The following is a 288,358-nucleotide window of genomic DNA, read 5'->3' on the forward strand; positions in this document are numbered from 1 at the left end:
CATCCCTACAAGAAATGCATAACTGAACCTTTACTGCAACGTTGCACAGAAACGGGAAGGCCCAAATTCCTGCGTCTATGCATCATCAAGCTGACTTTAACTACACGCTGCTCAGTGTTAAATGTTTTTGCAACTTTTATAAATGCCACATGTGCCATTTTCTAGCGGGTGTCACAGCCCCGGGTTGAAAGGAGAGGCCATTTCTCTGGTGAAAGTAGCTATTGGGGTGGGGGCTGATAGCAAAACTGCTCGACCACCTGCAAGGCTGGCAACAGACGTTACTCCCCCAGGTCAAGGCAAGTATGATGTGGAGGATCGCCAGAGATTTTAGCGGGTCTGTCTCAAACCAGAGTTAAGCTGAAATTTCACAGGAGACATTTTTCTGGGATGATTTCTGAGATGTTCTTTTTTCTCACCCCACAGAAAAAGAAAGCCAATGTGCCGAATTTTCTCTGTATATTCTCCACTATTATTTTTTTTGACATCTAACCCCCTCCCCCCTGCTCCAACCCACTGCCCCAGAATGAGGCCAATTCTACACCAGCCCCCAAATCCGGGCTGGTCATGGCCGAGTCCCTGTGCGTCCAGGTTAGGGTGACCATATTTGGGAAACCAAAAAAGAGGACACCTAGTGTGTGTGTGGGGAAGCAGCTTTCTGAGTCCTGCAGAAAGTACGTTATTCCCCCGCCACCTTAAAGAACCTGTTTGGAGTGGAGGAGGGGAAAAGTTTTCATTCTGCACCACCACCATCCACTCCAATGGGGGCCTTTTCTATAACGTCCACGAATGACCCACTTTCCCCTTTAAGACCTCAATTGGAGCTCGGGGTGGGGGAATGATGTGCCTCAAGAAAGCATGTCACTCCCTCCTGCCATGCTAATAGCAGCCTTAAAGAGGAAAGTGTGTCATTCCAGGACATTATTGAAAATTATAGAAAATCCCCCCTGACACCATGGAAAGAACAAAAACCAGGACAAATCCGGGGAAATCCTGACAGTTGGTCACCCTAGTCCAGGTGATGCACAGGGACTCCCAGGGGCAAGGGGGATGAGCACGGGTTTTCCCAGGGATAAATAATCCCTGGGAAAACCTGATTCTTCCTGTGATCTCAGGATCGTCCCGAGACCATGGGAGATGTGGGCACCTGTCCCAGCTTCTTCCCTCCTCCAGCAAGTAGTGGAGGTCGAAAGAGGGAAGGAGCCAGGCCAGGGGCAGCCCAGGGACACTGGGGGTGGGGTAGGGAGCAGGGTCGGGGCTTTTTTTAAAAAAACGTACCTTTCATCGGAGCGCAAGTGCGCTGCAGCTCCTGTGCCTTTAAAAAGAATGGCGGCTGCGATGGGCATAGCGTCCCTGTCCACTTTCGGGATGTGGACACAGGGTGATGATCCCAGAAGCAGGTAAGTCCGGGATCACCCCCTGTTCCTCCCTCTACATCTGTAGGTGTAGAAAGGGCCTGAGACTAGTTCTGGGGCATTGTAGAGGAGGAAAAATGGTGACTAAAATGTCAAGACAGTTGCTGTTTCTGCTGCCACTTGTAGTGTTTGGTAAATGCAAAGAAAGAAACTTAAGAAAAAAAGAAAGAAATTCTCAGTTGCCGCTGCTAATGCTGAGACCTGCCCCCAATGAACTGATGGCAAATTTCTTCTCTCCCCAGAGAAATTCAGGTGAAATGATCCCCACAATTTCTCTGCCTACAAATAGGGTGGAGTGTAGCCCTATTCGTGGGTTCTTCAGAACACGTGAGAGCTCAAAGCGGGGATGAGAACAGCAGGGCCAGGGCCAGGTTTTGGAGGGCCCTTTGACAGGGTGCCCTTAATGAGCCTCTCTTTTTGTCACCAGCTCCTAATGCTCCTCTTGTTTTTCCTCATCATTGCTCCCCCTTGCTTCCTTGACAGGAAGAGAGCCAGCAAGCAAGGAGGCAGGAGCATCTGCTGCCCTTCCTTCTCACCACCGCCTTTGTCTGGGCCAGAGACTGAGGCAGGTGAGCAAGCAGGTTGCCATGGTGAAGAGGAGGAGCAACTCCAGGGAGCTCTTGTCATTGGGCCCCTGTTGGGGTGGGTGGGTCTTAAGCAGGTGCCCAACCATGCCTACCTTTGATGGCAACTCTGAGAACAGGGCTGCACACGCTGGGCCTGCCCCGATGTCCCCCTGTCCACCAGTCCTGGCTCTTCATTTCCTGACCCCACCATTCCATGTGATGAGGTCCATGTGATGAGGTTCTACTCATGTTCAACTGAGTTTGAGTGGAATGCTGTGTGGGATCAGGGACTCTGGTTTATCAACTGCATACAAGTAAAACTGCTCCCCTTCTAATAAGTAATGCTATGGAGGGGGTGTGGTAAGGCTTACCCTAGTTATACAAAGCCACCAAGGCTTTGCGCTCTCTCTCTCTCTCTCTCTCCTTCCCTCCTGCCCCTCCCATTGATAAAAGTTGTGTGACTGCCCACAGAAGTACATGGCTGCAGAATGCACCGAGGATTTATTTATTTATTTATTTATTTATTTATTTATTTATTACATTTATATACCGCCCCACAGCCGAAACTCTCTGGGCGGTTCACAAACGTTAAAACAGTAAACATTAAAAAGTATACAAAATTTAGAAACATAAAAACAACAGTACAAAAACAACAGAATCCATTTATAAAACAACAGTTCTGGGGTCCATTAAAACACAAACTTCACGTTGTTAAATACTGTTAAATGCTGTTTTCCCCTTCCCGAGGGTCAAAATTTGGGGAGGGGTGCACACAGATGATTCATAATGGTGTTCTACCACTTCATTAACTTTACAAATGGTACAAAGAACCCACCATTCCAACTACTCATGGGAAACTTTGGGGAGATGCATTCGGCCACAGCTTAGCTGGACTCACTATGGCCATAGCTAGACCTAAGGTTTATCCCAGGATCATCCCGGGTTCGTCCCTGCCTGAGCGCTGAATGCCCTGTGTGTCACTTAGATGAACAGGTTTGACCCCAGGACAATCCTGGGATAAACCTTAGGTCTAGCTGTGGCCTTACACTATGGAATTGACTCTTCACACTCAGGTGGAATCTCTCTCAATCCTCAGTAATATATGCTTAATGAATTTATTTGGTGTGATTGTTATGTTTTACAATTCATGTTAATTGTACTATAAACTTGTACAAGGACACTTTTTTTTAAAAAAAAGGGGAGAATAAAATGCCTCAGTCCCCTGAGGTAAGCCTTATCCCCTTAACAAAAGATTTTTACAACTTTGACCAGCCCCTAGTCTCTTTTTGGGTGGATGCCAAAAAATGGCTATAATGACAGGTTCAATTGAGCTGTGGATATCCTTGCATGCGACTGAGTGCATACTTAAAGCTTGCTGCTGCTTGCTGAGATCTGTGCACTAGAGGACAAAAATCACAACACTGGGGACTTGAGAAAAATCCTACACATCCCATGTAGGTTCAGTGAGGGTTCTCTGGGAAGGGGCATCCTGCCCACCCAGATCTTCTAGGGCGGAGGACAAAGACTCCACTTGCCTCAGGATCTTAGGCCTCAGAAAGACGAGGGGGGTAGGAGGGAGGCAATCTTGAGATTCTATGATCGCGAGATCGTCGCCCTGGTTCACATGCGGCACGCGACATTGCGCCCGCCATTTTGATTTTTTTGTTAAAGAGTATGGAGTGCACGAGCGCTCGTGCGCATATAGTAAGGGGTGGGTTTTGTTTTGTTTTTTTAAAAAAACTAATTTCCCCCACTCCCCACCCCACCCTCAATGGTCACAGAGCTCCTGAGGAGCTCTGTGCCCCATGCCTGGCTCCTGGCTCCTGGCTGTTACTCATGAGGAGCCGGGACAAACTGCGACACCAGGCCACATGTTCCGTGGTCTCGGGATCATCCCAAGACCATGGAAAATGTGGGCTACAACTGTAGGGCGATATCCCGGGCCAAGGGAGGGGTCATCCCTCCCTGCTCCCAGGATGGCCTGTGTGTCATTTGGACGCACAGGGACGATCCTGGGGTGAACACCGGGATATCGCCCCATCTAGCTATGGCCTTATTCCTCCCTGGGCCCCCCACACCCCACAAGTCTGAGAAGCATTGTGCTAGATCAGCGGTTCTCAACCTGTGGGTCGGGACCCCTTTTGGGGTCAAATGACCCTTTCACAGGGGTCGCCTAAGACCATCGGAAAACACATATTTCCGATGGTCTTAGGAAACTGTATTGACTGAACTATGTCATGTATCATCTTTTGTATTATTAAAGCTATTGTTATGTATTATTTTCATTAGCAAACCATCCCATGACAATGGATCGTGTAGAGAAGAACGAAAATAATTTTATGGTTGGGGGTCACCACAACATGGGGAACTGTATTAAAGGGTCACGGCATTAGGAAGGTTGAGAACCACTGTGCTAGATGGTGAGGGGTGGAGGGGGAGTTCCTTTCTGCCCAAATCATGAGCAAAACCCCACCCGGTGCTGGGTTCCTACAAGAGCTGTTGGTACGCACTTGAAAGGTTTATGTACTGGATACAAATCCATATATGCTAATTTATATCTCCATATGCAAATTTAGAAATCATAACTAGGATTTACTTAAATTACACAGGAGGTGAAGTCTGCCAATTAATTTCTCATCCAAATGATTCCGATCAAGTACATTCTGGGGGACCATATGGTCTCAGGGCTCTGTAGAATAAATTGGGGGAGCCTAGGAAACAGATTTGGGCCTTGAGCCTCATAGGCCTCGGTCCCTGCCCGGCTCCTTTCTTTTCTGTTCACAGCATTTCGGGGGGGGGGGAACCGCTAGCAAGGCTTGCTTCACAGACAGAGCAACATTACTTCCTAAAATCAAATTCTGCAAGACAGCAAAAATTTGCCCCGGGCCTTGAAATCTGAGCTATCCCTCATCCACCCTACTCTACAAGCAATTCGGATAGTCCAAGGCATAGGTGTTCTCCCAGACATACATAGATTCAAAGCATTTTAATACTTAAAAATAAAAACAGGTCAAGAGGGCTGGCAGCCCAATTCTTGCGCTTTCGGATGCCGTTCAGTGAGGTGGCAAAAGCTGGCCCAGAATCCCTCTGGGCAGGGGAAACAGCAAGAGAATATGTTATTTCGGGGGGAAAGTAAAAGAAAAAAAAAAGAGGCAGGGAGGAAAAGAGAGAAAGGAGAGGAGAAACCTCTGCTCTCCCTCCCTTTCTTTTTCAGAGCATAATATGCTGCGTTGGCAGGTCCAGAAATAGAAAGCAAATGTGAGGTTGGCGAGACGACAATAAATGAGGATCAAATTCAGTCATTCCATAGTCTGAGTCACAAAATGGGAAAAGGGCGAAGGCGCTGCTCACAAAGGACTCTGAAAAGTCCTGCCCCACCACAGTGCACCAAGGACCAGTACAAGAAAGCGTGAGGCCTTCGTCGGAATGATGACATCAACTTTTTACATGCCCTGTTGCTCTCCCATTTGAATAGTGGGGACAGAGTTCCTATTTCCTACTCTAGTAGTGTCCCAGAAGGTTTGATTTCTAAGAATGAGAAACACTAGGACTCTGGACCAAGATGTGGGAGATTAGAATTATAGAATTGGAAGGGTATCTCAGAGGCCATCTAGACTACCCCCTGCTGGTGCAGGAAATTCCCAGCAACAACAGCCCTGAAAGGTAGCCATCCAGCTTCTGCTTCAAAATGTCTAATGAAGGAGAGTCTACCCCCTTGCAGAACATCCTGCTCCACTGTCAAAGAAATCCTAACATCAGGGTGTGGAAGCTCTTTCAGCCTGGGGGCTGAATCCAATTTTAGGAGAAGCTCCTTGGGAATGATGTTCCAGCTGTGGGCAGGGATGGGGACAAAAGACCAGAAATTCCGGCCTATTTGATCTTAAAGCTTTTACTGCCAGGAATAAAGCCTTAGGAGAGGCATTTCAACCTCTGGACATGGTCAAGTGTGTTAGTATCTTTCTGAAACGGCCATGTTCAGAACTGCCCATAGTGCTCCAGGTGATTTCTGACCAAAGCAGCATAGACTGGAACCATTAATCATTATGGCCTGGAGCTTCCACATCTGTTGATGCAACCTAGGCCTAATCTACACCAGCCGTTTATTCCAGAATAATATTGCGGTCATCCCTACTGCACCATGTGACATTCACCTACTACCACGGTGATCAAGGTACGGCCCCTCAGTCATTCAGGAATATTGCTGACTGGTTTTGCCATGGTTTTTCCAGCTATGATCCTGGAGTCCGCAGCTGGTGTGGCCCCCCTTCCCAAAGCTGTTGCTATTCGGCGTGAGCTCCTGGCTCAGCAAACAGCCAACCTGCTGTCCAGTGGTTTCGGACATGTGTGGGAGTGGGCAGCCGCCATTTTCAGCACAGGTTTTGTTTGGCTGTCAGCGTGTTTTGGCACCGACCGTGTGTGGTTTGTTTGTTTTTTAACATGAACATATCGATGTACAGGAGTGCATCTTCAACACAGTACCTATCCCCCACTATGTTTCTGTGTATTTGCGCTGGTGCGCATCTTGGAGGAGGAGTTATTAAAAATATATAATTCCGTGCCCCAGTTCTGCCCACTTCTCCTGATACACCTTTGGAAGCGTCATCACTGGGCACGCGTTCTCCCGCAACAGCTCTCCTTTACTTGTGGGAAACGTCCCTTGTGTGTGTCCTGTGCAAGTGGGAAACCTCACAATTATCCCTACTCCATTGTGAAATAGCAGTAGGCGTAGGCCTCAGTTGCATTAGACATGGGGCCCATCTACACCAAGCAGAATATTCCACTATGAAAGTGGTATATAAAAGGCAGGAGCCACACTAGTGCTTTACAGCAGCATTGAAGTGCACTGACAATTGTTGGGGCCCATTTACACATACCATATACCACTTTCATACCACTATATCCTGCCTGGTGTGGCTCTTGCCTTTTATATAACATTTTTCATAATGCAATATTCTGCTTGGTGTAGATGAGGCCAGAGAGAGATTGAAATTTAAAGCAGTGGATAGAGGAGGTGGAAGAATCCCCAGCATTTGCCCAGTTATGTAAAAGAGAGAAGTGTGTGTGTGTGTGTGTGTGTGTGTAGAGTGTATGTCCAGGTGGAAATAGAGGAAGTTGCTTCTGACCATATGCAAAGTAAAGCCTTAGCCAGATGAGCCCTCAAACATGTGTGATAAAGTTCAGGGCTTTGAAGCCACAGAGCCCTCTTTGGCTAGCAGCTCCTTCAGTTTTGTATGTTGACCAGCTTTAGAAAACATATACTACTTTCTTTAGAATTTCTCCAGACAACTGGCTGAAACCAAGGGTCGAATTGCATATCCTGGGTAATTCCACAATCCTTGTTAGAAGTCACAGCTGCTGAGGCTGCAATTTTGCGTGGGAGATTGGCGCAGGGGAAGGGGGCTTCTTAACTCTTTCCCCTCAGGCTGTTTTCTGACTGATAAGAATTACCCTACCAAATGACTTTTAGCACTGCTGAGGGAAAGACATATGTATATCCCTATGTTTTCCCTGTTGGTGCTGAAATTTGGGGAAGGAGTTTTCTGTGGGAAAAGGGCCTGAAGGGGGAAAGGGTTAAGAAGTCCCTCTCCTCCTGTGCTGGTCTCACTTTTCAAATTTCCCTTCAAAGCGCAACAGGCCAGCTTGTAAACATGTAGTTCTCCTCTAAATTGCAAACAGATTTTAAATTTGGCTGCATTCTAAACATTTGAATCTGATTTTCAACTTCAGTTTGAAAGAATGCTTTAAAAAAGAAACCTTTAAGTTGACAAATGTTAAAGGACTATATTTAGGGTGAAATCCTACACATGTTTAGACAGAAAAATGCCATACAACACCCAGCAGACTGGCTGGGTAATGCTGGGAGTTGTAGGACTTTTTCTGTCTAAACATGTATAGGATTGTGCCCTATGTCAGCCTTCCCCCAACTGGTGCCCTCTAGATGTGTTGGACTACAACCCACAACATCCCCAGCCAAGATAGCCAATTTCCAACAATGGGATTGGTAATCCAACACATCTGGAGGGCTTCAGGTGGGGGAATGCTGTATTAAGTGTTATGTTGTTAAATTTAATTGTCCATACTCCATGTTCGTAACAAACATGCATCTGATGATACAAAATATGAATATGTCCAGGTTAATACACACACACACACACACACACACACACACATTTAGGATAATATATTTTTTGCAACCAGCTTTAACTTTATTTTACAAGGTTGAGGGGGATGAATCTTTCAGTGTTGGTTTCTCTAAGGCCATGGCTAGACCAGACCTATATCCCGGGATTGTCCCGGGATCGTCCCTGTGCATCCAAATGACACACAGGGATCCCAGGAGCAGGCAGGGATGACCCCTCCATTTGCCTGGGATAATCCTTAGGTCTAGCTAAGGCCTCAGTTTCTCATTTTTCCATGTTTAACTTTGATTCATCTCAAACTTTGAAATTCCTCCCCCGACCCCTCTTAAGTTTGGTTCATCACAAACCAAATTCCTATGCACTTTTGTACGCATTTCTCTCAATACATGCATTTTAAATTCAATTTTGCCCAATGAACACATTTTTGCAAGCACTTTTACTAACATAATGAGCTTTTGAACAAATTTTCCACTAATATTTGTGTAATTTCCCTGTATTGTATTTTGTACAGGTTTGTTGATTGGAGAACTCCACTCCAAAATTTGGAAAAGTGGGAAATTTGAAGGATAACCGACTTTCAGTTCACTTATTGGTCAAGGAATGCAAGATTAAGGGAATTAACCTTAAAATGCAAACTGTATGAATTTCTACCCCAGCCTTATTACAGAGGATATCCCAAAACCTGTATTCCTCAAATTTAGTTTTATTTATTTCTTAAAAATTTGCTGAAAGACATATGACTCTTTTGGTAAAAGAGGGGAATGCACTAAACTGCTGAGGGATAGATAAAAAAAACACCTTAAGGTGGAAATTATTCAATCTGCTTCAACTTTGTTGTATTTTTTTTTTAAAAAATCCAAAAAGCAAATAAATATTAAATGAACCTTACAGGTTTGATCTCTTTGCTGTCACCACCATGTAGCCATAGTGGCACAGAGGAAGACAGTTGTGGGCTCTCCCATACTAGAGGCCTTCAAGAGGCAGCTGGACAACCATCTGTCAGGTATGCTTTGAGGTGGGTTCCTGCATTGAGCAGGGGGGTTGGACACGATGGCCTTATAGGCCCCTTCCCACTCTACTATTCTATGATTCTATGGGAAGCCAGGAAAGACTACTTCCCACTCTCCTCTTCCCCTTTTATTTTTGTTTCATGCCTCTTTTGATTGTAAGCCTATGGGCTTGGACTGCCTTGGTGTGTATTGATTATATGTAAACAGATCCAGGAGATGTTTTGGATGAGGAGTAGATTTTTTTTTTAAAAAAAGACAAAATAAACAAATAAATATACCCAGTGAGATCACTAGGACTTAAATTAGTTATGTGCTCATTCCCCCTAATAGATGCATTTCATATTTATTATTTATTACATTATTTATTTATTTATTTATTTATTTATTTATTACATTTATATCCCTCCATTTTTCCATCTTAAGGAACCCAAGGTGGCTACATACTTCCTCCTCTCCATTTTGTTCTCAGAACAACAACCCTGTGAGGCTGAGAGTCTGTGACTGGCCCCAAACCACGAAGGGCTCATCTACACCAAGCAGGATATTCCACTATGAAAGTGGTATGAAAGTGGTATATAAAAAGCAGGAGCCACACTACTGCTTTTGAGGCCATAGCTAGACCTAAGGTTAATCCCTGGATCATCCAGGGGTCAAACCTGTTCATCTAGGTGACACACAGGGGATCCAGTGCTCAGGCAGGGGCGAACCCTGGATGATCCCAGGATAAACCTTAGGTCTAGCTGTGGCCATAGTGGTACTGAAGTGCACTGACAACTGTCGGGGCCCATTGACATGACACATACTTATACCACTTTCATAGTGTTATATCCTGCTTGGTGTAGATGTGTCATGGGCCCCAACAGTTGTCAGTGCACTTCAGTACTGCTATAAAGCAATAGTGCGGCTCCTGCCTTTTATATACCGCTTTCATAATGGAATATCTTGCTTGCTGTAGTTGAGCCCCCAGTAAGCTTCTATGGCCAAGCGGGGACTAGAACCCGGATCTCCTGATTCCCAGTCCATCTCACTAACCACTAGACTACAACTAGGGTTCTCCAGTGTGTAAGTTTTCCTAATATACAGAACTTAGTTTCACTTTGCATATGGATTTGAAAATGCAAAATTAGGTGATTTTGCAAGAAAAGTCGAACCGGAGGGCCTTTCTCCCACGTCTCTAGCCTCGGGCCGGGGTAATAGCAGCTGGGATTGGGGAGTCATAGGAGGAAAGGGTTAAATGCTGTCCTCCCACCTAATACATCTCCACTGCAAACTGTGCCCCCCCAGCCCTGATGCGCATCAGAGGAGCAATGGATAGATTGAAAAGGCTCCATGTAAAAAAAAAACATAACTACAAATTAGACAAGTGACAACTTATAAATGAAACATTTAAACAGTTTGAGGTTAAATGCGGAACAACACCCATATCAGATAATGAATGACCTTTTTAAAATCCTTTGCTAACATCAAACACTAGAACTAAACGTTTGCCCATTCACCTGAAAACACAACAATGGGCAAATGTTTAGTTCTAGTGTTCGATGTTAGCGAAGGATTTTAAAAAGGTCATTCATTATCCGATATGGGTGTTGTTCAGTGTTTACTCTCAAACTGTTTAAATGTTTCATTTTTAAGTTGTCGCTTGTCTAATTTGTAGTTATACTCGTTTTACGTGTAGCTTCTGATAAAGGATATTTTCCGAAACACGTGGAGGAGATTGAAGAACTCATTAAAGAATAAAGAAAAAGATCACTTCATAGCACCAGAGCTTGGCTCTGTTTCCCCCCCCCCCCTCGGTTTGGTGGTGCTGTTTTCTCTCTCTTTTGTACCTGGATTTAAAAGGCACACAGGTTTGAGGCAGGCTGAATGGTTTTACCATCCATAATCCTGTTGGAGGATAGCACTTCGTCATTTTGCGAAGGGAGACGGTGTTGCGGGGAGGCGAGCAGAAATCACAGCTTTGGAGCAAATCATTTTGGGATGTCGAGCCTGGTTGTTTTCTTTTGTTCCAACCCACTTCTCCAACTTCCCATTACAAGGCCCCAAACCTGTCGTTAGCGGGGCAGCTCCATCCAGGGCTGTTTAGTCTTGCGGCGAGAAGGTAGATTGACTAATTACAGAGAGCATCCGAAGCCCAGAGTCCGCTTCAAAGGCCCCTCTGAGGTTCGGGAAGGAGTTCACTTCCCTGTGGGCGGCCTGCCAGGTAAACAGCCCGCAAAGACCGTTTTGGCAGAGGCACCCACCTGCCTTGCCCTGCTATTTAAGCTTTGCAGAATGGAGTTTTAATTCTAGCATCCAGAAGGACGGCGTGTAATTAGGATCCCCAAAAAGGCTCTTCAGGCTAACTTGTAATCTCCGAGACGGATGGTTGGCTCGGAACATTGCAATGAAGCTTTGACAGAGGAGGGACAAAAAAAGAGAAGGGATGGAGACTCGGGGCTGCCAATTTAAACACACCCCTCCTTGCTCGTGGGAGCCCTGGGCGCCAGGCGACAAAACAGGAGTAGGAAGGGGCAATGGGGATACAGGGTTGCCAGACCAGGGCATCTTTTACCCTTCAAAGGCATCAATGTAGGTAGTGAGGCACGGGGTAGGAGGCAGCTCAAAGGAGAGACAGATGAATCTCTCAATTTTGGATTCACTCAGGCCTCGTCTACACCAAGCAGGATATTGCACTTCAAAAGCGGTATGAAAGTGGTATATAAAAGGCATGACCCACACTACTGCTTTATAGCAGTATTGTAGCGCACTGACAACTGTTGGGGCCCATTGACCCACACCATATACCGCTTTCATAGTCTTATATCCTGCTTGGTGTGGCTCCTGCCTTTTATATACCATTTTCATAGTGCAATATCCTGCATGGTGTAGATGAGGCCTCAGTTTCCCTAACCTTAAGCTCAGTTTGTCTCAAACATTGAGATTTATTTATTTTTTGCTAGTTTGCATGAAAATCCATACCCATGTTTACGTGCGTTTTCCCCAAATATATGCATTTTTCTATGCAATTTTGCTTAATATCCACATACTTTTGCAAGCAATTTTCCCTAATATAATTCTTTTTTAAAAAAAAGTCACTCCAGGAATATGTGTATTTTTGTTTGTCCTTTTCCATGATAGATGCATTTTTGTGTGCTTTGTTTGATTGGAGAACAGCATTGCAAAGTTCACAGAAGTGTGAATTTCGAAGGATCGTTGTTGTTTTTTGGTTTAAGTATTGGTTCGGAAGTGTGAAATTGAAACATGAACCAAGTTAATTCCTCTCCCATCCTTAGTTAAGAGATGGTCACTCCTGATTGAAGGCTGACCTAAGGGCAGGGCTGGCTCCAGGCATTCTGCTCCCTCCGATTTCACATATAACAGCTGACTGGGTTGACAGATTACTCTGTGTTTAGTATTAATGGTGGGGCAGCATTCTCCACTGCACCTGAAGGCACCAGGGGCCTTGCTAGACCCTTCTTAGAATCCGTGTGGGAGGAGGGGCCAGCCCACGCTAGAAGAAGCGCAGGCTATTGCTTCTTTCCACACGTCAGATGCGACGGAGAAAGGAAAGCCCCATCGCATCCTCCATTTTTTAAAATAACTTAAAGGGACAGGGTGCGCAGGAGTGCATCAGCAACAGAAGGTAGGCTTTTTAAAACAACAACAAAGGGTTCCCCGCTTCCCCGTGCCCTCGATTTCCCCTCCTGCCCGCAATTCCTCCCCCCACGCAATCTCCGGTTCCCCACCATCCCCCCTGCTCCAGTTCCCCACCATCTCCCCACTCTGCCCTGATGGCTGCAACGCTCCTGTGGAGCACTGCACACTGTCCGCTGCTTTTCCCGGGTACTCATGAGTAAATGTGGTAGCCGGGGAAAGTGGCAGAACGGGCTAGACGTTCCACGGTCCCAGGCTCAGGCCAGGACTGCAGAAAAACTGGGCCAAAAGCGGTGCCGGTTAGCCCGGTTTCAGGGCGGTTTGAGCCCTGCCTGAGGCCGGAATCCCCTGTGTGTCATCTGGACGCACAGGGACGAGGCCGGGCCTTGCATCGGGCTAACGCCCAGTCTAGCAAGGCCCCAGGTTAACTTAGGAGGAACAGAGCAGGCCACATGACAACACCTTGCTGCCACCTCTCAGCCTCTGCTGCCTGAGGTGACTGCTTCACTCTGCCTAATGGTAGGGCCGGCCCTGCTGAAGGGAAAGGAAGATGCACATCCATACCAGAGAGAAACACAAAGTAGCAGCACTTTCTATCAGAACTGTACATTGGGTTTAGAAGCATAGAATTTCACAGTTGGAAGATAACTGAGAGGTCATCCACAGATCTACAATGCACTATGCAACTGGAGCATCCCTGATGGGACGATACCTAGGCTCAAAAGGTTACAGCTTCTAATGAGGGATGCATGAGAAATTTGTTTCAGTTCATTTTTGATCAGAATTCACCCAGTTCCAAACACAGACCTGAATACGATCTGCGGGCTAAAGGCTGTATGTTTCCAACCTTGCGATGCGATGAACTAAAAACAAACCAAAGTAAAAATGCATACATTTGAAAAATACACATTAAAAATATATATTTCTGAAAAATATGCCCAATTGAAAGACTTTAAACAATGGGAGAAAACTATGTACGTTCCAAAAATGTGCAGAATTGATGCATGCAGTTGAAAAAAATGCACACAATTTTTTGTGCTAAAAGGGGGGATTTGGAGAACTTTGAGGAGTGAGTTTTGGTGATGATCACATCCCTAGTTTTCACACACCTTTGTCCCTTGCATGCTAAATTTTTATGTGATGGAATGTTCTGTTCATTTCTTTTTGTACATAGGAGCATTCCATGACCTGCAGTCGAGACACAGTTTACTATACCACTAGGGTCATACTAGATGTGATTTGGAAGATCCATGCTTAAGATGCGTAGGGCTCATCTACACTAACCAGAATATTCCACTATGAAAGCAGTATGAAAGAGGTATATAAAAGGCAGGAGCCAACCATACTGCTTTATAGCAGTATTGAAGTGCACTAACAACTAGGGCTGTGCACGCCCCTCCCGATCCGCTTCGGATCCTGATCCATGACTTCCGGATCAGGTCTGCTCCGCTCCACACCGATCCGCAAGTGGTCCGCTTCGCTTCGCTGCGGAGCTCCTGATCTGAATCGGAGCTCCGCAGCAGTGGCGGTGGCGGTGCCAGGTAAGACCCCCCTCCCTCCTCCCCCCTTACCTGCATCCGTCTGCGGTCTGATGGTTGCTTCAACTGAGCCCAAGGACTCAAACAGGAAGACCAGGCTGCAGCTGTGGCCTGGTCTGCCGGTTTGAGTCCTCAGGCTCAGTTGAAGCCACTGCCGGACCGTGGACAGACGCAGGTAAGACCCTTCCCCTCTGCCCCCTTACCTGGCTCCACCGCCATTGCCTCATAGGCGGTGGAGGTGGCGGCAGGGCCAGGTAAACCCCCCTCGCACACACCACTTACCTGACCCATCGCGGCCCGTCGCCAGCTTCACTAGAGCCCGTGGCTCAACCTGGAACTGTAGGCCCCAGGACCTACACTTCCAGGTTGAGCCGCGGGCTCTAGTGAAGCCGGCGACGGGCCGTGACGGACCAGGTAAGACCCCCCTCTCCCTTACCTGGCTCTGCCGCTGTTGTCGCATGGGCAGCGCCGGCGCCAGGTAAGGCCCCCTTACCTTTTTTTCAGAGCTCCGGATCGAGGCGAAGGATCCACCTTCATCTCAATCCGCTCCGCAATGCTCCGCTGCCCCGAGGTTCGCCTCCGCCTTAAGAGGAGGTGAAGCACCCCAATCTGCTTCTGCTTCTCCGATCCGAAGAGAAACAGAGCACAGCTCTACTACCAACTGTTGGGGCCCATTGATACATACCATATACCGCTTTCATACCACTTTCATAGTGTTATATCCTGCTTGGTGTAGATGTGACAAGGGCCCCAACAGTTGTCCGTGCACTTCAGTACCGCTATAAAGCAGTAGTGTGGGTCCTGCAGTGCACTTCAATGCAGCTATAAAGCAGTAGTGTGGCTCCTTCCTCTTATATACTGCTTTCATACTGCTTTCATAGTGGAATATCCTGCTTGGTGTAGATGAGCCCCTAATTTCCTATTTTTATTTTTTTAAAAACCAGAAACTGGAGATTTGATTGCAAATTTGATTGTAAAATGACTTGCAGGAGAAAGGGTTAGGTATCCTCTTCCTAACTCTGCTACTGAAATCTAATTCACAATACCATCCCCAAGGTTGCATTTCAGTTTTTTTTAAAAAAAATAGTGTCAGGAATTTCTTCCCTTTTGACAGTTCATGGCTCCGAAAGCAATGCTGCTTCATCTTTGGGATCTAATGACTCAGGATTCCTACATGAAGACCTTCTTAAGCAATTGTATACAGCTGCAAAGTTATGTATAGTTGATAACTGGAAGTCTCCAAAGCAACCAACTAAAGAGCAGATCAATAAAACCGGGAGACTATGACTATGGGCTTTGCTAGACCTGCTGGCTTATCCCGGCAGGGAGGCGGGGTGGCAGCGCGCTGACGTTAGCGCGCGCCGCCGCAGCTTCCGGACGCCGGACGCGCAGGGACGTCGGATCCCTGCAGCGTCCGCCATTTTTTTGTTTGTTTGTTTGTTTAAAGGGGCTGCGTGCGGACCTAAGACTCTGGAGAAGGTAAAGGTTTTTTTAAAACGGGGGGGGGGAAGGATGGCAAGGGGGGATGGCAAGGGGGGAGGGCGGGTGAGAGAGTGCCGCGCGCCGCCGCCCGAGCAAGCAGGCGAGCGGCGCTTGCCCGGGCAAGGCCTGGCATGGGGCGGCATTGCCCGGGCAAGCGCCGCTGCTCGCCTGCTTGCTCGGGCGGCGGCGCGCGGCGCTCTCTCACCCGCCCTCCCCCCTTGCCCTCCCCCCTTGCCATCCTTCTCCCTGCCCCTCTTCCCCCCCCCGGGCCGATGGGCACAGCGCTCATGTGCCAGGCACTGTGCCAGGTCCGCAGCTTTTCGCGGCTAGCGAGTAGCCGCAAAAAGCCGCGGACCTTCCTAGACGTTTCGCAGCTCCGGCCTGAGGCCGGGGCTTGGGAAAAGGCGCGCCATAAGCGACTTTGCTTATGGCGCGTTGGAGGAGGCCTCAGTGCGGCCTGGGCCCGGATTCCCCTGTGCGTCATGTGGACACACAGCAGGGAAACCGGGTCTCAAGGCGCGCTAAGGCCTCGTCTAGCAAGGCCCTATGTGTAAACTTACTCAGCAAATGCAGTGAGCAAGGAGTCCTGCTGTGAAGAATGATATTATGACACCATGGTTTCTATTCATTTCCTATGTTAAGGCACTTCAAACCATTGTTAAAGTTCCAACAAAGTACACACAGACACACACACACACACACACACACACACACACACACAATTAATATGCACAAATACACAAAATGGCATACACCAGTATACACTCCTTTTAAATGTTGTAAAATTTGTATTTTTTTTACTTTCATTAGGTATTGAGCTCCTACATTTTATTGTAGATGTTCCATTAAAAGAAAACCCTTATAGGCCATGGCTAAACAAGGCCTATATCCTGGGATTGTCCTGGGATCATCCCTGTGCATCCAAATGACACACAGGAGATCCCGGGAGCAGGCAGGGACGACCCCTCCGTTTGCCTGGGATAATCCTTAGGTCTAGCTAAGGCCGTAGACTAAGATTTACACTTAGTAAATTCCTTTGTTTCTTTGGTGCTTTTGATTTATTATTACCTCCTCCTCCTCCTCCTCCTCCTCCTCCTCCTCCTCCCTCTCCTTCTTCTTCTTCTTCCCTTTATTTTGTTAACTCTGTTTCAAAATAAAATAAAATGTCATGATAAAACAAAAACAAAACTCCAACCACCATGGGGGTGTGTGGCGTTACACCCCACAAGACAGTTCCCAAAGGTATGTCTGCGGTTTGTAAGTCTGTGGTTTTTAGAATGTTGGCCTGAGTGGGCGGAGTTAGAATGTCTTTGGAGGTGGGAGGAGTGATATATAAGGGAAGGACTAAGGGGATTGAGAGAACTTTTCGTGGGGGGGGACTTATTAGGGACTCTTAGAGTCTTTAGTGCTCTCTGTGTTTAGGGTACTTAAGTTCTGGGAAACTTGAGGGTCAGTGTAGTGAGTGGTGTCTTTAGAGTGTGGTGTGCACGTAGTGGAAATATATTAATCAATACTGATAATAAAGAAAGTTCAAGAGTGATTGTGTGAGAAAAAGGAAAGCGCGTATGTGAATGAGTGACCGGATTGTATGAAAGATTTCAAAAAGGTTTTAAAATGTTGTTAGTTGAAACAAAGCTTGTGAACTTTTTAAAATAAATTTTGATTGTTTGTTTTAAAACTTCCACAAAAAGCCCACGTGTCTATTTGGCATTTATCATCTTAAGTTTACACATTTAACACCCACTCTGACAATCATTCACCTCAGCAGATATAACTCACAGCGCATTATTATATATATTAAAATCCTTCTCCATTTTAAACCCCTTTCTCCATGTAGTTTGGAGGAAGGTGGTTTTTATCCCTTGCCTCAGGCGTATCAAACGGTGGTGCTTGACTTGAGCAGGGAGTAGCCTCGGCCGGGTCTGGTGTTCAGAGCCTGTGTTGTGGCAGGGGGGTGGGGACTCATGGATCTTCCATTTCATAGTTTTGTCCTGAGAAGCAGCCCTCTGTAGTTGTTTGGTGGTATTTCTTAGCTTTTCTCCCTAATCAAACTATATTAGAGGGCTAGAAGATTCAGGGCAGCTGCCAGGTGGCCCATACACCCCCAGAGTGGTCAACCACTGCTAATATGATGCCTCGGCCATGGCTTTATCTGAAAGCAGCAGCTGGATCTGTGAAGTCATCCAGCATGTTAAAATTTCCCACGATGCCTTCAAGCACCTGATGGAGTAACACTGCAACAGTACTGAGCTACAGTGGGAAACTTAATATGGTAGATGACTTCCCAGACCCAGCTGCCCATCAGGTTGGTCCATGGCTGGTGGGTGGAGACAAGTTACCATCTTCTCAGGAGTGGGGGTGAGTGAGATTCAAACCTGAGGTGGCTCTGAGAGTGACCTCCAAGATCACTTCCAGAAACCAGAAATCCTTTCCACACCCCACACATAGACATCAGAATCAAACTCAGCTTGCTGTTCAGAGACCTGTTTCACTTTCTGTCTTACCCTGGGATGAGCAACTGGTGCCCTGCAGGCCGTATCTGACCCTCACCACCTAGGTTTGAACCTCCACTGCCCTCCACACAATCCCCCCCCATTTTTTAAAAAAATTTTTTTTGAAGAAAAGATTTGTGTCTGTAACACCACAGAGCACCCCCAGCCAAATTTAACTTGTTTTTCAGCTAAATGTGACCCTTTTAGGACCCTGTAGCTGCCACAGAGCCCTAAAAGAGTCAAATTTAGCTTGTAAATGAGCTACGTTTCCTCTATTGGGGGGGGGGGGAGGTCTGTAGTGCTATGGATGCCATTTCCCCCTTCAAATAAAACAACATTTGTTGAATTTATTTTTTTGAGGTCCCCCGCTGGCAGACTATGGCCCACTTGGGAAGTGATGGTATTCCAGGGGCTGAAAACAGCCCTCAGATCTCCCAAAGTTTAAACTCTGGTCTTCCCCAATCAGTGAGGTGGCTGATTTAGAGAGCAAAAGGCACAGAGATGAGGGAGGCTGAACCCTCCCAATCAATTATCTCTACATAGCCATCTCCACCTCAAAGGTTTTTCCACAACCATGCTTGTTCCTGGGACTGCACAGCAGAGAGGTAAATCATTGCACAGGGGCAGAGCTAAGCATCTCACTACTCATACGATTAATCCAGGAAATATGAGATAACTTACTTCATGCTCTGTATGTAATTGGGGCTATGTGTTTTCTAGACACAGGAATATATGCCTCAGAAAGTTTATAATGTTCTTGAGGAGGGGGGGGATGTTGCCTAGCAGCCAAATGGAGCCAAAGACATTTCCGTTCAGCATGGGATTCTTGTATATAAAAAGGTTAGCATGGTTAGTAGTAGTAGTGGTGGTTTCATTCTATTAGAAGATTGACCTGATTTGAACAGCTGTTTAATACTTCTGGCAATTTACCCAGGGGACTTTCTGTTTATGACCCAGTAAAGTTTGCCAAGCCCTTCACTTTTTGGATTCAGTCTGCTTCTACTTCTGCTAACACATAGACAAGCACTCTTTGGGCTCATCTACACCAAGCATGATATTCCACTATGAAAGCGGTATGAAAGCAGTATATAAAAGGCAGGAGCCACACTACTGCTTTATAGTGGTATTGAAGTGCACTGACAACAGCTGGGGCCCATGGCACATGCCATAGACCACTTTCATACCACTTTCATAGTGTTATATCCTGCTTGGTGTAGATGTGTCATGGGCCCCAACAGTTGTCAGTGCACTTCAATGCTGCTATAAAGCAGTAGTGTGGCTCCTGCCTTTTATATACCATTTTCATACCATTTTCATAGTGGAATATCCTGCTTGTTGTAGATGAGCCTCCCATCTCACAATAACCCCCAGTTCTAGAGAAGGGTATAAGTCAGAAGGAAATAAGTTTGCATAAACATAGTGTCATGAAAATCAGTGGCAATCAATCTCTCTCTTCCCCACACACATATGCCAGCAGCTACTCACTTGTGTTGCACCCCTCCCAGTGATGTGTGTACCTGTGTGTATGTGTGACAGAGAGAGAGAGAGAGAAAGAGAAAGGGAAAGAGAAAGAGAAAGAGATCTGATTTGTACTGGGAAGCAAGCAAGGGTCTGCACAAAGAAGCTAGAATGGCCATTTTGAGAATAACTGTGGAAGGGGTGGGTGGAATGATTAATTTTCAGACTGATGACCTGGTAATTAAGCCATCTTTCCTGGTTTGATTATTCATTTATCAATTATTTATTTATATCCCACCTTATTTTATTTATTTATTTATTGAAAACATTTATATCCCGCCCTATATCATTTAGATCTCAGAGTGGCATACAGATAAAAACACAGCATAAAACAATATACACAGTTAAAACCAAATTAAACCATGATCCAAGTTAAAACAACATATAATTTAAAAGCAATAAAAGCAGAACCCAATATGTCAAAACAACCCTCCTCCTCTCCATTTTTATCCTCACAACAACAACCCTGTGAGGTAGGTTGAGCTGAAAGTCTGTGACTAGCCCAAAGTGACCCAGGCCATAGCTAGATCTAAGGTTTATCCCTGGATCGTCCAGGGGTCAAACCTGTTCATCTAGGTGACACACAGGGTGCTCAGGCACAGGCGAACCTTGGATGATCCCAGGATAAACCTTAGGTCTAGCTGTGGCCCCAGTGAGCTTCCATGGCCGAGCAGGGACTAGAACCCAGATCTTCCAACTCCCAGTTCAACACTCTAGCCAGCACACCACACTGGATCTCAATTATGACTCTCTCTTCTCTCACACACAATCTGGGAGAATTTCCATCCATCACTAATCCAGACTCAGTCATTAGCATCCTTTCAACTGACATCACTGGGGAATCCATATTGCAAAGGGTTATAAAAACATGAGCCCATCTTCTTGGGGCAGGGAGGGGGGAAAGCAATGGTTTTATGAGTAAAAAGAGTCCTAAACTTGCTGATGGAACAAACAGTTACCATTCCTTTGATAAGACATTAAAACAATTGTATCTGGCAAAATTCCAGCTCCATGGTTCTTCTTTACTTTGTTGTTGAGCTACTTCTTCCCATCTCTCCTCCATAAAGAAATTGGAGTGTTTATTTATATTTGTCTTCACATAGGCAATATTCGCCTCCTCTCTCTCTCTCCCTTCCTCCCTCCCCCTTCACTAGCTGCCTTCGTTGCTGTATTTGGCATCTCACCAATCACAGCAAACAGCCATGGCCTGAGAGTTTAAAGAGAGCAATTCTCCACTACAAGCAACCACAGCAAAGGAGCAAAAAGAGTCACTGTGGAACTTGGAGAGGATTTTTACATGCCCAGGGTGTGTCTGCGGTTTTGAAATTAAGAGCAGCCCTAGTCCGATTCCAGCCACTTCACTTGGGCAGGAAGAAAAACTGTTCATGAGATCATGACACGCATTCAGGCCCCCCACACACATCCCCCACACACACGGGGGGTACCCACAACTCTGTCAATGCACTAAAAAAATGTGGGGACAGAGCCATGGGGTCGCATGAGCTAACCCTGCCCACTGCTGTAACCATGCGTGCCTCTCCCCTCCACTGGTGAATGTCTGGTGGATGCTCAGGAGAATGACTTGTCTATGTGCATAGATGTTTGTATGGAAAGCTCCTACAGTCGAGGAAGGATCCTGACTGAGAAGATGCTGTGGCTGGCCCATGAGTGTGAGAATGCTTTGAAAGAGCACCCAAAGACAAAGAAAGGGGCTTCTGATCAGAACTTGCTGATTGCGGAAATGTTTATCCAGATTAGATGACACGGAATGTGAGAACACGGTTACTTTTTAGGAATGTTGGAGGAATCTATTTATTATTATTATTATTATTATTATTTATTTATTTATTTATTTATTTATTTATTTATATAGCACCATTAATGTACATGGTGCTGTACAGAGTAAAACAATAAATAGCAGGACCCTGCCGCATAGGCTTACATTCTAATAAAATCATAATAAAGCAATAAGGAGGGTAAGAGAATGCACCAAACAGGCAGTATAAAAGTCAGAGCAAAATCAAGTTTTAAAAGCTTTAGGAAAAAGAAAAGTTTTTAGCTGAGCTTTAAAAGCTGCGATTGAACTTGTAGTTCTCAAATGCTCTAGAAGAGCGTTCCAGGCGTAAGGAGCAGCCGAAGAAAATGGACGAAGCCGAGCAAGGGAAGTGGAGACCCTTGGGCAGGTGAGAAACATGACATCAGAGGAGCGAAGAGCACAAGCGAGGCAATAGTGTGAGATGAGAGAGGAGAGATAGGGAGAAGCTAGACAGTGAAAAGCTTTGTAGGTCAACAGGAGAAGTTTATATTGGATTCTGAAGTGAATTGGAAGCCAATGAAGAGATTTCAGCAGTGGAGTAACATGGTCAGAGCGGCGAGCCAAGAAGATGATCTTAGCAGCAGAGTGGTGAACAGAAACCAACGGACTGATGTGAGAAGAAGGAAGGCCAGTGAGAAGAAGGTTGCAGTAGTCCAACCGAGAAATAACCAATGCATGAACAAGAGTCTTGGCGGAAGAGACAGACAAAAATGAACGAATCCTGGCAATATTATACAGGAAAAAACGACAGGATTTAGCTACTGCCTATTTGTGGGGGTGGAGCTTGACAAGTGAGCATTCATTGGCTCAGCCTCCTGGACTCCATTGCGTCTTCTGCCAACTGGCCCGACATGACTGGCAGCGAGTTGGGCCAGCTAGCGGGTATTCGGTGGTTTTAAATTTGCGCAGATTACGACCGCAATTTGTGCAAATTTGTGCAAATTGCACAAAGTACGGCCGCACTTTGAGCAATTTACACACTCCCCCCCCCTCATAATTTGTACAAATTATGCAAAAAAAATTATGTAATTTGAGCAATTTGCGGCTGGAATTTGCACAAATCTCTCTTTGTGAAAATTAAGGCCAAGACAAAAAAGAAGAAGAAGAAGAAGAAGAAGAAGAAGAAGAAGAAGAAGAAGAAGAAGAAGAAGAAGAAGAAGAAGAAGAAGAAGAAGAAGAAGAAGAAGAAGAAGAAGAAGAAGAAGAAGAAGAAGAAGAAGAAGAAGAAGAAGAAGAAGAAGAAGAAGAAGAAGAAGAAGAAGAAGAAGAAGTAAAAAATCCCTGGAATTCAGAGAAAACCTGCAGCTCACCTTGCAAATGCAAGCCAATGGTGAGGGGGAATTGTAGGCCAAAATATCTGGAGGGCCACATGTCACCCACGCCTGTATGAGGAGACCTGCTAGTGCAGCCACCAATTGTAAACGCTTTCCCAGATCTCAGCCCCATCCCAGTCTTAATTGTTACTGTCACTGTCTTTGGTGGTGTTGGTGATGATGATGAAGATGATGATTTTGTTTTTTTACCTATATCAAAAATGATATAGGTGAAAAAACATATAATCGTAGGTTTGTCCTGTTATTATCTTTCTTTCTTTCTTTCTTTCTTTCTTTCTTTCTTTCTTTCTTTCTTTGAGCTACCTTGAAGAGCACCATGTGGTAGAAAAATGGCCTTAGTTCGTTTTAAATAGGGATGTGCACGGACCTCCCGATCCGCTTCTCTTCCAGATTCGCAACTTCTGGATCGGGTCTGCTCCACTCCACTCCGATCCACCTATAGTCCGCTCCGCTTCGCTGCGAAGCTCCAGATCCGGATCGGAGCTCCACTTTCCCCCCCATAGACTTGCATTGAAACCAAAAAAGCCTACAACTTTTTTTCTGTTAATGTTAAAATCCTCAAACTTGGCACCATGATAGGTTATCCATGTATACACATGCTTGCCAAGCTTCAAGGAAATCCAAGCATCCTCTGATTTTCGGGGAATTTTTGAAAATCGGACACCCCATGTTCAGACATGGGATTTACTCCGACATTTTGACAGATAAAAACTTTGAAGCAGGCACCCTCACAAATGCCATCTAGATCCACATTCATGGCAAGTTTCAAGCAAATCCCATCATCCCCTGATTTTTGGCAGGGGTTTAACCATTAAAGCATCTCCCCTAACCCCAATTCACACCCCTTTCGATATCTCCGTCAATTTTCACGTTAGAAATGTCAAATTAGGCACCATGACACCTGATGCATGTATACACATGCATGCCAAGCCTCAAGCAAATCCAAGCCTCCCCTGATTTGGGGGGGGATTTTTGAAAATCGGACACCCCAGTATCTCAGGGATTTTTAAAGCTGCAGACAGCTCAATGGGCTTTATTCATGGCCATTTCAAAGGTGGGCAGAGAGGCAGGCAGAGATATGCCACAGATCTATGGAGAAGTCAGTCCCAGCAGATACCCCACCACAACAGCACTCAGGCGGAGGCGGGAAGGCAGGCATGCAGCAGACATTTCTGGGGGCACAAGGAAGTCAGCCAAGGACTGTTTCAAAGCCAGTAATGCAAACCATCCCTGTGAGGCGGGAGCAACACAGAGAGATGCCTTTTCTTTTGCATCCCATAACTAGGAGGCTAGGAGGATAAGAGTAAAGCTTTGTGATCCTTGCTTCAGAGTTGATTGACTGCATTGTGATCACAGCCATTATTAAACAACAACAAAGTAATAACGTTAGTATTAGCAGTACTAATCAATATTAATAGCAATAACAACAACAACAACAACAACAACAACAACAACAACAACAACAATAAGGACTTGAACCACAATGAAAGCTTGCCTGACTTCACTAAAGAGGAAAAGCCAGGAGAGCTTGGGCTATGGGGTGTATAAATATAAAATGAAATAAATAAATAAATAAACAAAGGAGGGTGGAATTAAAAGTAGCAGTGTTGCTGAATAAACAACAAGAAGAATTTTTTTAAAAAGGCTATGTCTGTCTTTTACCAGTAAGAGGAAAGTGGACGTGCGCAGGGGGAGGGGGAATTATTCCAATTTGACTGGCCCTAAGTAAGTACCAGTCTTTAAGAAGCTACCTGACACTTCAACTTGTGACAGGCATAGCTTCTACACTGTTTAATCTTTGGAGGCTTCAGATGACCTTCCAAGGACAGGACAGGAGTGTGTGCACTGGGCACATCCACATGCCCTAGGGGACCTCATCCCCTTGCACCATATCTATTCAGTTGTTCACCAAGGTTAGGGTGGGTAGCAGTGCTGTGTTCCCTACCTGTTATTTATTTGCTTAGTATATGATTTCAGGTTGTGTTTGTGCATTTGGTGGGGCTACTGTTTTAAAAAACACTGGGAAAAGTCCGTTCAGAGACTAAGAAAGAAAAGTTTCCCAGTATCCCAAGTTACTAAGTATCCCGTTTTGCTTATCCTCCCCTCCAAATTTGGGATTGGGGGATGCTTCATCAGGTGATCATGACTGGGAGTTGAATCTGCCTCTCAGCACTTCAAAAAGGTACCTCTCCCACTTTTTTTATCCTGTTTTTTAAAAAAATATAGCAAGCAAACCGCAGCACGCAAAGTGCTGAAAACAGGCTCAAAATGACCACCACCCATGACTCTCTAAGCACTGCGAGTTTCAAATAGTTAGCTTGAAAAATAAAAAAGTTATCCACTAATCTTTTCCGCAATGTAATCCTATGAGCCAAAAAATTCAAAATGGCGGGCGGAGCGCTCCGTGAAAAGAGAATCGCTCCGCTTATGGTCGCTTCTCTTCGCCATGCTTCTCCAGCCCCCCGATCCGCTTCTCCTCCGCCTGTAGGGGAGGCGGATCACCCCAGTTCGCTGTTGCTTCTTCGATTCTAAGCGAAGCGGATCATACCCCTAGTTTTAAACAAATAAAAGATGACGAACTCCCAGCTCTTCCAATAACATGACTCTCAACACCTTACGCAACCACCGTTTAACAACTTTCCAGAATGGACTGCTTCGTTTGCTTTTTTATGGACAGTGAGATGCCCCTCCTTTCAAGTTGCTCCTTTCTTCATCGTCCCTCGGTGGGAAGATGGCTGCCATTTGTTTTTGAAGTATGGTGAATTCCTCCCACCTGAATTCCTCCCACTCGCAGTGGCTCAAATCCATCATTCCTTCTCCTGCTGCATTCTTTCACTGGCCTATATCTTTGTCCCCTCTGATTCTGTGAGATGGTTTAACCCACAGAGCTGTGCTTGGAAGCCAGCCTTTTAAAGACTCCTGCGCAGGAAGGAGCAGGAACCACAAGGGGCAAAGTGGAGGCACTTTAGGGGGTGTTTGTTCTGGCAAGAGAGAGGCCTGGCATCATCGCCACATCTGGAGTGGCCAAATGCATGGAAGAGCTCATCGGGGAAAGAGACACAGCGCTAAGTGCATATGGATGCTCCTCTGGCATTGCAGGAAAGGGAGGAACTCAGCCTGGAGCCAAGACTTTAAAGAGGCAATCCCATTAAAGCAGCTTTCACCATTCCCCAGCTGCATTATTTTGCTTTAGGGGGACTCTGGGAACATCTACACTCGGCACCTTCTGTTATGGGGGCATCACTGTGCTGCTAAATTTTATGTATGTAATTGTTACTCACAGGGCACATAGTAGGAAATAATGTATTCGTTTTATTTATTTATTTACAATATCTATATACAGCTCCCTATTGAAAATTTCGGAGTGGTGTACAAGATAAAATAAAATAAAAACAGAATAAAACACTTTAAAATAGATTTTAAAAGAAGCAAAATGTATAGGGAACCATGGCTGGTCATTAAGGAAAGGCTTCCTGGAATAATGACGTTTTCAGGAGGTGCCGAAAGGAATACAAAGTTGGTGCCTGCCTGACCACCAGAGGCAGGGGGCCACCACACTGAAGGCTCTTCCCCTGGTGGACTCCAATCGGAGGATGGGTCTATGTGGAACCACCAGGAGCATGCCCTCAAAGGACCTCAGTGACCGGGAAGGTTGATGGGGGAGAAGACGCTCTCTCAGGTATCCTGCTCCCAAGTTGTTTAGGGCTTTGTACACAAGTACAAAAATAACACATGGTGTGATATATATATATATATATTGCAACTGCATGCCATACCCAGAAGCATGTGGTGTCAACTGCGCAGAAAATGGGTGGAGCAACCTTGGTCACCTGTGAGGGTTCTCATCCCTAAAGTCATGCAATGCAGTGCCACAGCTATCTGCATAGGACTGTACTTTCACACATCTTTTTTAAACGCTGCATTGCATATGCGCCGGTGTGGAGCAGTGGAGATGTGGAGCAGCAGAGCTACAAAGCAGCAAATACATGTGAAAAGAATTGACAGGAGAGAAAGGAAAATGTTCACTACTGATGTCACTGCAACACAAAATGGAGGACAAAGCCCTTCCTCCCTGCAGAATACCCACAGGGTCACTCTGCCTGGACCCAAGGGTGCCAGGGAAACATTAGGCCAGACTCAGAGCAGGAGCAGAGAACCTGTAGCCATCCAGATGTCATTGGACTCCAACTCCCATCAGCCCCAGCTATTACAACCAATGGTGAGGGATGATGGGAGTTGGAGGCTAACAACATTTGAAAGGCCACTGGTTGTGCCAAGACTCCAAGCAAGGAATTCGTTGTGCCTGAGTTATTCAGGCCAATCTGAAGCATAGGTTTACCCAATTTTGCGTTCTTCTGATTTTTCCTTACTATCATGAGCAATTTGGAGAAAGGGCAGCTGAACTATTTTTCCCTAAAGAAATTATTGGGCTCTTGCTCTTAGCTGTTGAGTGAGTATTCTGTTTCTTCTTCTATTATTATTATTATTAATTATTATTATTATTATTATTATTATTATTATTATTATTATTCCAAATATATTCCCTACCCATGACCTTTGCTGATGTCACCTCTCCCGGTTCTTTCAAATCCTTCCTCAAAGCCCACCTTTTCCACGTAAGGAAATCAAAAGAACACAAAATTGGGTAAAGGCCTGTTAATGGGTAAACCTATGCTTCAGTCTTATGCACGTATTCAGATTGGCCTGAATAACTCAGGCACAAGGAATTCCTTGCTTGGCGTCTTGACACAACCATTGCCCTTCCAAATGTTGTTAGCCTCCAACTCCCATCATCCTCCACCATTGGTTGTCAGAGCACTTCAATACAGCTCTAAAGTGGCTCCTGCCTTTTATGTACCACTTTCATACTGCTTTCATAACGGAATATCCTGCTTGGTGTAGATGAGCCCATAGTGTTATATCCTGCCTTATATCTGGCCCCACTTTCAATGCCTCAAAGATTTCGCTTTTGGGACGGTGGCCACAAACTTTGTCCCCCATCCAGAACGTCCACGGTGGAGTGTGCAATGCTGCGGCTGCACCTGGGATCAACCGCTTCCTGGTGGTGCATCAGCTGCCACACGGGCGATCCTTAGGGGTGACCCTATTCAGCCATCTGTGGGGTTGTAGGATGGGTGGACGAAATATCCTCCCCTCCTCCCCGGCCCCCATTCGTCTGCCAGCTTTCCTGCTGCGCATATAGCTGAGCCATGTGCAAAAACGTGGATCACATTCTCTGGATTGGAGGAGCATCTTATTTTTCCAAGGCTTTAAAATACCTCTGACTTCCATCTCTCCCTTTCCTGGCATTCCATTTTCTCTGCACCTCCCCCTCCCTCCTTTTCTTTTCCACGTTCTCCCTCTAACTCCCCCCGCTCACCCCCCCGCCCGGGTCTCTCGAATTTCCTCTCGCCTTAAGCTCCATCTTCTGGTCCCGTTGCAGCATGAGCCGTGTGTGACTCAGCCAGGAGAGGGGCACCATCCTTGAGTCTGAAGCCACATGCATACATACATACTTCTGACATCACCGTAGCATCTCTCTCTTTCTCCCCCCCACCCCATCCCACAGATTGGTGCCAAAGCAAACAGAGAGCAGAAGGGCTACGCCATCTGGAAGCCTGCAAGATCAGAGCATAAGAGAAAGGCACCCCCCCATCCCCGGCTGCTGGCCACCCCCTCCTCCCCCATTGGCCCTGCAATAGGCCATTCCAGTCGTTGCCCAGAGGGTTAATTGCACCACCGTCAACCAGAGATCCTCCCCCCCGCCCTGCCCCGCCCCGCTCCGACGCACCCCGCTCCACTTTCGGCATACCAAGCATACGTTTTATTTTTCAAAGCCGCAGAAACCCGGCCAGCTCAGAGCTGGGATGTGGCAGGTTTCAGCAAAACCGCAGGGCTGCCTGACGGTGATGGAAGGTGGTTCCTTGCAGCCAGCTGAACCTACCAAGGAGGCTTGGGAGGGGGAGAGAGTCCTGTGCTCAGGACTACAGTACTTGATCCCCATGCTGGTTCTACAGAAAGTGGCCCATGTGCATAAAGCAGAGAAGGCCACATTTCCCCACTCCTGGCTTCAGTTCCCAAGCGGACACAGAGGTCTTTCTTTTTACCCACCCACCCCCATCAAATCTCAGCAAGTCACAAGCAGGAGAAAGGAAAGGTGGGAAGGTGATGGAAGCATCCAAAGGCAAGGGGGCTTCCATGTATCTGCTCATGGAAGGTCCCCCCTGCTGGATTTTTGGGGATTCTCCCCCCCCCCATACCATAGCTCACCCTGTTGAATAGGGTCTCCTGACTTTCTGGGTTAGGGTGACCATATGGAAAGACAGGGCTCCTGCATCTTTTAACAGTTATGTTGGAAAAGGAATTTCAGCAGGTGAAATTTACCTGGTGAAATTCCCTCTTCATCACCACAGTTAAAGCTACAGGAGCCCTACCTAGTGTGACCAGATACAAAAGAGGGCAGGGCTCCTGCAGCTTTAACTGTTCTGATGAAGAGGGAATTTCACCAGGTGCTGCATGCATACAAATGACACCTGCTGAATTTCCCTTTTTTATGCAACTGTTAAAGAGACAGGAACCCTGTCCTCCTTTCCATAGGGTCAGCCTGGGTAGCATTTTCAGAGGGCTGCTGTGGGAAGGCGGGGGCAGGGAAGTCCACTTCTACCAGCACAGTTGATCCAGGGTCAGTCCTGGCTCCGTGGGAAAGACACCCTTAATGCCCCTCTCCCTAACTGCCTTCTCGCCACCATTGTCGCCAGCTCCTCCTCCTCTTCTTTATCATTGCTGTCACTTGCTTGCTTGCCAGGCGGAGAGCCAGTGAGCCAGTGGGCAGGGGTAACTACTGTTCCTCCTTCTCTTCACCACCATTGACTGGGATGGAGCAAGAGGCAGGTGAACAAGCCAATTGCCATGGTGAAGAGCATCAGTGGGCCCCTTTTGGAAGTGTGGGCCCTCAACAAGTGCCCGGCCACGCTTACCCTTGACACCAATCCCTTGAGGTTTAAAGCAGCTGTTGCATCTAATGAGGTTGTACATTTTAAAAAGGGACAGCTGTATCTTGCACTTCCTTTCCATAGCTCAGGGTGGCATATGTGAAGTTCAGATCTTAGGGTTCCTGCTATATGTCAGTTCCTCCAACACTTTGTCCCACTTTGTCTAATGGGACCAACAGTGCGATCGGATGCTTGCTTACTCAGACAGACGTCCCACTGTACTCAGTGGCATTAACTCCCATGTATGTGTGCACCAAACTGCAGCTCTTCTATTTATTTATTTATTTATTTATTTATTTATTTGAAATATTTATATCCCACCCTATATCACTAAGATCTCAGGGCGGCGTACAGATAAAAACATACAATATAAAACAATAAATATACACAGTCACAATGTTAGCATATTACCCAAGGAAATTCTGACGGTGAACATGGTAGCACAGTTAAAACACCCACCCAGAAACAAAAACAAAAGCTGTTTTTAAAAGGAAGAGAGTGAGAGAGAGCGAAAGAGATTGAATTGGAGATTAATTATGGCCATACACCAGGATAAATACAATTAAAAACATGCAAAACATTAAACCAGCAGTCTTATTCTCAAAACATTTTGCAGAAACCTCAATCTGATAAGCATCCTGTTCCTTACATCTGACAATAATGTCAATCTCTCATCTCATCATCAAAGGGGTAGTATAATGGCCAAGGTGGCTGGGAGATAACGCTCATTGGGTGCAAGTCAAGAGGGCACCAGGTTGGGGAAGGCAGATATAATAAGACACGTGCAGCTGATCCAACCTTTCCAATCCCATCTTGAGCCTCTCCAGGCCCACCACATGCAGCAAAAGGAATGTCCTGAAATCTTCTTTGCAGCAGCAGAGTGGGTAAATCATTAAACTTAGCTAATGGTAGAGCATGCCCTATATTTAGGAAGATTTAACACTTCTACGTATCTTGCTACTTTAATCCTATAATTGGGATTCAGACCCACAAATAACAGGAAACGTTTTATTTGCTAGAGATCACATATATTGGAGGTCAGAGAGAGCAATACTATAGCTCCCTGGACTTCATAGTCAGGAAGCTGGGCTCTCTGCCCCCTCCCCCTCATATCCAGTGCAGAGAGAATTGCATCTGGGACCCCTCTGCATTCAAAGGGAGTGCAGAGATAAGGGGGGGTGGGACGGGGAGGAGACCAGGACAGCTGCCTTACTTTGAATCCTATGGCCGCCCCAGCCACCTTCCTTCCCCTGCTGAAGCGCTACTGATAAGACGGGTGAAATTGCCTGTCTAGCAGAAATGCAGGGCGGCCAGAGAATTTGATACTCAATAGCCTGTGGGTTCGGAGGATGATGAGTATCCAGTGGACAGTGCATTGGATATCCCTTGGATAGTGCATCGGAGAGAAGAGAGGGATATCATTGTCTCATTTTATTAAACCACTCCAGGACGCTTTTTGGCTGAGGGTGGGATAAAAATACTGTCAATAAAGAATAATGCATAATACATGATAAATAATTGTTGCAGCGGAAGCAAAAGCAAGAGGCATTTTTCATGACTAAAAAAGAAAAGGGGTAAAGGAGGAGTTCCCCCAGTTCCATGACACATACCCTGAAACAACACCAGTCATCCCACCCCTACACTGAAAATCATAAACATGGCCTTCCCAATTTGCCCCCATGAATTGGAGTGCAGAACTGGAAGCGGTAATTTTGGGTTTGCCATAGAGGTATACTACCTTTGAACTTAGAGGTTCCACTTAGCTAGTAGCCATTAAAACAAAAAGGTATCCTTCATGAATCTGTCTATAAGAACATAGGATGGGTTCCAGGAGGGGTCAGCAGGGAACTAAGCTCTGGGGCCTGGAGCGGGGGGATGTTCTTGACCCCTTTCTCAGCTTGGACACTGAATTTGGTTTGGACAGAACCAGCCATGCAGACAGGTTATTTTAGATCTGCGGTGTTCAACCTCTTTGAGTCCAAGGGCCAAATTCAATTCATAAATAATCCCTGGGAAAACCCGATTCTTCCTGTGGTCTCGGGATCGTCCCAAGACCATGGGACATGTGGGGGCCCATCCTGGCTTCTTCCCACCTCACCTCAAGTAGCGGGGTCAGTAGAGGGAAGGAGCCGGGCCCGGAGGAATCAGGGGTGGTTGGGAGAAGGGTCAGCCCCCCTTTTTTTCTTACCTTTTTTTTCGGTGGAGCACAAGTGCACTCCAGCACTTCTTCTTTAAGAAAAAAAATGGTGTCTGTGACAGGCGCAACGCCTGGGATGTTGTGCAGCCGTTTAGATGCAGGGTGATGATCCTGGAATGGGGTAAGTCCGGGATAGTCTCCCCTGCGTCCCTCTATACCTTATGGTTTAGAAAGGGCCACACACTCCAGCCATTTTGATGGGCCTTTTTGTAGTTCTGAATAATGGCCACACATGGTAACCAAGTGAATTCTTGAGGCCTTTGCAATAGAAGACAGAGCCAGCAAATCCCACACAGGAGGCTGGAAGTAATTAATACAGAAACAACAGAGAAGCTCTCACAAATGAGAACCATGTAAGAAAGAAGGCTGAATCTTGTCTGGTTTTTATCCCCCTTTTTTTCTCTGGGCTCCAGGTGACTACAATAAATGCAGAAGTTCCTCACATATCATACCCCATAGTGACAATGATAATATTTTTTTTTTAAAGCATCAGTAATTAAAGGCACAATGCTATGCACACTTAGACAGAAAAAAGCCCTCTAAAGTTGTCTGGGTTTTGTGCAGTTTTTTTCCCATTTCTAAAAGGTTAAAATGTCTCTCCTGAGGCTTAGTTACTGGCAGTAAGAGTGTCAAGCAATACAATGCTGGTCTTTTTTGTATTTTTGTCCCCTCCCCTTTGCATTTGACCCCACACACCACTGAAAAGCGGCCCCTGAGAGCTTCTCTGGAATTGAATTTGACCCTTGGGCTGAAAGCTTCAACACTCCTGGCTTAGGGAATGTGCAACCCTCTCCAGAACATGTTGAACATCACTCACACCTGGGAAGAAGAACCCCACCCACCAATAGTACCTCTGTCTTGCATGGATGGAGTCTCAGTTTATTTGCGCTCATCTAGTTCATTGCTATGAGTGAACATCAGTATCTACAATAATTCAATACACACAATATCACCCTTTTGTATTATTATTAGTAGTAGTAGTCTTGCATTTATATCCCACCTTTTTTCCTCCAGGGAACCCAAGGTGACGATCATAATCCTCCTCCTCTCCATTTTATCCTCACAACAACAACCCTGTGAGGTAGGTTGGGCTGAGATTCTGTGACTGGCCCAAAGTTACCCAGTGGGTTTCCATGGCCGAGTGGGGACTAGAACCTGGATCTCCCGACTCCCAGTCCAACACTTTAGCCACTACGCCACACTGGCTCATTTGATGGAAAAGAGTAGGGATGGATGAGAAATTCATTTCAGTTAGTGTTTGTTTGTTTTTAACTAGAATGTATGTAACCAGTTTGCGCCTCCCAGAACCGAATACAGAACCGAATACAATCTGAGTTCTGACGTTCAGACATTTCTGAGCTTGAGATGCAGTTTACACAACAAAACGTGTTTCAAAAATGTTCACATTTGAAAATGCCCATGAAAAACAACAACATACATTTGATGCATACATATCAGGAAATGTGCCAGAAAATATGTGTGCATTTTCATGTGGGAAAATATCACCACTTGCAATCCAGTACAGCCAGGAGGCTTGGGGTGGAAATCAGAGGAACCTCACAAGCTCAAGGTTTGCTGATTTGCCTCTCCCTAAAAAAGAGAGTCAGAGGTGTGTTTTATCCGCAGATTGGTGACAACTACACACTCTACAGCCCCAGATGGGTTTACTCAGTCATTTCACAAAGAAATTAAACAGGATGGGGAATAAGATAGAGCCCGGTGGGACTCTAAATGGCCTAAATGCCAAGATGGGAGCTTCAGCAGACACGATTCCAGTATGCATTAGTTTCCCATGTGTTCATCCATAAGCACATTCAGTTCTGTTTCTGCATCATTCTGCATTTTTGACATTAAAAATCTGCACAAAATTTGCCTTTAAATGTGCATTTTTGTATACATTTTCTCCTCAAACATGCCTTTTGTATGCATTTTCTCCTCAAACATGCATTTTGTATACATTTTCTCCTCAAATGTGCCTTTTGTATACATTTTCTCCTCAAATGTGCCTTTTGTATACATTTTCTCCTCAAACATGCATTTTGTATACATTTTCTCCTCAAACGTGCCTTTTGTATGCATTTTCTCCTCAAACGTGCCTTTTGTATACATTTTCTCCTCAAACGTGCCTTTTGTATGCATCTTCTCCTTAAACATGCATTTTGTATGCATTTTTATCCTAACATATGTATTTTTGTACATATTTTGTGAAGTTTTTTCTTGAGCTAAAAACTTAATTACAGAATTCAACGTATAGCTTGATTCTGGATCAACAGAATCCAAAGTATAGCTGGGTTTGAATCCACGTATTAGTCAAGGAAGTGGGAATCAGGTCAGTTTGCTTAAAAATGCAGAACAAACAAAATCCTCATGCCCATTCCCTGGAAATAGCCCACCACCCACCATTCCAGCATTTGTGGCCTCCTACTTCCTGTGATGGTTGTTGAAGCTGTTGAGGAACCATCATATGAAGAGGGAAGGGCATATAGGGTCAAGCTAAAGATGTTTTGCTGCTTGAGGTAAAGAGCAAGATGGCAGCCCTTCCCTTTTCAGGTACAAAAGCCAACTGGGCTGGCAATTGAATCTTTACTGGCAGTGTGACAGCATCCTTGACTGCCCCTGATGAAAACAGGCTAGCGTAGGAGGGTTGGATGTGTGGCACATAGCTCTCTCTTCCAGCACTTTGCTGCTGCCTCCCAGCATTTACCATCTGAAGTGACCCCCCCTCGCTTTGCCTAATGGTAGGGTCGCCCTGGGTGTGCAGAATACATGGAGAAGTTCACTGAAGAGAATAGCATAGAAGATGAGAGCAGTTGTATTCCAAAGAAGGCAGAGAAGGAACTGGAAAAAAAGCACAATTGTGAGCAAATTGAAGGGAATAACTTCTTTCACATGCCAATCTCACTAAGCTTTGCCTATTGACAATTGTTATCCCAAATCTTCTGCCAACGGATTCCAAAAAGATCCCCTAGGGCAGAAGTGGGGAACCTGGGGCGTCTGAATGTTGGTGGACTACAACACCCATCATTCACGGCCCTCTACCATACTGGCTGGGGCTGATGGGAATAAGAGTCCAACAACATCAGGAGGACCTCAGGCTCCCCCACCCCTGCCCTAAAATGACTAGAAAAGCAAGGAAACAGAATGCCTTTTTGCCTGCCTGTCAGAGCCGTTCAAGCTTTCCCCTTTAATGTTTCAAGGGATGAACAACAAAGACTTGCAGAATGAGTCACCAAAACATCTGGAAAAGCTGCAACAGAGAGCCAGGCCAAGTCAGCAACACCCCAAGCGGTGCCTCTTGCTTTACGGTCCGACCAAACCCTGCGGTCCCGGTCCCTGATGCTCTTCCCTGCATCTTTCCAGTTACACCCGAGGCATTCTTGATTGGTTGAGATTCTTCTAGCGCCCAATCACTCTTCTCTCCTCACTGCTTGCTGACCAAACTCGGCCTCCTTTTTGCCATTGGACCAAAAGCGCATCCCTCCCCAGAACTGTTTCCCTCACCAATAGCAAACGAGTGGCCAATCAGAAGGCCTTGAGTCCATAAAAGGGAGAACAAAAGAAACTCAAAAAAAAAAAAAAGATTTTTGGCAGAGGGTGTGATGGAACAAGGCTCAAAGCTGTTCTTGAATGCTCTTGCCTAGACCAGGATCATACTGGATTTTGACATCTCTTTTGTATTGTGAAAGTGTGATTTAGCTCACTTGTATGGAAAACACTTCCCCAAATGTGCTTCATTGAGACCAGGGCTTACTCTCAGCCTGAGCTTCGATTTAAAACTTCTTTCATGTGCCAGTGCCCAGATCTCGATTGCAAAGGTATGTGCAGAGTGACTACCAGGTCATCACTACCAACAGTGGTGGCCAGATGCAAAAGCAATAGGGCTTCTACACTCTCAGTAGTTGTGCAGAAGAAGGGATTTCAGCAGGTGTAGCTAGGGATTTCGGAAAAATCCACAATAGAATCAAATGAGTTGGGATTTCTATCAATTCAATCAGCAGATTCCGCAGCAGACTGGCTTTTCCCAGGTCCATATCTCTCTCTCTCTCTCTCTCTCTCTCTCTCTCTCCCCACTTTCCAGAATGTTATGCAAATGATGTCATAGAAAAATAACAACAACAAATAACAACCATATGCTAAAGCATGGAAATGCACATTTTGGGGGGGATTTGTACATTTTGGTGGGGAAGATTTGTGCTATTGTGAATTTGTGCAAATTTGGGAAATGGGAAGAAGTCTCATTCCACCAACCATGGAATGAAGGGCACCTGACAATCCTTGAAAAGCAGATAGAATGGATTTTACAAAAATTTTACATCAGCAGGTCAGAGCACTAGCAGATGCGTCTCTCTGGCTTTTGGGAGGGGCAGGGAAGCCAATGAGTGAGCAACAGCTTCACCGCCTCTCCCGGAAGTCTTGAGAGATGGGGGACTTCCGGGAGAGGAGAGGAAGCCACCGAGAGTGCAGTGACTCCCCTGCCTCTCCTGGAAGTCTTGCGAGAAGGGGGAATTCTGGGAGTGATGCGTCTGCCTAGTGCTGTGTCCTGCAGTCTCCTGAGCCAGCTTAGGAGGCAGCAGGTTGGAGCTCGAGGCAGACACGTCGCTCATGTCTCGTGAGACTTCTGGGGTGAGGTGTCTGACATCTTGTGAGATGTCAGACACCTTTTCCCAGAAGTCTTGCGAGATGCAAGATTTCCGGTGCTGCTGGGATGTCGGGATTTACCAGAGAAATGGTCACCCTACCCAGTAGTCTCCCATCCAAGGACTGCCTGAGCTGCTTAGCTACAGTAAGATTGCTGCATCATATGCCTCCAGGCCGTAGGTCCCTTTAATAGTCACCTATGATGGTAACTGTGGCATTACACCCCACAAGTCAGTTCCCAAATGTATATCTGAAGTTTGTAAGTCTGTGGTTTTTAGAATGCTGGCCTTAGTGGGCGGATTTAGAATGTCTGGGGAGGGGGAGGAGTGATATATAAAGGAACGACTGAGGGGATTGTTAGAGACTTTTAGGGCTCTCTGTGTGCTCTTGGGGTTTAGAGTACTTGAGTCTGGAGAATTTGAGGTTCAGGGTAGAGAGTGGTGTCTTTGGAGTGTGGTGTGCACCTAGTTGATGTATATTAAACAATACTGATAATAAAGAAAGCTCAAGAGTGATTGTGTGAGAGAAAGGAAAGCGTGTATGTGAATGGGTGAAAGGATTGGATGAAAGGTTTCAAAAAAGGTTTTAAAATGTTTTAATTTGAAACAAAGCTTGTGAACTTTTAAAAATAAATTTTAATTATTTTGTTTTAACTACCACAAAAATCCCACGTGTCTGCTTGGCATTTATCATCTGAAGTTTATACATTTAGCACCCGCTCTGACAATCATTCCCCTCAGCACATATAACTCACAGTGTATTATTTTATTATTGAAATCCTTCTCCATTTAACCCCTTTCTCCACATAGTTTGGAGAATCAAGCGGTGGTGCTTGGCTTGAGCAGGGAGTAGCCACGGCCGGGTCTGGTGTTCAGAGACTGTGTCGTGGCAGTAACATCACTCCATTTGGGACCTTCAGTCCCCCCCAACTTAGCCTATAAATAACAAAGTAGTAGTAATGCAATAATAGTAACATAGTAGTAGAAACATAGTAACACATTTAGAAGTGGTGAATTCCATGAATTAATTATGCACTGTTTGAGAAAGTACTTTTCTTGGAATCTACTGGCACTCCATCCAACTGGGTGACTGCACAGTCTAGAATTGTGAAAAGGGAAGAGGAAAAACAAACAAAAATAGAAACACAACATTGTTCTCCACTTTCTCCACACCATACATAATTTTATAAATCACTCTCATGCCCTCATAGAAAGTACTTGGTGCACACAACAAGTCAAGAAGGCATCATGGCTGGTCTTAAAGAGCTGCTCTCTCTGAGCATACATTTTTACTTCTCCAGCTATTTTTACTCACATTTTTAAAAAACTGTAATCAACTTAAGCGAATTTAAGTTTGTCGTTTTTAACTAGTGTTGCCTTTTTAAAAAGTTTTTAAATATTATTTGCAGTTTAATCTCCTCTACCTGAAACTGGGCTGCTCTCTAATAAGTAAGGTGCAGCAAGGAGCAGCAAGGAGAGGGTTCCCCGGCTGCATTGATACCTTTGGATGCCGCTAGAGAAGCTCCCCTGCATACCAATCCTCTCAGGGTGTACGGAGGAGGGGGAAGAACCAAACAAGAACTAAGGGAACCAGGAATCAAAAGAAGTAAGGTATCAAAGAATCAAAGAATTAAGAAATAAAGAAACAAGGAAGGAGGAAAGAAACGGATTTAAGGGCAGAAGTGGAACAAACAAACAAATAAAACAAACTACAAGATTGCTGTGAGTTATGCAATGCACAAATCCTTGTCGTAAGTGATTTCATTCCTAAGGTGCTTCCTGGCTGGACGCTAAGTCCAATTAGGAACCAAGTATTGGGAAGTTTTGAAGCAGTAAAGCCGTTACTAATCAGTTAATCACTAACTCTTAAAGTCAGTTAACTGTCTTCTTCTGTTTGCTGGCAGATTGCTTTGTCTGTTTATATGCCAGTTTGCCTGCAGCTTGGACTGTTTCCTTTTGCTGCCCTTAAAGCCATGGCCATTCAGATGTAGCAGCTAAAGGAATCACCAGAAAGACATTGGCCATTGGTTATTGGATACCACTTCCCGTGCCTCACTGGGCTCACTCCGGCTTCCTGGTTAATTGTGTGTAACATCACAAGGAGCACAATGGTCCTCACCAGGGGCGGATATAAATGACAAGGTCTGGCTCCAGTGACTGAAGACGTGATGTCCTATACCAAGGCTCATAAACAATTAAAAATCACTAACTTTTTCCCCATCAACTCTGAGGAACATCCCAATCTAACACCCGAGACAAAGACTCCTGATAAGGAGGTTCTAGACTGGTCCCTGGGTCCTCAGAGTATAATGAGGATCATAGACTGGGAAAACCCAGAGGAACGCAGATACAGTTTAGCTGCAGAATTCGCATCTGTGGGGGTTCCCCTTGCAGGGACTAGACATCCAATTTGCTTTTCTGAAACTCCACAAGGCAGCTCTATAAGTCCTGTCATACCGATCTGCCCGGATGCATTTTCAAGCAAGAATTTCGATTCTCTACCCCCATATCGAAACATTCACTCTATCTTCTCTGACAACAAAGATCTCCATGCAGTAGCCAATCTGCTTAGCAGCCAACATGAGCTGACCAAGAGACTGTTTCTGAGCTAGGCAGATGATATATCTCTGATAAAGAAGTTTCTCTCTGAATGCAAGAAGCTTCTGACTACACTAACAGTTTTTGCGCTAGGCAGATCTAAGGAAGAAATCCAAGGCAACACAAGTGAAATTGAAACTAAGGGCCTTCCTAGACAAGGGTTTAGCCCGGTGCGAGGCCCAGGCTCCCTGCTGTGCGTGCAGATGACACACAAGGAATCCCGGGGTTAGGCCGGGCTAAACTCTCCCTTGGCCCGGGATAACCGGCACCACTTTTGGGCTGGTTTTTCCACAGCCCCGGGCTGAGAACGGGGCTGCGGAAAGTCTAGCAGGTTCCGCGGGTTTTCCCGGCTGCTCGCTTACTCGCGAGTAGCTGGGAGAAGCCAAGCTGTGCCCATCGGGCTGGGGGCGAGGGAATCACGGGGGGGGGGAGTGATGGGGGCCAGGGGGGGAAAGAGCGGACCCGGCAGGAGAGATGGGGGGGGGAAGAGTGGAGCCAGGGTGGGGAGATCGCGGCCGGGGGGGGGGCAGAGGAGGCATCGGACCTGGCGAGCAGGTGAGGCGAGCAGGCGAGGTGAGCAGGCGAGCAAGCGGGTGAGGCGAGCGGGTGAGGCGAGCGGGCGAGCAAGCGGGCGAGGAGAGCAAGCGGGCAAGCGGGGGGCAGACTGGCGAGTGGGGGGGCGGACTGGCAAGAGGTTGGGCATCAGACATTGGGGAGAATCGGGGGCAGGGGGAGTGGGGAACGCTTTATTTTTTTTAAAAAAACCACTTACCTTTTCGTTGGTGCGTTCCTGCGCACATGGCCCCTTTAAGATTTTTTTTAAAATGGGTGACGCAACGGGGCTTTCCTTTCCCTGTCGTGTCTGATGGCTGGATAGGTGCAACGGCCCATGCTAATTGTAGCACGGGTTCTCCACGCCTGAAGGCCGGATTCAAAGGTAGGTCTAGCAAGGCCCTAAGACCTCTGAGCAAAAACCGACACCAACTTCCAGCCTTCTAACAACACTGGCTGAAGTATACACAAAAGATGCCCCTGAGCTTGGAGGAGTGGTTTTGGAAACAGAGATGAGTAAAATTGGGGCACAAACAAACAATTCTACTATGCTGAATTGGAAGGTGGGCAGGAGATTGGCTAAGAAGAAAGGGGGCATTAATTTAAAGACGACCAAAAATGTGAAAAATGCTAACCCTGCAAGATACAAGAAAATGGAATTTAAGAAACTTTTCAAACTGCTTGACAAAAGTCCTAAGCAGAAAGCAGATTTAAAAGTTAGAAGGAAACCAATATTGGTGATATTGGCAAACACCAATCTGAAATTATATCTGATACCTCCCTACAGCCCACCTCACTAACATCAGTACAGGATCAGATCCAAGTTTCTGATATGCAGGATCCTTGGACACTAGCCCCACGGAGAAAGAAGCTCCACCAAATGAAAAGTGTAAAATATTCCAATTGGAACTTAATATTGAATTGTCAAAAGTTGGTATTAATGAATTATCCTAAGCCCGCAGATTTTTTAACCCAGCACGAACGCAAATGGCACTTAACAATAATCTTGGATGCAGTTCTTCCAGGGCTGGTTACTTTAACAAATATTGCCCACGTGGAATACTTATACTATAATTATACACATGCTCGTGCTGTGGTTACCTTCAGTGAGTGGGACAATGCCAAAACTGTATATGACAGCAGGAAAGCTTTCGCTGGGAGCGGTATTTTTTTCTCAAGATTTTTTGAAAATCTGACATCTCCCCTGGCTTTAGGTCCCTCCCATTCTTTATAACCCCCTCCAAAAAAAAAAAAAAAACCTATGAGAAGGAGAAATGTGTCACTCCAAATTTAATTGACTTTGATACCACAGAAGGAACTCTCTTTAGCCATAAAGGTATAAACACCCAGAAGTTCTCAGATAGTAATGAAGATCTTATTTATCTGCTGTCCGCTGTCCGCCACGTGCTCCTTCCTCTCCGCCGCAGGGCTGCTGTTCCTGCCTTGTGCACCAACTATCGCGAGAGGTCTGCTGGGGCAGCTTGTAGGAGGGAGCAGCTCTGGCCGAGGGTGGGAGCGAGCGGCGGTGGCTCCAGCAGGAAAGAAGCCCCGGGCCCTCCTAGGCAGGAGAAGTGTGCCTCCTGTGGGTGCTTCTCCCACCCCCTACCTCTGGTGGGGCCGCTGTGGGCTTGAGATAGGAGGAGAGAGCGGCTGCGTGAGTGAGAAAGTCCTTCCTGAGCAGGAGCGGTGTGGGGAGAGCAGCTGAATTTGCCGCTCTTTCCTGCTCGGTCCCTGGGTTTTAGGACCTTCTGGAGAGACCACCTCGAGCGCCCCCCTGCTGCCCCTTTGCCTGTTAGTGCCCCCTGTTAGCGCCCCCTGCCACCCCTTTGCCTGTTAGTGCCCCCTGTTCGCGCCCCCTGCTGTCCCTTTGCCTCTTAACACCCCCCTATTAAATCCCACTGCTCCCAAGGAGGCAGTACCACCCACTTTGGGAACCACTGTTCTATCGGATCAGAATCCTCAGGTTACTCTAAAAGTGGCCAGTTTCTCTGTGGCTGCCATAAGCCAACGGAAATTGATGTTGAAGAATTTTATTGCATCTTAGACTTAGGCTGAGACTACCATGTTTTTTGTATTTTATGTATGTATTTTATTGTATGTACCTTGTTGGGGTTTTCTAATATTATTGATGATGTTTTCTGCTGTGCTGGTCTTTGGACGAAATAAATATACAACAGGTCGCTAGTCCTGTTTAAACCAAGGCTGCCAGAATGAAAGAAACATGGACTGGATAGTGTCTTCATTTATTATATTTTGCTTCTGGTCCACTTTCCAGAAAAGCACAGGGGTGAAGACTGTCTCACTCCACCTCACCCCCAATTTTTAAAGTTATGTATTGTAGGTGATTAACCATGCAGTCCTATGCTGTTGTTATGTTGTTGTTGTTGTAAGCCACTTTGAGAGGGCTTCAGCCTTGAAAGGTGGCCTACTACAAATTTTTTCAATACACTAAATAAAAACATTTACTGAGAAACAAAATATATTGAGCTCAAAGGGACCTCCTTTCGGAGAACCAGGAATAAGATCTGCCTTCCAGAAGAGGAAAGGACCTTCCATTCAGCAGGGTTTAGTCTCTGCGTAGCATTGTTGGGGCAGTATTGGCTGGATGGCTCTGATTTCAGTGGGACTGTGAACCCATTCTGGACTTCAGTCAGAAACACCCAGAACTCTAAAGGAGCTATCCAGGGTGCTGAACCTAGCTTGGGGTAATGTTCAGTACCTTGGATAGTTCTTTTAGAGTTCTGGCTGGATCTGATTGAAACCCAGAGTGGATCCACAGCCCCACCAAAATCGGAGCCGTCAGCCTCCACTGGTCAAGGGGCTGGAGGGGCTATTGTAAGAAGGAGGGGGCAGGGAAGTCCACTTCCACCAGTGTAGTTGATTCAGTGTAAATCTGGATGCAACCCTAAGACTGCAATTCCACACACACACACACACACACACACACACACACACACACCTGCGAGTAATTCCCATTGAAGTCTTCTAACTATAGGATTGCACTATATCTCTGAATATAGGTTCTCACTTTTAGACAACGTTTGTGCTGGGCAGGACCACTGGACCTGCCCCCAAGCCATAGTTCCCCCCCCCACTCCAGAACATTCTGGGCTCTGCCCCCAGGACCTAGCCACCTATAACAGGTACCATCAACCTATCCGAAAGTTGGATTTTAAGGGATGCCCACCCTGTCTCCCATCACACATATTTTCCAGTTAAAAACTAAATCTGAATTTGGTTGGACACCATGTTTGCCAGGGAGCAGATTCAGGCCTACAAACGCCCATCCCATCCTACATTCACGAGTCTTTAAGGCAGACGTCCGCAACCTGGCAGCCTCCAGATGTTTCGTACTACAGCTCCCAGCATTCCTGACCCTTGTCCATGCTGGCTGGAACTGATAAGAGTTGAAATCCAAGCCACCTGTAGGGCACCAGGTTGAGGAGGGCTACTTTAAGACGCTTTTCATATGGCGGAAGGTGATGCCAGAATGTAGATTTGAGAGGCTATTGGGTGGGAGGTCACAATTTTACCTACTAGTATCCAACCAGAGAGCTTTTTTGGAGGGCCGGGGGAGGAAATGCAACTCATCAAACTGATTTCCCTTCAACCCCCCCCCCCCCCCCCGGCCATCCCTAAGACACATGTACAGAACTTTCTTGTCTTTATTGTTCTCTCCACAGTGTCCACCTCATCTGGTTTCCAGCTGCTCAGGCGCTGGCTCCCATCCCTTTCTTGCGGTTGTCTTCCTTTAAGTTTTTTGTGTGTGAGTCTTCCCCCCCTCCCCGCCCTCCCTGAAGTTTGATGCATATTGCGTCGGTCCTGGTTCCTGCTGATGTGGCAGAGAGAGATATTTTCGCCTAGGAACAATCTCACTCTCTTCCCGCATTACGATAGCTGCCTCTTTGTTTGTAAAAACAACAACAGCGGCACCAATGGGATTCTGTTGTCCGCCACCCTTCTTGTGATCCTGCTGTCCTTGTGATCTTGTTAGCACCTGCATTTTCTCTTGCTTAACTCTTCTCACTCGGTTGTCGCCCTTGATTTTCAGGCACAGAAGAGCTGCAGGAAAGGAGATGGCGCCTTGCCCAGACTTTGCAACCTCCGTTTTGTTTTCTTTCCAGGCCTTTGTCCACTTTTTCCTTTTCTCCCAATAAGGGCAGCTCCATCAGGATTTGGAGTTTATCCACTCTTACTCCCCCCACACCCACAAGAAAAGCCAGATTCCTTCCTAGCATATTCTAATAACGTACCTTCCTTTCCCTACAAACTGCCTCCCCCAACCTGGTGCCCTCTAGATGTTTTGGACAACGACCCCATATAAACCCCAGCCGACATGGCCAATAGTCAGGATTATGGGAGTTGTTGTCCATAATTTCTGTCCCTTCCCTATAGATACTATCAGAAACACTGGATATGGGGTGCTTCAGAATTTTATTTTATTTTTCACTTCCAAAATTCAAACCTGATCTTCTTTTATAGCTTTTGCAATCATTGAAAGGGTCATGGGCTACCTCTGTGTACAGTCCAAGTCACACCCAGGTTTCTCCACATGATTCCGATCTACACAGGGGGGGATCAGATGCATGAATCGACCCAGTGAAAGAGAAAGCGTCATGAAAGAGGCCTCAAAAAGACTGAAACTAAAACTGGGCACATTCAGCCATGTCACCATCGTGTGTGAATTTTCTCACTTGGTTTTTCCTAATCGCTCTGGTTCTCAAAAGTGCATGCGGACAGCCACGTGGATGACCACAGAACTTAAGTTTGATATTGGAGCTTGAATGCATCAGTGCATTGCCAAATATTTGTGCTCAAAAGGGGTGTGTGATAATATTTATAGTTAAGCCAGAATGGAGGATTTTGGAAAGTCGCATATTGAGATTTCAGTTCTGAAACACCCAGTTTTTGAAGCTTTGGATAACCTCACATTCTGAATTCTTTTTCATACCAAGCAAGACATCCCCAACCTGGAAGCCTCCAGAAATGCTATGATTGGCTAGAACAAGGGTGGCCACCATGCCCCTCTGTGCACCCCTCCCAATGCCCCCGTGCTGCTGCTGAATTTGCTGTGGTGGCAAAAAAAAATGGCACTTTGCCATTGATATTTGGTGGCACAGCGGCTGCAAAAAAGGGTATATTTAGCTTCCAAACAATGCTAAATACACCCTTTTTGCTGCTGACATGCTGCTAAGCTGCTGATTTGTCCCTGTTTCCGCCACTGTGCCATTGGATTTTGTTGGTGAATGTGGCAGTGGTGGGGGCCCTGGTTGGTTCTAGGGTGGCAAAATTGTCCCCCTGTACCCACTGTGGTTACCTACTCCTGGGCTATACCTCTTCTATTCCTTTGCCAATTTCTACCCACTTCCCCTCAATATAAGGTAGACCACAAGGCCTTTGGGCATGGGGCTTGTTGACCCCATGGTTGAAGCTCATTGAGCCTGGGGCCAAATTCTAGGGCTGTGCATCACCTTGGGCCGAAGCCTTGGATCCAAATCAAGGCAGGCCTTTGGCTTGCCTCGGCCCAAATACAAAGTGGTATCAGGATGCTGGGCCGCTCCCCCTGCTGGCCCAGGAAAGCCAGTGTAAGACCAGCTGTGAGTCCAGGTGAGTCCACTGGACTCACAGGATTCACCTCCTCTCCCTCCCTGCCCTCTTTGGTCACCTCTTGGCTTGGGGGGAGGGAGAGAAGGAGGGGGCAGGCAGGGAGTATAATGCACTCCTGGTCAGCCTTCCACCTGGCTTTCCTGGGTTATCTGCCATGCAGCCGGCATGCAGGAATCCTGCAAAGGCTGACCCATTTTGCCCCACCCCCACCCCGAATCTTGCTTTGGCACTGAAGTGAGGTTGGCAAGCCCTGAAGTGGCCCAAGTTGAGTCATGGCCATTTTGGAGGCTCTGAAATGGCCTCCCAGGTAAGTGAGCGAGGGCTATGCACAGCCCTTCCAAATTCCGTTTCAGAGAAGCCATTGGAGGCCACAATCCAGTGGTGGGTGGGGCCAAAAGGAAAAGAGGGGAGGGGCCAATGTACCAGCATCTTTTAGCTTTAAGTAGGGCTGTGCATCATTTTGGATCTGAATCCCAAATCTGAAGTGAATTGGGGTGATTTGGAGGACTTTGAAACAAATCTAAATCGAATCGAAATAGGTCCAAATCAGTCCGAAGTGAATCGCATGATCTGAATTGATTTGGATAGATTCAGACCTTTTTCAAGCACAGATGGACATGAAAATTGGCACCATGATAGGGCTTCAGTAAGGCTTCATTCCTGCCAAGTTTGAAGCATATCAGTTCATCCCCTGATGTTTAGGATTTTTTAAAAAAAGTTTGAGGTTCTAAACTTAATTATTTAAAAATACGCTGTCATTTTTAAAGATAAAGAGATGAAACTTAGCACCATGATAGCTCTTAAGTAGGGCTTAAGGCATGCCAAGGTGGAAGTATATCAGTCCATCCCTTGTTTTTTAGGGGGAATTTTTAAAGATCAAACACAAAGCTCCTCATTGGGGTCTGGCACCTTGAGAAGTAACCAAGTTTCAGAAAAATAAATAAATTACAGATTGACATGAAAATTAGCACCATGGTAAGGCTTCAGTAGGGCTTCAGCTATGCCAAGTTTGAAGCAGATTGGTTCAACCCTTGTTTTTTGATGGAATTTTATAAATGTGTGCTTTATTATTGTGTATTGCTTGTGCACAACACACAGCGCACACACACACACACACACAGAGTAGAAGACACTGAGAGACAAAACAACGCAGAACTCACAGAGGAGATGATGATGATGATTGATGATGATGACGACGATGAAGATTATTATTGGCTGTGCTGCTTACAGTGCAATAAGATGGACCCTGAAACAATCCTCCTCCTTGCCTCCTATTAAGGGGTTGCCAAGGCATCTCTCTCATAGTCTATGTTTCGAACCACTGCACCAACCTTGCAGGGCTGGTTTATTTGCTTTCTGCCAACCGCTCTGTGCTCACCCACATAGCTGCATCCTTGCCTCCCTGCCTGCCTGAGCACCTGCACACTTCTCCAATATGATCTGCCTGGTCCTGCCTTGCAGGGCTGGTTTGTGTTTCTGGCTTTGAATCGAGACAATCCTTGGCTTACTTACACGTGCCTGCATAGCTGCCTGCCCACTTCTGCAGTATTATTGGTCTGGTTCCACCTTGCAGGGCTGTTTTGTGTTTCTGGCTTTGCTTTGACTCAATTTCTAAGGCACATTGCTCCCAGCCAGGTAATGTCTGTATTGCAGACAGCCTAGAAACATTCCCTGTTTCCCTCTGAGTGGGAAGAGCCTGAGGATGTGTCAACTTCAGAAGAAAAGAAAAGTAGGGGAGATTTGCACTTGAACGGATAGTGTGAGCTTGAATGAATATGCACCTTCACTCTTTGCTTTGAGTGGCTGCTTTAATACTTTCCTTGAAAAATGACATTTTTAGTAGTGGATTACAGGAAAACCACTGCTCAGATGTGTCTGAATTTGGCACACCTGAGCCCCTCTGAGTCATCTGTAAGGTCACCAACTTTCATGTTTCCATTTTGAAAAATAGAAAAAGTTATAGGCGTTTGTTTGTTTTTAATGCAAGTCTGTGGGGAAATGAGAAATATGAATGATTTGGACATCCGAATTTCAATTCAGATTTGGATCTGAGGTGAGGCGGACTGGGTCTGAATCGATCCAAATTGAATCGGGCTCGATTTGATTGGGCCAAATCGGGACCTAAAGCAAATCCGGGGGGGGGGGTGTCCATGCACAGCCCTAGCTTTAAGCTCTTACCACCTGTAACTGAGCCTTAGAAGAGGCATTTCCACCTTTTAGAATGGGGGGGGGGACACAAAACCCAGGAAACCACTAAACAAAACCACCAGTGGCCATGTTGGCTGGGAATGATGGAGGTTGCAGTCCAATGCATCTGGAGGGTGCCAGGTTGGGGAAGAAGGCTTTAATTCAGGGTGCATCCATATTCTAGCAGCCCCCTTCATCGGCTCTGCTGAACTCCTCAAGGGCCTTCTTCCCCTTAAATAGTGCTTTCAGTGGATGCAGCCCCATGCCAGGCTACAATAAACTTAAACAAACCCTTCCCATCCTGCATTTTAGGAAGATAGTGGTTTCCAAAACACCACCTGATCTCCACATATTTAGCGGGATTAAGCTGCGGTGAAGGCGAACATTAGGTTTCAGCCCGGCACGATCATTAAGCATAATGAACCACCTTGCAGCCTCGGATCTCTCCTGTGTGTGGCTCAATTAAAACTCCCTCCTGTCTTGCTAAACATCATCTTTGAGGGAGCCAAAGCCTAGTTCAGCAGAGGAGAAGGGAGATGGGACAAAGTTTGTGTGAGGAGGACGACAGAAACGCTGGGCAACCATCTCTGCTGACTTATATATAGGGATGGAGAAATTGGTTAGTTTTGCTTTTCCCCACATTGGAATTGTTTTAAATCACAAGGGGTCGGATAAAGGATTTGCCTCCTGCAAGGGTAACTGCTCTGCTTGTGAAAAGTCCCTCTGTCCGGTTTTTTTTGGGGGGGATCGCCTCCTCTGCTCTACACTATAGCTCACCCCATTCAGGAGGATCTTCTGACTCTCTGTGTAGCATTTTCAGGGGCCTGGAGCAGCTGACATGGGAAGGAGGGATGGGGGAATTCATTTCCGCCAGTGCAGTTGATCCAGTGTAAACCTAGATCCAACCCTTTTAAAAAAAATGTCCTGAACATGAAGAAATTTGTGGGTTTTGATACATTCTGATCAAAAGCAAAAGGAAATGAAATTTAGGGCTGGGCACACCCCCTCTGAACCACTTCCGGATTGGGTCCCAACCGGTTCGGGTTGATCTAGACCTCCCCCGATCCACTCCAGAACCAGATCCAGAGTGAGATCCGGAGGTTTGGATCGATATTCGGACACCATTTTGCCCCCCTTCCCCACTTACCTGGCTCTGCCACTATCGCCACACAGACCACGGTGGCGGCGAAGCCAGGTAAGCCCTCCTCCCCCACTTACCTGGTTCTGCCGCCATCGCCATATGGACTGCGGTGGCAGCAGATGGGGGAGTCAGGTAAGCTCTCCTCCCCACTTACCTGGCTCCAAAGCTTCGGAATGGTCTGAATCACTTCGGACTGTTCCAAACTACTTTGGATCGATCCAGACCTCCCCCGATCCACTCTGGAACCGGGCTTAGGAGGTCTGGATCAGCCTGCTTCGCTTCAGATTCAGGGATCCAAAACAGAGCGGAGCACACCCCTAATGAAATTCTCAACCAAAAGAAAATGAAATACACACTTTCCCCTTCCAAACACTGGCCAAATTCAATAGATATTGCTATTCCAAGTGTGGAGAGAAGGAGGATGTAGCTGCCTGTCGTGTAGCTATTAAAGATGAGGAACATGTCAGAAAAAAGAGGTGGCAACCCTAATTCAGCACTAACTTGTCTGAATACACAGAGCTTCAAACCCCGACTTTGAAGAGCTATACACTCAAAGCCCTGGGCCTCGATGGTCGAACCTATTTCAGTTTCAAACATGTTCAGAATTTTTTAAAAAATCTCAAGTTCTTTCCACCCTGAATATGAAGAAATTTGCAAAGTTTGGTTAAATTCAAAAACAAACTGAAACCAACATCTCACCCCTTCTTGCACACATCAATGTTGGACAACCACACCATTTGCTACTTCAACAGCACCTTTTAAGACACATCCATATGGTGACAAGAATAGAAAATCACTCAACATGTGCTCAGGAGCCCTCTCTTGCACAGCCAGTCTGTCTCCCAGCATTTTGCCATCTGAGGCAACCACCTCACTCTGACTAATGGCAGGGCCGGCCCTGATCTGCAGGGACACAGGCTCTCTGCTCCTGCTCCAAAGCTGCTCCAAAGCTGGGGAAATGCCATCAAGAGCATCATTGACACAGAAGCTATCACTATGAGGAAGGCTGTGTTTGGCTGGTATTAAGAATTGTGATGAGTCATGTTTGGAGGTGTCATTGGAATGAGAGAGACAGGTGTATTGGACTGGAGAGATGCAGGTTCAAATCCCTCTGCAGCCATAAAGCTCACTGGCTGATATTTTGCCAATCACTACCTCTGGTCCTGATCCATCTGGCAGGGATGTTTGACAATCAAATGGGAGGAGGAAACTGAGTGCAATTCCCTGAGCTCCTTTGAGGGAAGACAGTGTAAAAGTGTAACAAGAACAAATTCAGACCTTATTTTTTTATATTCTCACTCATATAAAACTATTTTTGCTAGAGAAAAAAGGATAAGAAACAATGGCCATGATCCAGTCAAAATTAAGCAGTCATCAGCCACTACTGGTACAAAGAGGACCTAAAACGGTCTTGACGTTTGTTGGATCATGGACTCAAATCAATTCCTTTGGAAAATATTTGCAAGTCCTGCTGCTCAGAGTCCCGTGCCAAGACAGAGAAGCTATAATTAGCTGAGATGTGCCTATCTGTATTTCCAGGGGCACCAGAAGTCCCCATTAATGGACCCAAATTGGTGGGTCTTGCCTTGATTTTTTCCCTTCAAAACATTAATTACCAGGAATTAAAGCCGGTCTCAGCTGAGCATCTGTGGAACAAGTTCCAACTCTTCCCTCTCTCCCCGAGTGTTCGAAAGGATTTGCCAAGTGACAAAGCGGCAGGAGCTTCTGCTGCTGTTGCCTGCAGACTACAGATAATAGAAGGCTGCTAGGGATATGAATCTGGTTTTCAGAGACAGCCAAACCAAGACGATGTGAAGGATTCATGAAGAAAAGAGTGCCTCTGAGCATATTTATGCCTCCTGTGGAGGATGTTCATGTTCATAGAATCATAGAATAGCAGAGTTGGAAGGGGCCTACAAGGCCATCGAGTCCAACCCCCTGCTCAATGCAGGAATCCACCCTAAAGCATCCCTGACAGATGGTTGTCCAGCTGCCTCTTGAAGGCCTCTAGTGTGGGAGAGCCCACAACCTCCCTAGGTAACTGATTCCATTGTCATACTGCTCTAACAGTCAGGAAGTTTTTCCTGATGTCCAGCTGGAATCTGGCTTCCTTTAACTTGAGAATGACTTGCAACAAGCTTGATCCTGTACACCAGCTGCTGTAGGGTGACCATAGGAAAAGGAGGACAGGGCTCTGGTATCTTTAACAGTTGTATTGAAAGGGGAATTTCAGCAGGTGTCATTTGTATGCATGCTTGCAGCACCTGGTGAAATTCCTTCTATATCACCACAGTTAAAGCTACAGGAGCTGCCCTCTTTTGTATCTGGTCCTGCTAGGCAGGACTCCTGCAGCTTTACCTGTGGTGACGAAGAGGGAATTTCACCAGGTAATGCTTGCACACAAATGACACCTGCTGAAATTCCTTTTCTTTAATGCAACTGTTAAAGGTACATATGCGCTATCCTCCTTTTCATATGGTCACCCTAAGCTGGTGCATTTTAGGTGCTTTGGACTTCAAGTCCCATCAGCCCCAGCCAGCAACCACACATCCCAAACTTCTGGTGGGTACCACCAGGTTGGAGAGGGCTACTGCCCACACACTCCATGGGACTAAGTTTTCTTGAGATAGGATTGGCCCGGCCATTTAGTTTAGAAATTAACATGCCCACTGCATGTGTTTATTTGGAAGCAAGCCTCTCTGTGCACAACAAGGTTGACACCCAGGTAAGCCTGCCTGGGGTTGCTTCCTTTGAGATGCTGTTCTTTCAGCATCACAGCCAGCTAGGTTTCGAATCTGCTTATCCGAGAGGGTGGCTCTGCTGCGTTTTGCCACCTGCTGGCAGGCAAGGCGACTCGTTTATTCCTGGAAGACCCGGCCCGTTTGCTGTCTGCCTATCCTGATGCTCCTCTGTGTAGCCTCAGTGCAGAGGCTGTTCATGGGAAGAGGCATTTGATTTATGACACTGACAGTCATCTGGCTTTTATTTTGGGTGTTGGTAGTGTGTGTGTGTGTGTGATTTTCTCCAACATTTCCCAGAGGAAAAGAGAAACACTCTCGTATGATTGCAACACTGGGGATCGCTGCCCGAGATCCTCACCACTACATACGATTACGTCTTTCTTAAGGCGTGTCGATCACTTGTTCTGCAATAGCTTGCCCCTCCTAAACTGACTTTTGAAGCAGGGGATCTGTCTCTCTTAGGGTGCCAAATGTCTTTAAATGCTCAAAAATCTTAGGGCGGCCAATTAACCGTCGTCAAAAGGGAGGAAAGGCATCGCTACAAAAGAGGACATCATTTTGCATTTGCAGTGGCATGTGCTAATGTTTATGTACAGATGCAAATACATCTCACCATAGTGGGGAAGATTGCAACCAGCTCAATCTGCTGTCCAAGGGTGATGAGCACCCTCAAGGCCTCGGCTCTCCCTGGTTAGGGTTCTTTATCTTTAAATCCAACTCAGATCAGATGGCCCTTCCAAGAGATGCAGGGGTGGGCGGACTTTAAGCTTGAGGGGGGGTCTTGTTTTTATTTTTTAAAAAAACACTGAGGTCTGCTAACTAAAGCCAGATGCAAAATGGTGGCTCAGGGGGCAGAGTTCATTATCTATGGCACTCCACAAATCTGACAGTGGGATACATACAAATCTACACATGAGTAACCAGAGGTCAGGATTCTAACACCATGCTTAAAAACTGGACAGCAGATGTGATGGTCAAAATTACCCTGAATGTGTTTACAATTTCCTTGGAAAGTAACAAATTCATCCACGTGATCTGGGATCAGAGTTCTCTTTTAATGCAAGATCTCATTCCATATTGGAGATGTCCATCGGTTTGAAATATGCTTTGGGTTTGATGGACTTCTGCTTCCCCTGACCAACTTGGCTCACATTCGCAGCCTGAGCTGCAGGTTTCTCCTGTATCCTGGGAACTACTTCTGTATTTATTTGCATTTGTCCAAATAGAGATTTGCATGTGGCTGCAATTTGCAGAATCTGTGTAAATTTCAGCAATAATCTGTGTAATTTACACAAATTGCAGCTGAAACTTGCACCTTTTTTTTTTTTGAGTGCAGAAAATCTGCAAACTGGCCTGGCTTGATGGAGATCGAGTCAGGACAGTGCTTAAAAAATAAACTGAAGTCGGAGGGTGGGGGCAAGCTGAGGAAAGCTCCACCCCTCCCAATGGATTTCTCTGACGTCCCTACTTTTTGCACATGCATGATATAAAAGTATATCTTGGGAGCTGTAGTTTGGAATCATATAGCGTGGCTAAGGATGGATGGCCTTAATGGGATCTGGAAGCAGCGGGCACTTGTGGCCTTGTCGCTGCCCCTCGTCTGTGTAATGTCTAACCCTACTGCCCCTGTTTTGGGAGAAGATGTTTCAGGTAATCAATCAGATTCAGAATTAGAAGAAGCAGCGCAGACACCAGCCAGCCTGTACCAGTAGAGGAGGTTGCTCACACAGGCGATTCCCCAGCTGAGAATCAGCCCTCTCCAGAGCTTATCTCCTCAAGGCCAAATCCTACACACTCAGTGGGAAGTGAGATTTCTTCCAGAGGTGAGCGTCCCAACAAGCTAGCTGATGCTAGGGTCCACCACAAGCTCAAACGCATGACGCAGAAGGAAGGCGTAAGAAAGTCGGTTTGATTACGCCAGAACCTGTCTCCTCATCAGGCTCTCTCCCTATTCTTCTTGAGCGGACAATTATCTTGCTTAGTTTGCATAGTTTTGCTTAGGGGGACGATTCCAAGAGGTTAGGCTCTCTTAAAGTAGAAGAGACGTTTGTTGTTTAATAAAAGCTTTGTGGATTACTTAGCAAGCCTTGTCATTTGCCTCCCATCGAAAGCAGGAGTTTTCTGAGAAACATGACAGTCTGCATGAGTCAGGCCATGCGAACCCCTGGATGGTTCGCTGCATGGTCTGTGAGCGCCCTGCAGCCACCCACTTCCCCTGCAAGCCACTCGCTTCTCCCCGCTGTCTGTAAATGCTGGGCTCCTGGAAGTGCACAAAACTCATCTTGTGCACAATGGCTGCTATAAACAGCAATTTCTGCAAGATTAGAGGCATAAAGGGGTCTTTTTTATGCCTCTAAACTTGCAGATGTGGCTATTTAGGGCCACCATTGTGTGCAAGATCAGATCTGCACACTTTCAGGAGCTCAATGTTTACAGACAGCGGGGAGAAGCAGGCGGCTCGCTGGAGATGCGGGTGGCTTGCAGGGGAAGTGGGTGGCTGCGGGGCACTCACGGACTGCGTGGCACTTGCTGAGTGTGCGCACGAGCACCAATAGGCATGTACAGCATATTTCATTAGGGTGTACACTCAGGGAATTTTATTAATTAATTTATTTTTTAAAGGCAAACATTTATTGAAGAGTCATTATTTTTATTCATTTATTTATTGAACACTTCCATTGATGCCCTGCTCCGCATTTAGATTCCCTGACTAATGGAGGGTCATTGCAAGTGTGGTGGGGGGAATGAGGAGATACTCCTCAAGCCCCAGCATGGGTGGGGCTTTGTGGTGATACTGGCTAGAGGTGATATTAGTTTTCAGGTCCCCTCCTCCTGGCCTCTTTGAAATGTGGCTCCCAGCAGAGAGACATTATTGCTTGAGACATTAGGGTGTGCCTGGGCACACCTAGCACACCCCTTGTTCATGCCTATGTGAGCACCAAAAGGCTCGGTGAGCCAGGTCTGAGGATCCGGATGGGGGGCTGCTCGCCAGATTCCTGGACCCGACCAGGTGCCTGTGAAATCTCTAAGTATGGCATGACAGCTCCTGAGGAGCTCTGCACCCCGTGCGTGGTTCCCAGCATCTCACAGTTACTCGCAAGGAGCTGGTGCAAACCGCAACACCCGGCCACACGTTCTGCAGTCTCAGGCTCAGCCTGGGACCACAGAAAAACCGGGCTTGATGGGGAGGGCAAGATTCCGGGGCAAGGGAGGGATCTTCCCTCCCTGATCCTGGGATCCCCTGTGCATCATGTGAATGCACAGGGATGATCCTGGGGAACACCCCGGGATAAAGTCCCATGTAGCTATGGTCTTAGTCTGGCCCCAACTCCAAATCAATAACTGAAGTAGATGTTTAACATACAGAACACCATTGAAAATAGACTGTGCATAAAATATGTACTTAGGTTATCAGAGAGTGAATCTATAATACCATGGTAATTAAAAAACAACAACAACCATCGTTCTTCTAATTATGGTACAAAGTGGAGATGGTCAAATGTTTCTGCTGGCAATACGCCTATCCCTCAGCCTTTTTCAAATGTGTCTACAAACTTGGGATGGATGAATCAGTCAATTGTCTGTTCTGCTCAGTTTCTGTTTTTTCTAATTTCTTAATTCTGTTTGCCTAATTTTCCAAATATCGTACATTTTTGAACAGTATTTTCCCTGACATGCACATTTTTGTATACACCTTTTGACTGGAGAACTGCATGGCAAAATTCAGAGGAGTGTGGATTTTGAAGGGTTCATGTATTGGTCTGAAAGTGCAAAATTAGGAAAATTCACATTGAAATGCAAACAGGACAGATTTCTACCCCATCTCTAGTACGAAAATACATTATTTTTTGTGCTGAGCCTGCTGTGGAAGCACATGTGTTGCATTACAGGACATGTACCTCTTCTTTTCTAGGGGCTCATCTACACCAAGCAGGATATTCGACAATGAAAGTGGTATAAAAGCAGTATACAAAAGGCAGGAGACACACTACTGCTTTATTGTGGTACTGAAGTGCACTGACCACTGTTGGGGCCCATGATGCATCTACACCAAGCAGGATATAACACCGTGAAAGTGGTATGAAAGCAGTATATGGTCTGTGTCAATGGGCCCCAACAGTGGTCAGTGCATTTCAATAACGCTATAAAGCAGTAGTGTGGCTCCTGCCTTTTATGTACCGCTTTCATAGTGGAATATCCTGCTTGGTGCAGATGAGCCCTAGGTCAGCATAGGAAGATGTGTGTGTGTGTGTGTGTGTGTGTGTGTGTGTGTTCTAAATATATATATCTTGTAACCAAAAAGTGATCAGTCCCCAACAATTGTTGTCTAAACAGCTGTTATATAAAAATAAGAAAAAATAATTACCATATTTCTTCAATTCTAAGACACACTTCCCCCACCCCCCTATAAACATCTCTAAAAACGGGGTAAGTCTTAGAATCATGGGTGTGTCTTAGGGATATTTTTTTTTCTGTTGGTGGTACTGAAATTAGTGTGGGTCTTACAATCGATGGTGTCTTACAATCGAAGAAATACGGGTAATAAAATTTTAGGGGGGAAAACAATACAAGAAGGAGAGAAAAAAGGGGGGAGAAAGAGAAAGAGGGAAAATAAAAAATAGAAATAACTAAATAAACAAATATATTAATGTACTTGCGGTGGTGAAGCCTCCTGATCAACAGGGCATGCATGATGGCAATTAGGAATGCAACTGTTTCACACATGCACCTCTGGCCTTTGCCCCTAGCAGAAGACGAGCAAATGCCCAGGAACTGATGCTCCTTGCCTGGAATTTGGAAACCCAGGTCCTAGAAAGACACGGGTAACACTTGCTTCAGAGGAACAGAACAGAGCCGGGAGGCACACAGAACATACCACCAAATTGCTTTTCCCTCCTGCTCTCCTTTCAGATGGGGTGGGTGGGTTGGGAGTTGGGTTACTAGTCTCCTAAAGTTTGGACTCTGAGGCCTCATCTACACCAGGCAGGATATTGCGCTATGGAAGTGATATGAAAGCAGTATATAAAAGGCAGGAGACACATTACTGCTTTATAGCAGTATTGAAATGCATTGACAACTATGAGGGCCCATTGACACAGACCATATACCGCTTTCATAGTACAACATCCTGCTTGGTGTAGATGAGGCCTGAGGCTCAAGGCTTAAACCCGGGAGCTAAGGATGCCCCATGGGTTCTGGGGGTGGGGGCAGCAGTTGTCTCAGAGCCTTCCTGTAGATGGGTGGAGACTGATAAAGATAGGGGTGGAGCTAAAACATAAGCTCCTTAATTAGGGTGACCATATTTTGGAAACCAAAAAGGAGGACAACATAGTCGCCCCCAAGGGGGCGTGTCCAGTACCAAGGGGTTGTGCCCACCCAAACATAGCCTTGGTCACATGTCTGATTTTACAGCACACATTTAATAGGGTGACCATATTTGGGAAACCAAAAAAGAGGACACCTAGTGTGTGTGGGGGGGAAGCAGCTTTCTGAGTCCTGCAGAAAGTACATTATTCCCCCGCCACCTTAAAGAACCCGATTGGAGTGGAGGAGGGGAAAGGATTTCGTTCTGCACCACCACCATCCACTCCAATTGGGGCCTTTTCTATAATGTCCACGAATGACCCACTTTCCCCTTTAAGACCTCAATTGGAGCTCAGGGTGGGGGAATGATGTGCCTCAAGAAAGCATGTCATTCCCTCCTGCCATGCTAATGGCAGCCTTAAAGGGGAAGGTGTGTCATTCCTGGACATTATTGAAAATTATAGAAAATCCCCCCTGACACCATGGAAAGAACAAAAACCAGGACAAATCCGGGGAAATCCTGACAGTTGGTCACCCTACCTTAATCAAAGAGAAAATAGCCCCACCCCCACGCCACATAGCATTATTCGTAATCAAATCAAAAATGTAATGAATTAGCCTCATTCATTTTAGTTCTGAAAACCCATAGTCAGGGACGGCATCAGGGGTCGGCTTTATTGGGCACATGTTAACGCACGGACCCCTGCAAGGGGCCCCGCTGTCACTCTCTCAAGCCTCCAGCTCCTTGTCTGCTTTGCTGTTCACCTCCCCTTCTCCAATTTATTTATTTATTATGTTTCTATAACACCAATAGCCAAAGCTTTGGGGAGGCACTTCACCAAATAGAACTTAAATCCATAAAATATATTAACATAATGTGAACACTGCTGGTGGTAGATATACGTACGCCCATGGAGTGTTCTGTGAGTACAGCTGGTGTTTCTAAGGTGAGGATACACTCCCTATGCTGGTGGAGCTCCTCTCTGTTGGTGGAGGGGGTCCTCTGTCCCATCCTAACCCCGCTCAGACATTGGTCTGAGTGGCTTAGGATTGCTTCATATGTCATAAATCCCGCTCATCTGTTTTGAAACAATAATATGAACCATCAACTTCCTGAACTGATACTCCCCTCACTCTACTCAAAGAAAATTTCTTCTGAATTTACAACCACCCATTAAACCTTCAGCTTAGGGGAATGTAAATTCAATGTTTTTGCGGCTAACTTGGAATAGAGCCAATTCGATCGGATATTTTCCCCACCCCCACCCCAAATTCATTTGATCTCTGCTTGAGCCCTAATCAATCTCTCAAAGAAGCTGAGCGATAAATGTTGAAGTGAAGTCCACTTAAAGTACAGGGAAACAGGATTTGAACCCTATTTTGGTTGTGAATATAGGAAGGACCCTCCCCCCAGCACCACGAATGATGTAATAAATGAACTTTAGCTGAAAATTACAGCGTAATTTTCATGTCGGTGAACAACATTTTGGGGGCAGACATTCCAAACATTTTGGTGTTGTCCAAATAGCTGTGTTCGTTCTGGGCTAAGGGTTGCACGTTGTTGGGCAAACTGTAAAGGAAGCCAACCTGGAGCAGAGACGAGAAGCAGTAATGAGTATGGCACAAGTTCATTAGCTTAAGATAGCAATTTCCCAGTAGCACATCTGAGAAAAGGGGTGAAAAAAGTTTGAGAAAACTCACATAGTCCAATAATCATTATTTTAAAAAATTAAAATAAAATAAAAATAATGAATGAATGAATTTGAAGGGCCGTATCCTACAGTCTTGTAGGATAATGCAAATTATGTTGTGCTGGCATAAGGGATCTCTAGAGCAACACCAATAGTGGGAACTTCCGCAACAACAAGATTTCCCTATCACATCAGCTCACCCTATTGGCAATGTGCTAGAGGTCCCTTGCACTCACGCACTGCAATTTACATAAGCTGCAGGAGAACACTCAAAGTGTGTAGAGCCAGTGTGGTGTAGTGGCTAAAGTGTTGGACTGGGAGTTGGGAGATCTGGGTTCTAGTCCCCCCTCAGCCATGGAAACCCGCTGGGTGACTTTGGGCCAGTCACTGACTCTCAGCCCAACCTGCCTCACAGGGTTGTTGTTGTGAGGATAGAAATGGAGAGGAGGAGAAGGATTATCTATGCTGCCTTGGATTCCTTGGAGGAAAAAAGGTGGGATAATAATAATAATAATAATAATAATAATAATAATAATAATAATAATAATATTAACAACAACAACAACAACAACAACAATTTATTTACATCCTTTCATTCCATTTTTTTAAAAAAACTGCTCACAACCAATTTAAGCAAAATAATAACATCTCTAAAACAATTTAGGGATGAAGTGCCCAGCATTCCCCAGGGAATTGTAGGATTCTTTCCTGTCTAAATATGCATACAATCGCATCCTTAAACATTAACAGAAAGAAGCACATCAAAAAATGTGTTCTCCGACGAATCAGTAAAAAAATACTTTCAGTTCAGCAGGCCAAAAGCCTGTTGGGTCAGAAGCCAGCACCCCCCCTCCCAAATCTGCTAAAAATAGAGAGGAAGATCTTCATAAAATGTCTAATTAGAGAAGGGGCACGAATAGCCTCCCTAGGAAGGGTGTTCCAAATGCCCAGACATGGCAACAGGGATGACCATCTCACTTGTTCCCACCAGTCACACCACAGGCCAAAACAGACGTTAATTTTCATCCATATCTAGAGCTATTCCCACCCACCCCTCCGCCATTTTATTCTAGAGTAGGTGCAGGGCCCCTAGTTCAAACTAGGCTCTTTGCACGACTCTAGAGTAAAAATAAAGGTGACATGCCTTCTAAATACTAGGGCTATGCACTGCTTTAGTTCCAGATCCAGATCCTGGACCAAAATGGGCCAATTTGGACTGCTTCGGTCCAAATCCGGATCAGGACCACATTGAGCCAAAGTGGTTCAGAGCGGGTTGGATCAACTCCAGAGTGCTTTGGAGGGCTTTGGTCTGATCCAGGCTGATGGTGAGCCGCAACCCCCTGCCCACCAAGCCATCGGGACTTGCCTGACGCATCCGCTTCCGCCCAGTAACTGCCCATCCTCTAAGAGAGATGCCATTTTTAAGGAAGATGGGGGGGGGGTCGTCTCTATTGATGTAGATCTACTGTTGCAAACACAGTGGCCATAAAGGGCATAGTGGACTACAGGTCAGCTTCACACCTGGCTTTCCTGGGTGCCCTCTGAGCACTCTAAAGGAGCTATCCAAGGTACAGAACCTAACTGGGGAAACAGGGTTCAGCACCCTGGATGGCTTCTTCAGAATTCTGGCTGTTTCTGATCGAAACCCAGAATGGGTCCACAGCCCCACTGAAATCAGAGCTACCAGCCTCCACTGGGACTACCCCAACCTGGTGCCCTCCAGATGTTTTGGATTTCAACTCCAATCAATCCCAGCTAGCATGGCTAGTGGTCAGGATGCTGGGAGTTGTAGTCTGAAACATCTGGAGGGCACCACCAGGTTAGGGAATGCGGGGAGACTCAATGGAGCAACTCTGATCCAGTGCCCATTGCTAAGCATCATGCTGTGGGGGCACAGAGCATGGCCTATGCTGGGACATGATGAAGGCAAGGGTCTCTGGCATCCCGGGCATGTGCCTGGGGTCCTCCCTTCCTCTCTGAGCATTTTGGGGGCAGGTGGAACAGCATCCAGGAGTAGGAAGGCTGTAGCTGAGTGACAGAGCACATGTTTAGCATGCAAACAGTCCCCGATTCAATCCCTTGCATCCTTAGGTAGGACTGGGAAGGACTCTTATCTGATACCCTGGGGAAACAGTACTACATTAGAGGAGCCAGTGGTCTGACTTGGTACAAGGCAGCCTTCTAGCTTCCAAGAAGCATGGGGAGATGAGATAAGCAGAGGTAGATAAGATAGAAAGCAGGGCCATTCCACCAATCCTCCTGAAAGACAACTTGCTTTTTCCTCTTCCCTCCCAATTGCCTTTTCCTTTTGAGTTGTGCCTCTTTAGACTGGCTGCCTGCGGTCAGGTTCTATTTGATTTTTCTTGATTGTATATAAACCACTCTGAGAGCCATTTGGCCTGAGGATGGAGATCCAAATGTGTTAGATAAATAAATAAGGAGCTAAGGAAACGACATGCTTCCTTTTCCCGAGCAGCATAATGCTGTACAAGTCTGCAACTTAGTGGGCGTTTATATGGGCTCTTTACCCTGTATTGCTCCGAGCTATATATGCGATAATGCGTGTCTTCTCATTCGCAATTTACCGTGACTTTTGCATCTATGTCGAGTTTGCACCGTGTTATGGCTACGTGTCATTGGGGGAGTGAAATTGCATTTTGAAAGGTGGCTGTAGCTTTGAGGGTAGGATAATGTGATTGGCTGATTTCCTGCCTATCGCCTGCCTCCTTTGTTTTTGTTGTTTTCAGTTTGTTTTTATAACTCCCCCCTCCTCACCGCCTCTCTTTGAGCACTCGATCGATTGCCCGCTCCGTGCGGCCAGCTCCCCGGGTGCCCCCACCAGTGCGCCTCCTCCTCCTCATGGTGTTCCCCCCCCCAGTCGCCCAACCTCGATGCCCTCTTATTAAGGGGGGAGGAGAGCATTGTTTGTGCTCCCTGCTCCGCCCGGAGCCAATCAGCGCTTCCCGTGGCTGCTCCCTGGGCTGGAGAATAATTTATTTATTTATTTATTTTATTTATTTATTTATTTATTTATTTATTTATTTTATTACATTTTTATTCCGCCCAATAGCCGAAGCTCTCTGGGCGGTTCACAGAAATTAAAACCATCATAAAACAACCAACAGGTTAAAAACACAATTACAAAATACAGTACAAAAAGCACAACCAGGATAAAACTACGCAGCAAAATTGATATAAGGTTAAAATACAGAGTTAAAACAGTATAATTTAAATTTAAGTTAAAATTAAGTGTTAAAATACTGAGTGAATAAAAAGGTCTTCGAGTACAGTGTAGGTGCCAGGCGGACCTCTCTGGGGAGCTCATTCCACAACTGGGGTGCCACAGTGGAGAAACCCCTCCTCTTAGTAGCCACCTGCCTCACTTCCTTTGGCAGGGGCTCACGGAGAAGGGCCCCTGTAGATGATCTTAAGGTCCGGGTAGGTACATATGGGAGGAGGCGTTCCTTCAAATAACCTGGCCCCAAACCGTTTAGGGCTTTAAATGTCAATACCAGCACTTTGAATCGGGCCCGGACCTGGACTGGCAGCCAATGAAGTTGTAAAAGGACTGGCGTAATGTGATCTCGCCAGCCAGTCCCTGTTAGTAAACGGGCTGCCCTGTTTTGTACCAGCTGAAGCTTCCGGACCGTTTTCAAAGGCAGCCCCACGTATAACGCATTGCAGTAATCCAAACGAGAGGTTATCAGAGCATGGATCACTGTAGCTAGGCTATCACTGTCCAGTGATAATCCAGCCGCTTGCCTGCCAGAGGCCCTTCCAAAGCGTTGGAGTTGCCACCCCAGCTTCTGCCTGTTTACTTGGAAGTAAGACCCAGCGCGTGCTTTAAGGACCGAGCCTAAAAGTGCCCTGCAGAGTTTGGATCGGGGGAGGGCTTTCATTCAAATGCACAACGCCCCTCCTGCTTCAGACCATTCACCCTAGCAGAGGGACAAAAGACAGGCAGACATGTGTGTGTGTGTGCGCGCATGCGTGCGTGCATGCGTACTTGCGCAACCACACACAGTAAATTCATGATATAAATCGCCGCTGCTGCTGCAGTGCGATGCTCGTTAGCTACATTTGAATCCACTAAAAATCGGATTAACACTCAAAGAGAAAAAATCCCGCTGTCGTATAGATGTGCCCTTAGACATAAGCCTCATTGAGGTTACTCCAGTTACATAGCTACAACATTTCACCCATGTTTATTAGGGAAATTTCAGTGGGTGGGGGGTGGCCTAGATCCAGACCCTGGAGCTGCATCTATGGCGCCAGGTTGCCATCAAGTTAAACCAAACCCCACACTTTTTCTACTGCGGGATGGTGGCAACTAAGCCTGACGCAGAGGGAGGGCGCGGGGTCTGGCAGCCCCACAGCTTGCCGCCCCACCCCCTGCCCTGGTTTCCGGAGACCAATCAAGGGGCACCCTCCACCCAGGAATGTCTTTGCATCGTAGCTGGAGCAAGGTTAGACGGCCAAAGAGCCATGTTCACCTTGCTCCGGCCTAAGAAATTGAGGGAAGTCCCTGATTTTTAAATGCGGAGCTTCGCAGGAAAGCCCCACGGTGGCTTTGAGGTGGCTGTTGAGTTGTATAACCGACACAGAAACACCGTCACCCACCACAGGGGTTTCAATGATTATAGACCCCTCCTGTTGATACCTTGTCTTCAAAGTTCTCTTCTGCACAGGAGTTGGCAATGGTGGAGCCAAGGTTGGGATTTCATCCGAGTTAGGAGATCTCAGCATTTGGAAGAACAGGGTGGCATCTAACGTTAGCCTAACTTCAGCCCCATTCATGGGAATGGGTCTATTCGAAGTAGGACAAACATCGGGTACAGCCATCAGTTTCCAGATGTGCCTTCCTGGCTGGCATGGATCCCTGGTGACAATAACCCACTGGGACATGCCTGATTGTTGTGTTCTGTTATATAGTTCTCAGGTGAAGCTGGCTCTGCCCTTAAAAAGAAAAAGGTGGCAGGATGGGTGGGTTGCGGTCAGTTACGGAAGGTGGGGAGCAGGTAGCACCATTCCGCCCCACCCCTCACAAACCCACTTTCCTGGGTCTTTGCTCAGAAAGCGAGTTTTGCCAGCGCCCACACAGGGTGGAAAAAGAGAAATTAACATCAAATGCAACTTTGCAGGCGCCACCAGGGGAATTGCCTGGGAAACCCATCAGTTTGCTTCTTCCAGCGTTCCAGCCCCTGGTTTACGTGGCAGCTACGACTCTGCAGCTAAAACTGGGACAGAGGAGGTCCCTGCAGCCTGCCGGATTCCACGTTACATTCCAGGAAGGAGAGAGGGGGCAAGTCAGGCCAGATCTGAGCTTGCTAAAAGAGCTTCCCTTTGCTTTGAATTGCAGGGGCAGGCGGGAGAGAGGGAGGCAGAGAGAGAAAGAGAGAGAGAGAGATTTAACCATTGGGAGAGAAAGAGAACACACACACATATTCTGAGAAAACAAATATGCGAAACAGAAAGGTTTGACTTTCAAAATTGGCTGCGCTTAGGAACACCACAGATCTCCTCCTTGCTACTTGTCTTTTTCTCCCTTAGCAATGATCCATATATCTCTTTGTGCATTTGAGACAACTAAAGGCCCAATCCTATGCGTCTTTAGACAGAAAAACAAACACACACTTGACTATCTACACTGGCCACATCCGATAGATTCACGTATTCCCAACATAGCTAGGGTCACACTGTTCCTGCCTGCCATGTAGGATGAAGAGCCCAGTTGAATCCACAGGGGAGCTGTCTATACACGGGGAAAGTCAGACAACACAGGCTCAGCTTCGCAGCCACGGCGCGGCTGTCCCGTGAAGCTGTGGGTTATTTATTTATTTATTTATTTATTTATTTATTTATTTCATTTCTATACCGCCCAATAGCCGGAGCTCTCTGGGCGGTTCACAAACATTAAAACCATTCAAAGTATAAAACAACAGTATAAAACCATAATATAAAATACAATATAAAAGCTCAACCAGATAAAAACAGCAGCAAAGCAAAATTACAAATTTAAAACCATGTTATTTAAAATTTATAGATTGTTAAAATGTTGGGAGAATAAAAAGGTCTTCACCTGGCGTCTAAAAGCATATAATGTAGGTGCCAAGCGAACCTCCTTAGGGAGCTCATTCCACAGCCGGGGTGCCACAGCAGAGAAGGCCCTCCTCCTGGTAGCCACCTGCCTCCCTTCCTTTGGCAGGGGCTCACGGAGAAGGACCCCTGAAGATGATCTTAGGGTCCGGGCTAAGAAGGGTCCGGGCTGACTTTTTCAATTGAAGCAACTTCAGTACAGCTCTTCTGCTGACTGACATTGCTCTGGGGCCAATCCGGGGCCGGGGCCTGGTGGAAGGTGACCTGCAATTGGTCACCTTCCACCAGGAAGAGAGCGGGGGTGGCTCCAGTACCCAGATGGTTGCCCAGAAACCCCGCGCTCCCTCCTCCGTGTCGGGATTTCCTGACGCCACCCCAGGAGAGGGAAGCTGCAGGGTTTCAGAAGGAGGCGGGGCCAACCCGGTGCCGTAAAGACAGCCCCAGGGATTCCAAACCAGGTAAGCAACCAAAGTCTGGTCCTATGAAGAAATTTGAAAACTTTGGTAAATTCTTCTTAGAAACAAACTTGAAACAAAATTCGCACCCATCCCCAGTGTGTGTGTGTATTGCAATGTAACAATAACATTTTCCGTGCCAGGTCAAGACTTTTCTCTTTTCCCAGGCCGTTAACAACATATGCTGAATTTCTTTTTTCTTTTTTTAACTGACCCCAAAATAGTTGTTTTAAATGAATATTGTTGTTTTTATGCTTTTGATGGTTTTAAATTTTTGTATATTTGTTTTTAATGTTCACTGTTTTTAACCTTTGTAAACCACCCAGAGAGCTTCGGCTATGGAGCAGTATATAAATGTAATAAATAAATAAATAAACATTGCAAATTAATGCATGTCGGCTCAGAAGCTCAACAGGATTTAATCCAAGGTCATTAGTCATGCCATCTGGGGCTTATGGAAGCTGGCGTCTAAAATAGCATCAGGAGAAGCACACATTCCCCACCCACTTATGTATCGAGATAGTGTGCTATGTTCGTCATACTTAGAATAGGGCCATTGAATTAAATGGATTTTAAATTAACCATGATTAACAAGTGCCATTCATTTTAATGAGTCTACTCTAAGTAGAATTAACATTGGATACTACCCTAGGATTGCAACCTGAGACTTCAGGCTGAAACACACTTCCAGGGAATAGGCCCCATTTAACACAGCGGGACTTACTTGAGAGTAGACATGTATAGGATTGTGCTATAAACTACAAGCTTGGAAGTTTCCCATTCTAGTTTCAGGTCAGGACTGATTTCAACCAGGCTTCCGCAACCCCTTCCCCCGTCTGCCCAGAATTGATAATAGAATAGTGACGCTGGCCTACCCTGTAAGGTTGTTGTTGCATTTACTGAAATAATGTGCACAAGATGCTTTGAGCACTTCAGGGGGGAAAATACAATGCAGACCTAAAGATTATGAATAGCCTCCTCCCAATCTTTATCTGGGACATTGTCAGCACTTGACATTGAAGGAGGTTGGGGGTTGTCAGGTGCAAAAGCTGAAATGCAGGTGGGTCACATAGCATCAGGAAGGGCCAGGAATAGGCAAAGGGACCTTTGGTGGCCAGGCCTGCACTACCACCTTGTGGTTGAAAATGGTAACAGCCGCTGCTGCTGCCATGTGAACAGCGGAGGAGCCACACTGGATCAGACCAAAAGCCTAACTAGTTCCCCCATCCCTAATCCAGACGTAGGCCGTCAGTAAAACATGTGCTAGTGGATTCTACAGCTAAAAGTAAGAATTCTAAAGGTACTTCCTTTTATCTGTCCTGAATCTCACACCCATCAGTTTCATTGGATATTCCTGTGTTGTAATATGAGAGAGGAGGAAAAACACACACAAACATTCTACCTATCCGCTTTCTCCACACCGTGCATCAGTCCGGAGAGTCCCGACTGCCTGTGACCCAAAACTATTTACACACCTGGTCAAGTCTAGTGTTATGGTGTTTATGAGTGGGGTCTTGAACCCGTATCTCCCAAATCCCAGACCAACATTCTAACCACTACACCTTACTTCCACAGACTTCTGCCAGCGTTGGTTTCTACACTGCACCCCAAGTATCAGCTTGCCAAATTCACTGGTTTTACACTTTACGTCCACCCGCAACTAGCCCCAACACAATCTATAACTGAGAATTTTGCAAGTGTGTGCGCATGGGGACACATTTGAAGGTAAATTCGACACACACACACCCTTTGGAAACCGGAGCAACGGAGTGCGAGTTGGGAATCCTTTTTAAACACTCCCTTCCTTTGGGGTTTAGAATATTGGCTCGCCTTATCATCTGCTGTTCCTCGCTCAAGGGAGCAGCCATGTATCAGAGATTGAATTGCCCCTCCATTGGCCTCTTCCGCTTCCCTCTAAAATGCACAGTCATCTCACGGTGTCAGAAGGACGGGGGTTTCTTCGTGTCAACCTGCCTCGCTTGAGTCACTGGGGATATCAGGCTACATTGTAGGGGTGTGCACGGACCCCCCGCTCCGCTTCTCTTCCAGATCCGCAATTTGCGGATCGGGCCGCTCCGCTCCGCCCCCGCTCCGCCTATGTCCGCTCCGCTCCGCTGCGGAGCTCCAGATCCGGATCGGAGCTCCGTTTTTTCCCCCCATAGGCTTGCATTGAAAGCTAAAAAAGTATACAACTTTTTTTCTGTTAAAGTTAGAAACCTCAAGTTTGGCACCATGACACCTCATGGACGTATACACACGCATGCCAAGTTTCAAGCCAATCCCATCATCCCCTGATTTTTGGGGAATTTTTGAAAATCGGGCACCCCATTCACACTCCTTTCCATAGCTCCATCAATTTGCATGTTAGAAACCTCAAACTCGGCACCATGATAGCTTATCCAGGGATACACATGCACGCCAAGACTCAAGGCAATCCCATCATCCCCTGATTTTTGGCAGGGCTCTAACCTCTAATGCACCACCCATAACCCCAATTCACACCCCTTTCGATAGCTCCATCAATTTGCAGTTTAGAAACCTCAAAATCACTACCATGATAGCTTATCCATGTGTCCACATGGACGCCAAGTTTCAAGCTAATCCCATCATCCCCTGATTTTTGGGGAATTTTTGAAAATCGGGCACCCCATTCACACCCCTTTCGATAGCTCCGTCAATTTGCATGTTAGAAACCTCAAACTCGGCACCATGATAGCTTATCCAGGGATACACATGCATGCCAAGACTCAAGGCAATCCCATCATCCCCTGATTTTTGGCAGGGCTCTAACCTTTTAACTCACCCCAAATCAAGTCCCATTTTACAACTACGTCAATTTGCATGTCAGAAACCTCACCTTCGGTCCCATGACAGCTTACCCATGTGTCCACATGGACACCAAGTTTCAAGCCAATCCCATCATCCCCAGATTTTTGCGGAATTTATGAAAGTCGGACACCCCAGTATCTGCAGACAGCTCAATAGGCCCATTTCAAAGGAAATCCCAACATGCCATGAATTAGGGAGTAGAGATAAACCTAAATATGAATCTTCTTCCACACTTGAAAAATTGATTTGGAACTTGAGCACAGGAAGGACTTCTCCCCCGAGTCAAAGCAAGACACACAAAAACCATCCCTGAGAGGTGGGCAGGGGGGGAGGGATGGAAGGCAGGCAGACAGCAGACTGGGGGCACAAGAAAGTGAGCCAAGGATAGTTTCAAAGCCAGTAATGCATATAAAATGGAATAAATAAATAAATAAACAAATAAACAAAGGAGGGGTGGAATTAAAAGCAGTAGTGTTGCTGAATAAACAACAACAAGAATTTTTTTAAAAAGGCTATATCTGTCTTTTACCAGTAAGAGGGCAGTGGACGTGTCCAAGAGGAGGGGGAATCATCTGCCAATTTGACTGGTCCTGTCTAGGTACCAGTCTTTAAGAAGCAAACGATCACTTCAACTCATGATAGGCATTCACTCCAGTGATTTACCTTTGGAGGGCTCTGATGGCCCTCCAAGGACAGGAGAGTGCACAGGGCACATCCTTGCCCTAGGGGAGCTCATCCCCTTGCACCACATCTATTCAGTTTTTCCCCAAAGTTAGGGTGGGTAGCAGTGCTGTGCTTTTTCTATCTCTTATTATTGGCTTAGTATATGATTTCAGGTTGTGTTTGTGCATTTGGTGGGGCTACTGTTTTAAAAAACACTGGGAAAAGTCCCTTCAGACTAAGAAAGAGAAGTTCCCAGAATCCCAAGTTACCCGTTTTGCCTATCCCCTCCTCCAACTTTGGGATCATGTGATCATGACCGGGAGTTGACTCTGCTCCTCAGCCCTTCGGAAAATATATTTTCCCACTGTTGTACCCGATTTTTCCAAAAAATTCTAGCAAGTGAACCGCAGCACGCAGAGAGCTGAGAGTAGGCTCAAAATGACCCCCAGCCAGGACTCTCTAAGCACAAGAAGTTTCAGAAAGATAGCTTAAAAAAACAACACAGTTATCCTCTATTCTTTTCCACAATGCAATCCTATGGGCGAAATTTTTCAAAATGGCGATCGGATCGGTCCGCGAAAAGAGAAGGGCTCCGCGTATGGCCACTTCTCTTCACCATGCTTCTACAGGTCCCCGGTCCGCTTCTACTCCGCCTCTGGGCAAGGCGGAGCAGGCCAATTCGCTTCTGATTCTCCGCTTCTAATCGGAGCGGAGCACATCCCTACTACATTGGATCCAGGTTCTAAAGCTCAGTCATCAAGGCACGCGACAACTTGAGCCGGCACTCAGGAACGTGACGCTGCTTTTATGAGTGGCTCATGCACTCGCCGAAGATGACTCACTGCCCCCAAGTTAGCAAGGCCAGGGAACTCATGATGACAATTGAGGTTAATTAGCCTCATATGATACAATTCAGGTTGGCTTTGTTTCAGACTTTAAGCCTTGGGGAGGCATCTTTTTAAAAAGCACGGCACCTGCTTTCCGTAAACACTTGAGAAGCAATAAATGTGAATTGTTGCTGTTTTAGGATACCACTGTCACTTTCCTTGTTACCTCCCCTTTCCCTAAGGGCCTCCCCACCACTGCCACTATTGGCTGAGCTGCTGTGATCTCATTGAATGCTAATGAACATTCTAACTTCTGAATGGAGAGGTTCAGGGCTGATTTACAAGTTATACACTGTCTGCTCACGCAGCAGCAGCAGCTATTCTCAGGCCAGCGGAGTCTGACGCCTCTGATGTCAGTGGGGTGGTGAATCTGCTCCAGATTTCAGTTAGAACCACTCAGATCTCGAAAGGAGCTATCCAAGGTGCAGTAACCTCTTCTTGCCATCAGCAACCTTGTTTAAATGGCCTTTACTTGCCAGTACAAACTAGGGCTGCAACCCAGTTAAAGGGATTTGTTAGTTTTTTGTACATCTCAGTTGGCAATATATAGCAGAACTGACACCACAAACAATCGTTTTTAAATCAGAGAAGGAGTCTGTGGTGAGGGCACGCTCCCATCATGCCATGGCCATAATCCGGTTTGAGGCCATACAAGAGCTAAAGGCATGAATAACACCAGGTCTACTTTCATCCTGAGCACAAGAGAGAGATCTCAGCGAGAAAATCCCGATGTTTGCACATGGACAACAGTCATATTAAAGAAAAAGAAGAAGAAACTGGTGGGGGGAAAAACTGGAACAAAAAAAAGCCCAGTGAGGTATAAGCACGCTCATGAAATACTCAGGGTTAGAAAATGATGGCTAGGGAATGCTGGGACTTCTTTCTGTCTAAACTTAGGGCTGTGCACAGTTCTCTCCCCCCGCCCCCGTTCCGCTTCGGATCCCAATTCAGACCTCCCCCGAACAGCTTCGGATCCAAATCTGAAGCAAGATTCAGAAGTCTGAATTTTTTCCCCATAGACTTGCATTGGAAAAGATAAACACCTATAACTTTTTTATTTTTCAAGATACACACATGTAACTAAAAATCCAGGGACGATCCAATTTGCTTCCCTAAAAATCCAGGGATGATCCAATTTGCTTCAAAGTCAGCACGTGGAAGCTATCATGGTACCCAGTTACATTTGTGTATCTTGAAAAATGACGGAGATAAATGCAGTTTTGTAATTGGGGGAACTTTAAAAAAAATCCTAAAAATCAGGGGATGATCCAATTTGCTTCAAAATTGGCATGATTAAGGATTTATTGAGAAGCTACCATGGTGCCCATTTTCATGTGCATATGTGCTTGGGAAAGGGTCTGAATCGATCCGAATCAGTCCGAAGCTATTCGGACCTCCCCGAACTGCTTCAGATTGATTCAGACCTCCCCCAACCCACTTCAGATTTGGAATTAAGATCCAAAGTGGTGCACAGCCCTACTAAACATAAGAACATAATTAGAGCCCTGCTGGATCAGACCGAGGGTCCATCTAGTCCAGCATTCTGTTCACACAGTGGCCAACCAGCTGCCCATGGGAAACCCACATCAGGACATGAGTGCAACCCATGTTTCCCAGCAACTGGTATACATAGGCATATTGCCTCTGATATTGGAGGGAGCATACAGCCATAGGGATCTGTATCCGACCCTTACAATTGGGTGGATTATTTTACAGCCAATGCTTGGGATGAACCCTGAGCCCTTATCATTTCCCATGGAGCCCATCCTCTCTGCATTGACACCTTTCCACACATCCAACACAGAGTGTGGTCAGAGGTGGGGTGTGTCCAAAAGAGGGCAGGGCTCCTGCCCTTTTATAGTTATTTAGGTGCCGTTTGCATGGGAAGCTACACCTGCTGAACTGCCTTCTACGTAACACTCAAAGGTGCAGGTGTCGCGTACTTTTCCACGTTCTCTTTATTGCACCTCACTATCTTAGCACGCCATGACACCAGAGACAGCAGTGCTACCCGGCTGGTGATGTGGGAACTCCCCCTAACCCTCCACTTCCCTATCCAGGCAAAGTCCACAGGGCGGTGCTCAAGATAAGCTTTTTTCGCAGAGCTCCAGGGCTGTTTGTGGCACAGGGGCACCGAACTTGATGGCAGAAGGATGGCAATATCGTCCCTTATCCAAGCAGAAGGACTTTTGATCTGCCTCTTCACAGCTTACCACGAGGTGAGAGAGAGAGAGAGAGAGAGAGAAGGGTCAGTGGTTGGGGGGGAAAAGGGTGGGCCCGGGGAGAGGCGGCGTGGCCTTCTGGTATACCGAAGCAGTCTGAATTTTGAGGTGTTCAACCCATGTGATAGAGGTTTAGAAATAAATGCTGCTGTGGAGAAAGTGGGTAGAGAAAACCTTCCCTTCTTCTTCTCCCAGAAGGAAATGATGTTGCAGGCATTCATGGCAGTCGGCATGGGGGTGGTTTGTGGCAAGATGCAGCGATAGCTGCTACTTGTAGGGTGACCCTATGAAAAGGAGGACAGGGCTCCCGTATCTTTAACAGTTGCATAGAAAAGGGAATTTCAGCAGGCGACATCTGTATGCATGCATCAGCTGGTGAAATTCCTTCTTCATCACAACAGTTAAAGCTGCAGGTGCCCTGCCCTCTTTTAAATCTGGTCACTCTAGTATAGCTCCTGCAGCTTTAACTGTTGTGATGAAGAAGGAATTTCACCAGGTTCTCCATATATACAAATGACACCTGCTGAAATTCCCTTTTCTATGCAACTGTTAAAGATACGGGAGCCCTGTCCTCCTTTTCATATGTTCATCCTACTATTTGACATGGCTGTAAAGCAGGGGTGTCGAACCTCATTTGGCCCGGGGGCCAAATTCAACTTTGGAGACACTCTTAGGGGCTGCATTCCAGGCGTGGGTGTGGCTGAATGCCTCAAGGGCAGGGCAAAAGGGGCAGGCTAACACACACACACCCAAATCAGAGTATTTTAGCTTCAAGCTCATACCGCTAGTAACTAGGCCTTAGGAAAGGCAATTCAACCTCTTTGAATAGGAGAATGCCCACTGGAAAAAAATGAAATGATTGGTGGTCTGGGGAACAGGGTTGGGGGAAGGATGGGTAGCTCTCTGGGGCACCACAGAGGCCCAGATTGTGACTCCAGGTGGGCTGGATTTGGCCCGTAGGCCTGAGGCTTCACACCCCTGCTGTAAAGGGGGATTGGACAAATTCATGGAAGATAGATCATAAGAGTAGTAGAGTTGGAAGGGGCCTACAAGGCCATCGAGTCCAACCCCCTGCTCAATGCAGGAATCCACCCTAAAGCATCCCTGACAGATGGTTGTCCAGCTGCCCCATGAAGGCCTCTAGAGTGGGAGAGCCCACAACCTCCCTAGGTAACTGTTTCCATTGTCATACTGCTCTAACAGTCAGGAAGATCTAGTGTTCGGGCTACTAGCCATGGCCCCTGTATTGAACCTCATGTTCAGAGACAACATGTCCCTGAATATGAGGGGTTGGGGTGGGGATCTGAGTCAAGAGGGGCGATTGTCTCTGTGGCCTTCTTGTGGGTTTGCTGGCAACTGCATGAAAAGGGATGCTAAACTAGATGGACCCTAGGTCTGATTTAGCAGGGATCTTCTTATATTCCAACGAATGGTATTGCTTGAGGGGTCTGGGATAGTGAGGATATTATGACTGTTAAGGCAGAGAAACATCACCCCCTCATCCTTTGAAGTTCAGTAAGGATCCTGAAAGAAAAGGGAGGTAGAGTTAGAAGTCATCTTTGCGAGATGTGCTGCTATTGCGGTTTTTATTACCGCATCAGTTTCTGTTATTTGAGTTTTACTGTTGATGCTGTCTTGGAGGCTCCTGCCCAGAGAGATAGCGTAGAAACATTTTAAATAAAAATAAAACATAAACTTATTCCTGAAAGATAGGGAAACTCTACCCTTAGAACCATCTCAGAAGATGCTGGGTAGGTTTAATTAGAGCCGAAATTGTTTTGGGACAAGCTTCAAATATGAAAGTTCATAAAGTCATAAGAGGTCAAATATTAATTGCCGTTACGTGTTTTTTTATTATTATTATTACATTTTTATACCGCCCAATAGCCGAAGCTCTCTGGGCGGTTCACAAAAATTAAAACCATAATAAAACAACCAACAGGCACAAATACAAAATACAGTATAAAAAGCACAACCAGGAGAAAACCGCGCAGCAAAATTGATATAAGATTAAAATACAAAGTTAAAACAGTAAAATTTAAATTTAAGTTAAAATTAAGTGTTAAAACACTGAGTGAATAAAAAGGTCTTCAGCTGGCGACGAAAGGAGTACAGTGTAGGCACCAGGCGGACCTCTCTGGGGAGCTCATTCCGCAGCCGGGGTGCCACAGCGGAGAAAGCGTTATCTAGAAAGTGTTATCTATCGTCTATCGTGAGATAAACCAGTACCACCATGTGGCAGCTATCAGACGCTGCCAAACAGGAATACTATCGGATGCCAACTATCAAGCACTGCCGAATCGCCCAGGGGCAGGTGGTAGGTAGACTGGCATCTCTTGATAGAGCTCTGGATGACCGGCAGCAGAGAGGCAAGGGTTTCTCCCTTCTGAGTTCCTTTCCTGGAAAATAGGAAATGTAACTGATTACCTTTGGCCACAACTTTGTGCAGCTTAGCTGGACGGTTTGGATTCTCTAATCTATAGCCACCTAAATGTAAATTTGAATATGCAGGTGGTCTCAGTGCTGGCTCCAGGTTTTTGAGGGCCCTTGAGCTAGGGTGACCATATTTTGGAAACCAAAAAGGAGGACAACATGGTCGGCCCCCAAGGGGGCATGTCTAGCACCAATGGGGCATGCCCACCTGAACATAGCCTTGGTCACATGTCTGATTTTTCAGCACACATTTAAGACAAATCTGTTCTACAAAATAATTTTAAAACCTCAATTTTAAAAAAAATCCTAAAAAATAATGGATGAATGGATCTGTTTCAAATTTGGTATGGCTAAAGCTCTACCTAAAACCTATCATGGTGCAAAGTTTCATCTCTTTATCTTTAAAAATGACGATTTAAAAAATAATAATTTTAAAACCTCAATTATTAAAAAATTCCTAAAAAATCAATGGATGAACAGATCTGTTTCAAATTTGGTATGACTAAAGCTCTACCTAAACCCTATCAAGGTGCAAAGTTTCATCTCTTTATCTTTAAAAATGACGATTTAAAAAATAATAATTTTAAAACCTCAATTATTAAAAAATTTCTAAAAAAATCAATGAATGAACGGATCTGTTTCAAATTTGGTATGACTAAAGCCCTTCCTAAGAGCTACTAGCATACCAAGTTTCATGTTCTTATCTTTAAAAATGATGGAGTTATAAGCATTTTTGTTAATTCCCATTAGAGCTGCTCTTTGGCTGGGGAAGATTGGAAAAATCCGGACTTCCCCTCTCCCTCCCGGATTTGTCACCAAAAACCCGGGCAAATCCGGTCATATGGTCACCCTACCTTGAGCAAGACACCCTCCAGGGGCCTCCTCCTCCAGTGAGCCTACCTTCTCACCCCCATTATCGGCAGCTGCTAATGCTCCTCCTCCTCTTTCTCATCATTGCTGCCACTTGCTGGCTTGACCGGCAGAGAACCAGGGAGCAAGTAAGCCGTGGCCATTACTGCTCCTCCTTCTCACCACCAGCATTGTCTGGGCCAGACTGAGAGGCAGGTGAACAAGCAGGTTACAGTGTTGATGACAAGGAGCAACTCCAGGAGGATGTTGTCAGTAAGCCCCTCTTGGTCCCTTGGCATGTTCTCAATCATGCCTACCCTTGACGCCAGTCCTGGGTACAGTAGATGAGTTGCTCCACCTCTGAGCCACCATTTTGCATCTGGCTCCAGTTAGCGAACCTTTGGGCGCTCGTAAAAAGCAGAAGTGAGATCCCACAAGTCTGACACGATGTCTGGAAACGGCAAGTTTTTGGCACCGAACTATTGATTTTCAAAATGTATTGCAGGGAACCTTGGGGGTTTGGGAGCGTACTGTGGATTCCTCAGCGAGAAGATCGGAAATGGCAGATGAGGTTAGGGACATGGGAAGCTGTCCTACTGCAGCTCAGACCGTTGGCCTGCCTGGCCCAATCTTGTCTATTCTGACAAGCAGAGGCTTCCCATGGCCTCGGGAAGGAGATCTTTCCCTTTGCCTGCTCTTTTGTCCTTTTATCTAAACTGGAGATGCCAAGGATTGAGCACGGGACCTTCTGCATGCAATCACATGCTCTATCTTGGTGCAATGGTTGCCAAAGAGGCAGCTTTGCTCACCTGTGCAGATCTTCCTCTGCACCGCAAGCCCATGTTGGCTATAAGAACATAAGAAGAGCCCTGCTGGATCAGACTGAGGGTCCATCTAGTCCAGCATTCTGTTCACACAGTGGCCAAACAGCTCCCTACAGGAAACCCACAAGCAGGACATGTATGCAATAGCACCCTCCCACCCATGTTCCCCAGCAACTGTGATATTTAGGCTTATTGTGTTTGATAATGGAAGTAGCATATAGCCATCAGGGCTAGTAGCCCTTGATAGCTTTCTCCTCCAGGAATTTATCCAATCCCCTTTTAAAGCCATCCAAATTGGTGGCCATCACCGTGTCTTGTGAGAACGAATTCCATAATTTAACCATGTGCTGTGTGAAGAAGTACTTCCTTTTCATATGGCTTTTTTTTCCTTAGGCCACAGCTAGACCTAAGGTTTATCCTGGGATCATCCAAGGTTCGCCCCTGCCTGAGCCCTGGATCCCCTGTGTGTCACCTAGATGAACAGGTTTGACCCCTGGACGATCCAGGGATAAACCTTAGGTCTAGCTATGGCCCCAGTCAGGGCCAAAATTTGTGCAAATAGGCATTTCCACAAATTGCAGCAACAATTTCTGCAAAGTTGCTTAATTAGCAAGTTGCAGCCGCAAGTTGTGAAAATTATGCAAATTGCGGGTGTAATTTCAACAAATTGAGAAATATGGAAAATCTGTTAACTGGCTTGACTTGCTGCAGACAGGGGCCACAGCTAGACCTAAGGTTTATCCTGGGATCATCCAAGGTTCGCCCCTGCCTGAGCACTGGATCCCCTGTGTGTCACCTAGATGAACAGGTTTGACCCCTGGACGATCCAGGGATAAACCTTAGGTCTAGCTATGGCCTGGGTCAGCCCGGTTAGTGGAAAGGTGAATGAAGTCCAGAAGTGCATCAATCTCCACCCCCCAAACGGATTCCTCCAACGTCCTACTCTTTGGCTTCCCTTCTCATGGAACTTTCAGCTGGCTTTTTCTGTCACTCTTCCTTTTCACAGCAGAAAAAAAAAAGAAATAGATCAACTCCCTATGTTTTGTCCTGTGGAGGTTCATTAAAATAAGAAGTAAAACAAAGTAACAATGACTGAGTTGAAAAGGGGAACTGCTGCAGGAAAGGAAGAAAAATCTGGAGTAGATTTATTTGGGAGAGAGGGAAAGACTGTGGCCTCGTCTACACCAAGCAGGATATTCCACTGCGAAAGTGGTATGAAAGCGGTATAGAAAAGGCAGAAGCCACACTACTGCTTTATAGCGGTATTGAACTGCACTGCAGGATCTACACTACTGCTTTATAGTGGTACTGAAGTGCACTGACAACTGTTGCAACCCACTGACACGTCTACATCAAGCAGGACATAACACAATGAAAGCGGTATATGGCATGTGTCAATGGGCCCCAACCGTTCTCAGTGCACTTCAATACCGCTATAAAGCAGTAGTGTGGCTTCTGCCTTTTACATACTGCTTTGATAGTGGAATATCCTGCTTGGTGTAGATGACCCCCACACCCGTCTCCTAGCCTTTTAAACCCTGGTTTTGAATTCAGATGCTTGTTATGCTAGGATTTGTCAGGGAAACATTGGAGACAATGTTCAACGTTCAAAAAGGGATATGCGAGGGACTGAGGCTAACAGAGATCAATGCCATCTGTGTTATTATCCCTTCTTAATACTTTTGGAGGAGCAGGCTACCACTTGTTCGATGGAAAGGCAAAGTCACTCTGCATGTGTTCAGAGGCACTTTTATTATATTTTTACTGGCTGGTAGAAATAGTTTTTTATACACTACACCTTAATGTAATTTGTGGAGCCTTGCTCTTACTCCAGTTCAGTCATTCAGTGCATCAAGGAGCACAGTGGGGCTTCTGGATACACAAAAGCACTCCTGGACTGTCAGTAGAGATGTGCATACAAGAAAAACACGTGCTTGTCAATGTTCTCTGAAAGTCTCTTGTCCGTATTATATTGCAATCTTTGTGTTTTTTCCCTTTTTTGAATGAAAATTTCTTTGTAGTCTTTTGCATATTTCCCCCCAAATATATGCATCTATTGTGCAAAACTTTGCAGTGTGTGCATTGTCCTCCCTCAAAACCACGCATCCTTCTCTTGCTTGGTACACGTCAGGGGAGGCTTTGGAGCGGCCAGAGGTAAGTTAGGAGGTTTCTATCCAAATGTCCCGCTACTTAACCAACTCTGTTCTCATTTTTGCTGTCTGAAGTCTGTATTTATCAAAGAAGGGAATGTAGGCAGCACGTATTTCTCACTTTCCCAGTCATTCAATTTTAATCTCGCTCTGTTTCTAGGTTTCATCAGGCTTGGAAGATTGTTGGGACTCCTGGTAAGTTGCTGTGCCAGGTCCTTGTTTGGGCTTTTTTCTAGCACTGATCACGTTAGGTTAGGATTAGGGATGTGCTCCGCTTCTCCTCGAACCGGAGAAGCAGGAGCGGAGCGGGGGGCTTCGCCTACCCTTAAGGCGGAGGCGAAGAGGATTGGGGGGCCGGCGGATCGAGGCGAAGAGGATCGCCTCAATCCGGAGCTTCGCCTGAAGGTAAGTGGGGGGAGTGGGACTAATCTGGCACTGCCGGCGCCGCCATCCATGTGGCGGCGGCGGCAGCAGCACCAGGTAAGGGAGCAGGGAGGAGGGACGCTTACCTTCCTCCGTCGCTGGCTTCAATTGAGGCCCCGGTTGAAGCTGGAAGTGAAGGCCGAGGCCTCTTCCGGCTTCAACCAGGGCCTCAATTGAATCCGCGACGGAGGAAGGTAAAGGGGCGGCGGCTGGGCAGGGGGCTGGGGTGGGGGTCTGGCCTACCTGGCGCCGCCGGTGCCGCCATCCATGCAGCGGCGGCGGCAGGTAAGGGAGCAGGGAGGAGGGACGCTTACCTTCCTCCATCGCCGGCTTCAACCAGGGCCTCAATTGAATCCCGCGACAGAGGAAGGTAAGGGGGCGGGGTGGGTGGGTGGTTTCTCTGGCACCGCTGCCGGCTGCGCCGGCGATATAGTGACGGCGGCTAAGCCGGATCTCGCTCTGCGGAGCGGCGCGGGACACGCGCAGAGCGGCGTGAAGCGGATTGGGCCCGATCCAGATTTTCCGGATCGGGCCACGAAGCGGATTGGGGGGGTCCATGCACACCCCTAGTTAGGATACGTGTGCCAAATCTCAGTCCTGTGGGCAAATCCAACCCATCTAGGGTCCCAATCTAGGCTTCCCGGCTTCCCCATTGGACCACACCTCTTTCCCTGGGTCCTCTCCTTTCCCTCAACCTCCAATCATTAGTTGGCTTCTTGGCTTTTGCACAGTTTTTTTCAGCAAGGCTACCGAGAAGGGGCCCTTTAACTGGTACATTTTAAGAGAAAAATCAGTAGAATGCATCAGTTTATATTATGAAAACGGTAGGTGCTAGGGTGACCATATGAAAAGGAGGACAGAGCTCCTGTATCTCTAACAGTTGCATAGAAAAGGGAATTTCAACAGGTGTCATTTGTATATATGGAGAACCTGGTGAAATTCCCTCTTCTTCACAACAGTTAAAGGTGCAGGAGCTATACTAGAGTGACCAGATTTAAAAGAGGGCAGGGCACCTGCAGCTTTAACTGTTCTGATGAGGAGGAAAATTCACGAGGTTCTCCATATATATACAAATGACACCTGCTGAATTTTTCTTTTCAATACAACTGTTAAAGATACAGGAGCCCTGTCCTCCTTTTCATATGGTCATCCTAGCAGGTCCTAGATCAGGGCTTTCTTCACTTGTTAGATAGGGTGACCATGTGGAAAGGAGGACAGGGCTCCTGTATCTTTAACAGTTGTATAGAAAAAGGAGTTTCAGTAGGTGTTAATTGTATGCATGCCACACCTGGTGAAATTCCCTTTTCATCACAGCAGTTAAAGCTGCAGGAGCCCTGCCCTCTTTTGCATCTGGTGAAGAGGGCAGAAATTCTTGCCTGTTCTGCAAATCTCCCACAAGCCACCTGAATGGAGCTTGTGCAGCATCAGTAGTCCCAGTCTGGGAATCTTTTTCAGCCATACCTGGATGCGCCGGGGATTGAACCTGGCACCTTCTGTATGCAAAGCAGGTGTTCTACCACTGTACTATGCCCCTCCCTAGAGACTAAGGGTAGGGTGACCAACTGTCAGGATTTCCCCGGATTTCTCCTGGTTTTTGTTCTTTCCATGGTGTCAGGGGGGATTTTCTATAATTTTCAATAATGTCCTGGAATGACACACCTTCCCCTTTAAGGCTGCCATTAGCATGGCAGGAGGGAGTGACATGCTCTCTTGAGGCACATCATTACCCCACCCTGAGCTCCAATTGAGGTCTTAAAGGGGAAAGTGGGTCATTCGTGTACATTATAGAAAAGGCCCCAATTGGAGTGGATGGTGGTGGTGCAGAATGAAATCCTTTCCCCTCCTCCACTCCAGTCGGGTTCTTTAAGGTGGCGGGGGAATAACGTACTTTCTGCAGGACTCAGAAAGCTGCTTCCCCACACACACACTAGGTGTCCTCTTTTTTGGTTTCCCAAATATGGTCACCCTAGACTAAGGCCAAGCCAAGTATTTGAATAGATTAAGTGAAGCAGTCATGGCAACCGGCCTCCATAGTTTTGGCAGGGGCTGGGGGAAGCATGGACAATAATATTCTGCATGTTGGACCTCATCTGGTTCTCATGGTGAAGTGGCTGGTGTTAAAAACAGTCTCTTCTTTTAAACGTTTGTGTCTCTTTCTCTCCAAGGTGTGACTATGGACCGAAGGTGCCTATTTGGTTCATGTACGTATTGGGCAAGTGGGATATTTGGCTAGTGTTTTTTCTGGGATTCACTGCTAAGGTAGAAACTGGAGTTTTGTGTTTGGGTAATGTATATGCCCAAGCTGAAGTTGAGACTGCTCTGTTACCATACCGATTGATCTGATGGATGGGATGGGATTGATTCCATTTATATTCTAACTTTTATTTATTTATTTATTTATCTTAAATTATCTTTTTAGGCTGCCTGTAAGGTAGACGCACTCATGCTGGCATACAAGATAAAAACAATATGCAAATTTGCAAATACCAACAGAAAGGCAATAGATAAATATTCAATGAAACACTGTAAAACAAGTTACACCAATAAAAATGGCAGCCCGCAGACTATGGGCTTCTCTACCTGAGGTTTTTATTGAGTGCTTATGACTCATAGACTCATAGAATAGTTGAGCTGGAAGGGGTCTGTAAGGCCATCAAGTCCAACCCCCTTGCTCAATGCCAGGTCAGAAGCATGCCCATGGAAGTGACACTACCTGGGCATTTGTCCATCCTAGTTCCCAGGAAACACATCCAGGATGCTGAGCTTGAGAGCCTTGCCACTCACAACGAGGCTTTTAAAAATAATAATAATAATAATAGGCAGGGGAAAAGAACTCTCCACCGTCTCCCTAAGATTTGGGAACCTCTGTCAGCCTGCATTCAAGTTTGGCAAATATTTCAGTGCTCAAATTGGGGTGGTGAGAATCTGTGCCTTGCATTGCTGTTTGCTTCTCGTTGTGAGTCATAGGATCAAAATAAATTGCCCCAAATGAGCCCCTCTGAAAATATACATGTTCAGAATTTATATCAGTGACAGAAATCATACATTCTTGGTTGATTATATATTAGCAACGTGGTTAAAAGAGGAAGAGACACTCAAAGCCTTCTTGATGGGGTTTGGGCGATCCAGGAGCTGGACGCTTGACATAGGTCCCCTTTCTTTGTATCTACCCAGAATCGTGGCCAGCATCTTTGGGGTACTGGTTGGCTGTTCCTGTATTATGAAATTTTGTTCCTGGTGCTGCAAAGCTTCCCCGGGCAGTGGGGAGAACAGCCTCTCAGAGGAACCAACAATTAACCTTCCCACCCAAACTCCCGCCTTTGTGCTGCCTGTGCCACCGTCGTCTCCATCACCAGAAGAGTTTGGAGAGCCTCCTGCCTACAGTGAGGTAAGAACAGTTGGTGATTTAGGATCTTGCCCCTCCCTCTACCATAATTGAGAAGTCAATACCATTTTGTCCCTGGTATTTAACTAGGCTGACCCTATGAAAAGGAGGACAGGGCTCCTGTATCTTTAACAGTTGTATTGAAAAGGGAATTTCAGCAGGTGTCATTTGTATATATGGGGAACCTGGTGAAATTTCCTCTTCATTACCACAGTTAAAGCTGCAGGTGCCCTGCCCTCTTTTAAATCTGGTCACTCTAGTATAGCTCTTGCAGCTTTAACTGTTGTGATGAAGAGGGGATTTCACCTGGTTCCCCATACATACAAATGGCATCTGCTGAAATTCCCTTTTCTATGCAACTGTTAAAGATACAGGAGCCCTGTCCTCCTTTTCATAGGGTCAGCCTAATTTAACAAAATAATCTGGAAAATCAGGATATAGACATCCATCTTTCAACCATATGTCCAACTGGAAGCTAATTCTCCCCTCCGCAAAATAACGGAAGATAAAATCTCGGCATAATGTGAACAAAATGGAAAGTGGCCTCATCCAGCATCAGATCCCCACCAGTGTCCTCAGCATATGCTTCCTCCTAGCTTTCTCCTCGCCTTTGGCCTTAGCTAGACCTACTGTAAAGTCCGGGGGAGAGGAGGCGAGACCTCGCGTTGTGAATAACGCGAGATCTCGCCCCCGTTTACACGTAAGGCACGGCGACCTTAAAAAGAGAAGCGTCGTGCCCGCCATTTTATTTTTATTTTTAAAGGACCGGCAGCGCGTGAGCGACTCAAAGTAAGGTGTGTGTTTTTGGTTTTTTTTTTAAATTGATTTCCCTGCTCCCCCAACCCCAGCCTCGATGGGCGCAGCTCCTGGCTCCGCACGAGTAATTGCGTGGAGCGAGGTCAAGCCGCAGAAACGGGCCACACCTTCTGCAGTCTCGGGCTCAGCCCAAAACCGCAGAAAAAGCAGGCCCAAAGTGTAGGGCTGTATCCCGGGGCCAGGGAGGGTTGATCCCTGCCTGATCCCGGGATCCCCTGTGCGTCATCTGGATGCACAGGGGCGATCCCGGGTATCACCCTGGGATATAGCCTGGCCTAGCAAAGGCCAGAGTCTGTTCCAAACGGCAAAATGCTCTCTCTCCCTCTGGGCTCATCTACACCAAGCAGGATATTCCACTATGAAAGTGGTATGAAAGCGGTATACAAAAGACAGGAGCCACACCACTGCTTCATAGCAGTATTGAAGTGCACTGACAATTGTTGGGGGCCCTGATACATACCATATACCGCTTTCATACCACTTTCATAGTGTTATATCCTGCTTGGTGTAGATGTGTCATGGGTGCCAACAGTGGTCAGTGCACTTCAATACCGCTATGAAGCAATAGTGTGGCGCCTGCCTTTTATATACCGCTTTCATAATGGAATATCCTGCTTGGTGTAGATGACCCCCCCCTCCATAAAAAGCAGTAGCGAACAAGAAATGGTCATTATATTATTGCTTGTTTTGTAAGCTGCTTTGGAAACCTTCTGGCTGAAAGGTGAAGGCAGAAATAGGGACGCACAGGAATAGTGAAATCCATTCTGTCTATGTTTCATGGATTGTCTGGCATCTTTCATTCTGTCATCCACACATCGACTGAATCAGAATCCTTTTCGAAGGTCATAGCAATGGCCGGACTCTTGCATGCCCACTGAGCACAGGTGCTTGCCCAGTTGCTGCTGCTGCCCGCCTCCACTAGCCAAGCCACACGAGTCCTAGAGGGCTCAGGGAGTAGTCTGGGAGCTCCCTGCAGTCGCCTGCTCCTCCCTGAGAGCTGGAATTTTTACAGACAATTGCAGCTCTGGAAGTTGGGTATATAGAATTTTGCACAAAATGGTGGCCGTACATGGCTATCTCCACAACGCTAGAGGTGTAAATGACCCTCAGAGCTTGACAAGAAGGGTCCGGGTGGCCGACCATGGGTGAACCCACCAGACCCTGAATCCAGTCCCTAGAGTGTACGCAAATTTTGTTCCTCTTACACTACTGTGAATTAGTTTTAGTGCAAATTTGTGCAAATCCCCCATAAGTCTGCAGAAGATCCACCACAAGTCTGCAGAATTTGTGTGTCTTGGGAAAAGATGATCCGCAGTGGAATCCGCAGGCTGAATTCATAGGAATACAAACTGATTTGAATCCATTGTGGAGTTCTCAGACATTCCTAGGTAGAAATGTTTTAAATGAACATTATTCCATTATTATTTCATTTGTTCGTTTAAGCAGGAGATTCCTATTATTTTAGGGGTGTGCTCCGCTCCGTTTCAGATCCCCAAATTCGAAGCAGAGCAGGCTGATCCGCACCTCCGACGACCTGTTCCGGAGCGGATCGGGGGAGGTGCGGATTGGTTTGGAGCAGTTCGGACCGTTCCAAAGTGATTCGGACTGTTCTGAAGCTCTGGACCCAGGTAAGTGGGGGAGGGGAGCTTACCTGGCTCCCCCGTCTGCCGCCGTGGTCCGTGCGGTGACGGTAGCAGAGCCAGGTAAGTGGGGAAGGGGGGAGGGGGGCTTACCTGGCTCCATCGTGGTCTGGCCAGCAGCTTCAACTGAGGCCCAGGCCTCAAGGTGGAAGCAGGCCGTGGCCTGCTTCTGGCTTGAGGCCTGGGCCTCAATTGAAGCTGCTGCCCGGACTGCAACAGAGCCAGGTAAGTGGAGGGGGAGGGGGGCTTACCTGGTGCCACCACCACAGTCCATGCGGCAATGACGGCGGAGCCAGGTAAGGGGGTGGGGGTGAGCCAGGTAAGGGGGAGGGGGACCTATTCGGCCCCCATTTTATCACCTCTTCCCCACTTACCTGCCTTCGCCACCTGCCACAGTGGCAAGTAAGTGGGGAAGGGTGGGCGAAATGGGGTCTGGATCTCGCTCTGGATCCTGTTCCGGAGTGGATTGGGGGAGGGTCAGATTGACCCGAAGCGGTTCGGGTCTGATCCGGAAGGTCCTGATCAGTCCCTGAAGCGGTTCGGGTTGGTGGTGCACAGCCCTATATTATTTAGGTGTCTCCTGCTTAGCAAACTTGCACTGGGTTCCAGGACCTCTCAAGGAGATCATCTTGCAAGAAACTTATTTCTAGCTGCTAGAAAATCTCCTTCCCTGGAACTTCTTGATAGCACTGCATGTGAAATATGTGTGCTTATGATGCTCTCAGGAAAAAAAAAAAGATATGGCAGTGAAACTTTTTATACTGTTTTCTCTAGATTGCATGGAAACCATACTATTACCCAGCTCCTCCCAGTCTGCCACCCGCCTATGACAATATCGCCATGGAGGGTCATCCTCCAGTGGATGTCTTCATACCTCCAGGATCCATACGTTCTAAAGTGCTTTAGGTTTCTGCTGCTGTTACCTGGAAGACTAAGAAGAACGTGCCTTGATGGATCAGACTATAATGACTCTATCCGACTTTCCCTTCCTAAGGGTGCCCCAATGAAGTTCACAAGCAGGGCGAAATGACAGTGGTCTTTCCTTACCATTTATATCCAACATCTGGTATTCAGGCTACTTTAACATCTCTTTATATTGAGGGTCCATCTAGCCATCATGGCTAATAATTTGGGCAGGCTAACCCTCCTCCAAGACTTTGCCTAAAGCTTTCTAAAAGTCATCTAAGGTAGTGATCATCAGACTACATCTTCTGGTTGTCACGGTGATTGTGTACCTAACCTTCCTCTTTTATCGTTTCTGTTATGAGTTAAGCCAGTGGGCCATATGGGGAAACTCTGTGTGCCATCCTCACTGTACATTATGTTTTTATTTAGCCTGGATTCCCCCCCCCCCCTTGCAATAGTGCATAAAGATAATAATATTTTTTGGAAATCATTTATGTTTGTTTTGTTTTTTAGTGGAATTTGAATTGCTCATACTTGAGATAGGAAGGTGGATTTAAGAAGAACAAACACTTTACTAACAAATTCTGAGAGTATGAAAAAATAAAAGAATTTTGGGTAAATGTCTGCAATGAATGGTGTAAAATAATCAAACATAAAGCAACTTGTGCTCCCCAAATTGCATTATTAATGGACCAATTAAGGAGGCACCACAGAAATTCGAACCATTTTACTAGCAATTGGTATAGTCAAAACATGGTAATAAAATGCCGCACTTCCAATAGAACAGTGGCTACAGCAATATATGAAATTTTGCACTTGCTGAAAAATTAACTATGAGCTTCTCTAAACAAGCAATTTATAGCATGTTTATGACTGGCCACTCACAGAAGTTTGCAGGTTGTTTTGACAACCTCGTGAACATCCTTCAAGTCTCCTGTTCCTTCCCCCGGTTATTCCATTTTAAAAAAAAACTTGGATATCTTGATTCTTCTGAAATATCTCAGGATTTCCTATTGTATGGTGCTGAAGTTGTGCTACAAAAGACCCTCTAGAGGGTGCTGTCCCATTCAATACTATGAGTACTGAGAGGAAGAGAAGTTTTCAATTACAGACCATGTGGCCACCCCTCTTCTCCCATGCAATTCAGCTCATAACCATTGCACAAGTGAAACCTATGCATAATTCTCTCCTCCATTTTTCTTAAACAAATGGTATATTTGATGGAAAAAGTATGATATTCCTATATGTGTATTGTTTCTTTGCTTTTTTTCATGATTTATTTTTTCTTCTGTTTTGTTAATATTTACAATAAAAATCTCAAACCAAACCAAACCAAACCAAACCATTGCACAAGAGAAGCAGGAAGCAAAGTGCTGGTAAGCAAATGTGATTTCCCTTTAATCTAAAGAAGCCCTAAGCTTCTAAGAACAGCACAATGAAATAAGGACACTGACAACTCTACAGAAATGTGGTTCTGTTTTATAATGTATGGAAATAATTTTAAAAAGACAACATGGAGAAACCACCAAGTACACACGAATCGCTGTGGAGAGTTTAGGGTGACCATATGGAAAGGGGGACATGGCTCCTGTATCTTTAACAGTTGTATAGAAAAGGGAATTTCAGCAGGTGTCATTTATATGCATGCAGCACCTGGTGAAATTCCCTCTTCATCACAACAGTTAAAGCTACCGGAGCTATATTAGTGACCAGATACAAAAGAGGGCAGGGCTCCTGCAGCTTTAGCTGTGGTGACGAAGAGGGAATTTCACCAGCTGCTGCATGCATACAAATGACACATGCTGAAATTCCCTTTTCAATACAACAGTTAAAGATACAGCCCTGTACTCCTTTCCATATGGTCGCCCTAAGATGGGGTCTATGCCAGGCATATCTGGAGATGGTGGATATCGAACTGGGGGCCTCCTGTATGGATGCCATCTGATGCACCACTAAGCTAAGGCCTCTCCCTCAAGTGCTGGCTGACTGGCATTTCTCTCCCTCCTCCCTTCAGCAGCTTCCACCCTCCCAAGGGTCACTGTGCCTCAAGCTGCATTGCATTCTGTGGGCTGCATCTGCCTTACCCTGTTTTCATTAGAATCCTTCCCTTGCTGCCTTCTGAGCCGGCATGCCTTGCTCGTTTTACTGTGCTGTTATCCCTCCTGCTATTAAGCATGTTAGAGCAGAGTCCAAGAGGACTCTGCGGAGGCTGCCACCTGAGGCTGCTGAGCTGGCAAACCAGAGTTGTTCCCAGGGGTTGGGGGATGGGGAAGTGTCATGTTGGTATTTTGTGATTGGCTAGATGGTGTGCATGTCTGCTCTGCTGATGTAGAAAGAAAGCAAACCAGCATCTTAGCAATGCAAGGGGGAGGAGCTAAGAAAGAGAGAGTGATGGAGGGTTATTTTCTTGGGAGAGGAAAAAGTTTTTCAGAAAACAAATGGCTGAAGTGCTGATGCAGAACAGGGCCCTGCATTCATACTTCTGAATAAAACAACAGAGAGAGTCAGCTGGATGCGATGTAACATAGCTTGACCCTTAATAATCTCCCAGAAAGGCTAAAATAAGTAAACCACTAACATCACACTTATAAATAGGGCTGTGCACGGACCCCGTTCCGCTTCGGACCTTCTGAATCAGGCTCGATCCACCTTGAACCCGGATCCAAAGCGAGATTCGGAGGTCCGAATCGTGATTCAGATCACACATTTTCCCCATAGCCATGCATTGGGAGAAATAAACACATAACTTTTTTTATTTTTCAAGATATAAACATGAAACTTGTTGAGGTAACAGATGGAGTCATGATTGTCATGTGTGGAAATTTTCAGAAAGTTCCGTCTAGCAGTTTGATCGCAATAAATTTTTAAAAATGTGATTTTTCAAGGAAACAGCAGCCACTCACAAAGGGCAATTTCAGAAGGTGTCTTATCTAATCAACAATTAGCACACACTGCTCCTTGTGTGTTTTGAAGTGCTAATCTCCCCTACTTGGGTCTTTTGAAGTTAACTCATGTGTTTCCTATTAAGAGAAGAACCAATTGTGTATTGACTGCAAGACACACTACCATGCTGGGAGCAATATGGGGAGAGTAATATTGAGGGAAAATCTTTTTTTAAAATCCTAAAAATCAGGGGATGAACCTGATTTGGCATGCCTAAAGCCCTACATAGGTGCTATCATGTTGCCAAATTACATGTATTTACCTTTAAAAATGACAGTGTATTTTAAAATAATAATTTTATAACCTCAAACTTTAAAAAAATTCTAAAAATCTTGGGTAGAACCAATGTGCTTCAAATTTGGCATGCCTAAAGCCCTGCTTAAGTGCTATTATGGTGCCAAATTTAATGTCTTTACCTTTAAAAATGACGGAGATGAATGCATTTTTGTAAATTCCCATATGTAGTCCTTGAAAAAAAATGTCAGAATCTCTGAATCGATCCGAATCGATTTGGACCAATCTGATCCACCTTGGATCGGTTCAGACCTCCCCTGATCTACCTCAGAACTGTTTTAGAGAGGTCCGAATCCCCCCCGATCCACTTTGGATTCGGGATTCAGATGTGAAGCGGTGCACAGCCCTACTTACAAATTAGCACAGAACAGAAGAAGTGGGGGGGGGTGAGGGGGACAAACGAACATATCAGCCATATCAAAACAATGCATGGAAACTCAGCATTCAAAAATGGTTTTGGGGGAAATAAACATGATTTCTCATAAGAACTGCCTCCCCTTCCCTGCAATTATCCTTGAAGTGCCATCTTCATGAGCTTGAAGCAGGAAAGGAGCCCACAAAGGAGGGCCAACTCCAGGTTTGAAGGGGCTCCTGGCAAGTGGCTTCCGGTCCCCCCTTTAAATCAATGACTCACCCTCTCCCTTATCTGACACTGGCCAGCACTCAAAGGGTGGCTGGGAACTGCCATTTTGATTTTCCACAATGTCTTGGGGTTCCGAATGAAGTGTCACTCAGAGGCATTATGGGGAATTAAACTGGAGGCTTGCAGACCCAACAGAGGTCTGGACAGAGGTCAATGCTGGTGGGTCCTGCTGGAGCACTAGGGCTTTGACAGCTGCCGTAGGATGCTAAGTGCTGGTGCTGAGTTTGCTGGAAAAGGACAACAGTAGATAACTATTCTGAAATCCAAGCCTGTACCAAACAACAGAAATGGGAGTGGAGTCATGCTGTTGAATTTCATCATTGGTCGGCTTGTGGGTCAAAACTTGTGCATTCATACCTTTGGAATGCTGTCTTACTAATTTGTTATTAATTTCTGAATAGACTGCAAACTTCAGAGCATGTGCCGTCTGCATCTAAACTATGGTATTTCTACATATGTGTTGAGTCTACGATTGCTGTGAGCACCCGACTGGGTCTGGGAATCTGGCGGACCCCCTTCCCCCGGCATGCCGAAATCATGCACTTCCACTTCCTGCATCAATGACGGATGCCATTGACGCAATGGAGAGACGTGCGCAATTTTGGGAGCTTCATTCCAGGTCGAGCCTCAGAAGAGGCTTACGTGGCCCAGTGGTGTGAGCACCCACCGAGGTGAGCACAGGCCCACTCCTAGCTTGAGTTGGTTAGCTGAACCCTTTTCTTTTTAGGAAGAAATGCGATGATGTCACTTTAACCCTTTAGGGAAAAGTTGGCATTTGAACTCTTTCCAGAAACAGCCTTGAAGGAACAACCACATGACTCGTTTACACCTCCATAGGCCGATCCATCTCTCTCTCCTCCATATACTGACTGGCAATGGCAAGTAACTATTATGTAGAAGGATCCTATAGAAATAACCAACCAGGAAGGGGTACCATACTGCGGTGATGCACGAGATCACGAGGCATTATGCGATTCCAAACGGCAGCTCCGAAGATGCACTTTGATATGCTGCATGTGCAAAAGCCCATATACGCAGATCTCAAATTAAAGGAGAACTCTCATCTGAGAAAGTTGATGAATACGTTACTTTCTGATGAAATAACAAATTCAGACCCAAGCCACTTAGGGCTTTAAAGGTTACATTTTCATCTATAAGCATAAATTAGCAACTCTGCGCCTTTCTTCTCACTTTTTGATGATGCTTTCCCCCTTCTTTCTTTCTTTTTAAAGTGATGAGTGGCTGCCTGGCCATCCTACTTTGACCACAGTCATGCCATCTCTATCCCCGTTTAAGGCTTGTAAAATAGCAAGAAACACAGCGAAGGGCATGATCTCTTTACTTCTTCCACTTCTTAAAAAAAGAGAGCAGACAAATTTATGGAGGGTAAGTCCATCAACAGGGTGACCATATGAAAAGGAGGACAGGGCTCCTGTATCTTTAACAGTTGTGATGAAGAGGGGATTTCAGCCAGTGTCATTTGTATGCAGGCATCACTTGGGGAAATTTCCCTCTTCATCACAACATTTAAAGCTGCAGGGGCTATACGAGACTGACTAGATACAAAAGAGGGCAAGGCTCCTGCAGCTTTAACTGCTGTGATGAAGAGGGAATTTCACCAGGTGCTGCATGCATACAAATGACACCTGCTAAAATCCCCTTTTCTGTACAACTGTTAAAGATACAGGAGCCCTGTCCTCCTTTTTATATGGTCAGCCTATCCATCAATGGCTATTAGCCAGGATGGCTATATGCTGCCTCCAGGATCAGGGACAGAATACTGTAAATACCCATTACTAGAGGACATTAGCAGGAGAAAGCTGATGCCCCCATGTCCTCTTTCTGGGCAACCCAGAGGCTGTGGGAAACAGGATGCTAGATTAGATAGGCCTCTGCTCTGATCAGCAGGCCTCTTATGTTTTTTGAATGTCCAGCCCACAGTTTATTCCTGAGAGGGTGGCCATAGCTGGTGGGACTAGGCCTCTTTCTTGCGGTTTTGCCTTTTCAGTTTCTTCTCCAGGCGGAACAGGTCTATGTAAACGATGCGTCCAAGCACAGCTGAAGCACAAACCAAGCCTCCATGAAGAGCTCCTTGTAGGCCGCAGCAGACAACATCTTGGCCTGCATTATGAGGAGGAAAAAGTACACCTCAGAGAAAGCCCAGGCTCTGTTCACATCAATGGTGTAGTGATTTGCAATTGCTGCTTGTTTTGCCTGAATGGGAATATTGCGCAAAAACAAACACTGATCGATCATGAAAGGTGTGCAAAAATCCCCAAATTCGTGCATTTCCCCCCATACCCTGAAGTCGGTCTGCTTTAGAAATCTGGGAAGATATGGAAATGTGTGCAAATCTAATGGGAAAAGTTGCGCAAACTGAACGTGAGCACACGTTTGGTAATTAATTAACATTTCAGGTGGACACATTCCTGCACACACATTTGGGGTTGCAATTAGGGCAAGCTCACACGGAAATTCTTCTATACCCCTGCAGGCAACCATATATTGTTCCCCTGTTGTAATGCAAAGCATTTTTGGGTGGCTTGTTTTTCGAATGGGCAATTAAGATCCATTAGCTTTACAAAAGGCCTGCTCCTAATAGAGATGACTAGGGTGACCGTATGAAAAGGAGGACTGGGCTCCTGTATCTTTAACAGTTGTGTAGAAAATTGAATTTTGAAAATTGAATTGGGTGCCCCCCCCCCAATTATGGAATGATCTCCCGAATGAGGCTCGCCTGGCACCAACATTGTTATCTTTTTGGCGCCAGGTCAAGACTTTTCTCTTCTCCCAGGCATTTAACAGCATATAACAACATATGTTGTTGTTTAATGGATACTGCTGTTTTATACTGTTGTTTTTATAGTTTGACGGTTTTAAATTTTGTATACTTTTTAATGTCCACTGTTTTTAACTTTTGTAAACCGCCCAGAGAGCTTCAGCTATGGGGTGGTATATAAATTTAATAAATTTAATAAATAAATAAATAAATAAATTCCAGCAGGTGTCATTTGTATGCATGCAGCACCTGCTGAAATTCCCTCTTCATCAGAACAGTTAAAGCTGCAGGAGCCCTGCCTTCTTCTGCATCTGATCAAGAGGGCTGGGCTTCCTGCAGCTTGTGATGGCTGCCGTTTCACCAGGTGCTGCATGCATACAAATGACACCTGCTGAAATCCCCTTTTCTGTGCAACTGCTAAAGATACAGGAGCCCTGTCCTCCTTTCCATACGATGACAACTGCTCGAATTGGGTTGTTGATGTGGATTAATGCAGCTGCCTGCAAGTTCGGAGGCTTGGCTCTGGGGACTGTCATGATGAGTGGCTGCTCTTCAACGTTTACCACTACTCCACTGGTTGACCAATAGACTCACTTCAGTTTAGCAAGGCCATTTGAAGTCCATAACACTCTTTGACCCCTGCATGATTCACACGGAGAGAAGACTTAAGAATAACAGGCTCCTATTTATTTATTTAAAACATTTATATCCTGCCCTATATCAATTTCAGGGTGGCATACAGATAAAAGCATACAGTATAAAAACAGTAAGTATACACAGCTAAAAACAAATTTATTTGTTCACCTCCATCTAAAACCTTCTCGGTGGCTGCTCCAGTGCTCTGGAACTCTCTTCCCGGGGAAGCTAGGCTGGCTCCTTCCTTGATGGGCTTTCGGAAGCAGGCTAAAACTTTTTTGTTCCAGCAGGCCTTTGGAGAATAGTCTGGCCCTCCATCTATGTTAATGTCTTATAATTTTGTTGTGTATTTTAAATGTTTATGGTTTTGTTCCACGCCCCCCAATGTATATTTTAAACTTTGTAAGGCCGCCTTGAGGCCCAGCATTGGGCAAAAGGCGGGATGCAAATAAATATAATAATAATAATAATAATAATAATAATAATAATACATCAGGTGGTAAGCAGGGTGAGTAGGGACGGAGCAACCACTCACCTGTTAAATAGAGATTTTGAATGGGGGTCTTTGCTCTCATGGTGGCCACAGTCTTTGGAGTGAAGCGGTCTATATCGTGCTCTGCACCATATATTTCACCCTGAGGGGCATCTAGATAGTACTGGTTGCTGAGTGGGGAAGCAGCTTCTACAAATTCTACCTAGGAAGGAACAGCAAAATATAAAGGAAGGAAATGAAGTAATGAGGAAATGATTATTTTTTCCCAATTAAAAAAAAGAGAGAGTTTCTGGATCCCAATGTCTAAAACTAAAGTTCCTGGTGATGTTCAAACTCTCAGATAATTTTCTCAGCCAATATCTATACCTATGTGAATTGTGTCTGTGTATATTTTTAGAGACATCCTAGAGAGAGATTTATATTCCCTGGCTGTAAAAAAATGTATTTGCATAGTATTTGGTTGCCAGTGTCAGCTTTTGAGATCCAAAGATATTGCGATATTGACAGCCTCTGACAGTTGGCATGCAACAGCAGCCAGCGTTTGATGGCAACTTTTATGTAGCAGCCAATATTGAACAATATGTGATGGTTGACATACAGTAAGTGGTCAGTATCCGACAGAATGGGATGCAGAGCAAACAGTATTTGGCGATAGTGAACAGCAAACATGCAGACCCTTAGGCAATGTAGGATGAGGTGCTCTAACCAGGGAGCAAGAAGTGAGGCCTTAGGGAACGGATGCACAACCTCTGTCAGCCTGAAGGATTCCATTTCGGAGAAGTTCTCAGGGGCCATATTCCAGAGTTGGATGGGGTCAAAGACAAAAGTGAGGGACCAAAACTACCAGCACATTGTAGCTTAAAGATCTTACTTTCGAAAATTAAGCCTTAGGGGAGGCCTTTCAACTTTCTGAATAGGGGAAAAGAAACCACACAAAAATACTTGGGAGAGGCCTTCTGGGGAATCCTGAAGAGCCAAATTGGGACCCCAGACGATTAGAATCGGCCCTTGGACATGTGGTTCTGCACCCCAGCTTCAAGGCTTAGTGAACAGGGATTGGTCCTTGGGTTCAGCTAACTGAGTTTTCTGGTATTATTATTATTATTATTATTATTATTATTATTATTATTTATTTATTTATTTATATAGCACCATCAATGTACATGGTGCTGTACAGAGTAAAACAGTAAATAGCAAGACTCTGCCGCATAGGCTTACATTCTAATAAAACCATAATAAAACAATAAGGAGGGGAAGAGAAAGCAAACAGGCACAGGGTAGGGTAAGCAGGCACAGGGTAGGGTAAAACTAACAGTATAAAGTCTGCACAACATCAAGTTTTAAAAGCTTTAGGAAAAAGAAAAGTTTTTAGTTGAGCTTTAGTTGGTAGGATGGTACTACAGCCTAGGTGGTGTCCTTAAAGCATAGGCCTCAGTCTACCAGGCTTGTCATGGAAACAGAGCACATATCCACACTTACATGGCTAAAAAGTAGACCTGAGCCCAAATTTGAGATTTTTTTCCCCTCCCCCTGCCTCGCAAAAGACCAGTTTCCAGAATTTTATCTGAATATTTCCCACCATTTTTGTGTGTCTGGCAGTCCTCATGTCCTTCCCCCCCACTCCCCCATGCTCCAGAACAATGCTAGGCCCAGGATGCAAAATGGTGGAGAAGCTGCCAACACAGCTGCTGTGGCTGCCTTTTGAAGCCTTTTGAAGCCCCCTCCTACGTCCACCCACCCTACCCACCCAGCAAAGGAAAAAAAAAACCCTTAGGGAAAGAGAAAGAAGTTGTGCTACTGGGCTCCATCCCTGAGAAAGTGTTGGAGAATTTCTCCATCCCCCCTGGAGAAATCTGCTGATGTGGTACACCCAACTGGTCTACTCAGAGAGGTCATTCTTGCTGTCCAACATTAAGAAGGCTTCAGCCAAGGCCATTACCTTGTCAGAGAGTTGGGGAAACTTTGCCAAAGCCATGTCTAAGAGTTGCTGGGCAATCTCCATCTTGAACGCCTCATACTCGGGCCCTCTTTTCCTCACACGGCCTCCAGCCCACTCCTCAAACCACTCATAGCGAGCCATGGTGAGCAGCGTCATGCAAGAGCATCCTATAAGTAATTGTAAATATTTACAAGCAAGTGGAAATCAAAACAAAGAGTAGTACTTTTCCCCTAGCCCTAGTGCCCTGTTAAAACCAGAAATGGATTGGTCAGTCTATTTCCAGTCCATGGAAACAAAAGGGGAGGAAAACTCCACATTTCAGAAATGTCTCCTTCTTTAAGAGCTGTACATAGCCATTCATTTTTTTTTATTCCAAGTCAGGCAGTAATTCCCCTTTTTAGGTGCTTGCACACACTGTTTTCAAAGCATATAACTCTCATACCAAAAACAGTATGAGTAGGATGACCATAAGGAAAGGAGGACAGGGCTCTGGTATCTTTAACAGCTGAATAGCAAAGGGAATTTGAGCAGGTGTCATTTGTATGCAGGCAGCACCTGGTGAAATCCTCGCCTCATCATAACAGTTAAAGCTGAAGGAGCCCTGCCTAGCGTGACCAGATCCAAAAGAGGGCAGAGCTCCTGCAGCTTTAACTGTGGTGATGAAGAGGGAATTTCACCAGGTGTCACATGCATACAAAGGACACCTGCTGAAATTCCCTTTTTTATGCAACTGTTAAAGATACAGGAGCCCTGTCCTCCTTTCCATGTGGTCACCCTAAGGAGAGTTATATGCTTTAAAAACAGTGTGTACAAGCACCTAAAAAGGGAATTATTACCCAACTTGGAATCAAGAAACTGAATGGTTATATACAGCTCCTGAATAAGGAGGTATCTCCATAACGCATAGAGCTCCACAAAATTCTCTCTCTTTTTTGAGCACCAGAGTTTGTCTCCCCTTTTGTTTCCAGTTTATGGTGCCTTTTCCCTCTTCATCCCTGCCTATTTCCAGTCCACGTCAGTTCTGCATGTATTCCCTCTTAACTCAATTCCATCCCATCTCTTCATCAATTGGTGATTTTAAAAATAAAACGCACACACAAATTGGAAGGTATTTGCATTATTTTTGAATGTATTCCCCACCAAACAATGCATTGTTGCAGCTATTTTACCCTAAAATATGCATCTTAAGCTAAGAAAGTACCAGTGAAATTCTCATTCTCCTAAAGCAGATAAACCATGAGGACAGGATGGAGAATAGGATTTGCAGAGGTGACTGTGGGGTTGTGGATAACTGATGACAAACAACTTAGAGCCACCTACCCCCACCCCACTTCAGTTATGTTCTCCGGCGGGCCCGGGCTACCAAGCCCGCTGCCTCTGGAGAAGGTAGACCAACCCCCCGTCCCACCTGAGCCACTTCAGTTACCTTCTCCGGAGGTCCCGGGCTACCATGCCTGCTGCCGCCGGAGCAGGTAGACCACCACCCCCGTCCTGCCTGAGCCCGCCGCCACACAAACTGCCGCAGCGGGCCCAGGCAACCCCCACCCCACTTCAGTTACCTTCTCCGGCGGTAGCAGGCCTGGGTTTAAATTGAGTCCCTGGCTCCACCCAGAAGCAAGGGCCCAATTTTTGGCCTTGCTTCCGGGTGGAGCCGGGGGCTCCATTTTAACCCGGGCCTGCCGCTGCCGGAGCAGGTAAGTGCCCCATTGTCCTGCCTGGGCCTGCCGCCGCCGCCGCCCCCCCCCCCCCCGGTGGGCCCAGGCAACCCCCCACTTCACTTACCTTCTGTGGCAGCGGCAGGCCCGGGCTACCGGGTCCGCTGCTGCCAGAGAAGGTAGGCCCCCCATCGCGGCGGGCCCAGGCAACCCCCTCCCCACTTTACTTACCTTCTCTGGCAGTAGCAGGCCCGGGTTTAATTTGAGTCCCTGGCTCCACCAAGTCCCTGGCCAATTTTTGGCCTTGCTTCTGGGTGGAGCCAGGGGCTCCATTTTAACCCAGGCCTGCTGCCACTGGAGCAGGTAAGTGCCCCTGTCCTGTCTCGCCTGGGCCTGCCATCGCCACCACCCGGCGGGCCCAGGCAACCCCCTCACTTCACTTGCCTTCTGCAGCAGCGGCAGGCCTGGGCTACCGGGCCCACCACTGCCAGAGAAGGTAGCCCACCCACCCGGCGGGCCCAGGCAACCCCACCATTTCATTTACCTTCTGCGGCAGTGGCGGGCCCGGGCTACCCTCTGGGGAATCTGAGGCGCATGCGTTAGCTTATCAGATTCCCCATAGGGAAACATGGGGATTTAAAAATATAAATTAAAAATTGATGGAATGGTCTTTTGAAAAAAGGAAGGCCATTCCATCAATGGGGAGGATAGGGCAATGCAATCCTACTAATGGATTGCATGGGGAGGCTCCCAATTTGCAGCTATTAGTGCGTAAAAAAATGGTCGCCAACCCAGAAGCATTTCTGTGCCAGTTTGGAAGAGAGATGCTTCCCCTCTTTTGTCATTTAAAGTGATATCCTGCCCTCAATATTCCATCAATCTTCTTGAAACGCACAGGGTATGTAAAACCAGCATTACTTTCTGGCAGTACTCCGTTTCAGAAAGATTGATGAAATATTTTTCATTTTAGGATGCTAGGTTGACCCACCCCCCAATAACTCCTTTTAACATGGTGGAATACTCTTTTTACTGAGCATCCTTAACATAGGGAATACGGCTGTGTTCCCTGTAATACATAGATAAGGCTAAAAACAAAGCTAAGCAAGACATCTTATACTTCCCCATTCAGTTGTTGGGAACTTGTTGTCTTTCAGGAATCCAAACCTTAATTAATTGGCAAAACAATCAGTTCACTTAAAAATGCAATCCCAATGAAATTCTTGAGCAACCCTGGTATGCGTATTAAATAAATCAAGGGTGCAAAACATGTGGCCCATGGGCCGCATGAAGTTCGCCAAGACATTTCTGGTGGCCCTCCAATCCCCCTGCATCTGCCCCTGTGGCAGCACTTCCCAACTCTTGTTTATCCTCGAACTTTTATAGATAGCAAGGGAATCTGTTCCTTTATCTCTGATCCCTGCTGTAGCTTTCTCCTTTCCCCAGCAATTCAGAATCAGCCCAGATCACTGCTTCCGCACAATGGTGGTGCTAGAGTACCAATCTGGACATCAACCCTCAGTGTGTGTCTCTGTCTCCTCATCCCCACCCTACTGTGTGTCGCATCCCTGTGTGTGTGTCCATGTGTCCACATACCCATGTGCCCCCTGAATATCCTGGAAAAACCGAATTGAGGCCTCATCTACACCAAGCAGGATATTGCACTATGAAAGCTGTATATAAAAGGCAGGAGCCACACCACTGCTTTATAGTGGTATTGAAGTGCACTGACAACTGTTGGGGCTCATTGACATGTACCATATACAGCTTTCATAGTGCAATATCCTGCTTGGTGTAGATAAGGCCTTAGCCTTTGAGGCCAAAAAGATTCTGAACCCTGAACTTAATAAATATTCTTCCTCCATTTAGCTCTTTCCTTCCCCTACTTCTGTTGTTTCTCTGTGTTGATTTTTAGTTTGTAAGATGATGATGATGTTGATGATGATTTATTGCATTTGTATACCACCCCATAGCCAAAGCTCTCTAGGCAGTTCACATAAGATAAAAAGGCCCCTGTGATAAGGACCTCTCAAACCTGTTCTTCATAAAGTGTCATAGATATGGTGCTATATAAATAAACACATGTTACTAACAATAGTGGATAACCGCCTGTTTCCAATCTACTCCTTTCCAACAGGTAAAGAGAATATACCTGGGTGCCTCTCTTGGTATGTGGGATCTTTGGCCGATGGGAAGGTGATGAAGAGCATAGGGAGGTTGGTGCTCACTTCTTCTCTGCTTAGGCTAGTGAATTTTGTGGTTCTGCAGATGAAGAAAGGAGTTGATTAGAAGTTGTCCTACAGAAGGCAACAGCAGGGGCAAAATAGCCAAAGCGGAGGGTGATGAGCTCTGGTCTTCCATCCTGAACTCATGAAGGTAGATCTGTCCCTGAATTTCATCTACAACAACATTCAAAGTGAATTTGGAGGGCGGTGCTCAGGTGCTCATGGGGAATTAAAATAATTTCAACAAAAAATTTCTAGGTTTTCCCCTGTGTTTATTTATTCTATTCATTAATTATTTGATTTGTTCCTTGCCTTTCTACCAAGAAAAGATGGTGCTCAAGGCAGCTTACTTAATTAAAAGCATGATTAAAACAATAAAACAACACATTTGTCTTTGCCTTCCCAGCAGAGAGGAAGTGACCACAACCGGCATTTTGAATTCTGTCCCCAAAACAGACTGGTAGACAGTGAAGTTGTTATAATAAGAAGGTTTACATGCTCTCTGTAACCAGCCCAGTCGGCAGTCCAGCTGCAGCATTCTGGACAAGCTGGTGTCTGAATACTTTTCAAAAGCAGTGTCTCCAAATGGGATATAACTAAGGCACATGTGACCATGGCCAGATCAGACGTCTCTAAGAAAGGGAACAGTTGGTGCACTACCTTCAGCTGTGCTATAATGACCAGCTATTCCTGGCCATTGCCAATATCTGGTTACCCAGGTTCAGGGTCAAATCCAGAAGTACTCCCAAACTATGAGCCTCAGTCTTCAGGGGAGTATAATCCCATTCACATCAGATTGAGTCCCTATTGCCTGATCCATCTTTTGGCGGACCAGGAGCACCTCTCTCTGGTCTGGATTAAGCTTCCATTTGGTTAATCCAGTCCATCACTGACAGCAGGAACTGATTTAGAACCAGATCAACTTCCTTGGAAAGAAAAAGTTGGGTGTTATCAGCATCCTGGCGGCAACGAACCCCGAAACTCTGGGCAACCTCTCCTAGCGGGTTCATGTATATGTTAAATAGAATGGGGGAATATGATGAAATCCCGAGGAACACCACAGGCCAACAGCCATGGCATTGAATAGGAATAGCACCACTTTCTGAAATCGCCCCTCCAAGAAGGACCAGAGCCATCGTATACAAGTGCCTTCCACTCCCATCTCAGAAAGACACCACTCTGATTTACAATGATGGGGTGGGGTGGGGTGGGGTAACACCTAGCTTCAATTTCAATGCAAAAGCAATTTATGAGAATATCACATGGCACTAGGTGAAGACCTGACAGCAGACTTCCCAAACCTGGTAACCTCCAGATGTTTGGGACTACAACTTACATTGTTCCTGACTATGGGTCATGCCAGCTGAGCCTAACGGGAGTGGAAGTCCAAAACATCTGGAGGGCACCACTTCAGGGATCAGATATCCCAGAAAAAATAGGAAGGTGCTCTGGTCCGGAGAGTTGAATGGGGCAGGCAATAATAGAAATGACCCACTGCCCTTGCTTAACAAAGTGAAGACTCCCTCCCAATCCCTCAAAAGGCAATGTGACCCAACATTAGCACATGTTCCAGAGATTTTCATCTTTTCTTTTGCCCTTGACTTCAATCCATCCATTCTGTTCTGAAGAACTTTTCACTACATGACCATAGAGAGAGCTCCTAAGACTGGGGTGGGCAACCTCTGGCCCAGGGGCCACATGTGTACCTTGACCTAGCTTCATGTATTTATTTATTTATTTATTTATTTATGACATTTCTATACCTCCCAATAGCCAGAGCTTCACAAACATTAAAAACATTCAAAGTATAAAACAACAGTATAAAACCATAGTATAAAATACAATATAAAAGCTCAACCAGATAAAAACAGCAGCAATTACAAATTTAAAACACCAAGTTAAAATTTATTTATAGACTGTTAAAATGCTAGGAGAATAAAAAGGTCTTCACCTGGCGTCTAAAAGCATATAATGTAGGTGCCAAGCGAACCTCCTTAGGGAGCTCATTCCACAGCCGGGGTGCCACAGCAGAGAAGGCCCTCCTCCTGGTGGCCACCTGCCTCACTTCCTTTGGTAGGGGCTCACGGAGAAGGACCCCTGAGGATGACCTTAGGGTCCGGGCAGGTACATATGGGAGGAGGCGTTCCTTCAGATAACCTGGCCCCAAGCCGTTTAGGGCTTTAAATGTTAATACCAGCACTTTGAATTGGGCCCGGACCTGGACTGGCAGCCAATGAAGCTGGAAAAGGACTGGCGTAATGTGGTCTCGTCGGCCAGTCCCTGTTAGTAAACGTGCTGCCCTTGGCTTAGGTAGAAACCCTGCCCACCATTGGCAATTGGTCCCTGATAGGCTACCCCTGAGGGAATGCGGTCCTTGACAAAAAAAATTAAAAAGGTTCTCAAGCCTTGTCCTAACATGTAAGTTTGATGGAAGATGTGGCCAAACCAAGAGAGGAGTGGAAGGTCCCCTTCCTGCTTTTACTCTGCACTTTTAATCTGCCAGTAAGTATACTGAGCTGCTACTTACACCTAATTAACATGGGTCTATTATTGTTGAAATGTTGCTGTTACTGATGAGGATGAAGCTATGGTTCAAGAAGTAGGGAGGCAGGTAGCTTCCCCACCTTTAATATTTATTTATTTATTTATTTATTTATTTATTTATTTATTTATTGCATTTCTATACTGCCCAATAGCCAAAGCACTCTGGGTGGTTCACAAAAATTAAAACCATTGAAAATATAAAACAACACTATAAAAACATGATATAAAATACAATATAAAAACACAACCAGGATAAAAACAGCAGCAGTGCAGAAATACAAATTTTAAATACAGATTTAAAACAGTAAAGTTAAAATTAATTTATAGACTGTTAAAATACTGAGAGACTAAAAAGGTCTTCACCTGGCATCTGAAAGAATATAGTGTAGCTCTTTAGGGAGCTCATTCCACAGCCGGGGTGCCACAGCAGATAAGGCCCTCCTCCTGATAGCCACCTGCCTCGCTTCCTTTGGCAGGGGCTCATGGAGAAGGACCCTGAAGATGACCTTAGGGTCCGGGCAGACAGCCTGGCCCCAAGCTGTTCAGGGCTTTAAATGTTAATACCATCACTTTATATTTAGCCCGAAGTTGCACCTCCAGATCCTGAGCGAGTGCTAAAGGAAGACAAGGTTCCAGAGCTAGGTTTCTGGGAGGCTCTACTTACATACTGTCCAGGTCATTGTTGGGATAAATCCAGTAGTTGGTTGATTTGATACCAAGCTCTTCTTTGGTCCCCCGAAGACCCACAAAGACTAGGAAAGACCCCGTACCGTGCCGAACCATATCAAGTCGGGACTGGATTTCTGAATGGATCATAGAATGACAGTGCTGAAAGGGAAACGGTCCAGAAACCCATCGAAACACAGTTTAAATACCCTCGCCACATACGCATACCATGGTTTGCCACAAACAGGACATGATCCTCCACACAGCACCATCTATAGAAACATTTCTAGACTAGCTTTTGGGCTCTGTAGGGGATGCTCAAGGAAGTTCACAAAAATAAAACCACAGTCCTTTTACAATAAAACTGAAAAACTGTAAAATGACTAAAATAAGCAGAATAAAACAGCAGTCAATGAAGTTAACATACAATTAAAACCCACCAAAATCGGGGTGATCAACTTGTGGGCCTCCAGATGTTTTGGCCCACAACTCCCATTAGCTTTAGCAAGCATAGCTGATGATGAGGGACTGTGGGAGTTGGAGGCCAAAGCATTTGAAGGCCACAAGTTGTCCATCTCTGTTGCAAAAACATGACGAAATAAACCAATATCAAAAGGGCCAGTCAAATTTCTCGTAGGATAGAGTTTCCCAACTGGGATACTTCCACATCTAGGATACTGTCCTGTCTTGTATTATCATCAGCTGCATCTCCCTTGATGATGGAACACGGATCGGGGCCTCCAGTGATGACTGTAGTTCACAGCCAGATTCATGTAGGGGAACACCAGAGGGCCAACTTTGGCCTCCCAGGCTTGAATTTACTATATTTACCTTTACAGTTTGTTTTAGGATTGTGTTAGATTTTTGCAGAGTATGTCTCTTTCAGGGCGGAGTTTGTTTCTAAGGCCATAGCTAGACCTAAGGTTTATCCCTGGATTGTCCAGGGGTCAAACCTGTTCATCTAGGTGACACACAGGGGATTCAGTGCTCAGGCAGGGGCGAACCCTGGATGATCCCAGGATAAACCTTCGGTCTAGCTGTGGCCTAGGTAGGTGATGTTGGGTTTTTACTCATTGTTACGGCTGCAGCTTAAACGATAAATCAACATTTGCCCAACTCAGCAAAGCAACGGTTTTTGACTGCTGTGTGTGTGAATATTACTAATTCATTTCTCTTTGGTGGTCTTAAGAAGAATTCCTGTCATGTTATACAAGAGAGATTGTGTGTGTGTGTGTGCTATGTATAAACAGAGAGAATCCTGTTCCATAACAACCAGACAATGAAACATGTTCTACCTCATTTATACTTTCTTGTGCCACATTTTTCAAGGCACACTTCCTATTGATTCTCCTTATTCCAACACAGACGGTCATTTCAGATGATTCTCCCAGCCATTGTCCAGATCTGTGGGATGTACTATGGGCTGCCCCTGCCCTCCTTCTCCCTTCCCCTCACCAATTCCTGCCTTTCTGGGTTACCCTAATGGTTTGAACAGGGCAGCTATGGTGAGCAATAATAACCTCCAAACTGTGTTTGCACAGTGTGGTTATAAGGTTTAGTCACTAGGGCAGGATCTACACTACTGCTTTAAAGCGCTTTATAACAGTTTTGACAACTGTCTATGGAGTGTATCCTGGGCCCCAACAGTTGTCAAAACTGTTATAAAGTGCTTTAAAGCAGTAGTGTAGATCCTGCCCAGGTAGCACTGGACTCAGTTGTATCTGGATAAGTCAGGCGTTTCCGGTTGCTGTTTTTAGTGATGGGGCAAAAACCCACCCCGGCAGCAGACACCCCTGTGTCCATTCCTCACAGGTCCGGCAGATTTTCGCCCCATCACTGTCGAAGGACAAAGGGGATGCAGGTCTGGGTGGAACTCAGTTCTGCCTTGCCCCGAGTGTGCCTTTTGTCCTTTTTTCCCACTGAGTTAACGGCAGCCGCCATAAACACAGCAGGGGAAAATATGCAATTTCCCCATCCTCACTTCAAACCACAGTGTCCAATCATGGTTTGCAGAATAGCAGTACTATCAATAGTTTGTGTGATTCAGGTATGACGGCAGGCCATGGTTTGGGGGAATTAGGAAATGTAGGTGGAAGGCGATGGGGAGGGAGATAAGAGAACCCGTGGGACATTCCAAATCTTCTCAAGTCATAGCTTGGGGGCTGAAAATATATCTGAACCAGACTGGAGACCTGACAAATCCACAAGCTTCCTTGTCCTCCCGCTGTTCCCTTGAGTTTCTGTTTTTCAGCAACCCCAGAACTTCATCAGCCTATGGGAAGAAATGTCAGACTAGGCAGCAGCATATGCGAGGTGGGTGTGTCTCAGGCAGTCTCCCTTCCCAGTACTGACCTGGTCTGGGCTTGCTTAGCTTCAGAAATACAACTACGTTAGGTGCCTTCCATCAAGGCCTGTGGCCCATGTGACCTGGGGGTTATAGACTCCATTGAGAACAGACAACTAAAACTGTTCTTTTTCCTAAAGCTTTTAAAACTTGATTTTGTTCTGACTTTGTACTGTTAGTTTTACCCTACCCAGTGCCTGTTTACCCTACCCTGTGCCTGTTTGCTTTCTCTTCCCCCCCTTATTGTTTTATTATGGTTTTATTAGAATGTAAGCCTATTGCTATTTACTGTTTTACTCTGTACAGCACCATGTACATTGATGGTGCTATATAAATAATAATAATAATAATAATAATAATAATAATAATAATAATAATATGTCCAACTCACCTGGTTTGCTTCTGATCTCAGGAGGCAACAGCTTCCCAAAGGTGTTGAATATGCCAGCGTCCGAGATCACCACAGGTGCATGCACCTTCACCTCTCCCTCACTTCCTTTCTGGACACTCACCCCTGGAATAAATTTATTTATTTATTTGTAACATTGATATACCGCTGCATATAACAGAATCTCTCAGTGATTTACATGACCGTGAACCAAGGACCACACCAGGGTACTGAGTTTGGGACATTTCCTGTACAGGTTTCTCCCATCACACCCAGGGCCCTGCTAATCAAGGGGGCAAATGTGTCAACCACTAAAGAAGGCCTGAGAAGCAACAGAACCTCCTTCCCAGTCCCCAATTCACTCCCAGCCCAGGTTCCCATTTGGCTGGGAGCCCTATTTGTAGCCTGGACAGGGCACACTCAGCTGTGAAGGGCAGGTCAGCCAGCCAAGCTAGCCTGACTTTTCATCTCCTGTATTTCTCCTGTCCACTGATTATTATTATTTATTTTATTTCCTGTGTTTTTATCCTGCTTTTCAGATTATTGTTTCCCAAAGCGGCTCACATCAAGTGACAGGCCCAGCCATCAGACTTAAAAAACTAAAAAGACAAGACACATAAGGGAAAGGAAATGGGGGGGGGGGGAAGGAAGAGGAGGGAGATCAGTTCTTTCAAGGACAGAAGCAGGGCATTCCAGTGCACTTCAGGACAGAGTCTTCTTCCCTTGCTGGTGTTACAGTTACAAGATGGGGGATACGTGGCTCAGCAATACTACAAATGAGAAGGATCTTGGAATCAGGGCCGGTGCTACCATAGAGGCCACTTAGGCGGCCGCCTAGAGCACCAAGCTAAGAGGGGCGCCGGGCGCAGCGCAGCGCTCACGCGCGTTGGCTGTGAGCCGGCCCAGCCCAAGGATTCAGCTGGGCCTGGGCGGGTGAGATGGCGCCCCGTGCCTGACCAGCCAGAGCAAAGCCAGGGACGCTGGGGTGGGGGTGGGGCAGCTCCACGGTCAGACTTCCGGAACGTACCCGGAAGAGAGAGAGAGAGAGAGAGAGAGAGAGAGAATGTATGGGCGAATGGGGTGCATGGGGTCTTTGAGTGAATGCATGTGGTCATGCGTGTGTTTGTTTGGAGTCAGTGATGCTGAGTGCGTGTGTGCGCACGCGTGTGAGTTGGGGGGGGAATGATTTGGAGGTGATATTCTTATTAAATAATGCATTTTAGACCCATAGACGTTCCTTTCCAATTTGTTTGCTATAATTGGCATGACGTATTTCTTGCACTTTAAAATAAATTTAGCAGTTTCAAGTTTTGTGCTTCTTATTTTTTCTAGGAAACATATGTTCTTAAAAATCAAAGTTGGCATTTTTTGGGGGGTGTGTGTGTGAAAGTAGCTCACCTTGCCTAAGGTGCAAAATAGTCTGCTTGGAATTGTTGTAGATCGCAAGCTGAATATGAGCCAACAGTGCGATATGGCTGCAAGAAAGGCAAATGCTATTTTGGGCTGCATTAATAGAAGTATAGGTTCCAAATCACGTGAGGTCCTGGTTCCTCTCTATTCGGCCCTGGTTAGGCCTCATCTACAGTATTGCATCCAGTTCTGGGCTCCACAATTCAAGAAGGACGCAGACAAGCTGGAGCGTGTTCAGAGGAGGGCAACCAGGATGATCAGGGGTCTGGAAACAAAGCCCTATGAAGAGAGACTGAAAGAACTGGGCATGTTTAGCCTGGAGAAGAGAAGATCGAGGGGAGACATGAGAGCACTCTTCAAATACTTAAAAGGTTGTCACACAGAGGAGGGCCAGGATCACTTCTCGATCCTCCCAGAGTGGAGGACACGGAATAACAGGCTCAAGTTAAAGGAAGCCAGATTCCGGCTGGACATCAGGAAAAACTTCCTGACTCTTAGAGCAGTACGACAATGGAACCAGTTACCTAGGGAGCTTGTGGGCTCTTCCACACGAGAGGCCTTCAAAAGGCAGCTGGACAAGCATCTGTCAGGGATGCTTTAGGGTGGATTCCTGCATTGAGCAGGGGGTTGGACTCAATGGCCTTGTAGGCCCCTTCCAACTCTGCTATTCTATGATTCTATGATTCTTGCTTGGTATTTTGCCCATGGGTGTGACCAGGACATTCTTGCCCAGCTTTTCCGCAGTCCAAGGACTGCAGGCAGGTGGAGCCAATGTTTTTTTTCTGGCAGGGAAGGTGAAGCGAGCTCCCTGCAACTTCTCCTTCTCTGGCTGATAGAGGGAACAGGTTGGTCTCCCCCTTGGCTAGACATTATTCCTGGAAAGCAGAGGGGTTGCCACCTCCTGGTGGCCCTCAGTCCCCTGACTGACAGCAGCAGAGAGTGTGGCTCCCTTCTGTTCTCCAGTCCCTGAGCAACTATCAGCTTCTCTGAAACAAACCGTTGCTTGCTCGGATTCTAGTCATTAGTTCCAGCCTACGGCTACTTGAGAGTAGTAAACAGGGAACTCTACTGATGTGGTTATTTCCTACCTCTAGGGAAACTTCCGCCGAGCTCTCCGACCCGGGTCGCTCTTACCCCGGTAGCAGGAGGCCGGCGGGGAGGCGGCGGCGCCGGATTCCCCAGCCTCCTCCTCCTCCGTCTCTTCTGGGCTGCAGGTAGGCAGAATCTACACCATCGTTTTGGGGGCGTACTGGGGGTGCATGCATGCGCCTTCAGTACGACGCGTAGATTCCCTCTCACTGTTGTAAGAGGAGAGAGGGAGGGAGGGGAGGAAAGGGAGCTCTTTTGAGACTCACCTATAGCCACGCCGCTTTCAGAGAACAAGATCTGACCCACACGGGCCCTCATTAGCACGGCACCTCCAGACCGCTCGATGACAGGGATGATGTTGAAAGGGATCTCGCTAGCGCCCCCTCTTGGGTACCATGCGCCACCCGTATAGTAGTCGATCAGCACAGCAATCATGAGGAAGCTAGCATCCTTCGGAGGCACTCCTGAAAAGGTATTGTTGGGGTGGGGGAGAGAGAAATCAAGAGACTGAAAGGCAAAAAGAAGGAAGAAGGAAGAAGGAAGAAGATGACTATTGCAGCAATGTGAAAAGGCTACAGAAATTAGCATGGAGCCTTTAAGTTTGCAGCCAGTACTCTCCGTTGCTGCTAGTCCCTTACTGGAACAACAGATCTTTTCATGAGGTCTAGGAGCTAGGTCTAGGAGCTCCTGCCCGAGATGCTATCATTTTCTGCCTTGCTGTGCTCTTCTTTCCTTAGAATAATTGCTGACCAAACATGATGTCCGCCTTGCCAGTCATAGCTTCTTGCTACCCAAACCTCCTTGAGCATCAGTTTGATTGGCAGCTTTCCTTGGGTCCCAACCTAAGCCAGGACACCAATAAATATTTAGGGCTTTTCTCCAAATCTGGACTTGGAAACCCTGTGGGGGCACTGGGCCCATGAGACAGAAAGAGGAGTGGATGGGGCGAGACTCATTCAAATGAAGAATTAATGGGCCAGTTTATTAGTATTAATATTAAATTTTATGTGTTGCCTCTCACCGCAAAAAGTTAGGAGATGGAAAGCCCTTCGGGGTAGAATTATTGAAAACTGGTCACCTCAGAGGAAAGCGCCCACCAAGCAAGACCACCCATTCCTCACCATAGAAGAAGTAGCTGAAGATGGCTCTCAGGTCCTTGTTGGTGGTCAGTTGCTCAATGACTCTGCTGTGGCTGGATGAGGCCAACCTGAAAACAGGTGAGATCCAGTGAATGAGCCCCCATCGGATCAAGAACACAGACAGCCACAAGGGAATCATCTTCAGCATGACAACCAAAGGCATATGGGCCGTTACGATCTGTGAGCAAAAGAATGGGGAAACTTGTCATGACTTGGCAAAATGGTTGCCTATGCAACTGAATTGAGATGGATTGCAAACCTGCTTGTTCAGGCTACGGTCTGTCATTATGTTGCAATGAGATGAACAGGAGATTCAAATTCATTATTATTCTTATCCAGTTGAGGAGAGAGAAGACTTGACAATCAAACATTGGCACCATTTTATTGTAACTGTAAACTGGGGAGGGGGGCGACCAACATAAGAACATAAGAAGAGCCATGCTGGATCAGACAAGGGTCCATCTAGTGGCCAACCAGCTGTTGACCAGGACCCACAAGCAGAACACAGTGCAACAGCACCCTCCCACCCATGTTCCCCAGTAATTGGTGCACATAGGCTTACTGCCTCAGATACTGGAGGTAGCACATAGCCATCAGGGCTAGTAGCCATTGATAGCCTTCTCCTCCAGGAATGTATCTAACCCCCTTTTAAAGCCATCCAAGATGTGGCCATCACCACATCTTGTGTTAATGAATTCCGTAGTGAATTCCAACATGTGTTGGGAAGGGGGCTGAATGACATCAAGGGTGGGCAGGTCCCTCTGATGTCAGGGACATGGCCTTGCCCTCTGGGACCTAAGGGGCAGGGCCACACCTCCTGACAACTGGTGTATCAGGTGAATGTTCCATCCAGCGCATCTGCCAGAAACTGGCTTTGCTGTATGAGGGCCTTCTTCCATTGGAGGGAACTCAAGCTGTCATGGGCCCGGTTGGGCAATTTCCACAGGGTGGTTTAGGTGAGTGGGCTGGAGCTTGCCCTCCCCTCCATAAAATATAAAATAATGCAACGTTTAAAAATGTCAATCATGGGAACCCAAGTCATTTTCAACTGACTGTGTGGTTAGATGGTGTATGTAGTCTTCATTCATTTTCAGAAGTCTTCATTCACTTCAATAGGAACAAAGTAATCTCTCTCTCTCTCTCTCTCTCTCTCTCTCTCTCTCTCTCTCTCTTTCTCCTTCTATACCTCCCGGCATTCCAGGAGGGAGGGGGGAGGCTGTCGTGATATCCTGATCATGAGAGCCTCCCCCAGCATACACACGTGGTGTGCAACATCCTGGAATGAAGCAGGGATGTTGTGGGTACCATTTTTATTTTTATTTTTTAAAGTAGTGGGGCCATTCATGCAAGAACGAGGCCCCGCTGCATTGAAAAGGTAGTTTTTTTAAAAAAATAATCTCCCTGAAATCTCGACCCTTACCGTCCTGCCATCCCATGGATAGTGAAAATTCAGCCCCCCTCTCCCCTGACGGGCACGAAGCTGGGTGGCATAACTCTGTGCCACTTTCTGGTGCTGCGCTTACTTGTGAGTAAGCGGGCACCAGGCAGGACAGGCCCCCACACCTCTTGCGGTATCAGGATGGTCCCGGGACTGATGGAAGAATTGGGTTTTCCCAGGGCTTCTTTATCCCTGGGAAAACCCATGCCTATCTCTCCCTGCCCCTGGGAGTCCCTGTGCATCATTTGGATGCACCTGGAGCACCCAGGGACAACACTGGGGGGAAAGGCTGGTGTAGACATGGCCTCTGTCTCTCTGTGTGTGTGTGTGTGTGTGTGTGTGTGTGTGTGTGTGTGCAACAGAGTTTGAGGATCAGGTTACTCCAACGAAATCAATTGGGAATCTCAGGGGCAGAGAACCATTGTACCAAAGGTTGTGGTGGGTTAAGATAAATCCCAATGAAACTGAGAAATATAAGGCCGGAGACATAAGGAGGTTGAAGCTACTGTGATCAGGTATCATCGCTGTTGGCTTACATGCACATTTCTTTTCTCCAGTTGTCTGTCACCTCGGACATAGGGAGCTACAGTATACCCAGTCAGACCATTGGTCTATCTGGCCCAGTATGGTCTACAAGTGGGATGGAGAAGGTGTGGCCACCCAACATTCCCTCTCACCTTTGACAACCTCATGAACTCTTTGATGGCCTCTTTCTCCTCTGGGAAATGCCTCTCCAACTCTTCTACAAAGGCCCTTCCGGAGAATAGTTGGTAGTCCTTGTCCCCGAAGGTTATAATATCGTAGGGATCCTCCAACCGCACCCAGTCAAGTTGCCCACCAGTGAGCTGGTCCATGATCACTCGCGCCATGCCATTCTCATGCATTTGCCCCAGATAGTGGACGCCTAAGAAGGACAAGAGCACACAGTGAGGAGCAGCAGTGACATTTCAGAGAGGAAACTTCACTTTAACTAGGCGGTGAAAAATGCACCGAAAAACATGTACGCATTGTCACGTGGACTTCTGAAAAGTAAATGTGTGAATTGACACAGAAATGGGTCAGAATGAATGTAAAGACAGAAATCTGACAAAGTGAATGAAAGTGAACTTGACAGATTTACCTGTCTCTAGCCAGAGGGGACTAGAGCAGCCCATGAACTCCCCCTCTTTCCACGCTCTGAGCCTCTGGTGTCCTGACTGTCACTTCAGAGACCTCCAGTTCTTTTTGTGACAGTCCCAAGACCCTTTGCAACGTGGCAGAGTGGGTCCTGATTCCATTCAAGAATGGCTTGTATCCCAGTTGGCATTTAGAGTTCTCCGTATGCTCCCTGTCCCTGATAAATTGCTGTCCTTTCGTGGTCCCTTTTATTTTTTGCTAGTGTGGGTTGCGAAGAATCAGAGCCACCCCCTCCAGCCTGTTCCCTCCAGATGTGTTGGACTACAACCATCTGGCTGGATGATGGGAGTTGTAGTCAAATGCATCTGGATGACACCAGCTTGGGGAAGGGAGAATTAAAGTTATGTGGAAATGGCATCGCCAAATTCTCCACCCTGTGTGTGGACAGAGAAATGGGGTCCGGTGGGGATTTCACCAAATTTCTCTACAAGGAAGCGGAAATGCCCCAATAGTTTCCCTGGGGTGGGGCTCTCACCATCAGCAGTTTGCAGAAGCACAACTTCATTTCTTTATTTTTGAATGTTGTTTGAGGTAAGAACAGCACCAGAACATTCAGGAAGTATGCAATCTGGTTGATGAAAACCATGGGCCAGAACAGATACTACTTTAAATGTGTGTTTAGCAACTTCTTTTTAAATTTTTACTCTAAAGTAGGCACAAGGGCCCTGATCCAGATCTTAAAAGCCCACAAGGATTCTGATCCATATTGGACTCTGTAGCTACTCTTGAGTATTTTTTTTAAAGGTTTAGCTGCTAGACACGCATTTTAAGTCATTTATCATATTTTAGCCTTCAATTCCAATCCAGTCTGGCAGGTGTCACTTTGTATTGGAATTTGCAAATGCTGAATTATGCACATGTCTCCAAATCCTGATTTGAATGAATACAGTGAAGCCACTTAGAGGGAGATCTAAGAATTTTGTTTCAGTTTGCAAACCATCCAAACATGCCCCATTCGCAAAACCGAATGCAAAGAGGAGTGCATTTTGTTGAAAAGTGTTCACACATTCCCAAACTTGTGATTGTGTTTGAAAAATGTGTTTAAAAAAAGCACACTGTTCAAAATAATAATAATTACGAAGTGAGCTGAACTGAGCTTTGAAGTGAGGTTCAGAGAATTATGGCAAGCTCAAACATCCCTGGTTCATCCATCTCTAGCTGGGCTCTCCTCCTCCTCCTCCTCCTCCTCCTCCTCCAACCACGAGACATTTTTTATCAGCTCGTAAGCCTTACCAACATCAAATTCGAAGCCTTTCTTTTGAAAGGTGTGGCAACATCCTCCGGCTTTGCTATGTTGTTCCAGCACCAAAACCCGTTTTCCTGCCTTTGCCAGGACCGCAGCCACGGACAGTCCACCGATACCGCTTCCGATAACTATGGCATCTAAGTTGGGGGGCACTTTATCTAGGGAGAAACCTGAGAAGGAGGAGAAGAGAAAGAGAATCAGAGACCTACAGCTGAGTTCTTGTGTGGGTGGTAAATTTATCCCACCCTTTAGCCAAACAGGCTCTCAAGGTGGCTTACAAAAATATTTCTTAAGACAATCCCTGCCCACAGGCTTACAATCTTAAAAAATGACACAAAAGGAAAGGGGATTTGGAGGGAGGAGGAAAAAAAGAGAGCAAATTCATGTACTAGATTCTTAGGGCTCATCTACACCAAGCAGGATATTCCACTATGAAAGCAGTATAAAAAAGGCAGGAGCCACACTCCAGCTTTATAGTGGTATTGAAGTGCACCGTCAACTGTTGGGGGCCATTGAAACATACCATATACCGCTTTCATACTGCTATATGCTGCTTGATGTGGCTCCTGCCTTTTATATACTGCTTTCATACTGGAATATCCTGCTTGGTGTAGATGAGCCACAAGTTGCAAAGTTCAGCAGCTGCTTCCTTTCCCTCTTCCTCTAATAGTCTCATACAGATCAAGACCCAATGGAGAGGTGCCTGGCTGCTGCTTCCTCTCCTACTGATGGCCTCAGCAGGCTTTCAACAAGAAGTGTCATATCGGGCATTAGAAGAACTCAAATAGTGGATATGTTTTGCCACTTCCATCAATAATGGTATTATTAGAATGCCAGAATGTCATGCAAACCGCTTCCACCATTTCTTAATAAGGAATCTATTTGGATAATAATATACATTTATATTGCGCTATATACTAGAGCACATTCCAATTAAACAAAACATGCAAAATCTAACAATAGAAACAAAAATCAATTAATACACGTTAGACAAACTACTATCCAGAAATTAATTCACAACAAATCAATTAAGACAATGGAAAAAATTTAAACGCAAGAACAAACGGATTGTTCCTCACTCCGTTCACCAGCACCTATGGCTCCAGTTCCATTCCATTCTATACTAGCACTGGGTCGAATTTTTCGATCTATTTATTTTCGACCATTTGTTGCAGGAGAGAGTGCAAAACAAAAAAAACCACCCAAAAATTGTGGGAAGGGGTGCAAATCTGGTAGAAATTTCTCAGGGTGCAGAGCTTCAGGACTTACCCTACTGTAAGGAGGTGGTTGAGGGGTTCGCGGGTGCTCTTTCTTTTACCATTTTCTCCACTTTTGCCCTTGTAGCCCCTCCGGCTGCTTGGGCTTCCAGAACAGCCCCCTTGAAGATTTATCTGGGACTTCCTCTCCTGGGGCTTTCCAGGGTTGGTGCCTGCTGAGTGCCTGAAAGCTGAGCGAGGCATTGTTGGTTTTGCTGTGTTGTTGATATTAAAAGTTATTATTATTATTATTATTATTATTATTATTATTATTATTATAAGGAGGAGGAGGAGGTGGAGAAGGAGGAGGAGTCCTCTCCCAGTTTTCTGTTGTTTGGTACCAGTTTTCAGAATAGTTACCTTCTGGTGCCCTTTCTGGCACACTGAACATCAGCACTTAGCATCCTAGTACAGTTGCCAAGGCCCTAGTGCCCCAGCAAGGCACACCAGCATTGACCTCTGCCCAGACCCTTCATGCTGGAAGGCTGGATCTGGAAGCCTAGGGTGACCATGTGAAAAGGAGGACCGGGATCCTGTATCTTTAACAGTTGTACTGAAAAGGGCATTTCAGCAGGTGTCATTTGTATATATGGGGAACCTGGTGAAATTCCCTCTTCAACACAACAGTTAAAGCTGCAGGTGCCCTGCCCTCTTTTAAATCCGGTCATAGTATAACTGCAGTATAGCTCCTGCAGCTTTAACTGTTGTGTTGAAGAGGGAATTTCACCAGGTTCTCCATATATACAAATGACCCCTGCTGAAATTCCCTTTTCTATGCAACTGTTAAAGATACAGGAGCCCTGTCCTCCTTTTCATATGGTCACCCTATGGAAGCCTCCATTTTACTTTCCCATAATGCCTCCAGAAGGAGAAGGAGAAGAAGGAGAAGTCCTTGCTCAGCTTTCAGGCACTCTGCAGGCAGCAGCACAGGGAAACCACAGAGGAGGAAGTCCTGGCTAAGTCCTCTAGAGAGCTAGAGGGATGTTGTAAGGACAGAGGGGAGGGGAGAATGGTAAAAGAAAGTGCAACCCCCCTATCAGCCACCTTCTTACGGTAAGGTAAGCCCTGAAGCCCTGACCCCTGAGAATTTTTTCTGAACATCCCAGTCAGGGCCGGTGCCAGACTATTTTGCGCCCTAGGCAAGGTGAACTACTTTCACCCTCTCAAAAAAAAATGCCAACTTTGATTTTTAAGAACAGATGTTTCCTGGAAAAAACAAGAAGCACAAAACTTGAAACTGCTAAATTTATTTTAAGGTGCAAGAAATACGTCATGCCATTTATAGTAAACAAATTGGAAAGGAACGTCTCATGTCTCCCCTCGATCTTCTCTTCTCCAGGCTAAACATGCCCAGTTCTTTCAGTCTCTCTTCATAGGGCTTTGTTTCCAGACCCCTGATCATCCTGGTTGCCCTCCTCTGAACACGCTCCAGCTTGTCTGCGTCCTTCTTGAATTGTGGAGCCCAGAACTGGATGCAATACTGTAGATGAGGCCTAACCAGGGCCGAATAGAGAGGAACCAGGACCTCACGTGATTTGGAACCTATACTTCTATTAATGCAGCCCAAAATAGCATTTGCCTTTCTTGCAGCCATATCGCACTGTTGGCTCATATTCAGCTTGCGATCTACAACAATTCCAAGCAGACTATTTTGCACCTTAGGCAAGGTGAGCTACTTTCACACACCCCCCCCAAAAAATGCCAACTTTGATTTTTAAGAACATATGTTTCCTAGAAAAAATAAGAAGCACAAAACTTGAAACTGCTAAATTTATTTTAAGGTGCAAGAAATACGTCATGCCATTTATAGTAAACAAATTGGAAAGGAACATCTATGGGTCTAAAATGCATTATTTAATAGGAATATCACCTCCAAATCACCCCCAACTCACACGCACGTGCACACACACACACTCAGCATCACTCCCTCCAAACAAACACATGCATGACCACATGCATTCACTCAAAGACCCCACTCACCCCATTCACCCATACATTCTCTCTCCCTCTCTCTTCTGGGCGTGTTCCGGAAGTCCAAACGTGGAGCCACCCCCACCCCAGCGTCCCTGGCTTCGCTTCAGCTGGGCGGGCGCGGGCTGCCATCTCGCCAGCCGAGGCCCAGTTGAATCCTTGGGCCAGGCCGGATTACAGCCAACTCACGTGAGTGTTGCGCCCGGCGCCCCTCTTAGCTTGGCGCTCTAGGCGGCCGCCTGAGTGGCCTCTATGGTAGCACCAGCCCTGATCCCAGTGAAAGAGGCAGAAAAATTATTGCCTTTTTTTGCAGGCAAGCCATACTGTTCTTAAAATATTATTGAGCAAGCCGATGACAAAGCCTTGTGTGCATCAGTTAGGAGGGAGTTCCAAAATTGTGGGGGGGGCCACTAAAAAGGCTCTGCTGCTCTAGCAGCCAACCTAATTGATCTCCCCCGTGGGGGGACACAAGCAGGGCCTCTGAAGCTGACTTTATTTATTTTATTTATTTATTACACTTATATACCGCTCCCATAGCCAGGGCTCTCTGGGCGGTTTACAGACATTTTAAACATTTACATTTTTATTCTCTGGTATCATACATATTTCTTCCCCTTCCTGCCTTTTATTATCCTCATAACCATCCTGTGAAGTAAATTTGATTGAGAGAATCTGAGTGGACCAAGGTCACTGAGAAAACATCATGGCTGAGTGGGGAACTGAGCCCAGTTCTTCCTGGTTCTAGTTCAGGGCTCAGTAGACTACACCGGTTTTATCTGAGCTGGTCTAGCAAACTGGGCTCAGTTGTGGAAGAGTGTTGGGCCCGAAGGGGAGGGAAACTGAGTAAAGGTAGAAAGTGAGTGAGGAGCTGTTTCAGACATGCCTGGAGTGGAGTGGAGTGTAGATTTGGATTTATATTCCTTACTATAATACTTTCATGTTATTTTTTGATACTGACAGTTGAATCTTACTTCGGTGCTAGCGGTCTCTATTGTACCTGAGGGCAGCAGGGTAGTTTAAGGGGCACAGAGCAGGCTGTGTGGTACACATACAGCTCTGTCCCCCAATACTTTGCCCTTCCTAGCATCTGCCGCCTGAGGCAGCTACCTCACTCTGCCTAATGGTAGGGCCAGCCCTGCCTGAAGGAAACACAGTAAAAAGCAATACCGTTGACCTTTAGCAATGACGTTGATTGTTTCTGTGGTAACCAAGGCACACCCTCATGTACACAATGCTGGGGTAAGTGGCCAAAGTGCATCCTCGTTGCCATACAGGTCAAAAGTTACTCGGTGCTTTTAAAGGCAACTCACCTTATCACATGACAGCTGAGTTCGGATGACATGCTAATCAACTGGGGGAGGGGGGGGACAGAATGGGAAACAACTGTTGATTAGCGTGTTGTCCGAACTCAGCCAACATCATTGTTCCTGTAAATCACAGTAGAGAGTTGTTTCCCACTGCTACAAAATGCTTATCTCCTGCCAAGCGTGTGCCAAGTGCTTTACCGAACATAGAATCAGCCCCTGCCCCAGAGAGCTTACATGCAGCATGCTCAAAGTCAGCCCCACATGCAGCTGAAGGAATGCAGCGCAGAGGAAAAGACTTTTAGGAAGGATTGGTTCAAAAGAACAAATAATCATGAGGCATTTATATGTTTATTGTTGCTTCAGACATATTATCTCAGGCATCATTACAACCACACAGTAAAGTAGGCCAGTATGAGTGTCTCTACAAAGCAGATGGCGTGTGTTTGTGTGTGTGTGTGAACTCTATTTATTTATTTATTTATTTACAACATTTGTACACTGCTCCACGCCTAGACAGTTTCCAGAGCAGTGAACACCAAGAGATAAAATGGGGAAAAAAGATAAAAAGAATGAAACATGATATTCAATTATTCTTTAAAAAACAAAGTACCAATAAAACAGTGGCTGGTCAACCAAGGAAGGCTTCCTGGGAAAGAGCTGTTTTTAGGAGGTGCTGAAAACAACACAGTGTTGGTGCTTGCCTGACCTCCAGAGGCAGGGAGTTCCATAGGAAGGGCCCACCACCACATTGAAGGCTCCTCTCTGGGTGGACTCCAGTTGGGCCATAGGTCCATGTGGAACCACTAGGAGCATATGCCCTCTGATGACCTCAGTGACCAGGCAGGTTGGTAGGGGAGAAGGCACTTCCTTAGGTATCCTGGTCCCAAGTTGTTTAAGGCTTTGTACACTAGGACCAAAACTTCAAAACAATGCCAAGTTAATACCATTTAGGCTGCAGTGTTGTATCCATATACCTGGGGGTAAGTCCCATTTAACTCAATGGGGGGAAGAAGAACGGGGACAGGCATGGTGAGCGGGGGGAAGACGGGTGGGCGAACGGGCAGGGGGGTAATCAGACATTGTGTGTGGGGGAAATCAGGGGCAGGGGGAGCAGGGAACCCTTTATTTTTTAAAAAATGTAGTTACTTTTTCGTTGGTGCGCTCCTGCGCACATGGCCCTTTAAGAGAAAAAAACTGGAGCATGTGACGCGGGCTTTCCTTTGCCCCGTCGCGTGTTTACGTCTAGCTCGGGGTGACGGCACGCGCTAGCTGCAGCGTGACCTCGCCCCGACTCCCGACCGGATTATCTGGTAGGTCTAGCAAGGCCCCGTTAGGTCCGTACGGGTGCAGACTATCCTTTGGAGAGGGACGTTACAACAATTTAGAGCACAGAGTAGGGGAATGCCACTACACTACACTACCACAGGCCATGCTTTTGGAAAGGGTCAATAGTTCAGTAGTGGAGCAGTTGTTTTGCAGGCAGAAAGATCCGTGTTCAACTCAGATGTTTCCAGCCCATTTAAAAGGATTAAGTAGCAGTCAGAGAAGTGGAAATAGGAGTAAATTAGGGGTGGGCACGGACCCCCCGATCCGCTTCTCTTCCAGATCCGCAACTTCCAGATTGGGTCCGCTCCGATCCAATCCGATCCACCTATAGTCCACTCCGGTTCGCTGCGAAGCTCCGGATCCTGAATCTTGCGGGGGTGGGAGACGTAAATTTTGAGGCAACAATGGATGAAGGCCAATGCACCACAGTACAGAGAACAGCTCCAACAGAGTCCCAAAATAGTGTCTGCAACAAGGTAGGAACAAAGCCAGACAATAAAACACATGGTCTTCGATGTCTATATACTAATGCCCAGAGCATGGGAAACAAACAGAATGAACTTGAACTCTTATTACATGAAGGCAAATACGACTTGATAGGTATAACTGAAACTTGGTGGGATGACTCCCATGACTGGAATATAGCAATTGAAGGATATAACTTGTTCAAAAAGAACAGAAGAAATAGAAAGGGAGGTGGAGTTGCACTATATGTTAAAAATACCTATCCCTGCACAGAAATACAGGCGGATGAGATTGGGAGCCCCGTCGAGAGTGTCTGGATTAAAATAAATGGGGCTAGGAATAAAAAGAATATGATAATCGGAGTCTACTACCGACCACCCAATCAAGGAGAAGACGAGGATGAAACTTTTGAGCAACAAATTGCCAGTGTTTCAAGGAAGTGTGATGTAGTAGTGATGGGGGACTTCAATTACCCAGATATCTGTTGGGAGACCATTACTGCCAAAAGCGGCCCTTCCAAGAAATTCCTGACATGTATGGGTGATAACTTTCTCCTACAGAAAGTGGTGGAAGGAACTAGAGGGTCAGCAATCCTTGACTTGTTATTGACCAATAGGGATGACTTAGTGGATAAAGTGGCAGTTGCGGGAACTCTGGGGGAAAGTGACCACGTCATACTTGAATTCTTGATTATGAAGGAGACAAAAGTCGAGCGTAGCCATACACGTACTCTGGATTTTAGGAAAGCTGATTTTAATAAACTTAGAACTATAATAAGTAAGGTCCCGTGGCAAGGGAGCCTAAAAAGAAAAGGAGTGCAGGATGGGTGGGAGTATCTAAAAAATGAAATTTTAAAGGCACAGTTACAAACAATTCCAACAAGGAGAAAAGATAGAAGACAACAGAGGAAACCAATGTGGCTCCACAAAAAGCTTATTGATGAACTGAAAACAAAAAGGGATACATATAGGAAGTGGAAGGAAGGCCAGGCTACAAAAGAAGAGTACAGACAAGTGGCGCAGAAGTGCCGAAATGGCGTCAGGAAGGCTAAAGCTGTGAATGAGCTGAGATTAGCGAGGGATGCTAAAAGCAATAAAAAGGCTTTCTTCAGATACGTGAGTAGTAAAAGACAGAGGAAAGAAATGGTGGTTCAACTGCTTAATGAGGATGGCAAATTGATAACAGACGACAAACAAAAGGCTGAAGTGCTCAATTCCTACTTTGCCTCGGTCTTCTCCCAAAAGCGGATCTATGACCCCCCTGGAAAAAGTGAAGCAGAAGTTGAGGGGGCAGGATTGCAGTTTGAGATTGATAAACAAATGGTCAAAGAACACCTAATTTCCTTGAATGAGTTCAAATCCCCAGGGCCCGATGAACTGCATCCAAGAGTAATGAAGGAGCTAGCGGAAGAACTCTCAGAACCTTTGTCTATTATCTTTGCAAAATCATGGAAGACGGGTGAGGTGCCGGACGACTGGAGGAGGGCTAACGTTGTCCCTATCTTCAAAAAGGGCAAAAAGGAGGAACCTGGGAACTACAGACCAGTCAGCCTGACATCCATCCCTGGGAAAATTCTGGAGCAGATTATAAAGAAGTCAATCTGTAAACACCTTGAAATCAATGCAGTGATTACTAGAAGCCAACATGGATTTGTCAGGAACAAATCCTGTCAGACTAATTTGATCTCATTTTTTGATAGGATAACCTCCCTTGTGGACTGTGGGAATGCTGTGGATGTCATATATCTTGACTTCAGCAAAGCTTTTGACAAAGTACCACATGACATTCTGATTAACAAACTAGCTAAAAGTGGGCTAGATGGAACAACTATTAGGTGGATCCACAGTTGGCTACAGAATCGGACTCAAAGAGTACTTATCAATGGAACCTTCTCAAACTGGGGAGAGGCAACGAGTGGGGTGCCGCAGGGCTCAGTCCTGGGCCCAGTGCTCTTCAACATTTTTATTAATGATTTGGACGAGGAGGTGCAGGGAACGCTGATCAAATTTGCAGATGACACCAAATTGGGTGGGATAGCTAATACCCTGGAAGACAGAAACAAACTTCAAAGTGATCTTGATAGGCTGGAGTGCTGGGCTGAAAACAACAGAATGAAATTTAATAGGGATAAATGCCAAGTTCTACATTTAGGGAATAGAAACCAAATGCACAGTTACAAGATGGGGGACACTTGGCTCAGCAATACTACAAATGAGAAAGATCTTGGAATTGTTGTAGATCACAAGCTGAATATGAGCCAACAGTGCGATATGGCTGCAAGAAAGGCAAATGCTATTTTGGGCTGCATTAATAGAAGTATAGCTTCCAAATCACGTGAGGTACTGGTTCCTCTCTATTCGGCCCTGGTTAGGCCTCATCTAGAGTATTGCGTCCAGTTCTGGGCTCCACAATTCAAGAAGGACGCAGACAAGCTGGAGCGTGTTGAGAAGAGGGCAACGAGGATGATCAGAGGTCTAGAAACAAAGCCCTATGAAGAGAGACTGAAAGAACTGGGCATGTTTAGCCTGGAGAAGAGAAGATTGAGGGGAGACATGATAGCACTCTTCAAATACTTAAAAGGTTGTCACACAGAGGAGGGCCAGGATCTCTTCTCGATCCTCCCAGAGTGCAGGACACGGAATAACGGGCTCAAGTTAAAGGAAGCCAGATTCCGGCTGGACATCAGGAAAAACTTCCTGACTGTTAGAGCAGTGCGACAGTGGAATCAGTTACCTGGGGAGGTTGTGGGCTCTCCCACACTGGAGGCATTCAAGAGGCAGCTGGACAACCATCTGTCAGGGATGCTTTAGGGTGGATTCCTGCATTGAGCAGGGGGTTGGACTCGATGGCCTTGTAGGCCCCTTCCAACTCTGCTATTCTATGATTCTATGATTCTATGATCCTGATCGGAGCTCCGCTTCCCCCCCATAGGCTTGCATTAAAATCCAAAAAAGCCTACAACTTTTTTTCTGTTAATGTTAGAAACCTCAAACTTGGCACCATGATAGCTTATACATGAATACATGCATGCCAAGCCTCAAGGCAATCCAAGCCTCCCCTGATTTGGGGGGAATTTTTGAAAATCAGACACCCCATTTTCAGACATGGGCTTTTCTCCGACATTTTGACAGATAAAACCTTGGAAGCAGGCACATCCACATTCATGGCAAGTTTCAAGCAAATTCCATCATCTCCTGATTTGGGGGGGCTTTAACCTCTAACGCATCACCCCTAACCCCAATTCACACCCCTTTCTATATCTCCGTCAATTTTCACGTTAGAAACGTCAAATTAGGCACCATGACACCTCATGCACGTATACACATGCATGCCAAGCCTGAAGCCAATCCAAGCCTCCCCTGATTTTGGGGGAAATTTTGAAAATCGGACACCCCAGTATCTCAGGGATTTAAAGCTCAATGGGGCCACTTCAAAGGAAATCCCAACATGCCATGAATTGGGGGGTAGATAAACCTAAATATGAATCTTCTTCCACACTTGAAAAATTTATTTGGAACTTCAAAAAGTCTAAGCGAGCGCAGGAAGGACTTATCCCCTGAGTCAAAGCAAGACACACACAAACCATCCCTGCGAGGCAGGCAGGGGAGGAGGGAGGGAAGGCAGGCAGGGAGCAGACATTTCTGGGGGCACAAGGAAGTGCGGCAAGGATGGCTTGTTTCTTTCTAAGCCAGCAGTAACGCATTGAGGCGGGCACAGAGGAGGACAACTGGGAGCAAGCATGTCGGAGGCTGCTGGGCACGAACCACAAAGCCCATCTCCCAGGCACCAGGCGGGCAGAGAGACAGGCAGAGATATGCCATAGATCTATGGGGAGTCAGTCCCGGCAGATGCCCCACCACAGCATCACCCCGGGGGGAAGGCAGGCAGGCAGCAGACATTTCTGGGGGCACAAGGAAGTGAGCCAAGGATTGTTTCAAAGCCAGTAATGCAAACCATCCCTGTGAGGTGGGAGCAGCACAGAGAGATGCCTTTTCTTTTGCATCCCATAACTACTAGGAGGCTAGGAGGATAAGAGTAAAGCTTTGTGATCCTTGCTTCAGAGTTGATTGACTGCACTGTGATCACAGCCATTATTAAACAACAACAACAACAACAACAAACGTAATGTTAATAATAGCAGTACTAATTAATATTAATAGCAATAATAATAACAACAACAATAATGAGGAGTTGAACCACAATGAAAGCCTGGCTGACTTCACTGAAGAGGAAAAACCAGGAGAGCTTGGGCTATGGGGTGTATAAATATAAAATGCAATAAATAAATAAACAAAGAGGGGTGGAATTAAAAGCAGCAGTGTTGCTGAATAAACAAGAAGAATTTTTTTAAAAAGGCTATGTCTGTCTTTTACCAGTAAGAGGAAAGTGGACGTGCCCAGGGGGAGGGGGATATGCCAATTTTTGACTGGCCCTAAGTAAGTACCAGTCTTTAAGAAGCTACCTGTCACTTCAACTCATGACAGGCATTAGTCTCCACTGGTTACTCTTTGGAGGGCTCTGATGACCCTCCAAGGGCAGGACACAGTGTGTGTGCACTGGGCACGTCCACATGCCCTAGGGGATTGGAGGATGCTTCATCAGGTGATCATGACTGGGAGCTGAATCTGCCTCTCAGCAATTCAAAAAGGTACCTCTCCCGCTTTTTTTACCCTATTTTTCAAAAAATTATAGCAAGCAAACTGCACCACGCAGAGTGCTGAGAGTAGGCTCAAAATGACCCCCAGCCACGACTCTCTAAGCACACGAAATTTCAGAAAGATAGCTTTAAAAACAAAAAAGTTATCCGATAATCTTTTCCACAATGCAATCCTATGGGCGAAAAAATCCAAAATGGCAGGCGGATCGCTCCGCGAAAAGAGGAGCGCTCCTCCAGGCCCCTGACTCGCTTCTCCTCCGTCTCTGAGCAAGGCGGATCAGGCCAATTCGCTGTTGCTTCTCTGGTCCGAGGAAAGACTCTATGATGGTTTCAGTTAATACATACTTTGTATAAAGTACGCTGAGATTTCCTTTTGCCTTCTAGCTTAATAGGAGCCTGCAGAACACCATATGAACACCATATGAACATGCTTCCCCCTTAAGATTACCTTGCAACCCAGTGGCAGGATGTGACCAGCCCGTGGCATTCCTAGAGGCAGTCAAGCCTCAGTCCAATTCAGCTCGTGGCTGGTTCACCAGGGCTCACAACTTACCTTGCTTGAGGACTTTTTTGCGAGCTTCCTGGTCTGTGACAAGTGGTTTGGGGGAGTGCACATCCTCCTGGCTAAAGGGGCTGCCCCCCGTGCCATGGAAAAGATGCAAGTAAACAAAGCTGATGATCAGGACGACAAGCAGCAGCAGCAGAAGAAGAAGAAACAGCCACATGGCTCTCTCTGGATGTGTGCGAGAGAAAGACACCTGGGAGTTCTGCACCCAACAGGGCTAGGAGTCCCTAAGCTCACATGACTATTCAGGGCAGCAAGCCAGGAAGTGGGAGGGTTATGCTCATGTAACTCTTTACACCCCAAACTGATCTCTCTGACCAGTTCCCAAGGGCCTTGATGTTGGCAGTGTGTGTGTGTGTGTCTGATGAAGGTGAGGAAAGGAAGCAATTATAGAGGGTACAAATCAGGGTGTGTGCACACACACACACCCCTTAAGAAGGGAGTTCCCTTTTTTGTTCAACGTTCAGTGCTGTACACTGGAGATACATCACCTAATAAAGTCCACTTTCTTGCAAGGGATTGAGAAAATCCATGGTTTTTGTGATTGCCCAGATTCTCTGAACACCACCTTAGTTTAGTTTAGTTTATTTATTTCCATCATAGACCAGCACAACAGAAAACATCATCACAATAATATTAAAACCCCCAATATACAATAAAATACATACATAAAATCCATAAAACGCGGCAGTCTCAGCCTAAGTCTAAGGTGCAATAAAATTCTTCAACATCAATTTCCATCGGCTTATGGCAGCCGCACAGAAACTGGCCACTTTTAGAGTAACCTGAGGATTCTGATCCGATAGAAGATGTTTTATGTGAAAGTTGGCTCACCTTGTTCCCCATGTTGGTTTGTACTCTTTTTTTCATTTCATTCACTAGGAGAAGTGCATATTCTGAACAGGGAAAACACGCTTTAAAAAAAAAAAAGTGCACAGAAATGCATGTGCTCCTCCCATAGGGTAAAGCACGCAAATGAACGTTTTTTTTTAAAAAAAAAAAAACAATGAGCATTTTTCAAATGTGAAAGCAAGTTTGGAATTTTGCAAACGTTGTGGGAGAACACGGTCTCCTGCTCGCATTCGGGGTTGCGAATGGGTCACGCTTGTATGATTTGCGAACATAAATGGAAAATTCAGCCATCCCTCTCTCTTGCAGCCGTCATCTGGTAGGTTGGGCGGGACAGGACAGGATGGAGGAGGGGGCTGGACGGAGGACAGGGGTGGGGGGGTGGGAGAGCGTTAGGTGTTCCACTTAGAAAGGTGCCAAGTGGATTTCCAAGTCTGCGGTAAGTAGATCGGCTATTTGCTAAGCTGAACCAATATAATCCAGAAGAGAGGGAGGTTCACACATCTCTAGACCTTGGGTGGTTTGGCCAGATAAATTGGAAGCTCGGGGGAATCCACCCATAATTACCTGTGTGAGGTATTCATGCATGTCAATGGGAGTGTCTATGGCAGGCATGTGCAAACCTTAGGCCACGTGGGTCAATGGATCTGTGAACACAATGGTGCACTCACATGTGAGAACAAATGCACATATCGCCCCCTCCCCACACTATCTCAGAGATGGGGCGGTATAACCTCCCTTTCCTGTGGGCTAGGATCAGTGGTGTAGTGGTAAATGATGGGCAGATGCCCGTCACAACAGAACGCATAACTACATCAGTTCTAGCAGTTTTAACTGTACTAGGAACAGGACTTTTTAAAGCTAATGGGTCATATTAAGAAGAGGGCTGTTTCTGCTGTAGCACCCCAGTTGCGGAATGAGCTTCCCAGAGAGGTTTGTCTGGCGCCTACATTGTGCTGATTTTGGTCCCAGGTGAAGACCTTTTTATTCGCCCAGGCATTTTAGTTTTTCAGGTGTTTTTTTTTTTAATCTGGTATTGTATTTCTCTCTCTGCTGCTTGCTTCTGTTTGGTCATTTTTACTTTTATATAATAGTTTTAAACTTCCAAATTTTTATATTGTATTTTACCACCTGTATGTTGTCTTGTATTTTATGGTTTTAATTGTTGCGGACCACCCAGAGAGCTTCAACTATAGGGTGGTATAAAAAAGTAATAAATCAATAAATAAAAACCTATTCAGGACCAAGCCATCCCAAAACGCTTTGCATTACAACAGAGAACAAGATATGATTGTGGAGGGAATTCATTTCTCCCAGCTATTGTGAGGATTGCAGCTAAACTCAGAGGAAACACAGGATTCTAAAGGGGTAGGCAGGTGATGTCAGCATCATGGCTAATATAAAAGTAAAAAAAAAATGGCTTCATTATATCACTGGCTAAGATTGCAGCTTCTCTCCTCCTCATTTTGCTGGGCAGCTGGGCTGGCTCTCTTTGCTGAAACAAGGCAATAGCATGGTGGGGGAGGGGGAAGTAGATTGGGCATCAGGGCACAGCACTGTATGGTACAGGGCATGATAGAGCCATGCATGCATTACTAGGATACTGTGAGCGTCTCCAAACAAGCGATTTCTAACATGTTCGTGATTAGCCACTCACAGAGGTTTGTGGGTCTATTACATGACGTTGTCAGCATCCAGGGACCCTCCAGTGCTATCCCCTGAAAATCGTGGGTTTAAAAAACCCAGAGCTAATATGGGAATAACCAGTACATTGCGTGATCTCTCCCGCTGCGTAAACTTGGCACTGTGCTATAATTACATCACTAGATGGTGTTGTCTCATTAAAGTGAATGGAGCACATGGGGCATGCAGGGAGAGGAAGTATTCAATTCCAAACCACGTGACCATCTGTGTAACCGTGCTGAACAGAATCTCAGAAATAAAGCAGAAGCGGAAAGCCCTGGTAAGGCAGCGCAATTTTTTTAAAATGTAGAGAAGCCCTGTGTATTCACCTCTGCACCAAGCATCCAATACAAGAGATTCATCTGTGCACATGTATTTAGATGTATGGGTTTCATGGACTGGAATCACTTTATGGTGTAAATTGCTATTGCACGGGGTCTGACTCGCCAACAAACCTTGAGAATTCAGAATTCCAAAAGTTTCGAAAATTGTAACAAAATGGAATCTTACAAGCTCCCCAGAGAGGTTCAGCTGACGTCTACACTATATTCCTTCTGTCACCAGCTGAAGACCTTTTTATTTTCTCAGTATTTTAACACATATTAACTTAAATTTAAACTTTGCAGTTTTAATTCCATATTTTAACCAATATCAATTTTTGCTGTGTGGTTTTATCCTGGTTGTGCTTTTTATATTGTATTTTGTATTTGTATTTGTGTTTTTAGATTGTTGGTTGTTTTTATGCTCTTCATGATTTAAATTTTTGTGGACTGCCCAGAGAACTTTAGCTATTGGGTGGTATAAAAATGTAATAAATAAATAAAATAAAATAAAAGGAGAAAACACAGAAGACAGTGGGGGGTTTTTTGTTTGAAATTTAATATAACTTAACAGAAGTGTAACAAAAGGGAGCCGTTTCAATAATAGTTACAGGGGCATAACAGGACTACAGAGAGAAAGAAATGTACAGCAGCATTTGGATCCTTAAAGAAGCGGTTTCCCTATTCACAGAATTACTAAGAGTATAAAACAGTGTGCAGATTAAAAAAGGGGGGGGATGTGTAAACATAAGGAACAGTGGAGGTTCAGGCTATTGCCGCCCGTGCCAGACAAACATTTGGAGAGGTAGAAACAGAGACAAAGACGCAGAGGGAATGTTCTTCTGTTTTCTCTTCCATAGTTGTCTATTAAGAACGACCCACCCAGGTCTTCTAAAGTTGGTAAGAGTTTGGCAGTGTTCATGCTTTACCCCTGGCTTTACTCCAGCGATTGCCACTGGAGCACCACTACCCCACTGGGCATCCTCAAAAAATGGCAGTTATGCATCCAATTAGGTTATCACTAAAAAAGGGGGGGTAGTGGCAGTAGTTTCAATGACCTCACAGTGCAATCCTACACTCACTTACCTGGGAGTAAGCCCCATTGAACTCAAGTGAAGCTTAGTTTAAAATAGACATGTATTGGATTGCACTGTTAGGCATCTAGTCCATTGCTGGGGAAGCTGTCCATGGTTGTTGCGCTACAACGCCCATCATCCCTGACCACCTGCCATTGCTGGGGCGGGTGAAATTTGTTGGCCAACAACATCTGGAGGACTACTGTGTCTCACATCTCCCGGAACAGATCTAAGCGTATTGCCAGTTCGGATTAGGCAGTGCCCTTTGCCCACTTCTTGCCCTCCTGTCTCGTTCCTCCTCTGCTTTTGCTCCCTGCTGTTGTCACCATTGCTGCTTAGCAGCATGTTAAAAGCAATCAATTAATTCACACGATTCCCTTCATACCCCTGATGGTGGTCTCCCAGATGCATCCAACTGGCCACTGTGAGAAACAGGACACTCAACCAAGAGCGCTTTTGGTCTGCTATCATTATTTCATTTTGTTGCCCTTCCCACCTTTTTGCTCCATGAGGGCACCTAACTAGATCTCTGGTGCTCAGCCGCACAGCATTCCATGCACTCTGCCTCACTGTGGCTCCTGCAGCAGCCACTGTGGCTGCCACCGCCATCTTGATCTTGTTTTCAATGCACCTGAAATCAAAATGACCACCATGCACACCATCATAGTGGTGCATAGATTTGCATGAAAGAGAAACTGGTGGTAGAGGCAAGCAGTGATGACTACAGTGGAGGAACTACGCAGAAGAAGGCATCCTGGCAGCAGAGAGCAGGAGACCAACCACAACAGGCCATGCTTCCATCACTACCCTATAGTCAGACCCCCCCCAAATAACTGTGGCACAGTAGCAGCTACATATGACAGCAGGTAATTCCGTCTAAGGCAGGTGTGGGCAACTTGTGTCCTTTCAGATGTTTTGGCCTACATGTTTTGGCCTACAACTCCCACCAGAGCCAATGGTGAGGGATGATGGGGGTTGTACGCCAAAACAGCTGGAGGGTTACAAGTTGCACCTCCCCCGATCTAAGGGCTGCGTCCAATGTTAGCATTACTTAGAGTAGCCCCATTGAAATGAATGGGTCTTAAGATAGAGTTACATTGGATACAACCCTAAGCTTTGTATTGACTAGATGCAGCCATAACACACACTAGAGTTTACCAGAATTACTTGAATGGGAAAAAGCAAATACTCCTAATTTATTCTGGTTGCTGTTTATAAATACATAAATACATAAATGTATAATTATAATGAACTACAATAAAAAATAAATTCAGAACAGGAAAACTTGAACAATGTCTCCCTCACAACAACAGAAAAGTAGAAGAGAATCTTTCAAGCCAAGCCTTCAAAATATCCCTCCCAAATGTGAAAAATAAATAAACCATCATCTAAAATGTGAACAACACTTTCAAGAAAACTTTTCTAACACACACGGTAAATTGACACTAAACTATTTCACCTTTTAATAAAGATGCTGGTTTTAAAACACACACCCAGATGCTTCTAGGGCAGCCTTCCTCAACCTGGGGCGCTCCAGATGTGTTGGACTGCATCTCCCAGAATGCCCCAGCCTGGCTGGGGCATTCTGGGAGTTGTAGTCCAACACATCTGGAGCGCCCCAGGTCGAGGAAGGCTGTTCTAGGGTGAGACGATAAAATAGCATCAAAAAACAAAAACAAAACAATAAAAAGGACAGGTTTTCCATTATGAGATTCTTGCACAGTATATAAAGTGTGTGTATATATCTATATATGCAAAGAGAGTTTTAAAAATTCTAATGGTGTTCACCTTGTACACACACAAGACACACACGGGAGTGCCCCACAAAAACACGCAGGAAAGAGCCACTAAAATACCATTGAGTTCATAAATTGAGACTGTTCTCCAGATTTCCCAGTTCTTGTGATTTAGTCATGCAAATTTAAGTGTGTGGTTTACTTTATGCCTTAAGTTGCAATAATAATAATAATAGTAATAATAATATTTTTAAAAAAAGAAGTAATAACATTTTCTAGCCCTTGTAGTTGTTGAGACAGACAGTACTGGAAGCAAGACTTGTGAAGTGTAATCCCAAAGGATGAATGGGCAAAAACCACCGAGGCGGAGAGATAAAAACTGTGTGAATGTAAGGGGCTCAAACCAGGAAAAGAAAGGGATGGAGGAGGCAGAAAGGAATAACAAAAGATTAATGCCAGCCCAAGGCATTTTGAACGTCATCATATGGGGGAAAATCGAGTTTCCTTACTGTCGCTTCTCCACCCGAGCGTTTGTCCCTCATTACTTCCTCTTTTGTAAGAGGAAGTAAACAACATGCACTTGGTCCCTTCAGTGGGCCGTTTCGATCACGTTGTTCCTCCAGCACACAGCAAGAGATAGCAGCAACTTCCATCTTTAAATATAAGTCGGTTTTACTGGGGTGTTTTTTTGTCACACAAAGAAGGCTAGAAGGGGTGAGAGGGGTACAGGAGGCAGACAATATTGTGAGAGGGACCTGCAAAAATCTGTGAGTGCCCAGCAATGAGTGTGCAATAAAACATTCATCTAATGACGCCCTTTGTGGCCTGGAGTGAAGCACTAATGCTTCCCCCTGCCCAGGCTGAATACTTTTAAAGTCTTGCTGTGCCATTCAGACACCAAGTCCTGCCTTCACCTATCCCCCTTGATCACGCTTGCCTGAAACAGGTCTCTTCAGCCTGTTGCATGGAAGCGTTGGCCTTGATTGTGACTGCCAAGTATCTCCTAACAAAAGGGTGGGCAGTTCTTTGTACAATGTCATGCAGCCCTCAGCCTGATTCCAAAATCCCTCTGCATATGACCACTTCAGACTTCTGGCAAAAATAATCTGTCCATTTTCTGGCAGGCTGCTCTTTGGGAAGGGGGTGGGAGAAAGAAAGAAGGGTGGCAGAAAGGGAGAGAAAGGGGGTGGCAGAAAGGGAGAGAAAAGGCAGTGTCAAAAATGGAGAAATAAGGCATGACCCACCCACTTTTATCTCTGCCCCTGACCATTGCTGGCTTTGGCTCTGCTCACTGCTGACGTGCCCCACTGCCCCAACAGGTTACCCACAATGGAATTTGGCCTCTGACGGGGTGGGGAGGTTTCTTACCCCTGTCCAAATTTTAGTCTTTGACCAGACCAGCAGAAGCTTCATTCTGCTTCCTTTCTTCAGGGGCACCTGGAAGGGAGATTGGGGAAAGCAGAAAAGCTCCAGTGTGCAAAGTTGTGCTTGCTTCACAGAGCAGCTGGGCAGAGCCAAGGAGTGATTCCTGACAGGGAATAGTTTAGGCAGCATGGCTGAGAAATAGGTAGGTGGAGGGGTACAGAGGCCTTAGCTAGACCTACCTGTTAGCCCGCGACGGAGGAGGGAAGATCTCGCGTTGTGTTTAACGCAAGATCCTTCCTCTGTTTACACGCGATGTGTGATGACCTCAGAAGGAGAGGCGTTGCGCCTTCCATTTTTTATTATTAAAGAGCCAGCAGCGCACGAATGCTCGTGTGCACAAGATAAGTTGTTTTTTAAATTTAAATTACTTTCCCGACTCCCCCACCCTACCTCTGATGGGTGCAGCGCTCCTGAGGAGCGCTGCGCCCCGTGCGCAGCTCCCGGCTCCTCGTGAGGAATTGCATGGAGCCTGGTCAACCTGCAACACCCAGCCACACGTTCTGCGGTCTTGGGCTCAGCTCGGAACCGTGGAAAAACCGGGGCCAAAGGGCAGGGCGATATCCCAGGGCAAGGGAGGGATCATCCCTCCCTGATCCTGGGATCCCCTGTGCATCATGTGGATGCACAGGGATGGTCCTGGGGATCACCCCGGGATAAAGCCCCATCTAGCTATGGCCAGAGAGGACAAGGGGGACAGGCAAAAATAGAACAGAAGGGGGATTGCAAATAAGTACTTGTTGCAGGAACAGGAGGAAGATTAAGACAAGCGGGGCAGGCAGATAGAACAGATAAACAAAAGGGGTTCAGATTGCCAAACTATATCTGCCATGTAGTAATGAGAGAACTGCCTTCCTTCACCCCATCCCATTCTGGAGTAAGGGTAGGGACCGTTGGAGCAGATTGCATTGATTAAGTTGAGAAAAGTGTCCTGACAACCATTTTCTCCTACTCAGGCACCTAGAATCCAGAGGGTTTCCCTGCAAGGCACACAGAGCTGCAAAAGGATTGGGAGAAATGTGCTTTTGGAACCCTGCAGCAGGGAAAAAGCTGCTGCAGAAGGGGGGGGGGGAGTTTGAAGCAGAATAGCTGTGGGTGGTGGGGGAAGGGTTAAGCAGCTTCCCCCTCCCTGGCCACTTCTCCAGGCTATATATTTCCGCCTTCCAACCCAGCTTCTCAGCAGAAGAAAAAGAATCATTAGAGCTCAATTACATGTATTTGCATAAAACAGGGCTTGCCCTGCTGCCGGCTGTTGTAGTGGTAAATGTTGACGTGCCTATTAACGAACTGGTTCTGGCAGGTTTCATCTTCCCGAGAAGGGCAGGTCATTTGTAAAGGGAATGGGTCTCAGCTGCTCATTGAAGAGCAAGCCACCACAAAATGCTTTGGATTATGATGACACTATATCGTTGCTGGGAAATTTCATTTCCCACCCCCTGCTAATGTGAGGATTGCAGCTAAGCTCAGAGGAAACAGGGAAGTCGGGGGGGGGGGGGCGGCGGCGATGGGTTTGCAAAAATAGTAATAATGATGGGCATCAATGAACATTTTAGATCATTTCTCAACTCCCTATGGATCCTATTTTGAACAAAGAAGATATTAACATAAAGAACTAATTCCAGCCAGGACATATTTCAAGGGGGTTCTTGTGTGGGGATCTTGCCACGGCATTGAGGGTTGGACCAAATGGCATTTGACACTCTTCTATAAGCCTATAACCGATCCCCATACAAATGGGCGCTCAAGCTAAAATGCAATCCTGTGAGCGACAAAGGCAATTTCAGATCTGGCTCCAAGACGAATAAATACATGACATAAGCCGTGTGATAGACATAAAGGGAAATGTGGGAACAGAAGAACAGAACAAGTACATAATTAGGGTGACCATATTTGGGAAACCAAAAAAGAGGACACCTAGTGTATGTGTGGGGAAGCAGCTTTCTGAGTCCTGCAGAAAGTATGTTATTCCCCCGCCACCTTAAAGAACCCGATTGGAGTGGAGGAGGAGCAAATTCGTTCTTTATGTTAACCACCACCATCCACTCCAATTGGGGCCTTTTCTATAATGTCCACGAATGACCCCCTTTCCCCTTTAAGACCTCAATTGGAGCTCGGGGTGGGGGAATGATGTGCCTCAAGAAAGCATGTCACTCCCTCCTGCCATGCTAATGGCAGCCTTAAAGGGGAAGGTGTGTCATTCCAGGACATTATTGAAAATTATAGAAAATTCCCCCTGACACCATGGAAAGAACAAAAACCAGGAGAAATCCGGGGAAATCCTGACAGTTGGTCACCCTAACATAATTGATGAAAAGATCGGAACCATGAGAAGGAATGACTATATAAAACGGCAAGGGAGTTTAGTGTGAAGTTTCTATGGACATAAGGACAAATCTAGGTGGCAGTGGGGATATATATTTATATATAATTAATGTAACTAGCAGCCCAATACTGTGCATGTCTCCTTGGAAGTAAGTTCCACCAAGTTCAGTAGGTTTAGCCATTGGCCATGCAAATTCACCAACTTCATTACGCTACTGTAAACTATATTCTTTGGGGTGGTTTGCCCTGCAAGGCCTGGAATAATAGGTAGGTTTGAAGGGCCAGTCCAAGGCATTTTGCCACCTGAGGCAAAGGGCAAGATGCCACCCACCCATGCTTTCCAAATGCAGGAGTGACTGGAGAGACAGTTGAGTCTTGCTTCAATACTGGTGATTGGTTAGCATCTTCCATCACATCTAAGGAGTGCAGGCCTGTTTCAAGGTTGCAGGACAGGCCCTATGGCACACTCAGCTCTGTCCTCCAATGGAAGGCAATGGAGGGAGCCTCAGGAGAAACAGCCAGGGGCTGCCATTGCTGCCCCCATATCTGCCACCAGTTGGCTCACTCTGCCCAATGTTAGGGCCCTCAAAGTGTACACTGCATGGTGAACAGCCCCCAGAAAATAGGGTGACCCTATGAAAAGGAGGACCGGGCTCCTGTATCTTTAACAGTTGTATTGAAGAGGGAATTTCAGCAAGTGTCATTTGGAAATATGGAGAACCTGGTGAAATTCCCTCTTCATCACAGCAGTTAAAGCTGCAGGAGCCCTGCCCTCTTTTAAATCTGGTCACTCTAGTATGGCTCCTGCACCTTTAACTGTTGTGATGAAGACGGAATTTCACCAGGTTTTCCATATGTACAAATGACACCTGCTGAAATTCCCTTTTCTATGCAACTGTTAAAGATACAGGAGCTCGGTCCTCCTTTTCATAGGGTCACCCTGCCATAAAACCTAGCCTGCATTTTGAATGGCCATCACATAGCTGCTTGTGTGCGTCATTGTGCTTCAGATGAATAGTAGACTCAATCCAGGTGAACAGCAGCATAACTATTTTTAAAGGGCTACCCTAAAAAAATAAACACATCCGTTTTTATTTTTAACACTGATTTGCTACAACATCTGGCTGTGTCTTCTTGGACCTTTCTAGCAGGGATGCTACAATAAATAATATCCTTAAGTCTAAAACCTTTGCCCATCCCAAATTGCTAGCAATTTACATAGACTCCCGCCCGCTTCTTTAAATATACACCATAATTTCTTTTCTTCTTTTTTTAAAGGTACATAAATCTCTTGTTTAGCTATCTTTACAAAGTTAAAATTCGTGTGCATGTAAATTCTGTGGGATATAAAAATTACATAGAAATGACTGGGAAGTCACTGCTACCAAGAGAGGAAAGGTGTGAATGTGGGTAGTACTTATTTAAGGAGCAGTGGACCAAGGGTGGGTGGAGGAGAGAAGGGGGTCACAGATCAAATTATTTCCTGTTTGTTTGGAGAGAAGACTTTGCCACAAAGATACATCAAAATCTGAAGTTTACAGTTCCATCTTATACATATCTACTCAGAAGTAAGTCGTACTCAGTTCAATAGGGCTTCCTCTCATATAAATGGATATAATATTACAGTCTTAGGGCACAATCCTATGCATGTTTAGACAGAGAAAAAGCCTACAACTCCCTGACTGAGGCATGCTGGGAAATGTAGGCCTTTTTTTGCTTTCTAAGCATGCATCGGATTGTGCCTTTAGCATATTAGCTTTGCATTCAGTTGCAGCACAGTTCTACACATGAAAATTCCCATTGTATTCAATTGAGCTTGATCCCAGGTACATGGCTATAGGACACAACCCACTAGTATACAAGAGTAGGCAGTGGGTGGGTTATAAGACTATTAAGTCTAGAATCTAAAATTACTTAACTGCAATCGCTGGTTTCCATTGAGCAAGAGAGGCCACAACTCCTGAACCTGTAACAGATGGGGAAAGCAGCACTTGCCAAAATGCCCTCGTCTAAACAAGATGCACCACAATCCCTGGGAAGCAAAAACAGCTTTTAAAAATACCTTTCCCCAGCAGCAAGCATTCACAAGCTTGGAAAATCTTAGTAGCCTGAAAAAGAATTTACTAGCCTCCTTGGGGGCTGGTAGAAAAGCGATGGGAATTTCCACCTGCTTGGTTTCTATGCTGGGCACAGAGGAGGGCTCCGTCCCTCCTCCTCCACCCCCACCATTTGCCGACATGGAATTCCATGTGCCCGCCTGTGTGCAACTCTTTGTTGCCTATGGCTACCGGGCTAATATTGAAATATTAGGCTGCATTAGTGCATTAGACATGCATTTCCTTGATTACCAGCAGATGGCATTATTGCTGAACAAAAACTGCTGAAATGAATGCCTGGGGTTGCAAAAAACAGATCCTAAAACTGTGGAAGAATGGCGAGCACTGGACAGGTTACTTAGCTATAACATCTCTTTGGCCGGATAAGGAAAATATGCTAACTTTGCCCACCTTCTCCTCTCACCCTATAAAGAAAGCAGCGAAAACCAGACCCAGCCTTTTTCTGATTGTTACTGGGGGGAAGGGGAGGACCAGGCCTGTCCTCTTAAAGCAGGAAAGAGACATGTGTGAGAAAACCTCTTCAAATGAGTTCCCCTCCTTCATCTGGCAGTGAAAAGCTGAGCCCAAGGTTCTGCCCTCGCTCCGTAGCGGCTTGTTTTGCCGCCATTGACGAGCTGCCGTAGTGTGTGAGGTAGTGATGGTTGGTCCTGGCAGGAGGAAGGAGAACCCTGGAGCACAGACGCACTGCAAGTAGCCTTGTAGTGAAAGCTGAGTCTGAGAAGAACCTAAAGTCTGGACACCGCTCCAACAGCGTGGGATCCCTTTAGAGGGAGTGAAGGCCCAACTAAATAAGCCCGGATCTTGTTGAGTCTGTTCTGTGTGTGTTTTGTGGATTGTCAGGCATCCTTTGTTTCACTGTGCACCCACGGATGGAATCAGAATCCCCCTTTGGAAAATATGCAAACTCCTTCTCAATTTATGCAACTTTTGCTGATACACAATATTTTGCGTATTTTTCTCAGTGCTACACATCGAAGATGCATAAAACGTTGGGTTTAAAAAGAAGAGTATACATCTTAGTGTATTTCCCATTAACTCTTATACTTCCGTATGACTAAATTTTCATACGATACGAAACTTTTTTTAAAAAAAAATGGTCTACAACTCTGTGACCTGGAAGATGCCAATCCACTACAGAAGTCCAAAGTCATTTGAAACGGTTTCAGACTTCCCTGACATCTCTAGGCCCAACAGGAAAGTACTGGATAGTTGGAGATTCAGGGGTGGAGAGGGGATCTAGAGTTGCATGAACAAATATGAACTGTGGCATGTACTACAAACAGGGTGTGGCAGCAAAGATTGGCTCAGAGATCGGTATAATTTATATTCTTCTCCCTGCCAGCCATGGATCTTTCCTTACTAGTGTGCTAGGTTCTGGGAGGCTGGTGGGATGGGGGAACAATAACTCAGTGGGACACAGGAGATTATATGAAGCTGCCTTTGAGAGGGTGCTTTCCTGCATGGCTCAGTGGTACAGCTCTTGCTTTGCATGCGTTGGTCCCTGGTTCAATCCCGAACATGTCCAAGTAGGGCTGGAAAAATTCCTACCTAAAATCCCGAAGAGCCATTGTCAAACAGTGCCAACAATACTGGGTTGGGTGGACCAATTACATGACTCAGGCTGATGTTTATGTCCCAGGGCCTTGCTAGATCTACCAGATAATCCAGTGGGGAGTCGGGGCGGGGCCACGCTGCAGCTAGCGTGCGGCGGCGCCCCTAGCTAGACACAAACACGTGACGGGGTAAGGGAAAGCCCCGTCGCGTGCTCCAGTTTTGTTCAACTTAAAGGGCCATGTGCACGGGAGCGCACCAACATAAAAATAAGTAGTTTTTTTTAAAAAAATAAAGGGTTCCCCGCTCCCCCTGCCTTGCATTGAGGGATTCCATCTTTGCAAACAAGGGCCGTTTCTACACCTGCTTTTCCCCCTGGGATAGTCCCGGGATCATCCCTGTGCATCCAAATGACACACAGGGGATCCCGGGAGCAGGCAGGGACAATCCCTCCATTTTCCTGGGATAATCCTTAGGTGTAGAAAGGGCCATTGTTATAGGGTGCAATATCAACATCATCATCATCAAACTTAGGCCCATTTTACAGGCATCAAACTGAGGCTAACGAAATTGTTTGCCGTGTGTGTGTGTGTGACTGTAAAGGCTTTAGGCTCCAGACTAAAGCTCTCACCACAAGGCTATCCTGTTACATTTTCCCACTCGCAAGCCTTTTTACGGATTTGTCCACTGATCCACTTTAATATCCCACACAATCTTGCAAACGGTTTTGCACAGATGTTTTTAAAGAACCGAGGCATTGCCACACATCCCTTCCAATTTTTCTCAATGGGGAAGAAGCCCCGGCAGGCAGTCCTTTTGGCAATATCAGCCTTGCGGTCCATCTATGAAGCAGTAGTTTTGGCAGTGAGTTAGCTGTGATTGGAGAGATGCTGTCTTCCTGCCCCATCTGACATCAGACGAGTCAGTGACAGAGACAATTAGGAGGAGCAGGTGGAGCAAGGCATTGTGGGTATTTGGTAGCCCTGCTCACCTCCCTCCCCCTCCCACCCACCTTGCATCCGCCATATTGAATTCTTCATTAAAGGACTTCTTCATTAAGCCATGGGGCGGGGGGGGGGGGAGACAGGAAGACATCCACCCATCTGTGACAGTAGAAAACGAGTTCTTAGCTGGTCGGAGGTGTTCTGGAAGGGACTGAGGAAGCACCTTCCCTTTAGGATCTCATAAAGCCAGCTTGGTTCCCAACTCACGCTGCCTGGTCTACCCAGGAGAGCTTGATGGTTGAAAAGGACAGATTGCAAGGAGGAGACTTGCAGGGAGGAACAGGTGAGAAATCTGGGTTCCTTGGCCAAGATGGGAAAGCCAGAGCTCTGAGGCCTTGGGCAGACGAGGAAACAGCCCTCTAATAAACCCAGCTGACGGGGACCCACTGTGGTTCACTGTGCAGCTTCTCCAAGGCTTCCTGCAGTTGCTGGAATGTCCGTTCCATGTTGTCGTTGACTAGGCAGAGGTCAAAGTAATGCCCATAGCCACGCTGGATTCGGCAGCTCTCATCGACTGTCCGCTTCAGGTCGGCATCCTGGAAAGACATGAAAAGAAAGAGAAATCTGTCAGATACTTAAAGGGGGAGGGCGGTCACGGCTCACCCTGGATTTTTGACACAAGCCTGGGAAGTCAGAACATCCGTACAGAATGACAAGGAATCGTGGTGGTGGTACTAGTTCCATTCCCAGGTGTCCCTCTGCTAGTCCCATCTCCATGATGCAGAATGATAGGGGGGTTGTTCAGTTCACATTGTAACATTTTCTAACCGAAAGGCAAACTCAAACTCAGCTTTCCTTCAACATTCACACTTCACGAAATTTCACAATGGCAGCAAAATGCAGGTATTAATTGTATGAATTAATTCTATATGACAGTTGTTTAGACATCAATTGATAGGGGGACTGATCACTTGTTGGTTACATTAAAATAAAAATTATTGAAAGGAAATAAAAGAAAAACAAGAAAAAATATTAAGAGAAAGGGCAGGCAAGCATACCTGCGTTCAAGAAAATAAAGTTCAGAAATGCAGTATATTGTGTGCAAAGGAAAAAAAATGTGCATATTAGGCAAAATTGCATATAAAATGCAGGTATTAAAAGAAGCATGCACAAAAAATGCAAACTTCCAAAAAGCTTACATATTTTTATGGAAATCTAAAAAGAAACACCTTAAAATTTCAGATGAACCAAACTGAAGACTGGAAAAATGCAAAAACAGAGAGAAAGTGAAAATGACAGATTCGCCCATTCCTACTGTAGCACTTCACAGCAACAGCCATCTGCTTTTCCTAACCATTAGCGGTGTGATGGGTTCTGTGTCGGATTTAGACACGCAGGGAGCCAGACATTTTGAGTGTTTCTCTACCTCACACCACTGTTCCACGGAGTTGGAGCTCTGTATGTGAGGCTCCATTGACCTCATTTAGATTGAAATGCTAAAGGGGTGGAGTCAAGTGAGGTGACTTAGACTCTCATGCCCCTCCCCTAGTATACACCAACAGGCCAACCAACTGGAGCAGACTCTAAAAGCTCCATTCGACAAGCGTTTTATTGCACGCTTGTTACTGGGCACTCACGGATTACTCACATGACGTTGTCTGCCTCTTCTGGCCTTCGTTGTCTTCCACCCCTTCTGGCCTTCGTTGCACCGCAACCCACCCACTCCGGTCCCCCAAGAAAGTCCGGACACTGCTCTCTCCTGAATGGGCCTAATTACTTCCTGTTTTCAAGAAGCGACGGTGGAGCAGCAACAGGGAAGCGACGGGAGCTGTGCGTTTGACCTAGATGCGATGGGGTTTTAAGTCTGAAGGCCTGACACGTACTGCCATTGTTTCCCCCTCAGCACCATTAAACACTCTCCACACACACCACACAGATGGCCGGGGAGCACCTAGCTTAGAACTAAGCCTGTACTTCTCATTGGTGTGTTACTGGGAAACCTGGATTTGGATCGCCATCTCAAATAATACAGATGTGCGCCCCTCCACGTCAAATTCCTTCACCGCAAGCAGCTTAGCGATGGGGTAATATCACTTCTGTTTCTGATCAGCCATTAAAGGGCAAGCAAGGAGTAATTAACAGCCTGGAATTGCAGCTGGGAGGGGTTCAGGTGCTAGACCTGTGCATAGAGAGCCTCATAAAATTCTACTTATGGGTAGAGAAATTGGGGGGACCATTTCACCAATTTTTCCCAGTGGGAGGAGAATTTCTTCAGCAGTTTCTAAGGCCCTTTCTACGCCTAAGGATTATCTCAAGCAAACGGAGGGATCATCCCTGCCTGCTCCCAGGTTCCCCTGTGTGTCATTTCGATGCACAGGGATGATCTCGGGATGATATCTGGAAAAAAGGCAGGTGTAGAAATGGCCTAGGAGTTGGGGTTCACCATTTGCAGCAGCAGTAGCACAATGTCTTTCCTCCTTTCTTTTTTTGGGTGGGATGGGTGGGTTATTGCTGCAACTGTGTTGGCAGCCTGGCCACCATTTTGCATCCTCCACAATGCCCTGTATCTAATGTTGTTTGGGGCCTGTGTGTGTGTGTGTGTGTGTGTGTGTGTGTGTGTAAATGGCACCACACACCAAAAATGGTGGGAAATCTTAGGTGGGAAATCTTTTGTTCTGGGGGAGGGGTGAGTAAAGAAATTATTGCAGAAATTTTCTCAGACAACTGTTTTCTGAGAAATTTTGGCTTGGCTCTACCAGGTATGACTCCCCACCCTTTCTTTTCAGTTCTTTGCTGGCAAAAGAGGAAACTCACCGTGAGCTGCTTGGTAGCCACACCACTCTCCAGAGCTGCCTTGTTCATGGCTCGCAGAGTCTCAAAATCTGGGGCTTCAATGAACACGACGTAGGGGACAAACTCAGCAGTCCTCAACACCTTCACAGCCTGTCCAGCATGCAAGAGACAGAGAAAGAGAGACCAACAGCCATCACTACTACACAGCATGAAAGGCAAGCAGCCTGCTAGGTGCAGGGCAGAAGGTGGATGCATTCACACTGGCGCCTTCTGCTGAAAGGTCAAACTATATAAAATGGCTGTTTTAAACTTGAACTGCTTTAGAAAGGCAAAATAAATACATAGATGGATGGGGAGGGTGTGATAGTGGTGGTTGCCAGGGGAGGGCACCCTTTTCGGATTTTTTTGTTCCATTACAGCCGGAGTAGCAAACTGCCAGGTTCTTATGTCACCACCATATTTGGTGGTGCAGCAATAGTTGTGGCAGGGATGCAGTCCATGGGGGCATCCAGGGAGCAAAAATGCCCCCAGGGCCCCTGAATTCGCCACCCCTGCATTATACAGAGGTTAATTTCAAAGTGGTACGTCCATTTATTACATTTTTATGCCATCTCTCTCTTCTCCTTGGGAACTCTGGAGTGCTACGCAGTTTGTCCCCCCTCCTCTATTTTATCCCCCTCCCCCAATAACCCTGTGAGGTAGGTTGCCCTGAGAATGGATGAGTAGACTGGCCCAAGGCCAGTCAGCTTCATGTCTGAGTGGGGATTTGAACTCGAGTCTCCCCAGACCAAGACCAACACTCTGACCACCACGCCACATTGCCTTGAGAGAAAGAGGATTGCCTACATGGGAGAGGAGGGGCATCATGTTATGTTTACTGAGCACTTTCCCTGCTATCTCCTGTCATCCCAGAGCTGGACCAACATGGTGCTGGATGCACTGAGATGTACCCACCCATAACAATAAATAGGAGCCCAGTTGTGGCTTTCCCTGGAGGGATCTGGTGATCCCACTACTCCAAGAGCCCCAGATTGCAGGATGTCTTTATATCACCACCTTCCCCGTCTCTCTTGGAGTCTTAAGAACTGCACCAGAATGAGAGAGTGGGGTACAGGAGAGATCAGCCACTGCAGGTTGTAAGAGATCTGGATGTTCTTTTCTGCCTTTGGCTCTTTTGTGTGTGGGGTGGAGGGACCACTAGCTGCTGTTTGTGTTTGTTCCTGCCTGAAAACAATGGAAAGGTTTATGCATTACTATATATCTATACCTATGGGCATGGCTAGATGGGGTGATATCCTGGTGATCGCCCTGGGATCATCCCTGTGCATCAACATGACACAAAGGGCACAACGGGAGCAGGGAGGGAAGATCCCTTCCTTGGCCCGGGATATCGCCTTACAGATTAATTCAGATTTTTCTGTGGTCTCGGGATGATTTATTTATTTATTTATTTATTTATTACATTTTTATACCGCCCAATAGCCAAAGCTCTCTGGGCAGTTCACAATGATCCCAAGACTGTGGAATGTGTGACCCGCCATCGCTGGTATGTCCCGGCTCCTCGCGAGTAAACACGAGACGCCGTAAAATAGGCATGGGCCACGGAGCTCCTCAGGAGCTCTGTGCCCATTGTGGGTGGGGTGGGGGGAGGGGGAGGTGTGTGGGATTTTTTAAAAAAACTTACCTGTCGTTCAAGCGCTTGTGCGCTCCTTTTCCTTTAAAAAAAAAAAAATCCAAAAAGGCGCCCACGATGTCCCGCGCTGCATGTAGACGAGGGCGATGATCTTGCGACCATAAAATCACGAGATCGTCGCCCTCCACCCCTCCTCATCTAGCCATACCCTATATCTATATATCAATTGATATTGTGCATTCCGAGCTGACATGGTCTATTTTGTCAGAAATCTCTCAAAATTATAATGTTAGTATTAGTGAACTAAAATGTTTGGTTTGTTGTGATTGCAGTGATGTGTTATTGCAATTGGTGTATTGATCTGTGTTGTCGTTTTTGTATTGCTGTTCTAGCGCTGGGAGCCACTTAGGGCACATTGAGTGGGAAAGTGTACAAATTAAGATGATGGTAGTGGTGGTGGTGGTGGTGACTGAACATCATGCCACAACCACTTAGAGGACCCATGGGCATGTCTATGTCTATAATTCTCTACTTCCAAAAACAAATTATGCAAGCAGAACAAATGATGCTATTAAGGAGCTGGCACAAGAGACAGGAAGGAGGCACAGACTCCTGGTATAAAGCGACCACAGGAAGTGTCGAGGAAATGTGTGAATGGGTGTTTTGTCTGTGCCCACCCTAAGCCCTTTGCTATTAGAAATTAAGTTCTATAGCAATTTGATGCAAACTGTAGCTGAAAATATATTGAGCAACACTTGCTCAACCAACAAGAAGTGTAGTCAGAGTGTGAGCCTCCCAGCGAGGACAGGAAGAGTAGAAACTACAAAGGAACAGATGTTCCAGGATTGCAATACCCATCTACATATTGTTTTTCTAGTCTTGGAATTATCTGCACTTTGCATATGCACAAATGCCATGTCACAAGACAGACAGTTAAACAGATAGTGAGACATATTTTTAAGGCAAGCTAACCACAACTAGGAAACAGATGGAGATGTATTTCCTGTAACTATTGCAATACCCATTATAGTATTCTAGTCAGAGAAGTACTTGAACTCTGTATATGCTTAAATGCTTTGCTTCTCATTGATTATTGTATTGCAGAGCTGTATTATGATTGGTGAGAAGGTTCTGCCATTGTATCTAGGAGCAACTGATCCTATAAATAGGTTAGCCTTTCCTGAAATTGTTGGGCAGTTCCTCAGGTCTTCTGGGACTGTCACCTTGCAGCACTGCAGGCTGCTCATAATAAACCTTCTAAGGTGAGAGAAATTGTGTCTTGAGAGTCTGTGACCGCCACTCAGCGAACCACGGGGACCCGCCCTTTCGGGTTCCACCACAGAAGCCTCTCCGCATTCCTCCCTCCATCGCAAACCGCAGAGTGTGGAAAAGAACTGCTACCTGTGGGTTGACATCCAGGATGCACATCTTGCCTGACTCTACAACTTCATGGATAGAGTCAATCTTGGTCCCGTAGAGGTTCCCCTCATACTCGCCGTGCTCCAGGTAGCGGCCTGCTTTGATGTCCCCCTCCATCTCACTCCTCGTCACGAAGCTGTACCCCTGCCCGCTCTTTTCGTGCTCCTTGGGCCTCCGCGAAGTGTCTGCAACAAGAACGACAGCTAAACCGGGATCATTCAGAAACTGGAGGTGGTCTCGATCTCCTCCTAGTGGTGATGTGGGGTCACAACAAGTCTGCTGACTCTGCTGCTTTCTGATGCATCCCATCATGGGTGGCTTGGTCATTCAGAGCCTGTTTCACCCAAAGATGCCCCTGGCATTAACCGCAAGCTGCCAAGGCCAAAAGTGGAGGCAGCACTGCGGAGGTCAGTGTCACACAGCAAACGCTGTACACACTGGGATTTAGAACAGCCCCTGCAAATGGAGGAACTGTCCTGTTCATAGTGAGATGCTAAAATTGAATGGGCTGGATTCAGACTAAGTGCATTTAGCTCCCATTAGAATCAGTGGAGCAACCAAATTTCCCAATGACTTAGCGCAATAGAACTCTGCTCAGTTGAGCATGTTACAGCACTGCTGCAGACCTTTCTTAGAGGGATGGGCGAATGAGACGATGTTCAAGATTGCCAGGATTCTCTGAACATTGTCTCCTCTCTCAACTCATGCCCAATTCCCTTTTGCATTTGTGATCGCTGCTTGCACTACGAGAACGGTCGTTTTTAAATGGATACTGTTGTTTTTATACTGTTGTTTTTATGTTTTTGATGGTTTTAAATTTCGTATACTTTTTATTGTTCACTGTTTTAAACTTTTGTAAACCGCCCAGAGAGCTTCGGCTATGGGGCGGTATATAAATGTAATAAAAAAATAAATAAATGGTAAACTTGCACAAATCAAACAGTGATCTAATGTGAGATTTGCACAAGTTTCCCCAAATTTGCACAGATTTCCCCAAAGATCAGGAATCGGGAATGAGGCAAAGGCAAGCATGCATTTAGGGGATGAAGACCTCATGGGGCCATGTTCCAGGAGCCACCCCGGAGGAGGGAAGAAGCCGGGATGGGTGCTCACATCGCCCGTGGTCCTCGGGATTGTCCCAGGACCACGGGTAAAATCGGGATAACTGCAGAAGCAGTTACCTTGAGAAAATAGAGGGGTCATCCCTGTCTGCTCCCAGAATCCCGTGTGTGTCATTTGGACACACAGGGATGACCCAGGGAAAAATCCACAGTGTAGAAAAGGCCTTACACCCACACCCACACCAATGGTTAGTGGTGTAGTAGTAAATTTTGAATTGCAGGCACTCCTCATGACTGTCCCCATTGTCACGCCCCACAAGAAGATTCAAAAAATCCAGGCAATGTTGTTGATCCAATTCAGCAAATCGGTTTTCATCTCTGCTAGAAGTAAGTCTTTCATAAAGCTAATAGGTCTTAATTGCGCATTCAAGACCAAGCCACCTCAAAATTACTTGCATTACAACTGGGAACTATATATTATCATTGGGAAAATTCATTTTCCCACCCCAGCTACTCTGAGACTTGCCACTAAGCTCAGAAGGAACAGGAATTCTGAGGTGAGTGAGAGGAGATGTTAGCATCCTTGCTAATTAGGGATGTCCGTCGCAGGGAAATCCGGCCCTCTTGGGTCTCAAAAGATTCTATACACTATACACTATTCTATACACTAGAGGCAATCAAAAGGCAGCTGGACAACCCTCTGTCAGGGATGCTTTAGGGTGGATTCCTGCATTGAGCAGGGGGTTGGACTCGATGGCCTTGTAGGCTCCTTCCAACTCTGCTATTCTATGATTCTATGATTTCCCCGGGGGCCCTGGCGTGGCTTGCATTTGGGGGCCGTCATGTGTTTTCCCCCAGAATCCACAGATTTCTGCTTTCTTTCTTTCTTTTCTTCTAAAAATGGCAAGTTGTGCAAACTGCAGCTGTAGTTTGTGTAACTTGGGCAAATTATGGCCATAATTCGCACACTTTGTGCAAATTGCAGCTGTAAAGTGCTTAGTTATGTGCATATTAAGCAGTTTACTGCTGCAATTTGTACAAATTACACAATTACGGTCATGATTTGCCCAAAAAGCATCCTTTCCAGAGAAAGAAAATAAAGCAAAAATCCGTGAGCTGGCCTGACCAAACAGATCAAGTTGGGCCATTTCATGGGCTGGGGAGTTGAAGTCTGGGGTGGGGGTGAGCTGCAAAACTTCACTCCCAGGACGGTATCCTTCAACATCCCTACTGCCAATGAATAAGTTGCTGGTGTTGTGTCCCTGTGAGCTCTGGTGCCACTACACCACCACAGTTAAATATATCAAGATAGTACACTGTAAATAAATCTGTTGGGGTCAAATCTGAAGGCCAAAATGCCCTCCATTCTCCAATCTACGGTCACAATGACTTACATGGGATGGTGGTTCCATACTGAGCCTGGTCAGACATGATAAGCTTGTTCTTTAGACTGCGTCGGCCAACCCCCTGGGCACCGATGAGAACCAAGGTTTTTCTGCGGAACGGGGGCATGCGTGCCACCTCTTCATAGATCAGCAGTTCGTGCCGGTCAAACTCTGAGTAGAAGGGAAAGAAAAACCACTGTTAGCTATAATGCAGAAGCACCATGGTCATCTGAGTAGGGCAACGAGGCTGATCAGGGAAACAAAGCCCCACGAGGAGAGACTGAAAGAACTGGGAATGTTTAGCTTTGAGAAGAGAAGGCTGAGGAGAGACATGATAGCAATCTTCAAATACTTGAAAGGTTGTCACCCAGAGGAGGGCCAGGATCTCTTCTCGATCATCCCAGAGTGCAGGACAGACCAACAATAAAAATTTACAAGGTGATGCATGGAAACCAGAAGTGGGGCAAGCAAGCGCAATACAACCCCCCTCCCACCCCCACAGCTGCCACAAATGTCTGAGAGTGTCATCACATGGGGGGAAATCACTTTTCCTTACCATCTCTTTCCCGCCCCCACTTTTGTCCCTCATTACTTCCTCTTTCTGCCCGGAGGGGAAAGAGGAAGTAAACAAAGACCACGTGGCCCATTCAGGGGCCATTTTTATCACGCTGCTTTTCTTGCACACAGCAGGAGATCGCAGCACCAGAAAGCCGGGCTGTGTTCAGAAGATGCCGTAAACCATGACTTTAACCGTGGTGAATAAAGCAAAAAGCCTTATTCGCCGTGGTTAAAGCCGTGGTTTAAGGTGTCTTCTGAACACGGTCTGGCTTTCTGGCTTAACCACCATGGTTAAAGCCGTGGTTTAAGGTGTCTTCTGAACACGGCCTGGCTTTCTGGCTTAACCACCATGGTTAAAGCCGTGGTTTAAGGTGTCTTCTGAACATGGCCTGGCTTTCTGGCTTAACCACCATGGTTAAAGCCGTGGTTTAAGGTGTCTTCTGAACACGGCCTGGCTTTCTGGCTTAACCACCATGGTTAAAGCTGTGGTTTAAGGTGTCTTCTGAACACGGCCTGGCTTTCTGGCTTAACCACCATGGTTAAAGCCGTGGTTTAAGGTGTCTTCTGAACACAGTCTGGCTTTCTGGCTTAACCACCATGGTTAAAGCCATGGTTTAAGGTGTCTTCTGAACGAGCCCACTGGGTCAGATCTTTGGTCCATGTAGTCCAGTACTGTTGACATTGACTGGCAGCAGCTCTCTAGGGTTTCAGGCAGGATTGTTTCCTTGCCCTACGGGGATCAAACCTGAGACCATCTGCATGCAAAGCAGGTGCTCTATCACACTGAGCTGTGGCCCATCCCTGTAAACATGTCCCCTTTTCCCTTCCTTTATATTGGCTGTGTTGAGAGCACACATGGAAAAGAGAAGTTCATGTTCACCTCTCCCTCCCCTGCATCACAACATCATGCTACCTAAGCCATGCCAGGGTAGGGGGGACTACAGGAAATGCCATCCTTCCAAGGGCTCCTGCAAGTGCAAGCGCTTCTGTGATTGGACGGGAAAATGAGAAACACTGGGACGATCTCTTGCCTGCATTTTTGGTAGTCAGATACATCATCCTTTTCTTCTTCTTCCCACTGAGGCTTCCACACAAGGCACCTGCCAGAAGGAGAAAGGAGACACTGAGCCACATTGGGGAGAGGGAGCAGCTGGAAGAACGTAGAAGTAGGAGCAGGAGAATTCAGCTGCCATCTGTTTCAAGGAGGTGTCAAATAGCTGATTAGTTATAACTGAGGTGGCCACAGTGCTGGGAAGTAGTCCTTAGCAGAGATCCTAATGGGGCAGTGATTAACTCATTGTAATTGTCCTCTGCTTGCACCCCTAGGGCTCTGGGTTCATATCCCACCTCCTTCCATGCTAGGATGAAGAAGGATTTTTCATGGATACGTTTAACAATAGTTATTAACAAGAGAGCTGAATGAAACCCCCATGTTTTCTCCATATATGGATGGCATTGCTTGGCAGCAGGCGATCTATAAGAACATGCAATAGCTATGCACCACACAAGGCAACTTCTTTGGGCAGTAGGCACTCTTGGAAATTTGAGAAACTGTCTAGGGTACCCCCACAAAATGTCTGCCATGGGAGGCATAGCTAGACACAAAGGGCATGTACCCTGCCCCAAAGAGTGTGTACAAGGCAGAGTTGAGGTCTGGGCTCCAACACATTAAAGAATTTAATTAAACCTGCCATGTTCAGCAACAACAGAGATCTTATTTCACAGCAATCCCAGCTGCTGGTAAGAGAATGTGTTGATGATGATAATAATAATAATAATAATAATAATAATAATAATAATAATAATAATAATTGGAGGGGTAGGGAATCTGTAGGTGCATTGGTGCTCCTGGTTGCCACATTGCCTCCTTCTGTACCCCTTGGTGAGTATATCACTTTTGTTGCTTTGTTCTGCCCTGCAAGCAGGAGGCCCAGTATGCCATAGGGATGGCTTCCCACATTTTGAGGTAAGGGAAGTAGCACACATGACCACCTGGAGACCCAGACCTCCCTGCTCCTCGCTCCCCCACTCTCATAACACCATTACGCCCAGAGTCTAAAATTATCTAACTGAATCATTGATCTTAGGAAGATTTACAAGGCACCCAACCATCAGAAAGTCGAACTGGGAATCAATCAGGGCTTGGAAAGAAGAAGGGATGGTTGGAAGTGTCTTGTGCTTCCCAGGACTTCTATACAGGCTGAGTGTCTGTGGTCCACACCTAGAGTAACCACTTCTAATTGCCCCCCAAAGAGGAAAAGCATCACCAAAAAGGGGGCAGAAGAGGGTACCATTCTGCATAAAATGTGCCTCTGCACAATTGTAAAAAAATATTATAATTTAAATATTATAATTTAAACACTATCTCACCATAGTGCAGAAAATGGTCACCAAGACCGTAGCTAGACCTAAGGTTTATCCCAGGATCATCCCGGGTTCATCCCTGCCTGAGTGCTGGATGCCCTGTGTGGCGCTTAGATGAACAGGTTTGACCCCAGGACAATCCTGGGATAAACCTTAGGTCTAGCTACGGCCCAAGTGACCTGTGTACCTGCTTGTTCAGTCTGCTGTTCAGGTGCTTATTTCTGATGAGTAATAGTTCTTAGGGTACTTTATCTTTAAACCGGAATTGAATAGAGCAGCCCTTCAAACAGAGGATGCTTTCAAATAAAGAACAGTCCTCTAGCACCCCTTTAAATAGAGGACTATCCTCTATAAAAAAGGAGACATGATCACCCTCTCTGCATCTTTGGATCTGGCAGCCATACACCAGTTCTTGTTGTTATTATTACACCACCATTCAGGGCAGAAGTCCTCCCAATGTGGCTTACAGCAATAAAATATATGAAAACAATTAAAATTTTAAATGCGATAAAAACATAAAAGACAGTAAAAGAGCAATAAAAGCCAACAATAAAAGCCAACAATAAAACTACCAATAGCAACAACGGCAGTGATATCAAGAGAAGGCCAAGGTAAAATAATATGTTTTCAAGGTCTTCTAGAAAATCTGTAATGATGGAGCATGGAGGACCTCTGATGGCAACTTGATCCAAAGATAAGAGGCCACCGCAGAAAAGGCCATCTCACGTGTGGTCACCCACCTCACTATGTCTTTTGACTGCCATTTGTTCATGTCACCTAGCCCGTTCCACATTTCCTCCAAGCGGTTCCCATCCTTCTACTCGCCCGGGCTGTGTGCCTTTTACCTGACGACGGTGTGACTTCAAGGTCCCGCTTCACAAATGCCTTGCGTTTCTCCTCCAGCAGCTGGCTCGGGATCAGCCCTGCGCTGCCGCCCTCCACGTGGCAGGCCTGCATTGACAAAGGTGAGATGGACCATCCGGTGGGATCACCAAGAGGGTCATTCCCCCCGCATAAATACATGACTCCTAACATTTTCTTTACACTTATGTTGATGGCTTTGAAAATGTTTTTAGAGCTGAGTTTGAATTTTAGGATTTGTGCTAGGCGAGTTTTATATTGCATTCTTAGTTGAAGTATTTGGGTTTTTTTTTACTGAGGAGTGATTGATTTTCATGTTATGTTGGAATCCTAAGTATTTGTATGTTTCATTTTCTTCCATGTAGTATGTAGTACTTCATTATTTAGTGTTTCTGCTGTTTCGTCTTCTTTCCATTTTCCTCTTTCTATTTGTAGCATCTAGTATATTTCATAGGCTATAGCTAGACCAGGCCTATATCCTGGGATCGTCCCGGGATCACGCATCCAAATGACACACAGGGGATCCCGGGAGCAGGCAGGGACGACCCCTCCATTTGCTGGGATAATCCTTAGGTCTAGCTAAGGCCTCAGCGTGTTGGCTAATGGTCCATTTCGGTGGTGCCCCAATTATATTACCTATCTGGGAATACTTATTCCAAGAGATGAAAGCAGCAGCACCATTTTGATAGTTATAATATAGCGTCTAATCTAAACAAAAGATAAAACTCTAAATAGGCATTCCACTACCTCATTGTGCTGAGATGCCCGTTGCTGCTTCTATTCCTCTTCTGTAAACAGAGAATGGATTTCTCTGGTTACTCACCTTGTCTGATACCATGGATTGTTAAAGTGGGTAGATGCAGACAGCTCTCCTTGAATTTTGTCCATTCTGAATTCCCGCCCCCACTGATGTCTGATCCTGATCCTGCCCATGGCTCTGTCACCTGACCCAAGGCCCCTACCTGCCACCAATTGGGGTCATCCTGGTTGACGATCTGGAGAAGGTCTCCAGCAACAAACTTCAGACCGGCTTCCTTGCATGGGATGAGGTTGTCAGTGGCTGGGTCATAGTCAAAGTGGGCCTTCACAAACACCTAACGGAGAAAAGGGAAGAGGTGTAAGAAGAGGATTGGGAGGATTGGGAGTGGGGTGAAAAATCAAAGGACCAGTCTAGGAGTCAGTGCAATCATTAACCAGTCAAGACTGAAAGGAAACAGCCTTGAGGGCTACTGGACTGTGATATTGATCCCCAAACCAAGTAATCGAGAAAAAGATGCTGAAAATGTAAAGTTAATTTGAAAGAGAGGAGTTACAGGGAAAAGCCAATGAGATAGTCCTGCCCACTTCAAGCCTCCCATGCTGTGCTTGCCCCAATCTTTCAAGTCACCTCATCACCCCCACCATCACCCCTGCTTTTCAATTTCTACATTTTTGATGTGGAAGATAATGGTTGAATGCCTCTCCTGCACCTGCTGTTTGCATTGATTTATTGATATTTGGTGTTTTTTATTACTTCATTGTTCTTATTATTTGTCAAATGCCCTGAAGGGCAGGATGTTTTCAAAACAAACAAATAAATAAACAAACAAACTATCCTCCATGGATCTGTGCACACCACATTTCAGGAGTCTATGTGTCACAATCCTGGAGCTATGGTGCTGACAGACACACACACACACACACACACTTTATTTAGGGATGTATGAGAATTTCATTTTGGTTTACAAATCAATCAAAAATGCCCCATTCATGAATGGAAGCACATGTTTCCCCAAAATGTTTGCAAATTCGCAAAATGTGCACTTAAAAAAAATGCGTAGCATTAAAAATGCACAACCTTTGAAAAATGTGCACTTCTCCTGTTCAAACTGAAAAACGGGTCTTGAATAAGAATGACCTGAACTTTCAAGTGAAGTTTGGAGAATTTGAGCAGGTTCGAGCACTTGAATTTGCTCTTACTTTCACACTGTTAGTTTTATTGTCCCCTGTGCCTATTTGGTGCATTCTCTTCCCTCTCTTATCGTTTTATTATGATTTTATTAGAATGTAAGCCTACGTGGCAGGGTGCTGCTGTTTTTATTATTTTACTATGTACAGCACCTTGTACATTGATGGTGCTGTATAAATCATCATCATCATCATCATCCATGGTTCTCCTCTCCCTACCTTTATTTTTGTGAACCGCCCAGAGAACTTTGGCTGTAGGGCGGTATATAAATTTAATAAATAAATAAATATTAAAATTTTCATTGGAACATCAACATAATCATAATTAATCATTATCATAATCATCAACAACAAGACCCTTGTGGACTGAAAAGAATAAGCTGGCGGTCAAGAAGAAAACCAGCAAAGCTGCTGGAAATCCCCGAAGCAAGAAAACACTCAGTACAGTATCCAATTTGTAGGCATGTGCTCCGCTCCGATTAGAAGCGCAGAAGCAGGAGCGAATTGGCCTGCTCCGCCTTGCCCAGAGGCGGAGTAGAAGCGGACCGCGGACCCCTAGAAGCAAGGTGAAGAGAAGCGCCCATTTTCGGAGCGCTTCTCTTTCCGCGGAGCGCTCCGATCGCCATCTTGAAACATTTCACCCATAGATAACTGGGTTGTTTTTGAAGCTATCGTTCTGAAAATTCTTGTGCTTAGACAGTCGTGGATGGGGGTCATTTTGAGACTACTCTCACTTCTCTACGTCGTGTGGGTCACGTGCTATATATTTTTTAAAATCGGGTCAACAAACAGGGACAGCGCGGGTCAAACGGCGGTTTTCGCCCATAGGATTGCATTGCGGAAAAGAATCGGGGATAACTGGGGTTTTTTTAAGCTATAGTTCTGAAAATTCTTGTGCTTAGACAGTCGTGGATGGGGGTCATTTTGAGACTACTCTCAACTTTCTGTGTCCTTTGGTTCGCGTGCTATGTTTTTTAAAAAAATCGGGTACATTTACAATACAAACGGTAGGGTAAACCCGGCTGCGGCGCGGCGGGGTTTATTTGAAGCGATGACAGGCACATTCAACTCCCAATCCTGATGAGAATTGATCACCTCATGAAGCATCCTCCAATCCCAGCGTTGGAGGGGGGGACTAAGGCAGAGGCACCCTCAGAGCTTTCTGCTTTGTGTCTCTTTGTGGGTTGGTGTTCGTGGAGAGAGGAGTTAGTTATAGGTGCTGCTGCTGTGTTTGGATTTTGGAGATAGATTAGGATTTAGCTTGGCGCGTGTGTGTGTGTTTGTTTGCTTCTTTCTGACTTTTAGCTTAGTTTGCTCTGTGTTTTTCCCTTACTTTGATTTAATATAAACTTTATTTTAAAACTTTGGAGTGTGTGTTTGTTTGGTTGTTTGGTTGTCCCCCCCTCCCCTCTCTTAAAGCCTGACTGTGTTTCATCTTCCTTCCTTCTATATACCAAAAAATACAAAAAAAATACCAAAAAAAAATATTCTCTATTTCTTCTCTCTGTTACTTGAACTCTGTGTGTGACTGTGTGATTGTGTGAGCGTGCTGTGTGTGCAGTGCACTGTTTGTGAAGTGCAACAGCCACTGATTGAGCATTTCAAATCCTGTTTGGGCAAAGCATACACACACTTCTTGTCCCATTTCCCTACATACAGTAGGATTAGACACATGGATTAGCTTTCATGGTGCCAAGTTTGAGGTTTCTAACATGCAAATTGACGTAGTTGTAGAATGGGACAATTTGGGGTGAGTTAAGCCGCGCCAAAAATCAGGGGATGATGGGATTGCCTTGACACATGGATAACCTATCATGGTGCCGAGTTTGAGGTTTCTAACATACAAATTGACGGAGCTATCCCAAGGGGTCTGAATGGGGTGCCCGATTTTCAAAAATTCCCCAAAAATCAGGGGATGATGGGATTGCCTTGAAACTTGGCGTCCATGTGGACAAGTGGATAAGCTATCATGGTGCCGAGTTTGAGGTTTCTAACGTGCAAATTGACGGAGCTATCGAAAGGGGTGTGAATTAGGGTTATGGGTGGTGCGTTAGAGGTTAGAGCCGCGCCAAAAAACAGAGGATGATGGGACTGCCTTGATTCTGGGCGTGCATGTGTGTCCCTGGATAAGCTCTCATGGTGGCGAGTTTGAGATTTTTAGCGTGCAAATTGACGGAGCTATGGAAAGGGGTGTGAATGGGGTGCCCGATTTTCAAAAATTCCCCAAAAATCAGGGGATAATGGGATTCCCTTGAAACTTGGCGTGCATGTGTATACCCCCATGAGGTATTATGGTGCCAAACATGAGGTTTCTAACTTGAACAGAAAAAAAGTTGTTTACTTTTTTAGCTTTCAATGCAAGCCTATGGGGGGGGGAAACGGAGCTCCGATCCGGATCCGGAGCTCCGAGCGGAGCAGAGCGGAGCGGACATGAGTGGAGCGGGGGCGGGGTGAAGCGGCCCGATCTGAAAATCGCAGATCTGGAAGTGAAGCGGAGCGGGGGGGTCCGTGCACACCCCTACCAATTTGCCAGTCATGGCTTCCTGGAACAATGAATCCTGGTAGTGGAAGGCAGTGAGTGAAAAAAAGCTTGAGTGTTGTTGTTGTTTTAATCACAGACCCCTTTTATTTGCATCTGCAAGAGGCACAAACTGCTGACGTCTCCTGGGAAACGGGTCACATCTGAGCTTGTCTGTCGAGACCGTTTCGCTCAACCCCCACCTCTGCTGCTGCTTGCAGAGATGAAACACAGACGGATTTTGGCAAAAGAAACTCACAGGCTCCGTGCTTGCTCAGCAGCCAAGAGAGAAGAAAATCCCAGTTCACGCCTTCTCTCTAAATTCCCACTCCAGCAGATCACATTTAAGTTATACAATGAACTGTACTGGGGTTCAAACCTTCCTGCATCCTGTGATCTGGGAGGTGGATGCAGACCGTCTGTACTTCCTCAAGGAAAGGCAACTTGCATGAGGCAGACCCAAGATGTTTTGTGCCTGGAATAGAGCAGCAAATTCTGCTTCCGGCACAACGAGGTGCATAGTATCAGGACTGGCATCAAAGGTAGGCATGGGCCCTGTTCAGAAGACACTATAAACCATTTTTGCCTTACTCACCATGGTTAAAGCCGTGGTTTAAGGTAGGCTGACCCTATGGAAAGGAGGATATAGCTTTAACAGTTGCATAGAAAAGGGAATTCCGGCAGGCGTTATTTGTATGCATGCAGCCCCTGCATACAGTTCAAGCTGCAGGAGCCCTGTTTGAGAGACCAGATACAAAAGAGGGCAGGGCTCCTGCAGCTTTAACTGTTGTGATGAAGAGGGAATTTCACCAGGTGCTGCATGCATACAAATGACACCGGCTGAAATTCCCTTTTCTATACAACTGTTAAAGTTACAGGAGCCCTGTCCTCCTTTCCATAGGGTCACCCTATTTAAGGTGTCTTCTGAACAGGGCCATGGTCATCCCAGAAGGGGCCTACTGCCAAGAAGCGCTTAGACATCCTCCTCCTCTTCACCTTGGCAACCTGCTTGTTCACCTGCCTCTTGTTGCGGCCCAGACTACGGTGTTGGTGAGAAGATGCCACTGCCTGGTTGCTCATTGACTCACTACCTGTTAAGTTACAAAGCAAGAAGCAACTGTGCTGGGAAAGAGGATGAGGAGCAATAGCAACTGGTGTGAATGGTGTTGAGAAGGTAGACCCTCCTATGGGAGGGGAGCCACTGAGGGTGTCTCACTTAAGGGCCCTCAAGAATCTGGAGCTGGCGCTATGTAGCACCCATGGCCAGTCAATTCGTTTTGGCACCTGAGGCAGTAAATCCCACAACCCCCTCTCCCCCACCTTGGCTTTAAAAATGCCATAATAATACATTAAACTACTAACAATTTCACGACACCCACAAACATCAACTCTCTGAGGCAATTATCTCACTCTGGCTTGTGGTAGAACCGGCCCTGCTCTCGGCGTGATCTCTGGCATTGAAATCAGACTGATGTCATTATCACAGCCGGAACTGCAGAAAGGCCTGAGGCAAAAAGTTAACCTGAAGAAGGTGGGTGAGAGATATTTTATGACATGTATTGACCCAATTTTGAAGCTTGGTTTAAGAGCCAAACTACCTGTGGCATCAGCCTTCCCCAACCTGGCACCCTCCAGCTGTGTTGGACCGCAAGCCCCATAATTTCCAGGCAGCGTTAACCAATGCTGGCTGGGGATTATGGGAGTTGTAGCCCAAGACATCTGGAGGGCATCAAGCTGGGGAAGGCTGTGTTACATGTGCCTAACATGTGTAACTGTAGCCCAGCACATGAGACAGTGTTGCCAAGTGCTTGAAAAGCCAATGTGGAAAGGGTCAACTGAGACCAGGTAAGCAGTGGCCGAATTGTGGGGGCTGGGGGCGGGACCCTCTCTGCCTGCTTTAAACTAGGGGTGTGCACGGACCCCCCACTCCGCTTCACTTTAAGATCCGCCATTTTCGGATCGGCCCGCTCTGCCCCGCCCCCACTCCGCCTGTGCCCACTCCGCTCCGCTCGGAGCTCCGGATCCGGATCGGAGCTCCAGTCCCCCCCCATAGGGGGGGGGTACCGGGCCCTGCCGCCATCGCCGCCCATGCGGCGACGGCGGCAGAGCCCGGTAAGGAGGAGGGGGGCCTTACCTGCCTCCGTCTGTGGTCCGTCGCCGTCTTCAATTGAGCCCATGGTTCCACCAGGAAGTCTGGGCCGCAACTTCCTGCTGGAACCACGGGCTCAATTGGAGACGCTGACGGACCGCGGACGGAGGCAGGTAAGGGAGAGGAGGGCGGGGGGGTTACCGGGCCCTGCCGCCATCGCCGCCCATGCGGCGACGGCGGCAGAGCCCAGTAAGGGACCAAGGGGGAGGGGGGCCTTACCTGCCTCCGTCTGCGGTCCGTCACCGTCTTCAATTGAGCCCGTGGTTCCACCAGGAAGTCTGCGGCCCAGACTTCCTGCTGGAACCACGGGCTCAATTGGAGACGCTGACGGACCGCGGACGGAGGCAGGTAAGGGAAAGGAGGGCGGGGGGCGTTACCGGGCCCTGCTGCCGTCGCCACATGGGCGACAGCGACAGCGGCAGGGCCCGGTAAACCCCACTTACCTTTCCAGCGGAGCTCCGGATCGAGGCGAAGGATCCGCCTTCACCTCGATCCTCTTCGCCACGCTCCGCCGGCCCCCCAATCCTCCGCCTCCGCCTTAAGGGCAGGCGAAGCCCCCCGCTCCGCTACTGCTTCTCCGGTCCGATTAGAAGCGGAGCACATCCCTACTTTAAACCACACTATCAACAGTTTCCCCAGTGTCAGGTCCAAAGATGTGCTTGTGCAGGAGCGGGAGGCAGCCACTTCATGAAGCTAAGATGGCATAGAGAAAGGGTTAAATGTATGACATAAATGCAGCCCCCTTCACTTCTCCACTCTCAATTGCCCCCCCCCCGGTACCAAAGCAAACGGGGCTCTTGAGCTGCAGTTCAAGACGTTTACTCCTCCCGAACAGCCTCACACAGACACACGTTTCCCTACCATCTTTTCTCAAGCTGAACTGAGCGGCCATCCATTTTTAATGCTTATTGGCATGAAATAATCCTCTTTGCTTCCACAAAGGAGCAGGATTATATCCAAATGAAAACAAGCATCCCTTGCCTCCATCACTGCTAGCGTCATCCTCCCCCACTCCCACCCTGCTGTCCTCCTCCTCTTTGCCATCAGCGCTAGCTTTACGACAGGGAGCTAGCTGTGGCTAATTCATTATACAATCTTGCATGTGCACCTGCTCTCTCTCTCTCTCTCTACTCTCTCTCTCTCATGCTTTGAACATCACCAGACACTATTCTGAATCCACTTCGCTGCCATCAGCGGCTCGTACACACAACGCACGTACACCCCCAGCATCAAATCGTCTTCCATTTTATCTCTGTTGTTTCCTGCCGTTTGGATTTTGTGCAGAATCTGAACATTGGGAACCAATCCCACATGATCCACATTTGGGGTAAATTGAAACAGAGAAAGCGGTACAGCAGCCTTCCCCAATGTGATGCCTTCCTGACGTGTTGGACTACAGCTCCCAGAATCCCTAGCATCGGGAGAGTTTGCAGTCCAGGACCAAATCATCTGGAGGTTGCTGGCAGAGCACTGGGATGCTGCGGACATTTGATCAGGGGCACTCATAAAGGCGAGCACCTCTGATCACATGCTTGCAAGCAGGATTGGGACCCTAGAGAATGTAAGGCAAAACCCAAGGCCCTTCCAGGCTATGTTGATGGAAAAGTTAGAGATATTCCAATGCCCTTTTTAACATAATGGCTACTCATGATGTACCTACTCATGCTGGCTATGTGTTGTCTCCAGGATCAAAGACAAAAACAAAAAACAGCCCTTTAAATTAGCAAATAAATGTTATCAACAGCAATGTCACTGGGAAAGGACTGTTGGTTTCATGTCCTGACCTGGTTGGAGCTTGAGTCTGATCGTTCAGGACTCTTCTAATGTTCTTACTAGAAACAGTCCCGGTTCCTATAAATCTAAATATTCTACCTTTGGAGAAACCTCATTAATTTTTTGTTAAGAGTGACTTCCTAGCATCATTCTTCGGGATTTAGTTCCCTCCCCTGGGTGTCTAGGAGTTAAATCCCTCATCTTGTCTCTAATGTACATGTAAGTCAATGTGTCTGCATGAACAATAAAAGTGCCATGAGGTACATAGTGCCCACTGCCCTGTACAGCTGCCAGGTTTTATTTTGAATGGTTAATTACATAATGTAAGAAGACGATATGTACTAGTATCTTCGTCTCCAAAGGAACAACTGTCACTTTTGAAAATAATCAAGGGCAAGGCTATTGCAGAATGAATGAATACTGTGTGCATTAGACAGGCTAGAGCCCTCAGCGATGAGTCATGGCGGTGGTAGTGGCGGTGGTAGTGAGAGGCATGAGAATAGAAGTGCTACAGGCAGGGAGGAGGGAATAGAGATGCTACAGGCAGGTTGGTTTTGATCCATGTTCCTTTTACATATGTTAGCCCAAGTTAGGCAACCTTTTGTGAGTGGAAGGTGTCATTCCCTCATGGATAATCTGTCAGGGGCCACATGTCAGCAGTGGAGGGGGCTGAAGACAGTGGTGGGCAAACCCAGAGCCAAAAGTGGGTGGATCACCTCTTTTTCTTTTTTTCTTTCTGTCAGCCCCCCACCCCCACCCCTCTTTCTCTCTCTTCTTCCTGCCCAAGCAGCAGCCTACTAGGAAAGGTACCAAGCATTGTTGCCAGAGGTCTGAACTGATCGCATACAGAGAACTTTGGAAATTAAGCTGAAGGCCACATGAAATTAGGCCAAGGACCACATTTTGCCCACCTCTCTGTTAACCAACAAATCTGTCCCACTTCTGCATTCAACTGTGAATTTTTAAAACACAAAAAGTGTACATTTGCATTTAAATACCCATTTCTAAATCTATTTCCCCTTAAGATACCCATTTCTATTGTGCCTCAAATCATAAATGTTTAAACATTTCTCCACAAAATATGCATTTCTGAGTATGTTTTCTCTCAAACGATATATTTCTGAACATATTTTCTCTCAAAATATGCATTTCTGAAAATATTTTCACTCAGAACACACATTTCTGAATGTATTTTCTCTCAAAATAAGGTTTTCTGCACATGTTTTCTCTCAAAATACACATTTCTGAACATATTTTATCTCATATTTTCTATCAAAATACACATTTCTGAAGATGTTTTGATCTATTTAAACTGCCAAAATCTGTGTCACAGCATTCAGGGAAGAGTGAAACCTGATAACTTGCTAAGTTCTGATCTGCATATTAGTCCAATAGGTAAATATCAGGTCAGCCAGACATGAAACATTTTTCTGCCTCAGGAGGAGCAACAAATCGTGCCCCCCATCCTCAAGTCAAGGTGCATAGTACCCAAGGTTGGCCAAGTTCTTTTGGCGCAAGGAACACTTCTCCTCATCCCTGGCAGTAAAAATATAATAGCAACAAATTAAATAAGTATTTTCTGCCCTTTCCTAATACGCTGAATCTGTTGCCTGAAGCGGCCACTTCACTCTGAATTTTGATAGTGGCCGGCCCTGGGATCAGGTCAGTTTGTATCAGAATTCGCAAACATAAAATTTCTCAAGCATCCCTAACTACTTACAGACATGTCCCTATTTGGAGGGTGGAAGCTGCACGTTCATGCATTTTTCAAGCACATTATTTCCCTTTCTCTTATCCTGCCCATGTTAAACTTAATAAACTGCCCTGCAGTTGCTTGTAAACAGGCAGACAGAGTTGAAACTCAGGCAGGATCTACACTACTGCTTTAAAATGGTTTATAACATTAGTGACAACTGTTGAGGCCCAGGACACACGCCACATACAATTTTTAAAATGTTTTCAAAGTGTCACGTCCTGCTTGGTGTAGACTTAGCCTTACTTATTCGCTCAGGCATTTTGAAGTGCTACTCTGGCCTCTGTTTCGTTTCTCCGCTGTTTTTGATGCACCTGATTTGCTTTTATTGCAATGTCTTGTAGTTTTATCTTGTCTTACCTTGTGGCTTCTTGCTATCCTAGGATACAACGCATTGCTTTTTAATAAGTACGTCAATCAAAGCAAGCAATTTATCAATAGTGATAAATAGCAATTTATCAACACAGAGATGAAATGGTCAAATTTGAAGTGATCTTAGGAGGTAGAAAGCCGTGTCTAATTCTTCTCATGCACTCCAAAGGGCTATGTGACCAAAGGAGGCAGTTCTGGGCTTCCCCAGGGAGTAAAGGCCAGACTGGTTCAGATCCAAGAGGTTGGACCTCTGACTCCATAGCAGAAATTTGCTCATGATGATTTAAGGCTTCTCAAAACCAGGTTACCAAAGGAGTGTGCGATAAGCCTATAGTTCCCATACTCTTGGGAACATTAGCGGGCCACATGTAATGGAGTTGACATCTGCTTATTAAATTCTTACGCCACTTTGCCCAAAGCACCCAAGCATTAACTCACTTTTCAACTTGAGTGCATGACGCAAGGAGGGGGTGAGTATGATGGAGTAGAACAGTAAAGGAGCTTGGGAAAGGAGGGCTGTGGCAGGGCTCTTGTCACAAGGAAAGGCTGAGGCAGCGAGGTTTTTTCTCTCCCCTATTCAGACGCTGACAGGGATGAGGACTTACAGCCTTCAGCCTCAGTTAGGGATGGACCAATTCATCAGAATCCGGTGTGCCATTTTCATACGGTTTAATCCATAATTGCGTTCTATTTCATGTCTGCATTAATCTGTGCATTTTTTTAAACTCTCAAAATACGTATTTAAATATGTATTTAAATGCATGTTTTCTTTCCAAATACATATTTAAATGCATAGTTTGATATATTTAAATTGCCAGGAACTGTTCCACAACATTCTGAGAAGTGCATAATCAGCTAGACAGCTCAATTCTGATCTGCTAAATTTGTGTGGCCCAAATTCAGATTGGGATCAACATGATTTGAAAGAAGAGCATTAAACCTTCCCCCCAAATCCCCCCACTGTTTCTTTTATTAACAACAACAGCAACAACAACAGCCTCCATTGAAAAAAAAAGATCCCTACTGACTTCTCATCATGACTGTCTGGCTGAAGAAGATGCAGCTGGGAGGGGGGGGCATGTGTCTGTCTGGATGGGAGGACCATGGCAACATGGCTTGCCAGCATGCAGCCATGCCAGACCATGGTGTTGTTTCTGTGAACATCTTCAATCAAATGAGAATTATAGATTGCCCAGTTCTGCCCCCAGGTTTATGGTTCTTGGTTTTTGGGGGCAGGCTTATGAAAATGGCTGTGGGAACCCCAACCCCCCAACCCGCTTCGGAGAACGAATCAAATCTTTTGAAATGGTCCCAATCCACCTCGGCCTGATTCAGGCCTCGTCCGAACCATTTCAGATCCAGATCTGGCGTGTGATCCAGACATCCAAAGCATGTCAGCCACTGCGGAAGGCCACCCAAGCAGCTGCTTGGTGGCTGCCCGGGAAAGCTGGGTGTGAGGCTGACTGGGAGTGCAGCAAGCCCTTTAGTTTGCAACGTTAGATGTAGGAAAAGACAGAGCCCTGTCTTCTTTAAAAATGGCAGCTCTCACAGAGGACAGAAAGCTGCTGAGCATGAGCAGATTGGACAGGTAAGTCCTGCAGGCGGGGACAGTGGCTTGGCACCATCCTAAATCAGGCTAAAGTGGTCTGAAGCACTTCAGGCCCAATCCAGATTCAGACTGAAGCAAATCCAAAAATGGTCCGCTTCAGTTCTGGATCCGAATCTGGACTGAAGCGGTGCACAGCCCTGCTTTTAATATTAAATGGCAAGCTATCATATATCTCAAAAAGGCACCACTATTGCATTTTTGGTAATATGCACATTTATTAAATGGCAAATGATATGTCAGTTACGAATTCTTTAATTGGACTACAACTCTCATTATCCTTGGCCATTGGCCATGTTGGCTGGAACTGGTGGGAGTTGGAATCCAATATTACAGCAACATTGATTTTGGAATATGATTTTAGGAAGGGAAACTATATAAAAAAGCAACAGTGAAGGAAATAAGGAATCAAGAAAGGGTGGAAGGAGAAAAGAAGAAATGTAGAAAATATGGTGGATCAAGTGGAAAAAGAAAGCATCCCTTTCCATCACAGGTGAAGAACGTGTTGTATCTTTGCTCTGGTCCAGGGGTGCAGAACCTTTTTCAGCACAAGGGTCAAATTCCATTTTGGAGAAGCTCTTAGGGGCTGCATTGCAGAGTGGTGGATGGGGCCAGAGGCCCGTAACTAAGCCTTAGGAGAGGCATTTCAACCTCTTAGATTGAGGGAAAATGGTAAAAATAAAATTGTAAAAAGCTAAGAAATCCCCCCCGCCCAAAATGGTGGTTGTGGGACAGGAGAGTGAGCCTCTGGAAAAGACAAGGAGAACAGTAACTCAAAGACGTTCTCCTACCTGGCGTGGTGGGTGTGGCTCCTGGTAACTGGGCAAGATCTTGAGCACGACACTTCCACTGGCATTTTTCAGCACCTCTTGGAGTGCCCGTGGGTCACTCCCCACCTCCTGCGCGTTCACCTCCTTTATGATGTCACCCACATGCAGCAAACCTTGCTGGTCGATCATGCCACCGTGCAGGATGCGTGCAATGACCAGCTCGCCACGCTCCACCCGGAACGTCACACCCTAAGACAAAAGGAACAAGTAAGAGAGGAGGATCATGTGGGGGGGGCACCTAGTGATGGGTTCTCCAATGTGGTGCTCACGGACACCTCTCTTGGCACCTACCAGGCTCCCTGCCCCTCCTAATTTTTATTTTATTTCTTAAGATTTTTTTTTAAGTGGGAGGTTGGCTTGCTGCTAATTTGACATGCCTAAAGCCCTACTTAAGAGCTATCACGGTGCCAAGTTTCATCTCTTTTTCTTTAAAAAAAAATCCTAAATATTAAGGGATGAATAGATCTGCTTCAAACTCGGCATGCCTAAAGTCTTACTTAAGAGCTACCATGGTGCTAAGTTTCATCTCTTTTTCTTTAAAAATGAGGGAGCGGTAATTATTTTGGTTAATTCCCATTGATTGTAATTTCATAGTGGAGAAGACCCGTTCTGCACACCCCTATTGTCTAGTTTTACACTGTTTCATTGGCTAGGTGCTGTTTCTGCAGGCAATGAAGGTCGGGTTGGAGCAGCGAAAGTCCATTCAAACAATTCAGCCAAGGCAGCATGTTGGAGAAGGAGAACCAGCCTGCCCTCCTGTTTTGTCAGCAAAACACACGCCCCCAACAAAGGACATGGCACGAGAACAGCAATACATGCAGGCAGAAGAGCGCTTCAATCCTGCGTGAAAGAAGTAAACCAGACTTTCCCCACTCTAGGAAAACACGAAAAATGGCAGGGAAGAGGGTGTGTGTGTGACTGCAGGACAGGCACCACGTCATGTGAGTGCCAATCTGCAAAACAGCAAATCCGGCATGACAAGAGTGCAATAAAACACTGGTGTGCTGGAGCCCTTAGTCTCACCAGTTTGCCTCCTGTGCAATGAGTGTTTTGTGACCAACCATGCCCACTATGGGAGTCATTTTATGAATGGAGTTTGAAACATTCCCAGTTTGAAGGAAGGAAAGCTTGCGAGAGGATGACAGGGAGAAAATTGGGCTCCACCTGTCTTCTCCAAGATTCACTAGCTGTCCACCTTTTTTAAAACAACAACAACAACAAAACACCATATGTGCATTTCATTTATTTAAGCCTTCCTTTTTAAAAAGTGAACCGCCCAGAGAGCTCCGGCTATTGGGCAGTATAGAAATGTAATAAATAAATAAATAGTGCAATCAACTTAAAAGAGTTGCAAGGTTGTTCTTGGGAGAGATACTTTTGTGGTGTTACAGCACAGCTGGCTTCTATAGCAAAATCCTGAGCTCAACTCTAGAGAGAAAAATTATTTGTATTTTGAACAAAATACTGCAAGTTTTGTTCAGAGTGGCCCATTTGCTTAAATAAAGCCATATGTGAATGCACCCTAGGTTTATAATTCTAGAATGCTATTCCTTAAAAACAAAAACAAACAAACCAAAAACGCTTCACTTCTTTAACAATGAGCAGAATGTCCTCTAATTGCAATTTGGCATCTTTCACACTCATGAAACTGCAATGCACAACATGTTAATTACAAGAATGTAAAATTCTGCCAATTAGCCACATCACAACATTCTGGGACATGACATATTTTTGCCATGGCTCTCTGTGCTGAAGCACACATATACACACACCACTCTGCAAGTGTGTATGTTGGTAAGAGGATGTCAGTTTGGCAACACAGAAAGCAGAATTCTATAACTCAGATAAATTATGTAAACTGATCTATTTTTAAGGCCAAACTTGACACGATCCTACTCACATCACTCAGAAGCATGGCAAGGTTGGGTGGGGTTTTTCTCTTCTTTTCTTTTTTACAGATAACAAGTACATGGAGATGCATTTCATCAGGACTACAGTCACTGGGTTCAGACGACAAGATAACCAATGGTGGGTTAAAGAGTTAATGGTTGGTTATTGTATTGATTCTCAGGACTTTTTCACATCACGGTTCGTTATTCGGCCAAAATAAGCAATGCAAATAAACAACACTGTGCAGAGTTGATTATTTGAACCACCATTGGTTATCATGTCATCAATTGGGCACAGTTGACTATTTCGTCGCACACAGTTGGTTATTTTTGGTGTCTACAGAGCCCCCTGGCAAGAGCGACCAAAGAGATGGCTGCCGCTGTAGCCCAGCCTACAGAACTCACAATGGCTGATGGGATACCAGCAGGAGGACTGAGGGAGGAAGAGAGGGTGGGGGATGTGTCAATGACACATACTGTTGACTAATAGTCAATGGTACGCTGGCCTTAATCCACACTACAGTTGATTATAATCATGTTGTGTGGAGAGTACCCCCTCGATAATCAACTGTGGAGTTGACTACTGTGGAGTTGACTCACCATTGACTATTGTGTTGTCCGAAGGCAGCCAGTGTGTGGAAAAGGGAGGGTTAACCCTACCCTCCCCAATTGTGATCTTGAGAAAAATCGCTCCCACACTGCTTTTAGCCGCAGGAAGACAGTTCCCATTGGCATCCATTTCTTGACTGCTCCCTCCTACCTAACCAGCCCACAAACCTGAGCCTTCTCACCCACTCACCAGTCCTTCAGTTCCCTCCATCCTTTCCTCCCCTCCATTCCTACTTACCTGGCTGCTGCTGTTAGTCTGCTCCAATTCATATTGGCTTAGAAATAAACTGAGCTGTTCCATGATTTTTTTAGCCAGGGGCTGGGGGATAGCTAGCTCAGCTCATTTCAAGGCAATCTGATTCAAGCCAGGGGCATTTTCCCCATCACAAGTTTCAATTAGCATAAAATGAATTTTCAAATTGATGTCAATAGCCTTTCAGTCCTCATCTTCAACCAAAATAAATGTAACAGCACTTGCTCATACTGCTCCTCATTATTCTTACGGTTACCTCTTGCTTCCCTCTGTTTTCTGCCCATGCACCCCACACTGTCAAATGTTAGACTAAAAACTCCTTGGTGAAACTGTTTCTTTATGTTATTTTGCAAATCAGCATGTACACTGATACTACACCAATCAATCACTAATTTTGTTGCAGATCTACTGCGTACGCAGGTCTTTAAATGAAGACATGGCCAAACCTAGGAAAATTGGATGGTCTTTGCTCACCAGATGTTCCCCGGCGGTCTTACGAATCCCCACCATGCGCACAGCATCTGGTGGTACTGGCTGGTTGTTGAACATGGGGTCCAGGACAGGACTGGGTGGTGGGGTCTCGTAGCTCTTGGAGGCAACAGAATCGTGAGTTTCCAAGAGGGACTGAGAAGCGAATCCAGTAGAGAGAAGCGATGGTGGTAGTGGAGGAGAGACAATGGAAAGACTTGGTCAACAGGGATCAGAGACACATTAAATAAAACATAGAGGGGGGATAATCCCTCCCACACACACCATGGGCAACCTTTTTCTGCAAAGGTAGGGTGACCATATGAAAAGGAGGACAGGGCTCTTGTATCTTTAACAGTTGTATTGAAAAGGGAATTTCAGCAGGTGTTATTGTTATGCATGCAGCACCTGGGGAAATTCCCTCTTCATCACAACTGTTAAAGCTGCAGGAGCCCTGTCCTCATTTCCATATGATCACCTATGCAGAGGGCCACATTCCCTTGTGGGTGATCTGTCAAGGGTCACATGTTAATAGTGAGCAGGGCCAAAGGAAGAGATGGGTAGGGCCAGAGTTAAAATGTGATGGCTTGCTCCTTTTCGCTTTCTTTCTTTCTTTCTTTCTTTCTTTCTGCCACCCACTTTTCTCTCCCTCCCTCTTCCTTCTTGCTCAACTGGACCACCACTGTTTACGGGTCTGAACTGGCGCTGAGATCTCTGTCCCACTGTAAAGAGCCAAAGAACCCTCTGAGCTTTGTGTGAAAATGCACCTCTCCTCACACGTGCACACATACACATACAGGTTTCACTGGGATTCCTATTACCTAAGCACAGTGTTGAAGCTAGGTAATTTTAAACCCTGAACTTAATGGCTTTAGATGGAGACCCCCTTTGATGGTCATGTGTATTACTTTAGACATGCAGCACACAATGTACATTCCCCCCCATACACATACCATTCCATTCTTTACAATGGCTTTTATATTCCTGATATAATAGAACAACAACAACACTGTTTGCCAACGCTGATTTTAAAAAAATATTCTGAGCATGCGTGGTTTTGCATTTTAGTTTCACTTCAATCATAGCAATACCATGACTACAGGAATAAAATGGGAGTTTGCTTCTGCTGCCCTCATCACCTGCTGCTTTCTGGGTGATCATTTGGGACTCCCCCCCCCCCCCGTGGCTGCGGAGCTGTGGACTTTGGCCCCCAAGATACAGGAACAGCTACACCACTTCCTAAGTACGTCCCCCTGTCCTGCCAGGCCCATGTCACACCCACTTTAAAGGAGCCCCAGACTTCACTGCCAGCGTGGCATAAACTCTCCCCCTAAATCCAGAAGGGATTCCTTTCCTCCTCTCCCTTTCTCTCCGCTCTTGCCCCACTCTTGGGAGGGCGTCATCTCCTACCTGGAAGTGAGGTTCCTGGAGGATGTGAGCCAGTTCAGCCGCCGTGCTGTCTTGCTGGGCAATGCGAGCGATGTCTTTGAGTATCTCCTGGACCAACTCCAAATTGTTGTCCCTCACGGCTTCCAGCTTTGTCTCTTCCAGCCGCTCGTGAGCCTGCAGGGAGGGAGGGTGGGTGGCGAGGGGGTGAAGGAGGGGAGGGGGATTAGTGGCACACATAAACAAACAAAGCCCACCAGCCCTTTGTCCTTCTAACTCTGGCTCAGGGTCGTAACCAGGGATGCGAGAGACCTACAGATAAGGCAGAGAGCTGGGCTGTTTCTATGGATGCCCGAAGAAGGCAAGCCGTGAGCTCCAAGTTAAAAAAAAAAAAAAAGTATGCGGGGCTCACATATGTCTCCAAAATTAAATAGCATCACCCAATGGGTGCCTGCCAAGCTTGGAGAAACTCATCATCTCTTTACAAAGCCAAAAGGAAAAAGGGGGGGAGAGAGATGGGGTGAGTTGGGAACAGCATAAAGGGGAAGGTTTTGAACCGTGGCACGCACAAACATACGAGCCCCTGTCTCGGATATCCAGCAGGGAGCATTCTCAAACAGATCAGAGCCTTCCCTGGCCTTCGATGGAGCACAGCCAGAAATCAAACAGGTCTTTGCCTGTGAGAGAGATGAATAGCTGCTCCGGATGAGCCTCAAGGAGGGAGACAGACACAAAAGAGAAGGAGCTAAAAATAATAGACTCTCAAATAGAAGCTTAGCTTTACCCGCTGGAGTTAGCGGTGGGGAGGGGGGTGGAGAAGTTGTGGGGGGAGGCTTAAGTGAGTCAGTTCTGAAACCTGTTTTCACTGCCAGGGCCAGCACTGGAAAATACTGAAGTGGGACATTGCTGCATTTACCCTGATATCTTTGGCTGCAAAGGGAAACATTCCTATATCCTAACCCTTTGGGTGCTCATTTTCCCAGGCCTATTTTAAGGGGGCATGCAGGCATACAGGCGGTATGTATTTATCTCTTTTGGACTACAGCTCCCATCAGCGCCAGCCGGCATGGTCAATGGCTGCGGCCTCAAACATCTCAAGAACATCAGGTTGGGGGGGAAGGCTGGATGACTTCTTCCACTACTATTGTGAGGGCCGCTTAGAGCCAAAGTAAATCAGGAGATATGCAAAGAAGTCGCCTATGGTTAAGTTAAAAAAAAAAAAAAAAACAGGAAAAAGTTGCTGGTTGCCATGATTGGATCAGTGGTGCAGAACAGGGATGTACAAGAACTGTAGGCACGGCTAGACGAGGGGGCTGGAGGGGGATGATCTCGCGATTTTATGATCACGAGATCGTCCCCCTCGTCTACACACGGCACACAATGTCCCAGGAGGAAGAGGATGTCGCACCCGCCATTTTGGATTTTTTTTTAACTCAAGATAAGCGCTCAGGCGCTCCTTCACAAAAGTAAGTACTTTTTTTAAAAAAAATGCCTCTCACTCCCCCCACCCCACCCCCGATGGGCATGGAGCTCCTGGAGAGCTCCATGCCCCATGCCCGGGTCCAGGCTCCTCACGGTTACTCTCGAGGAGTCGGGAAAAAACCACAACAGCAGGCCACACGTCCCACAGTCTTGGGATCATTCCCAAGACATCGGGAAAAATCAGGATTAAAGAGTAGGGCGATATCCCAGGACAAGCGAGCGATCGTCCCTCCCTGCTCCTGGGATGCCCTGTGCGTCATGTGGACGCTCAGGGACAATCCCGGGACGATCCCCAGGGGGGCTTCCACACACAGTCTTCGGGGAGCCCCGAAACTCCTAGTGTAGCTACCTGGTCAGAAGAGACGGAGGAAGAGGCGGCGGCGGCGAAAATTTCCCAGGGCTCGGCGGCTTCTCTGGTGAGTCCTTGCCGCGGAGCCCAACTCCCCGCCGGCCTCCTCCTGCTGCCAGTGAAAGAGCCACCCGGGTTGGAGAGCTCGGCGGAAGAGCCCGCCTTCTTCCGCCGAGCTCTCCAACCTGGGTGGCTCTTTCGTCGGCAGGAGGAGGCCGGCGGGGAGTTGGGCTCCGCGGCAAGGACTCACCAGAGAAGCCGCCGAGCCCTGGGAAATTTTCGCCGCCGCCGCCTCTTCCTCCGTCTCTTCTGACCAGGTAGCTACACTAGGAGTTTCGGGGCGCCCTGAAGCGCTTTCGGGGTGCCCCGAAGACTGTGTGTGGAAGCCCCCCAGGATATCGCCCCATCTAGCCATGCCCTGTGTTCCTTTTCTCAAATCATGAGAACATGTCCTATTCGCCTCCCTGAATGCGAATGCGAACAGGAGCACAATTCTTGGGAATTTTCGTGTCCGTGTTCCAAAGTGCACACTTGTGCAAGCGCACCTCCTTCCTCAAGTCTGCATTTTCATACGTTATCGTGTGTGTGTGTGGGGGGTGCGTGTGCAGTTTGGATGCACACTTTCAAAAACGCACATTTTTTCCTGATTGAAAAATGAAGACGCTCGCGTTCAGGAATGCGAACAAGGCGAACCAAGCAACAAGGAGGAAGTCAGAGAATGTCAATGAGCTTGAATATCACATGGCCGCTCCTCCCTTGTAGATAAAGGGAGAGCGACTGCTTAACCCTTTCCCTCACTACCATTTCCCTGATCCAAAATGACCACCACCCGAAGTTGCTTTCCCACCTATAAGGGGGCAATACAGGATTCCCCCCCCCCAATATATTTTTCTCTGCAAAGAGAAAAGAAACTTGCAATGGGGGGATGATTTTAGATCAGCCTTCCTCAACCTGGGGCGCTCCAGATGTGTTGGACTGCATCTCCCAGAATGCCCCAGCCAGCTGGCTGGGGCATTCTGGGAGATGCAGTCCAACACATCTGGAGCGCCCCAGGTTGAGGAAGGCTGTTTTAGATGGAAGAAAACGGCAGGAAAGAAGGGGATTAAGCAGCCCGTCACCAATTGCTCCTCCACTCGCGCTTACTGCCTCTTCTTGCAACTGACTTGCAGTACAACAAAAAACCAACAAACAAAAAAAAAATTCTGAAGATTCCCCCAGAGGGTGATAGAGAAAGCTGGACGGCATTCCCATCGTCCATACCAGGAAGCAAGAACTGTCAGCTGCCCTGACTCTGTGGGTTGTTTATCTCTGTTTATATTATCTTCCCTTAGTGACTAATTTTTCCTAGGTTTTGGACCAGGGGAAAATAAGAAAATGGAAGAAGAAAGGTGGCCAGCAGTTCCTGCTTCCCTGAGCATGTGCGATTGTAACTCTCACCCCCTCCGTCTTCCTCTGCCTGCCCCTGAAGCCACTGCTAGAAAGTAATCCACAATAGTCAGAGTGTCTGGCTTGCACATGTTACTTGGAGCATAACAGGTAGCTGGGCTCTTAGCTTCCTTGAAATTCCTAGAGATGTTTTGCCTGGACAGGACCCTTCCGATTTGCCTGGAATTTTGCTTTTGATGAAATATCGGTGGCAACTTCAGATTCAGGAATTAGAATAAGCTGAAGTTCAACATCACAGAGGGCATCAATATCAAAGTCCTAGTCTGGAAATAGAGCCAAATTGCAGTTTACACTAATTGAGTAACATGCAGCTGAGGGTTCAGTTTTTATTTACTACCACACACTAGGAGGCAAGAACTAAACTTTCCTCTCCCCCGCCCCCAAATACACATATACGGTTTCCCCTAAAATTCTCCTCTTCTACAGGGGGATGGATTAAAAGAGAGAAGGGGAAAGTCTCGATTTATGCCAATGGGGACATTTTTCTTTTGTTTAAACCTCCCCTCCTAGGGAGGGGGGATTTTGTGGGGAAACAGTGGCAGGGATAGGTTTAATCCTCATCTCTAGGTGCACAGTGACTCCAATCTGAAGCAAGGCAGTGTGCATTCACACTAGAGTAAATAAAAAGGTAACCCCCAGCTCCATGCTACACCAGGGATGCAGAATCTCGGACATGAGAGCCAAATCCAGCCACCTGGGATCCCAATATGGTCCTCTGGAGTTGCCTAGATGGCCCCGCCCCTTCTCCTGGCCCCACCCCTTTTCTCCCAACCACCGATGGTTAGGCAATTTCCTGGCTTGTTTTTTCCACGTTCTACAAGGTTGAAACGCCTCCCCCAAGGCTTAGTGACTGTCAATACGCAACAATGTGCTGGCATTGTTTGTATTTTTGGCCCTGCCCCCTTTTGCCTTTGGCTCCACTCACCACTGGAATGTGGCCCTTGAAATCTTCTCTGAAATGGAATTCGGCCCTCAAGCTGAAAGAGGTTCTGCAACCCCTGCACTTCACAGCCAACGTGAACTTTGGCTCCAAAAGACTCGTCTAACATGCATTAGCCAAGAAAGTTCATTTTTGCACCTGTGCATTAGTGTGTGATGCAGTTGCCTCTGGACATGCACAGAGTGGTTTTTTTCCTCACGACTGACTCAATCCCACAAACTTTAGTGCAGTTGAGGTTAGGGTCCATGGCTTCCATCTCAGGGGACAGGAGCATCAGGTAAGCTTGAGAGCCAGAAGCCCGCTTTGAAATTAACTATGGATTGTGTGGTTTGGTTTCTCCCTATGCATAAGTTAGCAGGTGAGTAGAGAGCGCTCGTAAGCACCTGTAGGCATTGTGCCCAACCCAGGAGTGGGCAGAAGGTAGATCTCCAGGTCTTTTGCATTTCAACTCCCACCACTCCTGACCATTGGCTATGCTGGCAGGGGTTTATGGGAGTTGAAGTCCAAAACATATGGGGATGTGTCTTCTGCCCACCCCTGATCTTTTGCAGAGCTGGGATCTGGTGTGTGTGCATGTGTGTGTGTGTCCCTCATCAGAAAAAAAAATGCAAATTCATATGAATTAAGATTTTTATGAATCCGATATGTGGAGTCCAGCTTTTTTCTGAGTGATGTGGATTCTGTGGACTTGTGGGCCATTTTTTTGTTTTCCTTTTTTAAAAACTCTTTTGGGGAGAATTTGCACAAATGTCAAATGAAATTCTCACACATCCCTAAAAAAAAATCCAATTCCATCAACGAATGGATGAAAGACGCCTGACAATCTGCGAAAAACAGACAGAACAGACGTAACAAAATCTGTACATCCCTAATGTTAGGGAAAGTTGCATATGAAAATATATGCAAAAAACTGTACTTGACAGTGAGTGATGATTGGCATGCAATGAGGCTTACCGTGCAATTCTGTACTAAGTCCCATTGGGTTACTCCCAGTTAACAGCCTCAATATTTGATAGTATTTGGGAATAATTAGTATAACTATTAAAATGATAACTATTAAAAAGATAATTATTATCCTGTTTTTGCAAACCACTCTGCTGAAGAGAAGTATATAAACCTTTTAAATGCATCAAAACCTACATAATACATTTATATCCTGTTCTTCACCTCCAGTTGGGGCACTGAGAGTGAACCACAGTGACAAATCAATAAACACTATAAACAAACAAAAAACGGAATTCAAACAACAAGCAGAGAGCAGCAGGTACTACAGAGGAGGGCCTTCTCTGCTGTGGCACCCCCTGGCTGTGGAATGAGCTCCCTAAAGAGGTTCGCCTGGCACCTACACCTTTTAGATGCCAGGTGAAGACCTTTTTATTTTCTCAGCATTTTAACAGTCTATCAACTTAATTTTAACTTTGCTGTTTTAAATTTGTATTTTAAATCTGTATTAATTTCTGCTTTGCTGCTCGGTTTTATCCTGGTTGTGTTTTTTATTTTATTTTATATTATGCTTTTATACCGTTTGTTTTATATTTTGAATGCTTTTCATGGTTTTAATTTTTCTAAACCGCCCAGAGAGCTTCGGTGATGGGGCAGTATAAAAATGCAATCAATCAATCAATCAATAATAGCAGAGCGTCTGGGGTAAATCATCAGTTGATTAACGATGGCTTTAAAAAATCATAATCTTAACACCATATCAGAGAGAGCATGCCATGGGTCAGGGCTGGCCTACCGTTAAGTGGAGTGAGTCGACTGCCTCAGGCGGCAGAAGCTGGAGAAACTGTTTCTCTTGAGTCTGTTCTCCTCTGTTTGAGGTCAGTGTTGTGTGTGCCCCTAAACGTAAGTCAATTGTTTGGCCTATCCTGCACCCCTTAGCCTCAGGTGTGCTGTAGGATGCTACCCCATGACTGGTGGGAGTGCCAGCTTGTCCTTTGCCTCAGGCAGAAACTACCACCCCCCATCTTGGACTGGCCATAATAATAGGGTGACCATATGAAAAGGAGGACAGGGCTCCTGTATCTTTAACAGTTGTATTGAAAAGGAAATTTCAGCAGGTGTCATTTGTATATATGGGGAACCTGATGAAATTAACTTTTCATCACAACAGTTAAAGCTGCAGGTGCCCTGCCCTCTTTTAAATCTGGTCACTCTAGTATACCTCCTGCAGCTTTAACTGTTGGGATGAAGAGGGAATTTCACCAGGTTCTCCATATATACAAATGACACCTGCTGAAATTCCCTTTTCTATGCAACTGTTAAAGATACAGGAGCCCTGTCCTCTTTTTCATACGGTCACCCTACACCCTCATATGGTCACCCTATATAGTAACAGTGGCAATTAGTATCTGACAGCGTTAGAGAGTTCAGCTCATGACATTTCATATTTGGAGCCAGCTCAAATCAAAACTTTCCAGAGAGATCCACAATGTCTAAAGCAGTGGAATTTTAAAGTAAATGCTTCCCTGTCCAATTCCAACTTGAAGTTTGAATTTTCCCAGATTATTAGGTCAACTCTGGGGCAAGAGAAAGCCATCTTTCCCATGCTTAGAGGTAGCTTGCGTGTCCCAGGCCTGGGTTCTGTATACAGAAACAGGAGTTCTGATATGTTGGACTCTGATGGAAATTGAGCCCTTTATAAAAGCAGGCATATAGAAAAACTCAACATGTGGATGTTCACCAACATATTGAATCTCATTGTGTTGGTGAAACACAATCCAAGGAAACTCAACCCACAAGCATTCTGTGCCTTTGGAGAGAAGCCAGGCTATGGAGAGAGACCACCAGCGCTTAGCTGCTAAATGTAACCTGTGTCACCCTGAGAGTTTTGGCTATAGGGCAAATGATAAATTGAAATTAGTATTGAAATTAGATTGAGGATGCCTGGACATTATGATTATGGGGAGATAAAGGCAAGGCAAGGCAAGGATCAATGGCCATAAATAACACGGCAGAAGATTTTAGGTGAAAAATTAAGGGAAATGTTCTAAGCAGAATAGCACTTTGCTAATAGAGCCAGCCAGTGGTGGAGACTATGGAATCTCAATCCATGGAGGCCCATATGCCTTAAGCATAACACGTCCTGCTTTGGGAAGGATCTTGGACCAGACACCCCATTAAAACTCTTCCAACTATTTTGCTTTAAAAAAGGCACTCAGCAGACGCCTCTTCTTTTGTCATGACTTTGTTGAGACCTGGCATTGAGAATTGGTGGGCCTTTGCTAAAACCAAGTCCTGGAAGATGCAGTAAGTATCACCCATAATATTACACAGGACCATGTCAGCAAGAGCTACTCCAAACGCATGGAAGTGTGTGTGTGTGTGTGTGTTTGTGTGTGCATGCGAGTGTATGTGCGTGCATGCGTTGTATGCGTGCATGCATGTGTGTGCGTGCAGAGGCAGAGCTCTGGAGGTGGGGATAATATATAGCAACTCCTTCCAGGAAAGAGGAAGGAAGGAAGGACAGAAGGAAGGAAGGAGAGCGTGGAGTAGTTTATCAGCTAATCTACGTGGTGAGTGCATTAGGGACAAGGTTAATAAGAAGGCATAAGCAATGTAGCGGAATCAGATGGAACTGAAGATGCAGGTTCTGCTCAGCTACTGTCCTTTACCCAGCTACCCCATTGAACTGTACCTTAGCCAATGATCTTACTATTGGACTCTCCATGAGGCCACGGAGAAAGATGAGATCCAGATCTCCAGCTCCCATAGAGTTGGGGAGGTCACTGAGGTTGTCCAAGACCTGCTGCATGGCTGCATAGAGAAAGAAATAGCACTATTTATTTATTTATTTACAGTATTTTTATGTCATTTCTCAATCCAAAAGGCTCTCAGAGCATCTTACATATAATGAGTTCAACAAGGCAGTCCCTGCTCACAGGCTTACAATCTAAAAAGATGCAACAAATGCATGAGGAGGGAAGAAAGAGGAAGAATAATTATTTTACGGATTATTTGATGGAAATTATTATTTGATGGAATGGCTGTGCTTCCCCCTCTGATCTCCCTCAGTACAGCTTGCTGGAATGGCTGGTGGTGGTAGCTGAGGGAGGAGAAGCCTTCATTAGGGAAGTCTTATATTTGTCTCATTAAAAATTAGAAACAGCAATAAAATGGATGTGGCCCACATAACCTACCCACCTCCAACCTATCCTATAGGGGAAATGAGGAAGTGGATTAAGAGACAGGAGGCTACCAGAAAAAGAAGGAAAATATAGAAAGACATTTATTTATTTTTAAAACAAACAGTATCAAAGAAGAAACAGAAGACGGGAAAGAAAAAAGAAAACGATGCAGGAGGGGAGAGGGAAATGTAACACAAAAGTGGAACACCGGTATCCTATGTGTTTATATCAGCCTTCTCCAATCTGGATCCCTCCAGATATTTTGGACAGCAACTCCCAACAATCCCAGCCAGCGATTGTCATGGTTGACGGAAGTCACAATCCAAAGCATATGGAGAGAGCTGCGTTGGGGAAGGTTAATACAGGGTTACTGGCCTAAAAGGTAGAGAAAACCATGCCATGTGCCTGTGAAGTTGTCAGGGATAGCTTATGTTGTTGGTGATTTCTCTTCCACTTATCAGCAAAGATCCAGCCTATCACTAACCCAGAGAGGTCCACCAAAGGCAAACATGGGACATCCAACCTTGCAAAACAATTCTTTTGGCAAACAAGGTATCTTTAGGAAGCCAAAACATCTGATATGTAGTGTACTACAACTCCCATCAGCTATGCTGGCTGGGGTTGATAGGAAATGTAGTCCAAAACATCTGGAGGGACACAGATTGCCTACCCATGATTTAGACAATGATCAAAGAACAAGTATAAAATGCACAATTAAAGTTTTAAAGGAAGGGTCAGTGAAGAAGACAAAGAAAGATGAATGTCTCATTTATTAAGAGTCATTTATTAGAGGAAGCCGGCAGATCTGTGCCGCCTACACAGTGCTGCATCCTTCATTTTCAGAGCCAAGAATTCATTGAGGAAAAATCTCAACTAACGATTAAAGCTTTTCTTGATCAGTTTCCCAGATGAATCAACAAAAGCATGCAACACTACTTCTTTTGCATAAACTAGCTCAAATTATTATTTCCCCTCCAATCTGCATCCCTTAAATGGGCTGAGGTTGGGGCAGGGACAAGAACTGTGCCTGGCCCATGCACATACCTAGAACACAAGCAAACAAGCAGAATTTGTAGGCCTGGATTGGCCATGGCAGACAGCCACAAACATCTGCCTTGTCCCCAGCTGACAAATTCATCGATGCAGGGAATAACCAAGATCTTGCTCTCAGACGGTCAGCAGGGAGCCTTCAGAAAATGCCAGAGAAATGATGTCAAAAATAACAACATGCAACCCAGGAATTAACTATTGGTAATTCTGAAGTACTCCCAGAGATGTGTCGGTTGCGTATCTCCACTCAGGGCCGGCCCTACTTTTAAGCAGAGTGAGGAGTCTGCCTCAGGCTGCAGATTCTGAGGGAAGGGGCAAGGTGTTGGAGGACAGCGATGTCTGTGTCCCACAAGCCTCCCCTAAGCTACCCTGCTGTCCTCAGGAGCAGCAGAGGCATCCTGTGTTTCAACTAACAATCTGATTGGCTTCTGTAGATGGAATTAGGGTGGGGATGGGGCGATCCTGCCCTTCGCTTCAGGTAGAAAAATGTCTCTGGACAGCCCTGCCTCTGTTGATCTTGTCCCTCTTTTAGTGGCTATTTGTCCCCAGGAGTTGGGAGGGGAAAGATCAGAGATCGTTCGTATATATGGAGAACCTGGTGAAATTCCCTCTTCATCACAACAGTTAAAGCTGCAGGAGCTATACTAGAGTGACCAGATTTAAAAGAGGGCAGGGCACCTGCAGTTTTAACTGTTGTGATAAAGAAGAAATTTCACCAGGTTCCCCATATATACACAAATGACACCTGCTGAAATTCCCTTTTCAATGCAACTGTTAAAGATACAGGAGCCCTGTCCTCCTTTTCATAGGATCACCCTAATGTAGCTCTGCTCTAGGACTGCATGACAAAGATTAAACCTCTTTTCAACGGGCTCAACCCTTGTGACTTTTCCCAGGAAACCCTGGAACTGAAAGGTTCTGAGAAGACCGTGCACATGTGTGGAAGGCAGAAGAATTCATCACAATAAAGGCAACGTCTGAGAATTCCCAGTCCCCACAAAATTACAAGGTTTCATGGGGGTTGGAGGAGAGGAGAGCCAGACCTACACCAAGCAGGATATAGCACTATGGAAGCAGTATATGGCCTGTGTCAATGGGCCCCAATAGTTGTCAGTGCACTTCAATACCGCTATAAAGCAGTAGTGTGGCCCCTGCCTCTTACATACCACTTTCATACTGCTGTATCCTGCTTGGTACAGCAAGGCCGAGGTGTGAAGCACATCTGTAATTGTAATCCGTATCTTCCAACATTTGACATTGGAAAGTGGTACATTTAGTTATACGTTAAGAGAACAAAGGAGCCGAATCATGGTTCTGAACAAACCAAATGCCATTCCCAGGATACCTGGAAGGCATATTTTGAAAAATCAGCTTCAAATGGTACATTTCACTAAAGCACAGAAAGCACATTTTTTTCACTTTTACAGGCCATGAATTACCACATCTTTATTGTAGTCGCACAGACTCCTAATAACTTAAAGGGAGCTGAGCTGTCAAACCTAGTTACCGAGACAGTAATGGGCCACCTGCGACAGCTATGGGCGGCTGATAATGCCAGTATTTGATGAGAAATTTAGTACACACCAGTAAGCGGCACATAGTGAGAAAAGAGGCACTGAATGTATGAAACAGGCACAGTCCTGTATATATGGTGGGATGCCTTGGGGTAGGTCAGCCCAACTGAAAATTGGCAATGTACTGTAGATACGCACACATGAACACATCAAGTAAGAAACTCCACTCTTATTGTCCATTTTGGCTACAAATACTTGACGCTGTTGGGCCAGAGAGTAGAGCAGGAAGATCTATTAATGCAAAGTTGGCATGTGTGGACTTGCATTTCAGATAAATGAACCAAACAGGCACACTAGAATCTTTCATCAAACATTTCTCAGTGCGTACACACAAGCTTCCAGATTATACAGAATGCTTCCTTGGGCAGACTTTAGATAAAGAGTTCCATGTAACTTGTCAGCTTGTACATTTCAATGAAGTCAGGTTGGACAATGTTCATATGCCATACTGGCCAGGGCAACGCTGTCCAAAATGGCATATCTGTGAACAAGGTCACACTTCTCTCCTTTCACTCCAATGTATGGTGTATGGATGACTGCTGCTATTGCTTGCCAAGTTTATACAACCCCACAAACAGTCATAGTAGCATGATAGTAGCCTCCTACACTATGTCATTCTTGGAAGTTCATCTTCTTCCATATGAGCCAGCCTGGGCTTTCAGAACTTCATAGGAGGTCCTCTTCTCAGTACCACTACCACCAGGGGCATACTTGGTGAAGATGCAAGAGAGGGCCTTCTTGGTGGCTGCTCCCAGGCTTCTGAATTCCCTGCTGAGGGAGGCTCAGTTGTCTCTCTCTGCTGTCCTCCCATCATCAGGCAAAGATGTTCTTATTCAAGCAGCTCATTGACATGAAAGGTGGCGTGTTGGGTAGGCTGCTGTTATTATTATTTTATTGTTGCTTCCCCCCATTCCATTTTTAATGTATGTGTTTTATGATTATTTTGACCACGTTTTTATTTCAAAAATTTGAGTCTTATTATGGTTAGCCACCTTGAGCTCTATTTTCTTGGCGGCAACGTGGTGTATAAATCAAATCAATAAATCCCATACTTTGCAGAAAGGGTTGGGCAAAGGAGAGCGGAGAGATGGATGGCCATTGCATTTCTCTTGTACACATTTGAGCTTCACACAGACATGTTTATTGTGTGATATAAGCTTTTGTAGACTAGAGACCACTTCATCAGATGCATAACGTGCGCCTCCAATGGGCAAGGGAGCAATTTATGTCACAATAAAGCTATTTGTCCTTACAGTGTCACAAAACTCCTTTTTGTTTTTGCTGTTAATACAGCCACCTGACTGGAATTGGTCTAGCTCTTAAACTCCTTCTCTCCCTCCCTCTCTCCCTCTCAAAACTGGCTGTTGTTTCTTCCACCCCAGGTAGACAATGAACGGGATCCCACATGGCTTCCACAGAATTCACATTGCTCAATATTGCACACATCTAGAACACAGAACAGTGATCTGGGAGAACAGGGAAGTGGGCAATAGCATCTTTACCATGGTCCCCTGTTTCAGGGCAAATATTTCCAACCTTCTCCATGAAGCTCTAATTCCTTTGAGGGGGCTAAGAATTTTTCTTCCAAGAAGAGATCACACAGGATGCCATTCGTGCTGGTCTTCTGAAAAGATGCTGAGGGCGTCTTTTTCTGCTGCTGTAGCAACTATCTCCGGATTCCGCTGCCTCCATCAAATTGCTCTTGGCTCAGGTTTTACTCTGCCCCGTTCAGAAGACACCTTAAACCATGGCTTTAACCACGGTGGTTAAGCGAGAAAGCCAGGCCGTGTTCAGAAGTCACCTTAAACCATGGCTTTAACCACAGCGAATAAGACATTTTACCTTAGTCACCGCGGTTAAAGCTGTGGTTTAAGGTGTCTTCTGAATGGGGCCAATGGAAGCCAAGGCAAGGCAAGGCAGAGATCTGCTCACAGTCTTCTCCTGTCTCTCTCTGCATCCTTCTCAGCTGAGACCAAGGGCCTTGCTAGACCTACCTGATAATCCGATGGGGAGTTGGGGCGAGGCCGCACTGCAGCTAGCGCGGGCCGTCACCCTAGCTAGACGTAACACACGACGGGGTAAGGGAAAGCCCCGTCACATCGGCCATTTTTTTTAATTAAAGGGGCCATGTGCGCAGGAACGTACCAACGGAAAGGTAAGGCTTTTTTTTTTTAAAGGGTTCCCCGCTACCCCTGCCCCCGATTTCCCCCACAAAGTCTGATGCCCCCCCTGCCTGCTCGCTCGCCCGTCCTCCCCCCGCTCGCCATGTCCACCCCCCGCTTGCTCACCCGTCCCCGATCTCCTTGCCCTGGCCCCGTTCTTCTTCCCCCCATCCACCATGTCTGATGCCCCCCTGCCCACTTGCCATGCCTACCCGATCACCCGCTCGCCATGTCCAATGCCCCCTCTACCACCCCCATCCGTGATCTCCCCACCCTGGCTCCGCTCTTCCCCCCCATCTCTCCTGCCGGGTCCGCTCTTTCCCCCGCGGCCCCCATCTTCCCCCCCCCCGTGATTTTCCCCCCCCTGGCCCAATGGGCACAGCACTCCTATGGAGTGCTGTGCTCAGTGCGCGGCTTCTCCCGGCTACTTGCGAGTAAGCGAGCAGCCGGGAAAAGCCATAGAAGTAGCTAGACCTTCCGCAGCCCCAGGCTCAGCCCAGAGCTGCGGAAAAAACAGGCCACAAGCAGATCCGGTTATCCCGGGTCAAGAGAGGATTTAGCCCGGCCTGATCCCGGGATCCCCTGTGCGTCATCTGCACGCACAGCAGGGAGCCCGGGCCTCGCACCGGGCTAAATCCTCGTCTAGCAACAGCCCAAGCCTACTTCCCAAAAACGTTAGCCAGTGAAGAACAAAAGATACATTGCAATCTCTGGGGCATGAGGTGGGTCAGTGGGGGAAGGTAAGTGAGAATCAGAACGTCAAGAGGGTTCCACTTGTGAATTCTCTTGTATTGTCTAACAGATATTTACTGAACTCCATGATGGCAACAAGTGAAGGTGGCAGATCACTTAATATGGACTAGCTACCACCCCTTAGTTCTCTACTCACAGGAAATAAACATGTTTTGCTGCCTTTCCCCACCCCTTTCCAATTTCACAAACACAAGATATTGAAAGCAGACTTTTACCACCTCGACTATGTAGATGGTTCCAATGTGGAACCAAAACTGGAATATCCCCAGGCTAGAAATTTGATTCTATTTATGTAATTATTAATAATAAAACATTCCTGGCTTTTAGGCTACAACCACAAAACCTTGCAAGCAAGATGGCAAGAAACTGCAGTGTTATTAATTTGGCCTGGGACTCAGAACTTTAATGCTGTCTCTTTAAAAGATTGCTGCCAGTACTTAGGAACTAAAAGCCATTTGCAGTTCTGAGTTAAGGCAGGGATGGGCAGAAAATACAGTAGGGTCTCCAGATGTTTGGGACTTCAAGTCTCAGAAGCTCCTGCCAGCACAGTCAATGATCAGGAACACTGGGAGGTGAAATCCAATGTACTCAATCTGTGCACTGCTTCAGATCCAGATCTGAATTCCGGACTGAGTTGGGGCAATTCGGATCAGATCGGTCTGGATCGAAAATGTGTCCGGATTGGTCAGAGGTGTCCCGAAGCAGGTTGAAGCAGGTCTGAATTGCTTTGGACTTATTTGGACAATTCACAAACCCCGGGTATGTCTACACCACAAGGGTGTAGGAGTAGGATTGCAGACTTACCGGCTTCCATGATCCTCCCTGGGTGTCCAGGCGGCTGCAGGATGTCCTGGAAAAATGGCGCGGCCGCCATTTTTTTAAAAAAAAAACACAGGAGAGGAGCCCATGGGCGCTCCTCTGCCAAAAACAGGGGGGGAAATCCTTCTCCCAACTCCCCACCCCCCCACCCCTGATGGGCACGGAGCGCCTGAAGAGCTTTGTGCACCATGCCCAGTTCCTGGCTCCTCGTGTTTACTCGTGAGGAGCTAGGAAGAAACCGGGACAGCTGCCCACATCTCCCACAGACTCAGGATGATCCCAAGACAGTGGGAAAAATCAGGCTAAAAGCCATCCCGGCTATCCCGGGGAAATGCAGGGATCATCCCACCCTGCCCCCGAGATCCCCTGTGCATCATGTGGATGCACAGGGATGATCCCAGGGCGATCCCCAGGATAAGGCATGGTGTACACATGCCCCCTGCCAGACCTATCTGTTCACATCCAGCGCCTCCATATGAGCCTACATTTTATGGAAGATGAGGCCTCTGTATTTTTGTAGATCTAGTGTTATGCACAATGGTGACCATAAAGGGCCATTTCTGCAGCATTAGAGGCCTAAAGGAAATGGCCACCATCTTCTGTAAAAATGGCAGGTTGCATAGAGGTTGGGAGGCTGCTAGGCAAGAGCAGAGGGTCTGGTAAGTCCAGGCCACTCATCTGGTTTGGCAAGCAGGGGCAGCAGCTCAGCAGGTAGGTGGGGGAGCACCAGTCAGTACGGTCAGCCTTGTGCCTGAGAAAATGCAAACCCAAATGATTCAGGCGTCCGAATCCAGATTCGGATCCAGATCAGAAGTGGGTCGGAATTGGTCTGAGTCAGGCCGAGGCAGACAAAAGCGGGTTGGGGGGCTCAATGCACACCCCTAAAAAATATCTAGATACCTACTTTCTACCCACCTTTTTGTTAAGGGATACTACATTATCAGCATATTGAGAGCCAGTGTGGTGTAGTGGCTAGAGTGTTGGACTGGGAGTCGGGAGATCCAGGTTCTAGTCCCCACTCAGCCATGGAAACCCACTGGGTGACTTTAGGCCGGTCACAGACTCTCAGCCCAACCTACCTCACAGGGTTGTTGTTGGGAGGATAAAATGGAGAGGAGGAGGATTATGTATGTCGCCTTGGGTTCCTTGGAGGAAAAAAGGTGTGATATAAATGCAATCATCACCATCATCATCATCAAACCTATTCTGGCTAGAGCTGTTGAACCATAATTTCTAAGAAAAGATTTTGCTGAGAAATCCCTAATTTTCTTTCTCTGGTTTCCCCAGAACTGTTGAAAAACATGGGGGAGGGGTGTTTGAAAAATCCACCCTCACATTTTTCTCCGTACAAATAAGAGTAGAGAAATTCAGGTAGAACTGTGGATCCAAACCAACGTCATTTTTTTCATTGTCGAAGAATGCAATGGCCGTAGCCTCTGCTCCTCTTAGCCTGTTGCTTCCTTCGCCCAATAGCCAGAGAGCTAACAAGATTGCTTCATTCCATATTAATCAAGTCAAACTTCCTCAGCAGAAAAAAAAAATCTGAGTAATTATCACACAATGTTCTTTTTGGAACTCTTAGAATATTTCCCACCCAAGAATATTTTTTCAGCAAAATTACACTCCCCACCCATTACCATGAATTTCTCTGTCTTCAAACAGGGTAGAGAATTTCAAGAGGTTGTTTTTGCCCAGTCCTAGAAATGTATTAAGTGGGAAGGGAGAGTCAGGCCTGTTCTTTCTCATCTCACCCCCTATCTCCACACATTGATCAGAACATGCGTAAATAGCCTGGACACCAGAGGTGTTGAACCTCAAGCATGTGGGTCAAATCCAGCTTACCTATGGTCGTAATCTGGCCATTCAGGTTTCCCCAGGTGGCCACGCCCCTTTCCCCAACCACTGATTGTTTAGTAGTTTCACTGATCATCTCAGGATACCCATATTCTAGTTACCTCCCACCTAGACTACTGCCATACATTTTACATGAAGCTGCCTTGGAATAGGGTGACCATATGACCGGATTTGCCCGGATTTGTCCAGGTTTTTGATGGCAAATCCGGGTGGTGGAGGGGAAATCCGGATTTTTTTCAAAGAGCATCTCTAATGGGAATTAACAAAAATACTTATAACTCCATCATTTTTTAAGATAAAGACATGAAACTTGGCACAATGGTAGCTCTTAGGAAGGGCTTTAGTCATACCAAATTTGAAACAGATCTGTTCATCCATTGATTTTTTTAAAAATTGAGGTTTTAAAATTATTATTTTTAAAATCGTCATTTTTAAAGATAAAGAGATGAAACTTTGTACCATGATAGGATTTAGGTAGAGCTTTAGCCACACCAAATTTGAAACAGATCAGGGGCCAGTAGCAAACCCTGTTAACAACAACAGCAGCTTGCAATGAGTGAAGAAGATACAGTCAGAAAAGATATTTGAGGGAAGGGGAGAATGTAACACACAGAGTATAGCAAAAGCTTCAAAGTACAGCAAAAGCTACAAAAGTAGGAGTGAGTGAAGTTAATTTCAGATACACTGAATCTCTCACTTGTTCCTTATTTCAGTGATTTTAACATTAGGATGTTATGTAGAACAGATTTGTCTTAAATGTGTGCTGTAAAATCAGACATGTGACCAAGGCTATGTTCAGGTGCGCACGCCCCCTTGGTACTGGACACGGCCCCTTGGGGGCGACCATGTTGTCCTCCTTTTTGGTTTCCAAAATATGGTCACCCTACCTTGGAAGGCAGTCTAGAAATTGCTGCTGCTTCAGGCCATAAAATCTGTACTAAACACCAATTTTGTGCTAGGAAATTTCCAGGCCCAAATCAAAGTTCTGGTCTTAACTTTTAAATCCCAGAATGGATTAGAACCAGATTATCTAAAGGTTCACCTGAACCCATACAATACTGCCTGTACACTAAGGTCTGTTTCAGGGTTCTTTATCTTGTGCCAGCTGTTAAGATTACTTAGGTTTGTGGGCACAGGGCCTTTTCAGTAGTGGCTCCTTAACTCTGGAAACCCCTCACACCTGAATTATGCCTCACTCCTTCAATACACTCACTGAAGCAAGACTTGAAAACTTTTTCTCTCTGCCGCTGCCTTTGACTGGATCCATCAATAGCCTGCATTCTTCAGAGCAACTTTTGATCATTAACTGTACGCCAATCCAATCCTGTTTATTATGTCTGTAATATTGTTCCTTGCTCTTTTCTTATACATCACTTTGTGTGAGAGAGTGCCCCCCAAAAGTGGCTTACAAATACCTTGAAATAAATACATCTGAACATGATTCTTGATTTTTATTTACTCCAAACGTATCCATAAAGATCAGCCTGAAATAATCACCATCATCCAATGAGAGGACATAAAGGGCTCTTCAACCAATTCACTTCAGTGATGGAGCACATCCCATCCCTTAGGAGGCAAGCAAAGTCTGTATCCTCCAATCATGTAGATAAGGCAGAATTTTCAGCATTCCACTTCCTTGATAACTCAAGTGGCTGCCATGTGCTTCTTGATCATTTGGACCCACCCCTGATACTTCCCAGTTAAAAAAAGAATAACCTGGAGGAGCGGGCGTGATAACATGAGTTACACATATTATGCTCACATGTGGCTTGTCTGATCCACTTTATACCTTGCAGACGTCTATATGTATGCAGCCTGGCAACTGAGGTCATGTGAGCTGCAGTTGCCAGGCTGCATACATATAGACGTCTGCAAGGTATAAAGTGGATCAGACAAGCCACATGTGAGCATAATATGCATAAAATCTAGATTGCACAGTCACCCTGAATCAACTGCAATGGGTGGACTTGGACCAGAAAGGCAGCTATAAAATATATGAATTGAATTTCTATTATTATTATTATTATTATTATTATTATTATTATTATTATTATTATTTACATTTATATACCACCCCATAGCCAAGGTTCTCTGGGCGGTTTACATAGGATAAAAACACTTTAAAACAATATACAAAAGTTTAAAATCACAAAAACATCCCTCTCCTGCAGGTGATAGTCACCTTTAAGGATATTATGGTTATTCATGGATGGCAATGGTAGCAGAGCTATGGCCCCTCCATGGCAGGGGAATGCCACCCAATTGTTCCGGGGTCGTACCTGGCTGTGCCTCATGGCTCAGAGGTGGAGCTTGGTGACCATGGAGCACAGCTAATAACAAAACCACTCAAGCTAAAATTACAGTAGCCTGGTTTTTAGTAGGGCTGTGCATGCTATGAGCCCGAACCTTGAATCTGAACCAAGGCAGGCTAGATCAGGACTAGAATGGATTTGGGACAATAGTGAGCTGCTGCCCCCACCCACGGGACTTAATTGAGCCGTCGGCAGCCACCCGGAAATGGCTCTTTACGGCCATCATCGTTTGAGAGCTTAGAGCTAGGAAACAAAAGAGCAGCCATGTTCATTTAAAATGGCAGTTCTCATTGAGAATTGGAAGCTGCCAGACAGCTCAGGTAAGTCCCGCAGGCAGGTGAGGGCAGTGGCCCCAGGTTTTGGGGTGGGGGACTGATGGATTCCTGGTTGGCCCCACACCCGGGAACCCACAATGGCTGATCCACTTTCTGATCTGGATCCGAAGCAGGCCATCACAGGCCTGAAGTTCCCCCGAGTCGGATCATAACTGTTTTGGAAGCTCCAAATCAGCCTCTGAAGCAAATCGGGGATTCCGTGCACAGCCCTAGCTTTTGGCCCCTCATCCCAAGGTCTTCTCCAGGAGACCCTGAGAAGGCAGCTAAAACAACGAAACTTCAGGTCAAACCCAGAAACCTGACAATCGTAAAGACAGTAGGGTGACCATATGAAAAGGAGGACAGGGCTCCTGTAACTTTAACAGTTGCATAGAAAAGGGAATTTCAGCAGGTGTCATTTGTATATATGGGGAACCTGGTGAAATTTTCTTTTCATCACAACAGTTAAAGCTGCAGGAGCTATACTGCAGCTATACTGTGACCAGATTTAAAAGAGGGCAGGGCACCTGCTACTTTAACTGCTGTGATGAAGAGGAAATTTCCCCAGGTTCTCCATATATACAAATGACACCTGCTGAAATTCCCTTTTCAATATAACTGTTAAAGATACAGGAGCCCTGTCCTCCTTTTCATATGGTCACCCTAAAAGACAGCCTTTCCCTGAAACGTGACAATCATTTGTGCAACTCTACTTGTTTGGGCACTGGAAAGAGGCCTTCATATTCTTAGTCCCTGCTTGCCCATTCAAACAGGACATGAAAGACTTCACTGCAAGCCCTCCTCTCCCTTGCCTTCCCTTGGAGTTCCTCCTGATGCAGGATTTTTGAACAGGAAACCATCAATGTTCTAATCTCTTTAAGATGCTGACCGATTCCTCCCTCCCCTTCCCTTCTCTGGTGCTTGCTCTCTTACATCCTCGTTTCTGTGGCAACCAAGGAAGAGATTTGCATCCAAGGTTACGCGAAACTGGGATAGATGAGACACAGATTTAAAGAAATAATAACGCCATCCACACTCCTGAGCCCAAACCATTTGGCAGACCATATCTCCCAGAACGGGGAGCCACAAGAACCGACCCCCTATCACATATCTTGTAAGACCTGACTGAGGTTCTCCCATAATGACGGAAAGACATACAGAGGTGCCAATGTTGCCTCTCCTCTCTGGATGTAGCTAGGTAATTTTAGACTCTAGATTTATTGGTCCTGCCATGGTGGGTGGCTGAGTGGGTGTTGCAGTGGAGTGCCATTCTCTTCCTTCAAAACGTGGTAAGCCAGCCCTGCTGCATTTGGAGGCAATCCTGTTCATTTTGTTCAGAAAGACTTTAGACTGCTGTCCCAGAATCCTGCCCTGGATGAGGCAGAGTCAAGACAAGGGAATCCGGTGCAGAATTTGACAGCCAGGCCTCATCTACACCAAGCAGGATATTGCACTATGAAAGCGGTATATAACAGGCAGGAGCCACACTACTGCTTAATAGTGGTATTGAAATGCACTGACAACTGTTGGGGCCCACTGACACAGACCATAGACCGCTTTCATACCGCTATATCCTGCTTGGTGTGGCTCCTGCCTTTTATATACCGCTTTCATAGTGCAACATCCTGCTTGGCGTAGATGAGGCCCTAAAAACTTTTCTTTTTCCTAAAGCTTTTAAAACTTGATGTTGTGCAGACTTCTACTGTTACTTTCTACTGTTAGTTTTACCCTACCCTGTGCCTGCTTACCCTACCCTGTACCTGTTTGCTTTCTCTTCCCCCCCTTATTGTTTTATTATGATTTTATTAGATTGTAAGCCTATGCGGCAGGGTCTTGCTATTTACTGTTTTACTCTGTACAGCACCATGTACATTGATGGTGCTATATAAATAAATAAATAAATAAATAAATAATAATAATAATAATAATAGATATCGGAGGAATACATCAGGATGTGTGTGTGTTTGTGAAATTCACCAAACTTTAGTCAGGCCATAGCTAGACCTAAGGTTTATCCCTGGATCATCCAGGGGTCAAACCTGTTCATCTAGGTGACACACAGGGGATCCAGTGCTCAGGCAGGGGCGAACCCTGGATGATCCCAGGATAAACCTTAGGTCTAGCTGTGGCCTCAGTTTGCCCTCCTGCCAGATTTCAGCTCACTTTCAAATGGACCTGCAAATAACAGCTGTAATTTGCACAAATGGCTTTTTACACAACTCCCCCGCCAAAGCTGATTTCAGCGGAGTAGGGAGGCGCCGCAGGAATCCATCGGCTCCAAAAGGGCTGGATTTCCCAGCAATGGATATCCCTAGCCAGCAGGAAACAGACGGCATGAAGCCAGATTGGTCTCTATAGTTTTACAGGTGGAGCTTGGCAGAATCTGAAATTTATTGTTTTTTTGAATTGATTCCCTGGCAAAAGATAGTTTAAGTATTCAGAGCATTACAACACTGGCTTGTTAGAGCATCTGTCTTTATTTTTACTTTTCATAATCTGGAGAAGGGCCCCAGGGGATGGGCGGGGGAACGTCAACGTCAACTTCAGATATATTTCAGTTGTTGTAGAGATGGGAGGGAAAGATTCAGCATGGTCAAAATGCCCACCTTTGGATAGATTTGAGCTTAAACTCTGAAAAGGTGGCACATTGCAAGAGCTTTTATTGTGAATTTCTATAGAGCTTGTTATATACGGGGAGGGAAGGAGAGAGAGAGAGAGAGAGAGAGAGCTGTTATCAACACAGGACAAAGGAGCCTTTGTTTTTAAAGCAGAAGGATTTAACATCCTGTTGATTTACCTAAAAACGCTGGCACATTTGATCACTTGTAACATTAGCAGACCAGTGGGAACCAGGAAGTAGATCAAACGATATATGTGCATGGGCTGCTGCATGGTCTATGGGTGCCCAGTCAGCAGGCAAACGGCTGCCCACTCCCTCCCCAAGCCACCATTTTGGACAAAATGATGGCTCGTTCTTTTTACACAAAAGGGGCTTTTTACACAAATGGTGGCTGTAAGTAAGGGTGGGAAGGGAAGAAATGGGTCCCTTATTCTTTCCCTATTCCAAGAAAGAAAGAAAGAAAGAAAGAAAGAAAGAAAGAAAGGGGGAGGGAGGGACGGACGGACTCATACTTTTCCCTTTGGGGTAATGGGAAAGAGGTGTGACCAGATGACGGTGGGGTTGCATAGAATTCTGCGATGGAACAAAATGAGTTTGGATTCTGCAGCAGACTGACTTTTGCTGAATCGCACAGATTCCATGGACTGGAGGACTGGTTTTTTGTTTGTTTGTTTTTAAAACTTTCTGAAATGTTATGCAAATTTAGTTGTAGAAAAATACATATAATAATAATAATAATAATAATAATAATAATAATACTGTCAAAAATTCTCATTTTCCACATAGCATGAAACTGTGCCTTTTGGGCAGATTTGCACATTTTGGGGAGGTTTGCGCATTGGGGGGTTTGTGCATTTTCGGAAGTCTGAATTTGCGCAAATGTGAATTTGGGCAAATTTGGGAAATTGAAAAAAAAATCAAATTTCTTCTATCAGCGGACGGTGGAATGAAAGGCACCTGACAATCCACAAAACGCAGACAGAAAAGGTTTTTACAAAGTCTGTACATCCCTAGTGGGGCCTCTAATGGGCACCTTGTCCAGGGCCCCATCAAGCCTGTCAGCACCATTATTTGGATGGTGCCTTAGTGCTCCTAAATGTCATTTGGCTACAGACATGTGCATTAGAGACAAGAGGCGACCCACCCGCTCAGAGCCTCAACACCCCAGAGAGGAAGTTAAACCTTGGAGAATGATGCTAGCAACTCACACTAACAATGTTTTAACAAAGCATTAGCAAAAGACAAGAGAAGAGGGGCAGTTGGTGGGCATGAACTCATCCCAGAAGCAGGGAGCTGAGCATACAAAGTTCCTCCACAGTTGGTGTAGCTCCCATCTTTGGGACAAGATCTGGCACTTTCACTACAGCGTACAGTTAACCGGCTTAGGCAGCACCATGAGGATTACAGCCCAGGCTTGCTATGCAATCAGGAGATTCAGGGAGGAGGTTTAATTAGACAGCCAGGAGCTTAGAGAGCAAAGGAAGCAGCAGGTGAATGACAGCAGAAGGAAGCAAAATGCTCACACAGCTCAAGAGATGAGAACATAAGGAGAGCCACTTGACTACAGGGTCTACAATTCCCAGCATCCCCAGCCAGCCACACTTGCTGGGGATGCTGGGAGTTGTAATCCAGCACATCTGAAGGGCATCAGGTTAGGGATGGCTGATTTTTCTAGACCAGTATTTTGTCCCCTTAGTGGCCCACCAGATGCCCGTGAGAAGCCTGCAAGCAGGACGTCAGTGCCATAGATATGCAGACCAGAAGGCTTGAGAGTGACATGAGCACAACAGTGTGAGAAGGCTCAGATCTGGGCCACAGGACTGAAGAGAAATCTCACCACAAAACCTACATTGTGCTTTTTCTTCTTCTTCTTCACAAAATGGCACCATTTTAAATTAATTGTGGGAACAGGGAATCCTAAAATATTCAACCACCAGAAAAGCCATCGATCCATCATAGATATAGATATGGAGAGGTCTACTGAATGTCCTGAATTGTGAACTTTTAGGCTGCAAACCTATGCACATTTACCTAGGATTAAGTCTCAATGAATTCAATGTCTACTCTCAGTAGACATGTATAGGCTTGCACTGTTAATTTCTTTAGTATTTAACCAACCTTTGTACAAAGGTTCATGTGAATTATAAATATTCACCCTTATGTCTCTTGATTTTTATATTGTTTGTGGTAAAATATTTAAATATAAAAATATAATTAAATAATGGGCTTTGTAGAGAATCAAACTAAGACATGCAAAGGGCAAGAAATGGCCACTTACATCACTCACTCAGGCCATAGCTAGACCTAAGGTTTATCCCTGGATCATCCAGGGGTCAAACCTGTTCATCTAGGTGACACACAGGGGATCCAGTGCTCAGGCAGGGGCGAACCCAGGATGATCCCAGGATAAACCTTAGGACTAGCTGTGGCCTCGCTCTCACACACAGCATTTAGAACTGGGAATACTTTTTCAATAAACAGATATGCCTACATGTAAGGTTTCAGCTGTGATTTCTTATAACAAACCTTTCCTCGTTTCCTTTCATGATATCTGATACTTCTGTTTCGTAAAGCAATATTCCTTTCCTGCTTTCAAAAATAAATAAAACCTGTTTTATATGTTTCATAAGCTTCCTGGGAATAATACACTAGTGAGGAATCTGAGAATTCTCTACAGAGCAGGTCAAGGTATTATTTAGAGCGAGGCAGCTCCCTCAGGTGTGAGTTGCTGGGGGGTGGCAAGAAGTTGGGCAACAGAGCGGTGTCTGCCACCTGGCCTGACCGATGCCCCTATGTGAGACTGCTTCCTCAGGAAGGGAGGTTCAGTTGCCAATCTGGTTGGCTTTTTTAACATGGGGTGGGAGAGGGCGGTCTTCTTGTCCTTCACTGTCATGAGCTGGCCCTCGTTAGACATCACTAACCCTCTTTCCCTGCAGACTTTTCTAGAACTCCAGTTCCTAGTGTGCATTTATTTATTTATTTATTTATTTATTTATTCACAATATTTATATACTGCTCCCCATTCAAAAATTTCGGAGCGGTGTACAAGATGAAATACAATAAAAACAGAATAAAACGCTTTAAAATCCATTTTTAAAAGCAAAATGGAAGGTGAACTGTGAACCGTGGCTGGTCGTTAAGGAAAGGCTTCCTGGAACAATGACATTTTCAGGAGGCGCCAAAAGGAATGCAAAGTTGCATTACTAAAAGTGTACACTTTCTAGCAGAGGGAGAACTCACCTGGGTCTGACTTGAGGAAAGGACCAGCATCTGAGGCACATGGCGGCAATGGCTCCGGCAGCCATTATTTCCAGAGCCTTCAATGTGGTGCGCAATGGAGGCTCTAGATGAGGGTGGATGGCCTTGTGGGTTCTCAGAGCACCAGTCCCTGAACATGCCACAGTGCCCAGCTGTGTCCAGTGGGTGGACACAAGGGAGTCTGTTGGACTCCCGGACTCAGTTGAGCACCCACAATATCCCCAGCACTTTCCCCCATTAAAGTGTGAAAATGCATTTTAAAAAAGAAAAGAAAAAGTGTGCTTTAAGTCCTGCACTTTTAAAGTTGTACATTTTTAAGGTATACATTTTGAGCATGTGAATGCAACTTCAGGAATTTGCAGACATTTTTAGAGAAGATGGTTTCCCGTTGATATTCATGTTCAGGTAGGGATGTCATGGATTTCCAGGGTGTGGTAGAGTCCAGGAAACATCAATTCACTTGGCCCCTCAGACCTCAGTCCATGCCCCTGCTCCTGTGCATGCCGAGTCACGGAAACACGACAGTCCCCGCTGCTCTGAGATGCCATCTTGCGCAAAATGATGGCTCAGTGATTTCCATCAATTGCCATTTTGTCCAAATGGCACCTCTAAATAGGCTATCTATTCCAACTTGCAGGTGTAAATGGTCTAATTAGATCGTTTACACCTATAATTTTGTGTAAATACCATTTGTGCAAAATGACAATTTACGGAAATTGCTAAACCGCCATTTTGTGCAAAATGGTGGCTTGGCTGAAGGTTCTTCTCTTTCTGTTCTATTCATTAAAGTGATAATAGCTTGCCTTGACTTGGCCTCTGAAATGAACGTGTGCTGGCTAATTGATAATAACCATTTCCTGCACAATGAATCTGCTTGTACTTTTAGCACAACATGAACATATTTATTATTAGGTTGTACAGTTATGGTGAGGTGACCTGGGAGAGGAAAGCAACAAAGGAAATGAGCATTTGTGCTCATTTATTTAAATGCATGAGTATGAAAGCCTCCCTCCCTCCCTCCCTCCCTCTCTCTCTCTCTCACACACACACACACACGCAGAGTATGGACAGAACTGCAAACTTTGTTCATGACTTGAACATGGTTGTCAGGCTTTCAGAACTAAGCTCCTTCTGTCATGTTTCTGCATAAGGTTTTTTGTGTTGTTGTTGTGAGGGGTTTTTTAATTCAGGTTTTCTCAGATATACAGATTTTTCTGCACATTTTCCCCACGTACCATTTTGTACAGTGTTTGGGGGTTTTCCCCCCGGTTTTTTTAAAAAAGCATTTTGTTCACACTTTTCACTAACGTACACATTTCCCCTCTAGGAAATGCACATCCCTCCTACCCCTGCAGTAAGCTGCATTGTCAAGCTCAAAAAATGTTCAGATTTTGGGATGCAACTCTGTCTTGGATCACATATTGGTTCAGAAGGTGCAATTTTGCTAGATTCACATTAAAAGCTCAACGCAATGAATGTCTCTCCCATCCCTATCACACAAATACACACACACCCTCAGAGATTTAACTTCTAGGGACCTGGTAGAGAAGACGGTGTAATCAATGCCAGAGCTGAAACAGAGTGGTAATTATCCCACACAAACACAATTACAGACTGTCAGACTAATGAAGCTAATTCATTTTACAATGATATCATCAATGCAGCTGGCAAGTCTCCAAATCAGCCAGTTTCTGGTCCAAACCCCTTTTGCATGTGGTATCCATAATTCCTTTTTGCCCCATTTCTGCATTAGTGATTTTTTTTTAAAAAAAAGAACCACATGGAAATTTGCATTCAGATTATGCTTTTCTAAACAAATTTTCTTTTCACAATGCACATCAACATGGTATTTGAGTCAAAAGTCACAGCAGATCATTTGGGAGCTGAAGAAGTGGCTGGATAACTAAATTCCAATCTGCACATTTAGTCGATCAGCGAAGTTTCTATCAGCATTCCTAGAGATCTGTTCATTTCATTCTCTCATTCCATTTCTATACCACCAAGGAGCAAAAGCTCTCTGGGTTGTTTAGAAAGTTTAAACCCCTAAAAATACAATATAATAACATAATATACCACGGACCAACACAAATATAAAATAATTTTGCACAATGAACAATAAAAATCCCAGGACCCATTAAAAATCTCATTGTATGCTGTCAAATGCCTGGGAGTAGAGGGAAGTCTTAACCTAGTACTAGAAAGACAATGTTGGCACCAGATGATGCTCACTGAAGAGAGCATTCGCATTCCATAATTGGGAAGCCACCACCAAGAAGGCTCTCTCCTTTGTTGCCATCCTCCAAACCTCTCTCGGAGGAGGAGCATTGTCAAAGAGTCTTCCTCAAGCACCCCTAGTCTTCCCTAGATCTCCTCCTCTGACCAAGCAGAGTGGGTGGGTGATGGGTGCCTCCTTGGTAGGGATGTTGGAGAAATCCAGAACAGAACCAAATGGGTTCAGATTTTTATGAATCTAACCAGCAGATTCCACAGCGGGCCAGTATTCCCCCAGTTGGGCAGAATCCACAGACTTGTGAGTCATCTTCCTAACCTTGGGGAATTTTGTGCAAATTTCATTGTAGAAAAATTTGCAAAAATAAGAAAGTCTAAAAATACATTTCCCCCCTTCCCAGGCTAAATCACAAAAAAAAACCCCACCAACCTGCATTTTGGGGGGAAGTTTCACATTGCTGTACGTGCACATTTGCGCAAATTTGGAAACTGAAAAAAATAACCCAATTCCTTCAACAGGTGAATGACCGAATGAAAGGCACCTGACAATCCACAGAACACAGACTGAACGGATTTTGCACTATCTATGCACCCGTTCCAGGATATTCTTGACACATGGTGCCTTTGAAGGATTGTGCAAATCCAATGTTCTACTGGCCTAACATGCCACTTAGAGCTGGGCCGAATTGTTCATCTTAGACCATTTGTTGGGTGGGTGGGGGATGAAATGAATCCTGCCTGCCAAATGATCATGGGATGGCTTTTAAAACCTCTTCTAAAAGTCCCACACTGCTCGCAGAAGCACATGGCTCTCTCCACAGATTCCTGCCATATCATGGCCCTTCGTGATGCTCTCAAAGCATTCTGGGAAGTGCAGCTGTCAGGAATCTGCGAAGGGACCTTTTCCCCATTGTGAGCAGTTTGAGGCTTTTAAAAAGCAAGAAAAACAAGGAGGAAATCCTTGGTCACTTCACAAGGTTAAATATGGTAAGTATCAACCTACACACACACACACAAATTTCTCTCCACCCACTACAATGGATCAGTAGAAAGTTGGTCCCTATTTTCACAGGGGGAGAATGTTTTGGAGAAACTGGTATGGTGTGGAATGTTAATATTTATTAGGGGTGTGCATGGACCCCCTGATCCTCTTCGCGCCCGATCTGCAAATTGCGGATCGGGCCCGCTCCGCCCCGCCTCGTCTTCCTGGTTGAGTCCTCGGGCTCAACTGAAGCAGCTGCGGGACCGCGGACAGACGCAGGTAAGGGAGAGGAGGGAGGGGGGTTTACCTGGCCCTGCCGCCGTCGCCACATGGACGACAGCGGCAGGGCCAAGTAAACCCCACTCACCTTTTTTGCGGAGCTCTGGATCGAGGCGAAGGATCCGCCTTCACCTCGATCCACTCCGCAACGCTCCGCGGCTCCCTGATCCTCTTCGCCTCTGCCTTAAGGGGAGGCGAAGCCCCCCCCCCGGATCCGCTCCTGCTTCTCCGGTCCGAGGAGAAGCGGAGCACATCCCTAATATTTATATCAGGGGTAGGAAACCTGATGCCCTCTAGATGTTTTGAACTACAACTCCCATAATCCATGACTGTTGGCCATGCTAGCTGGGGCTTATGGGAGTTGTAGTTCAAAACGCATGGCGGGCACCCAGTTACCTATCCCTTTTCATTAGGAATGAGCAAAATCTTTTGAGCCCCTTCTTCTCTGTCAGCAACAGCAGCAATCCATTAACTATGTTTGGAAGAAAGGGCTTATCGACCTTTTGGATAGGTTCACAACTGAAAAACCTTCTTTATTATCATGACCTCGGTCGTTATCAGTTAATTGGAGCCAATAATCTGGTATAACTTCCTCTTCTGAGATGGCTGAAATAATGCAAGGCTAATTAACTGCTACTCCTGCTAAAAGCTAGCCTATCTCTGAGGGAGAGAGAGAGAGAAATGAATTTCTTTCATGAAATGGCTCTTAGTATTGCTTCTAAAACCAGTAGAGGCTGGTGGCTCTGATTTCAGTGGGGCTGTGGATCCATTCTGGGTTTCAGTCAGAACCAACAGAATTCTAAAAAGAGCTCTCCAAGGTGCTGAACCCTATCTCCAGAATAGACTCAACACCTTGGATAGCCCCTTTAGAGTTCTGGCCCATTCTGACAATTTATTTATTTATTCTTTTTATTGTGAATTTAGGAAACAAAACAAAAAATAAATCGTGAAAAGAACAAAAAATGAACATGTATAGAAATATCAATATTCCATCAATTACAACATTCTGGTGGGGGGCGGGGGGAGATCGTATACCACCCCTTCAAATGTTGTTAAGTGTTGTTAGGTGCTCAATCCATTACATTATAGAAAGTGAACATTTATCCTTCCAATGTCATAATGGCGTTTGTGCTGACTATACGTCAACTTCCAAGACACTGCTAAATGACTTAGGAGGACCTGGCTGGTTCTGGCTAGTTCTGACTGAAACTAGAATGAATTTACAGCCCCATCGAAATCAGAGCCACCAGCCTCCAAGGTTCATGCCTACACGAGCAGATTGACAATTGCCTAATTCAGGCATAATGCTTGGCTGTGGTTTAGTGTTAATGAGAACGTGCTGCAGGAATTCTAGGGCTTGCATGCTCCCCCTCCCTCCTTTGTGTGTGAAGGGAAAGACGCTCAAGGCTTCTGGTCGCAGTTTGGAATAGCTTCAGTTTCCTATTTTATCCAAATGAAGGAAACGGTCCATTGCACAAATCAGGGGTGTGGAACCTCTGTCATCCCTAGGGTTGAATTCAATGTCAGAGAAGCTCTTGAGGGGCACATTCCAATGGTGGGCGGGGCCAAAAGGGGGTGGGCCCAAAATATATCTAAAAATGCCAACTTATGGCAATGTAATGGCCTCAAGTCTGCGGGCCAGATGCAGCCCTCAGGGCCTCCTCCCTGTGGCTTGCAAGCTTCTTTTTCTCTTATCTCCAGTCACTAATTGGAGATAAGAGGTTATTTAAAGGCAATTCAACTTTAAATGCCCTGCAAAGTATCAAGCTGCTATAAATATTTTGGAGTGTGTATTTGTGAGTATACATGCAGAGGTTTGGTATTTGGGCTGCTATTTGAATGTGCTTCTGAGCGATTCAGCCCTGCTTACCTCGCAGTTGACACACAGGAGCCTTGACCTGCTTTCTTCCGAGAAGACCTAAAGTGGTACTACTTGGCCCCGCCCACTCTGCCTTTGCCTTCCCCCTCCCCCCTCCCCCAGATCTTTCCTATTTTGCCATTGGGACCTTGGGCTGTAAAGGTTCCTGACCCCAGGATCAGAAATTCAGACCACAAGAGGGAAAAGGTATAATAACTCAGTAAACTGGTTACAAATATAATGTACTGGCTCAGAAGGCAACACTTGAAATTGCTCCCCACCCCATCCCAGGCTACCATACAATAAAATATATTTGCTTGCACAGCCCCCCAACCACAATAGCGGATAGATCTGTTCGCATGAGAGCTGCTTCACGTGTTCATATAGACCATCTGAAGAAGGCTTCTAGAGGAAGACAGGGTTTTTTTGTTTTTGTTTAAAGCCTTTTAGACCTAGGACCCACGTTGAGCTCAAATATGCCATCTAGGTTCCACTTCTTCGCATTTCACCGTACATGCAAACAGTGGGAAAGCTGCTCTTGTGACCCACCTTTGGTCAATCAGCCAGTTATGGGTCTTGATTCATCAGTTGAAGAGACCGATTTGGCTCTCACAAGGCACAGGAAAGGCCTGTGCATCAGCATCCATGACAGTTTTGCTCCCTTTTGCAAATCACGTCCTCTTCACAAGCCCAAACGCAAGCAGGAACGCAACACTCGGGGAAATTTTGCATCGACCCAAACTTCCATTCACAGTCACAAGTCTACACCGGCATAGTGCACAAAGTCCAAAAGTGGGCAAATATGCGTCGTCGTCCCCATCCGCATTTTCTCACTTTCACCTATGGGGGGAAACGTGCATTTTCATTGGGGAAAATGCACATTTTTTTCTTGGTTGTTTTTTTTTAAAAAAATAAAACCCACACACTTGTGTTCAGGAATGCATATGAGGAGAAACAAGCTTTGAGGAAGAATTCGGAGGACCTCAACCAAGCTTGCCCATTGCTTCTTTGCCTACCTGCGAGTCATAACATCACCCTATGTCAGCCTTACCCAACCTGGTAACTTCCAGATATTTTACACTTCAGCTCCCATCGGCCGTCGCCAATATGGCCAACGGTCAGGAATGCTGGGAGTTCTAGCCCAAAACTTCTAAAGGGCACCATGTTGGGGAAAGCTGCCCTATGTGAATTGCTGTAGACTTGTAGCTGACTTGTAGACTTGTGAGCTACAGAGAGATCCAGTAGGTTCTACTGCTGTTCTCTGCCAAGCCCCCCTCAATTTATTTATTTATTTATTTCTGGCCTGGCACTCCAAGCACCGCCAGGAAGCAGAGCCTGTCTTCCATTTGGATTTCTTACAATTTCCCAGCATTGTGTGCACTGTGAGAAATAAAAAGAGGTTTCTAGAGCCATCCATCCAATTGGCTTCCAAGAACCCAGGCTTGCTCAGGACACAGTACGAAGAGCCATCATTCTATAGCTTGAAGCAATAAAGAGACAGCATTGATCCCATGCCCAACCAGTAGGGGTGGGCAAACTCACCCACATCCACCTTGTCGGACGCTTGCCCCACCACCACTTCTTGGCTGTCCAAGCTTCTACTGAGTCTCAGCTCTTCTGAGGCTCGGCCCACGCTGCTGAGATTGAGCACTTTCCCACTGCGTCAATGTGGCCTTTACGGCTGCCATTGACGCAGCGGGCAGAAGTGTGCAATTTCCGGAGCCTCCATTGTGCATACCATGTGCACCTGACTGGATCCAGGTGCGGGGAGGATGGACTTGGGGGAGACTGTTGGACTCCCAGACTCAATCAGATGCTCGTGACCTGCCTACCCACTGGCAGCCTGTGGAAGAAACTGAATATATTTTATGGAATATGGGTATGCTTCCCAGAAACACAAGAGTGAGGATGTGTTCTTCTGATTCAAGCTTTAGCCTTGGGTTGTACAGCAAGCAATTGCACAGCGGTAACATGCTGAGATTGTACAAACTTATACTCAGGGTCAAGCACTGGTGAAGCATCTGACTGAGTCTGGGGTTGAAGCAGGTTTCTTTTGATTGTAAGGCATAAAACGCAACCAATTGTTATCTATCACTGTGTCACACCCTCCAGTTGTGTTGCAGTACAACTCCCATCATCCATAGGCAGCATGGCCCATCTTTGCTATAGTTTATGGGTCTTCTAGTCTGACACATTGGGGCAGTGCCAGGTTGGAGGAGGTTGGTGCAGAGATAGGAGCAAGTCCTTACCTGTCTCAGAGTTGGTAGAAGCTACAGGCATTGCACTGGCTGGGAATGTTTGCTCTGCACTGGAATTACAGGTGGTGAATTCTTCTTCTCCTGAAGCGTCCTCTTGATGATGCTATGGAGAGAGGAGACATCAAACAATGTACCTTTGCTGTAGGGTGGTTTACCATCCATGGCAGGCAGGGATCACCTAGGGATCTATGAGAATTTCGCTTTTGCTTTCAAAACAAGCCAACAAGCTGGGTTAGCAACTTTGAACACAATCACGACCACTAGTACGTGTCCATGGAAAATGTTCATAAATTGACAAACAGGTGATCACACTTGATTTGCAAACAAATCCTAAATTTATGCTAATTTCCTAAATAAACACAATTTGCGTAACTTTAGGAAATTTGCATAAATCAAAGTGGGGGAAATTGTGCAAATTTCACGTTAAATCACTGCTTGATTTGCGCCAAGTTGGGCAGCTGCAGGGATCCCTGCTTACCTGTGAGTGCCATTTTCCAGAAAATTGGGGGAAGCTATTTATGTAAATCTCCCTTTTGTGCAAAATGGCAGCCATAAATAGTTTTATTTATGCAAAGTTGCAGGCATAAATGGTCTAATTAGACCAGCCTTCCTCAACCTGGGGCACTCCAGATGTGTTGGACTGCATCTCCCAGAATGCCCCAGCCAGCTGGCTGGGGCATTCTGGGAGTTGTAGTCCAACACATCTGGAGCGCCCCAGGTTGAGGAAGGCTGAATTAGACCAATGGAGGGGTGCGGCAGCATGCCACTCAATGGGCACCCAAAGACTATCCGGTGGTTTGCCCCACATACCCCTCCCCCCAGGGTCAGGTATGCGGCGGAGGTCTGGGCAGCAGGACGTGGGTTGGGTGCAGGGCAGTTTGCCCATCTCTAGCCAGGGCTAGATCCATACTAACTAGTGCTTTTTATTAATAGTGAAATGCACTGATAACTGCTGGCGCATGTGACACATTTTGTCTCCTGCTTTTCCAGCGCTACTTCCCATTCTGTATTCTCCAAAATACTGCAACAGATGTTTCTGTGAGTGCTATGAGGTATAAATGTGCCAGAGAGATATAGCATCATCATGATGTGATCGTATCCATATGACACAAGGTGTAGATCTGGCCCAGGTGAGCTATGTGCCTACCTGTTCAGGCAGCTATTTAGGTGCCATTTGCTGGCAGTCAACCATTCTTATAATTTGTTAACTTTAAACTGGACTTGGACAGGGCAGCTCTTCAAATAGAGCTGCCTTCAAATAGAGCTGCCTTCAAATAGAAGATGGTCATAGAATCATAGAATAGTAGAGTTGGAAGGGTCCTCTAAGGCCATCAAGACCAACCCCCTGCTCAGTGCAGGAATCCACCTTAAAGCATCCCTGACAGATGGCTGTCCAAAGGACTGTCCTCAAACAAAGGCCACCCTATATAGTCCAACATGTCTGGAGGACACCCAGTTGGGGAAGGTTCCAGTACATCATGTTACCCTACTTTTTCAACAACATTCTGATTTTCCAGACAGAAAACCTGGAAGTAGAACCAAGTGAAAACATGACCCAGGTTGAGATACAGATTGACCAGTTATTTGTTGTAAGGTTTGGGATAGTTCTTGCAAAAACGTGGAGGAGAGAGTACCTGGAACAGACAAACGCGGAAGCATCACGCAAATACAGCCAATACCACTTGCAAATCTCTCCTCCTAAACAAGATCTGTACAAGTAAACATGCAGACCAAGGGAGTTGCCCTGACTGGTGACCCCTACCATGCCCCATTATTAATCCAGTGCTCACTGACCACTCACAAGAGAAATCTCAGCCAGGTCTGCTGACAGCGGAGGGAAATAATCAATCACAGGACAAATATGCCCACAAGCAACAGCTCCATCAGTAAATGTGGAATCAATAATTCACTGGGGGTGGAGGAGACCCTTAATAGGATATTGGATGCATCCCTTTTGCTAATGGAAGTATAGACTGAGTTGTCTGGTAGAACCTGAAGGCAGCACTCGCTCCAGGATATGGCAGGAGCGAGTGTGTGTCATCAGAACTCACACTCCTGATGTCCGCCCCCCTCCCCACACACACACACAACCTGGAAGAAGCAGGGCAAGAACATGGAAACTGAAAAATTTATGAGGCTGCACCTAACCTTCTCAGGTCCTCAGTGCAATATCAAAATCGTAGCACCATTAGGGGGGGGTGCAAAGTGGGTCTTCTCTGCCTCAAAATTCAACCTGGAGCTCCTTAGAGCGCCTTCTCTGCCTCAATTTCTGGAGCGGGTCCCTCTCTCCGCCTCGTTGAATTACCAGTCAAACCGTTCCATTTTGGGGTAACTGGTATTAACAGAAATGCTTACAGCTCCTTCAATTTTAAAGATAAACACATGAAAATTGGCACCATGACAGCTTTTAAAGAGAGCTTTAGACATGCCAGTTTTAGAGCAGATCCCTGTATGCAGTGATTTATAGGGAATTTTTTAAAGTCTGAACTCAGGCATCCTCTCTCAGGCACCTCTCGCAGGGGAGAGGGCAACGAAGCAGCGGGAAAGTGCTTAGTGCAATAATAAGTGATTAATATATTAATAAATGCCACAACAGCAGCACACAGCTTGCCCAACCTCAGAGAGGACAGGAGGCTTACAGGACGAGGAGGAGGAGGCACCCCTCCACCACTGTCGGTCGGGCACATTGGAGCGAGTCAAGGCAAGGCAACAACAGCTTCCCCATAGGAGGCTACACGGGGGAAGGAGTATGACATGGAAGGGGGGGAGGACAGTAATGCCCCCCTTGCACTGGAAGCTCAGGCAGCCAATAGGAGTAATAGTTTAACTGAGAAATAAAGAGCCTGCCTGACTCAGGTGTAGAAGCTTGCTCCCTGACGATGCCAGCCCAGCAGCACTTCCACACTGTGGCTGACTTCTGTGAGTCCAAGCAGAAAGGCCCAACCGACCAACCAGCCCTGCACTCCCTCTCCTCACATGGCCAGAACCAGCACAGCAGCAGCAGCCAGTGTTTCCCACACCTCATGATGGAATGTTAACAAAGTGTGCTTTATTAATAGTGTACTGCTTGTGTGCACTGCACAACCCTGAAACTCATGAACATACAAGTACAAGGAGAAAACACTTGTAGCTTTGAAGCCAAGTGCTGCTAGGAAGGCTCAGCTTTGAGGAAGGAGAGCTACAGCACGTCAAACCATTAAGGGGAAAATAATAATAATAATAATAATAATAATAATAATAATAATAATAATAATAATGAAAAAGGTTTAACAAAATAGGCAGGTGCATGCGCACACACTGGGGGTGGAATAGCTGAAACAGTTCCCCCTCTCTCCCCTTCTCTCTCTGCAAAGAAACAGAGTTGTCTCAAGATCATGCAGATCTCTCTCCCTTTCCTCCTCTAAATCTCACTTTGCAAACAAACGCCACCGCATCTCACTCTGCACTGTGGGTGCAAAGATAAAAGAATCTCTCTCTCTCCCTCTCTGACCCTAACGAATGCCGCAAGACCAAGAACAGCAATGAGCGCGTGGAATCAAGGACTGTGAGAAAATTCCCTCCACGGAACACTGCGATTGGAGGAGAACAGAACATGGTTACGGACAACGCTATGGCAATTCCTAATTGGTTAGCCGCAGATGCCAATATCAAAGCTACCCCTCACCCCACTCAGCATCTTCCAAATATGGAGATATTCAATTCAGACACACACACACACAGTCGAATAATTATGGAGACTTTAGAAGCACCAATTGGGCACATCTCAGCTCTGATATTAATTGATGGGTTTGGAAGCGGCCAATCTCTGTTCTGGAAGATCAAATGCTCCATGAATGATCGCGGTTACCAGATAATTCCGGGGCAGAGTGCACACCCCTGGTGGTGGGCCCTCTGCTGGTTTTGGAGGGGATGGGCAAGTGCCCAACTTTGCCACCATCTGGAGCCAGAACAGAGACTCATTGTGGAAGGAAGATAAAGAGGATATTATAACTCTTCACTTCTCTTGCAATATTATTTTGCGCCATTCCCTTTCAGAGCAGTAAAGAGAGTTGAGGGCAGTCTTTTGCATGGCGAGTCTCATGAGAAAGAGTGAGGGTGACACCTTCAAATAGAGGACTGTCCTCTATAAAGTAGGACACCTGGACACCTTAATGGAAATATTACCTCCTTCTTTGCATCTTCCTCAACTAAGTAGAAGCAACAGATTCCATGGACGTTGGTGAACACTACCTGAATTACATTCCAATTAATTTAAATTAGGGATATGCACATTATAAATAAATAATAATAATAATAATAATAATTTCAAGGGAGGTATCTGAACTTTCAATCCATTTTGGGGGATAAGGAGTTTGGAAGCCCTGCCTGATTTTTTTGGATTGGGCTTGTTCCATTTGCCCTGCTACATTTACAGTACTGTCAATTGCTTGCTTCTTTTAAAGCCAGGGCACAGATGTTATCACATATGTGTATTACATTTGCAGTCACCCTGCTTCATGGGATTGTAGTCTTAGGCCTTAGCTAGACGTAAGGATTATCCCAGGCAAATAGAGGGGTCGTCCCTGCCTGCTCCCAGGATCCCCTGTGTGTCATTTGGATGCACAGGGATGAGCCCAGGATAATCCCGGGATATAGGCCTGGTCTAGCCATGGCCATAGAATCATAGAAACGTAGAACCATAGAATAATAGAGTTGGAAGGGGCCTATAAGGCCATCGACTCCAGCACCCCGCTCAATGCAGGAAGGCTGCATAAATAGTGAGTCACTCTCAAGCATGCATATTTCATCCTTGTTGCCCTAGCTGAGTTCCTAAAAGAAATACAGCATTGACTGGGTGAAAATCCATTATGCCTTATGAAAGGAACATGAACTTGCGCAAGCCTGTCTGAAATTTACATCTTCAGCCTTACAGAATTTCGATTTTCAATCAAAGTCCGTTTTGAAGTGTGGGTGGGGGGGGGTTGCTGTAAAGAAAATGACAAAACTCTTTTGGGCAGCAGAGGTAGCAAGGAAGCCTCTGGTATATATTGTCTGGACTGAGGTGGTGTTATGGAATGTTTACAAGCATTCTGCCTGCTCATGGAAACTGTCAGCAACAAAACGTTTGAATCAGTCTAATTTTGTGAGTTGAAGCAAAAGGTCAATTGCCTTCCAAGTTTCTTGTTAACCCGAAAGGTGGAGTATGAATAAAATAAAGAAAGAAAGAAATTGGCAGAGAGAGAGAGAGAAAACACTGGAAAGACATCCCAGGAGGGAGGGAAAGAAAGAGGCAGAGTTGCTAGGAAGATGGTTGTGGGAAAGCTTCACAGGGTCTAAGGAGAGGAGAAGCTACATGCTGTTGGCGTGTGTGTGGAGAGAAAGATGGTGATTGGGCAGAGAGACTAACTTCAAATCAGATATAGATCCCTTTACACTTCAATGGAAGAGAAAACAAAAGCCATGGGTTGCATCTCTCCCTGCATCAGTGTGGAACTATCTATATGGGAACCCCCTTAGGGCTTGGAATCCATACCTAGAGTTCTTAAGAGGCACACAGCCCAACAGGGGAGTCCAACATTAGAACTGAGCCTTCCCCAACCTGACAGACCACCAGATGTTCAGGACTACAACTTCCATCAGCCCCAGCCAGCATGAGCAATGATGAGAGTTGCCATGGCAAACATTTGGATGGCTTGTTGTAGAAGGCTGCTCTGACCTAAGGATGGCATCACTGGGAAATCCAGGGCAGGATCTACACTATTGCTTTAAAACAGTTTATAACACTAGTGACAACTGTTGGGGCCCAGGACACGCTGCAGATACACTTTTCAAACTGTTTTCAAAGTGTCATATCCTGCTTGGTGTAGATCTGGCCCAGGTCTTTTTCGCCCACAATGGAATTCTGCGCCATGCATGACTTGGGAGCCAAGTGGCAGACTTTTCCCCAAACTCCGGGAATCTTTTTATGTATTTTCTTTTGCAGGTTCTGCAATGTTTGCAAATTTCTAAGCAAATTCAGCCATAATCCCCACAAATTGCTCAGAAAATTGTGCACGTTGCAGAAACTGTCGGGGGACGGGGTGGTCAGGGACGACTGCGCAAAATACCTAGAAAAATCCACAAACTGGCCCACTGCATATTGAGTCGGGCATTGCAGCAGGAACAGAAACGAAGTCTGCGGATGGAGGGGGAGCCTAGGAAAACCCATCGAACTCTACCCCACAAATGGATCTCTCTGGCAACCCTTCTCTAGCCCCCTAGGTTTCCTGAGGAGCTTTCGGTGCAGGGCATGCACAACCCACATGACCAGAAAGAGGAATTCGTACCGTTTGCCAGCAAACAGAAGGGTGGTTAAGAAAGATTAATTTGACCAGCTGTTTTTCACTGAGGACATCTGGGCAGAATGGCTGGCTGGCCAGGAAGACTGCAATGGCGATCAGTGTGTGTGTACACACACGTGCATGTTATCGCCTTTAGGAAAACATCCATCTCATCCCTCCTCTCTCTCTCATGCGCAGACACAGTCAGAGCTACTCGCTTCACAATCTCCTCCAGCTTAATTCAGCAGCCCAAGACATTTGGCATCAATGCATCCCGAAACATCCATTCAACATCAGCAGCAGCAGCAGCACCATTACAACTTCTGGATTACATATGCCTGCGTTCCTGCAACTAGCTAGCCAGGAATGGTCGCTGGAGAGCAGGCTGCTAAGCTGTTCTTTGCTGCCAGCCTAGAAACTGAGCTTCTCGTTACGTAATACACTGCTACAGCCAGCCTACTTGACGCTCAGTGTTCATGGCTTTCTGTTTTCATAGAAAACACACAGCCGTCCCTTATTGTCAGTGATTTCCCCCCCCCCCCCTAATAAAAACACAGAAGCATATCACACAAGGCCGTTTTGAGGACACACAAGGCACAGCTGAAACAAAATTTGCCGTGAAGTTCAAGATTCAGCCAAGTTTGGGTTTGGAAAAGAAAGGTGTAAAAAAACAACACCGAGATCTACAAGTCTCCCCCCTCCCACACCGGCCCATCTTCTGGAATGTTAAAGTAATACAGTTCAATAGCAAATTGCCACTTCATTTTCATACAGCCCCATCCTAAACCCCATCAAATCCAACCATGTCTGCTTGGGAGAGGGAGGGGGAAATTGAAACAGGAATATAAATTTGAATTTGCAAGAAAATTCTCAGTTAGAAGAATCAGATTCCCCCCCCCCACTGCACCCCAAAAATCTGTTCCAGCTCTACATCACAATAAAAGAGAGTAAACTGCTCTGCTAACATAAAGCTATATAGCCTATTATGAAGTAAGCCCTATTTTAAAACAATCAAAGCAACAACAACAAGCATTTCTAAGACTCAAATTTTCTGGACTTTCTGCCCAGAGGCAATTCAAAAACGCTCTACACATGCCCATGTCAAGTGTTCTAGGTCAAAAATGCTGAACTTGGGGGGAAATCTGGGACTGACTCCCAATGTTATTATAATCCGGTTTCTCTAAGTGTGGAACGCATATATCTTTTATAGTGGTACCACCAAGACAAGCCTTTGGGGCAGTAGCCTAGGGTATCCCTCAGCAGAATGAGAAATAGGATCTCCAAATACAGCAGGGCTGGATTGCCAGATTTTGTAGTAAGTAACTGTCTCACAGAGATTTCACCATTCTATTTTATATTACATTGGATTATTATAATTAATGACTATTTTTTAATCTTAGGGTTATGGGAGGGTCATTGCTATGTGTCCTGCAGACTCTTTTCTAGAAACATGGGGGGATGGCTGTGTTTGCTTCGTTGGGTGACAGAGCTACTCTGCACATGCTCAAAGGCAGTGCATTGCTGATTGGTATGGTCCTAGACTGAACCTTAGACTTGAAATTGATTTCCAGGGTTAAAAATAAGCAGGGCTTATTCTTTATCCTAAAATATTACAGAACCATAGAGAAACATAACACCAGTGATATGGCAATCGTGCACAGTGAGAATCAGTGTGTGGCATAGTGGTTAGAGCAGACGACCTCAATCTCGGGCCCTCCAGGTTGTTGACTGGGGGACAATGGGAGTTGTAGTTCAACACATCTGGAGGGCACCAGATCCAGGAAGACTGGGTTACAGTGTTGGATTAAAGCCAGGGAGTCCTGGGTTTACTAGGAGGAGGGCTTTCTCCGCTGTGGCACCCCGGCTGCGGAATGAGCTCCCCAGAGAGGTCCGTCTGGCGCCTACACTGTACTCTTTTTGTCGCCAGCTGAAGACCTTTTTATTCTCTCAGTATTTTAACACTTAATTTTAACTTAAATTTAAATTTTACTGTTCTAACTCTGTATTTTAACCTTATATCAATTTTGCTGCGTGGTTTTATCCTGGTTGTGCTTTTTATACTGTATTTTGTATTTGTGTTTTTAACCTGTTGGTTGTTTTATTATGGTTTTAATTTTTGTGAACCTCCCAGAGAGCTTCGGCTATTGGGCGGTGTAAAAAAATGTAATAAATAAATAAATAAATAAATAAATAAGCTCTCTCCCTCTTCCGCCAACCTAACAGAGTTGCTGTGAGGATAAAATAGGGAATAAATAGGTGGGATTTAAAGAAACGGAACATGTCTCTACTTTTAGGCACTTTTAAAAAAATGAGCTGAATCTTAGTCCTCTTAACTATATACAGCAAGAAAGAATACGCCTTCTCTTTTTAATTGAAACGTGCATATTTTCAGATTTTTCAAGAGTGTGTATTCCATACTCTGTGTGTGTGTGTGTGTGTGTGTGTGTGTGTGTACAGAGGGGGTGTTGTTCCCCTCCCAGCTGCCAAAACAGAGTGATAAGAAGAGCACTGTTGTGTCATTTGAATGAGAGGTGCAGATGACCTGCTATAAAAGAGCTGTCACATTGTAGAAAAGAAAAGAGAGCTAAGGGACTTTGGGCATTAACAACCATTTTGTACCATAGGATAATGATGTCCCGGAATAAGGAAAGACAGATTAAAACAGGAGGCATCAATTAAAATACAATAGGGTGGGGGTCTGAAGCCCCAGTGGGGCAAATATACACATCAATATTTCACGCACCACTATAGCACCTTTTCAGTTTGATTTGCGTTTTGGATTAAGGAATCCGAGGCTGCAATCCTTAGGCCCACTTACCTGGGAGTAAGCCCCATTGAAGAGAATGGGACTTACTTCCGAGTAGACACGCGTCTAGGCTTGCGCTGCGAAAAACATACTACAGGGCTTGGACAGGGAGCAGGAAATTCTCTAAGAGCCGTCAGTAATATCGCCCATCGCATCCTCCTCCTTTTCTGCACGGAAAGGGGCGCGGGGTAGGTGGGGTGGGGATAAAGACAACCTCGATCCAACCGCACAGCGAACGTCCAAAATCAGAGAGTAAAAACAACCAACGAACAGAAAACGATCCACTGTAGCAAATACACCGATTAGAAGGCAGAAGCAAAATAATAATAATAATAATAATAACAACAACAACAACAACAATAATAATAATAATAATGACCTAGCGGTAAGGAAGAGAGGGAGAGCGAAATCAGCTACTCTTTGCCTTAAATCAAGAGAGATTTTGGTCATATGAAGCCCAGAGATTATTCTCTTTCCACGCTCACACTCACGCACGAGGGAAAGGTGTCGGAATGCAAGGAGGAAGAAGGAAGGAACGATCAAGGGAGAACCATTCCAGGCGCTGGCGATGAAATTGACTAACATGAGAATGACTAAAACGCTCCACGGAGGGGGGGGGGGGGGACGGATGGACGTGCGACCAGTGATGAAATTGACGAGACGGTGGGGGTGGGGGTGGGTGGGGGGCAGCCTCAGCTACCGAAATCGGCGCGGGGTGGGGGTGGGGGAGGGAGCAGGAGGCGACAGTATCCAAGCACCAGATCGTCCAACCCTGGAAATCCACACGTTCGTTTGCCGTAGAATGCGGGAAGGAGGGAGAGAGGCATCAAAGGACGTGGAGAAAGCGAGAAACGCAACAGCCGCTCACCTGCTTCAGCGCAGGACCGATGGAGATCGGAGCGCGGGGCTGGGCTGGGCGGGATGAGATCCTGACCTCCGAGGTTCGCGGCTCTGGATCGGAGGCTTGGCTTGGCTTGGAAGAGGCTCGGTTCGCTTCTTGGCTCGGCCTCTAGGGGGCCTTAAAGGGGCAACGCTTCCCAAAACGGATTCGCTGGGGCCCACCAGCGCAAGCTCTCTCTGGCAAGCCCTTGTCTGTGCAAAAGGCCTCCCCCTTCCTCCTCCTCCTCCTCCTCCTCCTCCTCTCACAGAACAATTAACAAGTGGTTGGGCAGTCTAGTAAGCCAAGGATCAGCCCTGAAATTCTATTTGGAATGCTAGGGCTTAGCCCTGCTCACAGTGGAGGCTGGTGGCTCCGAATTTGGTGGGGGTTTGAATCCATTCTCGGTTTCAGTCAGAACAAGCCAGAACTCTAAAGAGGCTATCCGAGATGCTGAACCCTAATCCCAAAATAGGTTCAGCCCCTTGGATAGCTCCTTTAGGGTTCTGTTTCTGATTGATTCAGAGCCCCACCAGAATCAGCACCACCAGCCTCCACTGGTCTTCGCCCTGTTGTATGTGAGGAGCGGTAGAGCAGTGGAGGCTGGTGGCTCCGATGTCATTGGGACAGTGAATCTGCTTTGGGTTTCAGTCAGAACAAGCCAGAACTCTAAAGGATGCTGAGCCTATGTTGGAGGGTTAGGGTTCAGCACCTTGGGCAGGTCGTTTGTTTGTTTGTTTATCATTGCATTTATATCCCACCATTTTCCCTCCAAGGAACCCAAGGTGGCGTACATAATCCTCCTCCTCTCCATTTTATCCTCATAACAACAACCCTGTGAGGTAGGCTGGGCTGAGAGTCTGTGACTGACCCAAAGTCACCCAGTGGGATTTCCATGGCCAAGTGGGGACTAGAACCCGGATCTCCTGATTCTCAGTCCGACATGTGGATTCAGCACCCTATGACATAGGAGCCACCAGCCTCCGCTGGCTTTTCCTCTCCAGTGTATAGTCACAACTTGCACAAGAAATGGGCAAACTGTGATCCTGCCGGTGGTGGTGGACTGCAACTCTCATCAGCCTTAGCCAGCTTTGTCAATGGCAAGGAATGCTGGGATTTGCAGTCTAACAACATCTGATGGGACACAGGTGTTGCCCATCCCTGGTCTGCACACATGGAATGAGGGTATTAGAAAGCAGGTTGATTTCGCCAGCCCTTTTCCCTCTTGCAAACTCTCCTGTGAATTTAACAGTTTCCACAAGAGAGGCAAAAACTCAACAGGTGAAGTTTGCCCCATTGGTGCCCCTCCAAACCGGGATAAACCTCATCCATTAAATTTTTGCTTGCTGTTCAGGAGGGGGGACGGAAAAGGCACAGGGAAACGGCTGGGGTGGAGGGAGCAGTTCTGTCTGCAGATAGGTTTGAGATTCAGCAATGCACTTTTCTTTTCTTTTTAGAAATTAACACATGCACACCCTTACAATAAAGCAGATGGATTCTCTTAGGCCTCATTAATATAGCTTAAAAACAACGACACAAGGTGCTTTGCAATCTGTGCAGCCCACCACTATGCATCCTTCCTTGGAAGTGAGTTCTGCTGTGTTCATTAGGACCAGCTCCCAAATCATTGTGTGTAGGTGTGCAGACTTAACCAAGGAAATGTGCATAGCACCAGGCTGGCATACTTTGGCTCTCTCAACAGTGGTGCAAAAGTAGGTCTCTGTTATTCCTTCTTCTTTTTTTAAGAGTTTGGGGCTGGAAGCAAAGTAACACTAGTAGAGACTAGAGGAGCAAGGTTAGGAACAAGATGAGAAGCTCTGCATAGATGTAGGGTGGGGAACTTCTTTTAGCCAGTGAGGCTGGTGGCTGGTACAGCTGTGCATCTGCTCTGAGTGTCAGTCAGAAACAGTAATAACTCTAAAAGACCTATCCAAAGTGCTGAGCCCTGTTCACAAAATGGATTCAGCACCTTGGAGAGCTCCTTTAGACCTCTGACTGGCTCTGACGGACACCCAGAGCAGATCCACAGGCCCACTGACATGGGAGCCATCAGCCACCACTGCTTTCAGCCCAAGAGCTGAATTCAATTTTGAATAATCTCTCTGGGGTGGCATTCCAGTGGTGGGTGGGGCCAAAGGCAAAGTGGGCGGGGCCAAAAGACTGGTTTATTGTAGCATAAAGCTCTTACTGCCAGTAGCTGGCGTAGGGTGGGGGGAATTTCACAAAGGCCAGGAAACTACCAAAAAAAGGCATTAGGAGGAAATGGGTGGAGCCAGTAAAAGGGGGTGTGGCCATCTAGGGAATCCCAGAGAGCTGGAGTGGGACCCTGTATGTGAGGTTTCCGCATCCCTGGCATAGATGTTTGCAATCCATGGCACGTGGGGCTGGGGAGAGGGAGTAGGATGGTACCCACTGTTCTTGCTCCCAACCTCCAAGTGTAGATCTGAAGGTCCTAAAAAAAGGACCACACTGTACTGGCATAGTCTCTCTTCTGGCAGAGACCTTCCCCATCATGTACACAGAATCTGCACACTCAATGGCCTGGTTCAGACAACACCCTAAACTATGATGCTTAACCACAAAATAGTTAATTGAATACATAAAGTTCAAGGCACTCTGTTAACCATTTTGTGGTTAAGCAGCATGGTTTAGCATGTTGTCTGAACCAGGCCACTGTTTTTCAGGAATTAGCTGTGTTCAGACCTTTGGAAGAACGTGTGGTGTGGAGATCAGGACCAGGGACAGCAGACACAATCCCAATCCTACCCCCTTCCATCATCCGCTGAATATGTGAATTGGTCTTATTCAGCGCCAGCCCTACCATTATTCAGAGTGAGGCGATCACCTCAGGTGGTAGATTGTGGAGGGGGGCAGTGGGGGGCTGCCTCTTGGTTGTCGCTCATGAATTCTCTGTCTGTTGAAGGACAGACCTGTATAGATGCCACACAACCTGTCGTACACCCGCTAAACTAGCCTGCTGCCTCAGATGTGGTGGAGGTTCAGCAGTAAAGCAAGATTCAACTGCCAATCCAATCAGCTTCTGGGCGTGCACTGGGAAGGGGGCGCCATCTTGTCCTTCACCTCAGACAGCAGAATGTCTCAGGCACTTGTACTCCTTGGGCCTGCCCCTCACTTCCAGGCATTGACCAGGTCTTCTCTATAGAGCCCACCAAATGTAACAGGAACTGTGTGAGTGGGCAGAGGAGTCCAATCATCTTGCAAAGTTCCGTGATAGTGGACGTGGCTCATGGCATCTGTTCATTATAGGTTAGGTTATTTCCAGTTTAGTTGTATGCACAGTGCCACAACATGTCTGGATGCAAGAAATATATACTCACTCATTGCTGTTCCCGGTTCATTTGGAAAGCAGAAGAAAACACGATGGCATGAGAGAAGTTTGTAATTTCCCTTAGGAGTGGGATTTTAGCTGCTTCATTCTAATCTTAGCTGCTTGAGTTTGAGGCTGCTGCATTTTAACTGGGTTTTGACATTTTGCATATTATTTGCATGCCAAAGCTGTCCTGATTTCAAGAAGGAGGTGGGGACAGAAGTGTTTTGAAGAAGCAAAGAATGAGCCTGTTGGGCCTTGAATGAACACCACATCTGCTAGGTGCGAGTCACAGAGGGAGTTTTGTTTGTACAGATGAGGTTTGAAGCAGCAGCCATTTTGTAAGGTGAGTGCACCGTTGCCACCATGGATCCAACCCTTCCTTCATTGAACTCAGGGCTTGATGAGCATGGATGATGATGATGATGATGATGATGATGTAAGCCTATTTACTTGGTCTTGCTATTTACTGTGTTATCTGTACAGCACCATGTACATTGATGGTGCTATATAAATAAATAAATAAATAATAAATAATAATAATAATAATAATAATAATAATAATAATAATAATAATAATAATCTGTCACCCCCACCCCACCCACCAGATTTCCCTATTCCCTCTAAACTTATCTACAATCCTCACGGTAGATGGAGGTGTGTGGACTTTCTGAGTAACAATATATTATTATGAGCTATCCCTTGGTCTTCAATGGGCAATTGAGACCCATTGGATTTACAAAAGACCTGATCCTGGTAAAGATGACAACTCCTAGAACAGGTTTTGTTGATATAGTTCATAAGAACATAAGAAGAGCCCTGCTGGATCAGACCAAGGCTTCATCTAGTCCAGTACTCTGTTCACACAGTGGCCAACCAGCCATCGGCCAGGGACCAACAAGGCAAGACATGTTGCAACAGCACCCTCCCGCCCATGCTCCCGAGCAACTGGTGCACACAGGCTTACTGCCTCGAATACTGGAGATAGCACACAACTATCAGGGCTAGTTCAACACTGTTGCCTGCATTTTGGGACTTTCCCTGGGGGCATGGCTATGGGGACTGTTATAATTGGAGTGTGATTTGGGGGTGTGGCTATGGGGACTGTCATGACTGGAGGTGTGAACTGAGGGTGTGGCTATGGGGTTGTCATGATTGGGGGCGTGATTTGGGGATGTGGCTTTGGGACTATCATGATGAGCAGTTGCACATTAAGATTTACCATGACACTTGCAAATTGGAGCAAAATGAAATATGAACACACACAAAAAGTCTCTGTACACCTTTATAAACACAAATGCAGAAGAAATTTCCATAATATGCCAGCCATCTTCCTGTTATCTTGGGCCATGTCTTTGCCAAGAGGTGTCTAATTCCACTCTCAAGCACATAAGGCAAATTGTTAATGCCCAGGTGAGGTCTTCTCATCAGTGGATCTACTCATGAGGAAGGATGGCCAGTATGCTATTTGTGGCTTTTTGGCTCTGAAAATGATCTAGGCTACAATCCTATACATCGTTACTTAGGAGTAAACCCAACTAACTCAATGAAACTCACGTCCCAGTAGACATGCATAGGATTGCCTTGTAAGGCTGCAATCCTATACACAGCTTTCCCCAACATAGTGTTCTCCAGATGTTTGGGACTACAATTCCAATCAGCCCCAGCCAGCATGGCCAATGGACAAAGATGATAGGACCTGTAGTCAAAAACATCTAGAGGGAACCAAGTTATGGAAAACATTCTGAAGACATTCTTGCTTATGCAAACTTTCCCTGGCTTGTAATACTGCTGCTTGGTTTTACAGTTTTTTGTACAGATTCCTTTATTTATTTAGTTTTGTTATTGCATTTGTAATGGTTTATGAATAGTGTATTTGAAATAGTGATTTTAAAATATGTTTATATGTAAACTGGTCTTTAATATTTATTAAAGTAGGCCTCCCTATTTTCTTTAATTAACCAATCAGGTATTATTCCTGCCGCTTGGCTGAAAGCTTTTATAATTTCAATATATAAAAAAGGACGCAAAGATGATCCATCTAATTACCGCCCTATTAGTCTGTTATCGATAGTGGGGAAGATCTATGCCAGTTATTTAGGTCTCAAATTAAAGGCATGGACCATTGAGCATGACATACTGGGAGTTGAGCAGATTGGTTTTAAACCCGGCTGTTCAACCCTTGACCACTGTTTGGTCTTGACTCACCTGGCTTACAGATATTCTGCCCCCAAAGGCAGCAAACTTTTTGCAGCGTTCATTGATTTAAAATTGGCTTTTGATTCTATATCACGCTCTCATCTTTGGAACAAACTGGAACAGCTTTCTGTTGATAAGAGACTCCTGTTTTTGATTCAATCCCTCTATTATAACACCACTGCTCAGGTTCGTTGCAGCCCATCAGGTCATTACACAAAAGAGATTGCTGCATCATGTGGGGTTAGACAAGGCTGTGTGCTCGCACCTCTATTATTTAATTTGTATTTGTCAGACCTCCCCCACGCATTGGAGGTCCTACCATCCCACCCACCTAAGATACAGAACACTAAAGTTTCTCTGCTACTGTACGCAGATGATGCAGTTCTGATCTCTCAGACCCGGGTAGGCCTCAAGAGATTGCTGTGCGGCTTTGCCAACTACTGTTCAGAAAACTTGCTATCTATTAATTATACTAAATCTAAGGTATTGGTGTTTTCCAAACGCAAGGTTAGATTTTCCTGGGCCATGGAGAACTCCGTGATTGAGCAAGTGGGCTCCTATAAATACTTGGGTATATGGTTCCACGAAACCATCTCTTGGAGAGAACAGGGAAAACACTCTAAGACTAAAGCTGAACAACACCTAGGTGCAATTACTCGCTTCTTTTTTACAAGGGGCGGGAAATTCATTCCGGCAGCTGTCCAGGTTTTCAAGGCTAAAATCATCCCTCAGATTTTATATGGGGCACCAATTTGGTTTCCGTGCTCTAAATCCTCCTTTGAGGGCATTCAGTCATCTTTTCTTAGGATGTTATTTGGTGTTCCCAAGTGTGTCTCTGGAGCTGCTCTTAAACTAGAAGTTGGTCTGAATTCTGTTAATTGCCTGGCCTGGATCCATGCTGTCCATTTTTGGCTTCGCTGTAAGTTGGCACCTCCATCTAATTCTCTAGTATCTAAGATTCTGTTAGACCCCTTTGAATCTCCTTGGTCAAAGGCCATGACTAGTAAAATCAAGTCAGTAGGCCTATCCCCCCAAATGCTATTACCAAGGGATTTAGCTAGTGCCAAATCAGTAGTGAAACAGGCTGCTTGATATAGATATGCAAGTCCTTCAGAGTGCTGCACGGGGCCCATGTTCCCCTCCTGTCCCTAGGACTACCAGCCTCTTTTTGTAAAGATGGGATGCCTTATCTACGCTGGTTGACTATTCCTAAATACAGGAGAGCATTTTCATTAGCCAGACTTAATGTCCTTCCCTCCAAACTTCTGGAGGGCAGATTTAATAAAATTCCAGTGCTCAACAGATGCTGCCCCTGCCACAATAGTGAAGTGGAAACTGTATCTCATGTTTTACTGTTTTGTAGATTTTATCTAGGGGCTAGAAACGATCTTCTGAACCCTATTTTACAATGTTATCCTGGTCACCCAACTGAATTCTTAACGTCTCTTTTACTTTGTAATATAGACAAATCAATCACTGAGCAAGTGGCCAAGTTTGTGAACATGCCCATTTCTTTTAGATCGTCTATGATCGCCTGACTTTTAATAGTTAATGGTATGTTCAGTTTGCTTGTATGTAAAATTGTTATTTGCTGGAATGGTCTATTGACTGCAATAAACGGTTGTTGTTATATAAATAAACCCACACGTGTAGGAGAAAGTCACTTTCTTGGCTAATAGGATTTACTTCCCAGCAGATATGCCTATAATTGCACTTTTAATTGTGCCAAGCATATAGAGACGTTGCAGATCGGATTGGTAAACCTCCAGTACCTTATGTCTCATACACCTCCACTATTCTATACACCTACCTACACCAATATCCTGCATATTTATTATTATTATTATTATTATTATTATTATTATTATTATTATTACTATTATTATTCAGAACCAGTGTGGCACAGTGGTTAGAGTGCTGGGACTGAGGAAACACAGGTTCAAGTCCCCACTTGGCCGTGGAGCTCACTGGGTGAGTTTGGGCCAGTTTCTGGCTCTCAGGCTATCCTACCTCACAGGGTTCTTGTGAAGATAAAATGGAGAGGGGGAGGATTATGTAAGCTGCCTTGGGTTCCTTGCAGGAAAAAAAAGTAGTAGTAATAATAATAATAATAATAATAATAATAATAATAATAATAATAATTTAAATACCATTTCAGAAGTAACTCTTTGGCACAATCCTATGGGACAGCTGACCAAATGACAGGAACCATTGAGATTGGAGAATCCAACAGCTGCTGAGCTGTTGCCAGCATGGTGGGACGAGTGGTGGAGACTTTATTAGCCTCTCAGCCCTCCTCCAGCTCTTTCTGGGCTAAATGGGCTTCTGAGCCTGTCTAGCTGGGTTGTGCAGCAGGAGGCAAGGACCGGAGATGTGAAGCCTTTGGATCTGATGGATCCATGGCTTTTTCCTCTTTCTTCACCACCCACCAGCACCCACCTTCCCTCTCGCTCTATCCTTATCCTGAGGTTGGAGCTCAAAGGAGCCACCAAAGAGCTTTCCGCAGCAGCTGGGAAGGGGTCGGGAGATCCATGCTTGGGTGTCCTCTTTCAAGGTCAGTGCTCTGTCTGCAGCGTTCTGTTCCCTGTCGGATGCTGCCTAGGGGCCAGAGGCCTGCGCTATAAAATGGGGGAGGGAAAACAGGCTGAAGTGTTCATTCAGCTCAGTTCTAATTGTCTGCTTGTTCCATAATTAATCGAGAAGGAGCACAAGTAATCCGCAGAAGTGGCAACAGCCCATTGGAAGATAGAAGTTGCACCAAAGCATCTGTGCAAAGGAACTTGGAGAGCATCCTAGGGAATTCAGCTCTTCAGCTGTCCAGCCTGTGTCCTCCACAAGAGCAGTGTTGCTCACCATTTCTGGACATGGCCCTAAAACCAGCCATAGAGGGATCTCTTGGGCAACGCTAGCAGGAGACAGATTCACCAATTGATTTCTATGAATTGATCTCCTACTCCTCACTCACCATTCAGTGAAAAAGCATTTAGGGGTGACCTTGCATCTTCGAAAGAAAAGCCACTTGAGCGAAGGGTGATTTAGAGCATAGAAGGGGTGGCTGTCTCTCTTCAAGGCTCCTTAAATTCCTTTTCCTGCTGCAGTATTGTTTGCGAAGCCATATGTGTTTTTGGAGATATTGCAGAGGGAGAAGAGTCTGGGAGCAAAAAGGCCAGGGATGAGGAAAGAGCTGAGGAGTGCATTTCCACCCTATCGCCACCACCACACACTGGGGCTCTTTCCACTCTAAATTGCTCCTTCTCAAGCTGCTTTTCCCTGGAAGAAGTGGTAGTTGGTGTTTTGTCATAGCCTAGGGTGACCATATGAAAAGGAGGACAAGGCTCCTGTATGTTTAACAGTTGCATAGAAAAGAGAATTTTGGCACGTGCCATTTTTATATATGCAGAACCTGGTAAAATTCCCTCTTTATCACAATATTTAAAGCTGCAGGAGCCCTGCCCTCTTTTTATCTGGTCAAGAGGACAGGGCTCCTGCAGCTTTGTTGTGATGAAGAGAAAATTTCACCAGGTGCTGCATGCATACAAATGACACCTGCTGAAATTCCCTTTTCTATACAACTATTAAAGATACAGGCGTCCTGTCCTCCTTTCCTTATGGTCACCCTATCATTCGCAAGTGGAAACCCCCTAGTTTTGAAAGAACATGTTCCAGAATTATCCAGATCATTCCCTTCAACAGGTGTCAACGAGCACTGCTCATGAATTGATGGCTCCAGGCAGCATTAGCAATCCTTGCAACAGATTTAATTCCAAAATTTGTGGATGGAGAAGAACTTCATCCACAACAAGGCTAAACTGATGGAAGATCAACCAAGAGTGACCTCTGGTGGAGACATACAGCGCTGCAGTGTACCTATAGCCTTCTCCAGCAGCAATCCAGGAAGATGAGCTGGGCATATGAACTGTAGAGGCTGGTGACACCTAATTTCCGTGGGGCTGTGATTCCATTCTGGGTTTTGGTCAGAACCAGCCAGAAGTCTAAAGGAGATACCCATTTTAGAGATACGGTTCAGCATCATGAATAGCTCCTTTAGAGTTCTGGCTTGTTCTGACTAATTGGATCTCAGCCCCATTGAAATCGGAGCCATCAGCCTCTACTGACTATGAGGGAAGAGACAGTCTCCCACAACAGGATTTTAGCCCTGACTTTCAGTCACAGGGGACAGGACCTAACCCCTTTCTACTAGGGCAGAACTGAGCCGAGCAAATAATGCAGGTATAGCTATTGATCTTTACGAGTGATGGGGTGGGGTGGGGGGTTGCAATAGCAGCTGTGACTGTCATGTTCCTGAACCTCCAGCCTTTTCAGAGTAGTAGGGAAAGACCCTGATGCAGCTGAGGATGAGATTGTTCTTCCAGGGGTTGGACAGTCAGCCCCATAACCAGCCCACCCTCCAGGCCATATGGTCTTAGAATCATAGAATCATAGAATAGCAGAGTTGGAAGGGGCCTACAAGGCCATCGAGTCCAACCCCCTGCTCAATGCAGGAATCCACCCTAAAGCATCCCTGACAGATGCTTGTCCAGCTGCCTCTTGAAGGCCTCTAGTGTGGGAGAGGCCACAACCTCACCAGGCAACTGATTCCATTGTCGTACTGCTCTAACAGTCAGGAAGTTTTTCCTGATGTCCAGCTGGAATCTGGCTTCCTTTAACTTGAGCCCATCATTCCGTGTCCTGCCCTCTGGGAGGATCGAGAAGAGATCTTGGCCCTCCTCTGTGTGACAACCTTTCAAGTATTTGAAGAGTGCTCTCATGTCTCCCCTCAATCTTCTCTTCTCCAGGCTAAACATGCCCAGTTCTTTCAGCCTCTCTTCGTAGGGCTTTGTTTCCAGACCCCCGATCATCCTGGTTGCCCTCCTCTGAACACGCTCCAGCTTGTCTGCATCCTCCTTGAATTGTGGAGCCCAGAACTGGACGCAATACTCTAGATGAGGCCTAACCAGGGCTGAATAGAGAGGAACCAGGACCTCACGTGATTTGGAAGCTCACGTGATTTGGAAACTCAAGTACCTCACATGATTTGGTCTTGCCACCATGCTCTGGGTCAGGGAAAACCTGAATCTGGATCCAACTCCAACACTGTATCCACTACACATGGAGCACCGAGAACTGTTCTTATCATTGACATCCTTCTTATCAGTTTAAGACTTTCATCGGAAGAAGTAACATGAGCTCCTACTGTGACTTTTTAATAGGGATGCAATCAGCAGTGTTCTTTTCTTCTTCCTCCCAGTGTCCCAGTCGCTGATGTGTGTCTACTTTGTACCTGTTACTGGAGCTTGACCAACTTCTAATATACTGATCTGGCTAGTAGAATGCAACTGTAATGATTAGTAGGGGTGTGCACTCCATCCTGGAATTATCTGGTAACTGCGAACATCTATGGAGCATTCGATCTTCCAGAGCGGAGATTGGCCGTTTCCAAACCCAACGATTACTATCAGAGCGGTGATGTGCCCAATTGGAGCTTCTAATGTCTCTGAAATTATCCAACTGTTTTTCAGGCATCAATGCTGTGTGTGTGTGTGTGTGTCTCAATTGAATATGGATGATTGACTTCTATGAGTCTGAGCAGAAACGTGCTCCCTCTCTCCCCGCACCACTAGAATCAGCAGCCAGTTAGTGCTTCCGACTCCCCAAACACTGCGATTGGAAGAGAACGTGGTCACGGACAGCATTGTGGCAATTCCTAATTGGTTAGTCACAGATGTCCTGGATGTTGACAACGTCATGCAATGGACCCACATATTTCCATGTGTTGCTATTCATGAGCTTGCAATAAATCAGGCATTTAAAGAAGCTCTCAGTGCATGGCTGTCGGGGAGGGTAGCAGTGGAGCAGCTGGAGGACCATTCCCACTGCATCTGGATCCCCCTCTGGATCCCTACTCAATGGCCCTCTCAATTCGGCACTTATTGCTTGAGACATCAGGGTGTGCCTGGGCACATCCAGCACACCCCTTGCACATGCCTATGAGAAGAGTGGTCTTAACCATTTTGGAGCAAGTTCAGTGTGAGGGCTTAAAGTGAATAGAAGGATGGGGGCATGCAAGCTGGCCCTGCCCCCTACATCTCTGGGTGCTCTGGCCCTGCCTCCTTCAGTTCAGACTTTGCCATGTTGAATCAGGGAGTTATACTCATGTTCACTTGAATGTGAGCAGAACTCTCTGCATGATCGAGAACCCTGATCATATGGAGAGTTCTACTTGCATCAAACCTTGCTGAGTCAACATGATTGTCAACATGACAAGATCTAAACTTAGAGGTAGCGCCTGTGTACCTAGGGACAGATGGGATTGCTCTACCCTCTTGAAGCCCTCCGATGCAACACATCTGGAGAAGGCTGCCATAATGAAATGTGTATTTGGACAGGGTAATTTTCTTTCTGCCATGGTACAAAATTAAATCGGCTCTCTTCGGTACATTTTCCAGGCATTTTTCTCCGTCTCTCAAAATACTAGAACCCGGGGGTCATCCCATAAAGCTGATTGATGGGAATTTCAATACAGATAAAAGGAAGGACTTCTTCACACAGTGCATAGTTAAACTATGGAATTCACTACCACAAGACGTAGTGATGGCCACCAGTTTGGATGGCTTTAAAGGCACGAAAAAAGTGCAGACATGGCACAAAGATATTCTTATGGGCTCCCTGTTCTCCCCAGGTGGATGTGATATAGATCTCAAGGGAGATCCAACAGTTATTCCAGAGGAGTTGAGTTTTTTTCCTCTCGGATTGAACTTAGTTTTATTTCCCTGGTTTGGGTGGATGGTCCATGAAACTCCCTTGGGGGGGGGGATTTAACCCTGTATCTGGTCATCATCTCACATCAAGTCTGTTTAATCTGCAGCTGCTGTTGTTATATTTAACTGGATATTTTATTGCTCTCCTTTTTTTACTCTCCTGGTTTGATACACTATTTTATATTTTAAAGCAGGGGTGTTGAACTTTAGGCTTATGGACCAAATCCAGACTCCCTGGGGTTCCTATCTGGTCTCCTGGGGTTCCCCAGATTATCCTTCTGTTGATACCTCATCCTCTTTCCCCTGGCAATTGATTATTTGACGGTTTCTCAGCTTTTGAGCACCCCTGCCCCCCCCCAATTATGAAAGATTGAAATGCCCTTTCTAAGGCTTAGTAACTGGCAGTAAGAGCTTTAACCTAAAATAAGCTGGTATTTTTGGCCCTGCTCCTGCTGCATTTGGCCTTATCCATCATCCCTGCATTGCTGCACTCCAGAGCTTCTCTGAAACTGATTCTAGCCCTCAGGATGAAAGAGGTTCCACATCTCTGTTTTAAAGGATGGCTTTTCTGTTCTATTTTATCTTGTTTGCTCTTAACTGCCATGCGCACTGTTCTGTGTGATGGTGGGCTATGCATTCTAAAAGGCCAGTACATAGGCAAGGGGTGTGCCTTGTCATTCCCCCCTCACTTCTTTTTCCCTTGCAAGCACTGCTGCGTTGCACCACTACGGAGAACATATTAAGAAGGTAAGAAGAGCCCTGCTGAATCAGACCAAGGGTATAGTAGGTGCATTCCCTCTGGTTCACTAAGGCAGGGAGAGTCAGTAATCCATGCTCTGCTACAGTGGTTCGACCACTGGAAAGTGTTATACATAAGGCTGCCTCTGAGAAATGTTCATAAACTGCCCTTGCTTCAGTACATGACTGTTAGACTTCTAAATGGAACTGGGGAGAGGGTTATTATGATCATATTGTGCTAATGCTTTGCCAACTGCACTTGTTCCTGGTCTGGCACATTTTTTTTAAAGCCCTTCTTGCCTTAATGCCATGGACATAGTACTGGTCGTCACACGTGTCCACCCACCGCTCATCCTAGAATGATTTCCTTCATGCTGGAAACATTGATGAACAGTCTAGAGCAGTTTTCCCCCACCTGGTGCCCTCCAGATATTTTTGGTCTGTAACCCCAGACATCAGAACCAGTGGCTATCTTGGCTGGGGATGATTGGAGTTGAAGTCCAAAACAACTGAAGGGCACAACATTGGGAAAGGCAGCTCTAGGGAGAAAGGAGAGTGCTCGATCAAGTTGTCAGGTTCTAGAGGAGCCTGCACTACTCATTTTACTTTTCATATTGTTATCTGCCCCTTTTTATATCATCTCACAATGCAACTTTCGCATGAAAGACCGTATTCTCCCTTATGAGCCTGCCCGTGCTTTAAGATCTTCTGGAGAACCCCTTCTTTTGGTCCCACCATCTTCACAGGCACGCTTGGTGGGAACATGGGAGAGGGCCTTCTCGGTGGCTGCTGCAGTGCTCTGGAACTCTCTTCCCAGTGAAGCTAGGCTGGCTCCCTCCTTGATGGGCTTTCGGAGGCAGGCTAAAACTTGATTGTTCCAGCAGGCCTTTAGAGAGCAATTTGGTCCTCCATCTAGGTTAATGACTTGTAATTTTGTTGTGTATTTTAAACGTTTATGGGTGTTGTTATTGTTGTTTGGTTTTTTTCATTTCTTTTCCTAGGTTTTACAATGTATGTTTTAAGCTTTGTAAGACTGCTTTGAGGCCCAGTATTGGGCAAAAGGCAGGATACAAATAAATATTATTATAATAATTAATGGATTGAATTTTGAACTACAGCAATGTTCTTTTAGAATTGCACATTTTCCTTGTACTCTTTGTGGATGGTTGCACATTTTGAAAATGCCCTGATAGTATCAGAGAACAGTTCTATTATTTCTGATAGATCTGGTGACTGAGCAGCAATAAGGCCTGGACACCAGGGGTATGTCTACACCTGAGCGGCGGAGGGGGAGGATCTCGCGATATGGTGATCATGAGATCCTCCCCCTCAGTCTACACGTAGCATGCAATGTTCCGGGAGGACGGAGGATGTTGTGGCCACCATGTCTTTTAATTGAAGACGAGCGCAGGCGCGCTCCATCGTAAACGTAATTTTTTTAAAAAAAATAAAAATTCACGCTCCCCCCACCTCCAATGGGCACGGAGCTGCTGAAGATCCCTGTGCCCCATGCCCAGTTCCCGGCTCCTTGCATTTACTCACGAGGAGCCGGCAAGAAACTGGGATGGCTGCCCACATGTCCTGCGTTCTTGCCACGATCCCAAGACCACAGGAAAAGCTGGGATAAAAGCCGTCCCAGCTCTCCCAGGGAAAGGGAGGGATCATCCCTCCCTGCCCCCGGGATCCCGTGTGTGTCATGTGGTCCCTTTGGATATCGCCCCATCTAGGCATGCCCCAGTTCTACCAAGAGAGGCAGATCTAGCCTCTGAGAAATGTGTGTACCAGGTCTACCCCCACTTTGTTGCTTCTCAGTGGGGAGACCTGACACTCATCTACACCAAGCAGGATTTTCCCATATGAAAGTGGTATGTAAAAGGCAGGAACCACACTACTGCTTTGTAGCGGTATTGAAGTGCACTGCTAACTGTTGGGGTTGGTGACACATCTCATATACTGCTTTCATAGCATTTTCATCGTGTTATGTCCTGCTTGGTGTAGATGTGTCCTGGGCCCCAACAGTTGTCAGTGCACTTCAGTACCACTCTAAAGCAGTAGTGTAGATCCTGCAGTGCACTTCAATCTTTGAGCTCACTGGATTTCCCCCAAAGCCCCTGACTCAAATTGCCTTTGCAAGCTGAGCTGTGGGTTGTTTTCCCAAACCTGAGAACTTCGGGGGGGTTCTTTGCCAGAAAACAAAGGTGGCTTCTGTCAAACTTTGTACAGTAACCCAAATGAAAACATTTTATAAATAAAGAAGTAAAATTAGGGGAGGCGGCCTCTCTGCTTGTCATAGCCAAAAAGGTGTGGGTTTACCCTTTGAGTCTTACTCCTCCACCTCATCCCTTCAGCCTCTATACCTGGGCTGTGCTGGGGAGTGACCCTTCACCTTGCTGCCATGACTCCCCTGAGAAGAGTCTTGGAGGCAAACATGGGCCCTCTGGACAGGTGCTTGGGAGATGATGAAGAAACTAGTGCTGTGCTGAAAACTTCTCCCATGAGAATTTCGACCATTCTCGTTCAATTTGATAGAAATTCAAAGGAGAAGACATTTTGGAGAAATTCTCATGGGTTTAGTTCAGGGTTCTTGTGTTTACCTTACTTATGAGATGACTGAGAAGGGTGTGGTAGTCTCCTAACTTTCAATGTATAATCATCTCTCTGGCAGTCTGCAGCATCCTTGGCTACCCACACTTCCTGCCCAATGGAAAACGTCATGAATTTATTCCTCCCATATGGCGTTTTTCAGATCAGGAAATGCAGGCAGCCGGGGGGACCATGGAGCAATGGTGAGACATGTAATAGAAAGAAAAATATAGACAGCACCCTCAGCCACCTTACACTGATTAGGTAAGATCAAAAACACCACCAACATACATACAAAATAAACTATGAAATGCCTTGAGAATGAGGCAGAAAAACGGAAGCCCCTTTCATGTGGGAAAGAAACTTTCAGGAAATTTCACACGTGATTTAAGTGGATGTACAGTCAGTTGGTTCCCAAGCAGAGTAAAGGGGAGGGGAATAAATGAATAACCCAGAGAGATTGCAACATGAATCTTGCTTTATCATAATGACTGGATTCAACAGTTAGGTGAAGACAGAGAGACGAGGTTGCACAGGAGGAAAGGCTGTCCTTGGAATCAGGTGGTCACCATGGCTTGATTGGAAGAAGAAGTTGAAAGAACAGGATCATAATCAGGGCTCAGTGCATCCACTTCTGCATGTCCTGCTTCCTCCCATCCATTGAAGACACATACCAGAAAGAAGCAGCGTAGGAAGCCAATAGATAGTGTGATACTCTCCTTCAGACTACATCTGTGTAGTCCTTCAGACTGTGTAGTCCTTCAGACTACATCTGTGAAGCCCACAGTGCCCCACATAGATTGGAATCCAGGACTTTGGCGTCAGGTGCTGGGTGGCTCCCACTGTTACTCAGACAAATTTCATATAACAGAATCATAGAATGGTAGAGTTAGAAGGGGCCTATAAGACCATTGAGTCCAACCTCCTTGTTCAATGGAGGAATCCACCTTAAAGAATCCCTGACAGATGGTTGCCCAGCTGCCTCTTGAATGCCTCTAGTGTGGGAGAGCCCACAACCTCCCTTGGTCATTGGTTCCATTGCTGTAGTGCTCTAACAGTCAAGAAGTTTTTCCTGATGTCCAGATGGAATCTGGCCTCCTGTAACTTGAGCCCATTATTCCGTGTATTCCTAGTACTAAATCACAGAAGGGGCATCCAGGTACTAACCCATCACAGGGCAGCCGAACTCATGCCAGATTATAACATGCCCTTGCTTGACTGTGGCATTGCAAACCACAATGTTGATCTCCGCATCCGTGATGTGGGTATGAATTGGGGGATATGAACTGAACTGCTCCAGCTTTGAACTCTTATAATTTAGAGGTGTTCTTTTGATTTGGGGTGTTTAAGAAACTGCAGTGTGTGTGTGTGTGTGTGTGTGTGTGTGTGTGTGTGTGTGTGTGTGTGTGTTCTCATTTTGCCACATTCCCTCCTTCTATAAATATTTTTGAAAATGTGAAAGTTAAAGAAATTGAATTATGGAATGACATTACAAGCAGGAGCAGGAAGGAGATGCCCTGCCTTGCCAACCAGATACCTGGGCAGTTCACAATTGCATCCCAAGGTGGCCCCTATTGCCTTTCCTTGTAGGGCCTCCCAGAGTAGCTGGCATGGGGTGGGATGGAGCTTGGATATCCAGGGGGTGAAATCCTGTCTATAGCTCAACTGAGATTTCTTGGGAGACCCTGGTCTGAGAAATCACCTGAAGCATCCATTAGAAAAAGGAAGCCCCTTTGCCAAGTTTGCTTCGCATATCCTCCACAACTATTCTGGGGGGGAAGGGGGAGGGGGTCTTCACAGTGGCAGCATGATGCTACGAGCTGGGCATTGAGAAGGACGCCAAAGAGTAGCCAGGCTCACAGCACAGTTACCGCTGCTGCCAATTGTGACAGCAAAAAGGAAGACTAAGGACTCATCTACACTAATCAGGTTATTGCACAATGAAAGCGGTATGAAAGCAGTATATAAAAGGCAGGAGCCACGCTACGGCTTTATAGTGGTATTGAAGTGCACTGACAACTGTTGGGGCCCATTGACATATACCTCATACCGCTTTCATACCGCTATATCCTGCCTGCTGTGGCTCCTGCCTTGTATATACTGCTTTCATACCACTCTCATAGTGCAATATCCTGCTTGGTGTAGATGAGCCCTTAGGAAAAGCAGAAGATGCTTTGCCAAGGTCATGGCTGATGTGAGCCCCACTCCCACAAATATATTGGAAATTTTCTCCTCTTCCTGGAGAAATCCAGACAAAGGGTCCAGATAATTGCTTTGCGCACAAATGGGGCAAAGAATTTCAAGAGGCCATTTGTACACAGATACGTTCCTGTTCCTCCTTTAACCACAGCTCAGAATTATCTTCTGTGGTACCATGTCAGCTTCAAAAAATGTAAACGTCATTAGAGACTAATGCAGAATTTCAGTTCATATTTTTTTTATCAGGATTTACGCAGTCTGTGTTTGAAGTCCATGCCTTTCTGAGCTTGCAATGTGATTTCTGGATTTTAAAAAATGTATTTGTGTACATTTGAAATATGTGCACAAACCCAATGGGAGAGGAACGTGTACATAAGATGAGTCAGCAACAGCCCCGACTTCATATTGCATAATTCCCAGGACTATCCTATGTGTGCCTGCAGTTTAGCTTGGGGAAATCAAGTGCATCTAGATATGTGCAGAGTGCTGTTTCCCCATTGAGGAATAATCTTGCACTTCTCAGACTAAAAGGCATTGCTTCTGGGTCAGGTGAGATGGTTTCCAATCTCCATTGTTTTCACATATTAGGCACCGGGGATACCCCTCCCCGACATAAAAAAGGTTACATAAAAAAGAAAATGTGTCTCTGTTCATGTACAGAATGCCCTTCCTTTCCATTTAAGGTTGGTGCTGGTGGTTAGGAATGCCTCCAGGTTAGAAAATGTGGCAAAATTGCTGGTAGAACTGAGCTGAAATTTCTGAGAAGCCATTTATTTGTAAGAGATCACTTGAGATTTTTCTTTTTCTCAAAACCCTAGAAAAAGAGGACCGCTTTGCAGACCTTTTCCACATGTTTTCCACAATTTTCCAGTGTGGTGTAGTGGCTAAGGTGTTGGACTGGCAGTCAGGAGATCTGGGATCTAGGGGGAATCCGCACGTCGTACCGAGACCGCTTCTAAGCGACCCCAGTGCGACGTGAAAGCGATTGTGTAACTTGCCTTTGGAAGAGCCGAAGAGCCGGCGTCCTTGCCGCCGCCGCCGCCACCCACAGACCTCCTCGCCGGCTGGGACGGAGAGCTCGGGGGAAGAAGGCGGGGTGGAGAGCTTCTTCCACTCTCCACCCCGCCTTCTTCATCCGAGCTCTCCTCGCCGGCCGGCGAGGAGGTCTGTGGGTGGCGGGTGGCGGTAAGGACGCCGGCTCTTCGGCTCTTCCAAAGGCAAGTTACACGATCGCTTTCAATACGCTGCCTTGGGTACCTTGGAGGAAAAATGGCGAGATATAAATGTAATAAATAAATAAATAAATAATAAAATTTTAGTAGTTGCTGGCTTTCACCCTGCTCCACAGCCTGCCCCCTCAATGCCCCGGAATAACGCTGGGGCATTGTGGGGGATGCAAAATGGTGGGCAGGCTGCCAGCAGAACTGCTGCTGCCATGTATGGCAATAGCAAAAAAAGGAAGACAAATAGCTTTGAAAAAGAGCAAAGAGGCTGTGATGCTGCGATTGCTAAAGGTGACCCCTAACCCTCCCTCCTAGAGAAATTTTGTGTAATAGTGAGCTCCCCCCCCCCCGATTTGCCCCCAATTTCAGAATGCCATTTGCATGAAGCTCTTGCTGGTTTTCTGCACTATATAAATTATTTTGCCCTGAACTGCTTGGACTCACCGTGATCTGCCACTGTGGTCTCCAAAATTAAAGTCCGGCATCAAAGGCCTCTAGGCTGGATCTTTTGCCATACCTTGTGATGAAAAACAAAAGAGTAGATAACTTGTTCCTCAAAGAAAGCAAAAGGATGCCCAGACTTTTACTCCTGTTCCCACCCAGGCTGCTGCCCCGGATTCCAGCAGCTTCAAGCCAGGGCTCCCACATTAAATTCATGGTTTAGTCATGGAACAGATTAACTAAGGCCTTAGCTAGACCTAAGGTTTATCCCGGGATCGTCCCGGGGTTGTCCCTTTCTGCTTCCGGGATCCCCTGTGTGTCATTTACAGGTCTAGCTAAGGCCTAGGTTTAAAAAAGAGAGTGCCCATGAGCATGTGCAGGTTGAGTCCTTCAGTATTAACCACCATCCACTTCGACATATTGTGGATTAGGAGGAAGGACTTTCAAGTCTGAACTTCTGAGTGTGCAAGTAATTTCTGTGGGGCTTGTCTGTATTCAAAATAGAGCAGAGCTGAAATTTCTCAAAAGATGATTTTATGAGAAAAATCCCCCCCTCACCATTCTCTGTCCCCTAAGGAAAGCCACTTTGCAGAATTTTCTCCAAATGTTCTCCACTATTTATTTATATAAGGTGATCATATGAAAAGGAGGACAGGGCTTCTGTATATTTAACAGTTGCATAGAAAAGGGGATTTCAGCAGGTATATATGGAGAACCTGTTGAAATTCCCTCTTCATCACAACAGTTAAAACTGCAGGAGCTATACTAGAGTGACCAGATTTAAAAGAGGGCAGGGCACCTGCAGCTTTAACTGTTGTGATAAAGAGGAAATTTCAACAGGTTCTCCATATATACAAATGACACCTGCTGAAATTCCCTTTTCAATACAACTGTTAAAGATACAGGAGCCCTGTCCTCCTTTTCATATGGTCACCCTAATTTATATGTTTTTGGCCACCATTTCCCACCTATCCCCAATGACACACACATACCACCGGAAGGATGGGCATCATGGAGGATGCAAAACGATGGCCAAGCTGCCAATATAGTTGCTGCTCCTTCTATTTGAAGCAGTAAGAATCACACCATCAAAGATAAATCACCTGTGCTGTGCTGTTCAAAGAATTGTTTGAACTTCCCAGTTAGCCAGGTAAGAGCAGCTTACCAGCTCCATAGCGGTCATATCAACTAACCGACAAGACACCATATACTGCTGCTGCTCATTTTCATGAATGCTTTCAGGGGTGGACACTTGTAAGTGGAGCCTAGAGGGGTTGGCTTGGAGGGAGAACGTTTCTTCTAGTGGCTTCTGAAAGAATAGATGATCCGCTCTTCCATGGCAGAAATATGGGCATGGCTAGATCTACTGATGGAGGGGGGAGGATCTCTTCATACAATGATCGTGAGGTCCTCCCCCTCAGGCTGCCTTTTTTCCCCGGGATCATCCCTATGCATGCAAATGACACAGGGGATACCGGGAGCAGGCAGGGATGATCCCTCCATTTTCCTGGGATAATCCTTAGGTGTAGGAAGGGCCTCACTCTACATGCGGCTTGCGACATCCTGGGAGGACAGAGGACATCATGCCCACCATTATTATTATTTTAAGATGAGCACTTGAGCGCTCCAACGAAAAGGTAAGGTGTTTTTTGTTTTGTTTTTTAAACCAAACACCTCCCACTCCCCCGCACCCCACCCCTGATGGCCATGGAGCTCCTGAGAAGCTCCGTGTCCTATGCCTCATTCCCGGCTCCTTGCGGTTACTCACGAGGAGCTGGGACGAAACTGGGACGGCTGCCCACCCATCCCGCAGTCTGGGGACGATCCCGAGACCACGGGAAAAGTTGGGATTAAAGCCATCCTGGGCCCTTTCTACACCTAAGGATTATCCCAGGAAAATGGAGGGATCATCCCTCCCTGCCCCTGGGATCCCCTGTGCATCATGTGGATGCATTGCACAGGGATGATCCCGGGGCGATCCCTGGGATATCGCCCCATCTAGACATGCCCAAAGCCAGCTCTAGGCTCACAACTGAGGACAACGGGGAGATCAAGAGCGACAGGGTGAAACAAGGAACCAAGCAAAAGAGGCAATCCCTTGCTAATGGCCTTTTGGATCTGGTTTCTGGTTATGTTTCTAAGAGACGTTAGAAAATGGGCCCTTCCAGGCAGCCAACTCTAATGGAAACGGTGGCTAATGGAGGGTTTTACAGCTGAGTTCCTGATTCACTCTCCAAAAAGCTGCATGCACACAGTTGCACACAGAGCACAGATGTCCCCCAACAAGGTAGTGGTAGTTTTGCATAGTTAACTCTATTGTTATTTTTACTTAGACCTCACTGACTTATGTACTCCCTCCCTCACGAATACTGTTCCAGCCGTCCGTCCTGCCCTTCCCCACCGACGTGCCCTATGTGTGTGCTTGTCTGTGGGGAACCTGTTCTTCTCACTTCATAGGAAGGGACTGCCTACATAAGTCAGAGCAGCCTGTGCATGTGTTCACTCATCACCCAGAAGCGCCCAGGAATGCATCACTAGCCCCCCACAAACCCACTTCCATGCCCCCCAACACACCTCTGCCTTGACACCAAGTTAATGTAATGCCGAAGATCCGCAAAGTATTTGGCCATTTCAGCATCAGAAGCATTTGGGCCAAGAATTTCTGGCTTTCGAGGGTAGGCATCCACCAAGGTTCCCAGACAGAACAAGATGAACAGTGCCACGGCAATCACAAGAGGCCATGTCTTTATACGGGCAACTATCTAGGGGGAAATAGATGAAAGGGGCAAGTAAGTAGAGAGGGTCATGGTGGAGCAACTGCAGGCACTCTTGAAGGATACTGATTATCTAGACCCACTCCTGTCTGGGTTTTGATCTGGTTACGGGACTGAATCAGCCTTGGTCACCCTGATGGATGACCTTTATCGAGAGAGGGACAGGGGGAGTGCAACCCTGTTTATTCTGCTCGGTCTCTCATCGGCTTTTGATACCGTTGACCATGTTATTCTCCTGGATCAACTCTGTGGGATGGGCATCGGAAGCACTGTGCTTCAGTGGTTCCGATCCTACCTATGAGGTTGTTTTCAGAGAGTAACATTGGGTGACCGTTCCTCAGCCCCTTGGCAACTCAGCTATGGGGTGCCCCAGGGCACCATCTTGTCCACAGTGTTATTTAACATCTATATGAGGCCACTGGGTGTGATCATAAGGGGATTTTGAACTAAATGGCATCAATATGCTGATGACACACAGCTCTATCTCCCTGCAACAACTGAATCAGGTGAGGCAGTGCAGGTCCTGGATTGATGCCTAGACTCAGTAATGGACTGGATGAGGGCCAATAAATTGAAACTGAATCCTGGCAAGACAAAAGGCCTGTGCTTGAGTGGTTCCCGAGTCTGGGAGATAGGCTTATTGCCTGTTCTAGATGGGGTTGCACTCCCTCTGAAAGCTCAGGTTCGTGGTTTGGGGGTACTGTTAGATCCATCTCCATTGCTGAGGGCTCAAGTGGCCATGGTGGCTCAGAGTGCCTTTTACTCGCTTCGGCTGGTTCGCCAACTACGGCCTCTCCTGGACAGGGATAGCTTGACCACAGTGGTACAGGCATTGGTAAGCACAAGATTGGATTACTGCAATACGCTCTATGTGGGGCTGCCCTCGAAACTGCTCCAGAAGCTGACGCTAGTGCAGAATGATGCAGCTCAGCTATTGTCTGGAGCTGCTCCTTTCCAGCATGTAACTCCTTTGCTGGTGGAACTGCACTTGCTGCCTATTGGCTACCAGGCCAGGTTTAAGGTTTTGGGACTAATGTACAAAGCCCTAAACAACTTGGGAACAGGGTACCTGAGAGAGCGTCTTCTCCCCGATCAACCTGCCCAGTCACTGAGGTCCTCTGAGGGCCTGCTCCTGGTGGTTCCACATAGCCCCATCGTCCGACTGGAGTCCACCAGGGGAAGAACCTTCAGTGTGGTGGCCCCCCTCCTATGGAATTCCCTGTCATTGGAGGTCAGGCAGGCGCCAACTTTGTATTCCTTTTGGCACCTCCTGAAAATGTCATTGTTCCAGGAAGCCTTCCCTTGATGACCAGCCGCGGTGTATTTTGCACTTTGCTTCTTTTAAAAATCTACATTTAATGGTTTCTTATTCTGTTTTTATTCTATTTTATTTTGTCCACCACTCCAAAATTCTGAATGGGGCATGTTATATAAGTATTGTAAATAAATAAAATAAATAAATAGCTGGGTGAACAGCCTTAAGTTGCCAAATACCACTGGCTTAGTGCTGTAACTGTGGCCGCCACTTTCAGTCCTGCACAGAAGAGTCAATGTTATGTCAATGTTCCTACACATGGCCGACTGGGTAAGATCTGGCGAGAGCATCAAGCGTGCTCAATCTGCCTGAGAAAGAACCAGTCCCTGCAACTTTTTGGAGGGCAATAACAGAAGCACAGCAGAGCAATGGGAATCTCTGCTCTCCAGTGGTTTTCTCCCAACCTGTCCCAGCTACTCACTGTGAAAAGGAGGTAGAAGGCTCAAAGCTGGATAGCAAAGGTACGGCAGGACTCTCAGCCAGCCGTCTATGATCTGCAAGTTGCCTCTTGCTGATGCCTCTGTCAGTAGCTCCCTCAACCTAGGGTTTATATCATTGGAACACGGGTAAATTAATAATGGGGAGAGGCTCCTCCCCTCCCTTTCCCTTCCTTCTCTTCCCACTCACTCACCCACCCATCGTTCCTGAGCCTTCAGATGCTTAAAAAGAATTGGACCATTTGATGACCATGAATGGCTTTGAGGATCATAATATACTGCAAGGGCAGGATGGGGCTCGAGGCCAGCTGAGAAATCGCTGGCTCAGCCCGCCCACGCCCTCCGGATGCCAGTCCACAGATCCGAAGACTTGCCTGACTCGTTGCATGTCAAGTTGAGGAAGCGTATGGATTCAAAAACGTAAATTTCTGTGACCCAGAAGTTTTTGAAGGTCTAGTCATGTTTGTGTGTTGCAGCAAACACAACAAAGAGCTGAGTGGCACCTTGAAGACGAACACAGGTATTAATTCTGGCATAAGCTTTCAATCGACACTGCCCACTTCATCAGGTGAATTTTCCGATGACCAGTGGCTCTGCCTGATTTGAGGGGTGGGGTTCCTGTCCCATGTGCTGCCCATTCCTGGTCACCCCTAAAGTTTCTTCCTTTTAGTTTTCTTTTCTTTTCTTTTCTTTCTTTCAGTTCTTGCAATGGTTAAAATTGTGGAAATCAGAAATCTTTGCACAGGACTGGCCTCAAAGGTTAGCATGATCAGGAGTGTGCCAAAGGCCCACACTCCAACAGGAGGTCCATTGGGCCTGCTCCTCCTTCTCACCATTGCCAGCTGTTTGTACACCTTCATCTCATTCTAGTCCAAGCATTCATGGCACTATGACAGAGGAACAGTAGATAACAACTGGCCCCATTCAGAAGACACCTTTAAACCATGGCTTTAACTATGGTGGTTAAGCCAAAAAAAAGGTCGTGTTCAGAAGACACCTTAAATCACAGCTTTAACCAGCCTCTAGCAAAAAGCTTTATTCACCGTGGTTAAAGCCATGGTTTAAGGTGTCTTCTGGACATGACCTGGTTTTCTGGCTTAACCACAATTGTTAAAACCATGGTTTAAGGTGTCTTCTGTTCGGGCCCACTGTCTACTTGTTCCTTGCTCCTCTGCCTAGTTGTAAGTTAGCTGTAGCAATGGTGAGGAAGAGGAAGACCAGGAACTGGTAACAACAATGGTAAAATGGCATACTCATTGAAAGCGTCTCTACATCTGTGATTTATTGCAAGCTTGTGAATGACAACACATGGAAATATGTACTTCCATTGCATGACATCTTCAACATCCAGGACATCTCTTGTGCTATCTCGGGAGAATCTTGCTTTTAAACAACACAGAGCTAATGTGCTATTATTTGGGATATCACAGGATCTCTCTGCCACTAGATGGTGCCGTCTCATTAAACACAAGGCCTTTCCAAGAAGGGAAGTTTTCCATTCCAAATAATGTGGTCGGGTGTACAAGAGTGCATCACAATAGAGGGAATACTACGAGGATGAAAGCCATGGTAAGGCTGTGAGATTTTTCCTCTGTGTCGAGTTGTTCAGAGGGAGTTCTCTTGCTCAAGGGTCCTCCAAAACCTGGACCATCACTGTGACTTTGTTGATAACTGCAAATCATCCAGAGACCAACCAACAGATCTTAAATTACCTTTTGCTCACAGCTAGTTTAGGGGCCGATTAAGAGAGATGAAAGGGCAAAGCAGTTTCTCTCTCTCCTCGGATGTGTGCGTGCTTTTTCTTCTCCTTGTGCTTTTTTATTTATCGGTACACACCTTAAGTAGGCAGACCCCTTTTCTACTAGGATCTACCCCAGACCCAGGGCGGTGGGGGGGGAGGGGCTTGCTCCAGATTTACTCTGGCCTCCATCGCTAAACACGAAACATCATTCAACAGTCGCTGCAATATCCCAAACAAAAGCTCTCTTCAGATGCAACCGAAGTGTAACGGAATGTAATCTAAATTGGAGTTTAGAATCATAGAACAGCAGAGCCGGAAGGGGCCTACAAGGCCATCGAGTCCAACCCCCTGCTCAATGCAGGAATCCACCCTAAAGCAGAGTATCTGCTTCTTGGCTTGAAGGGGACCAGCTCATGGCAATAACTCACACAGGGACCCCTGTGGAGCCTTTAAACCAGGGAGGTGGAATTAATCCGGCCCACAGAAGTGCCACATGGAGGACACGCAGTCTCCTTAGGTTCCAGAGCTTGGTTCACTAAGGCAGGTAGACTCAGTAATCCATGCTCTGATAATCTCTGATATTGATAATCTCAGTAATCCATGTTCTGCTACAGTGGTTCGACCACTGGAAAGTGTTATACGTAAGGCTGCATCTGAGAAATGTTCATAAACTGCCCTTGCTTCAGTACATGGCTGTTAGGCCATAGCTAGACCTAAGGTTTATCCCTGGATCGTCCAGGGGTCAAACCTGTTTATCTTGGTGACACACAGGGGATCCAGTGCTCAGGCAGGGGTGAACCCTGGATGATCCCAGGATAAACCTTAGGTCTAGCTGTGGCCTTAGACTTCTCAATGGAACTGGGGAGGGGGGTTATGATCATATTGTGCCAATGTTTTGCCAGTTGCACTTGTTCCTGGTCTGGCGCATTTTTTTAAAGCCCTTCTTGCCTTAATGCCATGGACATAGTACTGGTCGTCACACATGTCCACCCACTGCTCATCCTAGAATGATGGGAACATTGATGAACACTCTGTAGACCCCAGACATCAGGACCATTGTCTGTGCTGGCTGGGGATGATTAGAGTTGAAGTCCAAAACATCTGAAGGGCATGAAGTTGGGGAAGGCAGCATTAGGGAGAAATGAGAGTGCTCGATCAAATTGTCGGGTTCTAGAGGAGCCTGCACTACTCGTGTTACTTTTCATATTGTTATCTGCCACTTTACATCTCACAATGCAACTTTTGCGTGGGTTGAATTTTGAACTACAGCAATGTTCTTTTAGAATTGCACATTTTTCCGTGTACTCTTTGTGGATGGTTGCACATTTCAAAAAAAGCCCTGATTATATCAGAGAACAGTTCTATTATTTCTGATAGATCTGGTGACTGAGCAGCGATAAGGCCTGGACACCAGGGGTATGTCTACACCTGAGGGGCGGAGGGGGAGGATCTCGTGATATGGTGATCATGAGATCCTCCCCCTCAGTCTACACGCAGCGCACAATGTTCCGGGAGGATGGAGGAAGTTGCAGCCACCATGTCTTTTAATTGAAGACGAGCGCAGGAGCGCTCCATCGTAAATGTAACTTTTTTAAAAAAAAAATCACGCTCCCCCCACCTCCGATGGGCACGGAGCTCCTGAAGAGCTCCGTGCCCCATGCCCAGTTCCCTGCTCCTTGCGTTTACTCACGAGGAGCCGGCAAGAAACCGGGATGGCTGTCCACATGTCCCGTGTTCTTGGCACGATCCCAAGACCACGGGAAAAGCTGGGATAAAATCCATCCTAGCTATCCCGGGGGAAAGGAGGGATCATCCCTCCCTCCCCCTGGGATCCCCTGTGTGTCATGTGGTCCCTGGGATATCACCCCAGGTCTACCAAGAGAGGCAGATCTAGCCTCTGAGAAATGTGTGTACCAGATCTACCCCCACTTTGTTGCTTCTCAGTGGGGAGACCTGGTGTCCAAACAATGTCCACCCACAACTGGAATCCCCAGTTATTTCTATGGTTGTCTTCATCCATGCAATGACCGTTTAGGCCAAAAGCCATTGCAGGACTGAAGGGCATGGCTAGTGTTTGTGTGTTTGTATTTGTGTGTGTGTGTGTGCGTGTCATGCTCATTTTTCAGCCCACTGATACAATGTACAATAGATTCGGGTACATTCACAAGAGGGGGGATGGATCCTCGTTTTCTGGAAATATAAAGTCCCCAAAATCCAAGATCCTCCCAACTTCTTCCCACCAGAAAATGTATGTAAATAGCTCATGACCTGCTGAGCCCACCTTCCACACTACACCTTGGAACTAGCCTGAACTCAAACATAATGCGACATCATCATCTATTCACTTTTTTGTTGGTTTTTCTCCCTCCACCCCCACCTGCCTTTTATAACTAGGGCTGTGATCTGCTTCTCTTCGGTTCTTAGAAGCAATAGCGAGTCGGGGGGCTAGAGAAGCATAGCAAAGAGAAACGACCACAAGCAAATTGATCTGATTTTCGCGGAGCGCTCTGTCCGCCATTTTGGATATTTTTCCCTATAGGATTGCATTGCGGAAAAGATTAACGTATAACTTTTTTGTTTTGAAACCCTCATCCCTGAAACTTACTGTCCTTAGAGAGTGGTGGTTTGGGGTAATTTGTGGAGATGTTCAGACTTTTTTGTCCTGCGGTTTGCTTGCTATTAATTTGTTTAGAATGGCTAAAAGCGGGAGGGGGTAAGGTTTTTTTGAAGGGATGAGAGGCAGATTCAACTCCCAATTGTGATCACCTCATGAAGCATCCTCCAATCCCAATGTTGGAGGGGGGGGAATAAGCAAAATGGGATACTTAGTAACTTGAGATACTGGGTAACTTTTCTTTCTTTGTCTGAACGGACTTTTTCCAGTGTTTTTTGAAACAGTAGCCCCACCAAACGCACAAACGCAACCTTAAATCATATACTAAGTAAATAAATAACAGATAGGAAACACAGCACTGCTACCCACCCTAACCTTGGTGAACAACTGAATAGATGTGGTGCAAGGGGATGATGTCCATTGGGCATGTGGACGTGCCCAGTGCACACTCCTGCCCTTGGAGGGTCGTCAGAACCCTCCAAAGGTTGGAGAAGCCAAGGAGCATCATGAGTTGAAGTGTAATGCAGCTTCTCAAAGTTTGGTACCTAGACAGGACCAGTCAAATTGGCACAACAGTTCCCCCTCCCCCTGGGCACGTCCACTTTCCTCTTACTGGTAAAAGACAGACATAGCCTTTTTTTATTCTTCTTGTTGTTGTGATTCAGCATCACTGCTGCTTTTAATTCCACCCCTCCTGTATTTATTTATTTATTTATTACATTTATATACCACCCCATAGCCCAAGATCTCCTGGCTTTCAGTGAAGTCAGGCAGGCTTTCATTGTGGTTCAAGTTCTTGTTGTTGTTGTGATTATTATTAATAATATTATTATTAATATTAGTACTGCTATTATTAACATTATTATTGTTGTTGTTGCTTAATAATGGCTGTGATCACAGTGCAGTCAATCAACTCTGAAGCAAGGATCACAAAGCTTTACTCTTATCCTCCTAGCCCCCTATTAGTTATGGGATGCAAAATAAAAGGCATCTCTCTGTGCTGTTCTCGCCTCACAGGGATGGTTTGAAGCAATCCTTGGCTCATTTAATTGTGCCCCTAGAAATGTCTGCTGCATGCCTGCCTTCCCACCTCCGCCTGGGTGCTGTTGTTGTGGGGTATCTGCTGGGACTTACTTCCCCATTTATTTATTTATTTATTTATTTATTTATTGCATTTCTATACCACCCAATAGCCGAAGCTCTCTGGGTAGTTTACAAATCTATGGCATAGTCTTCCATCTCTGCCTGCCTCTCTGCCCTCCTGGTGCCTGGGAGGTGTACTAGATGATGGGCTTTGTGGTTCAACCCCAGAAGCCTCTGGCATGCTTGCTCCCAGTGCTACATGGGCATGCTGCCTGTCCTCCTCTGTGCCCACCCCGCAGGGATGGTTTATGCATGTCTGGCTTTGACTCAGGGTATTCTTCCTTGTGATAAAAGGCAGCTGCATTGCACACTCACCCTGTTTAAGATTTCTTGGTGTGTGTGTGTGCATTTTTAAAGTGTTTCACCTGAGATGAAGATCCTTATTTAGAAAAAATCTTTATTCCCCCAAATCATCTGTCCTAGTGATTGCTATGGGCAAGCGCTTTGCAATGGATCCCTATGGTTCCTCTATGGAGAACTCTGTGCTATTATTGATTGCTATGGGTGTGCGCTTTGCAATGGATTCTTATGGGCAGGTATGGAAAGATGACGGAGTAAATCCCATTTCTGAAAATTGGATGGGGGATTTTCAAAAATTCCCCCCAAATCAGTGGAGACTCAGATTGACTTCCAACTGGGCATGAAGGTAGATACATGGATAAGCTCTCATGGTGGTGATTTTGAAGTTTCTAACATGAAAACTGATAAACTTCTAGAAAGGTGTGTGAATGGGGGTTAGGTTGTGATGCTTAAAATGAAAAAATCACCAAAAATCAGGGCATGCTCGGATTTCCTTGAAACATTCCATGAATGTGGATCTAGGTGGCATCTGTGAGGGTGCCCACTTTCATTTTGTATCTGTAAAAATGTTGGCGTAAATCCCATTTCTGAAAATGGGGTGTAGGATTTTCAAAATTTCCCCCAAAATCAGTGGAGGCTTGGATTGACTTCCAAAGGGCGCTCGAGGTGGTCTTTTTCGAGAAGCACCTCTCCAGAAGGTCTTAAAACCCAGGGACATTTTTATGGGAGAAGGTAGTTTGGTCCTAAGCCATATAGGGGAAGAATCCACTCATGTATTAATACCGTTTAAGAAGAGTCCTTTTAACAGTGAATTGAAATGTTTCAAAAGCACCAAAACGCTAATGAAGAGACATAACCTACTTGGTGTACCATGCCACGCTGGCTGCAAAACAGAGGCGTTCACTCTCTTTTCTCTCCCTCCTTTATCAAGCCTGCGGTGGGTGCTTCAGATTTTAAATAAAGTATTCAATTAATTGTTACTGTTTTGAATTTTATTGTTATTATCTTCCTTAGTGGGTCATTGAAAACCGCTATTCTGAATAATGATTTTTATAGTGTAGGGTAGGGGGCGCTGGGCATGAGTTTGTGGAACCAAGGGGGCGGTTACCTGAAAAAGTTTGGGAACCACTGCTTTAAAAGCTCTTTGTGTCTGTTTTCACTTTGCACCATGTTATTTCTTAAGACATGCCCATGAAGGATAGATGGCCAACTTTGGTGCTCCTCTGCCTTTGTTTCTCCCCCACGATGTTGACCTCTTGGCTCTGCTACATTAAATCATCCACCCTTTGCCTCTCAGACCCAAGATTCACCAGCCAACACTGCCCCAAGTATACAGTAGATAAAGGGGGAGAGGGGAAGGGGAAGAGGTTTTCACAAGGGGAAGTTTTTACCATAGCTCTGCAGTAGCGTGCACAGCAATGGTGTTTCACACGTGATTTGAGTGGTTGTACATTCAATGGCTGGTTCCCAAGCCGAGTAAAGGGGAGGGGAATAAATGAATAACCCAGAGAGATTGCAACATGAATCTTGCTTTATCATAATGACTGGATTCAACAGTTAGGTGAGGACAGAGAGACAAGGTTGCACAAGGGGAGAGGCTGTCCTTGGAAGCAGGCGGTCACCATGGCTTGATTGGAAGAAGAACAGGGTCATAGAGTATTCAGGGCACAATGTGTCCAGTTCTGCATGTCCTGCTTCCTCCTATCCATTGAGGACACATCCCTGAAAGAAGCAGTGTAGGAAGCCAATGGATGCTGCTAGCAGGAGGTTCCTCAGCTGTCCTTCAGACTATATCTGTGAAGCCCACAGTGCCCCACATAGATTGAAATCCAGGCCTTTGGCATCAGGTGCAGCGTGGCTCCCACTGTTACTCAGACCATTTTTTAGTACTAAATCACAGAAGGGGCATCCAGGCACTGACCTATCACACAGGGCAGCCGAACTCATGCCAGTTTATACCATCCCCTGGCTTGACTGTGGCACTGCAAATGACAATATTTGATCTCTGCATCCATGATGTGGGTATGAATTGGGGGATATGAATTTGCTTGATGATTGTTGAACTGAACTGCTCCAGCTTTGAACTCTTATAATTTAGGGGTGTTGTTTTGATTAGGGGGGGTTAAGAAACTGCAATGTGTGTGTGTGTGTGTGTGTGTGTGTGTGTGTGTGTGTGTGTGTTCATTTTGCCACATTCCCTCATTTTACACATATTTTTGTAAATTTGGAAAATTAAAGGAATTGAATTATGGAATGAAATTAAATGCAAGAGCTGGGGACTATCCGCACGTCGCTCCCAGAGCACTTCTATGTGACCCCAGAGCACCCCGAAAACGATAGTCTGACTTCCCTGTAAAAGAAACAAGGAAGAGCTGTCCATGCCGACGCCGACGCCGACGAGGAGAGCTCTCCGCCGGCGAGGAGAGCTCGGCAAAAGAAGGCGGGGTAGAGAGCTTCTTCCGCTCTTCACCCTTCAGAATCCAATATAAACTTCTCCTACTGACCTTCAAAGCTCTTCACTGCCTAGCTCCTGCCTATCTCTCCTCTCTCATCTCACACTATCGCCCCGCTCGGGCTCTCCGCTCCTCTGATGCCATGCTTCTCGCCTGCCCAAGGACCTCCACTTCCCTTACTCGGCTTCGTCCTTTTTCTTCTGCTGCCCCTTACGCCTGGAACGCTCTTCCAGAACACTTGAGAACTACAAACTCAATCACTGCTTTTAAGACTCAGCTCAAAACTTTTCTTTTCCCTATAGCCTTCAAATATTGAGTTTGTTCTGACTTTACACTGTTGGTTTTGCCCTACCCTGTGCCTGTTTACACTTCCCTGTGCCTGTTTGCATTCTCCTTCCCTCTTTATTGTTTACTACAACTTATTAGATTGTAAGCCTATGCGGCAGGGTCTTGCTATTTACTGTGTTATCTGTACAGCACCATGTACATTGATGGTGCTATATAAATAAATAATAATAATAATAATAATAATTTTACAGGGAAGTCAGACTATCGTTTTCGGGGTGCTCTGGGGTGGCATAGAAGCGCTCTGGGAGCGACATGCGAATCCCCCCCAGGAAGGAGATGCCCTGTCTTACCAACCAGGTGTTGTTGTTGTGTTGTTCTTTATTTGTTCAGTCATTTCCGACTCTTTGTGACTTCATGGACCAGGCCACGCCAGAGCTTTCTGTCGGCCGTCACCACCCCTAGCTCCCCCAAGGTCAAGTTCATCACCTCCAGAATAGCATCCATCCATCTTGCCCTTGGTCGGCCCCTCTTCCTTTTGCCTTCCACTTCCAACCAGATACCTTCACTGTATTGCTCAGTGCCATTGTTTATTTCTTACATTTTTATACTGTCCAATAACCAAGGCTCTCTAGGCAGATCACAATTGCATCCCAAGGTAGCCCGTATTGGGTTTCCTTGTAGGGCCTCCCTGAGTAGCTGGCATGGGGTGGGATGGAGCTTGGATATCCAGGGAGTGCAATCCTGTCTACAGCTCAACTGAGATTTCTTGGGAGACGCTGGTCTGAGAAATCACCTGAAGCATCCATTAGAAAAAGGAAGCCCCTTTGCCAAGTTTGCTTCGCATATCCTCCACAACTATTCCGGGGGGGGGAGGAGGAGGGGGTCTTCACAGTGGCAGCATGACGCTACGAGCTGGGCATTGAGAAGGACGCCAAAGAGTAGCCAGGCCTACAGCACAGTTACCGCTGCTGCCAATTGTGACAGCAAAAATGAAAACTTAGGAGAAACAGAGGATGCTTTGCTACGGTCATTGCTGATGAGCTCCATCACACCTATTCCCCACCCCCACCCCCCACCCCCGGTTTGCCTCTGTTTTTTTACCTCCGTTTCATAAGCGCGGTAAGCACTCCTCCCTTCCACAATCATGGCTATACTGGTGAACTGTCTTTTCACTTGTTTGCTCTCCCTCTGCTATTGTGCCCACCCCACCCCACCCCACCCCTTCTCCTTCTCCCTCCAGTTCATTGGTTCTTGTCGTTGATGGACATTCTGAAGGAGGTGGCAGCCTTCTCCCTCGCTCATTGGAGCTCCTATGGGAATTTATTTATTTATTTACTTATTTATTTATTATTACATTTTTATACCGCCCAATAGCCAAAGCTCTCCGGGCGGTTCACAAAAATTAACCAAAATGCTTACAGCTCCCTCATTTTTAAATAGCTTCCACTGTTGGGCAGTATAAAAATGCAATAAATAATAAGTAATAATAATACAGAGATGAACCTTGGGACCTGGAGGGAATCTACACGTTGTACTGAAGGTGCTTGCATGCGCCTCCAGTGCACCGTCAAAACGCTGGTGTAGACGACGGAGGAAGAGGCGGAGGAGGAGTCTCTGATCATGTACAGAATCCCCTTCTTTTCCACTTAAGGATGATGCAGGTGGTTAGGAATAGCCTCCAGGACAGAAAATGTGGCTTCTGGACAAAATTGCTTGTAGAACTGAGCTGACATTTCTGAGAAGACATTTGTTTGTAAGAGAATGCCTGCAATTTTTCTTTTTCTCTAATAGACAAACAAGACCACTTTGCAGACTTTCCCCACATGTTTTCCACAATTTTGAGTGGTTGCTGGCATTTAACCTGCCCCGCAGCCTGCCCCCCTCAATGTCCCCTACAGCAATAGCAAAAAAAAAAGACAAATAGACTGGAAAAAAGCAAAGAGGAATTCTGTGTGATAGTGTGTGTGTGTGTGTGTGTGTGTGTGTGTCTCCATTTGCACGAAGCTCTTATTGGTATTTTGCACTATACAAATTATTTTGCCCTGATCGGCTTGGACTCACCATGATCTGCCACTGCGGTCTCCAAAATTAAGGTGTGACATCAAACTCCTCTACGATGGATCTTTTGCCAAACCTTGAGGTGAAAAAGAAATGAGTGGATACCTTAGCCAGAGATGACCCGTTTTTTCCTTGGTGAAAGCAAAAGGATGCCCAGGCTTTTACTCCTGTTCCCACCCAGGCTGCCGCTCCAGATTCCAGGAGCTTCAAGCCAAGATTCCCATATTAAATTCATGGTTTGGTCATAGAACAGATTAACTAAGTTTAAAATAGAGAGTGCCCATGAGCATGTGCGGGTTGAGTCCCTTAGTACAACCCCCAGTTCCACATATTTTGGATTATAAAGAAGGATGATAAAGTATGGACTTCTGAGTGTGCAAGTAATTCCTGTGGGTCTTGTTTGTATTTGAAATAGCTGATCTGAAATTTCTCAAAAGACTTTTTTGATGAGAAAATGTTGGGAGATCAAAGTACCTCAACAACAGATGGAAAGCTAAAATGAACACGTTTCCACAGCTGAAGGCAGATGTAATATCAAAAGAGGACTCATAGGGGCTTTCTTCCAGCAACATGGCCAAATTCAGATATCCAAGCTGGTAGATCGAATACTGTTTCAGCCGTCCGTCTTGCCCCTCCCCACCGACATGCCCTACATGTGTGCTTGTCTGTGGGGAACCTGTTCTTCTCACTTCATAGGAAGGGACTGCCTACATAAGTCAGAGCCAGCCTGTACATGTCTTCTCTCCGCACCCAGAAACACCCAGAAAAGCATCACTACCTCACCCCCAAACCCACTTGCATACCCCCACAAACCTCAGCCTTGTCACCAAGGTAAGGTACTGTTTCAGAGCCTCATAGTATTGGATCCAATCAGAAGCAGTAGCATCTGGTCCGGGTTTTGGTGGCGAGGTAGGCTAGGCGTACACCAAGGTTCCCAGACAGAACAAGACACACAGGATCATGGCAATCACAAGAGGCCAGGACTTCAGACAGGCCACCATCTAGGGAGAAATGGATGAAAGGCACAAGTAAGTCAAAAGCTGGGTGAACAACCTTAAGGTGTCAAGTGCCTTTGGCTTAGTGCTGTAACTGTGGCCACCACTTTCAGTCCTGCACAGAAGAGTCAATGTTATGTCCATGTTCCTACACATGGCCGACTGGGTAAGATCTGGCAAGAGCATCACGCGTGCTCAATCTGCCTGAGAAAGAACCAGTCCCTGCAACTTTTTGGAGGGGAATAAGGCCATAGCTAGACCTAAGGTTTATCCCAGGATTGTCCTGGGGTCAAACCTGTTCATCTAAGTGCCACGCAGGGCATCCAGTGCTCAGGCAGGGACGAACCCGGGATGATCCTGGGATAAACCTTAGGTCTAGCTATGGCCTAAGAGAAGCACAGCAGAGCAAATGAACTCCATACTCCTTCCCTGTCCCAGCTACTCACTGTGAAAAGGAGGTAGAAGGCTCAAAGCTGGGTTTGAAACTGTCAGCAGGACTCTCAGCCAGCTCTATGTGTTCTGCAAGTTGCCTCGTGCTGATGCCTCTGTGAGAAGCTCTCTCAACCCAGGGTTTATATCCTTGGAAGGTGGGTAAATTAATAACAGGGAGAGGCTCCTCCCCTCCCTTCCCCTCTTCCCACTCACTCACTCACCCATCATTCCCGAGGCTTGAGAGGCTTAAAAAGAACTGGAACCTTTGATGACCGTGAATAGCTTCGAGGACTTAGAGCTTTATCACACCAGCTTTATACTGTTCAATCACTGCAAATTGTGTGCAAAGGACTCGGAAGTTTTCCAGCTTATAATCTGCTTTGACTGTGGAGTACTCCCATACATCCTGCTTTAATTGTGCTATAAAGGGAAAGGAAGGAAAGGAACCTCTCGTGCAAGCACTGAGTCATTACTGACTCTTGGAGGGACACCAGCTTTCGCTGACGTTTTCTTGGCAGGCCTTATAGCGGGGTGGTTTGCCGTTGCCTTCCCCGGCCATTATTATTACCTTTCCCCCAGCTAACTGGGTACTCATTTTACCGACCTCGGGAGGATGGAAGGCTAAGTCGATCCGAGCCGGCTGCCTGAAACCAGTTTCCGCTGGGATCGAACTCAGGCCGTGGGGAGAGTTTCAGCTGCAGAAACTGCTGCTTTACCGCTCTGCGCCACACGTGGCTCCTTATAAAGGGAAAAGACCCACCCTATTTTGCTACTAGTTTCCAAGCATGTTTTCCGAGGGGCCACTGGGGCGCAGGAGCAGGATTTGATATGAATTAAACAAATGCTTACATCTGCGTAAGCTTTAAAGATAAAGACTTCACAATTGGCACATTAAGGAGAGCTTTAAGCCTACCAAATTTGAATCAGATTGGGCCATCTGTTGATTTTTTAATGATTTATTTACATTTCCCCCCTTAAACCCTTTGCAAAGGACCTTAGGAGCGCTGCCACCCGAGGTGTGATTTAGCAACAACAACGCCGACAGCTTAGCGCTGTAGGGGATAATTCAGGGGAAACAGGTAGGTGGGATGAAGTGGGATGAAGCTCTTATATACTTCGAGGATGGGATGGGGCGAGTGTCTGTGCGTGGCTTGAGGCCCAATGAGAAATCGCTGGTTCCTCCTCCTCCACAGATCCCATGTCTTGCCTGACTTGTTGAATGTCGAGTCGAGGAAGCACGTGGATTCCTGCTGCCCAGAAGCCCCTCACGCTCCACTTCCTTGCAAAGAGGGCTTGACAGGCAGTGGGGTTAGGAGTCCCATGCCGGCGCGGTCCTGCCCTCCTTCTCTCCTTGCAAGGTCTCCTGCCACCCCTGCCTGCCAAACCCTCATGTTCCTTGTAAGGAATTCCACACCTGCAATTCTGTGTTAATGGCCCTATTTAGAGCTGCCATTTGCTCAAAATGGAGAACTACAGATAATAATGAGCTGCCATTTTGTGCAAAATGGCGGATTATCAAAGGATCAGGCAGCTGCCTGACACTCATCAGCCGCTCACATGCCGCCTGGTGGCTCACAGCATGCAGTAATCAGGGTCGAGTGGCCGGCAGGGTTCTGGCAAGCGGCACGCTGGGTGGGAATTGGGAGTTTGCCCATCTAGAGGTTATGGTGGTTAAGAGTGAAGACATATAGAGCTCCATCAGATGAGCGTTTTATTGCACGCTAGTTACTGGGCACTCACGGATTTCCACAGGCCCTTCTCATGAAATCGTCTGCCTCCCGCATGCCTCTTGCTTCTTCTAGCCTTCTTCGTGAAACCCCAAAACACTCCAGTGAGGCCAACTTATTTTTTGAGACAGAAATTGCCGCTATCTCCTGCAAGAGAAGCAGCGAGATCAAAACGCCCCACTGATTGGGCCATGTGCACGTTTTTTACTTCCTCTTTCCTCTCCCTGAAGAACAAGGAAGTAATGAGGGGCAAACGTGCGGGCGGAGAAGCAATGGTAAGGAAACACGATTTTCCCCATGTGATGATGCTCAGACTCTCAGAGGGTAAGAGTCATCCACTGAAGTTGATAAGCTGTAAGTTTAAGATGAACCAGAAATGAGAGTTTCAGTTTTTGAAGGTGTAGCCATGTTCATGGGTTGCAGCAAACACAACAAAGAGTTGAGTGGCACCTTGAAGACTAACACAGGTATTAATTCTGGCATAAGCTTTCAATAGACACTGCCCACTTCATCAGGTGAATTTCCTGATGACCAGTGGCTCTGCCCGATTTGAGGGGTGGGGTTCCTATCCCATGCACTGCCCCACCCCTAAAGTTTCTTTCTTTCTTTCTTTCTTTCTTTCTTTCTTTCTTTCTTTCTTTCTTTCTTTCTGTTCTTGCAATGGTTAAAATTGTGGAAGTCAGAAATCTTTGCCAAGCACTGGCCTCAAAGGTTAGCATGGCCAGGAGTGTGCCAAAGCCCCACACTCAGGAGGTCTACTGACAAGCATCCCTTGGGCCTGCTCTGCCTTTTCACCATGCAACGTGTTTGCATACCTTCCTCTCATTCTACTCCAGGCATTCATGATCAGGAAGTAGAAGACCAGGAGCTGGTAACAACAATGGAAAGATGGTGAGAGCATCTCTAAATGCATGATTTATTGCACACTCGTGAATGGCAACGCACGGAAATATGTGGGTCCTTTGCGTCATGTCTAGAACACTCTCTAGAAAAGTCTTCCACCACCTGGTGCCTCCAGATGTTTTGGTCTGAAACCCCAGGCATCAGCTATGCTAGCTGGGATTGACTAGGGTTGAAGTCCAAACATCTGCAGGGCACGAGGTTGGGGAAGAGAGCTCTAGAGAGAAATGGGAATGCTTGATCAAGTTGTCAGGTTCTAGAGCAGCTTACACTACCGTCATGTCTAACCCTACTGCCCCTGTTTTGGGAGAAGATGTTTCAGGTAATCAATCAGAATCAGATTCAGAACTAGAAGACGCAGCGCCAGACACCAGCCAGCCTGTACCAGTGGGGGAGGAAGCGCTCATGGGCAATTCCCCAGCTGGGATTCAGCCCTCTCCAGGACTTATCTCCTCAAGGCCAAATCCTACACACTCAGTGGGAAATGAAGTCTCTTCTGGAGGTGAGCGTCCCGACAAGCTAGCGGATGCTAGGGTCTGCCAGAAGCTCAAACACACGTGGCGGAAGGAAAGCATGAGAAAGTCGGTTCAATTACACCAGAACCGCCTCCACACCAGGCTCTCTGAAGTTATGGGCATTTGGGACATGGCTTCATATTCTTCTTGATTGGACAATTGTCTTGCTTAGTTTGCATAGTTGTGCCCAGCGGGACATTACCAAGAGGTTAGACTCTCTTCAGGTAGAAGAGACATTTGTTGCTTAATAAAAGCTTGGTGGATTACTTAGCAAGCCTTGTCATTTGCTTCCCATCAAAATCAGGAGTTTTCTGAGAAACACGACAACTACTCACTTTACTTTTTACAATGTTATCACCCACTTTTTATATCATCTAACAATACAACTTTTGCTTGGGTTGAATTTTGAGCTACAGCAATGTTCTTTTGGAACTGCATATTCTTCCTTGAATTGCACATTTTGTGAATAGCTGCACATTAAAAAGAAAAGGGAAAAAGCCCTGATAGTATCAGAGAACAGGTCTACCATTACTGATAGATCTGGTGACTGAGCAGCGATACGGCCAGGGCACCACGTCTACCAAACCAGGTAGATTTAGCCTCTAAGAAATGTGTATAGTATGTTTATCCCCTCTGTTGTTTCTCAATAGGTAGACCTGGGGCTAAACCTCAACTACAGCCCCTTTGTAATAGAGGAGGGGTGGTTGTGAATTTTCCCACTCCCGTGATCAGCACTCACGGGGTGCACGCAAGCAAAGTTTCCAGCAAATACAGGAGTGTCATTGTGGGAGCACGTGTGCCCCGTCACGGTACTTTCAGAAGTGTATCGGGAGAAGGGGGCATGACTAGGCATATGCGTACGGGGCATGGGATTTTTTAAATTCACTTCTGAGGGCTGCGCACCAGCGCAAATACACAGCAATACATGGGGGGATACAAACTCTGACGAATATGCGCTCCTGTGCAGATATGTGTTTGGTTGTTTGCTTTTTTAAAAAAACCTTGGTGCAGAAAGATGCACGCCCCTCAAAGGCCATTGGCTGTTTGCTGAGCCCTTAACTTGCAAAGGGGGGCATAGTGGTTGCAGACTTCAGGTTTGTAGCTTAAGGGGAGGCAGGAAACCATGACAAAAGCCAGCTGTGTGTCATGCGGCCCGGTTGGGATGACTTCGATCGTATTCTGGAATAAACAGCTGGTGTAGATAAGGCCCTGGTGTACAAACAATGTCTTTCCACCCACATCTGGAATCTTACGTTCTTTCCATGATTCCTTTCATTACAGGGTTGAAGGTATGGCTAATACGTTGGGGTGCTCAGCTTTCACCCCACTGTACACCATAGATTCAGGTACATTCAGAAGAGCTTGAGGAGAGGTTCCACTTGGGCCTCCTGCAAGATACACTTTATCTATAGATGATGGATAGATAGATAGATAGATAGATAGATAGATGACAACAACCCATTCTAATTTTTGTGAACCACCCAGAGAGCTTCGGCTATTGGGTGGTGTAAAAATTCAATAAATAAATAAATAAATAAAATAATCCTAAATAAATTACATTGCTGCTACATACTATTTCACAGTCCAATCTGCATTTCCCTAAGATCTTTGTAAACTGCCAAAAGAGCTTCGGCTACTGTCTCTGCAGAGACCACCAGTGAGGGAGGAAGCAGCCGCCAGGCACCTCTCCATCGTGCCTGGGTCCAGCTCCAGCTGAGAGCCCCCTCCCTCCTGCTGCCAACTGCCAACTTTAACTGCTGAACTTTGCAACTAAGATTGTAGTGCCTGAATTTGCTTTCCTTTCCCCCCTCCTCCTCCCTCCCAATCCCCTTTCCTTTTGTGTCATGTCTTTTAGATTGTAAGCCTGTGGGCAGGGACTGTCAAGAAAGACTTTTGTAAGCCGCCGTGAGAGCCTTTTTTGGCTGAATGGCGGCATAAAAATGCTTAAATAAAATAAATAAATAAATAAGAATAAGAATAAGAATAAGAATAATACACAACAACATTGGACTGTGCTGCGGGGTTGTCATATAGCACTCTAAAATACACCTCTCTGCAAAATGGGAAGAAGAACATTGGACTAACCTGCAGTACTTGTGCGCTTTCTGAATCACAGCTCTGTGCCAGGGTAGGTGGAACATCTCTGTCCCCTAACCTTGTTTTGTTTTTGTTTATTTTTTACAAACAAATCATTACAAACAGTTTACAATTTTGTCTTTGAAAGGCCTGCAAACCAGATGAACTGCCCCATGCACTCTTTCGGTAGCTTCCCAATATTTGGGGTTGGCTATGGCCCTGCCTAGTAGTTCAGGGTGTTATACATAGAAGCCCCTCCCTCTTTTCTCTTCCATGTGCTACGTCATGTGATCTTGCCCCGATATCACCGATTGGACATCATGGCTGAGTGGAGAGCTGGAAACCTGTGCCTGGATTCAAGTCCAACACAATATCCATTCTGATAAGAATTAAGATTGTTCTTATCAGTTTTTGATTTTCATCAGGAGAAGTAACATAAGCTCCAACTGCAACTTTTTTAAATAGGAATGCAATAGGCAGGGTTCTTTTCTTTTTACTCTCATAGTACCAGTTGCTGATGCAAATCTATTAGTACATGTCACTGGAGTTTAACCTTCTAACGTTGGCTAGATGAATGCCTAGCGTGACCAGATTCAAAAGAGGGCAGGGCTCCTGCAGCTGCATGCATACAAATGAAATTCTTTTTCCTATACAACTGTTAAAGATACAGGAGACCTGTCCTCATTGTCACATGGTCACCCTAACTCCAAGGAAAGTGTGCAGAGGGTTGTAGGCCATGAAGGAAAAGAGTGCAGACACAGCAGAAAGATATTCGCATGTCCTACCTCTTCTCCCCAGGTGGATGTGATTTGGATATTAAGTAGGGTGAAGGAGAACAGGGCTTCTATAATTTTAACAATTGTATTGAAAAGGGAATTTCAGCAGGTGTCATTTCTATGCATGTTGGCATTTTCTTCATAGGGCCACCCCTACAATTAGGCAGGGTGAGGCATTGCCTCAGGTGGCAGGTCTTGGAAGGTGGCAGCAAGGTACTGAAGGAGGGAGATGTGGGCCACAAAAATTGCCCTCTGCCCCCTAAGCTAGCCTTCTCCCATCAGGTGCAGTGCAGGATGCTGTTCCATCAATAACGCTGAAGCAAGATTAAACTGCCATTCCGGTTGTTATTTTTGTACATGGAAAGGAACTGTCTTGGTTCTTCACTTCGTGTAGCAAAATCCACACTCGCCATGCCTCGTATGTGGTTTTTCAGCCCGGTACTCACATGATGCCATCCAGGACGTGCACTCATTTCCCCTCTTCCCCTCCATGTTTGGATTCTTTTTGGAGCAGGAAAAGCTGGATTATTTCCCCTCCCTGTGAAATAAATGCTCTCCTCCCTCCCATGTATTGCTGTCGTTGCATTCTATCTGACCATCCCATTCTTTGTTGGGTGTGTGTGTGTCTAAGGGTGATCTCTCGAACCAAAGCGGAGGGCAGGGCAATTCTCCACTTAACCACAAAGGGGGAGGGAGAGAGGTCCCATTTATGTTCTTACTCCTGAGTAGGCATTTTCACCTTAAAAAGAATGTGGAAAATGCGCCCTCCTTGCCCACAGCTCCCTCATTTTTAAAGATAAAGAGATCAAAATTGGCACGGTGATAGGTCTATGGCACTATATATACAGTGATTGCATGGTGTTGTTCTTATTGATATGAATATAAACACTCCTGGTGTAAAAGACCAACAACACAGCAGTTATAGATCTCACACATAAATGGGAGAAAAGGGCAGGAGAGAGAAGTGTATGTAAAGCTTTTATATGCACAATACATAGGGATGTTGAAGAAATCTTTTTTGGGGGGTGGACCTAGCCAAGTTTTCATCAGCTTGACACCCTGGATTTCACCTCATTTCTATATGAGACGGCCCACGCAATTTGCTTTGAGTCAGGCCAGTTTGCGGATTTTCCATTTCTTTTGTATTTGTGTAAATTTTTTTTTGCACAAATTGCAGCTGCAATTTGCACATCTTAACACAGTTTTCATCTGTAATTTGTGTAGGCTATGCAAATTCATTTTTATACCATTAAAAAACCAAACAACCAAACAACAGAAAAGTTTATGGATTTGGGGAAAAGCTGCAAAACTCAGCCCACAAATGTGAGTTAAGTCAAGTGCTCAGCGGGAGTCCATTGAACTCCAAAAGAGCCAGATTTCACAGCGACAAACATCCCTAATATTTTATATGACGCTACAAATATATTGTAATAAAAATGAATAATGTATGAAATAATTCCAACATTGAATCCACCTAAAACAATTTTGGTGCATACTTTGTTTGAACAGTTTTAGCTAGTTAACTGGCAACCTTCCTAAATCCTTCAGGTTTTATTTGCAGTCCCACACTGCTGTCTTTCAATAATATCTTTACAAAATAGCACAGGCAGTGGTCGGTGGGCAATCATGGCGGTGGCAAGGAAGGAAGGAACCATGGTGCTGAATTTCTTGCCACCACCCTGCTGCTACAGTGCCCAGTTCTGATGCTCTTCATGTCAGACACTAATGTGTTCTGTGGGAATTGGTTTCTGGATGCCGGGGGCCTCCAGGGAAATCCGTTGAGCCCAAGAGGGCTGAATTTTCCTGTGCCAGATGTCCCAGGCCCAATTTCCAATTTCCCCAATGTGTGCAAATCAGCATGAGGCCTTTTTAGAGTTTCTGGGCAGAAAGACCAACCTCAACTACTTATCCACACCATTTTTAAGATACAATCCACCATTTTGAAAGATGTCCACCATATTGATTTCTAATTGATTGGGGGGGGTGTGTTCCCTATCTTAAATGACTTATATAGGCCTAAAGTAAACGAGAACGAAGTAGCACCTTCTTACCACAAATTGCCGGATCTTAATGGCTTTTTATGCGAGCAGCCCACACTAATGGAAAAGAAGACACCAGACAATCCTCGAAACACAACTGGAGTAGTTTAAATGAAGTCTGCACATACCTAGTTTGGAAAAGCCTTTCCTGAAAATGGTTTTAGTCCCTGCTGCCTTTCAGTCGCAGAAGATGGGGCCTATCCTTCATCTAACAGGAGGAAAGAAGCCAGGTTAAAGAGCCCACTTGGAATTATTTGTTTGAACCTTTTCCAGGAAAAGGATGGACATTGTCGGTGTCCCATCTATTCCAATTTTTAGCAGTAGTAATACTGTATCAGAGAATACTGCCTCCTAGCAGTACTTCGTTCAAGCAATTTTTAAGTAGGTTAAATACAACCCTTGGATTCGTTTAATACTTCGGGGCAGTAGTTAGTTTTTTTTATCACTATCTCATAGACTCAAGAGTGAACTAAGAGAAAAGATGAATCCCACGTGTTTTATTATTTTAGATTAAACAAATCTATTTCAGATTTGCTCTTGATCTTCCAGTTTCGTTTTGGGTATTTTATAACAAATAGTTCCTTGTTTAAATGCTGAAGTGTTTCAACAGCTTCTCTTGTTCCCACAACAAATGAACAGAAAAACTTGAATTTGTGACCAAACACATGATGGAAGATGTTATCCGAGGAGGACAGCCAAATTAGTGGAGTTCGTTGAAAATCCGTTTAAAGTGCCAAATATGCCCTAGGTCAGAATAGGGCTTTCTATAAGGTATTTTGTTGTTGTTGTAGGGGAGGGGGGACTGGAGTTGTTAAAGAGACACTTGTTCTGATTAGCATCGCTTTGGTCTTGGTTTCTCTTCCTGTTTGTTTGTTTATTTATTGACAGAGTTTGTGTTCGGTGTTCTTGCTGTTTGCTATGTCGGCTATGTTTGTTATCACACAAATGGCAAGCCTAGTTAGAAATGGAGAGAAAAGCAAAGGACCAGGCATATCATGGACTTAAATTCCACCAAAGAACGGCAACAGCATTCACAGCAATGTCGTTTCACACATGATCTGTGTGGTTGTACGATCAAGGGTTCGCAAGCAGAGAAAAAGGGAGGGGAGGAAATGAAAACCCAGGGAGATTGCAAACATGAATCTTGCTTTATTATCATGATTCCATTCAGCAGTTAGGTGAAGAGCAGGGACAGGAGGTTGCATAGGAGGAGAGGATGGCCTTGGAAGCAGGCAACCACCCGGGCTTGATTGGAAGGAAACATCAAAAGAGAGACTGTGGTATGATCAGGACTGGGTATGTCTGGGTATGTCACTCCACTTCTGAAATCTCTTCATTGGCTTCCAATTCACTCCAGAATCCAATATAAACTTCTCCTGCTGACCTTCAATGCTCTTCACGGTCTAGCTCCTGCCTATCTCTCCTCTCTCATCTCACACTATCGCCCCGCTCGGGCTCTCCGCTCCTCTGATGCCATGCTTCTCGCCTGCCCAAGGACCTCCACTTCCCTTACTCGGCTTCGTCCTTTTTCTTCTGCTGCCCCTTACGCCTGGAACGCTCTTCCAGAACACTTGAGAACTACAAACTCAATCACTGCTTTTAAAACTCAGCTAAAAACTTTTCTTTTCCCTATAGCCTTCAAATATTGAGTTTGTTCTGACTCTATACTGTTAGCTTTACCCTACCCGGTGCCTGTTTACACTTCCCTGTGCCTGTTTGCATTCTCCTTCCCTCTTTATTGTTTACTACAACTTATTAGATTGTAAGCCTATGCGGCAGGGTCTTGCTATGTACTGTGTTATCTGTACAGCACCATGTACACTGATGGTGCTATATAAATAAATAATAATAATAATAATAATCATGCCTTGCTTACTCCTGAAGAATAAAAGAATACCAAAGTTCCTGCTAAGAGAACATTCCTCAGCTCTCTCTCAGATGCCCATTGGATCCCAGGTAGATTTGAATCCAGCCCTTTGGCAGCACATACAGAGAGGCTCCTGCCTTTGCTGACATCTTTCTAGGATCAAAGTGCAGAAGGGGCACCCAGGCATTGACCCATCACCAGGCAGGCAACTCTGGCCAGTGGGAATCTACACTGATGTTATTCTAACCTTTTGAATGGGTTACTGTGACGCACAGCGTCACGTGACCCTGGGTCTCCAACGTTGCAAATGAGTTGTACTTACCGGTTCTATTTCTTAGTTCCAGCGTGGCTACAGATTCATGTGCCTCGTTCTACTGGTAATTTTCCTCTCCCTTTCTCAGAGCTGCTGGGTTTCCTCTGCCCACTTCCTGTTCTCCTTCCTTTGCCCCGTTTGCTATCTTATCTGCTATAGCAGATAAATCACACCAGCATTATACTGTGCAATCACTGACAATTGCATGCAAAGGACTCAGAAGTTTCCCACCTTAGAATCTGCTTTGATTGTGAAGTAGTCCCATGCATCCAGCCTTAATTGTGCTCCTTTTGCAAAAGATTCGCCGGAGCCGCTGCTGTGGGCGCAGGAGCAGGATTTTAAACAAATGCTTACATCTGTGTAAGCTTTATAGACAAAGACACCAAAATTGGCACAGTAATTCAAATACCAAATTTGAATCAAATTGGGTCATTGGTTGATGACATCCCAGAGAGCTGCTGCGTCCTGCACAAGCTGCAGCTTCCGAACCACATACATGGGTAGCCCCACGTAGAGCACATTACAGTAGTCTAATCGTGAGGTTACCAGTGCATGGATGGCCATGGCTAGGCTATCTCTGTCCAGGAACAATACCAACCAAAGTTGATAGCGGGTGCTCCGGGCCACTGAGGCCACCTGGGTCTCCAGTGACAGAGGCCGTAGCTAGACGGGGCTTTATCCCGGGGCAATCCCCGGGACCGTCCCTGTGCATCCACAGCCTGCTGTGTTGAACAGCATCAAGAAGTTTACTGGGGCAACACACAGGGCCCTGCAGGAACGGTTGGACCACTATTTAGGAGTTGAGACCATTGTTAGGTTGTGAATAACGAAGGGCTTCCGTGTTTGTCTAAGTTCCGGTGCCTCACCCAGATTCCTTACTTGTGGTTACACTCACACCCCACCTCAGAACAATGTGAGGAGTCGGGTACTGTGAAGGATACAAAAGACGGCCAAGGTGCCAGCACAGCGAATGCTCCTCTGTATGGAGCCGGGGTTGCCATGAGTGTCCCACTGGATCTGTGAGGGCAGCAGACAGACCCACCCCCATCTGCCTCTCAGGGACCCAATCGCCCGCCCTGCATCCTGCCCTTTCCTCCCTGTGTTAATGGCGCCTGCCATTAGCATGGAAGGGGGAAATGCACACTTTCCGGAGGCTACGGAGATTGCGCACTCCCCCCCCCACTGCGATTAATGCAGCAAGCAAAGACAGGCACTTGCTGAGCACCCACGAGCCTCACAGGCACTCGGCAGAAGATCGCTCAGCTCTCAGGGGTGAGCACTAGCAGTGGCACGGCGGGCACCCGTGGGGCGAGCGCTGACTGATTTCACCCATTCCGAGATCATTCCTTTATTACTCTGCTTCCATTTCAAGGGCACGCTAGACCTGGGGGCTATCTTGACATCTTCTTTGCCCTGGGGGGCTCCAAAGCTGCATGGCATCACTTAGATGACACAGCCACAGATTCTAAGCCACGCCAGGACAAAGAGCCAAAGATGTGCAGTTGGGATGTTGGGATTTACCCTGACTTTTCCAGCCATAGCGAGGGCAGTCTGGCTTCTCTGCCTCTCTGCCCTCGCTCTGGAGCTGCCCCACAGGCGTTCCTGGGGGATGGTGACCCCTTAGCGCAGGGGGCAGGGCAGCAACCAGAAGGGTTCCAGAATACCCCACACTGCCTTGCCATGGGGAGAAGAATTTATCTTCTTCCCCTGTGCTGCTTCCTCCTCCTCCTCAAATTAATTTCTCTCTTCTGAGGTAAATTCTTCTCTTCTGAGGAAAATTCTTCTCTTCCCGAGCTGCTGCCACCACTGTCGCATCCTCCTTGACCTAGACTCAGGGACGGACGGTGGAGGGGGTGGAGGACTGCCATAAACCCTGCGCTTCCTCTTTGGCACGGGGATTATCTGGTGCGACCCTGCAGGAGCAAAAGCGTGGAGTTTGGGGGGATGTAGCGCCAACTCAGCACTGTGAAGTTAGCCCCTTGGTCTTTATTAAAAATAAGAACGGTAGAAGAAACTTGCTGGATCACCCCAAACACCTAAATAGCAACTCATTTATTCCCATCTAGGCTGCATCTGAGAACTCCCTAAGACATGAAGTCAAAGGCTGCATTGGCACATAACCAAAAGGCATTCCTGATATAACTTGGTTCCCTATCAACGATAGGCATGCCAGTGAGTAGGATAAGTTTGACCATCCATCAAACTCTTAAACCCTGCCCACTGACAGGTGCCCCTCCCCTTTTACCCAGATGTCCCGCCCTAGGCGGAAGTTCCGCCACCGGAAGTCCCACTTCCGGAAAGAGTGGTCACCTGACGGGGATCACATGTGACCCCTCTAGTGACCCTCAACCAATAGGAAGGGGTTTTAGAGCCCTAACCCTTACATGAGTGCAGAAATCCCCCCTAGATTTATATTTCGATCCAGATTGGCCCTGTAGGGCGCATGTGGTCCTGTAAGGCCACCCCCCTTTGCTCTAGGTGGGTATAGAAGGGAGCCCCCTTTTGGCTCAGGAATACATGGGGAATCCTTGCTGATCCCAGACACTTCATCTTCCCCATCTGGATTTCAGCTTCGAAGACCTGCCCCCAGCAGGGACACTGCCCCATCACAAGGGCTGAAGAAGGGTTACATACCAGTCTGGTCAGTTTTTAAATGGAACGCACCATCTTGTTTCTTCCCCATAGGCAGCAAAATGACTTGGACGAGCCGTGTTTTTCATAGTACTTCAGAAGCATTTGTGCAAGTGGAATTAAATTCTCATACATCCCTTTAAATAAAATCTGATTCCATCTATGAGTGGACAATGGGTACATGACAATCCGTGAAACACAGACGGAAAGGACTTTACCAAGCCTGTTCTTCCCTAGTTTGGATGGCAAAAAACCTGCTTGGAAATGATCAAGGCAGCTGTATTCAACCCCTCTCGAATTTAACTGGGATCTGGAATTTAACTGGAATTTAACTGATCATGAGTTGATGGATCCAGACACCTTGCCAGCCATTGCACCTGATTTAATTCCAAAACTCATGAGCCTGAAAGAACTTCATCGCCATGATGAACTGATGAATGATCATGAGAGGGTGACCTCTGGTGGAGATGTGCTGAGCTGCAGCGTTCCAATAACCTTATCCAGCAGCTAACCAGGAAGAAAAACTGGGCTTATGAGGCAAGTCCACTCACCCTCCCAAGACAATCTGTTAGCCCTGCTTTTCACTCACAGGAGACAGGATCTCACTTCTGTGTAACTGGAGAGGTTAAAGAATCCAGTTAGAATTATTCATCTGAACCTACGGCATCGAAAAATGCTGCATCCCAGCACTGCTACGTTCAAGCAGTTGTAAAGTAGTTTTAATAAGCACTTGGATTTGTTTAATGCTTCTGGGAAGTAGTTCGTTAGAGAGAGACTGAAGCCTGGGTGTTTTATTATTTTATATTGAACAAGTCTGAGATTTGCCCTGGATCTTCCCAAATTTTTGTAAGATATATATATTGTGAATATAAACAAATAAAACAGAAAATACATCATGAAAATGAGGGGGGGGGGAGACGGGACCCATACATTGTATATATAGAATTATAATCATTTCTATCCTATGAACCATTTTAAAAAAGGGAGAGAGTTATACAAAGGTTTCCAGAAAAGCAGACCAAATATTCATATATTTATCCACTTGCGAGTTGTGTCTATATAACACTCGTTCAAAAGTTGATAATGTTATTAGGCCTCTGATCCATTGCATTATGGAAGGTGTGAATTTGTCCTTCCAATGTGATAATATAAGTCTTTTGGCTGTCGTAAGGGCTCTGAAGATGCATCTGCGCTGACCATGTGTTAACTTCCAAGAAGCCGGTAGGTAATTTAGGAGATGTACATTATTCCATATTATAGATTGTTTCAGTACAAAGTTCATCCTTGTTATAACCTCCTCCCCAAAGGGGACAACTACTGGGCGTTGCCAAAACATAGGAGTTAAAGCAGCATTAGATGCATTACATCTCCAACAGTTATGCAAGTTAGACAAACCCTTATTGAAAAGGTGTTGTGGAGTCCAATAGACCCGGGGGAGGGGGGGAGGAACTGCTGAATAAGACATAACCTTAGATCCATAGAAGCTTCAGCTACAGATGCTAGAGCAAGTATCCATTGTTTAAGCAAGATGGGACACTCCAATTCTCTATTCCAATCTATTCTTAAACAATGGGTTTAGGAGAGCAGTTTTATCATTTCCAAGCAGTTCCCCCAAACACACACGAACTAGGGTTGTACGACTTTGTAAAGTCTTTTCCATCTGTGCATGTCTTCACCCCTTAGCCTGAGACTCTTCTTCCTTTCAGTTGGGAAACATTGAGGCTCTCCAGGAAGCTAATTAAGTTCCCAGGACAGCATGTCTTGAAGATCTATATAAACTTGGAAAGAGCCTAATCCACACCAAGCAGGATATTGCACGATGAAAGCAGTATGTAAAAGGCAGGAGTCACACCAAGCAGGATGTAGCACTACGAAAGTGGTATGAAAACAGTATATGGTATGTGCCAATGGGCCCCAACAGTTGTCAGAGCAATATTGCTATAAAGCAGTAGTGGGAAATGTGGAAACAGTCCAGTTCCCATAATTTAGGCAACACAGGCAGCCATAGGATCTCTCCTTTGGCTGCCAACCCAGTCTCCTCCTCTTCCTGCCCTCAGGAATGCCCCCGTCTCCCTGGCTAGATCTACACTAGGGTTTGATAGTGGTATTGAAGAGCACTAATGACTGTTACGGTCCATTCCACATTCCATATACCGCTTTCATAGTGCTTCTCCCAGCTTTCTATTCCACATTCGTAATGATTTGATACAAAGTATAGGTCTGGCCCAAGTCTCCATGCTATACTGGAGAGGTAGTCAGAGTTCCCCCAGCAGGGGAAAAGAGAGGGGGATAAATGAAAACCCAAACAGAATTGCAACATGAATCTTGATCATTGTAATAATTTAATTCAAGAGTTAGGTGAAGATCAAAGAGAGGAGTGGCATAGGAGGAGATGTTGTCATTGGAAGCAGGGAATCACCAGGGCTTGTTTGGAAGAAGAAGTCAAAAGAACAGGATCATGGAGCTATAAGAACTCAATATGACCACATCTGCTTTTCCTGTTCACTTCCATGAATGTGCCTACTCATTCATAAATTGGCCACTGTTAGCACTGTCTGCTCTTAACTATTTTATCAAAATTTGTCATTGCTCTCTCCCAAGAAGTAAACGTCTTCTGATTTCCTGGCTGCAGTCAGCATCTGCAGTAATCTTTGCGCCCAGAAATACAAAGTCTGTCACTGCCTCCACGTTTTCTCCCTCTATTTGCCAGTTATCAATCAAGCTGGTTGCCATAATCTTGGTTTTTTTGAGGTTTAACTTTAACCCAGCTTTTGCACTTTCTTCTTTCACTTTCGTCATAAGGCTCCTCAGCTCTTCCTCGCTTTCAGCCATCGAAGTGGTGTCATCTGCATATCTGGAATTGTTAATGTTTCTTCCTGCGATTTTAACTCCAGCCTTGGATTCGTCAAGCCCAGCACGTCGCATGATGTGTTCTGCATACAAGTTGAATAGGTAAGGTGAGAGTATACAACCCTGCCGTACTCCTTTCCCAATCTTAAACCAGTCCGTTGTTCCGTGCTCTGTTCTTACTGTTGCTACTTGTTCGTTATACAGATTCCTCAGGAGGCAGACAAGATGACTTGGTATCCCCATACCACCACAGTATTTTTGTTTTCCGTGTGCTTGTCAGAAGACAGCACAGGAGACGTCATGGACATTGACGATGTTGTGTAATGGAACTGGAAACTTCTGTGAGTGGCCAATCATGAGAGTGAAATGAATCACTTGTTTAGAGAAGCTTTGGGTCTTCCTGAGTTCTAGTATTCTGAGTGAGGGAATATTCACAGGACTCAAGACCAAAGAAGATGAGAGCCCACTTCAGGCGTTCTTCACATACATAGGAATTCAGTTCCCAACACGAATACCACTGAAACTCTCATCTAGGACGATGTCTTCCAATTAGTACTTTCCAGGTTTAGAAGTCCACACTGGCGTATGGATCTCCAAAGAGTGTCTGGCTGCTGGTAGCTCACCATATCTGGAAGAAGAAGAAGAAGAAGAAGAAGAAGAAGAAGAAGAAGAAGAAGAAGAAGAAGACAAAATGACATTCTGGCTTTAACAAACTATTGGGTTTCATAAGTGAAACTGCAGGCAAAGCCTATAAAGAGTGGTGCCTTTTTGGGCCACCCATAAGGATGGAGCACTTTTTCCTGAGTTATTGGATGACAATGCTGCATTCTAACAAAGAAATGCTGCCAGAAAGAAAGAAGGATCATCTTTAGTAGTTCCTCCTTGAACATATCAGAAGGAATAAGAAATACTTTCTTTGTTTACTTTTTACATTTCGATAATATCTCATAGCCGAAGCTCTCTGGGCGGTTGTATTATAGGAATTGAGTCAATACTTTTTTTTTCAAATTCCACATCTAGGGGGAAAACTAGAGGGGATTTTTTCAACTTGAGGGGATATGGAATCTGAGGGAAAAGGGAAATACAGTATATGCAATACTTAATTTCTCATCAAACCTCAACTTGTTGAACTGCTCCAACAATATAAAAAATATTTTTCTTAATATGTGCATTTTGTTTTTATTAAAGAATTCCATGGAGAAATTAGGATGTGTTTCTATGGATGGCTCAGTTTTGATTTGCATATTGGTTCAAAATTGCATAAAAATGTGAACTGAAGTCATTTCGCTACCATGCTAAGTAGACACTTTCAGATTTTGGGAGGATTTGCACGTGTGATCTAGTGTCCATTTTTATATGTGCACAATTAGTGATTTTCAAAAGTGTGCAAATTGAATACTTTTGAATATGAATGCAAGTTCAGGAAATTGCAAAACTTCCCAATAATCAGATTTGTTTATGGGATTCTGAATGGGATGTGTTTGCGTAATTTGCAAACAGAATGAAATTCTCTTACATATTTATTTAATACATTTTTATACTGTTGTTGTCATTATTATTATTATTATTTATTTATTTATATAGCACCAACAATGCTCATCAGCTGAAGCGCTCTGGGCAGTGATTAAGATGGTAACTCTGCCTGTTTTTATGGAATTCCCGTCCCCAGGAGACACAACAGAAGCTCTTACCCAATTATGTTTCAGATTCATTTATGTTCGGTATGAGAAATTTGTTTCAGGGTTTTATTTGATAAGGATTTACTGAGTTTGTCCCTTCTAGACTGAACATAGATTTGAAACAAAATCTGCATTCAAAGTCTGTACATTTCTGATCTTGCAATGTGATTTATAGGCCATAAAATTGTGCAATGTGCATGAAAAATGTGTACTTCTGAAAAATACATTTGAGAAAAAAGACGCAAAATAAAGACTACTGTATTTTCCGGCGTATAAGACGACTGGGCGTATAAGATGACCCCCAACTTTTGAGAAGATTTTCCTGGGTTAAAAAGTAGTCTTATATGCCAGAAAATACAGTAATTTGTATTGTAATTTTTTAAAAAGCAACAACCCAAAGATCTAAATACGATAGAAACACAAGATGCAATGAGTATCACAGTGGAATTTGGGAGCATCTCTATGAACTTGAGCTTTGCTTGCATGCATATCCCTAATTTACCTATGTTAGGATGCACCCCAAGACTCTCAGATGGAGGGGGGCAGAGGAACAAATAGATACATTCCACTGACCTTGGTCAGTTGACTGAGTTGAGATCTTGCTGGGCCTCACTGTAAAACTGCCCCAATCCTTCCAATGCAGCATCCTTGCCAGGGCATTCAGGTGCACTCCGCGAAGCGCTCCCAACGCGACTTAAGGAGCAGAGCCAGGTAGCAAATGAGGGTGACCGTACTGAGCCAGCATCTATGTGGGGTGAGCATCTGCATCAGGAAGAAGAGGGGTCAAGGGGGAGACAAGATGAGACAGAAGGCAGCCGGGAAGGCAACGAGGAACAGAACAGTCTCTCAACTGAAGTGGATCTGCCTATTGATCTGCCTATTTTCCAAACTGGGGGAAGTTATCATCCATCTAGTAGGGTTGGGGATAGGGATGGGTGGAAAGAGAGAAGTCAGAGCCCACTGCTTGCAAAAAAGATCCTATCGCAACACTCAAACAGAATTTTAGAGGTTTTCACTGTGCCTGATAGCTCAAGCCAACCATTATGGAAATGAGAATTCCTGCATATCCAGAACGTAGACAACTGAACAAGAATTGTTAGTCAAAATGACATTTAACTGTTATCTGTATTTATAGTTGATACACAATGATGTATGCACCACAGTGGTTTTCAAGCTTTCGACCTTCGAGGAATAGTTTCTGCAGCAACAGATACTTGTGTCTTTCAGAAAATGACACAAGTTCTAAGATGCATCTCTCCATGCAGGATCCACAGTGGATGCAGCCTTAGTGATTCAGAAGTAGACTCACTGAAACCAATACAATGATGTAAGTCATGATGCGTTTCAGTCCTCTTGATTTCCTTGTGTCTACTTTAAGTATCACTACGGCCATAGCTAGACGGGGCGATATCCTGGGGTGATCCCTGGGATCGTCCCTGTGTGTCCACATGATGCACAGGGGATCCCTCCCTTTCCCCAGGATAGCGCCCTACCCTTTCAGCCCACTTTTTCCACAGTCTTGGGCTGATCCTGAGACCGCAGAAAGTGTGGGCGGGCGTTGCAGTTGGTCCCAGCTCCTCACAGTTACTTGCGAGGAGCCGGAAACTGTGCATGGAGCGCAAAGGTCCTCGGGAGCTCTGCGTCCATCGGGCGTGGGATGGGGGGAGTGGGGGAAATTGTTTTAAAACCCCTCACCTTTTGCACACGAGGACTCGTGCGCTTGTCTCCTTTAAGAAAAAGAAAAACAAAATGGCGGAGGCGACGTCCTGTTCTCCCGAGGCCATCTCGCTCTGCATGTAAACAGAGGGGGATATCATGCGAAGACAATATGATGTCACAAGATCCTCACCCCTCCGTCACGCTAGACCCGTAGGTCTAGCTGAGGCCTAAGTCTGGATCATACAACCCAGGGAGTCCGGTATGAGCAAAGGTATGGGAAACTCGAGAGGGCAAAGTATACAGTTACGCCTCCGCTGTTTACCCCGCTGCTGGCGTTTCCCTCCCTGCAGCTCCCTTTCCTGCCTGTACTACAATGAACGCCGGGTCAGATCAAATCCCCTCAGCCATTCCTCCTGGCTCCTCAAGCCATGGGAGGCTCAGGAGATATAGCAGCATTGCTGGTGATAGTGCCTGGAGTGGAACTGCCACCCCACTCCAGGCAAGACGCCTGCCTAGAACAGCAAGCCCGGTTCCCTCCCCACTCACAACCCCATGCCAGTTTTTACCCTGAATCTCTTGCAACCTGGAGGCAGAACTATGCCGGCCTGGATGGGTTCTCCGGTGCTTCCTCTCTGTCTCATTCTGTGGCCGACTCTGGTGGCATCTTTATACCGCTTGCCTCCTCCCTCGTTCTCTTTTCCCACCTCCGTACGGCCAACAGTGTACTGGACACGCTGACAACCCAGTGCGATCAGTGACTTCCACGCTTGCCCTGACAGCTCACCGCCAACCGCTGAAAGCATTAGGCTGGCAAGGAACGGGTTGCATTTTGAAAAACAAAGAAAAGAAAACGTGATTAATCACTCAGTTGTTTGGTTTCTGTCAGCCTGAAGACAAAATGGACAGAGCCACTTTTGCATCTGAAAAATCAACAGGTGTATGGAATAGACTCAGGGACACACAGGCGTGGAGAGCACACACTGGAGACGGCGGTGGGGAATCGGCCACGCAGCCAGCCATGTGGAACAACCCGACCAATCACTCTTGTGATGCAGTTGGGCACATGGGCCTAACCCCATGTGCCCAAAGTCCTGGGCAATGTACAGATACTGGATGTTGCCATCTACAATACCATTGTGTTGTGAGCCCAGCATTTATCAGGCCCACATCAGAGGAAGAGAACTCTGAGTTACATTCAAAATGGAGTGGTGGTCTCTGAGATAGGCAAGGCAGTCCCGCATATCCCCTTCTCCTTCTCTGAGCAAGACTAAAGGAGGATATTGTCTGGGAGGAAAAGGTTCACCTCTTGTCAGACAAGGGTCCCCATTAACTCCGCAAACATATATCATGTCACTTGGGCGGGCAGAAAGGGATAACTGAAAGTTTCTGCTTTGGAAAGCTGAGTGGAGACAGCTCTGGAGGGATCAACAGATGCCACAGGGGCCTGAGTCCTGGTGCCACTGTGGTCACTCCAGGATGAGAACTCTGCCATCATTTCTTAGGCAATGATGAAGCACTTCAGGCCTGAAAGAGCTGCATCCTGCCCTGCTAAGAGGTCCCATTAAACAAAGGCGTAGACCCCTCGGTTCCTCTGAGGTGGGGAATGGGGCTAAACCTGGGGAAGGGGGAAGAAGCGTATTAGTTTACATGTATGTACATATTTCTATTTCTGCAAACCATTCTTCATCATCAATGGTTCCAAGAGTGTTTCAAGCCACCTTTTAAAATAACCAGTACTCAACACAAATAGTAAATTTTAATTAGGATATTACGATAGTTTACACACTACCCCACCATCCATAGTCCTATACAATATGACATCCAGGCTGAAGTCCAAGATAAAAAGCCACAAGCTCTTTTTATGAATGGGCTCTCAATTCCTCCAATAACAAACTTTTCGACTCTGCCCATTCAGTTGCACCCATCTGCGGGAAAGCGATTGTGTAAACTGCTGCTGACGTTATCAATCACGTCATCAAATGTGTTCCTGTAGAATTCCTCTGGAGACTCAAACTGGAGAGGCTCACGCCCGGCATCGATGTCCTGCGGAGGCTTTCCGTGCCTAGGGAGGGGAGGGCTCTCTGAAGCATTTTTCCGTCATAGTGGTCTTTCTTCAGAATTCTTCGAAGCTGTTCCTCAGTTGCTTGGTGCTCTCCTTGGCAGACACCGAACGAAGGGCTGCTTGATGGAACTGTAGCTTATTCTTTCGAAGGGCTTTCTTTAGTGTCTCCAAGCGGCTAAACACAAGCATCAACAGCTGCAGCATGAAGAAAGAAGCAAACCTCTGCAGATTTCACGCATCTCCATCCGGTTTTGCCCCAGCATCTCCCCATTCCTCAGATGCCTCACCCTCAAAGAAATCAATGAGCTCTCCATAATTTAGAGCAGGTGCCTGTAAGGAAGCTACTCTAAACGTCCACCTTGTAGGGCAAAATCATTTCAGATGTATGTTCTCGTCCCACGCTGAAAGTTTTTAAACCAGGCAACACATTTGGGTGAACTTCTGACAAAAATGAGGAGTTCAGCTACTTCACTCAAAAAGTTTCTACGCATTTCCTCACACCTCTTGCACCTCTAAGTGCTCAGCATGGGCCTCACGGTGCACTGAGAGTGCTCTTGGTTCCTCTCCCGTCACAAGAGCCTGCAGTCCACGAATGCGTCCAGCTACCTTTGATGCTGCATCATAGCACTGGCCACGGCACCTACCAAAAGGACGATTGAAGCGGCAGAGTACATCTTTCAAAAGAGCAAAAAAGAATTTCAGAGTTATAGCATCAGTCTCATAAAACCCCAAAAAAAGAATTCTTCCACAGACGACGGCACAGTGAAAAATTGACTTTTGATGGCGATGGAATCTTTGTCGGAGTGAAGATGTGGAAAAAGGGGGGAAAGCACCACTACACGGTACGAACAAACGGCATTTTGGATGACAAACGCAGCTCTCGACCTGGACGCTCCCCAGGCAAAGTGTTTAATCTTGTTACGAAGGACAAGAGTACTGTCCCCAACGCTGAACACTCCTTATCAGCTCCTGACGAAGGATCTTGGTATCCGAAACGTTGAGCTTTTTTAATTATACATCTATCTTTTTTCAACAATACCATTAAAGATTTATTATCCTTTATAGCACCAGAGCTAGTCTCTCTTTTTTCGTACAGTGGAATCTTTCGTCCAGTTTGAGAAGCCTGTAATAATAGACGATTTGTATCTATTAATAATACAGATTTGTATCTGTAATAATAGACGATTTGTCTCTTGAGCTTTGGGGGAGAGCAGCACTCATTTCATTTGCGATGCGACAGAGGTTGCAACATGCCTTGACCATTTCTTTTAGATAGATAGATAGATAGATAGATAGATAGATAGATATAGATAGATAGATTCAGTCTCATCTTCTGCATTAAGGCCAGAGGAGCTGCCAGTGGAGTTTTCACCAGGGGCTGTCGCAGTGCCAACCTCTGCACATTTCTTTTTCTTTTTCACAAGAAATCTTTCCATAGTGATGACTGTGGTCTGTAGTTCTATCAAGGGAACGGGATTCTGCAAGAGGAAAGAAAGCAGGTTATAGATTCAGTCATTGACTCAATCAAGATACATCTTCCCTTATGGGTATGAAAACCTCCTTCTCTTCCCTCGTCCTCCCCCGCCCCAATTTCTCCCACATGCCTCCGTATAAAATGGAGATGGGATGGAAATGTTTGTTTCCTTGCAACAGGGCCCAGGGGGAGCAGAATTCCTCTTTCTTTCTTGCTGGCAAGAGTATTGGGACTAATACCACCCCAGCCGCCCAGCCAACCCATGTTGCCTTCTAGCCTCTTTACTTACCCAAGGCGGTGCTGTTCCAGGAGGCAGCAGAACAATCCTTGTCTCCAAGTTTTCTGCTACTAGAGAAGAACTGCTCCTTGTGCTGGCAAGGCAGGTCTTCTGGAGCCCAGGCCTGATTGGTGGACGGAGGCCACCAGCAGGTTCTTTCCTTCCCTCCATGACTCCCATCAGGCAATTCTTCCCCCTCCAGTATTTCTTCATAGAGATTTCCCCCAGAAGATCCCTCCTGGCAAAGAAACCCAGCTATGTGCTTCCTAAGAACCGGCTGAATATACAGACAACTGGAGACTGACTGAGGAATCTGCCAGCCAGGCTGTGAGCTTACTGATGTTGATGGCACCTGCTTGCCTGGAGGAGGCATTGCTCGCTTGGGGAAATCCCAAAGGGGCTTGAGCCCCTCCCTGCCCTAATTTATGCCCCTGCCATTAAGTGCTGTGGCATGCCTCTGGGACTCAACTGGCACATGCCAGTCTTGCAAGGACTTCCCTGAAATCCAGCAGAGATCTGCTAGCGTTTGGGACAGAAACCGAGTTCTAGGAAAAAGCAGCTGCTTTTGTAATTTGGCGACTGCGAGGCCTAATCAGCTATCATCTGGAGTTACTCCCAGACAAGATGGTGAGGAGTACTCCTTTTTAGATCAGGGATTATCACATTGATTTCATAAACCTCTCCTTTCCTTTCTCCAAAGGATGGGGAGAAAAATACTACTATGTGGGTTATATAGAGACAGATGGTGAATTTTCTTGCGCAGGAAACATCTTCTCTCCTTGGTTTCCAGGACTTTAACTTGGATGGCATCGCCCTAGCAAAAAGAGAATGAAATGAGAGACATCTAGAAACATTAGAGATACGGTTCACCCATTAAAGCCTTTGAGAGAAATATCCTGCTTTAGCAGGGTGACCAGATGATGCGGAAAACCCCGGAGACCTCCGGAAAAACGACGGTCTCCCGTGCGACAGGGACTGGGCACTAATTTACCAGAAAAAGGGGCCAGAGGATGTGTTCCCGAACTCCTGGGAACGCGTCCTCCAGCCTCAGCCCCAAGTGCTGATCTGGCCTCCCCTTAGCAGGCGTAATCGTGCCAGCCCAGCAGAGGGCCGAGAACAAGGCCTAGATTAGCAAAAGCTTCAAAGTACAGCAAAAGCTACAAAAGTTAGAATGAGTGAATTAAATTTCGGATACATTGAATGTCTCACTTGTTCTTAATTCCAGTGCTTTTAACATTAAGATGTTATATAGAACAGGTTTGTCTTAACTGTGTGCTGTGAAATCAGACATGTGACCAAGGCCATGTTTGAGGGGACACACCCCTTTGGGGGCTTGTCATAGTAGTGGGCACGCCCCTTTGGGACTGGACATGTTGGTGGGCACGTCTCCTTCGGGGCGGCCATGTTGTCCTCCTTTTTGGTTTCCCAAATATGGTCACCCTAGCTTTACAGCATTTTAGGAACCCATCACAAGAGGAAGGGATGCCTCTAATAAATACATCCTCTGAAACGGTCAAGTAGGGATCTATACACAGATCTCTCCAGTAAAATTGCCACACGCTATTCAACAAACTACATATGCTTTCATTATTGCACTATGAAAGTGATATGAAAGTGGGATATAAAAGGCAGAAGCCACACCAAGCAGAATATAGTGGTATGAAAGCAGTATATGGTAAGTGTCGATGGGACCCAACTGTTTTCAGTACACTTCAGTACTGCTATAAAGCAGCAGTGTGGCTCCTGCCTTTTATATACCTCTTTCATAACACTTCCATAGTGGAATATCCTGCTTGGTGTAGATGTGCCCAGAGTTGCAGTTCCTTTCTATTCTGTTCATACCTGAGGTGTAGGGCTGCAGTGCAATCCGTTGTCTTTCGTCAGCAAAAGTACAGCAAAAGCTACAAAAGTAAGAATGGGTTGATTTCAGATACATTGAATGTCTCACTTGTTCTTTATTCCAGTGTTTTTAACATTAAGATGTTTTGTAGAACAGGGTTTTCTTAATTGTGTGCTCTGAAATCAGACCTGTGAACAAGGCCATGTTTGGGTGGGTACGCCCCTTTGGGGGCTGGGCATGGTAGTGGGCACATCTCCTTCGGGGCGGCCATGTCGTCCTCCTTTTTGGTTTCCCAAATATGGTCACCCCAGCTTTACAGCATTTTAGGAACCCATCCCATGAGGAAGGGATGCATCCTCTGAAATGGTCAAATAGGGATCTATACATAGATCTCTGCAGTAAAATTGCCACACGCTATCCAACAAACTACATATGCTCTCTGCAAGAATGGAGTAGGAAGCTAGAAATGCCACTGGAGTTGAGATCTGCCACTCAGAGTTGAGATCTACCTTTCGTGACATGGTCAACCTCCACGGCCTCTCCTATGCTTTATTACCTTTAGCACAGCTTTCTTAAGAATGGAGAAATTGCGGCTTTTTCTGCTCGATGAACGATGAAACACTTTAACAACTGTGTGAACTTCTATAACGCATCACCGTCTACTGCCTGTATAATGAAACATGCAGAATTTGCAGTCAGAAAACGCCTGGAAAACAACATGTGTCAGCCCACTAAAGGAGCCGGTCTTATCCTGCAAAGCATCCAGAAGCAGAAGGCCTGGTAAAACTGTGGGATGAAAGCCTGGTGTAGAGAAGCCCTCTGTTTTCCTAGATGTGTGTCAGCTCCTGGGCAGCAGTATTAGTGCTGATCTCTCATGGGGAGGGAACTGGGCAGCTGAGATGGGAAGGGGGCCTGGGAGGCACCAACCCTCTCCATTGTGTCCCATCTCAAAGGCTGGCCCTCAATAATGCTACATGGCCCTACTGCCACTCTCCAGCCCAGCGCCTCGTGAGGGGAAGGGCAGAGGGAGCTTCATTTCCAGGAGAGGATGGAGACAGAGGCCTAATCTACACCAAGCAGATCATTGCACTATGAAAGTGATATGAAAGTGGGATATAAAAGGCAGGAGCCACACCAAGCAGGATATAGTGGTATGAAAGCAGTATATGGTAAGTGTCGATGGGACCCAACTGTTTTCAGTGCTCTTCAGTACTGCTATAAAGCAGCATTGTTGCTCCTGCTTTTTATATACCTCTTTCATACCACTTTCATAGTGGAATATCCTGCTTGGTGTAGATGAGCCCAGAGTTGCAGTTCCTTTTTATTCTGTTCATACCTGAAGTGTCAGGCCGCAGTGCAATCCGTTGTCTTTCGTCAGGAAAAGTACAGCAAAAGCTACAAAAGTAAGAATGAGAGAAGTTAATTTCAGATACATTGAATGTCTCACTTGTTCTTTATTCCAGTGTTTTGAACATTAAGATGTTATGTAGAACAGGTTTGTCTTAATTGTGTGCTGTGAAATCAGACCTGTGATCAAGGCTATGTTTGGGTGGACACGCCCCTTTGGGGGCTGGGCATGGTAGTGGGCACATCTCCTTCGGGGCGGCCATGTCGTCCTCCTTTTTGGTTTCCCAAATATGGTCACCCTAGCTTTACAGCATTTTAGGAACCCATCGCATGAGGAAGGGATGCCTCTAACAAATGCATCCTCTGAAATGGTCAAATAGGGATATATACACAGATCACTCCAGTAAAATTGCCACATGCCATCCAACAAACTACATATGCTCTCTGCAGGAACGGAGTGGGAAGCTAGACTTGCCACTGGAGTTGAGATCTGCCACTCAGAGTTGAGATTTGCCTTTTCATGACATGGTCAACCCCCACGGCCTCTCCTATGCTATATTACCATTAGCACAGCTTTTTTAAGATTGGAGAAACTGCGGCTTTTTCTGCTCAATGAACGATGAAATACTTTAACAACTGTGTGAACTTCTATAACGCATCACCTTCTACTGCCTGTATAATGAAACGTGCAGAATTTGCAGTCAGAAAACGCCTGAAAAACAACATGTGTCAGCCCAGTAAAGGAGCCAGTCTGTTTCCGCAAAGCATCCAGAAGCAGAAGGCCTGGTAAAACTGTGGGATGAAAGCCTGGTGTAGAGAAGCCCTCTGTTTTCCAAGATGTGTGTCAGCTCCTGGGCAGCAGCATTAGTGCAGATCTCTCATGGGGAGGGAGCTGGGCAGCTGAGATGGGAAGGGGGCCTGGGAGGGACCAACCTTCTCCATTTTGTCCCATCTCAAAGGCTGGCCCACAGTTCATAGAATCATAGAATCATAGAATAGCAGAGTTGGAAGGGGCCTAGAAGGCAATCGTGTCCAACTCCCTGCTAAATGCAGGAATCCACCCTAAAGCATCTCTGACAGATGCTTGTCCAGCTGCCTCTTGAATGCCCCAGTGTGGGAGAGCCCACAACCTCCCTAGGGAACTGATTCCATTGTCATACTGCTGTAACAGTCAGGAAGTTTTTCCTGATGTCCAGCTGGAATCTGGTTTCCTTTACTTTGAGCCCATTATTCTGTGTCCTACACTCTGGGAGGATTGAGAAGAGATCCTGGCCCTCCTCTGTGTGACAACCTTTTAAGTATTTGAAGAGTGCTATCATGTCTCCCCTCAATCTCCTCTTCTCCAGGCTAAACATGCCCAGTTCTTTCAGTCTCTCTTCATAGGGCTAAGTTTCCAGACCCCTGGTCATTGTGGTTGTTATGGGATGCCACATGGATCTACTACCACTCTCCAGCCCAGCGCCTTGTGAGGGGAAGGGCAGAGGGAGCTGCATTTCCAGGACAGGATGGAGACAGAGGCCTAATCTACACCAAGCAGATTATTGCGTAATCAAAGTGATATGAAAGTGGGATATAAAAGGCAGGAGCCACACCAAGCAGGATATAGTGGTATGAAAGCAGTGTATGGTATGCGTCAATGGCACCCAACTGTTTTCTGTGCACTTCAGTACTGCTATAAAGCAGCAGTGTTGCTCCTGCCTTTTATATACCTCTTTCATACCACTTTCATAGTGGAATATCCTGCTTGGTGTAGATGAGCCCAGTGTTGCAGTTCCTTTCTATTCTGTTCATACCTGAGGTGTCAGGCCGCAGTGCAATCCGTTGTCTTTCGTCAGCAAAAGTACAGCAAAAGCTACAAAATTAAGAATGAGTGAAGTTAATTTCAGATACATTGAGTGTCTCACTTGTTCTTTATTCCACTGTTTTTAACATTAAGATGTTACGTAGAACTGGTTTGTCTTAATTGTGTGCTGTGAAATCAGACCTGTGAACAAGGCCATGTTTGGGTGGGTACGCCCCTTTGGGGGCTGGGCATGGTAGTGGGCACATCTCCTTCGGGGCGGCCATGTCGTCCTCCTTTTTGGTTTCCCAAATATGGTCACCCCAGCTTTACAGCATTTTAGGAACCCATCCCATGAGGAAGGGATGCATCCTCTGAAATGGTCAAGTAGGGATCTATACACAGATCTCTCCAGTAAAATTGCCACACGCCATCCAACAAACTACATATGCTCTCTGCAAGAATGGAGTAGGAAGCCAGACTTGCCACAGGAGTTAAGATCTGCCACTCAGAGTTGAGATCTGCCTTTTCATGACATGGTCAACCTCCACAGCCTCTCCTATGCTATATTACCTTTAGCACAGCTTTTTTTAAGATTGGAGAAACTGCGGCTTTTTCTGCTCAATGAATGATGAAATACTTTAACAACTGTGTGAACTTCTATAACGCATCACCGTCTACTGCCTGTATAATGAAACATTCAGAATTTGAAGTCAGAAAACGCCTGAAAAACAACATTTGTCAGCCCACTAAAGAGACAGTCTTATTCCGCAAAGCATGAAGAAGCAGAAGGCCTGGTAAAACTGTGGGATGAAAGCCTGGTGTAGAGAAGCCCTCTGTTTTCCTAGATGTGTGTCAGCTCCTGGGCAGCAGTATTAGTGCAGATCTCTCATGGGGACGGAGCTGGGCAGCTGAAGATGGGAAGGGGGCCTGGGAGGGACCAACCCTCTCCATTTTGCCCCATCTGAAAGCCTGGCCCAAAGTTATGCTAGATGGCCCTACTGCCACTCTCCAGCTCAGCGCCTCGTGAGGGGAAGGGCAGAGGGAGCTGCATTTCCAGGAGTGGATGGAGACAGAGGCCTAATCTACATCAAGCTGGTTATTGCACTTTGAAAGTGTTATGAAAGTGGGATATAAAAGGCAGGAGCCACACCAAGCAGAATATAGTGGTATGAAAGCAGTATATGGTAAGTGTCAATGACACCCAACTGTTTTCAGTGCACTTCAGTACTGCTATAAAGCAGCAGTGTTGCTCCTGCCTTTTATATACCTCTTTCATACCACTTTCATAGTGGAATATCCTGCTTGGTGTAGATGAGCCCAGTGTTGCAGTTCCTTTCTATTCTGTTCATACCTGAGGTGTAGGGCATCAGTGCAATCCATTGTCTTTCATCAGCAAAAGTACAGCAAAAGCTACAAAATAAGAATGAGATACATTAAAAGTAAGTTAATTTCAGATACATTGAACGTCTCACTTATTCTTTATTCCAGTGTTTTTAAGATTAAATGTTTTGTAGAACAGGTTTGTCTTAATTGTGTGCTGTGAAATCAGACCTGTGAACAAGGCCATGTTTGGGTGGACGTGCCCCTTTTGGGGCTGGCATGTTGGTGGGCACGTCTCCTTTGGGGCGGCCATGTTGTCCTCCTTTTTGGTTTCCCAAATATGGTCACCCTAGCGTTAGAGCATTTTAGGAACCCATCCCATGAGGAAGGGATGCATCCTCTGAAATGGTCAAGTAGGGATCTATACACAGATCTCTGCAGTAAAATTGCCACACGCCATCCAACAAACTACATATGCTCTCTGCAGGAATGGAGTAGGAAGCTAGACTTGCCACTGGAGTTGAGATCTGCCTTTCATGACATGGTCAACCTCCAGGGCCTCTCCTATGCTTTATTACCTTTAGCACAGCTTTTTTAAGATTGGAGAAACTGTGGCTTTTTCTGCTCAATGAACGATGAAATACTTTAACAACTGTGTGAACTTGTATAATGCATCACCGTCTAACGCCTTTATAATGAAACGTGCAGAATTTGAAGTCAGAAAACGCCAGGAAAACAACATGTGTCAGCCCACTAAAGGAGCCATTCTTGTCCTGCAAAGCATCCAGAAGCAGAAGGCCTGGTAAAACTGTGGGATGAAAGCCTGGTGTAGAGAAGCCCGCTGTTTTCCTAGATGTGTGTCAGCTCCTGGGCAGCAGTTTTAGTGCTGATCTCTCATGTGGAGGGAGCTGGGCAGCTGAGATGGGAAGGGGGGCTGGGAGGGACCAACCCTCTCCATTTTGTCCCATCTCAAAGGCTGGCCCAAAGTTATGCTACATGGCCCTACTGCCACTCTCCAGCTCAGCGCCTCGTGAGGGGAAGCCGCATTTCCAGGAGGGAGCTGCATTTCCAGGAGAGGATGGAGACGGAGGCCTAATCTACACCAAGCTGATTATTGCACTATGAAAGTGATATGAAAGTGGGATAAAAAAAGGCAGGAGCCACACGAAGCAGGATATAGTGGTATGAAAGCAGTGTATGGTAAGTGTCAATGGCACCCAACTGTTTTCAGTGCTCTTCAGTACTGCTATAAAGCAGCAGTGTTGCTCCTGCCTTTTATATACCTCTTTCATACCACTTTCATAGTGGAATATCCTGCTTGATGTAGATGAGCCCAAAGTTGCAGTTCCTTTCTATTCTGTTCATACCTGAAGTGTCAGGCCGCAGTGCAATCCGTTGTCTTTCGTCAGCAAAAGTACAGCAAAAGCTACAAAAGTAAGAATGAGAGAAGTTAATTTCAGGTACATTGAATGTCTCACTTGTTCTTTATTCCAGTGTTTTTAACATTAAGATGTTATGTAGAACAGGTTTGTCTTAATTGTGTGCTGTGAAATCAGACCTGTGATCAAGGCCATGTTTGGGTGGATACACCCTTTTGGGGACTGGACATGGTAGTGGGCATGCCCTTTTGGGGACTGGACATGTTGGTGAGCACACTCCTTTGGGGGCCGGAAATGTTGGTGAGCATGCCCCCTTGGGGCTGGACATGATGGTGGGCACGTCTCCTTTGGGCCGGCCATGTTGTCCTCCTTTTTGGTTTCCCAAATATGGTCACCTTAGCGTTAGAGCATTTAAGGAACTCATCCCATGAGGAAGGGATGAATCCTCTGAAATGGTCAAATAGGGATATATACACAGATCACTCCAGTAAAATTGCCACATGCCATCCAACAAACTACATATGCTCTCTGCAGGAACGGAGTAGGAAGCCAGACTTGCCACTCAGAGTTGAGATCTGCCTTTTCATGACATGGTCAACCTCCACGGCCTCTCCTATGCTATATTACCTTTAATACATACCATCAGCCTTACAAGTGTTTTCCGCCAAGGTATTAACACAATTGCTTTACGGTGCACAATTTTGCACTTACAGCAATTTTACTGCTATGGAATCCACCCAAACAAAATTTCTGAGAAATATTCTTTGTCTTCCAAGCTGTGTGCCCAACGTACTTCTACGTCTAGAGACAGGTCAAATCTCGGTTGAATCCCGTGCCTGGAGGTACAAGTTAAACTTCTGGCTAAAAATGACATTCTTTCCTCAAGGCTTGGCCCCTTTGACTCTGACTGATGCATTCCAGTCTAAATGGAAAAGGGCTGTGAACGAAAAATTGTGCATTTTGGGTTTCTCGCGAAATGCCCTTTTGACATTAGGCCTTTCAAAAGCCAAGGAGGATATATATCAGCGTATTAGTGATATTGAGTTACAAGATCATATAAGAGCAGCAACCCCATATCCTGAATTTAGAGATCGGGGGCAGGCTCTCCTTCCTGCAACATATTTAACTTCTTTAACTATTCCAAAATACAGGAAAGCCTTCACGCAGGCTAAATTTAATGTGCTTCCCTCTGCAGTTTTGGAGGGTAAATTTAATAATATTCCATATTCTAAGCGCCTATGCCCCTGTAAAGCTGACATGATAGAAACTGTGGATCATGTATTGTTCTACTGCTCCTTTTCTTGTGACTTTCGGCATACTTTCATCACTCCTATTTTACAAGGAATACCTGGGAGATCTGATGTGTTCTATACAGACTCTCTTTTGGCTGATCAGAACCCTCAAATAACCTCCAAGGTGGCTAAATTTTGTGCTGTGGCAATTGCTTGTCGGCGTGGGATGATATCATCTGATTGTGACAATGTTTTAATCTATTAAAATATGTGGGGCATATTTTAACTAATTAATTGTTACCATATATTGTTTTATTCATAGTCTGATTTTATTCTGTTGGTTTGGGAATATTATATGTGCTTATATTGTTGTGTTGTTTTGCTGGTCTTGTGACCGTAAATAAAATTCATTCATACCTTTAGCACAGCTTTTTTAAGATTGGAGAAACTGCGGCTTTTTCTGCTCAATGAACGATGAAATACTTTAACTTCTATAACGCATCACCGTCTACTGCCTGTATAATGAAACGTGCAGAATTTGCAGTCAGAAAACGCCTGAAAAAGAACATTTGTCAGCCCAGTAAAGGAGCCAGTCTTATTCCGCAAAGCATCCAGAAGCAGAAGGCCTGGTAAAACTGTGGGTTGAAAGCCTGGTGTAGAGAAGCCCTCTGTTTTCCTAGATGTGTGTCAGCTCCTGGGCAGCAGTATTAGTGCAGATCGTTCATGGAGAGGGAGCTGGGCAGCTGAGAAGGGAAGGGGGCCTGGGAGGGACCAACCCTCTCCATTTTGTCCCATCTCAAAGGCTGGCCCTCAGTTCATAGAATCATAGAATAGCAGAGTTAGAAGGGGCCTAGAAGGCCATCGCGTTCAACCCCCTGCTCAATGCAGGAATCCACCCTAAAGCATCCCTGACAGATGGTTGTCCAGCTGCCTCTTGAATGCCCCCAGTGTGGGAGAGCCCACAACCTCCCTAGGTAACTGATTCCATTGACGTACTGCTGTAACAGTCAGGAAGTTTCTCCTGAGGTCCAGCTGGAATCTGGCTTCCTTTAAATTGAGTCCGTTATTCTGTGTCCTGCACTCTGGGAGGATCGAGAAGAGATCCTGGCCCTCCTCTGTGTGACAACCTTTTAAGAATTTGAAGAGTGCTGTCATGTCTCCCCCCAATCTTCTCTTCTCCAGGCGGAACATGCCCAGTTCTTTCAGTCTCTCTTGATAGGGCTTTGTTTCCAGACCCCTGATCATCCTGGTTATTATGGGATGCTATATGGCTCTACTACCACTCTCCAGCCCAGCTCCTCAAGAGGGAAACGGCAGAGGGAGCGGCATTTTCAGGAGAAGAAGGAGACAGAGGCCTAATCTACACCAAGCAGATTATTGCACTATGAAAGTGATATGAAAGTGGGATGTAAAAGGCAGGAGCCACACCAAGCAGGATATAGTGGTATGAAAGCAGTGTATGGTAAGTGTCAATGAGACCCAACTGTTTTCAGTGCACTTCAGTACTGCTATAAAGCAGCATTGTTGCTCCTGCTTTTTATATACCTCTTTCATACCACTTTCATAGTGGAATATCCTGCTTGGTGTAGATGAGCCCAGAGTTGCAGTTCCTTTCTATTCTGTTCATACCTGAGGTGTAGGGCAGCAGTGCAATCCATTGTCTTTCATCAGCAAAAGTACAGCAAAAGCTACAAAAGTAAGAATGAGAGAAGTTAATTTCAGATACATTGAATGTCTCACTTGTTCTTTATTCCAGTGTTTTGAACATTAAGATGTTATGTAGAATAGGTTTGTCTTAACCATGTGCTGTGAAACCAGACCTGTAACCAAGGCCATGTTTGGGTGGACACGCCCTTTCGGGGGCTCGGCACGTTGGTGGGCACGCCCCTTTGGGGGCTGTAAATGTCTGTGAGCACACTCCTTTGGGGGCCGGAAATGTTGGTGGGCACGTCTCCTTCGGAGCGGCCATGTTGTCCTCCTTTTTGGTTTCCAACATGTGTGAGCTCCTGGGCAGCAGTATTCGTGCTGATCTCTCATGGGGAGGGAGCTGGGCAGCTGAGATGGGGTGTGGTGGCTAAAGTGTTGGACTGGGAGTCGGAGATCCGGGTTCTAGTCCCCACTCAGTCATGGAAACCCACTGGGTGACATTGGGCCAGTCACACACTCTCAGCGCAACCCACCTCACAGGGTTGTTTTTGTAAGGATCAAATGGAGTGGAGGAGGATTATGTATGCCTCCTTGGGTTCCTTGGAGGAAAAAAGGTGGGATATGAATTCAAAAGTAAATAAATAAATAAATTAAATAAATGGTTCTATCTCAAAGGCTGGCCCTCAGTTATGCTAGATGGCTCTACTGCCACTCTCCAGCCCAGCGCCTCGTGAGGGGAAAGGCCGGGGGAGCTGCATTTCCAGGAGAGGATGGAGACAGAGTTGCGGATTCTTTCTATTCTGTTCTTACCTGAGCTGTCGGGCTGCAGTGCAATCCGTTGTCTTTTGTCATGCTTCATCCCTGGGCTTCATGAGCTGCTTTTTCTCACAACGATGTAGAGAGAAAGAGATGCCACACCACTCCATGTGGTGCTGTAATGGGGTTTCAGATGGGGTTTCTCTAGCTACGTTCCACGAAAGGAGAGACACCAGCCTTAGGAAGAAGAACTGCTGATTAATCTAGATGTCAATTGAGCTGAGGCCCACAGCCCCTCATTACAGTGAGCTCCAGCAGCCCTCTTAAGCACTACCACAAGGGGCTTCTTCATCCTCCTCCACCCTCGACTAGGAAGCAAGGGTTCTCCTCCAACTATTAGCCATCAAGTTAAAAATAATGCTGCTTTATCACATTTACTAGGCCCCAATGCTACTGGTAGATGCTTCCACACGTTTAAGTGGAGGGAGGGGTGTTGCTACTCAGGAGTGGAAGGACTCAGAGCAGCCATCCTGTTCCCATCTGCCTGCTCTTTCTCACTGAGGGGGGAAAAGTAGGCCAGAGCAAACACTCCTGAAATATTTCTGAGGGGGGAAGGTCTGGGTGGGAACAACAGGAGAAGGCCCCGGGGACCCCCCGAATTCTGCCCTTTGGGGAAGAAGGGCCCTGTGTATCCAAAAGGGGTTCTTGTTGTTTTATCTTGGGGAAGAGCACCAAAGTAGGGTCATATGATATCGAGGCCTTGCATGTCCCAAATTAACCTGCAGTTTTCTTGCAAGGGACATTCTGGCCACCTGTGGTGTTCTGGTTGCTCTTATTTCTCAAAATTAAACTTGCACATTTCAGTTCTGGCCACAGGGTGACAAACAAAGATGCCTAAACTGCGAATGGTTTTATGCTATGTTCCAACCTGCTTTTTTAGCCAAATGGAAAGGAAAATTAAGATATAAATACATTTGAAATTTGTGAGACCCTAAAAACCTCAATATTGAGGAAGCCCACATGCCTACATGACAATCCTCAAAATTCCTCTATCTTGCTCACCTGGATCTGTGATAGGACAGCCAGAAATATTTATGCAATCATGGCATCATGATGGAAAGGAAAGTCCATTGTCTTCTTTCTTCCCATAATGTCTGATACTGAAAAATCCATTTTTCATTTTCTACTGAGTGGAGGACTGAGGAGAGTTATTGTAGGCAAATTCAGCAAGATGAAGTAAATCCAGTGAATTATCCTGTTGATAATTGATAGAGCAATGGCGGTATTGCTCCAACGTTGCACTGGTGCATTCTGTCTGGCCATCAGATTGTGGATGGTGTGCCGAGGAGGGGTGGATTTTCACATCCATCCATGAGACAAAACAGTTTTTTCCAAAACCGGGCTGTGAGTTGTGGGCCGTGATCAGAGTCAATCGCTTCGGGTAGACCATGTAGGTGGATGATATGCTGGATGAACCATTCAGAAGTATGTTTTGCTGAGGACATCCCAGTAGAGAGGATCAAGTAAGCCATCTTGGGGAAAAGATCTACCACTACAAGAATTGTATTGCAGGGATTTGATGTTGGTATCTCTGTGATAAAATCCAGGGATTATGTCTTCCATGGACCTGTCAGAGTTGGCAGAGGATGCAGTGATCTCACTGGTTTACTGGGCTATTTCTTAATTCAGTGACAGTTTTTACAGGTGCTATCATAGGGTTCACATTCCGCTTGAACACAAGGCCACCTCCAGCAACAGGCTAGTAGTGCTTCTGTGCAACAGAGTGTTTGCCTCCAGAAAAGGTTTCTTCAAGAGAAACGGAATCCTCAGGATTAGGGCTCTGAAAGGAGCGCTCTGATTACTGCAGCTGAGCTCTGGGTGGGGTCCAGCAGGTTTTGTGCTTAAAAGCCTGCATTAGAAATCAACTTTGGTCGATCCGGCCTTGTACCCTGTCTCCTGAACTCTGGACTGCATGATGTAATGACTTTTATTGTGTTTTGACCTCTTGCTGTTTCACAGAGATGTGCCTAGCACATTTCATAAGGGTGTGCACCCTGGGAATTTTTAGCCGCAGGGCCCTCCCTTGGTCCAGCTGAGCCTGCAATGCTATTACGTTGGCAGCAAGCTGATTTCCTTGGTCCCCAAAGGCCTCGTTTCCTTGCAGCATGCCTCCCTTCTGCAGAAGGTTAGAAAAAACGGTCCTGCTTGTAATGATTGTGTGTCAATTGTATCAATTAGCTTGATTGAGTGTTACAGTGATTTGTATAAAGGCATTCACCTTGTATTGGAGGGCAGTTGCTATGTATCGTGACTTACTCAATAAAGGTGACTCTTTGTATGCTGTCTGGAGAATGTTCTTCAGATAAAAGGAACATCAACTGCTACATGGTGTCAGAAGGGATCAAATGGATCCGCTGAAGCCTCCAGAAATACTTTTATTGGAAGGTAATGTGGCTGAAAAGTGGAGAAAGTGGAAGCGGATAAGAAAAGCGAGAAGCTTCAAGGTGCTTTACTTCTGCATGTAATAGGAGAAGAAGCGAGAGGAGTAGACAGTGCCTTCCATTTCGAGGACAAAACAGATAGGCACAAGTTACCAATTTTGCTGAGTAAGATTGAATTATATTGTGCTCTTAAAAGAAAGGTTACATATGAGAGACACCATTTTTTTTCAAGAGTTCAAATGAGGAAGAAGCTATTGATTCCTATGTGACAACTGAAGCTATTGGCACAGTCATGCGGGTTTAGTCAGCTGTGTGACTCCTTAATTAAGGACAGAATTGTTTGTGGAATAAGATCAGATAATCTCAGAACAAGGCTACTAAGAGACACCAATTTGACTTTGGAAAAAGCTGTGGATATTTGCAGAGCAGAGGAAGTGACTATGAAGCAATTAAAAGGATTGGGATTAGCAGAGAAACAAATGGATAGTTTGAAAAACAAAGACAGTGTTAAAAGGAACTTTCAGCTGCATGAAGAGATGATCGTGAAACCTCTTTCAAGTTTTGGCTCAAGTTTAAAGTTTTGTTCTCGATGTGGAAACAATCATAAGATAAGGCAACGTCCTGCATTTGGAAAAGATTGCAGGAGATGCAGAAAATCTAACCATTTTGAGAAAATGTGTAAAACCAAGGATGTCAAGTTTGTTAACAAGAATATGCATTTGTTGGAGGATGAAGATTTGCCAGATAGGGCTGTTGGAAATTTAACATCTAATAAATGGGAAGAAGAATGGACTATGGATCTAAAAATAAAGAATAGAGATGTAAAGTTTAAGATTGATCCTGGGGCACAGGCTAATGTGATATCCTTAAAAACTTTAAAGAAACTTCAGAATGAATGTTTACAGAAACCAAACATAAGATTAGTTTCCTATTCAGGCACAAGGTTGGAAGTATTTGGGAAGTGTGTTATGAAGTTTACATATAAAGGGGGGGGAAAATGAGTTAGAATTTCAAGTAGTAGATTTTGAAGCACAATGAATTTTAGGTCTAAAAGCAGTTATTGAATTAGACCTGGTGAAAAGGATAATTTTTTTAGAAGGTAAGGAAAGAACATAAACATATAAACAATATGAAGATGTGTTTCAGGATGTTTGCCAGGTCAATATGTAATTAAAATGTAACACCAGTGGTGCACGCTTCTCGTAAAATTCCAGTTATGTTAAGGGAGAAGGTGGATAAAGAACTTAGAAGAATGGAGCAAATGGGTGTAATCGTTAAAGTAGAAGGACCTACTGAATGGGTAAATTCAATAGTAATTGTGGATAAACCTAGTAAATTTATTATTTATTTATTTATTACATTTCTGTACCGCCCAATAGCCGGAGCTGTCTGGGCGGTTCACAAAAATTTAAAGATTAAATATTTAAAGATTAAATAAGAATTTATTTGGATCCAAGGGAGATGAATAATGCAATCTGGAGAGAACACTTCCAGTTACCAACAGTAGATGAAAGTACTAGTGAGTTGTCAGGTGCAAAGTTGTTTTCTGTGTTGGATGCTAGTAATGGATTCTGGCCGATCAAACTGGATGAAAGGAGCTCCAGACTATGTACTTTTGGCCTATATAAATTTACTAGAATAACTTTTGGTATTTCATCTGCTCCTGAAATATATCAAAGAGCCATACAACAAGGGTTTGAAGGGTTAAAAGGAGTTTTGTGTTATATTGACGATATATTGATAGGGGAAAGACACAACAAGAACGTGATGAAAGCGTTAGACAAGTTCTAGAAAGATGTAGATTAAGGAATTTGAAATTGAATAAAGATAAATGTAAATTTTCTATGACTGAAATAAAATATTTGGGACACATTTTGACTGTAGAAGGAATAAAACCTGATAGAGCTAAAATTGAGGCGATTGTTGAAATGCCAAGTCTTCAAAATAAAGGGGAGTTACAGAGATGTTTAGGTATGGTCAATTATTTGGCTAAATTTATTCCAAATCTTGCTACATTGACAACTAATTTGAGACAACTTATAACTCAGGATGTAGAGTTTGAATGGACCAAGAGTCATATTATGAATTAAAACAGATATTAACAGAAGCTCCTGTGTTAAGATATTATAGTGTGAATGAACCAATGGTTGTATCAGTAGATGCTATAGTGATACAGGATTGGGAGCAGTTTTGCTGCAAGGAGGTTTACCAGTGGCATATGCTTCTAAGGCAATGAATGGGCCAGTTCAGATGACACTCTGGATTTTGTGGTTAACAAAACCATGGCCAGCTGTGGTTACACTAACCACATGCAAAATGGGTGCAGACGACAATTTTAACCCTTTTGTGGTTAAGTTTGCCTTAACCACAAAATGGTTAAGTGCAGCACCTGAGTCCTCCATGGGCAGAAATCATAGAGCCCGAAGTATAGAGCAGCTGAAATTGCCTCAGCGGTCTATATACTTCAGGCTCCATGCCCATCGGGGATGTGGTGGGGGAGGCGTTTTAATTTAAATTGCCCATGGGAGGGGGGCCTGGGCTGGGCTAGTGGGAGGGCGAGGGGGTTATTTTTTGAAAAAAAAGACTCACTTTTCTGCAGGAGCGCTCCTGTGCAGCGCTCTGTTAAAAAATGACATTCAAAATGGCGGCCGCGACATGCTCCATCCTCCAGGCACATCACACGCTATATACGTGTAGAATGAGAAAGTGGGCACTGGATCCACCCCCTCTTTCTACATGCACATGGCTCTATTAGTTTGGGGCTCTATTATTTTTGCCTGTTAATCACATACACGTGTCAGACGACACTTTTAGCAATGGTTAGTGCTGCTAACCACGTTGCAGAATGTGGTTAGTGAGCCTAACCCCAATGTGGTTAATGGACCAAAAGTTTAGCCAAAACGTGTGTCAAACGACACCATAAACCATGGCTAAGGGTTCCCTTAACCACTTTGTGGTTAAGCAGCATAGTTTAGCGCGTCGTCTGAACCAGGCCAATGAGTGTCAAATAGAAAAAGAAATGTTGCCTATTGTAGTTGGGTGTACTAGATTCCATCACTATATATACAGTATGTGGTAGAGAAATTACTGTAGAAACTGATCATAAACCATAGGAAGTTATTTTTTTAAAAATCATTATATACTGCTCTAAGAATTCATAGATGGTTGTTAATGTTACAGAAATATCATTTGAATATAAAATATAAACCTGGTAAGAGTTGAAAATAGCTGATCAAGAGCTTATATGATGTCAGGAGAATTTTTTTTATACTGAAGACTGCTGTGAATTTGCTAATGTCTTGTTTACCTAATTCTGATTCAAAATATAAGGAATTTAAATTAATAACACCAGAAGATAACCTTCTGCAAGAATTAAAAGCAGTTATTTTGTCAGGATGGCCAGAAAAGAATGCACAGGTATCTGAAGGACTTAAAACCATATTGGAATTATAGAGAGGAATTAAGTGTGTATGATGGGTTTTTATTTAAAAATGATAGGCTGATTGTGCCTCAAAAGTTAAGGAAAGAAATGTTGCAATTAATTCATGAAAGTTATTTGGGAATTGAGTTCTGTAAGAGAAGAGCTCGAGATGTGATGCTTTGGCCAGGTAGGTGCATGCAAATAGAAGAAGTAATACAATCTTGTAAGATATGTCAAACTTTCAGAAACGATAATCAAAAGGAACCAATGCTGGCTCGTGAAGCACCAGAAAGACCCTGGCAGAAACTGGGGGTTTCATGGGGAAGAATATCTTTTGATAGTAGATTATTATGCAAAATTTTTGGAAGTTTGTGTATTGGAAATGTCAACTAGTAAAGGTGTGATTATGCATTGTAAATCTGTATTTGCTAGACATAGTATATCCAAAACTGTAATAACTGATAAATGGTCCTCAATTTAACTCTAAGGAATTTAGAATGTTTGCAAAAGAATGGAATTTTGTGCATGTCACTTCTAGTCCATAGTGTGCAAGATCAAACAGAATGGCTGAAAGAACTATTCAAACAGTTAAGAAGTTCTTAAAGAAGAGTAGCCGAGATAATACAGATATATATCTTTGCCTGTGAGATCTTAGAAATACACCTATGTTGGATAAGCAGTCTCCAGCTAGGTTACTAATGGGGAGAAGGTTGAGAACAAGGTTAGCTACAGAAAAAGCATTGCTGCAACCAGAAGGTGTTTCACATTGTAGTGTGCAAGAACAGTTAAAAAAAAGACAGAAAAAGCAGAAATATTATGATCGTGGGGCTAAGCTATTGCCACCACGGAATGTGGGAGAATTACTATTCCAAAAGAAGGAATTTGGCAATCAGCAAAAGTAATTGAGCTTCATCAAAATCCTAGATCATCTGTGGTGGAAACTCAGGATGCAAGGTTATATAGGAGAAATAGAAAGGACTTACAAAGGTCTGAGGAAAGGATGTGTGAGGAAAGTCATAAAAGGGAGATTGAGAAAGAAGAGGGTGAAAATGTAAATATGGAACAGAATGAAGAAAAAAGGATGGCGCTGGAGGAGAAACCAGTAATCACTTCTAGAGGAAGAAGAGTGAGAAAACCTCTTAGTTTTGGGTGTGAAAAAGGAAAACATTCAAAAAAGGGAAGATGTAAGGCTTGTGTGTTAATGGTATCAATTAACTTGAGTGTTACAATAACTTGTATAAAGGCATTCACCTGGTATTGGAGGGCAGTTGCTCTGTCTCGTGTCTGGAGAGTCTTCTTCAGATAAAAGAAACATCAAATACCAAACTGTTTGGCTGTAGCAGGCTCTAGATGCAATGGGGTTAAGGCTATCACAGAGGTGGTTTAAGTCCCATTAGAGGCGGTCAGACAGCCAAGAGGATCAGGCAACAACAGGAGCGGTCAATTTGACAAGCAAGAGGTCAGACATAGTAAATCAATTGTGTTAAGTTTTGCAGTTCAGAAACAGAGTCATTAGGCAGTCCAAAAGGTCAGGAAACAACGCATCAGTCACAGGCACAGTTCAGGAGACAGGATACAAGGCAGGATGGAGCAAGTTGCTCCATTTCAAGTGTAAGCTTGACTGTTACGGTCCTGAAAATGATCCGGGGAGGATGCCTCCAATGTCTGTGCACCATTCTTGATACACCGGTGGACAAAAACAATGTCCATGAAATGGCTTGAAGCCCTTTAGAGTATCATAGCGGTTGTCTGGATAACGGTCATGATCTGGGCGGCACAATGTCACCAGGCCTAGCTGGAGCCAGGCAGGGAGCCTGCGTTTCGATGCAAGATTCACAACCCAGTCTTAGGACTCCTGATAGGGATGGGTTGAGCCGTTCCCTGAAGGCGCTGAGCATGGGCAGTACAACACAAACTAAGTCCAGCCTGTCTACGCCACTCTTTTTCCATGACGGTTAGATGTGGCCATGGGCCCACCTCCACCCCCCCGCAAAGATGTTGGCCTCACAAGGGCTGCGGGGACCCGAAATCTAGGAAGTGACTTAAATTCTCCTTGTGAGGCAGAAGTTTGTTTGTGAGGCAGCAGTTTTTGTTGCGCTGAACAGAGGCTCTGCCGTTGCCTGTCTGGTGTAGGTGGCCACAGTGTCTGTTCTCTGTTGGAGGCGTCGTATCTGCCTGTTTGGAGTCTCTGCCTTCTGAGGGTCTTCAGAAGTCTACGAACCACCCATAGCTGTTCATAAAGGGCCGGGCTTGCAGCTGGTAGCAGCCTGATGCTT

General features: G+C 45.9%; 2 protein-coding genes across 2 annotated transcripts; both read right to left on the reverse strand.

Annotated features, from left to right (window-relative positions):
• Positions 1 to 85,759: 85,759 nt before the first annotated feature.
• Positions 85,760 to 123,954, reverse strand: LOC134406331 (all-trans-retinol 13,14-reductase-like). The gene is made up of 11 exons (XM_063137696.1): positions 123,746 to 123,954; positions 112,198 to 112,380; positions 110,466 to 110,692; positions 108,333 to 108,528; positions 107,478 to 107,675; positions 104,716 to 104,838; positions 101,979 to 102,117; positions 98,698 to 98,807; positions 94,894 to 95,060; positions 92,997 to 93,156; positions 85,760 to 91,167 (listed from the first exon to the last, which is right to left on the reverse strand). Exons 1-11 carry the CDS (start codon positions 123,915 to 123,917, stop codon positions 91,022 to 91,024), a joined length of 1,821 nt encoding a protein of 606 aa, XP_062993766.1. The 5' UTR covers positions 123,918 to 123,954; the 3' UTR covers positions 85,760 to 91,021.
• A 14,018-nt stretch (positions 123,955 to 137,972) lies between these two features.
• On the reverse strand, positions 137,973 to 210,121 carry MPP2 (MAGUK p55 scaffold protein 2). The gene is made up of 13 exons (XM_063136461.1): positions 210,044 to 210,121; positions 200,062 to 200,173; positions 175,259 to 175,377; positions 167,429 to 167,581; positions 166,025 to 166,174; positions 162,761 to 162,988; positions 150,814 to 150,945; positions 149,836 to 149,941; positions 147,658 to 147,726; positions 146,078 to 146,239; positions 143,605 to 143,807; positions 140,592 to 140,720; positions 137,973 to 138,373 (listed from the first exon to the last, which is right to left on the reverse strand). The coding sequence occupies exons 2-13, from the start codon at positions 200,090 to 200,092 to the stop codon at positions 138,197 to 138,199; spliced, it is 1,659 nt and encodes a 552-aa protein (XP_062992531.1). The 5' UTR covers positions 200,093 to 200,173; positions 210,044 to 210,121; the 3' UTR covers positions 137,973 to 138,196.
• Positions 210,122 to 288,358: the final 78,237 nt, after the last annotated feature.

The sequence above is a fragment of the Elgaria multicarinata genome, chromosome 11 (genome assembly GCF_023053635.1).
Source record: "Elgaria multicarinata webbii isolate HBS135686 ecotype San Diego chromosome 11, rElgMul1.1.pri, whole genome shotgun sequence".
In the NCBI taxonomy this organism is placed as follows: Eukaryota; Metazoa; Chordata; class Lepidosauria; order Squamata; family Anguidae; genus Elgaria; species Elgaria multicarinata.

What these genes read in the sequence shown, in the direction of transcription:
- LOC134406331 (XM_063137696.1), bottom strand. Translation starts at nt 123,917, where the DNA reads ATGTGGCTGTTTCTTCTTCTTCTGCTGCTGCTGCTTGTCGTCCTGATC. An exon ending in CAAAAAAGTCCTCAAGCAAG is followed by an intron (nt 112,381 to 123,745) that starts GTAAGTTGTGAG and finishes CCTCCTTCTCAG; the next exon opens with GTTTCTCCCTAGATAAAGTG. An exon ending in AGTTCATGAGGTTGTCAAAG is followed by an intron (nt 108,529 to 110,465) that starts GTGAGAGGGAAT and finishes TTTTGCTCACAG; the next exon opens with ATCGTAACGGCCCATATGCC.
- MPP2 (XM_063136461.1), bottom strand. Translation starts at nt 200,092, where the DNA reads ATGCCTGTAGCTTCTACCAACTCTGAGACAG. An exon ending in ATGACCCCAATTGGTGGCAG is followed by an intron (nt 149,942 to 150,813) that starts GTAGGGGCCTTG and finishes TTGTCAATGCAG; the next exon opens with GCCTGCCACGTGGAGGGCGG. An exon ending in GTATGGAACCACCATCCCAT is followed by an intron (nt 143,808 to 146,077) that starts GTAAGTCATTGT and finishes TTCTTGTTGCAG; the next exon opens with ACACTTCGCGGAGGCCCAAG.